Consider the following 288,358-nt stretch of genomic DNA (forward strand, 5'->3'; position numbering starts at 1 on the left):
AGGCTAACAGCAATGTTTTTAACATTCTGTTGGTGCTAACAAGAAATCTACTTTTTCTGAATATCAATTAAAGAAAATCTCCATGAGCGAAGACACAAATTTTTAAAAAATAATTTAGTGAGCTTAATTGCGCATGCCATGCCAAGAGAAAGAAGTGCACAAAATAGGGCTTGGGCACCTTTTGTTTCAAGGAGATGGCACAATAGTTTGAACAGTTGATTAGTAAGTAATGAGAAATTAATCAGTATATGCCAGGCATATAGATAATTAAAGAAGAAATTCCACTTTTGAAGACTGGAAATATTATTAGATGCCATAAAGAGAACACCTAGGAAGTTATAACCATACTCAAAAGACAATGTTCCAGTTACCGACTAATACATAACAAACTACGCCAAACATCAGTGGCTTAAAATAAGAATTTATTATGATTGCCTTACTCTTCTGTGGGTCCAGAATTTGGACAGAACACAAGGGACAGCTTGCCTCAGCTCTATATTGTTTAGGGCCTCAGCTTGGATGACTCAAAAGGTGGGAGCTGGAAGAGATGGGAAAGAGGGTCTCTCTCTCTCTCTCTCTCTCTCATGCTCTTTTTCTGTTTTTCTCTTTGTCCCTCCCTCCCTCCCTCTCCTCACATCCTCTCCACATGGCTATCTTGGGTCTCCTCATAGTATGGTAGCCTCAGGGCTATCAAACTTCTTCCGTGATAACTGAGAGGACCAGGCCATTCTGGTCTCCTGCTATAGCAACTCTGCTCAGCCAGGATCAAGGGGCGGAGAACCGGTCTCACCTCTCAAAGAGCAGCACAGCAAGGAATATGTGGCCCTTTGCAGTCAACCACAGGCAGATAAGAGAGACATCTGAAAATGTCAGGCATTAACAAATCATGATTTCTTTTTTTAAATATTTCAGTGGGGGGAATAATTTTGCTTGAGTTATCCAGACAATTACACTCATTCTGAACTCACATGAATAAGCACATTTCAAAAATATCATATTGGATCCCATTACTTTTATCCTATATCTTGGCCACTACTATTTTGGTTTTCTATGTCCTTGATATTTAATAGCAATGACATTTAAAACGATATTTTAATCAACAACAACAGCATTACTTTCTCCTCTGATGTAAAATAGCCAACCAAGAAAGGCAATCTATTAAGAATACCACTGTGGCTTCAAACAATCCTCCTAAAGAAAGAATGGTTTTGTATTCATAATAGCCTTTAAGTGGGTTTTTAAGAAATGCAACATAGTAATTTAACAACACAATAACAAATCTGGGGTTGAACCACCTGGTCGAAGATAAACGTGTACCTACTAATAGTCCTAGAAATATATCTTAAAGATCACACACGATACACCTAAATGAAGTGAATTCAAGTAACAATGCAGAGCGTGGTGATCTTTCGACACTGGGACTCCTGACGGTGTGAAATAGGACAGCGGGTAGATCAGCCCACCCAGGCTCTCCACCTATTTCTTGCTTGGCATTAAGCTACCTGCTTTGCCTGATAGGCAGTTTGGTCCAACAAATGTGTATGAGAAGTAGGTTCTGTGCTAGGAACTGACTAGTAAATGACATTGTTGCTGCCCTCCTTGCCCTCCTTGCCTTCCTTGAAGCAGACTCACGGCACCATTTTCCCATTGGGCATTCAACATGGTAGTTGAGTGCTTAATCTACACCAATTGTGTGAACCACTTGCAAACAAAAACCAAGAGGCCATGGTTCCACAGGTCCTGTATTCGTTTCCAAGGGCTGCCATGACAATGTACCACAAACTGTGTGGCTTACACAACACAAATGTGTCGTCTCACAGCTATAAAGCCTGGAAGTCTGAGATCAGTGTCAGCAGCATTGGCTCCTTCAGAGGAAGACTCTGGCCCATGCATTCCTCGGCTTGTCGATCTCTTGTTCATCTTGACATGACACCCATTCTCCTTGTATGTATGCCTGTGGCCAGAGTTTCCTTTTCTATAAGGACACTGGTCAAATAGGATTAGGGCCCTCTCCCACTCCAGTATGACTTTGTCTTAATAATTACTTCTGTAACAAACCTATTTCCAAATAAGGTCATGTTCTGAGGTTAGGGCTTCAACATATGGACATTGCGGGACACAATACAACCTATACCAGGTCCTTAGTGGTCCGATTTCTAGAGCATCTATCCACTTTGCACAATAAACAAAGCAACTTTACTTCTACCTAAGGAATAAGTATGGACAGAGTGATTATAAGGGTTAGCCAGCTCTCAAGTACTATATGCTTTGTTCTGTACCTGTTCTAGGCAGATTTAATTTGGAAAAAAAAATGTTTTACGCAAAGAAAAGTAGGAAGATTTCATTGAGTGTCTGAAATTTATCCATTTAACAAATGTTTTGGGACATTGTTCTGGGCACTGAGGAGAAAGCAGTGAATAAAATGGGGGGAGGGGGGATATCTGCTCTCATGGAGATTACATTCTAATGAAGGAAGACCAAAAAACAAATTAAAGAAGTCACATAGTACTTTAGTAGGTGTCAAGTGCTATGAAGAAAAACAAGACAGGACAAGAAAGATGGAGAATGCAAGATTTTGAGGGGTGGGGTTTGAAATTTTAAACAGGGTGGTCAGGGAGGCCTCACCTAAAAGGCAACGATTAAGGAGCTGACGATCATGGGGGAGCAAGCCATGTGGACAGCTGGTGCGGGAGTGTGGCAGGCAAAGGAAACAGCTAGTAGGATAGGAGTATGGTTGATGTGTTTAAGGAAAACAAAGTCAGTGTGGCTAGAAAATGAGAGAGCATGAGAGTGGCTGGTGGACAAGGTCAAAGGGAAGTAGGGAGCAGATCATAAAGGAACTTGTAGGCCATTGTAAGGATTTCAGCTGTGCTCCACATAAAAGAGGAAGTCATTGGGGATTCTGAACGGAGGAGTGATGTGATCTGATTTGGGTTTTATTAGGATCGTTCTGGTTCTAAAGGTGAAAGGGGCAAAGATAAAAGCAGAGAGAAGCACTAGGAAGTTATTGCAATAGTCAAGGTGGGATATGGGTAGCTGGGCCAGGGTGACAGAGGTGGAGGTGATGAGAAGTATTTTGATTCTGGATATATCTTGAAAGGAAACCCAATGGGATTTTGGGATGAATTGATGGAGGGTGTAAAAGGAAAGAAGGAAACAAGGAAAGAAGAAAAGAAGATATGATAAACTCCCAAAATTTGGCTTGTGCCAAATGGCAAATTCTTTCTGCCTTTATTGTTACCAATTAATTATTTTATTTGGGCAAGATGAAAAGTGTTAAATCCAGAATTGAAAAAAACACAGGTAATTAATTGCTTTCTATTTGGGTTTTTTAAATTCTCTAGAAATATGTAATCAGCTAAATCCAGAATGTGAGAAATTCCATAGCAAGAAAAATCCAGGTTCTTCAATACATTGCAAGGGAAAAAAAAGAGGTAAAGTGAACCTAACGATACAAAGACACTTAGGAGACATATAAATCAAATGCAATGTATATACTCTATTTAGATCCAACTGTGAAAAAGAAAAAAAAATATTTTGAGACACTCAGAAAAGTATAAACATTGATTGATTTGTTTGATAATTGGTCATTTTATAATATTTAAGTTGGTAGCATATGATATTGGTATTATAGTTAACTTTTGAAAAATGAGTTCTTATTGCTTTGGCCAGTGTGACTCGGTTGGGCATTGTCTCGTGCACTGAAAGGTTGCTGGTTCAATTCCTGGTCAGGGCACATGCCCAGGTTGCAGGCTAGGCTCAATCCCCAGCAGGGGGTGTACAGGAGGCAGCCTAGAGGTGTACCACTCTCACATTGATGTTTCTCTCTCTCTCTCCCTTACTCTGTCTCTAAAAATCAATAAAAATTTCTTTTAAAAATAAAATAAATAAAATGAGTTCTTCTTTTTGATAGAAACATAATAAAATATTTATAGCTAAAAATTATGTCTAGGATTTGCTTCATCATAATCCAGTGGAGGAATGAAAGATGACCATAAATGGATGATAATTATTCATTTTACTATTCTATTTACTTTTATGTATGTTAGAAATGTTATAATAAAGAGTAGATAAATACATAGATACACAAATACATCAATATAATGTAATGACAATACATTAAAAATTGATAAGCATGATTTACCTTAAGAAAGGAGTGGCTGGGGGCAGAATCAAAGGAGATTCCTCCCTGCCTCCCCTTCTGTACCTTTTGAATATCAAACCTTTGAAATATACTATCAATTAATAAATACAATAAAAAATGTTAAGCTCTCCAGGCAGATGTGTGAAGGGAGCATCTTGCACAGAAGTGATGTCCCAGGACAAAGTGCTAATTATTTTCTCCTTGAGTCTCCCTATTCTAATCTCCGCTGGCCTCAGGTTGCCTCATGACTCCTCATTCTGAGGCAATGCTTAATTCAGCAGAATATAAGCCAAAATGAGAATGACTCAGAGAATAGTACCCCTGGGCATTAGAGCACATATCATTCTGAAGCAAATTTTTCCATGCAAGTTTCATTGGGTCCGTTGAAAAACAGTGCTTACATTGCAAGGAACTGTAAACTACTATTAACATCTGATTTAGGCTGGTGACCTTTTTCCTAACCTAGCTGATGATAGGTTTATATCCTGGCACTCTCGGTGAGCAGATTAGATTCCATTATATACCACTGTGTATATTGGGAGTCATGTTTATTAATGCAATGCACACAGCACATCTTATCCGAATGTTAGATATGTTACATTTTATATAAAACTCATGCCATTCAGATTGCTCCATTAACTTTGCTGTGCACTTTTTATACATTAATCACAAAGTCCTCTGAACTTCTAACACTCAAAAGATCAATTTCAGGTACATATATTTATCCAAAAGACCTTCCATGATGCTCTCCAAACTTCAACACTTTAACAAATAGCTTTTTTTTGAAAGGTGTGAGTAAATTACTCTCCTCGCCCTTTAGGCAGGCAGGGGGGAGAGGGGTGGGGGGGGGAGGGAGTTGGAGGGGAGGGTGTCTAAATTCAGTTGAAATTTTCATTTCTTTGTCTAGGAATCTAATCATGGAATAAACAAAGTTGAATAGACTGACTTCACATGAAAACTATTGGAATGTTTTTCATTTTCTTTTACCCAAATATTGGTCCTCATCTAAGTTGCTGTCCTATGTTTTAGGGCTGAAATTTTTCTTTTCTGCTTCAAGCTTAGAAATAAAACATAAAAGGCAAAGTGAGTAGATGCCACACTTAGCTATTTGGGTCAGTGTTTTTCACGCACCTAGTAGACTATCAGCATTTAGCTTGGCAAAAAAAAATTATTAGGCTCTCACTTTCAAAAGATGAACTGCACAGCTGTGTTACTTATTCAAGTAAGTCCAATGGCAAAAGTTCCTGTGTGAGAATCAAAGGCTCTGCTACGAACTACTTTTATAAACTCTGGCCATGTTGCTCATACATCTCTGATACTTATTCTTTATAGATAAAATGAGAAGGTTTGATTGCACAGCCTTAAGTGTACTTTCAGCTTTCTATAATTCTATCATTTTAATTTTTAGAGAGAAGCACATGAAGTTACATGAATTTAGAATCTCTTCCTTTTACCCTATCCTAAAATTATTTATGAACCTCTAACTTGGTAAAGGGATTACTGTTTTAAACCCCATTTGTGTCCATTCAGTACCATTCCCTTCTTTCTTACGTAGAGAACTCTGATTCCATGTACGCCAACACTGTGTTCAGCTAAAACACTTACCGGCGGTGTGATGATGAGATGGTAGCAGAAGTTGCTGAGTGAGGCTTCCAGGAAAGCTCTTTCAAAGCTGGTGGCCTCCCCTGGCAGGTATCTTTTATTCCTTGGCCTTTCCCTTCTATCTGCCTGGAACTTGGACACAATCCTAGAGGTGGGGCAGTCACCATGTGAAAACAAGGCAGCAAGCAGAGCTGGGCAGAAAGGAGCATGAGGAGAATCCCAAACTGAATGGCTTAGAACCACAGGAACTTCCTCTCTCACTGTCCTGGAGCTAGAAATCTGAGGTCAGGGTATCCACAGGGCCATCCTCCACCAAAGCCTCTAGGGAAGGACCCTTCCTTGCCTCCTCTAGTTTCCTTGCCTCCAGGTGTCCCTTCGCTTGTGTCCCCATAACTCCAACCTCTGCCGTCTTCCTGTGTATCCCCAACTAAATGTCCCTTTTCTTATTAGGACACCAGTCATATTGGATTAGGACCCATGCCAATGACCTCATCTAAGTTGACTGCATTTTTAAAGATCCTAGATCTACAAACAGCCACATTCAGAGGTCCTGGGGGTTAGGACTTCAATATCTTTTGCGGGGGACACAATTCAACCCACACAGTCCCGACGGCATTCTGGAGCTGCTTTATCCTTCTGAATTTTCTACCTCTGAACTTAGTGCATGAAAAAAAATAAAGCCCCTGTTTTGGTTAAGCCTCTATTATTCAGAGGGTTTTGTTTTTGTTTGTTTATTTGTTGTTATTATTTTGTATTCACAACAGAACTCAATTCCTGACATAGTCACTTTGAAGTGAAGGCTCGGGCAATTAAAAAATGACTTGTCAGCCCTGGTTGGTTTTGCTCAGTGGATAGAGTGCTGGTCCCCGATTTAATTCCAGTCAAGGGCACATGCCTGGGTTGCGGGCTCGATCCCAGTAGTGGGTGTGCAGGAGGCAGCCGATCAATGATTCTCTCTCATCATTGATGCTTTTATCTCTCTCTCCCTCCCCCTTCCTCTCTGAAACCAATAAAAATATTTATAATAATAAAAGCATAATATGCTAATTAGACCGGACAGCTGAACGACCTTTGGGGCATCATTCCAGACATCCTTCCGGATGAAGCTGCAGTGGTGGGAGCTGAGGCAGAAGCAGTTAGGGGCGATCAGACAGGCAGGCAAGAAGTTAGGGGTAGTCAGGAAAGCAGGCAAGTGGTTAGGGGCGATCAGGCAGGCAGGCAGGTGAGCAGTTAGGAGCCAGCAGTCCTGAATTGTGAGGGTGCAGGCTGGGCTGAGGGCCTCCCCCCCCCCTCCCCCACAACCCCTGCACGAATTTCATGCCGGGCCTCTAGTATTTAAAAGGAGCCTGTCTATTCAAAGGACAGTTTGTACTCTTTTTTTAAAGGCAGAGATCATCTTATTTGGGAGTGGGAAAATGGGTGGGAAGCTGTACTCTGCTACAATTTTTCTAGTCATAATTTAAAGATCAAACCTGTTGTCAAAATAGAGTTTGCCAGATACTGAAAAGGTCAATGGACATGTATTCAGCAGTCAAATTTAGGCCCTAACCCTGCCCTGGACTCACACTCATCTCAGATATGTCTTCATTAGTCACCACTACAGACCTCAGCGAATGGGAATATAAATGCAGCTTTTGTGCTAAAGTTACCAGAAGCACAGTTTACTTGTCCAACACAATCAAGTTCAATTTTATGATGCTATCTTTGTGCCAGGTGTGGCGCTCACAAATATATGTGCCAGAAAACACTTCAAGGAGCCAACACTGACATTTGTCTTAACTTTGAGAGGGTTGCCAGGAGTCCTGAGACCATTTTCGTGGCATCCATACCAGGAACATAACCATGATTCATTCATCTTATTTATGGGCTCCTGCAGTGGAGACAAGCAATTCTTCCATCATCTCTGTTAGTCAGAGAGCCCTGAATTGCTCACTTTACTGCTCAACGGGCTCAGTAGAGGCTGACATCAGAGTAAATAAATATCCCTATCACTTCTTCTTAAGAAAGATGAGGGCAAAGCTGAGGACTTTTCATCCTGCTATCCTTTCTAAAAGAAATATTTATTGAGTGCCTATCTTGTGCCAGATTAATTCCAGGCACTGAAGATTAAACAAGACACAATCCCCACTTTCAAGGAGCCTACAGGAGAGCGACAGAGATAGACAGATCAACTGTTAATTGTAAGCCTGAAATGAAAGCTGAGAAGGGCTGAAGAGCAGGCTGCTAGGAAAGCACACAGGCAGGCTATCAACCCCTTTTCTGGGCAGTCCGGGTGAATTTTCCAGTTAAACTGGTGTCAAAAGTTAGACCTGAGGGTAACCTAGGAGTTAGCCAGGTGAGAGGGGACAGCATATGCAAAGGCCCAGAAGCAAGCAAGCACGTAATGTATTTGGAGACCTGCACAGGGTTTGATATGATGGGGGTGGAGTGGGAAATGTCAATAAAAATAAATGAAATGTGGGGCATATCCTGAAGCCATTGGGAGCCACTAGAACAGTTGTAAGTCAGACAGTTACATGAACATGTTTGTGTTTCAGAAAATATCTTCCTGGCAACAGTATACAGAGTGAATTAGAACAGAGCAGGACCAGACAGGGAGAAACCAGTAGGAGTCTGCTGTGGTACTCTAAGGGAAGGAGAGGTCCAGAGAAAGGAATTGGGAGACACAATTAGGAGTAAAATTGACAGCACTTAATGAGTGATCAGAGTCAGCACCCAAGGATGACACTACAATTTATGGCTTAGTTAACTGATGTGTGTGGAATTGAAGAGGTATTCTTATGCTTAAAACGAGAAAATATGATAAAGTTAATTCTCTAATATTGATGCTAAAGATCCATATTCAAGTATCATATTCATATTTAATAAAGTAACTGAATTCTCATCCTAATCAAATTTATAACATAATCATGTATTGAATTGTTTTAAAATATGAAAAGCAAATTCAGTTTAGAAACTGGATATCGATAGGGATGAATGATAAAACAAAAATATATAGGGAAAAGTCATAATGAATGAGTCAATAGTTCTCAATTATTTTCATCTCACAGTTTCCTTGAGAGTCCCACCCCATCCCACAGCTCAACTTCAGTGGATAGTACATATACCCCTGTACCAGTAATATAAGGTACAGCAATATTTCTCTTTTTTTGTAGGAAATAAAAAGGTGATGTTTTGGAGCCAAAAGGAGCTTCAGAGATAATAAAATATGGATTTTTTAGGTTGGAACGATTGTATAACAACATTAAAATATTTTAAGATAAGCCCAGCCAACATGGCTCAGTGGTTGAGTGTGGACCTGTGAACCAGGAGGTCATGGTTCAATTCCCAGTCAGGGCAAATCTCCAGGTTGCAGGCTTGATCCCCAGTGTGGGGCGTGAAGGTGGCAGCTGGTCAATGATTCTCTCTCCTCATTGATGTTTCTATCTCTCTCTCCCTCTGCCTTCCTCTCTGAAATCAATAAAAATATTTTTTAAATAAAATATTTTAAAATAACAAAATCTCAGAATACCATTATGCTGAAATACAGGAGGTGTGCTACAATGGATACATGTTTGATAATTTCTACAAGCAAGGAGGGCCTGGACATGGAGTTGTGTGGATTAAATAAGACAATATTTGAAAATACTTGAAACTGGACCCCTATCTTACACCACTCACAAAATGGGTTAAAGGCTGAAATGTAAGATCGGAAACTAAAAAACTCCTAGAAGAAAACATAGAGGAAAAAGCTTCTTGATATTGTTTTTGACAATGGTTGTTTGTTTATTTTTATATGACACCAAAAGTACAAGCAACAAAAGCAAAAAAAAAAAAAATCTGGAACTATATTTGCAATCCACATATCTGATACAAGGTTAATATCCAAAATATGCAAGACACTCATACAACCCAATAGCAAAATAATAATAATAATAATAATAATAAGAAGAAGAAGAAGAAGAAGAAGAAGAAGAAGAAGAAAAAGAACCCAGTTAAATACTAGGCAAAGAACATAAATAGACATTTTTCAAAATAGATATTCAAATGACCAACAAGTGCATGAAAAGGTGCTCAACATCACTAATAATTAGGAAAATGGAAATGAAAACCACATGATATATCACATCACATCTGTTAGAATTCTATTATCAAAAAGACCAAAAAAAAATAATAACAAGCGCTGGTAAAGATGTAATAAAGAGGAAACCCTTGTACATTATTGGTGGAAATGTAAATTGGTGCAACCACTATGGAAAACAGTATGGCAGTACCTCAAAAAATTAAAAATAGAACTAATGTGCTTCAGCAATTCTGCTCCTGGGTATATACCTGAAAGAAATGAAATCATTATTGAAGAGTATCTGCAGCCCATGTTCATAGCAGCATCAACACTAATAAAAGAGAAAAATGGTAATTGGCGTACGAGCTACACTTTTCATTGGCTAATCAGGGCTATATGCAAATTAACTGCCAACTAAGATTGGCAGTTAACTGACAACTAAGATTGGCAGTTAACTGACAACAAGATGGCGGTTAATTTGCATACGTAGGCACAATGCAGGGAGGCGAAAGGGAAAGCAGGAAGAAGCCCCCTGCCACTGACAGTGATCGGAAACCCAGGGGGGAGCTAAGAGCTGGGGGGCAGGGAAAAGGCGGCCCTGGGACCGCCTTTGCCCTGCCCCACAGCCATGATCGGAGAATCAGGTGCCTTTTCCGCCCTGGCCAGTGATAGCAGGAAGTAGGGGTGGAGCCAGCGATGGGAGCTGGACACGGTCGAAGCTGGCAGTCCCAGAAGCTAGGGGTCCCTTGCCTGGGCCTAAAGCGGAGCCCACGATCGCGGGGCCGCTGCAGCTGCGGGTCCCCGCTGCCCGAGCCGGACGCCTCAGCCAGAGGCGTCAGGCCTGGGCAAGGGGCCGATCCTGCGATTGGAGGGTGATGGGGGTCAACGCCTGAGGGCTCCCAGTATGTGAGAGGGGGCAGGCTGGGCTGAGGGACACTCCCCCAACCCCCACACCCAGTGCACGAATTTCGTGCACCGGGCCCCTAGTTATCTATAATAGCCAATGCATAGTAACAACCTAGGTGTCCATTAATGGATGAATGACTAAAGGAAATGTGGTATATATACACAATGAAATATTACTCAGCAATAAAAAAGAATGAAATCTTGCCATTGTGACAACATGAATGAACCTTGAGGGCATAATTCTATGTAAAATAAGTCAGACAGAAGAAGAGTAATGATGTATGATCTCAGTTATATTGGTAAGTGGAATCTAAAAACCAAACTAAAAAACAGAGAATAAATTGGGGTGGGGTGGGGAGTAGGAGGAGGATGTCAGTCAAAAGGTACAAACTTCCAATTATAAGATGAATAAGTTCTGGGGAGGTAAAATATACAGGATGATTACTATTGTTAATAACTCTGTTTTGTATATTTGGAAGTTGTTAGCACATATACGGATTGCAACTATATGAGGTGATGGATGTGTTAACTAACCTTATTATAGTAAACATTTCATAACATATATATATATACTAGGGGCCCAGTGCACGAAATTCGTGCACTGGGTGTGTGTGGGAGGGGTAGTGTCCCTCAGCCCAGCCTGCCCCCTCTCACATACTGGGAGCCCTCAGGCGTTGACCCCCATCATCCTCCAATCGCAGGATCGGCCCCTTGCCCAGGCCTGACGCCTCTGACAGAGGCATCAGGCCTAGGCAGGGGACCCTCATTTCCCCCCATCACTGGTTCTGCCCCCAGCACAGGCCTGATGCCTCTGGCCTAGGCGTCCGGCCCGGGCAGTGGGGACCTGCAGCTGCAGCGGCCCCACGATCGTGGGCTTCGCTTTAGGCCCAGGCAAGGGACCCCTAGCTCCTGGGACTGCCAGCTTCGACCATGCCCAGCTCCCATCGCTGGCTCCGCCCCTACTTCCTGCTATCACTGGCCAGGGTGGAAAAGGCACCTGATTCTCCGATCATGGCTGGGGGGCCGCCTTTGCCCTGCCCCCCAGCTCTTAGCTCCCCCCTGGGTTTCCGATCACTGTCAGTGGCAGGGGGCTTCTTCCTGCTTTCCCTTTCGCCTCCCTGCATTGTGCCTACATATGCAAATTAACCGCCATCTTGTTGACAGTTAACTGCCAATCTTAGTTGGCAGTTAATTTGCATATAGCCCTGATTAGCCAATGAAAAGGGTAGCTCATATGCCAATTACCATTTTTCTCTTTTATTAGTGTTGATATGAAATCACATTATACCTTACACTTATACAATGTTTTGTGTCAATTATACCTCCACAAAGCTAGGAAATAATAAAATAAACTCATAAAAAAAGGTTGGAGTTGCAGATCATAAGACAAGCAGAAAATATTTAAACTATCAACTTCTCAATAGCTGACCCTTCTGGTTGGCACACTAGAAAACCTGATTCCCTTTCATCCAGCAATGACCCTCTTCCTAAAACAGCCTAACTTCCTAAGTGGAAGTTGAAATCATCCTAAAAGCATCAGGAATTTTCCTAAAAAACAAATGCCCCATTGTAACGTTTCCCTTTACAGAAAAACAATATGCACCTTTGATTTTATGACACCTGAAAGATTTGTGATTTCGTTTCCTTGAGAAGCTTAGCAAGAAACTAATTTCATTTAGTATTGTTTCAAAGTGATAAAAGTTATTAAAATATTCTAGATAATGTGGCAATTTAAGGATGCAAACAGGATTAAATGGGAACTTCGTTGTAAAGAAAAAAGTGGGGGGGAATCAACAAAGTAACCCTTTTTAAATCAATTTAAAAACACTTATTAAGCACCTACAGTATGCAAAGCACTATCCCAGGTATTCTGCTTCTCCCATGAGCCGGTCATAGTCACTGTCTTTGCAGTCTAGTGGGGCTAACAATCATATAACTGATAAAAATACGTGGTAGAATAAAATGAGTTCTATAATGCTTCTATAAGCAAAGTACATTTGGGCCATCTTGGAAGGAGAAATTAATAACTGTTGAGGAAGAGGGGGAGAAAAGAAGGAGAAGAGTCTAATCGCAGAGAATAAAATCAGTGTTTACCTCCCCTGCCTCTTCCCCTTACCCCCACTGCCATTCCCATTTCTCAAACCCTGAGGATCACCTTCCTCTAGGATGTTTCAGAAAAAGGATGTTTGCCTCACATTTGTTCCTGAGTCACCCTCTTTGCAGCTGCTTTTGTGAGTCACTTGCTCCTTTCCCTCACCCTCAGCTCTGCTCTGTTCTCCATCCTGCTGCCCACCTGGATGACCTGGGACTTCTCATGACATGGTGATGGTCTCCATGGAAGGATATAAGATCACACTTCCTTTTGGTGCTCCTCTCCTTAATTTCCCACCACACCTACACAGAGCTGTGCATATCTAATACACTTAATTAAAGGGTTGGTGAAAATTTAATTAAAAAGAGATTTATAACACAGGGCAGGGCAAAAGTAGGTTTATAGTTGTTCATATGGGAAATAATACAATATATAATACAAGAATAAACTCTGTGTTTCACATACTCACAATTGTAAATCTACTTCTGCCAACTCCTGTATATAAGAAGAAAACTTAAAATTAAATAACAAATATGACCATTCTCTCAGCCCAAGGGGTAAAATTATCAGTCCTTTACAGGTGTCCTCTTGTGGAAACATCCTAGTTTCCCATTTTGCTCCCCTGCTTGAAGTCTAGCTTATCTTGCCCCCTCTAAAATGGCTTAGCTCTCCAGTCCTCCAAATACCAATCCTTGCTACTATGGTACGAACCCCACCCTTGCCCCTGGGCCTCCACCTGTATAACTCAAGGACACAGTGGCCATAGCAGAACATCATCTTAATGGGGAGTCTCAGGGGACAGCCAAGGTGAGCTTTGCACTGCAAGTCCAATCTCTTTTTTGAAGTCTCCATGCCAATCCAATGTGAGCCTATGTTACCCTCATCATTCTTGCAATTTTCCTGGTGGATAGCTGTTGGACTAAACACATCCCACATGTCTTTTCTAGTAGAATTAATACTTTACAAAGATAATACTCTCTAAATCTATATTAGAGATGACAAACTTTCTAAATGTGAAATTATCTGCCTGTATTCTTCAGCCCCCACACACACAAAAATAGCATTTTATAAGGTTGTGCCAAGAAGTTTTGTGGGTTTCTTCCTACTTTCAGGCGATTCCCAGAGGCCTACCTGTGCTTCTGAAATAAAGCCCTGCTCACCAAGCAACAGCACCATCTGCCATGATGGCCAACATTAGTTACACAAAATGCAGAAAAGCCCTAGCTGATTTGGCTCAGTGGATAGAGCGTTGGCCTGCAGACTGAAGGGTCCTGGTTCGATTCCAGCCAAGGGCACATGCCTGGGTTGCAGGCTCCTCCCCGCCCAGGCCCTAATTGGGGCTAATGCAGGAGGCAACCAATCTATGTGTTTCTCTCACATTGATATTTCTCTCTTTCTTTCCCTCTCTCTTCCACTCTCTCTAAAAATCAATGGGAAAATATCCTTGGGTGAGGATTTTTTAAAAATGCAGAAGAAACTTTCAAAGTTCTTTCTTTGAGCCACATTGAATTCGTAGGCAGGAAAGAAAGGAAAGGGAGAGGGAGATAGGAACATTAATGATGAAAAAGAATCATTGATTGGCTGCTTTCTGCAATTCCCACACTGGGGATCAGCCCACAACCCAGGCGTGTCTCAACCAGGAATCTAACCATTACCTCCTGGTTCACAGGTTGATGCTCAACCACTGAACCACACCGGCTGGGCAGGCCTTTTCTTCTTAATGATCTCTATTAGGGTTAGGGAGGTAGTGGAAGGATGGTAATGACAAACTGATATGGCTGCCTAGCGCACAATGACCTCATACTCTTCCTTCGGGTACAGAATCTGTCCCCTTAATCTACAGAATAGACCTGTGACCAGCCTGAGCTAATCATGGTACTTTCTATGCTCAGTCATAGAAATTCATTCAAGGGTTGGAAACATGGTTCAAGCCTGGCCAGTCAGAGTCCTACTCCAGGATTTTATAACCTAACACTAGATGAGAGAAGCCCTTTTCTCCTATAGATGATGAAAGCCCAGGACTGAGTAAAACCCTGTTTTCCACCATAAAGAAAGAGCCTCTTCTCTATAGTAAAATGGAATAAAATGAATATGCATTGTAAAGAAGAAATGAGATTCAGAAAATTATGTTATTTAGTGTTTGAGTGCTTGGTTCCAGTCACTGAGGACTTCAACATTGCTATAGTTCCTAAAAACCATAGTCAATTCTCTGAGTTATTCCAGTTATTCTTTCAATTTAGCTCAAATTTTATTTAAACTGAATTGCATTGAGTTTCTCTTCTTACAAACAAAATATTCCTGAGATTATACCCTGTACAGACCAAATCAGCTTCCCTGAAGGCGGGAATAAAGATAGGAAAAGTGATGATTCCAGTAAACATAAACAAATCCTACACATGCAATCAGAAAGTCCTTGGCATTATTCCACATACAGCCAAATGTGACCATTAGAAAAGGATTTTCTAAGATGCTAGTATGATATCAAAGATCCTACACATACTAATCAACCAGTTGTTAAATAGAGCTCTGTGGGAGGCCCTGGCCAGTCCTGGTGGGCCCAGCCCCTCCTAAGTATGGAATAAATCGCGTATACCACAGGCTTGTCTTCAGAACATAACTGCAACACATCTATGCCTGCAATGTCTAGTAATTATTGGGTAACTTATGGTGGACTAAACACATCCCACATATCTTTTCTAGTAGATATGTGGGATGTGTTTAGTCCACCATAGGTTACCCAAAATGGTGATGTGGCATACCAAGAATTGTACTTGGAATCAGTGTTATCCGGATGGTAAAGATTGTTAAGGCCTTTTCCCTTCTTCCAACTTTATAGAAAGTATAAAAAAGTTTTCGAGTTGCATGATTGATGAGAAGTTTTGTGAGCCTCTCGTTGGGGCTTCTCCCAATCTAAGGGAACCAACCATGGTCACACAAAATGCCACTGCCACTAACCAGGCCTCTCTCCTGTGAAGAACTGGGTAGACTCAAGAAACCACAGTCAACAAGTATCTCCCATCTTGATATTTCCTGATGCTTTTCTGCAAGTGTTTTTGGAACTGTCACAATAGCATATAACTTTTGTAAGATTTCTGTGTCAATATGCAAAGCCCTGGTCCGGTCGTATGAAGAACTACTTCAGGGCCATAGATATCAAGAAATACTGGGAAATGTGGAATCTAGTCAAGTCTTTGTCAGTATCTAGGCCAGAGAAAGCTGGGGTAACGTAGACATTCAGCCTTAGTTGTTACTAAAAGGTAGACAACTTCAGTGCCTGCATTTTATACCTTAACTGCTACTATATGCTTCAAAAGAAATGTGAGTTATTAACACGTAACCCAGATGTCAGATGAGTCCCCCTCCCCCCCTTTTTTTTTTGGTTAATCCGCACTTGAGGATATTTTTTCAAAAAGAGTAGGATGGAGGGAGGGAGGGGTGAAAGAGAAAAACACTGATGTGAGAGAGACCCATCAACTCGACTGGTTGCCCCGCCAGTGGGTGGGGAGCGAACCCGCAACCCAGGTACATGCCCTTGACTGGGAATTGAACCCAGGACCATTCTATGCATGGGCTGACACTCTAACCACTTAGCAACACTGGCCAGGACCCTTTGCCTTTTAAGATGGTTCAAAATCCCATTCCAAATTTCTCCATTGAAAGTCCAGTGCTCATCCCCACATTTCTGGGAATTCCCAAGGGACTTTCGCTCTCATTGGCATTTCTGGCTCTGAATGCTGCTTCCTCTGACTAGTTTATCTGGAGATCATTTTGCCATGTGGCACACAGTGTCCCTACCCTGCATCACATTCACCCAAACATGGAACTCAGCCCCTTGATTCCCACAGGACACCTGCTCACACATGCTCTGCCTTTACGCAAGACATTTGTGTATATCGTAAGATTTACTAAAGATTTGGGACAGTGAAAGTGGGGCTTACATCACAGAGATAAAAAGTTCACAAAACTGAACATTGCATATTCAATATCTTAAAAGACTTTCGGCTGTACTACTGTATTGTTCTCCTAGTTGCTCTCACACATTGCCAGCCTGCTCGGTTTTTCCCACCTCCGTGCAGTCTAGCTATGACTGTTTTTTCTTTATCTCCAGCTACCCATGCCCTTATGATGCACCTCCTACCTAAGCAGTCCATGGAGTACAGGTATTTCCCTAAAACAGATTCTGGTTATAGCAGTTAAGGTTTTCCCTCCTAACGTACACAGAATAAATTAAATCCTGAAACTGGAAGATGCTAAGGCATATAAAATCTCTCAACTTACTTCATATCTCTTAAGTCTGAAGAACATTGTTCATGAACCCAGTTCATTTGCTGCAAGTCCCACCAAGCAATGATATCGCTACTAGACCCTTGGAAATTTGTCTGTTAGAACATGTAGGTTTTTAATAATATATAATAAATTAATTTAACCCCAAATTAAATTTTAAAAAACACATTCACCAGAATTGGAAAGGAAGTTAGATTCCTTCCTGTAGCAGAACATGTGGGATTGAAGGATTTAAATGACAGCAGGAAACAGCTGGTGTCCGGATAGATGTGTTTGTCCTCTAACGTGATTAATAAGCACATCGTTTTGAACTGTAAAATGGCCGTTTTCCCAATTCCACGTGATCTTTCCAGCCAAAGAAACTGTTTATCTTCTATTTCGATAGAAGCCTTGGATAGGGTGAGGCCTAGTGTCTCCTCTGGGGAGGACGGGTAATGGAATACGAAAGGCGGAATGAGACAGGGATCTGAATTCTTCCCTTTGAGTCCAGAAATAGCTGGCATGGGCCGTTCCTGGGCACCGAGGGCTGGGGTTTTAATGCTGTGGCCTAAGTTCCCAGCTACTTAAAACCAATTGGACACCAGGAGATCAGGTGACTGTCGTTAGCCCTCTTCCCTGCTCCAACTGCGCAGGAGTGTCTATTCCGCCAGCCTGGCAGCTTCAACTCCTCCCACCCCCAGAAAGGGCTTGGATGTCTCATCGACTCACTATAAACTGTCTCCCCCACATCTCACTGCCCTGCAGCCCCAGCCACCTCTGTGCCGTTCCCCAAACACATGAGATGTGCTCTGGTACTAGAGTCTTTACCCTACTGCTTCTCTTACTGGAGAGTAGGTGTCTCCCTACATTCTCTCAGACAGGCTTTCTCCCACCACCTTACCTCAGCAGGATCCTCAGCACCCTTTATTCCTCTTCCCTTCTTTATCTTTCTTCATAGAACTTGCTATCTGATGAGACAGGCATGCATTACATAAGGACATCTCCAGGCAAGGACAGACCTCATATACAAAGATGTGGTAGCATAGTAAAGTCATGACGTCATAGCGCAATGCAGTCCGAGTTTGCTTGTAAGCCAACCTACTGCACTGCAAGTTTGTATAAAAGTACAGCACATATAATCATACTAGAGTCCCAGTGCACAGATTCGTGCACCAGTGGGTCCCTCTGCCTGGCCTCCACCCTCTCGAAATCTGGGCTCCCTCAGGAGATGTCAGACTGCTGGTTTCCGCCCCACCGGCAGGCCAGGCTGAGGGACCCCACTGGTGCATGAATCCGTGCACCAAGCCTCTAGTGTGCATATAAGATCTTTGGTTAATCTCTTTCTGCCCTCCCCCTCTCCCTTTCCCTCTGAGATTCATCAGTCTGTTCCATGTTTTCATGCCTGTGCTTTGAGTGTCTGCCCCCTGCTGATCAGTGCGTGTCATAGCTACTGGTCAAACGGTCAAACAGTCACTTAGGCTTTTATATACAGTAGGTCCTTGGGTTACGTCGGAGATCCATTCCTATGGCACTATGTAACGCGATTTTTGCCATAAGTCGGAACCCAACTACATAAGCACCTACGTCACTCACGTGGAGCACATACACAGCAGTAATGAAGTGAAACAGTAAAAAAATTTTAAAAGAAAGATAACAATTCCTGACCTTTACTTGTGGTAAATAAATAATAAAAAACATAAAGCACATATGTACATACGTCAAAATGACGGAACTTTTTTTTTAGTAAATAAATGGGACGTAAGCACAGAATGATGTACGTCAAGTCCAACATAACCCGAGGACTGTCTGTATATACTAGAGGCCCAGTGCACGAAAATTCGTGCAAGAGTAGGCCTTCCTTCCCCTGGCTGCTGGCACAGGCTTCCCTCCGGCAGGCACCCAGGACCTGGGCTGCCTTCCCTTGGGCTGCCTGCAGGTACCCAGGACACAGGCTGGCTTCCCTCGGGCCCCGGCTTAGTCAGGAAGAACGTCCAGAATGATGTCCGGAAGATGTCCTGTCTAATTAGAAGATATGCCCTGGCCGGCTATAATCATATATAGTCCATGATACTTGATAATAATAGTAAATGACTATGTTACTTTTTTATGCATTTATTACACCATACTTATTATTTTAGAGTGCACTGTTTCTATTTTTAAAAGTTCGCTGTAAAACAGTATGTTACACTGGTAGCTCGTGTTTATTGTCTGTCGATTGCATAACTTTTCTCGTTCTTGATTTAATCTCATGTTTTTTTGTACAGTAACATGCTATGTATGTAGGCTTATAGCCCACAAGCAATAGGCTAGACCAGCAATTTTCAAGTGGTGTGTCACAAGAATTTTTAAAACATTCAATACTTGACTATTTAGTCAAGGGCACTGGCCTCTTTTCTTTTAGATTGTCAAATTTAAATAAAAAATGAGAACAGCCAACACACAACAATAGCTGTCTGGTGTGAGGGAATAAAAATTATACCTTTTTTCTTTGCCATATTGGCAAATATATATTTTTTGGTGTGCCGCAGAATTTTCGTAATTAGTTCATGTGTGTCATACGAAGGTTGAAAATTGCTGAGCAAGACCATATAGCCTAGGTGTGTAGTAGGCTATGCATGCCCTCTAAGATGTTAGCACAATGAAATTGCCTAACAACGCATTTCTCAGAATGTATCCCTGTCATTAAGTAACACGAGACTGTATATTGTAATTTATTGTCTGTCACCCTTCCGGAAAATCCCAGAGGTCAAGGAGTTTATTCAGTTCATCACTGTATATTCTGTACATAGTGACCCTTACACAGCTTATCAAATTAATAAATGAATGAATGAGTGACAACCCTGGAAGAAACTGGGTAACTTAGTGGTTTGGGGCATGGACTTTTGAGATAGCAAATCTGGTTCAAGTTCTGGCTCCTCTATTTATAAGCTGTCTGGACTTCACCAAGTTGCTTATCCTATTTCACAGGATTATTGTACAGACTGAAGGAGGTAACATGAAATTCATTTAGCAGAATGAGCATCCTTGTTATCCCAATGTTCCAGTCCTCTTATTTTATACATGAGGAACCAGAGGTAGGCTGAAGCAGAAGGACTGGGCAGTAGCTCCAGTCTCAGGGCTATCTTGTGCAGAGAAGGAAACAAATCTCCCATTCCTTCATAAAGACATCATCAACCAATGTCAAGGCCCTTAAAAACATACATTCACTTTGACTGAATCCTATTTCTGCAGATAGAGCCCAGAGAAATAATCACCTATATAGGCAAAAATTTAGCTATACAGATTTTTACCACAGTTTTGTTTATAATAGCAAGAAATTAGTACTATACTACGTGTCCAATAGGAAACTGATTTGATAAATTATGGTATAGCCATCTGATGTAATGTGACATGGCCATTAGAATGAAATTGTAAAATAGTTAATAAGATGAGAAAATGCTTATATGTACTTAAATTTGAAAAGACTAACATCCACAAAAAGCCTGAGTGGTTGGAATCAGAATTAATTGTGTTTTCTTTGTGCTTCTCTGAATTTCCCATATTTTCTTCAGAAAATAGGCATTATTTTCATAAGAGTCTTTTAAATAAAAACAATAATAGTTTGTTAGTCTCTTAACAATGTGTCACTATGTTTTACCAGGTAGAACCATGAGAGATGCTTAAATTTGAGAAAGTCTCTTGAATCCTGATGGAATGAAATTATTTTCCAAAGGTCATGATTTAAGTGAGCAATCCCCCTAAAGGTTTTGGCACATGGCTGATTCCAGAGTATTCCAGCTCTGCGACCGTTAGGACCAACTGCTGTGTGTTCTGAACATCCACATTTCTCTATATTAGCACATTTAACAGATGACCTTAGCTATGCTGAATTTTTAAAAACAAAATTGACTTATAGCATTACTCATTAGATTTAAATACGAGGGTGATTCATCATTTACAGTAAATCTATTAGATAGATTACACTGCAAAATTTGCCATTGTCAGTGTGGCAGGCCTGCCTGGAAATTAAGAATGGGAAAGGAAATTGAAGGAGAGAGATTCCTGTCCGTGATTTGAAATTTAAACTTAGATAGCTATGGCAAGCATCCGAGACTCAGCCAAAGAGGACAAGGCATCTGTCACATGTGTAAGATATTCCACTCTAATAATAGCCTAGGATCTTTTTTGGAACAGGTTAATGCCTTGCTTCATAAGGAAAAACCTTGCATGTTAAAATACTTTTAGGAGTATTTCCTTACCTCTTAGTTTTTTTCACAATATAACTGGACTGCATATGTGATACATGCAACAATGATTGGGTTTCTGCTGGTTAAATATAGTCCCAAACCAACAGCATGTTCAGCTGGGGGCCCTCACTCACCAGATGTTCTTCCATTAATAGTGAGTGAGCTCATCCTTGGTGTGGAAGGTTATTCATTTGGGAGAGAATAATGAAAGTGAGACAATCATTACGTCACCTTTTCCTGTACATTATTCTCCCCTGCAGCTAACAAGGCAGACAAGCTGCCCTGTTAGTTGTAAGCTAACTCATGTTCTTGCTTTTTTAGATCTACATCAAGTGAATCATGGGCTAATTCTAGTCCAAATTAATTTTAATATATTATCTGATAATTTATATTTGGAGAGTTAGACTTTGGGGTGTTCTTTGTTATATAGTCAAGCATCCTGACTTCCTGAGGTGTGATTACCAGCACTTGACCCCCAGAGGCACTATCCTCCCTTTACGCCTTTGCCAGGGTTTTCTCATTTTCCTCAGTTGGCCATTTGGGAGGCAGACACTGCTGTTTCTAGAAACACAAAGACTTCTGAATGAGTAAACTTTTAAAATAATGCTCATGAGATCATGTCCTTTTTTGTTTGAAGGACTCATTTGGTGCTATCATCAAACCACAAATTCAAGTTCAGAGTAAAACCAATTTATAAATAATATAGCAAAAAGAGGCTATATATGTGTGTGTGTGTGTGTATATATATATATACACACATATTCATACTAACATATATCTTACATGTTTTATTTAAAAATAAATCATTATGTGAGATATTTTTAAAGAAATTATACATTTATTAATTAAGAATCCAACTTTTTGCTGAATTTTATTGCCGCCTTCCTTTAAATACAGTAATAACTCAGCAGCAAGCAATTTTATTAAATTTCTTTAAAAGGCTTTTAACTTTCTGCCAAGGAAGTTAACTGACCTTGTTTTTCTAGTGTTTATCATTATGGAATACAATTATAAGGAAAAGTGAAACATCTAATAATAACCCACTTGATGAAACTGTCTTTTTTGTGTGTGTTTTTCTAAAATTTTGCATTTATTCATTTATTTTATTGAGGTACAATTGACCTATAACATTATATTCATTTCAGGTATACAATATAATGACTCAATATTTATATATATGGCAAACTGATCACCACAATAAGTCTAGTTAACACCTGTCACCACACATAGTTACATAATTTTTTCTTGTGATGAGAACTTTTAAGATCTTGAGACCACATTTTGGGTTGGAGATTAAGGCATATCTTCCAAAAGACTTTCATGTGTCTCTTAGCCAACAGATCAACAAAAGAGAGAGAAATTGCCTGTATTTTTGTTTAGCACGGTTTTTTATTTGCTATCACATGAAAGTGAAAACAGAACTTCTCCAATGCCTCAGTAATTAAAAGGGAGTCATTAATATGCTGAGACACAATAAGTTGAATTTTTTCTCAGTGGGTGGCCTTACAAATACACACACACACACACACACACACACAGTGGCTCTGATCTAGCCAACCATATGGTCCTCATTTTCTATATCTATTTCTATCTGTTAACTCAAGAATTCTGCCACTGTAAGACTGCTGACTGACCTTTTGCCCCTTGTTTCCCTCTTGTATTAAACAGATGGCTTAGCTTGAAACACTTCTTGGGTGCTGTTTTCTTCAGTTTTCCTCACATAGGAAAAAGAGTTCAAGGCTAAATGCTTAGTAAAAAATCACATTTGCATTATTATTTTCTTTTAAGGTGTTCCCCATCTTTGTGTTGTCTAAATCCTTTTATTTTTGTATTTTGTTCATTTAAGGCCATAGTCTTACTGTCTCCTCTTCCACCAAGAAAGAAAGAAAGGATCCTGAATGATTTTAGGACATGAAGAGTCAGAATCAATAAACAACCAAGCAAACACTGAGAGCCCACCCTGGGCCTTACATCCCACTAGACATTACAGGAAGTTGTAAGTGGTTCCTGGCAAAGCCAGAACGTCTGCTGCCTGGGTGTCCACGAGCTCTGGAGTCTCAGGCTGGGTGGGACCGTGGAGAACTGGATAACACAAGCTCAGGCTGAAAGGACAGCTGCTCCTCAGCTCCAGCCAACTGCTGCCATGTGGGAATGTAGGCCCAGTCTTGCCAGGTCAGCTAGTTTTTCCTCAAATTTTAGAAATCAAGATTTTTGCATGAAATCTCTCCATTTAAAAAGTTGTCAACTAACTCAAACTTAAAAAAAAAACAAAAAAACGCTATGTAGGCCAATAAATATGCAGGCCAAATCAAATAAGTCTGCAGGCCTGATCTGGCCTGGGGCCTGCCAGTTTGTACCTTCTGCTTTACAGTTTAAACTCCCTCAGAGTTTTAAAATGCTTACCTCTCAAAATGACTTGGTCACAATTATAATGATCTATGTACATTTTGTGAGGAAAAACCTTGAATAAGGTGGCTTGTCTACAAATTCTAAACAATAAAACCTGCCACTCCAGGCACTTAGCACCACAAGGCAAAGTAACTTCTTGACAGAATTTTTTCCTTCTAAATAATTCAAATAATTATTTTGACACCATGTAAATGTGTTCTAAATTATGTATGTATCAAGTCTTAACATATTTTTTAGGATCAAGTCTGTATCAGCATTCCCTCCACACGCACACATATAGAATACTATCCAATAACAAAAATGACCACTATGAGAGATTATTTTAGGTTCCTGCAAGATTCTTATTGCTAGAAATAACAAGTGATTGGCAAGGATGTGGAGAAATTAGAACCCTTGTACACTGATGGTAGAAATGTAAAATGGTGCAGCCAGAATGGAAAACAGTGTGATGAATATTCAAAAGTTAAAAACAGAATTACCATATGATCCAGAAATTCCACTTTTGAAATACACACACACACACACACACACACATATACACACACATATAGATATATATTAGAGATCCAGTGCACAAAACTCATGCACTGGCGGGGGAGAGTGTCCCTCAGCCCAGCCTGCACCCTGTCCAATCTGGGACCCCTTGGGGGATGTCCGACTGCCGGTTTAGGCCCGATCCCACACTGGCAGTCGGACATCCCTTTCACAATCCAAGACTGCTGGCTCCCAACCGCTCGCCTGCCTGCCTGCCTGATTGCCCCTAACCGCTTCTGCCTGCCAGCCTGATTACCCCCTAACCACTACCCTGCCAGCCCAGTTGCCCACAACTGCCCTCCCAAGCCGGCTATCTTGTGGCTGTGGGTGCCACCATCTTTGAGGGCAGGGCAGTCAGTTAGCATATTCCCTCCTTATTTGCTGTGGGCACCACCATCTTTGAGGGCAGGGCAGTCAATTAGCAAATTCCCTCTTTATTGGCTGTGGGCACAGCCATCTTTGCGACGGCATGAGGGCCAATTAGCATATTCCCTCTTTATTAGATAGGAGATATACACACACACATACACACACACACATGCCCAAGTGACCGGCTGACCAGCCGACCGGTAGCTATGACGCACACTGCCCACCAGGGGTTAGATGCTCAACACAGGAGCAGAAACCACAGGCATGGAAACATGAAACAGACTGATGAATCTCAGAGGGAAGAGGGAGAAGAGATGAACCAAAGATCTTATATGCATACCAGAGACCCAGCGCACGGATTCATGCACGCATGGGGTCACTTGGCCTGGCCTGCGGGGATCGGGCCGAAACCAGCTCTCTGACATCCCCTGAGGGGTCCTGAATTGTGAGAGGGTGCAGGCCAGGCTGAGGGACCCCACCAGTGCACAAATCCGTGCACCGGGCCTCAAAAAAAAAAAAAAATATATATATATATATATATATATATATATATATATATATATATTTTTTTTTTTTTTTTTTTTTTTTTTTTTAAAGAATTGAAGGCAGAGCCTTGAAGAGATATTAGTATACCTGTACTCATAGCAACATTGTTCAAAAAGTGGAAGCAACCAAAGGGTCCTCCAAAGGAAAGCAACCCAAGTGGACCCTTTCGTGGCTTCCAAATTTTCAGGAAGAAAATTCTGACACATGCTATAACATGAATGAGTCTTGTGGACATTATGCTAAATGAAATAAGCCAGCCACCAACAGATACTGTATGATTTACTTACATAAGATGCCTAAAGTGGAAACAAAAAGTAGAATGGTGGTTGCCAGGGGCTTGGGACGGGGAAACGGGAGAGTTGTTTAATGGATGTATTAAACACAGTTCTCCAGAGAAATAGAATCAATAGGTATTCAGACACATAAAGAGAAATTTATTTGAAGGAATTGGTTCATGCAATTACAGAGGCCGGCAAGTCCAAAATCTGTAGGGTGGGCCCACTGCTGGAGGCCCAAGGAAGAGCCAGTGCCACCCTTTGAGTCTGAAGGGCATCTACTGACGTAATTCCCTCTTCCTCCAGAGGAGTCACTCTTTTATTCTACTCAGGCCATCAGTTGATTGCATGAGGCCCACCCACACTATGGAGGCCAATCTGCTTTACTCAAAATCTACCAATTTAAATGGAAATCTCATCCAAAAAACATCCAAAATAACGTTTGACCAGATATCTTGGCACTGTGGTCTGGCCACATTGACATATAAAATTAACCATCACGGTGGTCACGGTGGGATGAAAGGTTCTGAAAATTGGCTGGAAATCAATGTGAATGCACTTAGCACTACTGAACTTTACACTGAAAAACGGTGAAGGCGGTGATATGTGTAGTTTACCACAATTTTTAAAAAGGGCATTAGCCCCTTCTCCCCCGCATTAGTGCTGAGAGTGCGGAGTGTGTGCTCCAGGCTTGGAGCACACATTTATTTTTTTTTAATCTGTTTTACCCTCTCCCCCCCAAAAAAATCTGTGTCTCCCCTGCCAGAGACGTTTTTTTCTTCCTTTTTATAAAATAGCCTGGTGAAGCACTCGCCGGTGGCCCCACAGCAGCTCCAAGAAGGAACCAAGAGACCAAGCCTTCTTGCTGCTTCGACACCGCACCCCTCGCTGTCCACCTGGCAGCCTGCGGCCCTGCTGTTGAGCAGTTTTTGATTCCAGTGGATTTTTGTCCCCCTGCGCTTGCTCTGGCTCCCCTCCTCCCCTTCTGACCCCCCACTCTTGCCCTCCCCCCGTCGCCCCAGTACCCACTCTCCTCTCACAGAAAGGTCCCAGCCCTGCGGGCAGCTGTGCCCAGATGAACCACGGCAACCCCAGCCACCCTAGGGACTCGCTCTAGGTGAGGAACCTACACCCTGACGTGACCGTGGCCGAGGCGACGCTTTAGAAGTTCAGCCGCCAGCCCATCCTGTCCATCTGCATCTGCAGGGAAATGGTCACCGGCCGCTCCTTGGGCTGCACGTAGAGAGCGCCCAGCAGCCGGCCGCCGCCGAGCGTGCTGTGCACACCACGAATCTGGATGTCATAGGGCAAGCCAGTGTGCAGCATGTGGTCCCGGCGTGATCCTTCACTTCACAAAAGCAGAGTGGACAACATAGTCATTAGAATTGGGGCAAATCCATTGAGAATAAAGCACTGCCTGATACATTTTCTGCTTTCGGTAGCATCCTTTCATGCAAGGTGGTTTGTGATGAACATGGTCCCCGGGGTCATGGATTTGTACATTTTGAGACCCAGGGAGCAGCTGAAAGGGCTACTGACAAAATGAAGGGGGTGCTTCTAAATGGCCGCAGAGAATTTGTTGGGTGACGTCAGTCTCCCAAAGAATGAGAGCAGGACGGGGAGCGAGGGCAACAGAGTTCACCACGTTCACGTCAAGAATTTTGGAGAAGACATGGATGACGAGCGCCTTAAGGACCTCTTTGGCAAGTTTGGACCTGGCTTAAGTGTCAAAGTAATGATGGATGAAGGTGGGACATCCAAAGGTTTTGGATTTGTAAGCTTCGAAAGGCATGAAGGTACACAGAAAGCTGTGGATGAGGTGAATGGAAAGGAGCTCAATGGAAAACAAATCTACGTTAGCCGAGCTCATAAAACAGTGGAATGGCAGGCGGAACTTAGGTGCAAAGTTGAACACATGAACCAAGATAGGGCCACCTGATACCAGGGTGTTAACCTTTACGTGAAAAGTCTTGCTGATGGTATTGATGACGGACGTCTCCAGAAAGAGTTTTCTCCATTTGATACAATCACTGGTGCAAAGTTTATGATGGAGGGTGGTCCTAGCAAAGGGTTTGGTTTTGTACGTTTCTCCTCCCCAGAAGAAGCCACTAAAGCAGTTACAGAAATGAATGGTAGAATTGTGGCTACCAAGCCATTGTGTGTAGCTTTAGCTCAGTGCAAGGAAGAGTGCCAAGCTCACCTCACTAACCAGTATATGCAGAGAATGGCAAGTGTGAGAGCTGGGCCCAACCGAGTAATCTTACCCGCTACCAGCCAGCACCTCCTTCAGGTTTCTTCCTGGCAGCTATCTCACAGACTCAGATACTGAGTGCTGCATACTATCCTCGTCAAATTGCTCAACTAAGACCAAGGGCTCAGGGCACCAGACCTCATCCATTCCAAAATCTGCCTGGTGCTTTCTTGCCCAGCCGCTCCTGGACCCCCATTTAGTACTGTGAGACCAGCTTCTTCACAGGTTCCCCATGTCATGTCCACACAGCGTGTTGCTAACACATCCACACAGACAATGGGTCCACGCCCTGCAGCGGCGGCAGCTGCAGCTATGCCTGCTGTCCACACCGTTCCACAGAATAAATATGCTACAGGGGTTTGCAATCCTCCACAACACCCTAGCACACAGCCGCCAGTTACCATGTAGCAGCAGCCTGCTGCTCAAGTACAAGGTCAGGAGCCTTTGACTGCTTCCATATTGGCATGTGCCCCCCCTCAAGAGCAAAAGCCAATGCTGGGTGAACGGCTGTTTCCTCTAATTCAAGCCAGGCAACCTACTCTAGCTGGTAAAGTCACTGCATGTTGTTGGAGATGGATAATTCGGGGCTTCTTCATGTGCTGGGGTCTCCAGAGCCTCTTCATTCTACAGCTGATGGAAGCTGTCCCTGTTCTTCAAGCCCATTGAGCTGGAGAGGCTGCCCAGAAAGCAGTCAGCAGTGCCACTGGTGTGCCAACTGTTTGAAACTCATCAGGGACCCGGAAAAGAAACCTACACATCAACAAACTTAAATATTAAGGGGGGGGGGAAACATTGCAAAATATAAAATAAATTTTAAAAGGAAAGGAAACTAAACTTTGGACTTTATGTGCTGAGTAAATGCCAGGCCTAGCAAACATAATGCTAGTCCTAGATTACTTATTGATTTAAAAACAAACACACACACATACACACACACACACATAGTGAAATATAAAAATTAATGTTTTGTAGACCCTGGGAAAAAGGATTTTCAGCAAAATACAAAAACTTAAAGCGTTCCTTTCTTTAATTTTGTTATTCTTTACAGTGGGATAGCTCAGAATATCACTTCTATTTTAAATAACAGAATTGATAACTGAGCAAGGAAACATAATTTGGATTGTAAAATTCTTGCCGTAATAAAAATTTCTTACATGGTGTGATTGGTGACATTCCTGGAGTCCACTTTAAGGATGTCAGAATAACCAATGTCACTCTTTGGCCTTATATAAAGGCATGAAGAAAAGACCAAGATCATAAGTTTGAATGATGCAAACATGGTAACAATAATCTTTCATATAACTAAAGAAAAAATGAACAAATGGGACTACATCAAAATAAAAAGCTTCTGCACAGCAAAAGAAACCATCAACAAAACAACGAGAAAACCCACTGTGTGGGAAAACATATTTGCCAATGACATATCTGATAAGGGCCTAATCTCCAAAATTTATAGGGAACTCATACAACTTAACAAAAGGAAGATAAACAATCCAATCAAAAAATGGGCAAAGGACCTAAATAGACACCTTTCAAAAGAGGACATTCAGAAAGCCAAGAGACATATGAAAACATGCTCAAAGTCACTAATCATCCGAGAGATGCAAATCAAAACAGCAATGAGGTACCATCTCACACCTGTCAGACTGGCTATCATCAACAAATCAATAAACGACAAGTGCTGGAGAGGTTGTGGAGAAAAAGGAACACTTGTGCACTGCTGGTGGGAATGCAGACTGGTGCAGCCACTATGGAAGACAGTATGGAGTTTCCTTAAAAAACTCAAAATGGAACTCCCATTTGACCCTGTGATCCCACTTCTAGGAATATATCCCAAGAAACCAGAAACACCAATCAGAAAGGATATATGCACCCCTATGTTCATAGCAGCACAATTCACCATAGCTAAGATCTGGAAACAGCCTAAGTGCCCATCAGTAGATGAATGGATTAGAAAACTGTGGTACATCTACACGATGGAATACTATGCTGCTGTAAAAAGGAAGGAACTCTTACCATTTGCAACTTCATGGATGGAACTGGAGAGCATTATGCTAAGTGAAATAAGCCAGTCAATAAAGGAAAAATACCACATGATCTCACTCATTCATGGACAATAGAGACCATTATAAACTTTTGAACAATAATAGATACAGAGGCAGAGCTGCCTCAAACAGATTGTCAAACTGCAGCGGGAAGGCCGGGGAGGGTTGGGGGGCAGGAGGTAGTGGGGTAAGAGATCAACTAAAGGACTTGTATGCATGCATATAAGCATAACCAATGGACATAAGACACTGGGTGATAGGGGAGGCTAGGGGACTGTCTAGGGCGGGGGGATAAAATGGATACATATGTAATACCCTTTGTAATACTTTAAGCAATAAAAAAAAAAATAAAAAATAAATAAATAAATAAATAAATAAATAAATAATAAAAAAAAAATAATAATCTTTCATATGCTCCCCCTACCGAAAAATATCTTAGAGAGAGAAATTTCCTTTCACTAAATACCAAAAGAAATCTCTCCTAAGGGATATTAGGGTACAAACTGGATTATATCTTAATTTGAGGGTTTTGCAAATGACCTAAAAAATGTTCTTCATATAGCAAGCTTCTATAAAAGTTGAGAGAGTAATTGTTATATCTCTAAAAGCTATTTCCTTGTTTAATTTTATTTTTCAATTACAGTTTACATTCAATATTATTTTGTATTAGTTTCAAGTATACAACAGTGGTTAGACTCAAAAAGCTATTTCTGTGGGGGTGGGTGGGTGGTTAAGATGACATAATCTAGGTACATCGTTTCCTGGAAATACAATTTTCCTCAGGGATAGAGTATAGAGAGTGAGAGAAATAGAAGCTAGTATGTTTCTTTGATTATTTCTCTCAAATAACAAACTTTTCAAATAAAGTGTTGGTAATAGTGAAATAGTAGTTAATTAATAGTTAATCCCGACCAATGACTATAATTTTAGTATTTTGGTGAACACTGCTATGTACACAGGAGGTAAAATGTGATCCATAACCAAATCCATGCTTCCAATGCATTTCAAATTGTTTTCTGAAATTTGATACTCCTGTTTAAGGATTCTTCACAAGCTAAGTGAGTTATCATTAAATGACTATTATGTTGATCTTAAGTTGAGACTCAGATTATTCATACAAGTGTCCGTATGCTAAAGAATGTCTTCTAAATACAAGTCCTAATATTCAGACTTAACAGATGTAACAAGAGGCATCCCTTCTTTGGCCCCACTGCTATTCAGCCTTTAGTTTATCCCACTAACAAGATTATATGGGTAATAATAGCTCCCACCCTAATGCTGAGGGTCAAGTGATGATCATGGTAGTAAAATAATTATCAATTATAATTTAAAAAGCAATATAAATTCTTGTTACTCTAAATTCTATAGGAAAGATCACTTTAGTGTTTGGTGTGTTTTTTAAATATATTTTTTTGTTGATTTCAGAGAGGAAGGGAGAGATAGAAACATCAATGATGAGAGAGAATCATTGATTGGCTGCCTCCTGCACACCCCCTACTGAAGATGGAGCCTGCAACCCAGGCATGTGCCCTTCACCAGAATGGAACTGGGACCCTTCGGTCAGCAGGCCGACACTCTAGCCACTGAGCCAAACCAGCTAGGGCTATGTTTTGTGTTTTATTAATAGGTTCTGTAATGACTTTTCCCTCCCCATGAAATTAGAGAGTTAAATAAAGGATAGTGATTGCTGAGGCAAGAAATGAGTGGTCCTACTGGTACAGCCACTATGGAAAACAATATGGAGGCTCCTCAAAAAATTAAGAATAGAGTTACCATATGATCCAGCAACCCATCTTCTGGGTATCTACCTGAAAAAAATGAAAACATTTATTTCCGAAGATACATGCATCCCTATGGTCATTGCAGCATTATTCACAAAGGCCAAGACATGGAAACAACTGAACTGTCCTTTGATAGATGACTGGATAAAGAAGATGTGCTACATACATACTAGCACTTTTCAATCTTTTTAATCTCATGGCACACATAAACTAATTACCAAAATTCTGCAGCACACCAAAAAGTATATTTTTTGTCAATCTGACAAAAAAAAAAATAGGTGCAATTTTGATTCATTTACACTGGATGGCTATTATTGTGTTGGCTGTTGTCATTTTTTTATTTGACAATCTAAAAGAAAAGAGGTCAGTGCCCCTAAGTACTCAAGTATTGCATGTTTTTAAAAATACGTTTTTATTGATTTTTAGAGAGAGGAAAGGAAAGGGATAGAGAAACAGAAACATTGATGAGAGAGAAACATCATCAGTTGGCTGTCTTCTGCACGCCCCCCACTGGGGATTGAGTCGGCAACCTGGGCATGTGCCCTGACTGGGAATCGAATCGGGGACCTCTTGGTTCATGGGTAGATGCTCAACTACTGAGCCACAAGGCCGGGCGGTATTGCATGTTTTAAAAATTCTCTCAGGCCCTAGCTGGTTTGGCTCAGTGGATAGAGTGTTGGCCTGTGGGTTTAAGGGTCCCGGGTTAGATTCCAGTTAAGGGTACATGCCCGGGTTGTGGGCTCGATCCCCAGTAGGGGGTATGCAGGAGGCAGCCAATCAATGATTCTCATTACTGATGTTCCTGTCTCTCCCTCTCCTTTCCCCTCTGAAATCAATAAATATATTCAATTAATTAATTTAATTTAATAAAAATTCTCTCAGCACACCAGTTGAAAATCATTGATATATACAATGGTACACTATTCAGCATGGAGAAAATATGAAGTTCTGCCATTTGTGACATGGATGGATCTTGAGAATATCATGCTAAGCAAAATAAGTTAGACAGAAAAAAGTTAAGAACCATATTACTTCACTCATTTGTGTGATATAAAACTGAAAGCAACAAATGAACAAATAAGAAAAAACAAATAAAAACTCATAGATACAGACAACAGGATAATAGTTACCAGAGGGTAGGGGGATGAAGGAGTAGTAAAGGGTAAAGAGGGTCCAATATATGGTGATGGAAGAAGCTTTGATTTTGGGTGGTGAACACACAATGCAATATACAGATGATGTGTCATAGAATTGTATACTTGAAGCCTATATAACCTTATTAGCCAACGTCACTCTGATAAATTTAAATTTCTTTAAATATTCCAAGAAAAAAAAGTGAGCATTTCTTCTCCACAAGAAGGTAAGCCCTCCACAAGGTGAAGTCTCCAAGTAAAGCTGTAACTCTTTGAGAAACTCAACTAGTAACACAAGGCTGATGAGATAATGACAGAGGTGCTGGCTGAAATGCTGAGCTCAGCCCATTCCAAGTTCAGGTTTTTAAGTCTCCCTATTTTGAAAAGGAGTGTATTTTCTTTTTTACTTCATTTTTTTTTAAATCCTCAACTATGAACATAAACTTGGCAAACCAGTGAATTATAAATATGAAGGAAATCCTAAAGCCCATCTAGTCTATTTCTCTGCTTCTGAGTAAAATCAAACTTGACATGTAGGTTTATCTTTTAAAATTTACCTCTAGGGAAGGCATTTCCTTACCTCCAAAGCATTCCCTGGACTAGGTTAGGTCTCTTAGTGTACTTTCACATCATTTGCTATTTCTTCTTCAAGGCATTTACTACAAATGGACCCAAATCATTACCGCAGGTCCTTGAGCAACGTCATTTTGTTCAATGTCGTTATGTTATAATATTGACCAGGAAAAAAAATTGATTTCTGATGGGACCACAGTCTGTGTGGAATTTGCACCTTCCCCCCTTGTCTGTGTGGGTTTTCTCTGGGGACTCTGGTTTCCTCCCACATCCCAGAGACATGCATGTGAGGTTAACTGGCCTGTCTACAGGGTCCCGATTTGAGTGGGTGTGGGTGTGGGTGTGGGTGTGGGTGTGGGTGGCCCTTCAATGGAAGGGTATCCTGTCCAGGTTGAGGTCAGCCTCTGAAATGCTGGGAGACGTTCTCGCCACTGTGACCCTGAACTGAAACAAGCAGGTTGGAAAATCATTATCTTTTTTTTAATATATTTTTTATTGATTAAGATATTACATATGTGTCCTTATCCCCACGTTACCCCCTACCCCCCCCTTCATGCTCTCACCCCCCCCCGTTGTCCGTGTCCATTGGTTAGACCTATATGCTTGCATATAAGTCCTTTGGTTGATATTTCCCCCTTACCCCCACCCTCCCCTACCTTCCCTCCAAGGCCCGACAGTCCAATCAATGCCTCTCCGTCTCTGGATCAGTCCTTGTTCATCAGTTTATGTTGTTCATTATATTCCACAAATGAGTGAGATCATGTGGTATTTATCCGCTCTCCAGTTCCATCCATGCTGTGGCAAATGGTAAGAGTTCCTTTTTTTTCTTCCTCTTCTTAAAGAATACCTTTCAGCATTTCATATAATGCTGGTTTGGTGGTAGTGAACTCCTTTAGCTTTTTCTTATCTGTGAAGCTCTTTATCTGACCTTCTATTCTGAATGATAGCTTTGCTGGATAAAGTAATCTTGGTTGTAGGTTCTTGGTATTCATCACTTTGAATATTTCTTGCCACTCCCTTCTGGCCTGCAAAGTTTCTGTTGAGAAATCAGCTGACAGTCGTATGGGTACTCCCTTGTAGGTAACTGACTTTCTTTCTCTTGCTGCTTTTAAGATTCTCTCTTTGTCTTTTGCTCTTGGCAGTTTAATTATGATGTGTCTTGGTGTGGTCCTCTTTGGGTTCCTTTTGTTTGGGGTTCTCTGCGCTTCCTAGACTTGTAAGTCTATTTCTTTCACCAGGTAGGGGAAGTTTTCTGTCATTATTTCTTCAAATAGGTTTTCAATATCTTGCCCTCTCTCTTCTTCTGGTATCCCTATAATTCTGATGTTGGTACTCTTGAAGTTGTCCCAGAGGCTCCTTACACTGTCTTCATATTTTTGGAATCTTTTTTCTTTTTTCTTTTTCGGTTGGGTATTTTTTGTTTCTTTGTATTTCACATCTTTGACTTGATTCTTGGGATCCTCTTGTCTGCTGTTGGATCTCTGTATATTATTCTTTATTTCAGTCAGTGTATGCTTAATTTCTAGTTGGTCCTTTTTCATATCCTCGAGGGTCTCACTAGATTTCTTGAGGGTCTCACTAAATTTATCGGCGGTTTCCATAAAATTCTTGAAAAACCTTATAAACGTGGTTTTGAACTCTATATCCAGTCATTTGCTTTCCTCCATTTCCGTCATTTGTGACCTGTTTCTTTGTCTCCGCATTTTTTATGCTTCCCTGTGTTGGTAGAGTGGTTTTGTGTGCTGGGTGTCCTGTAGGGCCCAGTGGCTCAGCCTCCCCCGTTACCTGTGGTGGACACTCTTGGTGTACCCCCTTGTGGGCTTTGTGAACAGTCTTGTTGTAGTTATGCCTTGATTGTTGTAGGATCACTGGGAGGAATTGACCTCCAGGCCAATTGGCAGTGAGAATCAGCTGTGTCTGCAGTGGGAGAACTTCTGTGCTGAAGACACCCTTCTGGGGCAAGACTTGCTTCAGTGGGTCTTTGGTGCTCACTGAGTCTGCCCCCTGGGTGTGTCCCTTCTGGATCTGAGGAGTTGTAATCCGGATGGTCCCCCTCTGACCACTGGGTACACTGGCTCTTGGAGGCTACCCAGCAGGAGCTATGGAGAGAACTGCAGATTCCCCGTCCTTTTTTGGAGTTTGGAGGTGCCCTGATGAGGCCCAGCTGTGAAGCAATGCAAGCTGCTGTGGGGCCTTGGGCCTTCTCTTGGAAGTTCTGGGTCTGTGGCCCACCTGCAGCTTGTTAGGTAATTTTCAGGTTGCAAGGGGCCAGGGCATTCATATGCAAAAGCCTCTGCCGCAGCCTGGGTGGGGTGGGGTCTCAGGGAATCAAAAGGCAGAGCAAGGAACTATGGCGGATTCTCAGCCCTGCCCTAAGGGGCTGCGCGCGTCTCAGTGTCCCGACAATCCAATTGCTGCAAGCACTTCTGAGGGAAAGCCACCCTCGAGTTCCGAGTTCTGCCCGCTGCCAGACAGTCCAGTTTCTCCCCGTATGAGTCCTGGGTCCCCAGAGACTTCCCGGAACCGGAGTTCAGAGCAGTCGGGAGCCTGTGACTCCCTCCCGATTCAAAAAGACAGCTGCGTCCTCAGGTACCAGCCCCCTTCCTCGCACTCTCAAGCCTCCGTACCTTTGCACTTTACTTCCGCAGCTCCTGACCCTCAATGTGCCTTTCTCTTTCCTTCTAGTTGTAGAATTTCCACTCCGCCAGCCTTCCTGCAAGTTTTGGATGATGTCCGTTTTGTCTTTTTATTGCGTTTTGAAGTTGTAGGAGGCAGCAATTTCGGTGTTTCCCTATGCCGCCATCTTAGTTTCTCCGGAAAATCATTATCTTATTTGTTTTTACTCATCTTTTAAAAATGTACGGATAGCTCACATTTGTTTCAATCTTTGATATTAGAAGTGTTTTGGATCTTTAGAAGTTTGGCAATGTTTGTGTGACCAGAAATATGCTGTAGGAACTTAACTCTTGTTTACATCAATCAGCCTGTGGTAAAATTCGTTTCATTATAGGTCGTTTCAATTAGAGTCACAGTTTCTAAGAATCTACGGACAATGTGAGGACTTACTATATTTGGACTTTCAGTTCAAGATCTCTGACTAACCTCACACACTTACCTCTCTTCCCCACCAAAGTCCTACTGAGATAATGAAAGAAATACAGCAATACAAATAAATCCATAACAGGAAAGATACCAACAGACCAGAAGAGAATGGAACTTCTAGGAAATTTAATCCTGGTAGGAGAAAACTAATGGAGGCAGGGAATCAGAAATCCATGTCTGTGAAAAGAGAGACCCCTAAACAAATTTCCCCACTAGAGAATGGGAATAAGCCCTGAGAGAAGTAGCTGGGCCCGGAGAAAGCAGCCCGGGAGGCAGCTGGCATGTAATTAAGGGCCTGGGGAATACCTGTGTCAGCTTGCAACTCTGGGAGCCACTGACTGAGCCTCCACCCTGGGGTAAAGCCACGACTGCATTTTTAAATAGCCAAATAAAATCAGAGTTCTGACGAGTAAGGCTCCCTGTGAGCACTGGGACTAGAGAAGATAGGCAGAAGCCCCTATCACTGACAACCACCTAAGGGACACGGAGCCCCCACACAGAAGAGAGGGTACCCAGCCACACTAAAAATAACGAGCCTCTTTGGCCACACTAAGTTCCCCTGACCTGGCCCTGTACTCACTGCCAGGAGATCAAATCTCTTCAAATACACATCAGACAGTCTAGATCTTTTCTACAAATATAAACAAACAATAGAAAGCTGTCAACCACTGGAATAAAACCAAATTGTTTCATTTTGTTATATTTTTTCATTGTATTAGATTAACCTCTGACAAAATAGTTAATACAGGAAATGGAGACAATTTTAAAAGCATATTATTATTGTCATAAGAAGAATTAAGAGGATATTGCACCCATTAAAACAGATAGGCTGCTGTAAAGAAAAGAATCGATTACAGTTCTTGGAAATTAAGAAATGTGATTGTCTAAATTTAAAACATTTCCATTCTTAACATTAAAAATAAGATTTTTCTGTGACTACTAAAGATGTTGAGCATCTTTTCATGGTTTTTGGACCATTTATAGCTCCATTTCTGTGAATTGCCTGTTTATATTTTTTTGCCCATTTTTCCTCCTGGGCCATGTGCCATTTTTCTTACTGATTTGTGAGTGCTCTTTATATATTCTATATATCAATGTGTTGCTTGATATATATGGGCAGATTTTTCTCTCAGCCTAGCACTTGCCTTTTAACTGTCTCTAAGCATCTTTCAACATTCAGAATTTAAAATTTTGCCCGGCTGGCATGGCTCAGTAGTTGAGCATTGACCTATGAACCAAGAGGTCACGGTTCTATTCCCAGACAGGGCACATACCCAGTGGGGGACATGCAGGGAGGCAGCCAATCAATGATTCTCTCTCATCATTGATGTTTCTATTTCTCTTGCCCTCTCCCTTCCTCTCTGAAATGAATAAAAATATAGTTTAAGAAAAGGTAAAAAATAAAAATTTTATAGTCACCTATAGTTATTTTTCTAAAAGCGTGTGGGCTTTAATTTTCTTAGGAATGTCTTTTCCAACCTTAACGTTATGATAGAACTTCTTTTGGTATAACTGTAAATATTAAAGCTATCTACTAGTAATCTCTCTAAACAGTTTACAATTTCCTAACCTGTAAAATGGAAATAATATCTCCTACACAGAGTTGTTTTGAGAATGAATGAGAAAATGCATGTAAAATATCTGGCACACAGAGGCAATTAACAGGCTTAGTTGTGTTAGCCTTACTGTGGAGAGCACTGAAGTAACAGGCACTAGCCAAGACCATATACACACAATAATCCAATCTCCCAAGTCATTGGTTCAGAGCAGCCAGACTAAATAGCCTCTCTTAGCCCCCATTATGGACTGGAAAGTAGGCTTTTGTTTTCCATGACTTTATGTTAAACAAGTACACAGACACCTTGAAAATAGCTTACCCATCCACCCATTCAGAAAGATTGCTCACGTGTTTGGGATTTGACTGTCATTCCCACCTCCTGCTTGACCTGTCATAGGGTATCTATGGCTTTGTTTTCCCCTCTCCTCACCTTGTCATTTGCACCCCTGCCCTTGCTTTAAATCTGTCAGTCCACATGCCATGTCCCTAAAGCAAGAGACACTGATGGACGTGTCACCAGTGAAGGACCCAGGATTGCCAGACTCCCCGGGAAGAAGAAACACTTTTGACTCTTCCCTTCCCCTAATTCCTAAGTGTCGAATCCCATTTGCTTTCACATAAGTTGCTTCAACAGCCTCCTTGCCTCTCAGCCTTCCTGTCTGCCTCTGCTACCCTCCCACACACATATGCTCCCTTCTGTTGCCTTAAGGATATTTCTAAAGCAAAATCTGGTCATGTCATTGTTTACTTAAAACCCTTCAGTGCTCTGCCACTCAACAGCTGTTTGGCACTAGAAAAATATTTACCTTCATTGGGTCACTTTCTCCATTAGAAGAATAGGCATCATAGTAGTGAGCCATTGCTTTTAATATAAAATTTAAACATCTAAGCCTGAGCTATAAAAATCCCTGTGTGACCTCTAGCTTCATCCTGGCCTTTCCTTGTCTAGCCTTTTCTTTTCTTTCTTTTTTTCTTTTTTCTTTTCTTTCTTTTTTCTTTTCCTTTCTTTCTTGCTTTCTTTCTTTCTTTCTTTCTTTCTTTTTTTTTTTTTTTTTGTCTAGTCCTCCCAGTTCCTTTTTCATTCCTAGAACACGACACACTCATTCATACCCTATAATTTTGCACCGCTGTTCTTTCTGGTTGAAGACTACTCCTCTCCCTGCTCCCAGGGCCCTTCTAGCCACCTTCGTTGCCAAATTCTTTTTTATACCCAAGGTTCAGCTTCCTCCTGAACTAAATTTCTGACACATATTATGTTCTGAATAAATATTTGTTGAATGAGTAATTACCAAATATCGAGTGCACATTCTCTCATTTAATGCTCACATTCTCTCACTTAATGCTCACAAAATTCCTGTGAGGTTGATATCATTATTCCCATCATTGTGGATGTTAAAAGCAAAGTTCAGAAAGGTTGAGGAGCATGTCCAAGTTTATAGTTATAAGTGGCAGAACTAGTATCCAAATCCAGGTCTGTGTGACACTAAAGACCAACTTTGGTGTGAAATAGAGGTTTGGGCATGACATGAAGGAGGAAGTGATAATAAAACCAAATGTTAAACATAGAGCTCTCAAGAATAAGGCCTTGCCAAGCACGGTCTGCATGGGTTTTCAATAGCAGCACAAAGTCCTTAAAGCCCAGCTTTTTCACCAGCTCCCAGAGGAAGATGCTGAGTGCCCACACAGCAATGGGTTCCCTTTGCAACAGAGATGTGGTGACATTCCTAACAACCCTTCCCCAAGGAACGCTCTAGTCCCACAGCATCCCCAGTGTGAGAAATTAGAAGGTTCTTTTCAGACTACTAGATCTCTTTCTTTCTATGCCATAAAGTGTAGCCCTAAGATATTTCTTTAAAAGAAATGCCTCTTCTAAAAAAAAAAAAAAAAAAAAAAAGCTTCCACCCTGATATATAAGTTCACACACAAGAAATCATACTATTAGAGTAAAAACAATTTAAATATAAAGGATATGCCACTTAAGCATCCATTTCTAGACCTTAGGCCAGTCTAATTTGTAGTCATAGCACATTAAAAGACATTATTTCAATGTGCTATACATGGTCATAGATTACAGGGACAGAAATAAAATCATGGAACAAACATAGAACTTTATCTCTTCAAAAGATTTTAATGCCTTATTCTCTGCTCGTCATAAGGAAATACTTCACAAGGAGTCACAAGCTTGTGGTCCTGTTAAGCTCGCTGGTGGCTTTTTCAAATGGTTTGCTAATGGTATATATCTAATAGTGCTATTAATGGTTTATCTTCAGACAATCCTGACTTGAAATAGGAAAGAAGGTAACTTCCTCTGAAGATGCATGTAATGATGGATAGAGGGCTAAAGAGAAGGTTAGGAGCAACAATTAGATGTGTAGTAATGATGGAATGGTTTGATCACAAGGAATGGGAGTGAGGCACTCAAAACATAATGGAGAGATATATTGTAAAGTGAAAAGGGCAGGTAGAGAACAATGGACAGAATATATTACAATTTGTGGTGTGTGTGTGTGTGTGTGTGTGTGTGTGTGTGTGTGTGATATATAAATGTCTTTAGAAAGACTCACAGGAAACTGTAAGAATGATTGCCCTGAGAAATGGGATTGGAAATACTGAGTTGAGGAGGAAGATCAAGGGTGACGAGTAGACTGTTTTGCTAAATATGTGTGTGTGTGTTCGCATTTTAACCATGTATATCTATTTTCATTTCAAAACATAATAGGAATGCATGAGGTTGCCCAGCAGTGCATGGCTCAGACATCTGGGTCATACTCAAGCTCAGCCAAGCTACTTTGGGTACAGTCTTTCAGAAGCAGGTTGGAATAGATATACAACTTTCTGAAAATTAAGGCTTAAACAGCTCCACTGAGCCCTACCTGGAGAGAGCCTGCTGACCAATATACAAACCAAAGAAAGAATGACATGGGAAAACTGAAAGGGCGATGGGCATAATGGAGGCAAGGAAAGTGCAAGTTGGAAGTCAAGAATTTATCCTCATTCAGTGGCCAGGTACCCAGGTCAGTGTAAGTCTCGGTCTCTGGTCTCTCCTGGGGAGTGGTAGAAGGCATTTCAGACCATCATAGTGAGTCAATAACCCTCACTTCTATCTACTTGCTTTGATAGCAAGTTTCTAATGATCACTTGGCTTCCCATGTATCTTTTCACAGAGAAAATATGCCCCAATCAGCAGAGGATGGCAGAGTGCAGAGTCAGTCCACCTTGCAGCTATATATTTACTGTTTAAACAAATAAAAAATAAAGTGATTTGTATACAGACAAGATAATAGTTCTGAAAGAGTTGTTATTGGTTTCCTAGCATTTCCTTCTCTCTGTTAAGGCAGCTAAACCATGAGGATTCATTGGCTCAGGAAGATATGCAATAGTAGAAAACAGGGGGGAAATGGAAACTTTTAGCTTTGTGTTTCAAAAGCTAGCTCCTTAGAATTTTTTAGTGTTTTTTGTTTGTTTGTTTGGTTGGTTGGTTGGGTTTTTTGTTTTGTTTTGTTTTGTTTTGTTTTTAAGGAACATGGGAGTGTTTGAGAGCAGTAAGAGCAGGTCTTCCCCATCCACCTTCCCTACCAACTAGAAAAAGATTCTCTACACCTGGTAAAAGAAAAGAACTAAAGTAATAAGAATATGATACCAGTGTGATCCTGAAAAAGGGAGTCTGTGCCATGCTCTCCAGGCTGAGCACAGGGAAGTAAACAAGGGCCCAAACCCCCAGACATGATTATGGAATCTGATAGCAAGAGACATACTGAGCAACTGAATAGAATTCTGGGTAGAAATGAAGTGAGTAATCCCAGAGAAGAAATATTTCTGTGAACTGTATAGGCAAACAAACATCTAACCTTCAAGCAATTTTGGGGGGCAACAACAGAATGAGTCTCATGCATCTGAAGGAGGCAAAGGAATTGTTGAGAAGAGCTGGCTAAATTTGAAGGATTGCACAAATGGGGACAAAAGATGTCTTTATGACAACTTGCATGGACCAATTCTGGAGGGATAGACTTACCCCTAACTCCCCCCCACCCCCACCCCCAGTGAAGACCAGATTTCCTCCTATCCTGCACTATCATCACCAATGCTTTAGAGCCATATAATCCATATAACCACATAAACTTATATAAACTTTATAAAGTCAGAACTCAGATATAACTACATGCAAGAGAAAAGGCAGGAATCCAAGTTAGCAGAGATTAAGTTTCTGCCATCCTGATGTAATGGCAAGCTAGAATATATATTTAGCTGAGTTGCGTAAGAGTTGACATATTGGAGAAACCAAGATGGCGGCATAGGTTAACGCCAGAGATTGCTGCCTCGAACAACCACTTCAGAGATATAACTAAAGGACAGAACAGACAGCATCCAGAACCACAGGAAGGCTGGCTGAGTGGAAATTCTACAACTAGGAGGAAAGAGAATATCATACCCAGACTCAGAGGAGGCGCAGTGCTGAAGTGAAATACTCAGGTGCGGAGTGCGCGCGCGGAGCGGGCTGGCGGCGGAGGGCGCAGTTGTTGTTTTCAATCGGGAGGGAGTTTCAGACTCTGAGCTCCAGATCCGGGCGAGTCTCTGGGGACCCAGGCTCAAACAGGAGAAGCGGGACTGTCTGGCTTCAGTCGGAACTCGAAGGCAGCTTTCTCTCCGAGATTTGCAGCAGTTGCTGGGACTCTGAGAGGCAGAGCCACTAGGGACGGAACTGAGAGCAGCCATAACTGCTTGCTCCACCCACCCTGTTGATCCCCTGGGACCCGCCCCGCCCAAGCCCTGCGCAGAACCATTTGCTAGATAGCCTCAGGCAAAGGCTAAATTAGCACCGCCCTAGAGATCCAGCACAGAAGCTCTCCCACTGCAGACACAGCTGACTCTCATAGCCAGTTAGCCTGGAGGTCAAATCACCCCTGGTATTACCGACAACAATCAAGGCTTAACTACAAGACTGCGCACAAAGACCATAGGGGGTGCACCAAGAAAAGATAAAAAAATGCGGAGACAAAGAAACAGGACGCAAATGTCAGAAATGGAAGATATAGAGCTCAAAACCACACTTTTAAGGTCTCTCAAGAACTGTCTAGAAGCTGCCGATAAACTTAGTAAGGCCCTCGAAAAGACTGGTGAGACCGCCGATAAATGTAGTGAGATCCTCAAGAAATCTAATGAGACCCTCGATGTTGTGATAAAGAACCAACTAGAAATTAAGCATACACTGACTGAAATAAAGAATATTATACAGACACCCAACAGCAGACCAGAGGAGCGCAAGAATCAAGTCAAAGATTCAAAACGTGAAGAAGCAAAAAACACCCAACTGGAAAAGCAAAATGAAAAAAGAATCCGGAAATACGAAGATAGCGTAAGGAGCCTCTGGGACAGCTTCAAGCGCACCAACATCAGAATTATAGGGGTGCCAGAAGATGAGAGAGACCAAGATATTGAAAACCTATTTGAAGAAATAATGACAGAAAACTTCCCCCACCTGGTGAAAGAAATAGACTTACAGGTCCAGGAAGCGCAGAGAACCCCAAACAAAAGGAATCCAAAGAGGACCACACCAAGACACATCATAATTAAAATGCCAAGAGCAAAAGACAAAGAGAGAATCTTAAAAGCAGCAAGAGAAAGAAACCCAGTTACCTACAAGGGAATACCCATACGACTGTCAGCTGATTTCTCAACAGAAACTTTGCAGGCCAGAAGGGAATGGCAAGAAATATTCAAAGTGATGAATAGCAAGAACCTACAACCAAGATTACTTTATCCAGCAAAGCTATCATTCAGAACGGAAGGTCAGATAAAGAGCTTCACAGATAAGAAAAAGCTAAAGGAGTTCATCACCACCAAACCAGTATTATATGAAATGCTGAAAGGTATCCTTTAAGAAGAGGAAGAAGAAGAAAAAGGTAAAGATACTAATTATGAACAACAAATATGCATCTATCAACAAGTGAATCTAAGAATCAAGTGAATAAATAATCTGGTGATCATAATAGAATCAGGGACATAGAAAGGGAATGGACTGACTATTCTTGGGGGGAAAGGGATGTGAGAGATGCGGAAAGAGACTGGACAAAAATCGTGCACCTATGGAAGAGGACAGTGGGTGGGGAGTGAGGGCGGAGGGTGGGGCGGGAACTGGGAGGAGGGGAGTTATGGGGGGAAAAAAGAGGAACAAATGTAATAATCTGAACAATAAAGATTTAATTTTAAAAAAAAAGAGTTGACATATTTCCCTGGCTGGTTTGGCTCAGTGGATAGAGCGTCGGCCTGCGGACTGAGGGGTCCCAGGTTTGATTCCGGTCAAGGGCATGTACCTTGGTTGCGGGCACATCCCTGGTGTGGGGTGTGCAGGAGGCAGCTGATTGATGTTTCTCTCTCATCGATGTTTCTGACTCTCTATCCTTCTCCCTTCCTCTCTGTAAAGAATCAATAAAATGTATTTTTAAAAAAAAAAAAAAAAGAGTTGACATATTTCTTATACACCTAAATTTGTGGCCTTAGATTCATACCCACAATACATATTATATACTTCAGGTTCCTGTGAGCTTGAGAAGTTGATCCAGAGCCACTTACATGCTAGGTGCCTTTTAATTTCCCCATCAGTTGAATAAGAATTTTCATATCCATTGTACAGGGTTAATACGAGGCTCCGATGTGATCATATATATAAACTGCCAGGCCCAATGTAGATGTTCTATAAATACTGTTTTTCTCATGCCAGTATCATCACTTCATTGACATTCATCGAATATTACAATTTCCAAGTGTATAACTGGTTAGACATTAATTATACTTTAGGTAGGCTGCTTCATGATGGCATCCTAGTATCTTAATCTCATCAGTAAAATCTCCTCACATCACATGGATAACTTCTGGGAAGGGTTTCTGTGGCCGGTTAGTCCCACCCACAGTTATGTAGTTTCCAGTAAGCTTCAATCAAAGAGAGTGTCCCCTCCCTGACCTGAGCATGCTGTCACTTCCCAGCCCTTTTGCCACAGTCATCTTGGAAGCCATGTTTTGGCATTCTAACTGTCTGTCCCTTATGCATAAGCTAAGCCATGACCTGCTTGTTCCAGGTCCAGGAAGCATGTGCTGCAACGTTGCATGTGCTTGACAACGTTCCTGTGGCCAGGTAAGGAAAAGGAGGGGCATTCATGCAGGTCCTTCAGGTATAGTATTTCACACCTTCTTTGCAATTACCACCATTTCATTGACAAAAACTAAGGCTCAGAGAGGCTAAGTAATTCCCCTGGTACCCGAGAACTAGTAAGTGACAAAGTAATACTTGAAGCTAAATCTGGAGGTTAAGCTAAATCTGGAGGGCTCCAAAGCTCATGCTCTTTCCGCCACATAACCACCCAGGGAGGAAAGGATGTGACGGGCAAGTATGAATTGTACCAAAATGATAGTTGATTGAGTACATGGCCAGTAATTAGAGGTATTTGCAGTTGTCACCAAAATACGCACATGTGTTTAGATAGGAGAGAGAGAGAGAGAGAGGGAGAGGGAGAGAGAGAAGATTTAAATATCTTTCATTGGGCTGCAGCCTTAGCCTGGGTTGATGTTTAGCTCTGTAGTAGTAACAATAATGATAGCAGTGCTTTATGTGAGTCTAGTACTCAGCTTTCCTAAGTACTTTCACATCCATTGCATGATTTGTCTTACAGCATTCCTGGCAAGATATGCAGGAAAAACATCATTCTTATGAAAAGGAAAAGAGGTACAGACTTGTTCCACATCCCCCAGCAATCTCAGAACACAGAGCTGAAGACTCGAATGCTATTTGAAGTATGTTTGGGCACTCTGAGTGATGGCTGGAAGATATGCAGAGGTGAGCTCCTTTTCCTTGGTGAAGTAGAGAATGCGTTGTAGCAGTTAGGGCTTCAGCAGGAAACAGATGACATGGTCAAAATGGACAATTTTAGGAGATTTTAACAAAGGGACTATTTGCAAAAGGATGCTCAGGGTGTAGGAAAACCACAAGACATATTCCAGTCTCTAGTTTGCATCAGCGAGGAACCATTACCCCACAGAGGACTAAAGGGCAAGAGGACGGTGTAGTTATTAGAACAGGGAGGAAGTCTGTACAGTGAGATCACCTGACAGGAGCTCTGGACTTTGGCCAAGGGGCATAGACAGCCTGCAGTAACTTCCACAACGAGGGGTCCAGGGAAATCAATACCTTGATTTTACTCCAGTCCTTCCTTCCTTCTGATCACCTGCTGGTGCTTCCTGTTAGTAAAATCTGTCTGGAAGTCAAAGACAAAGAATATATTATTGTGGTCAAAACAGTTCAGCCTCATGAGGCACAGAACAGGGAACAAAGGGGTAGAGAAGATCTGGAGGAGCAAACAGATATCCTGCATGTGAGGTTTTCTGCTAAGAGTTAGAGGTCACACCAGAACAGTGTATCAAGACGTAAGCTCACTTGAAATGATTAAACAATAAAAAGGAAATATTGGACAGGCTTCAAGTGCAGTCAAATCAGGAGGCTGGCTGTCTGGGAGGGTGTGAGATTTGTGTGCCAACTCAGTACTCCAGCTGCTTTGCCACATGGTAGCAAAGTGGCTGCAAGCAGTTCCTGGTGTTCATCTGCACACCACATTGACCGGAGAAAGAGAGAGAGACCAGGCTTTAGAATTCTCAGTAAAAGTCCCAAGACTCATTCTGATTGGACTATCTTGGGTTATATACTCAACTGTAAAGCAAAGATTGTGGGTAGAATATGGAATGCACCAATTGGCCTACCTGAGGTCAAGTGCTTTGCCCTTAGATAAAGGAATAGAGTGGCTTTCCAGAAATCACAGATTCTGAAACAGAAATTGGAGCTTTATGGCTGAAGAGGCCATCAAGAAGTACTCACTCAGGTAGAATTGCAGACCTGTCACTGATAGGAAAGGGAGGAGACATATGGGACTAAGGAGTGTTTCAGTCCAAAGTATAATCAAACAACAGAAACCTAACGTGGATTAAATGGACAGGGGCTTATTTATGTCACTCAATGAAGCAACAATGGGTAGGCCATCAAAGGTTGGTATAGTAGCTAAATAATGCCCTTTGAAACCCGGATTCTCATAATTATTACCTCATGGTCAAATGATGTCTGGTGCACTTCCAGGCTTCCATCCAAGTTCAAGGCAGGAAAAAGGAAAAGAGGCAAGTGATGGTCTAAAGGGGAAAATGTTTGCCTAGAGCACTGTTGCTTTTCCATTTGCAAAGGAAAGCCCTTTACTTTACTAACCAGAACTGTGCTATGTGGCCACCTCTTAGCCACAAAGGAGGCTGGGAAGTAAGGCATTTTCTTTTCTAGCTCAAGTTGTAGATGAAGATAAGGGAGAGGGGGGTTGGGGATGGTTTTGGAGAGCTCATCCATGGTCTCTGCCACAGGCATGATTGCCTAATGGCACTGAAGACCCAGCAGAGGCTGGAAATCATAAATCTGTGGTGGAGCTAATCAGCAGAGCATCACCCGCTGGACAATAATACTGGTTAACTGGAAAAAATGACAGCTTGATACTGAATTTCACTGATTTTGCTAACTCAGGAGGATCACAGGCCAAAGTTTCCTAGCAAAGAGGGCAATGAAGCCAACCACATAGACAATTCAGGAAAATTGCTGGAAAAATGCTGCTATCTCATTTCCAGAAAACTTAAGAGCCTTGTTATATAAATTTATAAACTAAAGTCCAGAGTCTGTAACATGTACTGGCACTAATGTTGGTTATTTTTGCAGAGAAGTTTATTCATCTAGGAAGGGCCTTTCCATCTAGTTTTTTCATTGTTGTTTTGTAATTGATTTTTTTAATGCACTTGGCAGTTTTCTGTTTGTTTGCATGTTTATTTGATTCTTTAAATTTTTGTCAATTACAGTCTATATTCAATAGTTTCCAATATACAGCATAGTGGTTAAACATTCATATACTTTATGAAGTGTTCCCCCTGATATTTCCAGTATCTGCCTGGCACCATACATAGTTATTACAATATTGTGGACTGTATTCTCTACGCTGTACTTTCCATCCCCGTGACTATTCTGTAACTACCAATCTGTACCTCACCTTTCTCCCCCAGTCCCCCAACACTCCTCCACCCTGGCAACCAGACATCTGTTCTCTGTATCTATGAGTCTGTTTCTATTTTGTTTGTTCATTTATATTGTTCTTTTGATTCCACATATAAGTAAAATAAGTCAGTCAGGGAAAGACAAATTCCATCTAGTTCTAAAGACTACTAACAAAGTTTGTGTGCAAGTCTAGATAAGTAAAAATAAGTTTATACTCTAATAAGCAGGCTTTATAAGGATTCCCTTAGTGTGCAGATTCTCAACTTTTTTACATTATCATCAAGACCCAAATTTTTTTTTTCATATAAGCTTCCAGGACAGGGCCATACACAAATGTGTATTCAATTAATTATAGCTTAATTAAATAAGTTTTGTGTGTACAGTTGTATAATCCAAATATAGCATTGCTCTGCTCTTAGGACCCACAGTGACACATCTGAAAAATTACAAATTCAACTCCAAGAGCCTTGAAGGAAAGTGTAGATTTTTGGAGGTGTTCTCAGGAGCAACTTAGTTTACGCCCACACAACACACCACAATCACATGGCAGCTGCTGTCCCCACAATCTCCTCCCTGTCTTTCTTGCCTGGTCCAGAAGAGACACCCTATATCTTTCCTTATTTATGTAGAACCATTCGCCTCTTTTTCCAGTTGCCTCTAGGTCCAAGCTTGGCACATTTTCTGATCAGTACAGCAAAGGCTTCGTCCATCTTCCCAGCAGGAAAGGACCTTCCTTCTTAAACAAAAGAGTCGAGGGGAAAACTGACAAAGGTCACATCAGAGCAATGCCAAACGCTAGGCAAGTGCTTAATATAGCTTCAGAGAAAGTGCCAGCAACTTCCCACCTTTAATATATAGTAAAAGTACTGACGCAAAAACATATTAATAATTTACTTTTACATGGCACCATATGGCAAAAATAATAAACATCACAGATTTCACAGATCTACAATGTAAAATGGAAGAGGGAATGAGGAAGAGGAAGATAGTGACTGAAAAGATATGAAGTAAGAGCAATAGTTGCATTTTCCTTAGCAGACTATGTATATCTGAAAATAGGACTGCTGGGAATAGGAATGTTAAACTCTTGAATAAAAAAGTATGTGTTCTATTTAAAAATGAAATGGTTCTGGCCCTGCCAGCGTGGCTCAGTGATTGAGCGTTGACCTATGAATCGGGAGGTCCAGGTCAGGGCACATACCCAGTTGCAGGCTCAATCGCAGGTGTGGGGCATGCAGGAGGCAGTAATCAATGATTCTCTCTCATCATTGATGTTTCTATCTCTCTCCCTTTCCCTTCCTCTCTGAAATCAATAAAATGTTTAAAAAAATAAAACAACTAATGTTATTGTACCTGTTTCAGCCCCATCAATTAATAAAAAGAAAATGGCTCCCACTGTAAATGTATAAGAAAAATGATGCTTCATATAGCATATGAACTATTGAAATTACTTTGTGGTTTGTGGATATCCTTAGATATATTAATCACACAAAAAAGAATAATTTCTATATAAAAACAAGTAAATGATTAGCATAATTATTATGCTAACAAACAATTCTATTAATGACTGCTTAAGAACTCTATGAGGCTTAATATCAGCCCAGCCATGAATTACAAATACTTGTATTCTATTTTGGGTTCTTCAGTTTACACACCATGTAATTTTAGTCAAATCATTTAGTTTTTTTCTACTTCTTTATCTATTAAACTGAGAAGATAATCTTTGTCCTTTATCTCTCCAGGTGCAGTGAGCATCAATGTAGGTAATGCTTATGCCAGCATTTTGAGAATTGTGGAGTACTATTAAACCCAAAGTACTATTATCCTATACAATAAAAGGCTAATATGCAAATTGACCGAACGGCAGAAGGACTGGCTGCTATGACATGCATTGACCACCAGGGGGCAGACGCTCAATGCATGAGCTGCCCCCTGGTGGTCAGTGCGCTCCCACAAGGGGAGCACTGCTCAGCCAGAAGCCCTGAGCTGGACTCACAGCTGGCGAGTGCAGTGGCAGCACTAAGGGTGTCCAACTGCCGGCTTACGCCTGGTCCCTGTAGGGAGCGGGCCTAAGCCATCAGTTGGACATCCCCAAGGGCTCCCAGATTGCAAGAGGGCACAGGCCAGGCTGAGGGACTCCCCCCCGCAAGTGCACAAATTTTGTGCACTGGGCCTCTAGTTATTGATAATAGTGGTAGATATTTTTTTTTAAATATATTTTATTGATTTTTTACAGAGAGGAAGGGAGAGAGATAGAGAGCTAGAAACATCGATGAGAGAGAAACATCGATCAGCTGCCTCCTGCACATCTCCTACTGGGGATGTGCCCACAACCCAGGTACATGCCCTTGACCGGAATCGAACCTGGGACCTTTCAGTCCGCAGGCCGATGCTCTATCCACTGAGCCAAACCGGTTTCGGCAGTGGTAGATATTATTTACTGACTATCCACAAAGCATCTAGCAAGATGATGCTAGGTGCATTTCATACATAATGAAATGTACAATGCTCACTCTGGAATATTTACGTTTAGTATTACTGTCTAGAACAGTATAATCTGTTCCTTGAAATTCTATTTTAATTTATTTTTAATTGATTTCAGAGAGTAAGGGAGAGAGAAATAGAAATATCCATGATGAGAGAGAATCATTGATCAACTGCCTCCTTCATTCTCCCCACTAGGGATAGAGCCTGCAACCCCAGCATGTGCCCTGACTGGGAATCGAACCTTGACCTCCTGGTTCATAGGTCAACGCTCAACCAGTGAGCCATGCTTGCTGGGCTAATTTATCTTTTTGTTGCAAGTATTACATATTTCCCCATTTTTTCCTCATTGACTCCCTCCACCCCACACCCGCCCCTCCCAGGCCTTCACCATACTACTGTCTGTGTCCAAGGGCTATGCATATATGCATGTAAGTTCCACAGAATTTTAATTAGTAGATAATAATAACAGCTACCATTTCATGAGCACTTAGTAGGCACTATTCTAAACACTTGGAATACTTTATATCATTTAATGCTCTCAAGAACCAAATGAGGGAGGGTAGTGTTATCATCATCTTTATTTTACAGAAGAGGAAACTGAGACTCAAGAGTTTAAGTAACTCACACAATCTCAGTTCACAATGGCATAGAGTAGTTGAACTTGGAATGGATTCCAGGTGATAGCATTGACACACTATGACATTTCCTTGCAATTAGAACGGTGATGTGCATATGTACCTAGGCAACAAATATGTGTTAGCTCACTGAATGAGCATACATAGACCCCTATGTTTCATGTAGTTAGAACATTGCCAGATTCCTATGGCATATAGTATTTTCTAAATGAAGAAAAGGAAAAGAAACTTTCTCATACTTCTATTACCTGTCATCATTGAGAAATGAGCTTTTAATTATGCACCTGAAACTTATACAATTTTGTTAACCAGTGTCACTCCAATAAATTCAATAAAAACGGGGTGGGGAAGAAATGAGCTTTCAATAGCAGACTTTTCCAGATAGATACTTCTCTTAAAAGACTAAATTTAGGAGAAACTAAGATGGCGGCATAGATAAACACCGGGAAATTGTCGCCTCACACAACAATTGAAGAATGCCACAAGGGTCAGAGCAAACATCGTCCAGAACAACAGGAAGGCTGGCTGAGTGTAATTTCTACAACTAGAAGAAAAGAGGGGCACGCTGAGAGCCAGAGGAGCTGCAGAGGTGAAGTGCAGAGGTACGGCGGCGGCTCGCGCGCGTGGAAAGGGGGTGGCGCCTGAGGACGCGGCTGTCTTTTTGAATCACAAGCTCCCAACTGCTCTGAACTCCGGTTCCAGCGGGTCTCTGGGGACCCAGGGCTCATACGGGGAGAGGCTGGTCTGTCAGGCGGCAGCGGGAGAACTTGAGGGCGGCTTTCCCTCAGAGGTGCTTGCAGCCGTTACAGGGACACTGAGACGCGCGGCTCCAGGCGCGGAGAATCACCATAGCTGCTTTCACCGCCCTTTGACTCCCTGAGACCCCGCCCCACCCAGGCTGTGGCAGAGGCTTTTGCATGTGAATGTACCTAACTACAGCCCAGCCAGGCAGACCCGGAACTTCCAAGAGAAGGCCCAAGGCCCCGCAGCGGCTTGCATTGCTTCACAGCTGAGCCTCTTCGTGGCTCCTGCTGTGTGGCCTCAGGCAGGGGCTGAATTAGCACCTCCTTAGATCCAGGAGCCACTGTACCCAGTGGTCAGAGGGGGACCATTCTCCCACTTCAGACACAGCCGATTCCCACAGCCAATTGGCCTGGAGGTCAATTCCTCCCAGTGATCCTATAACAACCAAGGCACCAAGAGTGCACCAAGAGTGTCCACCTCAGGTAACTGGGGAGGCTGAGCCACTGGGCCCTACAGGACACCTGGCGCGCAGGGCCACTCTATCAACACAGGGAAGCAGCCAAAATGCGGAGACAAAGAAAAAGGTCACAAATGGCAGAAACGGAGGAAAGCAAACGACTGGATATAGAGTTCAAGGCCACGTTTATAAGGTTTTTCAAGAATTTTATGGAAACCGCCGATAAATTTAATGAATCCCTCAAGGAGTATAGTGAGACCATGGAGGACATGAAAAAGGACCAACTAGAAATTAAGCATACACTGACTGAAATAAAGAATAATTTACAGAGATCCAACAGCAGACAAGAGGATCCCAAGAATCAAGTCAAAGATTTGAAATACAAAGAAACAAAAAATACCCAACCGAAAAAGAAAAAAGAAAAGAGATTCAAAAAATATGAAGATAGTGTAAGGAACCTCTGGGACAACTTCAAGCGTACCAACATCAGAATTATAGGGGTACCAGAAGGAGAGAGAGGGCAAGATATTGAAAACCTTTTTGAAGAAATAATGACAGAAAACTTCCCCTACCTGGTGAAAGAAATGGACTTACAAGTCCAGGAAGCGCAGAGAACCCCAAACAAAAGGAATCCAAAGAGGACCACACCAAGACACATCATAATTAAAATGCCAAGAGCAAAAGATAAAGAGAGAATCTTAAAAGCAGCAAGAGAAAGACAGTCAGTTACCTACAAGGAAGTACCCATTCGACTGTCAGCTGATTTCTCAACAGAAACCATGCAGGCCAGAAGAGAGTGGCAAGAAATATTCAAAGAGATGAATAGCAAGAACCTGCAACCAAGATTACTTTATCCAGCAAAGCTATCATTCAGAATGGAAGGTCAGATAAAGAGCTTCACGGATAAGAAAAAGCTAAAGGAGTTCATCACCACCAAACCAGCATTATATGAAATGCTGAAAGGTATTCTTTAAGAAGAGAAAGAAGAAAAAGGAACTCTTACCATTTGCCACAGCATGGATGGAACTGGAGAGCGGATAAATACCACAGGATCTCACTCATTTGTGGAATATAATGAACAACATAAACTGATGAACAAGGACTGATCCAGAGACGGAGAGGCATTGATTGGACTGTCGGGCCTTGGAGGGAAGGTAGGGGAGGGTGGGGGCAAGGGGGAAAGATCAACCAAAGGACTTATATGCAAGCATATAGGCCTAACCAATGGACACGGACAACGGGGGGGTGAGGGGATGAGCGGGGGGGGGGGGGGGTGTAGAGGCTACACATATGTAATATCTTAATCAATAAAAAATATTTTAAAAAAAAGACTAAATTTAAGCCCTAACCAGTTTGGCTCAGTGGATAGAGTATCAGCCTGTGGACGCCAGGGTCCCAGGTTCGATTCCGGTCAAGGGCATGTACCTTGGTTGTGGGCACCTAGCCAGTAGGGAGTGTGCAGGAGGCAGCTGATCGATGTTTCTCTCTCATTGATGTTTCTAACTATCTACCTCTCTCCCTTCCTCTCTGTAAAAAAAAACAAACAATAATATATATATATATATATATATATATATATATACATATTTTTTTAAAAAAAAAAAGACTAAATTTAAAACTTTTAATTAATTTTGATGAAAATTTTCTAAAATATGCCAAAAATCTTTTGAGGGTCTGTGGACTGGAGGTAGTTTTTTAAATATATTTTTATTGATTTCAGAGAAGGAAGAGGTAGAGAAATAGAAACATCAATTGTGAGAATGATTGATCAGGTGCCTCCTGCACGCCCCCCTCCTGGGGATGGAACCTACAACCCACGCATGTGCCCTTGACCAGAACTGAACCCGAGACCCTTCAGTCTGCAGCCTGACGCTCTATCCACTGAGCCAAACCAGCTAGGGCTGGCGGGAGTTATTTGACCCCTCACCGCCTCCCCACCCCCGCCAAGAACTAAGTTGGTCTGCCTTCTAAATTATTTTCTCTACTTTCTAAATACTTGCTTTTCACGGTACCTGCAACTGTGCCATATCTCTACTGCTTTCTTTTTTCTCTTTCTTTCCTCTTCTTTCCTCAGAAGTTATCCATTTCCTCTTTTATCTTAACTTTCATTTGAAAATATGGCTTTTTATAGACAGAATCCACCTTTTTATTCAACTATCAAAGTAAAAATCACAATTAATTGAGCATGCGCCTATCCTGATACCTGCCTTTCCACTCAACTACCTTGTTGCCCCTTGCCCAGGATTTGCCCTATTGGCAGCAAATAACTTTTTACAGGGTCTAAATCATAGTTAGATTAAAGTAGGCCACCAGCACTCCCTGGCAATCCTTCCATATTTTATTCATCTACTTCCCCACTCTCTAAAAGGGCTGTCACACTTTATCCTTTCTCTCAAACATTCAACATCTCGTCTTCCATCTCACTTGATGATCTCACCTCTAATTTCACTGAGACTGTAGAAGCAAAACAAAGGGACATGCCTTGTCTCCCACCACCAAATAAACTACACACACACACACACACACACACACACACACACACACAGTGTCCATACCCACATGTCCTCTCTCTTTGGTCTTGAAAATCACTAATTCTCCCTTCATCTATAATAAAATTCAAATCTTCTAACACAGTTGTACTCCAATGAGTATATTTTCATTTACAAATTTCATTTTTGCTTATTTTTATTCTATAACTAGTGGCCCAGTGCACAAAATTTGTGCACGGGGGCAGGGGGGTTTGTCCCTCAGCCCAGTCTGCACCCTCTCCAATCTGGGACCCCTCAGGGGATGTCCAACTGCCCTGTGGGATCGGGCCTAAACCAGCAGTCGGACAGCCCTCTCACATCTGGGACCGTTGGCTCCTAACTGCTCACCTGCCTGCCTGCCTGCCTGATTGCCCCTAACCACTCTGCATGCCAGCCTGATCGTCCCCAATTGCCCCCCACTGTCAGCCTGCTTGCCCCCAACTGCCCTCCCTTGCCAGCCTGATCACCCCCAACTGCCCCCCCCCCCCCGCTGCTGGCCTGATCACCCTCAACTGCTCTCCCCTCCTGGCCTGATCGCCCCTTACCACCTCTGCCTCGGCCCCGCCACCATGGCTTTGTCCCGAAGGTCTCCTGATCTAATTAGCATATTGCCCTTTTATTAGTATAGATTTCTTGTTCCTTTTAGTAGGAGTTATGCCTTTATCTCTTCAATCATCTCCATCATAGTTATATTAAAACCTTACCAAACTTGCCAGAGATAAAACTGATTTCATCTATATTCCATTTACATTCCCATTGTTGATTCTGTTGGCTTTCTTTCTAAGCATTAAACCCATCCTTGTGCTTTGGAATTTGGGTTTGCAGGCTCAAAGTGAAGCATTTGGAAGCTTTTAACATTTTTCTTTCTATCTCTCTCCATGCCTTCAACCATGAGCTCACCCCTCTCTGTCAGCAGACCCTCCATCAAAAGCCAACTCTTATAATAGCAGCTTGAAACTCCTGCACTAAGGTGATATTTTGGATTCTGCAGATCCAGCCACAGAGCAATTAGGCAGTTAGGCTCAATTTTTTTATTGTAAGACTATATCTAGATACCCCCCATCTCCCTTTCTAAAAGCCATCTCCAAGTAAAAGACATCTGGAGTTTTAATATCTCGTCAGCCTCACTCCTGAGAAGGGAGGAGTTTTCAAACTGTGGGGTTTGATACAATTTCTTATGGAACAATTTTAGTGTCCTCTACCCCTCCAGAGCTGAAATCCTGGCCAGCACTCTATGCTTTCTGAATTTTCCATAAACTTTGTGGCTTCAGCCTACACATTTTGACATTTTTTGTTCTATTTCCAACTAAAGGATGTTTGTCTTGCTTTTGAACCTGAGTTTATCTTTATTGTTTTCTCCCTTTAGATTTGATCTATTATTGTCCTGTGTTTGGAGCAGTGTGGGTTATCAAAGCCATCTTGCCTAAAAGTTGTACCCATGTACTCTGTCTTCTCTGTTGTGTATCAAAAGCCAGAATTCTCATTTGTGCACTGCATTTCATCCACCCTTATTTCCTTGAGCACTTTGTGTCTATAATCATTCTTCCTCTTTCTGGACTCATTGGTTTCTTCTTCTCGCCTGGATCATTTCATTCATTAGACAAGCAGGCTGAAATAGCACTCGTTTTATTTTTTAAAACCCCCAAAACTCTTCTTAGACTTCACATTTTCCTCCAGCTACTTTCCATTTTTTTGCTCCTCTGCTCCTCTTTATTCCAAAACTCCTTGAAAGAGTTCTTTATATTCACGGCCTTCCCTTTCTCATTCCTTATTCTCCCCTCAACTCATTCCATTCAGGCACCATGCCTGAGACTGCATTCTAGAGGGACTGCTTTGCTCATGTTAAGTTTGAGTTGCCAAGTCGGCATGCAAACAGAGACAATGAGTACACAGGCTTGAAGCTCAGAAAAGAGTTTAGGACTGGAGATATTAATATGGACCCTTCAATATATTGATGTTATGGCAGAGCCAACTAGATGCTTATAAAATATTCTTTCTCTTCTGTCTCCTTAATACAGAACTTGAATCTTAGCTGAGCATACTGCTTCCTGAAATAAGAGCCACAACTACTAACCTCCAGCCCAGCAAGATAGAAGCACAATGACTGAGTCTAGCCATTGAACTAATGAGAAAAACATGCAAATGTGTGTGTGTGTGTGTGTGTGTGTGTGTGTGTGTGTGTGTGTGGTAGGAGTGGGGTGTGCTTGCAAAAAGATTCCTTGAAAAAAAGCTGATCTCTTGGAAAAGTCCCCTTTCTCCTTTCCTTCTTCTTGGAATGTGTAGATGATGCCTAGAGCTAAATCAGCCATCTCAGATCCTAGGTGAACCTGAGAGTGGAAGCCAACTGCTACAATGATAGAACAGAAAATCAGCTCTATGACTTTGTGTATCTGCCATATTAGCTATGAACTGACTCCTAGTGTGTAAGAGAATGAACTCTAAAGTGTGTGGAACATAATTCACTAGGGAACAGATGGTATTTAATACCACTGAGCTGGAAGAGATCATTGGGAAATGAGTGGATAGGAAGAACAAAAGAGAACCACGCTAGAGCCTATGGAACTCTAACATACAAAGGAGGACGAGGATCTTGAAGAGGAAATTGTCAATGAGGGATCAACAAGGTAACAGGAGAGCCAGGCCAGTGTGGTGTCCAAGAAGCAAGTGAAGAAAATATTGAAGTAAGAAGCAATATTAATTGTCAGGTGCAGTTCATAGGTCAAGTACGATAAGAACCGAGAACTGACCATTGGATTTAGCAACATGGAGGTCACTGGTGACCTGACAGTGTCAAATTCAGAGGAGGGGAGGTGGGGGGGAGCCTGATCTGAATGAGTATAAGAGAGAATGAGAGGAAAGAAAGACAAAGTACAAGCAACTTTTTGTTTTGTTTCAAAGAAGAGCAAATAGTTGGGGCAATAGCTGGAGTAGTAGACTCAAAATATTTTTTTTGTTTTAAGATAAGAAAAATAATAGCATGTTGGGTGCTGTAGGAATGATTTAATTTAATGATGCAAGAATGAGAAGGTAGAATTGTTGGTGTGATATCTTTGTTTAAATCAAGTTGCTCTCTGAGATTAACTCTAATAATCACTTAAATTATGTTTTCATAACCAGCTCTCATGTAGCTAATTTTCCTGTTCTTTTTTATTTAGCATGATTTTAAAAATAATAAATTCAATGCATTAAAAAAAGGCATAAGAATTTTAAAGGGAATTCTTGATTAACAAACAATTAACATATATTCTAATTTAAATTTATGTCAATTATATCATTTAGATTATTTTTAATTACATTTTTGGGGGTGACATTGGTCAACATGAACATACAGGTTTCAGGTGTGGGTTTCTATGTGACAAGATCTGTATATTGCACCATGTGCTCACTAGCCAAAGTAAATTCTAAATGCTTCAAATACATACACATGTAAATTTCCAATGTATTGGAATAAGTATGAGCTGAAGACAAAAGAAAAGGAGAAAAGTGCAATTTGTATCTAAGTATGATATAGTTTGCCCTGCAATGTGTAAGGCATGATTTTGAGTTTGTCGTTCCTGTGGGAATTATAGCATAAATACAATTTTAAAATTACTGCCTTTAGGCAGTGCCCTTGGCAGTCCCAGATCTGTCTGTTGCTTCAACAGTGTTTGGACAGAACAGACGCAGGGGCGCCCCTTCTTCCAGCCTCGGGCCACTCTCCTGCATCTTATCCAGTCACCACCTCCAGAACCACCTCTGGCACCAGGCAGCACACCAGGTTTTGTCCTACCTTAGCTCCTTATTGCCGGACAGCCATGAGCTCCCAAATTCCTCAGAATTATCCCACCGAGGCGGAGGCTGCGGTCACCCGCCCGGCCAGCCTGCACTGGGGGCCTCCCACACCTCCCTCTCTCGGGGCTTCTATTTCGACCTGGACGATGTGGCTCTCGATGTGGCTCTCGAGGGCGCGGGCCACTTCTTCCCCCAGTTTGCGGAGAAGAAGCCTGAGGGCGCTGAGCGCCTCTTAAGTTGCAAAACCAGCGCAGTGGCCGCATTCTCTTCCAGGACGTGCGGAAGCCTTTCCAGGATGAGTGGGCAAAACTCAGGACGCCATGGAAGCCGCCTGGCCTTGGAGAGGAACCTGGACCAGGCCCCTTTGGAGCTGCAGGCCCTGGGTTCTACCCGCACAGACCCTCAGCTCTGTGACCTCCTGGAGAACCACTTCCGGGGTGAGGAGGTGAAACTCATCAAGAAGCTGGGAGACACCTGACTCACATCTGAAGGCTGCCCGGCCCGAGGCGGGGCTGAGCCTTCGAAAGGCTCGCCCTCAAGCAGGACTAGGAGCCTTCGGAGCCCAGAGGCCTTTGAGGGGCCCCTCTGCATCCCCTTGGTGTCTGGCTTTTACCTGAGCCTCTTCCCGAAACTACCAGCCATTCTTTTAACCACCCTGAAGCCCACTCCCATGCATTGGACCAAATGAAACAATAAAGCTTTGTGCAGCAAAAACATAAATAAAAAATTACTGCCTTTAAAAAGTGCTTAGAGTGCTACCCAGTATCAGATAAGGATAGAGATGATTGCAATGTAAACACTGAGCCTTTAGTGTTTATACTGTTACAGGGAAACTGGGACTATGTCAAGACTAGAAGGTGGATTCTTTAACTTGAAATGGGTTTTTGGATTATAAACCTCTCTGAGAAGGAACTAGGGTGACGCCTGCTGGGAGATGAAGCAAGGGGCTTTCCATTTAGGGCCAGGCTTCAGGTAAACAGGAAGTGCCATTCCGAAATTTACACGGATGAGGATTTAGAATAAGAAAAGAAAAAGAATCCAAGAGGAAGTGCTCATAAATGACAGGCTGGAGTAATAAGCCTTCTAGAAAAATAAGGGGGGGAAAAGTCATAGCAAGAAAATGTCATGATACATGAAACTCCAAATGGGTTAATTAATATGCAGATTTTGGTTTTTGATCCCCCTAAAGGACATTTGTGACTTTCCTAAGAGTTTACAGTCCCTACAGAGGTCAATAAACCTTTCTAGGAGGAGACAATATTCTTTGAAATGTGCAGATGGTCAATCTGAGAGGCTTTTCATAATTTCAGAGAAACATTGGTGTTAAAAAGAAGTCTGAGGAGAGGAGATGGCAATAGGACTGATGCCACAGGGCTGGGAATGCTGGGAAAAGTGATGGGCCATCAGTGATCCCTTACTCCACAATTTATAAATCGCTATGCTAAGTTACATTTTAATTTGTTTCTGTCTCACTTCAGACAGTTATACCTAATAGATAAAGTAAAGGTGAAATTGAAATTGGAACGAGAGCAAGAAAGATTAGTGCTGTAAAATTAAAGACTTGATAGGATTGTTAGCCTGAAATTTATGACCCAGAGCACCCATGGATGGCTTTCACGGGACCCACAATCCTGAGGAAAAATATTTTTTTCTTCTATGTCTCCCCCAATATTTAAAATAACAGTTAGGGGAGAAAAAGGTTTGTGCAGCTTGTATTTTTTATTAAAACTTTGTTTTATACTAAACAAGTAAAAGGCAGATGTGAAGCAATGTAATATATAATTGTCATCATTGTCCAGTTATAATACCCACAAGGCCTTCCTTTGATGTGAATTGAAAATATGATATGCCATTATAATTGTAAACATTTATCTATTCACTAGAGGCCCGGTGCACAAAAATTTGTGCACTTGGGGGGGAGGGGGACCCTCAGCCCGGCCTGTGCCCTCTCGAAGTCTGGGACCCCTCAGGGGATGACCACCTGCTGGCTTAGGCCTGCTCCCTGGGGGATTGGGCCTAAGATGGCAATCAGACATCCCTCTGGCAGCCTAGCAGCCCTCAGGGGATGTCCACTTGCCAGCGGGGAGCAGACCTAAGCTGCAGTCGGACATCCTTAGCGCTGCTGAGGAGGCAGGAGAGGCTCCCACCACCACCGCTGTACTGGCAGCCATCAGCCTGGATTGTGGCTGAGTAGAGCTCCCCCATGTGGGAGCACCCTGACCACCAGAGGGCAGCTCCTGCATTGAGCGTCTGCCCCCTGGTGGTCAGTGTGTGTCATAGTGACCAGTCATTCCCAGTCTTTCTGCTGTTAGGGTCAGTATGCATATTACCCTTTTACTATATAGGATAGAGGTCTGGTGCACAGGTGGGGGCCGGCTGGTTTGCCCTGAAGGGTGTCCTGGATCAGGGTGGGGGTCCCACTTGGGTGCCTGGCCAGCCTGGATGAGGGGCTGAGGGCCGTTTTCAGGCTGGCCAGCGATTGAAGCTCCCAGCCTCTCCTTTTTTTCTTTTTTTTTATTCTGGGATTTATTTACCTTCTATAATTGAAACTGTTGCCGTCACTGGAGCTGAGAGCTGGCTCTTGCTCGCTCCAGCTCTGAGGCCATGGCCTGCTGAAAGCAGGTATCCGGGGTTTGTTTAGCTTCTATAATTGAAACTTTGTTGCTTTCGGAGCTCAGAGCTGGGCCGCAGCAGGCAGGGAACCTTGGCTTCCTCCATTATTGGAGCAAGCAAGCCTCCTGCTCGCTTCAGCTGCTGGCTGCTGGCCGCCATCTTTGTTGGCAGTTAATTTGCATATCGCCCTGATTAGTCCATGGGAAGCATAGCGAAGGTACGGTCAATTACCCTTTTTGTCTTTTATTAGATAGGCTACCTTGACACTCTAGGAAATACTACCTCCCCCCCCCCCCAAAAAAAAAGAAGAATATGCATATCTCCTTGAGTTTTGTTTGTACCATTGAACATAATGAAACACAAAAGTCAGAAGGAGCCTTGTGTGACAAGATTTTTACCGATGGGAATGGAAGTCAGCAAAGAAAGCTGAAATAACCGCTTACATCCTGAAAACACATTGCATGGTCTGCTTCTTTTTTCCTAAGTAAAAGGCTCAATTAGAAAACGTTAAAACGATACCAAAATTGGTTTTGCCTCAACACAAATAGTGTCTGCAGAATTGCTTGCTACATTACCAAAGACCTTAGTGAAGTCATATGTCTTGGTAATGGTTAAGCTGCCTTGTGCCTTGGAGGAAAATTTAAAAACTAAAACAATGCCTCTGTCAAATGTTCTCATCCACGCCTGGCCAGCGTGGCTTAGTGGTTGAGCCTCAACCTATGAACCAGGAGGTCATGGTTCAATTCCCAGTCAGGGCACATGCCCAGGTTGTGGGCTCAATCCCCAGGGTGGGGTGTATAGGAGGCAGCCAGTCATCAGTGATAGTTCTATCCCTCTCTCCCTCCTCCTTCCTCTCTGAAATCAATCAATCAATATTTTAATGCTCTCATTCATTCCAGAACCACTAAAATCCATTCCAATATTTTGAAGCAGATCATAGAGGAATTGCCATCTCTCTTCAAAATAAAAGTATTGACTCTTCATGGAGCCAAGTCCTGATTCTCATGTTATTTGCACAAGGACAGCATGCAGTGAGGATTCCTATTTTGGGAGCCCTTTTGGAAAGTTCAAAGGCCTGCTATGGTTTTGAAATTGTAAAAACATTATTTGTCAAACAAAACTTCAACTCAAACATTAGTAGTTGGTACTGAGCATGGTTGGAGAGCCAGCAATTCTTGGCAGCACCTCTGGGTATTCTGCCTTGGACAAGAAACTCTGCGTGTCACTGAGAGTCATTCCATTCCACATTGGCTAGCCTTAGTGTCAAAGGCAAATCCTGAATAAGTTTGTTTACTACCACAAAAGGCATCAACCTATTCAGTGTCAGAGTCTTGAATTTCTGTCTTTTCAAGTGTTGTTAGGAAAGTAGAATAAAGTTCTCCTCTGCTATGCAGAAATCCCCTTGTTGTCTAAAAGGTAAGTCTAGTAGCACTTAATTGAATTTGAGATAGATAACTCTTATTCGGTCTTAAGATCTCACATTAAAAAACACTTCATTGTCCCTAACCAGTTTGGCTGAGTGGATAGAGTGCTGGCCTGCAGACTGAAGGGTCCCAGGTTTGATTCTAGTCAAGAGCACATGCCCGTGTTGCAGGTTTGACCCCCGGTAGATGGCATGCAGGAGACAGCCGATCAATGATTCTCTCTCATCATTTATGTTTTTATCTCTCTCTCTTTCTTTCCCTTCCTCTCTGAAATCAATAAAAATATATATTAAAAACAAACAAACAAAAAACAATTTTTTGACCCAGCCAGTGTGGTTCAGTGCTTAAGTGTCAACCTATGAACCAGGAGGTCACGGTTCGATTCCTGGTCAGGGCACATGTCCGGCTTGTGGGCTCGATCCCCAGTGTGGGGGCATGCAGGAGACAGCCAATCAATAATTCTCTCTCATCATTGATGTTTCTATCTCTCTATCCCTCTTCCTTCCTCTCTGAAATCAATAAAAATATATTTTTAAAAACACACTTCCCATGGAAAGAGACAATAGGGTCCTGAAGACATAGGGGTGTCAGGGGCAGGGGAGGGGGGATTGGAGGGGGCCAATGGGGGGGGGAGGGACATATGTAATACTTTCAACAACAAAGAATTATTTTAAAAAACACACAAAACACTTCTTTGGGGTCATTTCCCTCTATTAGTACCTCTCACAGAACCATATACCTTTACTCCATAGTAATTTTGTACTTGCGATTGTGACTATTTGATTAATATCTGTTTTCCCCACTAGACTATAGGCTCAGTGAGGTAGGAGACTAACTCAATTTATTTGATCATCTTATCTCTGGCACATAGTGCAGTGTTGGGCACATAGTGTTCCCAATAAATATTTAGAAATACATGAATTAATGAACAAACAAATAAATGGCAGGGAACAGTTTTTCCACAGCCTTCTAAATATGTGTCCATTTGAATAATAACAAAATGTGGTTGCCCTTATTATAAGGCTTTGTTGGAAGTAAGCCAATTCTCACAAAAATCTTATCAAATAGATACTATTATTATTCAGTGATGAGGAAATCCAGGCATCTTGAGGCAAGTTGCTAGTTTAATTTCCCATGGTTAGTGAAGGTGGAGCCAAGCTTCAGCTAGTCTAAATTTGGAGTGCATACTCCTAACTCAGCGTCCCCTAGTCCCCTATGTACTCACTCCTAGGGGAGTTACTGGAAAACTACGTAACTCTTTGGATGACGCACCTCTCTGGAGTGAATGGTGGAGGTAAGACAGCTATGGAAACTTGACAGACCTGGGGGAAGTTTTCCTGCCAGCTAGCAATTCCTCTGCAGGAAGAAACCTCCAGAACTTGGAAACACTGCAGAGCTCTGCATGTTACTTCTGCTCAAAATACCATATAAACAGTATCCATGAAGCAGATCTTGACTAAGATGACCTCAATGACTGGAGGGAAAAACAAAATGGAATCCAACCTGTTTGAGAATTCTAACATTCTGATTCAAAACAACCCTCACCTGGAAAAGCAAGCAATGGAACTTTTGATTTCATCTGCAATATCCACCCTTGTAATCAGGGATTTCGTAACCTACTGCCATCCGACTTAGAGCTGACATTCATAGAATGTCAAAAATGACAAGCGTCCCCATGTCAGTGACCATTCTAAGCTAAAATTCTTATGAAAGTCTTTTTTATTATTTTTAAAGCTGTGCTATATCCAAGTATAGGTGATACAGTAGGCAGTTAGGCAGACATGAGCTGAGTAGAAATGATAGGCCAGGTATGGAAGGTCACCCAGGGTGGAGGGCCCTGGGTGCCTAGCATTGGGTAGGATCTGACCCCCAGGTTGACCTTTCCTCCCTCAGCATATCGCTGGTCATGAGGTTTAGACTCCCTGACCTTTCATATTGCTAGTCATGTGGTTTAGACCCTCTGAGCTTTCACATCTCTAGTCATATGAGATTTAGACCCCCTTAGAGGAGTAACAAGGGGGCAGGAGAATAGCCTCATCTGACTCCATATAATCCCTTGCAGGACCACTCCCTTAAGCATTAAGCCCTCAGGACAACGAGGCTCTGGCCTGCATCAAATGATCTTAGAAACGATGCCTCAGGGCTGTTGACCACAAAGACAAGAGTTTTGGTCAAAGTAGAGATAATATCTAGCCCTCAGTTGGCTTTCAGCTCCAGGCCCAGAAAAGCAGCAAAACCAGATGAAGCGATGCCCTGACTAACATCAGGACCAGCTGCAACGATGAGTGACCCCCTACCCTAGTGCCCACCAATCAGTAGAGACCACCACCCTGAAAGGACACACCTGGAAAGCTGGTGAATATTCTATTGAGATTCTCGCTCTACTCCCTTCTTATACAGCTCACTTCTACCCCTGTGGCTTTCTAAATAAACTGTCACTTGTGTTTGAGTCTTGGCTCTGAATTCCTTCTTAGCCAATTTCAAGGGCTAAGGTCTAACATCTGGTCCCATTCTCCATTAACATAAGTAAATAAAACCAAAGGGAATAATATTGAACTCATAAACTATTAGTGTGGTAGAATTAGATACTTTTATAATCAAAAGAAGCTATTCTCTGTTCCCAGAACAATTAAGTACTTCTGGTGCCTTGAGGTAGACTGTTATATAAATCAGTCAGCCCTTGCAGGGTAGCTCAGTTGGTTAGAGCGTTGTCCCAGTATGCCAAGGTTGTGGATTCTATCCCTGATCAGGGCATATACAGGAATCAACCAATGAATGCATAAATGGATGGAACAGCAAATCAAGGTTTTTCTCTCTCCCTTTCTCTCTCTCTCTCTCTCTCTCCCTTTCTCTCTCTCTCTCTTTCTCTCTCTCTCTCTCTCCAATAAATAGATTTTAAAATAAGTCAAAGATGACCTCTGTGTATTAGCCGCTAAGTTGTTTAGTTTTTCTCTGCAGGCTGCGAACAACTATCTCGAAAGCCCCTTGGTGCCAGGCTCGAATTTGCATACATCCAATTATTTAAAAAATAGCCAGAACAATAGAAATTTTAGACACTTTGTATCTGCCTGCTTTCTTACCCCCAAAACTTCACCCCACAGCATTACCTATTGATAAGACAGAGCCTTGCAGAGATAAGCCCCTAAGCCAATGCTGCCAGGGGAGCTCTCAAAACCCAGAGACTCCTGGTAAGCTCCCTCTCTCATTCCTCTCTCCCCTAGGAGGTCCCTGGTCTTCCTCCTCTGTGGCCCTTTGCAGTAAGCCTCTGGGTGGTTTCATGCTGTGAGGGACTTTCCCTCTCATGCAACCTTGTTCAAATGCCATCCAATAAAGCTTCTGTGTTACTGCTTTTCTCCCTCACCCTTTTCCTTGATCAGCCCGACATTTCTCAAAGCCCTGCACAGACTAATTACAAATTCAGTGGAAAAGTTGCAAAATGCTGCCAATCATGAGTAAGCTATAACTATGGAAAGAAACATTGTGAAATGCATCTGTTAAACAAAATTCAACTGAGTAAATTTGAAGATCTAATTGGGTTTATTAAGGGATTCATGAATCAGGCAGCACCGCATCGGGCAACTATATGGAAGTTTATTATAGGAAGAGGGGGAGGCAAGGGAGCTCCTACAAAAGAAAAGAAAGGATTACTTTTTGACCAGGACAACTTTGGGGGAGAAGGGAACGGTAGTGGTTTTATCATGCAGATTGCCTCTTCTTTCTCTGGGGGAAACTTGTGGAGAGAACCCAGGTGACAGATTAATTTACTGGTGCTTAACTAGAAAATTCCAGAGAAGTTGGTCAGGATTACATTTGTAGGAGAAGTTGAAACTGCAGTTAGAGCAGGTATGAAATCTAGGTTTAGTTTCATGGGCTTGTAGCACAAGGGATGCCATTTTGGGCCTGTGATTTTCTCTTTAGCCCATCTAAAGCTGGGTGATTGTTATCTGAGACTAACTATCAAGGAGAGAAAAGGTGCAGAAATTTTACAAACGTTCAAAAGATGATCATTTGGGCTAAGTAAGCAAATATGTTTCAAACAAATAAATTGTTTCCATTTCCACCATATATCCAATGGAAATGGATCTTGATCTTCCTCCTGTCATTTACTAATTGTGCACACTTGAGCAAATTTTTCTTTTAAATCTCTTTGAACTTCCAGTTCTGTACCCATAAAATGGAGATTATCATATTTATTGTGAAGTTATTGTGAGTGATATATAAATATTAGCACCTGGTGCCTTACAGTTTTCTAAATTTGTTAGCTTTCCACCATATATAGGGTGTCCCAAAATTCACACAAGATTTGAATTTTGCGTGAGCATTAACAACAACAACAAAAATAAATAAAAGCCTAATTTTACTTGGTTTATTGAATCAGATTCTAATACCTGTTACCTTTGATTTCAATCCCTTCAATTTGATAAGCATTACCAAGTACCAATTATGGCCCAGTAGCAGGGACAATGAAGGCCAATGAAGGCCACGGCTTTGCATATGTGCCAGCAAAGCTGAGGAGACCATTTACCCAATGTGCTATCCCATACATAACCCTATACTGTGTACTTTATGAATCAATAAAACATTTACAATTTTTAATTATAAACCTGTGTTTTCTATCAAAATTACTTCTTGCGTGAATTTTGGGACATCCTCTATATAATGGAAACACGTTTTTTCTTTTCTTTGCATATGATGGTATATGTCATTGATCTTTACAAACAGAGAGAGCATTTTCAGCAATAACTTACTAAAGAAAATGCTAACAATTCAAAGGTAGAGATGGTCCAAGTCCCTTGCTTATGAAAAAGGCTATTCTTATAGCCCCCACCCCCACCCCCTTGCCTTAAAAGAAGTCTTTGCCCAAACAATCAAGCGAGTTGAAGAGTTTCCTTCTGGTTTTCAGTAGGACTTTGGTCTAGTGTGGAAGTCAATGTGGTCTAGTGGCTAGACAGAACAAAGGCCTTGGGGCCAGCTGATTCCAGCACGGTGTGGGGGCGACTAGCACAAAATCATCCAAGCTGAGACCCCTGTCAAACCCTTTGACCTCCCCAGCCCCGTCAAACCCAGGACTACAAAGTGAAATGTGATAGAGGCAGGTTATCTCTTCCTGAGAGTAAAACATATACTAAAGGGGCTGAAGCAGCATGAGAACTTAAAAAAAAAAAAAAAGGCGCAAACTGTCAGCAAAGTAAACTCTGCATGCAGGAGCAAAATATGAGAATAGAAATATTGCCTCACATCAAAATCCAAATATCTGAATCATGGAGATGACAATTCCCCATGTCCTTCATTGCTAGATATTTAAGCATTCAAGATGCCAAGCAGAACTGTAAATTCTGATGTTTGAAGTATTGTTTCAGAAAAACAAGTGGAAGAGATTCCTTACATAAACAAAAGGACCCCCTTTCAATCTAAACTTTTACCATGTGTGGAAGAGAGGATAGTCTATTTTGCTTAGGGCCTCACACTTAACTTTAAAACATTGTAAAGGCGTTTGTTTTTTAGCTATCTAATCCAAGGCAAAGACCTGGAAAATATTTGCTATAGAAAAAAGCAGGATGGAAGAATGTAGTCAGATTAGAGCCTAAATACTAAAAGAGATCTTAGGACGCCCAGCTTCCGTGTGGATTCACCCTGCATTCTAGATCCCAAATAACATTTAGATCATATTTGAAGTCCATCAAGTTGTCAAAACATGCACATAAACATGCAACATCCAAAAATCTCTGCAATACATGTCCAAGGATCTAATGCCATCTAAAGGAAGTTGTGGCAAATTGCAAAATAAATACATGACTTAAAACTTTTCACTCTGGATATAAATATTAATAAGATGTTCTTAGCTTAATATTATTAACTAGAGGCCCAGCGCATGAAATTTGTGCACGGGTAGGCTCCGGAGGCCTGGCCTGTGATCAGGGCCAATCTTCCCCGGCTGCCGGCAGCTGGTCCCACCCTCGGCCACTGACAGCGGTCGCCCTCTGTGTGTGGGGCAACCAGCAGGGCGACTGGGGTCCCACTTGCTCACACTCACCTTGGCCTGGTGCCTCTTGCGTCTGCCACCACCCATGCCCAGTTCCCCATTCCCCATTGGGCAATTGGAGCCTGCCAGCAGGGGGGAGGGACCAAGAGGTTGGCCGGCGATCAGGGCCTGCGGGATATGGGCAGCTCCTGTGTTGAGTGTCGTCCCCCCCCCCTCCCCAGTGGTCAGTGCGCATCATAGCAACTAATCGTTCTGCTGTCTGGTCGATTTGCATATTATGCTTTTATATATATAGATATCACTAACCTAATAATGTTATTAGCAGCTTGATATTATTAAGCAAGGAACCACAAATCCTAGGTTGATTCTGATGGGGAGGAAAAATAATTTTCCTTCTACCCTCCTAAACTCTTCTGGCTGGTCTAATAATATATCAATGACATACAGCAGATTAATAGGAGAAAATGGCACCATGATTTCACATAAACATGAAAATGCCAAAGACACCTCATTCTGGACTAAGGAGAGGTAAATAGGGAGCCTGAGATTGCAAAGGGAAGTAAGGCATTTCACAGGGAGGTGAAAGTTAGCATTTAGTAAACAAATGTTTGTTGAGCCATTTTGAAACACTGAGATACAGAGAGGACTTTGATAAAATGGTCCTTGCTAAGTTCCTCCCTGTCTATCACACTAAACTCTAGTTACCTGTGATGATATCCCCCTTCCTAGAGTAAGGACTCTATTTTAAAGTCTTTCAGGCAACTAGGGGGAAGGGCAAAGGTTTATCCTGAGTCTTTCCTTTCTTGAAACTAACCAGCTTAAAATAACCAATATCTCCAAAGGGCATATTGTAAGGTGGCAAACTTAGCTCACCCTCAGTTCCACATAATACCTATTACAGTCAATAAGGCTTTTGTCCAAAAATTCCACAGAAGGAAAATCAAAATACAAATAACTAGTCAAGAGGGGGAAACGTGAGTGTGTGTTTGTCTATGTGTGTTCAGCATTGCAATTAACCAAATAAGTATAATTAAAACTACACAGGGAAAAGCCTTCTTAAAATGTAATGCTGGCTAAACAAGAGATGGAAGCAACCCCAGTGTCTGTTGACAGATGAATGGATAAACAGAATATGAAACAAAATGTGGTGTATACTTGCACAGGAACGTTACTTAGCTTCCAAAAGGAAGGAAATTTTGGCCCATGCTACAACGTGGAGAGAGGGAGTTAGTACTTAATGGGTATAGAGGTTCAGTTTGGGAAGATAAGAGTTTTGGAAATGGATGGTAGTGATGGTTGCACAGCCATGTGAATATGCTTAATGTCACAGAACTCTACACTTAAAAATGATTAAAATGGTAACTTTTATTTTATGTATATTTTACATAATTAAAAAATTCAGTATTAGTGTGAGAGGAATGAGATGCATTAATACACTGCTGATGGAAGGAAAAAGTCATGTCATAATTCTGGAAAATACTGTGACAATATGTAGCAAGAAAATACTTCCATGTTTATATCTTTTAATTTATTAGTTCTATATCCAGACTCCATCCAAAATATATATAACAGAGATATGACCAAAGAATTGTGTGCAGGGATTGTCATCAAAGCCTTGCCTATAATAGAGAAAAATAGAAAACAAATTACAAATCCTATAACAGGGAGATAAATAAATAAATTATAGAGGACTCATATAGGTTAGTGTGTTGCAATTATTATTGCTTGTGAAAAATAGTTAATGACATGCACAATTAAGTGGAAAAAGGGATATTTTTATTTGATTTATTTTTGTTTGTGTATATTACAAGCATTCTATTATAAGAATTTCTCACTGTTAATTGAAAAATGTGTATATATATATATATATATATATATATATATATATATACACACTCTAGGGGCCCGGTGCATGAAATTCGTCCACTGGGTGTGTGTGTGGTGCGGGGAGTGTCCCTCAGCCCAGCCTGCCCCCTCTTACATACTGGGAGCCCTCAGGCATTAACCCCCATCACCCTCCAATCGTAGGATCGGCCCCTTGCCCAGGCCTGACGCCTCTGGCCCAGGCGTCAGGCCTGGGCAGGGGACCCTCATTTCCCCCCATCACTGGTTCTGCCCCCAGACCAGGCCTGATGCCTCTGGCCCAGGTGTCAGGCCTGGGCAGGGGACCCCCAGACCCCTCCGATTGCTGGCTCTGCCCCCTTGCCCAGGCCTGATGCCTCGGCCAGAGGCATAGACCCCCATCACCCTCCGATCGCCTGATCGGCCCCTTGCCCAGGCCTGACGCCTCTGCCAGAGGTGTCAGGCTTGGACAGGGGACCCCCATATCCCCCCAATCACTGGCTCTGGCCCCTGCCCAGGCCTGAGGCCTCTGGCCCAGGAATCATGCCTGGGCAGGGGACCCCCATCTCCCCCTGATCGCTTGCTCCCCCCCCCCCACCCAAGCCTGATGCCTCTGACCCAGGCTTCAGGCCTGGGCAAGGGGACATCATATCCCCCCAATCCCTGGCTCCGCCCCCCACCCAGGCCTGATGCCTCTGGCCCAGGCATCAGGCCTGGGGAGGGGACCCCCAGCCCCCCGCCCAGGCCTGATGCCTAGGCCAGAGGAGTTGACCCTCATCACCCTCCGATCACCAATCACCAGATCGGCCCCTTGACCAGGCCTGAGGCCTCCGGCAGAGGTGTCAGGCCTGGGCAGGGGACCCCAAGCTCCCCGCGGTTGCAGGCTCCGCCCCTGCCCAGGCCTAACACCTCTGGCCTAGGTGTCCGGCCCGGGCAGCGGGGACCTGCAGATGCAGCAGCCCTGCGATCGTGGGCTTCGCTTTAGGCCCAGGCAAGGGACCCCTAGCTCCTGGGACTGCCAGCTTCGACCGTGCCCAGCTCTCATTGCTGGCTCCACCCCTACTTCCTGCTATCACTGGCCAGGGCGGAAAAGGCACCTGATTCTCCGATCATGGCTGGGGGCAGGGCAAAGGCGGCCCCAGGGCCGCCTTTGCCCTGGCCCCTAGCTCTTAGCTCCCCGCTGGGTTTCTGATCACTGTCAGTGGCAGGGGGCTTCTTCCTGCTTTCCCTTTCGCCTCCCTGCATTGTGCCTACATATGCAAATTAACCGCCATCTTGTTGGCAGTTAACTGCCAATCTTAGTTGGCAGTTAACTGCCAATCTTAGTTAGCAGTTAATTTGCATATAGCCCTGATTAGCCAATGAAAAGGGTAGCATCGTACGCCAATTACCATTTTTCTCTTTTATTAGTGTGTATATATATATATATATATATATATATATATATATATATATATATATATACACACACACACAGTAGAGGCCCGTGTGCACCAGTGGGGTCCCTCAGCCTGGCCTGTGGAATCGGGCTTAACCGGCTCTTCAACATCCCCCAAGGGGTCCCGGATTGTGAGAGGGCACAGGCCGGCCGAGGGACCCCACCAGTGCACAATCGGGGCTGGGGAGGGATGCGGGAAGTTAGCCAGCCTGGGAGGGATCGCAGGAGGGCTCCAGGGCATGTCCGGCCCATCTCACTCAGTCCCAATGGGTCAGACCCCAGACGCAAGCTAACTTACCAGTTGGAGCATCTGCCCCCTGGTGGTCAGTGCACGTAATAGCGAGCGGTTGAGCAACCTTAGCATATTATTAGCATATTACACTTTGATTGGTTGAACGGACTACTGGATGACCAGACACTTAGCATATTAGGCTTTTATTATATAGGATACACACACAATATGTGATTTTGATAAAACGTATTAAATTAATTTTTTATTTGAAATACATTATAAAGTTAATTTTACTTAAGCAAAACCTCATAATAATTCATGTCATATTATACTAATGGCAAATATATACTCTAGTCTGGCCAGTGTGGCTCAGTGATTGAGCATCCACCTATGAACCAGGAGGTCATAGTTTGATTACCAGTCAGGGCACATGCCCAGGTTGCAGGCTCCATCCTCTCTCATCACTGACATTACTATCTCTCTCCCTCTCCCTTTTTCTCTGAAATCAATAAAAATATATTTTTTAAAAAAACAAAACTAAACTCTGTTTTAACTTACAAGAAATCCATTAATAATGTTTAAGGCTTTTGTTAAAATATATAACTAGTCCTTTATTTCACAGAAAAAAAAAGTTATTTGGACATTCAAATTTTAAAAAAATTTATATCATATTTCCACTGTGAGGATCCACTATGAGTGAAATTGTAACAGGCCCTTAATAGACTAAATAAGTGTATCTTAAACCACCATCTCTTTTCAGCCACCATTAGACTTTGCTTGAACTTAAATGGCTTATTCTGTTAAAATAAAAATGAACATTTGTCTCTATGCTAAAGTTAATGTTTTAAAAAGAGAGAGAGAGTTTGGGGGGGATGAGTAGAGTGGTAAGGAAAGGTGACCTTTGAGGAGATATGAAGGAATTGAGGGAGTAAGTCATGTATTTAGATATCTATCTGGGTAAAAGGCGAAGGGCATTCCAGACACATGCAAAGGCCCTGAGGTAAGAGAGTGCCTGTGTCGTAGGAAAAACAGCAAGGAGGCCAGTGTGCCTACAGAAGAATGAGCAAGAATGATTTCAGACATTTCAAAGATCAGAGAGGTGGAGGGAGTCGGAGCACATATAGAACTGCCTTGGCTTTTATTCCACGAAAATGCCTGTGAAGCCTGGAAACATAAATATCTATTCATGCTGTTTTATTTTTTACAGATTGAAGATGCCCTTGATAGCATTATATATATCAGCCTATGTTTTCAGACTTTATGAACACCCTGAAATGAGACAGGAAGTCATGGGGAGGGTCAACTGGATGATACATCTGTGCTTCATATGTCTGGTCCATCCACAGGTCTGCCTAGAGAGGTTCCCATGGTGAAGGCAAACCAATCAGACAGCAAGTGGAAATGGCCATGCACTTTTTCAAGCCTCTGCTTGAAGCCATCCTATTGGTCAAGTCAAGTCTAAAAAAAGTCTCACCCAGAATGGGAAAGTACTGCAAAGTTACCAGGGCATGGATAGAGGGAGGGGTGAAGAAGTGGAGCCGATGATGAACACAGTGCCTGGTTGGGAAGGAACTGCCACAGATTCCTCTCCTTTCTGAGCCGGATGAGAGCCCAAGGACCTATGTTACAGAGTACCAATGCCAGCATCTAAAACCCATAGTTTCCATGGAAAGGGTGGGTCTCAAAAATAGGTAGACCCCTGGGAGGAAGGTGAATATATCTGGGTCCAACAGCCAGGGAGTGGATGAATAAACAGAATCCCCATAGTAATCCCTTATTAAAAGAGAGCTGCTGTAAGAGAACTAAACGTGTAGTGAGAACTCTGAAGGAGTTCATGAACGGTGCAAATGGACGAGGAATTTAGCATATTAATACAAAGAGATGTTTAAAGTTGAAACTCAAATTATGGGCATGAAGATCAAATGAAAGAGATCTCAAAGCATAGAACAAAAATACTGAGAGATAGAAATCATTAGGGAAATAGGAAGACAGGTCCAGAAGACCCTACATGAATCATAGGCATTCCACAGGGGAATAAAAAGAAATAATAGGAAAGAGTCCATAATTAAACATAGCAGAAGAAAATTTCCTTGAGCTGAAGAAAGATATGCAGATTGAAAAGGTTCACTGAATTCCAGATGGCTTTAATAAGAAAAGATACATTTCTGGGCATATTCTGGTAAACTTGAAACTCCAAGGATTTTGGATAAATCAAAGCTTCCAGTCAGAAAAGAATTTTTACTTACAAAGAAGAAAGACAAACTACTTCTGACTTCAAATCTGTAATATCAGAAGCCAGAAATTAGTAGACTAATATCTACATATTATTATAAAAAGAACTGAAACTCTAGGATATTTTACATAGATTAAAAAAATAATTGGCTCACTGGGGAACAAAGTTATAACCAGAGATTCAGAGAATATACCACCCCCGTATTTAATCTGAGAAAAATGCTTGAGAGTACCCTCGGAGATCCCCTGGATCTGTCTCTTGCTTCGATAGTGTTTGGACAAACAGACCCAGGGATGCCCTTTCCAGCCTCCAACCACCCTCCTTTTTAAATACACACACACACACACACACACACACACACACACACACACACACACACATTGCTTTCAGAGAGGAAGGGAGAGGGAGAGAGAGGTAGAAACATCAATGATGAGAGAGAATCATTGATTGGCTGCCTTCTGCATGCCCCCTACTGGGGATTGAACCTGCAACCTGGGCATGTGCCCTGACTGGGAATTAAACCAGTGACCTCTTGGTTCCTGCGTGGATGCTCAACCGCTGAGCCACACCTGGCCAGGCAACCCTCCAAGTTCTTTTCCAGTCATCACCTTCAGCACCACCTCAGCCATCCTCAGCCTTCGAGACCAGCCAACACCATTTGCTGACCTTAATTCCTTATTACCAAACCATGAGCTCCCAAATTAATCAAAATTATTCCACCGAGGTGGAGGCTGCTGTAAACGGCCTGGCCAACCTGCATCTGTGGGCCTCCTACACCTACCTCTCTCTGAGCTTCTCTTTCAACCTTGATGATGTGGCTCTGGAGGACATGGGACAGTTCTTCCGAGAGCTGGTGGAGAAGAAGTGCAAGGGCGCTGAGCATCTCTTAGAGATGCAAAACCAGTGCAGTGGCCACATTCTCTTCCAGGACGTGCTGAAGCCTCCCAAGACGAGTGGGCAAAACTCAAGATGCCATGGAAACTGCCATGGCCTTGGAGAGGAACCTGGACCAGGCCCCTCTGATCTGCAAGCCCTGTGTTCTACCTGAGCAGACCCTCATCTCTGTCACCTCCTGGAGAACCACTTCTGGGGTGAGGAGGTGAAACGCATCAAGAAACTGGGCAACCACCCGACTCACCTCCACAGGCTGGCGGGCCCCGAGCTGGGGCTGAGCGAGGATCTCCTTGAAAGGACCCCCCTCAGGCAGGACTAGGAGCCTTTGGAGCTCAGAGGCCTTTGAGGGGCCCCTCTGCATCCCCCTGGTGTTTGATTATTGTCTGAGCGTCTCTCTCCCGCCCACCCCCCCCCCCCGAAACCACTAGCCATTCTTTTTATTTTTTAATATGTTTGTATTGCTATGTAAAATGTGCACCTAAAAAATGTTTACAGGAAAGAGGGTAACTCACTGTAACCCTTCCATACACTATAACAGTGATGGCGAACCTATGACACATGTGTCAGAGGTAACACGCGAACTCATTTTTTTGGTTGATTTTTCTTTGTTAAATGGCATTTAAATATATAAAATAAATATCAAAAATATAAGTCTTTGTTTTACTATGGTTGCAAATATCACAAAATTTCTATATGTGACACGGCACCAGAGTTAAGTTAGGGTTTTTCAAAATGCTGACACGCCAAGCTCAAAAGGTTCACCATCACTGACCTAGTGTGAGCCCCATAATACAGATAATGTAGTGCTCAAAGCAGACAAAGAGGCCATTTGTGAGACCATCCTGAGAGGCACACATTATCCAATCTGAAATATAAAACAAGGCTAGCATCTAGGGTGATGGTAGTGTCCTGTGTTGCTAGTCTCTGGGTTGCCTCAATGTCCTATGCTTGGCTTCTCAGCTTTTCTATCACTGGTTTGTGACCATTTAATTCTCTGAATTAATATCCCTCTTGTAAAAGAACTTGAGTGGTTTCTGTTTTCCTGACTGGACTCAGAAGGAAACATATGTGTATTTCATTATAAACGACCTCAAACTCTTTTGGAAGTAGATAGAAGTTTTTAAAAATAAAAGATATTAAAATCATCTAAATACTTGAAAATTTTATCACACTGCCTCTTTTAAAAGTCAGTTATTGATTTTATAAAATATAAAAAAAGTCTTTTAATGTAAGATGGTGTTATTATTTACATGAATACTGTTGAGTGATTTTTCTTGTAATGCGGCAAAGAAATGACCTTTTAAATTTCAGTCTCTTGATATATACAATGGATGTAGGTAATCTTTTGATGGATGAAATTTCACAAGCCTACCCAAAGAAGTCTATTTCCCAAATTTTATATTTGACTAAGCCCTAAGTAAATTCTTCCAAGCATTTTTTTTTTCTCCTTAAAATTGCATGTGAAGTTGCAAGTGATCCAGATGTTACTGATTTGTTTATAGTTAAGCAATCAGCATTGTTTGGTAAAAAACATTTGAAGGCCTATGATGCTTTTCAAATATCTTTATCCTTTGAAGACAAAGGTTGAGTCCTGCCAAAGCTAAGTGAAACTTGAACTTTACAAGACTCAAGTCCAGTGAACCTAAGACATTTTAAATTTGCACAATACCCAATGCTAACTAATGTTTTCACATCTGGCTCTTGGTACAAAGCCATGAAAGAACAGTAGGTTATTTACTTATTTTTATTTTTGGGGGGTTGAGGGGTTGACGGTTAATTCTAGTCTGGTGAAGGTTCCTCTTCACTCACAAATTATATTTAATGATTTATGATTTTGACCAGATGGTTTCAAGATTACACTGTATTGTCATGCAAAAATGCAGCCAGTGTTTTTGGCTTCTATTCTGAAACAATGTTTTCTTTTCTTTTTTTTTTTTTTTTACTGATCAAATGAGATAACCAGTTGCCAAATGATGCCTAAACATTGTTTTCCACTTATCCAATTTTAGTAAGCTGATGTACAGCCAAAGGTCTTTGAAGAATTTAAGTATATTAAAAGAAGAAAAGCCCAACAGTATGGCAGAGTGATTGAACACAAGTTTTTGAGTCAGTAAGACTGGGGTGTGGATCCTGGCTGTATTAGTTACATGAATATCCTTCTGTGTAAGTGAAGATACGAATAATAGTTGTCTCATGGAACTATGATAATTAAAAGGGACAATATATGTGAAAAACTGAGTATATTGCCTGGCACATGCCATATGTTCAACTAGCTATTACTATTTTAATACATTTTCAGAACAAACTTTTTCCATGTTAGGAAGTCCTTTTGTACAAGATGAAAGACAGCGATAAGACATCTCTAAATGTGGGCAGAACCAGTGAAACTTTTGTGGATCAGTGAACAGTTTGTTTACCTGTATACCGTATATTTTCATTTTGTTTCACTTTTATTGATTTTTTTCAAATAGTACATCTACATGGTTTGAAGTTCAAAAACTACTAAGAAATATTCAATGAAAGAGCTCCCTTTCATCTCTTTCCCGCCCCCCCCCTCCCCCAAGTTACCCAGCTCTCCTGCTTATGAGGCAATCAAGGCCAGCATTTTTTCTGGTGAATCCATACAAGATATGTAATGCACATAAAAACAAATAAACACGATCCCTTCCTTTCACATAAATTGTAGCATGCTATACAAGTTGCTTGTTACTGCACTTACCCTTTTTGCTTTAATTATATATTGTCTATCATTCCATATCAATATGGCTGTGTAATAGTCCAAACTTTATTTTAGCCAGTGCCTTACTAATAGAAATTTAGGTTGTTTCCAGGCTTTTGCTATTACAGATAATGCTCCAACAAGTAACCTCATCTATGCATTATTTAGCATATATGTATATGCTATTTATATCAGTAGGGTAAATTCTGTAAATGTGTAGGACAAATTCCCAGAAGACCTGCTGGGTCAGAGAGTATGTGTAATTGTAATTTTGATGATTATTTGCAAATTGTTCCCCAGAGAGATCACACCATTTTATAAAGCAACCAACAATAATATGCTTGGACATTAAAAATCCATTTTCAGGCCCAGTTGCAGACCAAAGGTCCAGGTGGCTCCAAAGTGCAAGACTTGATCATATACTTTGAGCCCCACATTCTCTTTTTCGTGTTAACCTCCAGGCAGGAGCATATCTCAGAGAGATTTCTTTTTTGTTTCCATGGTGACACTTAACCTATTTAAAAACCTCAAATTATTATCCTTAGGTTACAACAGTAAAAACTCTGGATTAAAATGTTCTACCCACTTCATGTTTTAAATAGGAAAGAGATAAGAAAAATCCTCATGGGCGAACAGTGGTGCATATGCTGCTTCCTGTGCAGGGGGATTGTTCAATTCAGGCATTTTTCTAGTGTGTATTTAGGGATATGTTCTTTTGCTCTCTGAGGTCCACTTCAATTTTGCTCTTTGGCTTTTTAGAAACGAATCTGTTTTCTTTACTGGAAGAACGTGGCAAGAGGGCGGGGTGGGAGGGAGGTGATTATGGGTTAGCACTTAATTTTCAGCCCTTCTAAGTGGAGAATTTTGCTATTTTCTGGTGTGGCTCTTGATAATTTAAATACATTTGAATTTTTCTTTCTTTCTTTCTTTCCTTTTTTTCCTTTTTCCTTTTTGCTATTAAGAATTAAGAGTAATAGCCCTAGCCGGTTTGGCTCAGTGGCTAGAGCGTCGGCCTGCAGACTCAAGGGTCCCAGGTTCGATTCTGGTCAAGGGCGTGTACCTTGGTTGCGGGCACATCCCCAGTGGGGAGTGTGCAGGAGGCAGCTGATCAATGTTTCTCTCTCATCGATGTTTCTAACTCTCTATCCCTCTCCCTGATTTTCTTTTTCATGTTAGTAGTAATCAGAAAAAAGAATGCAACTGAGCTACTGGAAAATCTCTCAGAAGTAAACACATGAAGTAAACACATATACAATCCTTAGTGTTATTGGTTACAGAAAAAAATAGTTCCTTTAGGTAGCCTTCAGAAACACCAGAGAGATATGTATGTGTGTGTTCCTGGCACTCGGGGTCCAGATGAAAATCTGCCCATTTGAAGAAAGGATATGATTGGCTGTGAATGTATTTATTTGCAACACTGAATAGTTCATTTGTGAATGTGTGCCCATCTGCAGATTAACTGTCTTTTGCATGTGGGCTAAACCATAGGGAAGCATTTAAAACAAAAGGTTTCTGAGGGCTTAAGCTTTCACCAGGATCTCCTTTTCCAGTGTTAATTTTAAATTCAAATTCAACCTTAAATGAAGCCTGATTTAATTGGTCCAGCTTTCTGATGCTTTTCAGAGTGAAGACTTTTTTATCCTTGCTGTTCCTTTATTGGTACAAAATTAGCCTTTGAATTCTGGACGGCTTGTAATTTCAGTTAAAAGAGAAAGAAAAATAGAAAGAAAACTTTGTCTATTGTGTGATAAATCAGTTATTTGCCATACTTGAGAGCAAAAACTTGACTGATATAACAAGTATTTTGCTTTTTTTTCTGTTTTGACATCATAAATACAGCTACCAAAACATTTTCTGATTGCAAGTAGTCAATACAGCCCCGTCAATCTTTTCAAGCTTCTCTCCAGGAACAGATGTAGAGTTGAAATGTGAACTACAGCAAATGAATCTTGAGTAGACTCAGTCTTTCCATATCTTTATAAAGGAAGAGGTGGATATTCCTGCATATTACAGGTAGCAGAGTGAAATATTGTATTAGCCAGAGTTCAGTTGCGGGGAGGAGAGAAAAGAAAAGGAAGGGCACTAGGTATTTTAAAGTGAGATTTTATGTAGAGAATTGACTACTCAAGAATTATAGGACTGAGAAAACCAAAGTGGAACACTGGGTTAACCCAGAGCCAACAGCAGAAACAACAGCTACATTTAGGTCTGGGGAGACAAAAGGGAAAAGAATGGGATTACTATTCACCTCTTGGGAAGAAATGTTCCCGTAGAGCTGGGAATCCGCTACCTCTGAGTGCTTCCGAATGGCAGAATTCAACAGCCAGATGGCAAAGGACTCTGGGAAAAGTAATTTGCAAAGTTTCAGTCCTAGGATTAATAGCGAAGCTATATAATGATCAATTTGGTGTTGTAGGATTCAATTACTTGAATTTTTACAGAAAGCAAACCAAAATACTATGTGGCAATAAAGTTCAGACATTCTTCAGCTACTCTTTTTTTAAAATATATTTTTGTTTATTTCAGAGGGGAAGGGAGAGAGAGAGAGAGAGAGAGAGAGAAAGAGAGAGAGAGAGAGAGAGAGAGAAGAGAAACATCAATGATGGAGAGAGAATCATTGATCGGCTGCCTCCTGCATGCCCCACATTGGGGACTGAGCCGGCAACCTGGGCATGTGCCCTGACTGAGAATCGAACTGTGACCACCTGATTCATAAGCTCACGCTCATTCACTGAGCTATGCTGGCTGGAAAGGTTACTCTATTTTTGTAAAGGATTTTATATTTTAAAAAATTCCACTTACTGGCTAGTTTATTACAGACCTAATAAAACAACTTAAGGATATTAAGTTAGTAATTATTTTGATGAATTATTGAAATATATTCTATGTCTACCTAGTAAACAGAAAATAAAGTATTGTATCTGAGTTACTTATTGATTGTTGTATAACAAATTATGCCAAAATCTAAGTGCTTAGTTTAATACAACAAACATTTATTATCTCACACAGTTCCTGAGGTCAAGAATCTCAGAATCTCAGAATCGAGAATCTCGCTTAGCCCTAGCCGGTTTGGCTCAATGGATAGAGCTTCGGCCTGCAGACTGAAGAGTCCAGGGTTTGATTCTGGTCAAGGGCATATGCCTGGGTTGCAGGCTTGATCCACACTGTGGGGCATGCAGGAAGCAGTCAATCAATGTTTTTCTCTCATTGATGTTTCAATCTCTCTCTCCCTCTCTCAAATCAATAAAAATATATTTAAAAAATTAAAAAAAGGATCTGAGCTTAGCTGGATGGTTCTGGCTCCAGGTTTTCTCATGAGGTTGCAGTCCAGATTTCAGCCAGGGCTGCAGTCAGTCATCTGAAAGCTTGACTGAGTTGGGGGATTCACTTCAAAGTTCTCACACGGCTGTTGGCAGAAGGCTGTAGTTTTCTACCAAGAGAACCTCTCTGAAATTCTTCTTAGGACCTATAGCAATGAACTTCCACTGAAGTCACCTATCCCTGAGGGAGGGAGTGTCAGACAGCAACAAAATGCCAAGTGTTTTCTATTCCTATAACCTAATCTCAGAAGTGACATTCAAAGTAAAAGCAACATACCATCACTTTTGCTCTGCTATATTCTATTGATCATGTAGACCAGCGGTTCTCAACCTGTGGGTCGTGACCCCTTTGGGGGTCAAACGACCCTTTCACAAGGGCCGCCTAAGACCATCGGAAAACACATATATAATTACATATTGTTTTTGTGATTAATCACTATGCTTTAATTATGTTCAATTTGTAACAATGAAATTGGGGGTCACCACAACATGAGGAACTGTATTAAAGGGTTGCGGCATTAGGAAGGTTGAGAACCACTGATGTAGACCAACCTTGGTACAAGGTGGGGACAATTATATAAGAGTGTGAATACTAGGAGGCAGGGATTATTGGGGACCATCTCAGAGGCTGGCTACTATATTATCTAAACTTTTATTGGGGGGGGGGGACCTCCAGAAAATCTATGTTAATGTAAAAACATTGAAACCTGGAAAGAATTTTTGTGAGTTTACTTGAGCCAAACTGTCGACCATTGCCGGGAAGCAGAACCTCAATGGATTGAGATAGTGCTCCAGAGAATGGCCATTTCTCATCTATTTTTTATGCATTGCAATCAAAGGAGGGGACTAGGTGGGTTACATGAAATCCACTGGTGATAGATTAGAGAGGTGGGAGAAAGCAAAGCCCAGAAACCTCTGGGATTGGATAAGTAAAACAATAGACACATACTTAGGTGGGTGCAGGAACAATTAATATGATAACAATGAAGGAATTTGTGGTATCTGTCCTGGCGCCCAGGCACATTAGGTTGTGCCCCAAGGGGTCCAGGAAAAGGGAAGTTACAAGTTACCCAGACATTTCAAGGATATGTTATCATAGATGCAAAAAGACAGATAAGCTCAGTTAAGGTAAAGGTTGACCTTGTCAGTGAAGATACTGGCTTAAGAGGTAACTACCCACCATAACTGCTTTTAGTTAAAGTTTAATTTCAGACCATCCTTTTTTGGTTTCTTTAGGTCTTTGAGTTTGCAAGACTGCCATGGAGGCCTTCCCTGAGCTTGTCAGGTTAACATGTGGCTTCTTTAGTTCACACATCATTTTTTTAAAAAAATATTTTATTGATTTTTTACAGAGAGGAAGGGAAAGGGATAGAGAGTTAAAAAACATCAATGAGAGAGAAACATCAATCAGCTGCCTCCTGCATACTCCCTACTGGGTATGTGCCCGCAACCAAGGTACATGCCCTTGACCAGAATCGAACCTGGGACCCTTGAGTCTGCAGGCCGACGCTCTATCCACTGAGCCAAACTGGCTAGGGCAATCATTTTTTTTTTTAAATAAAAAATTCCATCCAGTACAATTATTAGCTCTAAACAGACTTGATTGTGTACAAGGAAAGAAAGCTAGTTGACCCATTTGCATAAGGTCAAATTTGATTAATTTGATTAATTTCATTAGGTTCTCAGGAGTATTTTTTAAAAATATGTTTTTACTGATTTTAGAGAGAGGAAGGGGGAGGGAGAGATAAAAACATCAATGATGAGAGAGAATAATTGATTGGCTGCCTCCTGTACACTCTCTACTGGGGATCAAGCCCGCAACCCCAGCAAGTGCCGTGACCAGGAATTGAACTGTGACCTCCTGGTTCATGGGTCAACGCTCAACTATTGAGCCACACCAGAGGGGTGGGTTCTCAGAAGTACTGAATCTTTCAGGTTTTATTTGATTAGAATATCACTGTTTAAAGAATTTTTAACTTTTGCTGGTCAGAGTGAACATTTTCATTTCACCCAAGTACTAACCAGGCCTGACCCTGCTTAGTTTCCAAGATCAGACAAGAGCTGATGTATCCAGGGTGGGATGGCTGTAGATTTGAAAATTTTAATTTCAGATGTGAATTCTCAAAAAGTTTCAGAAGTTAATGCTAACAAGTAAAGATCCTTTGAAAGTAAGTGGTCCAGTTTAAAGGCATAGAATCCTCTAAGGTTGTCTGAACAGCAAGCTATATTTGGGGATTTGGCATACAGTGGGGCTGTCTTGGATTAGGTCTCAAAATACCTAAAGGATTTCCTTAAACAGGCCCAGTGTCAGACACAACAGGTGTTTTACTTCTAATTTTGGAAGCAGAGGCAGCCAGTTTAGAATGAGGCTGTTAGGCACTCATTCAGCAGGAGTGGGGACAATAAGTAATTTTGCCAAGACATCAAGTGTAGGAAAAAATGGAAATGTGTTATTCTTCTCATACTTCTGATAACCACATTTTTACAAGATAACAGAATTTTGATGAATTCTGATAAAGGCCTCTGTTTTCTCAGTATTTAACAATTCATTAAAAAATATTGAAAGTAGACTCTAGTGTCTCAGGTTCTACATAAAATACTTATTGAAATAATTATGTCCATTCTTATTTCTACTATACTATTGTCAGTGAATTAATTTATTGCAATGAGAAATAAAGACATTGTAGGATTAAGCATACACTTGGTTTCCTTTTCTTGTCAAAATATTTTAAATGAATTTGGGGGCTTTAGAAGATGGTGATATTACTTTATTAAAAAATATGGAAGCACATTTAAATAAAACTAAAATATAGATAAGCCTTAAAATATAAAATATGCTTGAAACATTATTAGCTACCCCAAATGAAGTTTTTGTGCATATGAATGTGAGCAACCTTTTTATTTGAGTGACTTTAAAAAATTAAAGGAATTGTTATCATGAAGTTTTCAATTACAAGACAAGGGCTCATAAACTTTCAAATGTGAAGTCCTTGGAAATGTCCTTTCAAATATATCCTCAAGATATTCAGTGCAATCTCAGCATGATATAAACAGTACATGTCCCATAAATACACACTGAATGAGATTAATTTCAGAAATTCTTATTGAAGAAATCCTATATAATAAAAGCCTAATATGCAAATTGTCCCCTTGGGTGGTTGTTCGACCGAGAGACCTGGAGTTTGCTTGCTATGATGTACGGTGACCACTGGGGGGGGTGTCGTGGAACATGGCGGGCATCGGAGACCCGCTGTGACCTCTCGCCAGCTACCTGGGGGCGGGGTGATGGGGATGGAGGTGCGTTGAGAATGCAGGGTGTTTCCCGAGCTTCTCTCACTATCCCTGCTGCCCACCTCTGGGACACCAGGACTCCTGCGCCGAGGAAGCCCCCGTGCTCAGGTGCTGGGTGCCTGCGAGGAGCCCACCCGCACGTGCGAGGCCTCTTTCGGGTGAGCTGGGCCACAGCCTCTGGGACCATAGGGGCTGGTCGGGCTCCCCGTGTGTTCACCCAGGAGCTGGTCTGTGAGGCTGGCCGGGAGAGAGTGCGCTGCCTACCCGGATTCCCTGTGGCGCTGCTGGGTGGCGAGGTCCATGCTGCGCCCTGGCCTGTGGCATCTGGCCACACTCACCGCATCTCCACATGGGGACTCGGGCGCCGTGACTCAAGCAGAGCGGGCTGCACGGGGGCCCAGGGGCCCAGGTGTTGCCCAGGGCCCAGAGGTCAGCTGGGACCTGCCCTTCCAGGCCAGACACTGGCGCTTCGATTGCCGGCCAGGCCTAGGGACCGCACCTGTGCATGAATTTCGTGCACCGGGCCTCTAGTATTAAAATAAATGTTAAGAAAGGCATGGTTTTCTTTGCATATCAGAAAGTCTGTTGCTTATAAAATGAACACTATAGGATCTACTCACGTGAGGAATTCAATATTTAAGCTCTGTGGTTCAGATGTTACTTTACTTTGAATTATTCTGTAAGTTTTAAAGGGAAGCTAGCCCTAGCCGGTTTGTCTCAGTGGATAGAGCATCGGCCTGCAGACTGAAGGGTCCCAGGCTCCATTCCGGTTGAGGGCACATGCCCAGGTTGTGGGCTCGATTCCCAGTAGGGGGCATGCAGGAGGCAGCCAGTCACTGGTTCACTCATCACTGATGTTTCTCTCTCTCTCCCTCTCTGAAATCAATAAAAACAAAACAAAAAATCAAACCTATTGGAAAAAAAAGGCAAGCTATGTTGTAAGTAGTGGCAAACCTCTGTAATTCTTTTTGAGTGGAATAAGAAGTGTATGCAATGTAAATATTTTTGAAGAAAAGAAACAGGTTTGACTTGAAACCAGATTTTTCTAATTCCATAATGTTTATTTCTTTACACCATGTACAAAATTTAATATTGGGACAAGAAACTTTAATTAGGTCACAGTAACTTATATATTCTCTAAAAACAGCACAATTGGAAATATAATTTTTAAACATTAAGAAATCAGGTTGAGCCCCGGCTGGTTTAGCTCAGTGGATAGAGGGTCGGCCTGTGGACTGAAGGGTCCCAGGTTTCATTCCAGTCGAGGGCACATGCCCGGGTTGTGGGATCGATCCCCAGTGGGGGGCGTGCGGGAGGCAGACGATCAATGATTCTCTCTCATCACTGATGTTTCTATCTCTTTCTCCCTCTCTGAAATCAATAAAATATATTTAAAAAAATCATAGAGAAGCTCCAAGGAGAATACACAAGCCAGTCGCTAATTGCTTGCATCAAAAGCACTGAAAACGAATTTCTAGAGTTTCAGTAATTTGCACGGTACGCTCAGTTCACCCTCTGGCCTGCCTCAGCTCCATCCCAGTTTCTTTGACTACACGTCTAACCTTGCAACTTTCTTCTCCCCCAACTCTACCTTGGCCTCAGACTGCAGTAAATTTTGGGATTAACCATGTGTTTAGGTAATTAGGACATCAGCTGCTGTTGAATTTTAGCAAAATAAAATCCTGGAGGCACAAAAACATGCCGGATTCTCAACGTAAACTCGTCCTTGAACGTCACAGGGTCGGGAGTGGAGCAGGAAGCCTCCAGGCACGACTGGAAGCCGCGGCAAGACCAGCATGTTATGAAGCAACTACATGCTGACATTTTAAAGGAAAAAAACAACCACTAACATTTTTCGGACCGTTGACATTTCTCTGCGCTGGGTGCGCAGCAGCAGTGGCAGGGGGAACCAAAACGTCTGTGGTAAAGGCTTCTCGCCAAAGCGCGTGAGCGGCACTTGGAATGTCTAACAGGAATCCGCAGTTCGCGGTTGCTCTACGGACAGTCTGTGTCGTCCAACACCGCGCCGGTTCCGCAGGCTTCGCCCAGGAGCTCTGTTTTCTACTTAAGCCCTTAAACCCACCGCCATGGAAACGCCCGGAGAAGAGGCCGGGTGCAGACAGGTGCGCCCTCTGTTTGGGAATACACAAAGGGCCGACCCGGCCGCCGCCGTGTCCCTGGCAACTCCACGCACGCAGGGCGCGCGCACTTCCCGCGGCCACGAGGCGCAGCGGGCAGCCCGGCGAGCGGCGCGCGCAAGTCACCGCGCGTCAGCTCGCGCAGAACCCTCGGCCTGCGCTCTCTCTCTCCGGCGCGGGCCCGGGAAACGCGAAGCCGGCTCCGGCGGCGCAAGCGCTGTAGGGATCTGTAGTCCGCGGGCCTCCCAGGCGCGCGTCCCCGCCCGTCGCAAGCCGACTTCCTGCCGCTGCCCAAACTACACCTCCCAGCATCCTCTTCGCTGTCGGGCCGAAAGCGAAAACAAATTCTGGGCTGCGAGAGGAGCTGCCCTCTGCCGGCTTCCCCCACCCGCTCCCCGCCCCACCGGTGCCCTGCTGCGAGGCGTGGAGGCGAAAGGCCGCGTTTTTCTCTCGTGGCTTCTTTGGCCCCGGCTGTCGGGAGTGCGGGGCACGCAGGCCTTGTTTCACCTGAGCCGGCCTCGCGCGCGCGAGGGGCGGGGTTTCCTCGCTTCACCCTAGTCGGGACGAGGAAACTTGTGGGGAAGGCGACCCCGGCCCGGGTCTGGAGCACGGCAGCGAGGCCGCCGAGGAGTGACTTCTCACTCTCGGGCTTTCCTTACAGTTCCTCCCGGGTGCGCGGCCGCTCGAAAGGCGGCCGCGTGCGCACAGCCATGCACTAGGCAGGGCTCCCCTATGCGCTCGGAGCGCGCGGACCGCTGCCTCGGGCCGCCGTCGCCGCCTGCCGCCCGCGGAGCCCTAGACACAGCCGCCGCCCGCCCTAGGCCGGGGCGTAGAGGAGCCGGCGGCGCGGCCATGTGGGGCTAGCCCCGCGCCGCGCCTGGCCTGCAGCAGGACCGGCAACATGGAGGCGGCCGTCGGCGCTCCCGACGGCGGGGACCGGGGCGGCGCGGGGCCCCGCGAGGACGTGACGCCCATGGACGCTTATCTGCGGGAACTGGGCTTGTATCGGAAATTGATCGCCAAGGACGGGTCCTGCCTGTTCCGGGCTGTGGCGGAGCAGGTAATGGGGCGGAGGGCGGGGGTCGGGGGCGGTGGGGCCGGGGTGGGGGTGGGGAGCCGTGGGGAGGGGGAAGCGCTGGCCCGCAGCCACCCGGGCGGCCTGGCGTCCGGGGCTGCGCGTGGCCCCGCTGTCGTCACAGCCGCCCATTGTAACGCCGGAACGGGACGCTGTCCCGGGTCTGGACGCTGCAAATCGAAACTTAAAAACCCGCAGATGAACTGGGTGTCGCCCCTCCTGGGGACGAGGTAGCGAGTCGTGGACCGCCTCCTGCGAGGCCTGCCGAGAGCAAGGCATCGGTAGTGGATGGATTGCGGGGGACTCGGCGAAATGAGCCTTTTCCATCCTGTTCCGCGTGCCCCTTCTCTCCGTTTCGTCGGCAGAGCGTCCTCACCCGCAGACCCGGTGTTTACCGGAGGCGGCGGTGCGGCCGACCTGACTCGGAGAACATGGCTTTTTCCGCGGCCGGACTTTGGCCTGCGGGGCGGTCCGGGCCGCCGCTGTCCGCCCGAAGCTGGAGGGGGAAAGGGGCACGGCGGGAAAGCCAGCCTTTAAGAAATAGGGAATGTCTTAAAAGATTTGTCTCCGTAGTCCCCACACTTTATTTTGCTTTGCAAGGCAGTGTAGGTATACTAAAATAATTTATTTTTTTTTTTTTTTTAAAGTCTGTTTTGGTGTTGGTAAGTAGGAAGGCTGTTCCTGGTGCCTTAGGCCCTTCTTGACCGGATTTTCCCGTTAATGGTCAAAATCACATTCTCACACAGTTGCTTAGGAAGTTGTTTCTGATTTTTGGGGGGTAAGAGAGCCGGCTCCGCGTTATATAACCCCGTGTGGTTGGTAGGTATGCAGCCACCAGAACCCATCCTGTATTGAAAATATCTGCCGAAATAGTTGGATGAAAGTTTCCACGTTACTGCCCTGGTGTGTGTTTCATACCGTTCGCAGGTTGCTTTCCTTTGCTTAAGGGGATTCACTCCTCCCCTCCATGGAGTTTTTAGGTTTCCGTTTCTCTCACCTTTTTTGAATGCTAAATAGCTTTCAAAAGTTCTCTTTGTGAAAAATGTTTTACTTAACAGCTGTAGACCAGTCTATTCTAATTTTTTTTTCAACATCAAAAAAATCTAGGCCAGTCATTAATTTTCCAAAGGCCCTCTCTTCACATCAGCAGCATGAAATCTTTTTTTAAAACAAGAAATTGGTTGAACTGGTATGCCCCTTTGTATTAGGTGTCATTGTCACTCAGACGTTCTTCTTAAAGCTTCCCAAATCAAGCTCTGTCTTTTCCAGTTCATTATTTTTCTCTAATTTTTAGAAATTTAGGATGTTCCAGTGTTGCTGTGGGTGTGTTCACCCACACCCACCACAGCCTTCACTATTAGTCGTAGGCACACAGCATGTCCCATTTATGAATTCTCCACATCTCCGTCTGTCCTGCTGCTTCTGTCTCAGCCTCCCTGCACGCCTCGGCACTCCGGAAGCAGAGGGGAGAGGTGAAAGTATATTATATATTCTGTTGGCACTAGCTAGAGTTCGGTCCGGAAGAGGTAGAAACCAACAAAAGTGTGGCGTTTATTTGGAATTGGATTTCCAGATTTTGCTTTATATTGAAGCAGAAAGGTGTGCCTTATTTCAGTATTCCATGCCATAGATAATTGGTGAACTTGATTATACAGAATCCTCTATTTTGTAGTGGGATTTCTGTTTTTAGGTAGAAGGGGGCAAGAGCTAGTTGTACAAAGAACTCATTGCTAACATCAGATAAATGACAATGAGATACAATAAAATGTGTTAAGTTAGGCCTAAGGGAACATCCCCTCCATTTGTGCGACTGGTAATTTTTGGTATACAGAGTTTCGGAAGCTTAATGCCATGAATTTTGGGAAAGCTCAGTTCTTCAGTAGACATGGGCTAAGCATGGAGCCTTTATGGCCAAAGGCAAAGTATGTGTGGGGGTGGGGCAAGGGAAGTAACACCAACCTCAGGCTGTCCTTTAAAAATATGTACAAAGGATTTATTTGTTTTTGCCAACATTTTCTCTAGTATCAGAATAATTTATCGTTTCTAAGAAGGAGTCAAAGTAATCTAAATGGCAGTCATTGGGGGGAGTGGGGTAGAGACTTGAGTTAGGAATAGTCTTTCCCTCCAATTTACCTGATTTAGAGAGGCCCTTCCCTTTTTACACTTCTGGACTTGGGCCTGCAGGAGGCCTGACCTGAATCAGCTTTGTGGCCATGGAGCTAAAAATAGGGCACTCTTAGAGGACTTGCTAAAGCAGTGTATCTCAGTCTTTCCCAGTGTTTATCATTATCTTGTCTCAAGTAAAGATAGAAAAGCCTCCTATTTTTAGTTTATTTCATCTATAATAATTTGCAAAGATATTTGTCATTTCAAATCTTCCTGAGTGTCCTTGAACTTGCGCTATATTATACTTTTTAAACAGTTGTCATGTAACCTTGTTGCTTCTTGCAGTGCTTGGCTTTGTAAAGCACCAGCACCCAACACTTTATGGAAGTTGGCTTAGAGTTTGCTTCTGAGTAACAGGTTCAGATTTCATGTGCTAATAAAATCTTTATTAAAAGGAGAGAAAACAGTATGCCTACCATTGTTTTTGATGGAAAATAAGCTTTATTCACTTATGTCTGCCACCTGTTGCTAGGTAGATTGCATTAAGACTAGCTTCACTTTGCTAACTGCAAGAAAGCCCTATCAAATGACACTACAATTTACTCAGACTAATAATACCTTGATTCATAATGGTGTCTGATTTAACTTATGTGAAGTGTCATTAACTATCATTTATGTATTGGCAAAAAAAAATTGTGTGGTGTTTACTTTTACATATGGACAGTTCTTCTAGTGCAGGAAGCTGACAGTATGTAAAGATGCTTTTTAATAGTTCCTAGGACAGCATTGCAAAATCAGCTGCTATACTGAAAACAAACTAATTGCTCATCTCAGACAGTGCATCTTCAGTATATCTCAAAGTAAAGGGACATACTAACTGTCCAGACAGTTGGGCCTCTGGTTCTGTGGATATAAGTGAGCCTTGGCTGTTATCCAAAGAGACTTGTAAAATGTGCAGCTGAAGTGTCCCTTTTCCTGCTTACTGTGAGCATAAGGGAGAATCTCTCAATTGGAATTGTAACTTTTTAAGGTATAGTTGGCATACAATATTAATTATATTAGTTTCAGGTGTTCAAAATAGTCATTTGACATTTTTATACTTTATAGTATGATCACCCCACTAATCTAATAATCTGTCACCATGTAAAGTTACCACAATATTGCTGACTATACTCCCCTTCACCCTTTTCACCCAATTCCCCATCTCTTTCCCTTCTGGAAACCATCCCTTTGGTCTTTATTTCTGAGTCTGTTTTGTTTTGTTTGTTCATTTTTTTGTTTTTATTCCACATGTAAGTCAAACTACTATACAGTAGTCTTTCTTTGAGTTATTTTAGCATTACTACTCTTTAGGTGTTCATTCATGTTGTTACATATGGCAAGATTTTATTCTTTTTTATTGCTGCATAATATTCCATTGTGTGTGTATGTATACACCCACCATGTCATCTTTATCCATTCATCTATCTATGGATACCTTGCTTCCATATTTTGGCTATTGTAAATAATGCTGTGGTGAACATGGAGGTGCATATTTATACTAATAAAAGGTAATATGCTAATTAGACCAGACATCTAGACAGCCTTCTGGACAACACCACAATGGCAGGTCCCGAGGCAGAGGAAGTTAGGGGCGACCCGGCGGCAGAGGAGAGCAGTTAGGAGCAATCAGGCAGGCAGGCAGAGAGGTTAGGGGTGATCAGGCAGGCAGACAGGTGAGCAGGCGGTTAGGAGCCAGTGGTCCCGGATTGTGAGAAGGATATCCGACTGCTGGTTTAGGCTCGATCCCAGTTGGACATCCCCTGAGGGATCCTGGATTGGAGAGGGTGCAGGCTGGGCTGAGGGGACCCCCCCCCCCCCCGCATGAATTTCGTGCACCGGGCCTCTAGTATCTTTTTGAATTAGTGTTTTTGTTTTCTTTGGATAAATACCCAGAAGGGTAATTTCTGGGTTATATAGTACTTCTGGTTTTATTTTTTGAGGAGTCTCCTTACTGTTTTCCATAGTGACTGCACCAATTTGCAGTCTTACTAACAGTGCACCAGAGTTCTCTTTTCTCCACATCCTCACCAACACGTTATTTGTTGACTTTTTGATAATAGCCATTCTGACTATTGTAAAGTGGTATGTCGTTGTGGTTTTGATTTGCATTTCCCTGATGATTAGTGATGAGCATCTTTTGATGTCTGTTGGCCATTTGTATGTCTTCTTTGGAAAGATCTTTCATGTCCTCTGCCCATATTTTTTATTGGATTGTTTATTTTTTTATTATTGAGTTTTATGAGTTTCTTATGTATTTTGGATATCAATCCCTTATCAGATATATCTGAGCTGTAACTCCTAAAGTTACTTTATAATAAAATTTCAAGTGGCCTTCATAGTAGTTGAGAAGTGGTTATTTTAAATGTCAGTTGTTTTTTTTTTTTCTCCACCATGGTCCTATAGGGTACCAGGAATACCTTCTTTTGAGACACCTAGTAATAGAAAATAATTTTGATCTTCTCTTAAGTGTGGAAGTTAAAGTATTGGAGGCTAGCCAAAGGGTTCCTAAGCATTTATTTGATAATAGTTTGTTTGAAACCAAAGCTTTGGAATTTTAGTAAGAGACAAAAGGCCAATAAATTATCTTTTTGTTGAATTAGTAGCTTAATTGAAGAACACAGGCTACAGAGTGAGAGAGTTTGGTTCATCTTTGTAGTGTGGCTTATTTCAGGTGATGCTTTAAGATTTTGGGCAGCCTGGCCGGTGTGGTTCAATGGTTAGCATTGACCCATGAACTAGGAAGTCAGGGTTTGATTCCCCTTCAGGGCACATGCCCAGATTGTGGCTCAATCCCCAGCAGGGGGCATGCAGGAGGCAGGCAACCAATGATTCTTTCTCATCATTGATGTTTCTATTTCCCTTCCTTCCTCTCTGAAATCAATAAAAATATATTTAAAAAATATTTTGGGCATAAGAGCAAGTTTCAAGGCTATTGGGATGACAGTACAGCAGTGTGTTTGCATCCTGTGTGCTGCTCACTTGGATGTTCTTTCAAGAGTCCTGTAAAGATTTAAGAATGAGTACCTTAATTTTTCTGAAACCACAGGGGACTTAAGTTTCTACATAAGGCAAGTAATTTAAAATGCATGGGATGAATCTAAGCACCGCGCAGATGAGTTAGTTCTGCTTTGTGAAGAGCAAAGTTACAGTAGAGGGCTGACCAAGAGAGGAAAGTGTCTTCAGTTCACAAAGATTTTCTTAAAGGAATGATTTCAGTATTTCAGTGACCTAAAGGAGAAATGGAAGTAAACTCTTTGTAGAATGGCATCTGGTTTAAGAAGTACTGTACTACTGTTTGTATGTGTCATGCCATCCTTATGATTAGAGAGAGAAATGGAAATGAATAAAGGTCTAGAAATTATAGAAAGACAAATGGTGTGTTTTGTTGGTTGAGTTTTTTTGGGTATGTCTAGGTTGCAACTTAAATCTTATTTTAACAAAATGCTTAATAGTGTGTTGCTTTTTTCTTTTTAGGTATTGCATTCTCAGTCTCGACATGTTGAAGTCAGAATGGCCTGTATTCACTATCTTCGAGAGAACAGAGAGAAATTTGAAGCGGTAATTTGTAATTTTAAACGAAATGTTATCTCGACTTGCATTTACAGTTCACCCTTTAGAAGTGGTCTAGTGGGAATTTCACAGGATGGATCTTAATGGGGGTTATGAAAATCCCCCTTATAAAAAAGAATTGCTTTATTGAGTTTAAATCCAATTATATTCTTTTGTGATAGTTTTTATGACATTTAGTGGTATTCATTTATTATTCTGGCATTTAGAAAGCTTCTGTGACAGATAAGACACAGCTATGAAGGATAGAGGGTGACTTGGGCAGGATCCTGGCATATTAAGAGTGAGTTTTGTCTGACATAGTCAGGGTAAATGGAGCGTTGTGGTTAATAGAGTTTTCCCTGATTTGTAACCCCCTATGAATTAAAAAAAAATTCATACTAAGTCTTTTATTTATCAGAAGGCATGTATATATTTTTAATTTTCAGGCTTCATCATTGTGAATCATATCAGAATACTATAATTATGTAAATATGATTAATAGTTAATAGAATGTTGTAGAATACTTTACTGGAATTTTCTCAGTAGTATGTAGTAGGCTGTGAAATATGACAGTCACCTATTTTCATTTTACATTGAAAGCCTTACAAGATTTGCTTAGAATTAAGTCATCTGACAACTTTCAATGGTATTCTCCCCTGTGGACTGCTAAAAGAACGTTGGTGTTTTGCAAATGACTCAATTCTGAGAGTTAATAGATAAATGGTTCTTAGTTTGGATATGCTCTTGGGTTGGTTTTCCTATATTCAAGCAAAATATTATTACTGGTAACATTTTTCTGAGTGCTATTTTATCAGATGGACAATAATACATTTCAGGAAGGAGAATTACCTACTTGATCAGGAGATATGAAAACTTGTCTTACAGAAAGAAAACTGGTAGTGAGGCTAGATAGAATATTAGGATGTGGTGGAGAAGAGAAAGGTAAATGGAGTGGTCTTTAAGTATTTGAAGTTAGTCATTATTATTGACCCCAGAGGGTAAAACTCTCTTGACAATAATGGAAGTTACTAACACTGGTTGAGCACTTAATATGTGCTAGGCGTTTTAAATGCTTTGCATATATTTATTTAACCCTTGCAATCTTTTGAGGTTACCAGAAGTTGCAAGTTCTAAAGGGGTAAATTTCACTTTACCATTTCTGTTGGCCAAAATGGGAAAAGGCTGTCATGGGAAGGGGGTGGGGTGTCGTTCCTTGTGACTGAGACTGTTCAGTCAAAGCCTAGGTGGATGCTTTCTGATTAGAAAGGAGAGTCTTATATTGGATATAGGCTTGCAGAACACTGCTTGGCTCTCTTCCAACTTCAAATGGTTCTGTGGGGTTTTTAAGTCTATAAATAATCACCTAATATAGAACAGTAGCCTCTGATTGGTGGGATATTTAAAATAGATAGCTATTTTATTATAATATGTGTTGAAATCTTAAGATACTTTTTGGAAATTTGACAGTATACTGTCTATAAAATAATCTCAGTCTTAAAAAAATCCATGGGCATTTAAAAGATTTTTATAGACTTGGTAGTGTACTTTAATGTTTTTAAGTGTATTGCTTTGCAAAATTGACTGGGTCTGTAATTTAAATAAAATTGAATTTGATGTTTCAGATGGTGTTTTAGGGCTTTCTCGATTAAATTAGTATAATCGCTATTAGAAAAACAAAAAATGTTATCACAGCTTTTTCTTTTTCTTTTTTTTTTAAGATTTGTTACTGATTTTTATTTTATTTTTTTTAATATATTTTATTGATTTTTTACAGAGAGGAAGGGAAAGAGATAGAGAGTTAGAAACATCGATGAGAGAGAAACATCGATGAGAGAGAAACATAGATCAGCTGCCTCCTGCACATCTCCTACTGGGGATGTGCCCGCAACCCAGGTACATGCCCTTGACCGGAATCGAACCTGGGACCTTTCAGTCCACAGGCCGACGCTCTATCCACTGAGCCAAACCGGTTTCGGCCGTTACTGATTTTTAGAGAGAGAGGGAGAGGGAGGGAGAGAGAGAGAGAGAGAGAGAAATATGTGCCCTGACCAGGAATTAAACCTGCAATCTTTTGGTGCACAGGATGATGCCCAACCAACTGAGCCACACCAGCCAGGGCTCACATAGCTTGAATAAACTTTTATTTTTATGTTAAGGTGACAATGAAGCAAAGTGTATTAGAAAAATCTTATTTATTTTTTTCAAAATATCTTTAGCATTATTAATTCTCATCTCTGCTTTTAGTATAACTGACCTAAGGAACAGTGAATATTCATATATGTATTAGTAAACTAATATGTCTTAGCTAATGTATCTGTCTTTGTTTATTCTCTATATATTGGCCATTTTCAAATTAATCTTAAAATGCTGCTTTTATCATATCATTTCTCTGTTCATAATGTCACTTGCAGTGACCTTCTATTGCCTTTTCTCCCTCTTCTGGAAGTCCTGTCTGCTCACACCTTTCTATAAACAGATGGATAGTCTGAGTTTTCTCTCACTCTGCTCTCCCCATGAAAGTGCTCTGTTCCTGCTGACCATGCCACTCCTGTCTGCCCAACACAGTGTCCTCTCTGTTTCCACATGCCATATTGTCCCTGTTTCTGTCCACATCCTGTTCAGGAAACCTTTTCTGACAGTGTTTCCTTCTTTAAATTCTTTGTGTGTGTTTATGATCTTCACTTACTGATTTGTATGTATTTTCATAGATTATATATACACATATGTAAAAACTCAGTAATTCACAGTAGAGAGTTTAACTGTTGTTTTGATGTATTCCTAATAGACTTTTTTTCCTTTTTCAGTTTATAGAAGGATCATTTGAAGAGTATTTAAAACGTTTGGAAAATCCACAGGTATGCAGTAATCTTTTATCTATTTTTTATATATAAGATCAATATTATAGTGCAATGATGGCGAACCTATTGAGCTCGGCATGTCAGCATTTTGAAAAACCCTAACTTAACTCTGGTGCCGTGTCACATATAGAAATTTTTTGATATTTGCAACCATAGTAAAACAAAGACTTATATTTTTGATATTTATTTTCTATATTTAAATGCCATTTAACAAAGAAAAATCAACCAAAAAAATGTTCGCGTGTCACCTCTGACACACGTGTCATAGGTTCGCCATCACTGCTATAGTGTATGGAAGGGTTACAATGAGTTACCCTCTTTCCTTGTAAACATTTTTTAGGTGCACATTTTACATAGCATATAATTGGAAGACAGTTGGAGCTTTGTACTGTTCTGTACACTAGATGTTGCCTAGGGACAGGATCGTGGTATCTTTATCTTTGTTATAATGGCATGTGAATGTAGTAAAAAGAGCTGAAATAACACTGGTGATGACCTTCATGATGCTGTGGTGGTAGGTGTGTGGGGGTTGGTGGACAGGGCAAGATTTGATTACTTCTTCAGGTATCTGAGAAGATAGGTTCTCTTATGGAGGTTTTATTTCCCATGATTAGCTTGAGAAGAAGGAAGAGTCTGTTGAGAGTAAAAGGTCAGCACTTCCTCAGTCATGTTGATGTTAAAATAAATTTTTTTCTGCTTACGAAACTCCTGTAAAAAATCCAAATATCATGGAATGTCATGTAGATGTTCCATTATCTCCAGAGGTAATTACTGTCAATTTTAAAATGACATTAGCAAAGGATGAAGCTAAGGAGAGGAGTTAGGTAGGGAGGGAAGGGAATAATAACACGAGATCAGGGTTTTTGGTCAGCAACTGGTATCTCAGTTTGATTCCCTAACATTAGTTTGAGTGCTTGCTGTGGGCCAAGAATTGCCAGTCACCCTGGGGATGCAAAAGTGAGAAAGTACATACGCCATAAGAAGGGCAGGTATGATGCTATAGACCAGCGGTTCTCAACCTGGGGGCCGCGACCCCTTTGGGCCGCGACAGGGGTCGCCTAAGACCATCGGAAAACACATATATAATTACATATTGTTTTTGTGATTAATCACTATGCTTTAATTATGTTCAATTTGTAACAATGAAATTGGGGGTCACCACAACATGAGGAACTATTAAAGGGTCGCGGCATTGGGAAGGTTGAGAACCACTGCTATAGACATTCAGAGTTTTGTTTCTAGCTGGGGAGGCAAAGCAAGAGTTGGAGTTGGCATTTGAAGTCTGAATAGATTCTGAATAAGAAAAGCCAGGGGTGAAGGGCAATTTCAGGTAGTGAAAATTGTGAGCAATGCAGATTCAGAATGCAGTCTAGTTTTATGGAGCATGGAGCATTTGAAAGTAGGAGGTAATGAGAAATAAGTCAAAGGGCAAGCTCTGGGTCAGATCATGAGGAAGCCTTCAGTGCTAAGCTCACCAGGTTGGAGCTTATGCTTTAGACCAGCATATCTCAGTGTGAGTTACACACCGTCTGCATCAGGATCACCTGAGGTAGTTGTACACATGCAGGTTCCCTGCTCTTTATTACTGATCTGAATCAAAGTCTGTGCCTGGGGACTGGGAAACTGGCATTGGGAACCCTTGCAAGTTTTTTGGGTCAGGAAGTGAGTGAGTGTGTTTTGTTCACCACTGTGAACTAGAGAACAGTGCCTGACATTTATGTTGATGAATGGAAGGATGAAAGAATTTTGTATAAAGGTGGTTTCAAGGGAGATGAGATCAGAAGAATACCAATTGTAGTGGTTTTAAGATATTTTTATTTTATTGATTTTTTTTCTCTTTTTTTTTTTTGAGAGAGAGAGAGAGAGAGAGATATTTAAAATTGACCCTGGTTAGAGAAAATGAGATGATACTGTGATAGCCATTGTCTGCTTAACCAGACTACAGCAGAATTTATTCTGAAGATTAAATACTTTTAACATAGTACATTATTTGAGAGGTAGTATTTTATTGTTGAGTAGAATAATTTTCCATTTTTTAAAGTGATGTAACACATTTTGCATTAGGTGTTGCTTGTGTTTGTGATCTGAGGGATTTCCTTTACACTAGAGGGGTGTTGCTTGCAGCAGTTGATGGGAAGCCATGATTGTTGGGTAGAGACCTATTTTAAGAAATCTATTTTAATATATGGCACCCATTTCATTTTGAAAACCAGAACCAATTTTTAAGAGCTACTAAAATGAAGTCTCTGGGGAAAAGATTATTATCCTCCTCTGTGTTCATTGTCTAAAATCTTTTTCTTACCTCAAATTTCTTTCAAGGAAAAGATGGCAGCATTCATTTACCATAGCTCATTATTTTTAGTGACTATTGGTATTAAGTCTTTACTAATTTCACAAATAGTGTAGAATACATTCTTATGGTAAAATATTTAATATAGAATGAAAATAAATTCTTTATTTTCCCGGTCTCCACTGTCAGTTTAGGATGTTATCCTTTCAGTCCCCTCTCAAGGAATGTATGCATACATATTATACACATAACTTTTTGTTTTATACAATAGGATTCTTTTACTATGACTTTTCATACTAGTCAGTGATTTTTTTCCAAGTCACTTCATATGGGTATACCTCATTCTTTTTAATGATTGCATGTTCTATATATAGTGTGGGTAAAATGTCTAAGTTATTTAATTATTCCTTACCTATTGGTGGGATTTTGGGCTTTAACAAAATATTTTTTAAAACTATTACAGATGGCTACAGTGAACATCCTTGTTTATTTTTGTGGACATAGGAAACGTTTCTGGAGGATAGGTTTATAGAAGTTGAATTGCTTTGTCTAAGAGTTTATGGATATATTCTAAGATTTTTATATATGCTGGCCATTTCTTTCTTAGAGACTTAAATTGACTCCTTTAGGATTGTAGAATCTCTACCTCATTTGAAAAGGATTGCTGGGAGACTCTTTTTGTACCTTCAACATGTGCCAAGCTCTGTCCTGGGTGCTAGGTTAGAGGACAGAACCCTTGCATTCAACAAGTTCTCAACTTAGGGATACCACTTCCTTGTCTTACCACACCACTAGGACCTGTCATTCCACTCCGTTACTAAGGATTTTTGCAACAGGGACTTGGGCTGCTTTTTAGTATATATAACATGTTTTATGTAAATGTTTTTATAATATTTATGATACTAATAACAAGCTTTCTGAGCTTTATATTGTATAAAGGTATGTATGAAGATGTTGTTTAGAGTAGCGATTTTCAACCTTTTTCATCTCATGACACATAAACTAATTACTCAAAATCTGCGGCACACCAAAAATATATTTTTTACTAATCTGACAGAAAAAATAGGTATAATTTTGATTCATTTACACCTGATGGTTATTGTTGTCATTTTTTAATTTGACAGTCTAAGGGAAAAGAGGTCAGTGCCCCTGACTAAACAGCCAGGTATTGCATGTTTTAAAAATTCTTGTAACACATTTGTTGAAAATCGCTGGTTTAGAAATATATTGTAAAAAAGTCTGAGACATTTACGGGCCATTTTTTTTCTTTAATACAGGAATGGGTTGGACAGGTGGAAATAAGTGCCCTTTCTCTTATGTACAGGTAAGCACTAATAACATAATTCAACAAAAATAAAGTTAGTGGAAAATTAATATATTACATTATACTAAAATAGTTAAAATAGTGATTTTATTCTAGGTTGTGAAGCATCTTTTCTAAGTTTTTTTTTATTGTATGAATTAGATTTTGACATTTAGATATATCAATGTTTAGAAATTTTAATTTTCAAGATATTTTTGGAAAGGAGTACAGAAAATTTTCCAAACCTCTAAACGTTATCATTTATCAACCTTACAGAGAAATGATTTCCTACTTTTCTCAAGGCCAGTAGAACTGAAGGGCCACTAGAACAGAGGCAAAACACCTCTGTCAATTATCAATTTTACTACTATTGCCTAGTAAAGGAGCAGGTGAATGCTTTATATTTTCTTTTCAAAATGTCTTTGTATATTTCCTCTTCACAACTTCTATGGTTTTGAGGTTTCCTTTAAGAATTATATATGAAGTCACACATATACAAGCTATATTTGAAATTTTATTTTTTTGAAAAGATGCTTTTATATAGGTACTAGAGGCCTGGTGCACAAAAATTTGTGCACTCGGGGGCGGGGGTGTCCCTCAGCCTGGCCTGTGCCCTCTTGCAGTCTGGGACCCCTCGGGGGATGACCACTTGCTGGCTTAGGCCTGCTCCCTGGGGGATTGGGCCTAAGATGGCAATCAGACATCCCTCTGACAGCCCAGCAGCCCTCCGGGGATGTCCACTTGCCAGCGGGGAGCAGACCTAAGCTGCAGTCGGACATTCTTAGCGTTGCTGAGGAGGCAGGAGAGGCTCCCACCACCACCGCTGTACTGGCAGCTATCAGCCTGGCTTGTGGCTGAGCAGAACTCCCCCTGTGGGAGTGCACTGACCACCAGGGGGCAGCTCCTGCATTGAGCGTCTGCCCCCTGGTGGTCAGTGTGTGTCATAGTGACCAGTCATTCCCAGTCTTTCTGCTGTTAGGGTCAGTTTGCATATTACCCATTTACTATATAGAATAGAGGCCTGGTGCACAGGTGGGGGCTGGCTTGTTTGACCTGAAGGGTGTCCTGGATCAGGGTGGGGGTACCGCTTGGGTGCCTGCCAGCCTGGGTGAGGGGCTGATGGCTGTTTTCAGGCTGGCAGGCGACAAGCTCCCAGCCTCTCCTTTTTTTCTTTCTATTTTTATTCTGGGATTTATTTACCTTCTATAGCTGTCACTGGAGCTGAGAGCCCGCTCCAGCTCTGAGGCCCGGCTCCAGCTCTGAGGCCGGGGCTGGCTGAAAGCAGGTATCTGGGGTTTGTTAAGCTTCTATAATTGAAACGTTGCTTTTGGAGCTGTTGCTTCAGGAGCTCAGAGCCGGGCCGTGGCAGGCGGGGAACCTTGGCTTCCACCATCACTGGAGCAAGCAAGCCTCCTGCTCGCTTCAGCTGCGTGGCTGCCGGCCGCCATCTTTGTTGGCAGTTAATTTGCATATCCTGCTGATTAGCCAATGGGAAGCGTAGCAGAGGTATGGTCAATTACCATATTTGTCTATTATTAGATCAGATAGGATTTTACAACTTAGTATTCCATTACTATCTTTTTTTTTTAAAATATATTTTATTGATTTTTTTACAGAGAGGAAGGGAGAGAGACAGAGAGTTAGAAACATCGATGAGAGAAACATCGATCAGCTGCCTCCTGCACAGCCCCACTGGGGATGTGCCCGCAACCCAGGCACATGCGCTTGACCGGAATCGAACCTGGGACCCTTCAGTCCGCAGACCGATGCTCTATCCACTGAGCCAAACCGGCTCCGGCCCCATTACTATCTTATATTTACAGCTATATCTTCAGTGCCTAAACAAATCATTACTTTACGTAAATTAAGCTTTTGAATAAATGAATGATATATCTCAATTTATAGGATATATTCCATCAGAAGTAATTTCTAAAAATGTTATTTTTAGGAAAGATTTTGTAATTTATCGGGAACCAAATGTTTCTCCTTCACAAGTAACTGAAAATAATTTTCCTGAAAAGGTAAGAATTTTTTCAATGTTTTTAAAAGCTTTAAGTGAAAGAACTACTCAGATGCCACCTTGACCTCCTAAGCTATAATTTTAAAGTGGTTTTTGGAAATATTTGTGCATGAAGGCTGGTACTGAGTTGATACAGTGTAGTTCCTGTTAATCATCATTGAGCTGTAATTTTTTGTATTAGTTTTTCCCGAGAATTTACCATGTTGAACCCTATCACTAGAGGAAAATAAGTTGAGATACTAGTGTATATGATTAACTAGACTATTACTCTTTTGTGTCGATATAAACATTAACTAGTAAAATAACTTGTAAAAATAGGTTCTTCCATTTCATCCAGAGGTACTTTGGTAATCGTGATATATTTCCCATTATAAAGATAATTTGCTGGCTAAGGTGTTATTTATTATCTGTTCAGAGCAGAAACAACTGGAAAAATATGTAGTCTAGAAAGGAAAAAACCCCAGCTGATTCATTATAAGAAAACTTTGTTTTAATTACTTGTTCTGGAGTCATCCAGGCCAGTTGAAGTATCTGTCACCAAGCTAATGGTGGTAAGGAGGAGGGAAATTGAGTGAAATACTACCTTAATAAGGACTTAAGGCTTCCTAACATGCTTGTCTCTGGATCTGGCCTTTTCCAGTACACTTATTGGAATATGACATAATCTAAATAAAATCAGTGTGCATTTTTCTTTGAATAAGTAGTTAACTATTTAGAAAGTACAGTTGATTTTTTTTGCCAACATGAGTTTGAACTACCTGAGTTCACTTATATGTGGATTTTTTTCAATGAATATAGTCTGTCTTCTGCATCCCAAGGTGTCTGGATTCAATCAACAGCAGATTGAGAACAGTATTTTCTCATTTGAGGTTAGACGTTGGGAATCTGCAGATGGGGAAGGCCAATTGTATGCATTGTTCTACACCAGTGATTCTCAACCTTCCTAATGCCGTGACCCTTTAATACAGTTCCTCATGTTGTGGTGATCCCCAATTTCATTGTTACAAATTGAACATATAATTAAAGCATAGTGATTAATCACAAAAACAATATGTAATTATATATGTGTTTTCTGATGGTCTTAGGCGACCCCTGTGAAAGGGTCGTTCGACCCCCAAAGAGGTCGTGACCCACAGGTTGAGAACTGCTGTTCTACACCATTTGATATAAGGGACTTGATTATTTGTGGATTATGGTATGGCGGTTTGTGTGTCCTGGAACCAGTACCCTGCAGATACCTAGGGAGTACTGTAGATAAGTTTTGGGGGATTCAAAAGTTATATTTGGATTTTCGAATGCATAGGAGTTGGCACTTCTAACCCCCACATTGTTCAAGGGTTAACTGTACTTTAACTGTAAAGAAGCAGAAAAATTTTACTTTTGATTCTGCCTCTTAGATGTATTAATAAAATTTTGGAATGTTTTCTTATGGTCTCTTACATCATGTTCTTTAAGTAGCTGAAATCATGCTGGGTTTTTTTTTAATATATATGTATTTTTATTGATTTCAGATAGTAAGGGAAAAGGGAGAGAGAGATAGAAACATCAATGATGAGACAGAATCATTGATTGGCTGCCTCTTGCACGCCCCCTACTGGGGTTCAAATTCACAACCTGGGCATGTGCTCTTGACTAGAATTGAACCTGGGACCCGTCAGTCTGCAGGTCAACGCTCTATCCACTGAGCCAAACCTAGGGCAATGTATTTATATTTTATCCCATAAGCATTCCCCAAGTCATTAAGAACTTTTTGATTTAATAGCTGTATAACATTTCTGCATGTGAATTTACCATAGTTGACTACATTGGAGCTTTAGATTGCTTCTAAAATACTCACTTTCTGTTTGAAAATTATTTACTAGTGATTGAGAGATATTGGAGATAATAAGTTGCTATGTAAATACCAAATATGAAGTGCTGAAAGATGTCTTTTATTTTTCCCTTTCAGGTATTACTGTGTTTTTCAAATGGAAATCATTATGATATTGTCTATCCCATTAAGTATAAAGAGAGCTCTGCTATGTGTCAGTGTAAGTTTCACCCTTGTGTTTGTATAGGAAATTATATTCCTAAGATATGCAGTCTTAATGCACACAAGTCAGGGCAAATATACTCTGTTTTGTTGTATAAAAAGATATTTCTAAAAACCTTAGGTTACCAAAAATATTAATATTGTATTAAAAACTTCTTTCAATAGGAAAAAAAGATCTAGTAGCTAGAGTTTGACTTATAAATAAGAAGTTATTTATTTCCTGCAGTAATTAAGTTCAATAATAAGGATTTGTATGTGTTTTCAAAGCTGGGTAGTGTATGGCTTGAAAATTTACATGACTGAGCAAATCAAACATTTGATTATATTGGCTCTAGAGCAGGGTTTCTCAACCTTGACACTATTGACATTTTGGGCCAGGTAATTCTTGTTGTGGGGGCTGTTCTGTACATTGTGGGATGTTTAATAGTATACCTAGCATCTACTGTGTAGATCTCCCATTGTGACAACCAAAAATGTCGCTAGATTTTGCCACATATTTCCTGGAAGGATACAGTTCCTTCCCAATTGAGAATTACTGCTCTATTAGTTCCTTCCTTTGTCTGTTCTAAATGCACATCACTCATACAAAACAGTAGTGCTGGGCATACAACAGCTTTTTCCTCAGTTTGTTTTTTTTTTTGAAATTCCCACAGGAGGTTGAGAGAGTGAGAGGGAAGGAGGGAGAGAGCGAAAGAGAGAAACATTGATGTGAAAAAAACATCGATTGGTTGCCTCCCTCATGAGCCCTGACCTGGGCCTGGGATCGAAGCTGCCACCCAGGTACGTGCCCTTGACTGGGAATCGAACTCAAGATCCTTCTGTCTGCAGGCTGATGTTCTAACCACTGAGCGCTCAGGCCAGGAGTCCTCTGTTCTTAAGCTAGTGGTGATCAGTAAAGATAATATGTAATGTAAATTTTTAAAATTAATTGATCTGTTTTGAGGTATGAAAGTCTAGCTGACTATCCTGGACTGTGTCCTTTTTTTTCCAGCTAGTCAAAATCTGGACATGTCAGCTTTGGGAAGGATAGCTCATGGAGATTCCTTTCCTATACTTCTCAGTGCCTGTGGGTTGGATGATATAAGGCAGAGGTCCTCAAACTACGGCCCGCGGGCCACATGCAAATACAAATATTGTATTTGTTCCCGTTTTGTTTTTTTACTTCAAAATAAGATATGTGCCGTGTGCATAGGAATTTGTTCATAGTTTTTTTTTTAAACTATAGTCCGGCCCTCCAACAGTCTGAGGGACAGTGAACTGGCCCCCTGTTTAAAAAGTTTGAGGACCCCTGATATAAGGTGTAGAAGAAAGATGGTTTGCTAGAAGGAAGTCTCTTAGGAAACTTATTGTTGATGAATTCTTAGTGTACTCTTGTTTCCATAAGAATCACTGTAGTAAAACCAATTTAGAATATTTGGTAATATATATTTCCATGTTTTCTGTGTGTGTGTGTGTGTGTGTGTGTGTGTGTGTGTGTGTGTGTGTGTTTTTAAGCAAAATGTCTAAATATGCTTCTTCATTGGCTGCTGAGAATACATTTAAAATATTTTTATTTCAGAGAGGAAGAAAAAGGGAGAGAGAGATGGAAACATCAGTGATGAGAAAGAATCATTGATTGGCTGCCTCCTGCACACCTCCTATTGGGAATCGAGCCCGTAACCCAGGCATGTGCCCTGACTTGGAATTGAACCGTAGTTCAGTCATACGTTCATAGGTTGACGCTCAATCCCTGAGCCATATTGGCTGGGCGGAGAATACATTTTATAACAGTCTCTTTTTAGTCCCTTATGGAAAGTTATCTTCTTCCTACCAGTCCTTTTTTTTTTAAATTTTTTGTTGTTTTGTTTATTAATCCTCACCTGAGGATATTTTTCCATTGATTTTTAGAGAGAGTGGAAGGAAGGGGGAGACACAGAGAGAAACATCGATGTGAGAGAGACACATCAATTGGTTGCCTTCCACATGGTCCCCGCTCCCCAACTGAGTCTAGGGATCGAGCCTGCAATCCAGATATGTACATGCCCTTGACCGGAATCGAACCCAGGATCCTTTAGTCCATGGGCCGATGCTCTATCCACTGAGCCAAACTGGTTAGGGCAAGCAGTCTTAATGTTTCTTAATGTTTTCTATCCAAGTCTCTTAAGGTTGGGTATGTTGTATGCCATCTATAATTCTCAGTTTCCTCATCTGTACAATTAGAATAATTATACCACTGTGCTGGGATTAAATATGCAGATAATGTAAAGGCTTAACACATGAAGTGTAATAATTGTTTAATATGCGTGTTTATCTTTTATTGTCATCATACTTGTTTCAAAGTTTTGATACCTTTTTGTGTTGATATTTTTAAAAATGACAGTTATCTTATGTAATGATTTTAAACTAATTACACACAAATCTGGTTGCTCTCTATGATTAAATTTGATCATAGATGTTGCAGGTATCCAGTTATGATTTTAGAAGCCTGGGCAGTAGATACTCAATTTTATGTTAGAACATAAAATTAGTTAATGTTGCATAACATATCTCTTGTTAATTGCAGCTCTCCTTTATGAATTACTGTATGAGAAGGTATTTAAAACTGATGTTAGTAAAATCTTGATGGGACTCAACACTGCTGAAGTAGCTGGTGAAAGCCACAGTGAAATATCAGATTCAGAGGATGATAGTTGCAGGTAAGAATGAATTTAAATTCTAAGATATCTTTATAGTGCCGTACAAAGAAACAATTCAGTAAATGATTCTGCAAGGAGTTCCCTGAAATTGAAATATTACGGTATTCCTAAAATATACCCATCTGCAGTAGAAGGTTCTTTATCTCTGCCACTAATTTTACCTCATTTCTTCTAAGGAACTGTTACTTTTAAAAACTTGTTTTGGGTTGGAAAGCATCTAATTCTATGTAATCTGGATGTGTATATGTGGAATAGATTTGGTCTACCTATATCTGTGGTATTATAAAATTTTAAGGTTAAGCTGTCAATTGTTTGCGTATTCAGTGCTAAAAGAATGGCCATTTTGATTTCCTTGACTTTCTTTTGTTTTCTTAAATAATGCCACCTCTTTTTCTTTTTAGATAATAAAAATCCCAAATTAGGGTATAGTGTGGGAACAGCTCTGGATAATGCTTTTGTTTAGGTTGTGAATAAGCACTTTTTGAGTCTATGATATTCCCCCCCCCCCGCCCCCCCGCCCCACAGTTCGTATAAACTGGTGGATAAGAGCTTGGGCTGTATACTTCCAAACCTGGTTTCAATACTGGCTTCCTGCCAACTTACTAGACTTGGGGAAAATTACTTAAATTCACTAAGAAGCCTCAATTCTGCATCTGTAAAATGAGATATATTAGTAGTTCCTCAAAGGGCAGAATCCTCCTATATAATAAAAGCCTAATATGCAAATAGACCGAATGGCAGAACGACCGGTGACTGTGATGTGCACTGACCACCAGGGGGCAGATGCTTAATGCAGAAGCTGCGTGCAGGCCCCAGGCCAGCCAAGGTGGGTGCCAGCAGGGGCCCCTAATTGCCCCGCCAGTCGCCCCACAGTCACCCTGATCACCAACCAGGCCTAGGGCCCCTACCTATGCACGAATTTCGTGCATCGGGCCTCCAGTTTATAATAATTAAATGAGATAACACGTAAAGTGCACAAGCTAGTTCCTAAATATAGTGTCCAACATGTTTTTATCAATAATAAGAATACTAGAGACCTAGTGCACAAAATTCGTGCACGAGTAGGGTCCCTAGGTCAGTCTGGCGATCAGGGCCGATATGTGGGTCGACTGGCGGGTGGGGCGATCGGGGGGCCCCCACTGGCACCTGCCTTGGCTGGTGGTCTGGCGCCGCCCGCTCATCGGCCCTGACCAGGGGCAGCTCCTGCGTTGATCATCTGGCCTCTGGTGGTCAGTGCACGTCAAAGCCACTGGTCATTCCGCCATTCGGTTGATTTGCATATTAGGGTTTTATTATATAGGACTAGGGGCCCGGTGCACGAAATTCGTGCACTGGGTGGGTGGGGGGAATGTCCCTCAGCCCAGCCTGCCCCCTCTCACATACTGGGAGCTCTCAGGCGTTGACCCCCATCACCCTTCAATCACAGGATCAGCCCCTTGCCCAGGCCTGATGCCTCTGGCCTAGGCGTCCGGCCCAGGCAGCGGGGACCTGCAGTGGCAGTGGGGGGAGGGGGGGGCGCCGCGATCGCGCAGGCTCCGCCCCTGCCCCTGCAGGACGTCTCTGGCTGAGGCGTCCGGCCCGGGCAGCGGGGACCCGCAGCTGCAGCGGCCCCACGATCGTGGGCTTCGCTTTAGGCCCAGGCAAGGGACCCCTAGCTCCCGGGTCTGCCAGCTTCGACCGTGCCCAGCTCCCATTGCTGGCTCCACCCCTGCTTCCTGCTATCACTGGCCAGGGCGGAAAAGGCACCTGATTCTCCAATCATGGCTGGGGGGCAGGGCAAAGGCGGCCCCAGGGCCGCCTTTGCCCTGCCCCCCAGCTCTTAGCTCCCCCCTGGGTTTCCCATCACTGTCAGTGGCAGGGGGCTTCTTCCTGCTTTCCCTTTCGCCTCCCTGCATTGTGCCTACATATGCAAATTAACCGCCATCTTGTTGGCAGTTAACTGCCAATCTTAGTTGGCAGTTAATTTGCATATAGCCCTGATTAGCCAATGAAAAGGGTATCGTCGTATGCCAATTACCATTTTTCTCTTTTATTAGTGTAGATATTTTATAGCAACTAATCATATTCCAATCCTAATGAAGTTAAACTATTATTGCTGTTGTATCTTAAATAGGAAACCCTCCTACTGGGTGTTACATACTGTGAAACTAGAGAAAGAAATGAAAATTGATATCTAATTCTTTATTAAGTACTTAATTATCTTTTTATCTGTAATTCAAGGCATTTCTTAAATTTTTCTAATCCTGATTGAAAAATTGTCTACCATTTCTTTATAAGAAAGAAATGAACAGTTAGGTTAGAATCTGGGTCTGCCTTTATAAGTTTAATGCTAGAATGGACTGACTTTGCACAAGGAAAAATTTTACTCCATGGTCCTCTCCAGCACCTCTCTGATTAAGACATGTCATTGAACATAGGAGAAAGTTAATTAGGGAAGGTGTGCTCATTATAATGCTGTTTTTCTTTTTATACTTTACTATTGTAGCTTTTTACTATTGTAACATTGGAGCCTTTCTCGTTAACTTTTTGCATTATTACAGATTTCTTGTGTCATATCTGGCTTAGGGAAGACAAGGCTTCAAGTAGGGAAGAATGCTATATAACCATGGCACAATAGATAGGCATAGTGTGATAGCAAGGAGGAAAGACTAGGGATTTTGTTATACTCTTGTGCCTGGATTCTTTTCGCATTCACAGCGCTGAAGTACTGGAAATTATGGGTGCTTTTTAAAAATCTAGACACTGGCTACTTGGAGTCTCTTGAAGATTGCTGCATTTAAGGGTACAGACTTGGGAAATTGTCCCAAAGACTAGAAATTGATTTTATGGAGTGTTGGACAGAAGAGTACAGGTGGCTCCTCACCTCATCTCCCATTCTACTTGCCATCACTCTGTTCCAGCCTTGCCAGCCAGTCCTTGTCCACACCAGGGTCTTTGCACTTGATTTCTCTTTTTTCTGCCTGGAATACTGAGTAGACTTATGGTTTGCTATCTTGTTACCTTTAATTAGTTATTCAAAAAGACATCTCAACAAGTTCTTTCCTCATCCCACTTTTTATTATTTGAGCCTATGGCTCAACACTTTAATTTTTTCCTAACATCCCCAATAGCACTTATTAGTATTAGCATACTGAATATGGTTTGCATTCATTATCACTAGACTGTACATCTTTTTGTAGTGGAATATTTTGTTTAATGGATCATCATCTATGTATCGAAAGGAAATTTTTCTACATTGAATGTTTTATAAACCCAATTATTCTACTTACCTGAATTTCAGTTTATTTGTTTGTTTTATTGAGCCAGTAAGAACTACTGATAAAAGTCTTTGAATTATATTTTATAAGTCACACACACACACTTGCACACTTTATTTTTTGTATATTTTTTAATCCTCACCCAAGGATATTTTTTCATTGATTTTAGAGAGAGTGGAAGGGAAGGGGAGAGACAGAGAGAGAGAAACATCCATGTGAGAGAGACACATAGATAGGTTGCCTTCCGTATACGCCCTCACCAGGGCCAGGGCTCAAGCCTGTAACCTAGATACGTGCCCTTGAGTGGAATTGAACCCAGGACCCTTTAGTCCAGCAGTCACCAACCAGTGGTCTGGGGACGCTGGGGGTCTGTGAGGTCCGAAAGGTTGGCTACCGCTGTTTTAGTCCACAGGCCAACGTTCTGTCCACTGAGCCAAACTGGTCAGTGCCACTTGTGCACTTTATTAAAATTTGTAAAGTCTCATTGGAAGATAGCTTTGACTTTGTGGAATATAACTCTGACTTCTGATATTTTTATGTGAAGTTAGAATAAATTAATTGCATGTGAACACATTTTGTACTAATTATGGTTATGTTTTTTCCTTTATAGGAGAAAAACTACCACCGCTAATGATGTAAATGGATTTAAAGCTCTGTCAAGTGATCAGGTATTTTTTTCTAAAGGTCTTAACTTGTTCTTCAATATAAGAGCTTATAAAAGTGTAGTCTTAATATTTTTAATCTTTTCTGGTACATTTTCAATAGAGTCAGGCGTATCTAACTAGTACATTTTTCAGCAACTTAGTAATTTTTGAAGTTTTCTTTTGATTTTATTCTTGTACATATGTCAAACAAAAATGTTTTATTTTTTTAATCCTGACTTTGTTTGTTTAGCACCTGAAAAACAATGGGAACTCCCAAAGCCTTCCTTTGTCTAGAAAGGTTCTTAAGTCACTCAATCCAGCGGTTTATAGAAATGTGGAATATGAAATTTGGCTCAAGTCTAAACAAGGTGAGTTTAAAAATCTGCATTTTCCATAAATTTGTTTTGTAGCACTTGAAAATAATTAAGTCAACTTGATATTATTCTGATATTATTTACAGCCCAACAGAAACGTGATTATTCCATTGCTGCTGGCTTACAGTATGAAGTTGGGGATAAATGCCAAGTAAGTGATTATATAGAAGAAAAGATCTTACCTGACATCTTATTATAATAGGAACCAAGTAAACAGATAAGTTTGAATTTATTGTTAATTTGGAATTTTAGAATATATTTTTTCATGTATACATTTTCATGGTTTTAAATATTTAGCATTTTGATTCATTTGAATACATTACCAAAATTGTATGTATCTAAAACCATGGCATCCTGTCACATGATCTTTAAAAAAAAAAATCTAATTTTTGATATTCCTTGCTTCAAAGAAGTTAGAGTTACATTTTAGATAGTTTCATTACAGTTAGCAAATATTTTATAATTGGTTCAAGCTTGATATTATAAGTCAGTTTGTTTTGCTTATAAGAGTTATCCTGGAAAATTGAGAGGTACATAATGTTTTTCTAAAAAAAAAAAAAAAAAAAAAAAGATGTATCTTTTTATTGATTTCAGAGAGGAAGGGAGAGGTAGAGAGAGAGAGAGAAACATCAATGATGAGAGAGAATCATTGATTGGCTGCCTCCTGTACGCCCCAATCTGGGGAGATTGAGCCTGAAACCCAGGCATGTACCCTGACTGGGAATCAAACCATGATCTCCTGGTTCATAGGTTGATGCTCCTACTGAGCCAAGCCAGCCAGGTGGTACATAATGTCTTTTGGTTGAATTAAGAAAGTAAAGTGGACTGACAATAAGAGATTTTCATTTACTTTGAATAAACTATTGCTCTGGATTTAAGTAGCAGATTATTAAAGGGGAAAGTTGGATTAGATCAGTTTATTTTTGCTTAATCCTAACCGGAGGATATTTTTTCCCTTGCTTTTTAGAGAGAACGTAGAAGGGAGGGAAGAGGGGGGAAAGAGAGGGAGAGACAGACACACATCAATGTGAGAAAGACACATCGATTGCTTCTCGAACGTGCCCTGACTGGGGGTGGGGAGTGAACCTGCAAACCAGGTACATACCCTTGACTGAGAATCGAATCCGAGACCCTTTGGTGTGCAAGGCGATGCTCTAACCCAGCGGTTCTCAACCTGTGGGTCGGGATCTCTTTGGGGGTCGAACAACCCTTTCACAGGGGTCGCCTAAGACTATCGGAAAACACATATATAATTACATACTGTTTTTGTGATTAATCACTATGCTTTAATTATGTTCAATTTATAACAATGAAAATACATCCTGCATATCAGATATTCACATTATGATTCATAACAGTAGCAAAATTACAGTTATTAAGTAGCAACAAAAATAACTTTATGGTTGGGGGTCACCACAACATGAGGAGTGATTTTGCACCCCCCACCCCCACCCCCACTCCCTGCTGAGCAATGTCTGCAGACATTTTTTTGTTTTCTAACTGTGAAGATGCTACTCACATCTAGTGGGTAAAGGCCAGGGATATTACCAAATATCCTACAGTGTACAGGGACACCCTTTCCCACTTCCCATGGCAGAATTATCTGGTCCAAAGTGTCAAAAATGCCAAGTGTAGAGAAACTCTGGAAAAGGTAATTTCCTAAGGTGCCTTTTCTGTTGTTTATGATAAAAATGGACTATTTCCAAAATAAAAGCAATCCACATACACAAGAATTAATTGGAAGATAATTTTCATCAAAATGGCTTCCATCAAAAAGTGTTGCCTTTTGCCCTGGCCAGGTGGCTCAGTTGGTTGGAGCGATATCCTGTACACCAAAGGTTTGGGGTTTGATTCCTGGTCAGGTCACATACCTAGGTTGTGGGTTTGATCCCTAGTCGGGGCATGTATGGGAGTCAACAATCAATGTTTCTCTCTCACATTGATGTTTCTCTCTCCGTTCCTCCCTCTCTTCCTCCCTTCCTCCCTCCTCCCTCCCTCCCTGCCTCCCTCCTTCCCTGACCCCCTTTTTTTCTTCCTCTGAAATCAATAAAAACATATCCTCAGGTGAGGATTAAAAGGAAAAAAGTGTTTGCCTTTTCAAAACTACCTTACAATAGCCCTTGACAAACATTTCTCCTTGACTTGTGGGGGAAACACTAATTTCCTTTATTATAAAGTGGTTTGTGAAAAGTATCTGATTGACCAGGATTATATCTGTACACTTTTGAGCACTTTTCATAGTGTTCTGGTTCTGGGGTATTTGAAAGGAAGAAGAGGATGTAATTCATTTAGGTTCTTCCTTATGGGATTGTCAGAATTGTGAAATCTTTGAAGGGAACAAAAGAGAAGAGTAAAACCAAGGCTGAGTATTCCCCTTCCTCCCCACCCCTCAACAGAGAAGAGAAGATGGCTTATCTTACGCTGCAGCACTAAAGTTTTGTTACTCATTGTTTCAAACCATGCATATCTTCTTTGAGGTTGCAGTTACTTTTGGTAGATGCCATTAATAAGGTAGATGATAAAGCAGATACCTGTTTTAATTTTTTCTATTTTAGAGTATTTTGATTCTAATTCTACTACTTTAACTTGGATAAAATTTAATTGAAACTTTATTGTGTAAACTGCTAGGAGTCAAAGATGACTTGTTTACTCAGGTGAACATGTAAGATACAGTTTTAACTTTTGATAAAAAACTTCAGGAAAATATTTTTGGTTGTTAAAGAGAGGAAGGCAAAGTGTCCTATTTTGGTTTGTGAAGAACGAAACCTCAGTTAGAGGACTTTGTTTACTAATAAAAGTATGAGGGTACTCAAAGCCATGCAACATGCGTGGGCTCTTAGTGCTCCTGCTGTAGTCATGCCAGATCCCCTATTCACTGTGTATTGTTTGATTATAGAAACACCTCAGGGCTTACTCTCCTATCACAGTTTACTCTTGGAAAATACCATGTAGAGAACAGATAACAGATCTATTTTTAGGGAGGAGAAAGGTCACAGTTGCACATAGTAATTATAATAATACTGTCGCGTCCTTCATGTATATGATACATACCTCATTCCATCTCCATGAGTCCTATGACTTTGCTACTATTATTAGCCTTATTTTGCATATGAAGACACTGAAGTATGAGAAGTAACTTGCCCAAGGTCATATTGCCGGTAAGTAAAAATGCCAGGCCTGGAATCCTGGTTGTGTTGTGCCACAGTCCTGACTTTCAGGACCAGGACAAGATGCCTCTCTTGTTAGGAGCCTTAATAGATGTTGCTACTACTTCTTGAACTATTTAGGATAGTAATTTAGAACAATTTTGGAAGGGTAAACACAGAGAAACATATTATTGTATACTGTTTTGAAATTAGTTTTCTGTTTAACAATATACATTTCATTTTCTCTTTAATTGAAACAATAAATTTTAAAAACTGATCATCAATGCAAGGAAGCAGATGACTGATCTTACTGGAATTGTTCAACAGGTTAGGTTGGATCACAATGGAAAATTTTCTGCTGCAGACCTTCAAGGGGTTCATTCTGAGAACGGACCAGTTTTGGTTGAAGAAGTTGGAAGGAAGTATGTACTGCTCTTCAACTAAGGCATTTACTGTCTTTTCAACTTGCCTCATGTAATCACGAGCATTTCAAAATGGCTTTGTGCATTTTCAGATTCACTTAAAGGTGTTGCCTATGTGTAGAAATATTTGTTCAGAGCTTTTGAAAAATAGAGTTTAAATTTAGTCTTTTGCATGATGATATAAAAGAAAACTCATTTTGCCCGTTACTGTTTAAAATGTGCCATTCTTCACAAAGGCAGTTTGGGAAATTGACTATTTTATAACTATAAAGTGGGAGCTTTGGAGGATAGAGATCATATTCATTCCTAATATTATTTGGTACTGAATTGCATGTAATTAATTATAAATAAATGTCAGATGGAGTAAAATTTTATGGTAGATTTACAATGTTACTTTAGAATACCTTTTATTTTAGTTGCTGCTGCCCTTATTAGAGATAAAGGTAGTAAGTCACACCTAAACTTTACTATGGAAAACTTCAATCATACATAAATGTCAGGAGCATAGTGCAGTGAACTCTAATATACCATCATCCTGGTTCATCAGTTAACAGCATTTAGCAGTCTTTCCTAATCTATTTTCCCTAACCCTTTTTATAAATGGAATTGGAATAATTCAAAAAATTCAGACGTTATACCATTTCTCATAGACATGTAGGTACTTTTATGTGTCTCTAGCACAGTAAGGGCTCCTGCCTCTCCCCACCTGAATGACAGTACCATTATCACAGCTAATAGCAATCATTCCTCGAATCTTTTGCTTCGATTGTGATTTAAGGCCTTTTTGTCTTCTGGTATTTTTGGGTTTGAAAACATGCTTTTGATTTATGTTATCTTTTACTTATTAGAATTACATCTGGGTTGCTAAATGGCTTTGTTTGTACTTTATTTTTAATATAAGAACTAAAGCTGGAAATTTTTATGTAAGTTACAAATAAAATAGCTATGCTGAATACTTAAGTAGATATTGTTACTATGAGCATTTTAAATTATTACATGTCTTTTTCTTCCTTTTGAAGGCACTCACTGAAGACCCTCAAACCACCTCCCTCAGAAAGCTGGAACACCGTGTCAGGGAAGAAGATGAAAAAACCTACCCCTTCTGGACAAAATTTCCATTCTGGTAAGAGCACATCAAGTTATTCTTTTTGAGGGGAGGGGTAAAGATACGTGGCATTGTTGATCATAGGAAATTATGAGGTATTTTTGGATTCTTGTTACAGATGCAGATTATAGAGGGCCAAAGAATTCAAGCAAGACAGTAAAAGCTCCATCAGCACTACCTCCTCGACTCCAGCACCCTTCGGGAGTAAGACAGCATGCATTCTCTAGTCATTCTGCAGGGTCACCGTCTCAGAAACCCTCTAGTGAGCACAAGAATCTTAGCAGGACACCTTCACAGATCATAAGGTAAGAGAGGGGCATTTTCTTTTATTTGCCCCATTTCATGCTTTTAGTTATAGAATAATATTAAAAGTATTGTTGATAAAATACTATGTGAGGATTTCAGTTCTTCATAGTTCTCTTTAAAGAAATAAAGTAACTTTGCAGAGTAAGTCATCTTTATTTTATTTATTTATTTATTTATTTATTGTCTAAAGTTTTACATGTGTCTTCCTTTTCCCCAATTGACCCCCCCCCCCCCAATTTGTCTCTTTTTTTCTTGTTAATCAAATGATGTTGATCATTATAGTCCACATATGAGTGAGATGATGTGATATTTATCTTGCTTATTTTGCTTGGCATAATGCTCTCTAGTTCCATCCATGCTGTTGCAAATGGTAAAAGTTTCTTCTTTTTTATAGCAGCATAGTATTCCATTGTGTAGATGTACCACAGTTTTTTCATCCACTCATCTGCTGATGGGCACTTATGCTGTTTCCAAATCTTAGCTATTGTAAATTGTGCTGCTATGAACATAGGGGTGCATATATCCTTTCTGATTGGTGTTTCTGGTTTCTTGGGATATAGTCCTAGAAGTGGGATCACTGGGTCAAATGGGAGTTCCATTTTTAACTTTTTGTGGAAACTCCATTACTGTCTTCCACAGTGGCTGCACCAGTCTGCATTCCCACCAGCAGTGCAGGAGGGTTCCTTTTTCTTCACATCCTCACCAGCACTTGTCATTTGTTGATTCTTAAAAAATTTTTATTTTTTTTATTGATTTCAGAGAGGAAGGAAGAGGGAGAGAGAGATAGAAACATTCACAATGAGAGAGAATCATGGATCAGCTGCCTCCTGCAAGTTCCCTACTGGGGATCGAGCCCACAACTGGGGCATGTGCCCTTGACTGGAATTGAACCTGGGACCTTTCCGTTCACAGGCCTACTCTATCCACTCAGCCAAACCGGCCAGGGCTGATTTGTTGATGATAGCCATTCTGACAGGTGTGAGATGGTATCTCATTGTTGTTTTGATTTGCATCTCTCAGATGATTCATGACTTTGAGCATGTGTTCATATGTCTCTGGGCCTTCTGTATGTCCTTTTTCGAAAAGTGTCTATTTAGTAGATCCTTTGCCCATTTTTTGATTGGATCGTATATCTTCCTTTTGTTAAGTTGTATGAGTTCTCTGCAAATTTTGGAGATTAAACCCTTATCAGAAATATTATTGGCAAATATGTTCTACCATTCAGTGGGCTTTCTTGTTGTTTTGTTGATGGTTTCTTTTGCTGTGCAGAATATTTTTATTTTGATGTAGTCCCATTTGTTTATTTTCTCCTTAGTCTCCATTGCCCTAGGAGCTGTGCCTATAAAGATATTGCTGCAACATATGTCTGCTATTTTGCTGCCTATGGAGTCTCGTAGGATTTTTATGGTTTCCCGTCTTACATTTAAGTCCTTTAGCCATTTTGAGTTTGTTTTTGTGTATGGTGTAAGTTGATGATCTAGTTTCATTTTTTTGCATGTATCTGACCAAATTTCCTAGCACCGTTTATTGAAGAGACTGTCTTGACTCCATTGTATGCTCTTGCCTCCTTTGTCAAATATCAATTGAGCATAATGGCTTGGGTCGTTTTCTGGGTTCTCTGTTCTGTTCCAGTGGTCTATATGTCTGTTTTGGTGCCAGTACCAGGCAGTTTTGAGAACCGTCACTTGGTAATATAGCTTGATATCTGGTATTGTGATCCCTCCAACTTTGTTGTTCTTTCTCAGGATTGCTGTGGCTATTCGGGGTCTTTTTTTAATTCCAGATGAATTTTTGGAGAGTTAGTCATTATTTTTAAATAATTTTCCCCCCCAATGATTTGGGAGATCTTAGCCAGGTCTTATTCTGGCACTTAATAGTTGTCTGGTAGTTTGTTATAAGTTAAATACTGAATCCAAATGGCATTTCTAATTTCTTGGAGGGTGAGGATGTTTTCCTTGATATAGGAACTTAAATCAATTAAGATGGTTTACTTTGTTCTAATAACTTTGTATTGTTTGGGTTAATGTGTCTAATACCAAATGGAGCTACAAGTTGAGGTTCATGTAATCATGATTATCAGCATTCTTTTTTTTTTTAAATATATTTTATTGATTTTTTACAGAGAGGAAGGGCGAGAGATAGAGAGTTAGAAACATCGATGAGAGAGAAACATCAATCAGCTGCCTCCTGCACATCTCCTACTGGGGATATGCCCGCAACCCAGGTACATGCCCTTGACCGGAATCGAACCTGGGACCTTTCAGTCCGCAGGCCGACGCTCTATCCACTGAGCCAAACCGGTTTCGGCATGATTATCAGCATTCTGACTGAATATCCAGACACAGGTGAACTTCAGGGTCATAATTTCCTGTATTATGGATTTTATTTTTTTCTTAATCTGCCCTTCCATGGAGTAGTTTATATCCCTTTAAAGAAGCTTTATTTGAGAGGGTGTGTCTTAAGTGGAGGCTGTTCTTTTCATGCAAATGTGGCCATGTCTCTGGGCACTGCAGCCCTTCTAGGTGACTGTGACCTGTGCCTCTCTCTCCCCTATTATCTGAACAGCTGTAGCATCAGCTTATGTGCTTGACAAGTTCTAGTCTTTAGTTCCTTTATTTTTGGCATTTGGGCATTTCCCTTTCTTGGGATATACTTAACATTTTTTCATTAAAGATCGTTTATATAACATAACATCTTCAAGACAATTGTAGGTTCTTAGGCTGACATGTTACTATTACTGTGTTAGTTTCCTGGGGCTGTTGTAGCAAGGTACCACAAACGGGGTGGCCTAAAACAACAGAAATTGACTAAATTCTGGAGGCTAGAATTCTGAACTCAAGTTGTTACTAGGGACATGCTGTCTCAAAGACTCCAGGGGATAATCTGTTCCATGCATCTCTCCTGCTTCTGCTGTTGCGTGTAGTCCTCTCTGTGCAGGGACAATCCCGGCCCATGGTGGGTGACCTCTCCCAACAGACAGAATTTGTGCTCATTAATCAACTAGTTATGGATGAAGTCTGTTGTTTGGATATTGACCAGACTCCACTAGCATTTGGTGGCATCTAACTCAAGGCAGGCAAAGTATCTAGGAGATCTGACTTATTTTGAATATAGACTTTGGAAACCTAAAAATGTGAAGTAAACATAGGAAGGTCATAGATAGAAATGAATTTTATTTTTTTTAATAGACTGGAAAAGAAGCATTTTTTCCCCTTGAATACAAGGAAACTCTATACTCTTCAGTGTCTTGAAGATTAAAAAAGAAAATACACATGGGCTACTAAATGGCTAATTTGAAATACACTTTTGTTTACCACAAACAATTTATATCCAGTATGTTTCTGCTGTTGAATCAATCCTATCTCCTAGGCATTGGTAGAATGATCAGACAGATATGAAATGTCTCTGTAGCCTTAGGATCAGTTTCTGCTTTGTGTGTTAGCTGTATATTACTTGGTATATGAAACATGATGGCAGAAGGCAGTACGTAATACATAGACATGAAGCTTTAGAGAATGTTTGCCATTGTGATTGATTACATAGGAACCTATTTGTATTTGCAGTTAGTATGCCTTCTCCACTGTATGTATGGAGTGGATTTTATTATTAAAAGAAATTTAGAGACTGCTGATGATCAAATATTTAAAGTAAGACTTAAAAAAATTAAGTCTAGAATTTTATAGTTAACAGTCCCCTGGATTTAAGCCCATTAGAGTTTATCTTTCTAATGTTCAACGCATTAGTTTTGAATTATTCTACTTACAGAACAGAATCTTAATGTTAGTCATGAGACCCCTCATGACCTCTCACCTTTCATTTCTTTCTCATTTGTCTCTTTCTTTGAAAAAAAAAAAAAGTGTAATAAAAACCAAGCAGGGTTGCTGTTTGTGGTTGCATTATGTGAATGCTGAAAATGATAGTAATATCACTGCTGAATATTTTTCCTACAGTTAGGTGCAAATAGGGAGGATTTGGTTCTCTTTGTAGTGGGTGAGGATAAGATGGACAGTTTTGGTGACAGGATGGACATGGTATAAGGTTGTGTTAACTTTCCAGACTGCTGGCATTTGCTGAGTCCTCTTTGGAGTCTTCTGTGACTGGGGTTTGAGAAGGACTGGTCAAAGATTATGAGGGTCCATTTTGCTCCCCTGCTTTTTTCCCCCAGTACTGTTGGGGTTACATTTGCCCTGTTGGAATTAGGGTGTGATTTTTAAGTGGGACTATCGAAGGGCAAAGTGGCTGTTCCTTATGTCAGATGTAAAAAAATCACTTCCCACTTTTGTTCGGATTATATGTTCAGATTGTGACAACGAATTTTTCCTTTAGGTTTTGACTTTTCGTTTCCCACTGTTGTGAAACTGTTAGACATGGTGGAAATAGTATTCATATTGCCTATAATTACAAGTCATACAAAATCAATAGGAATGTGTTATATGCTACTAAGTTGTATTCATGAATTTTTTTTCATCCTTGTTTGACCAAAATTATACTGAGATGTGGTTAGTATCTAGCCTGGCACATTTTAATATTTCTTCTTTGTAGCTTTACATCTCCCTTGGTGGTATCAAAAAGCAGAGGATGGTCCTCTTGTTTCCTTTGATGTTGCCCTTTACTTTGAACTGAGAAGCAGAATGCTTTTGAGACCTAAACTAATAACTTTCCCTTTCTTTTGAAAGTGAATTCTTATGAAAGTATTAAAATGTGGGGTAAAGAAATATATTCAGTACTTAAATTTCTGCTCTGAAGAAAAGGAAAAAAAAAACCCTCAATTATTTCTGTATCACTTTTTTTTTCTACCTCTCCCTATTGTAAGTTTATCTTCTTGATTCTGTTAATGTAGCGTGCATGATGCTACAGGAGATTCCGTTTGGTAAACATTTATTAATCAGGTTGCCAAAAGGTCTATGGTCACTGTGTAGCAAAATTAGTCAAATATTTGTATTGACAAAACAGGTTATTTTATTTTAGGTAATCAATACATTTGCCTTTTTTTGTGTGACAAAAATGTTTTATTTAACAGAAAACCTGATCGTGAGAGAGTTGAGGATTTTGAGCACGCCAGTCGAGAACCTAATTATTTTGGCCTCTCCCCAGAAGAGCGCAGAGAGAAGCAAGCTATAGAAGAATCTCGATTACTTTATGAGATTCAAAACCGAGATGAACACGCTTTCCCAGCCCTTTCTGTATGTATAAAAAGAGATTTTAAAAGTTATTGGTTTGAAATCTCTCCTTAGTAGAAGTTAACTCTTGAACAACATGTGTTTGAGCTGTGTGGGTCCACTTACAATGCAGATTTTTTTTCAGTAACTACAGTTGGCCCTCTGAATTCCCCTGGTTCCCCATCTGCAGATTCAACCACAGAATCTGTGCATGTGGAAGACTAGCTGTGTGCATTCTTTTAGGTCATTTTATATAAGGGACTTGAGCATCCATGGATTTTGGTGTCTGTCTGGAGTCCTGGTACAAATTCCCTATGTAATACTGAAGGCACCTAGAGCTAAGTTTTTGGGGAGTTAAAGTTATTCACAGGTTTTCGATTGCCTGGGAGAAGTTGGCACCCCTAAGTCCCATGTTGTTTAAGGGTCAACTGTAGTTTTTATATTAAACCGTAACTTTATATTAATCTAGAAGACTAATAATTTGTAAACTGAAGGGTACCTTGCCCTGGCTGGTGTGGCTCAGTTGGTAGAGGCATCATCCCGTATATCAAAAGACGTGTTCCTGTCAGGGCACATGCCTAGGTTGCTGGTTAGGTCCCTGGCTCTGGTTGGAGTGTGTGCCGGAGACAACTGATCGATGTTTCTCAGACATCAATGTTTTTTTTTCTCTCCTCCCATCCCCACGCTCCCTTCCCTTCTAAAAATCAAAGAAAATGTCTTTGGGAGAGGATTTAAATAACAACAACAAAAAAATAAACTGAATGTAATCGTCCCTCCTTTTCATGAGGAATGTGAAGTCTAAAGATATTAGTTGGTGTTAGAGCTGAGGCAAGTAAATTGGTTAGCTCACTTCTAGGTTAGTATTTTGAATTAAAATATGTTGCTAGCCAAAGTAACAAGATACATTTATATTCAGTTAAGCTACATCCATAAAATCAGAAAGTCTTTTCAGTGTTCCTTATTAAACACACCAGCACCTAAAATTATATATAGTAAGAGCTGCTCGGTGTTTGCTGTTGGAGGTGGAAGTACATGGAATCTGGTGTCTTTGCCCTTGCTCTGTGTTTGACACGGCTGTGATGGATGCTTCTCTGATGAAAGAGATGGTCTCTATCTTTAGGTTTCTTCTTCTTTTTTTAAAAAATATATTTTTATTGATTTCAGAGGGAGAGGGAGAGAGAGACATCAATGATGAAAGGGAATCATTAATCGGCTGCCTCCTGCATGCCCCCTAATGGGGATCGAGCTCACAACCTGGGCATGTGTCCTTGACCAGTATTGAACTGAGACCCTACAGTCCACAGGCCAAGGCTTTATCCACTGAGCCAAACCAGGTCGGGCTCTTTAGGTTTCTTAATTATTTTGGTGGAGTCAGAAGGGGAAACAGTTCTCATGTAGAGTGAAGTCAGTGGTCTGTGAAGAGGGTTCATTGGCAGGATAGGGGAAAGTGATTCAGTTTGGGACACTGGAAACCATGGTCTTTTAAGTACTGGAAAGTGGTACTAAATGACATGTGATCCAGAATGTTGGTTGGACACCTTTTCTCAACAGTAGATTAAACAAAATGAAATGTTACAGTATACCGATGTAAAACATTAAATAATGTCCCTCACACTCAATTATCTGTCCACTGGCCTCTGTGGAATCTTTTTAGAGGTGTGAGATGCTTGGTTGAAAACAGCTCCTCTGGACTAATAGTTCAGTCTGGCATAGGGTTTGGAGCTTAGGAATTATTGGAAAAAGTGCCCACATCCATATGTGAATTAGACATGGGTTGTGTGTTAAGTATATTTATCTTTATGTAACATGTTATTTTCCCATAATATTTAGATTTTAAAAAAGGCACAAATCAGTTAAGCTTGTATTCATAGTTTTTTGTCCATTTTCAGTTAGTGAATGGTAAGAATATGACCACTGTATTGTAGGAATACAATGTGAAATTTTTGATTGTCAGAATGGAGTCATGCTCATCATTTTTAGATTACTAGTTGACAGTTGGAATCCTGTCTTCTAGTAAACTCCTGTCACAAAAGGCTAAGATCCTCTTCTCAGCTCTGTGCAATATTTACTTAGTACCAGAACAGGAGAGGATCTTCAGTGATAATTTAGCTTGAAAACCTGACTTATTCCAGTCCCTTTGTTACACCAATTACAAGGTTAGATCTCATGCAGAACTTACATGATTTGCTGAGGGTCAGTAGCATTTCAGTGAATAACAATCACAGTGCACTGTATCTGTTAATTTGCACTTGGGTATCTTTTCCCCCCAAAGTACTGTGGCTCTATAATAGCTGTTTTTGAAGGTTTGTATGAAGGGTGCTTGCTATTTGTGCAAAGAATGAAAGTATAAATTACAAGATGAAAGTTTGGTCAGAGCAGCTTTCCCAAATAAGGATACGAAGAAGGGTTAAAATAATTTAGGCCAAAGGTCTGTCTGATTGCGTAATACTTACACTTATTAATAAGCCTATAACTATAGAGGACATAAGTATGAATCTTAAGCCCTATTTTTGGAAGTATAAAGACACAGCTATGAATTTTGAGATTTTTAATCAGATGTACAAAGAGTATATTTATGGGTAAATCTTTAACACAAAGTGTTGGGTTTTGTTTATTTGAAGAGCTCATCAGTCAGTCAGTCATCTTCTCAGAGTAGCAATCCATGTGTCCAGAGAAAATCATCATATGTGAGTGATAGAAAAGGAAACAGGCGGAGAATGGATACCGAAGAACGAAAAGATAAAGGTATGTTACTTCATCATTTGAAAGCATGTACTGGAGTTCCGTGTCTGGTTTAAAGTCATCCATTGGAAAAAGAACCGTTTTAAAATCATTGAGCAGTTTAATGCCATATATCTCACTGTTGCTGACTCAGGCTAACACTCCTTTAAATAAATATCATTCTGAAAACTGTATTTTCACCGACTAAACATGATGCAAATAGTACTTTTGGCTTTCTTTATTTTTATATTTTGTTTTTCTGTCTTCAAAGTGGCTGATGCTGTCTTTTTTTTTTTTTTTTTTTTTTTTTAATCTTGATCTGTTATAGACTCTAGCCATGGACATACCCACCTGGATAAAAAACCTGGGCCAAGCACATCAGAGGTAAATGTTTTAAATACTAATTGCATCTTTTCATTTTCCTTGTAACACTGTGATAATAATATATCAGGAAGAAGCAGTAGGAGATGGTGACTTCATTTGATAACTGTTAGGGAAGTAGAAAAGTAGAGAAAAAATGGGGAAAAGATAGTAGTGCTTGAGGAGGATTCACTCACAAATTGTAACCATTTCTTGTAGGGTACATTATGATGACCTTTCTGAATTGGTTGGAAGTAGCTTTTCCAATAATCTAAAGTAGAATGAGATTAAAAAAAAAATCTCCACCTGAGGATATGTTCATTGATTTTAGAGAGAGGAAAGGAGAAAAACATTGATGTGTGTGAGAGAGAAACATTGATTGGCTGCCACCTGTAAGTGCCCGACCAGTAATTGAACCCGTAACCTTTTTGGTGCATGGGACGACACTCTAACCAACTGAGCCACCTGGCCAGGGCAGTAGGTTGAGGTTTTTAAAGGAAAAGTGTGCTCTTTGAAACTACGTCCCCAATAAAAATGTCCCAGTAGTTTGATATAAAGATGTGCAGGTAGTATTACTATCTGATGAAGACCAGATGTAATTGAAAAAGAGATAGTGAGAGGGTTCAATCAGGTGCAGGTAGAGTGAACAATAAAGGCAACCACTATGATCCTAGAATGTGGGTGGGTGTTTGAAATACAAAATTATGCATTTATTTTGTTTGTTTTTTTTGCTTCTAAAGAATATTAGTGATGATAAGTGTGCAAGAATTTCATCACCATCAAAGTCAAAGAAATTAGAGTGCCCACCTCCTGCAGAACAAGTAAGTACATTGTTGCATCTTACATAGAAGGCTCTCTTCTCTTAGCTCTGTATTTGATAACATTTAAAAACAGAAAACATCTATATAGAAAATGGGAGGATATATTTTAACATCATAATTTGGATATCTGTGATTTTTTATAATGCTGTTGTTTAGAATGTTCCCAGTTTTTTTGGGTATTATTTTTAGATATACTATTTTTTGGACATAGAAGTCATTCTTCTGAATTGATTTTGAATAAGTTTATATTTGGTGGGTTGGCTTGAAAATTTGATTTTTGGAAATTTCTACTTTAAAAACTTTTCAGTTGTCTGCATTCTTAACAGTTATTTTATAGATGGTAGGGAATGTAATGGTTAGACTGTACTAAAGAGATTAGAAAAAAAAATGTTTAAAGAGCCATATCACCAACTTTTGAATTTAATGATGAAGAAACCTGAGTTCCAGCAGGCATTTTGATTCTTGGTCTAATACAGGCGTAGAGAAAGGTTGTAGTCTTTGCCTTTCAGTTAACATCCTTATGTCAGTTGGAAAGCATATTCAGTTTTGTGGCATGTCTTCATGTGAAGAACTATTCTTAGTAATTCATGAATTTCAAAGTGATTTCAATGGTTTTGCTTCCTTGCCTTAAAAGCATTGTGTTCAATGCTTCAAAGTTTGTTTCTAACTCTGCCAATGACTTCTGTGACTTTCGGCAGGCAATCCCTGGTTAGGATCAAATTTGTTTGTGTGGGATTTTTAGCCACTGTGCTTTTTTTCTTTCATTTATAAAACCAGAAAAACCATTTATATAGAAGCTGCAGTAGAAAGGTAGGCAACTCAGAGTACATTTGGTGGTTAAAATGAACTCGATATCTCTTTCCACCCTTTCTCTTTGAAGAAGCCAGCAGAACATGTGTCTTTGTCAAATCCAGCTCCCCTTCTGGTTTCTCCAGAGGTACATCTAGCTCCTGCGGTGCCTTCTTTACCAGCCACTGTGCCAGCCTGGCCAAGTGAGCCTACATCTTTTGGACCAACAGGTTAGTTACTAGGTTTTTTTGTTTTTGTTTTTGTTTTTAAAATATATTTCTTTATTGGTTTCAGAGAGGAAGGGAGGAGGAGAAAGAGATAGAAACATCAATGATGAGAGAGAATCATTGATTGGCTGCCTCCCGCACGCCCCCTACTGGGGACTGAGCCCGCAACCCAGGCATGTGCCCTTAGCCGGAATCGAACCTGGGACCCTTCAGTCTGCAGGCTGATGCTTTATCCACTGAGCCAAGCCGGCTAGGGCAAGTTACTAGTTTTAAATATCCAATGACCCATCCAACATAAGCTTTCCAAGTTAGAGACTTCAAATGCTCGAGTGAGAGCTTGACCTCAGAGTAAGGTTAGCTATATGGAGCCTCTTTTTGCAATCCTCTGCTCTTCTCTGCTTCCAGTGTGGAGTTCATTTGAGATATGCCCTCAACATCCCAGGAGGAAGATGTGGGAGCTGGTTATCTCCACTGGTTTGCTTTGGTTGCTCAGCACTGACACCAAAGTTTCATTCCCCATGGACCAGTTCTAATGACCCTCATTGAACCCTTTGCCAGGCTCTGTGCACATATGTTTGTAAGAGCTACACTCAGACCACATTGATGCAGAGCTTGTTTCCTGGGTTCATTTTCTCCTGTATGTCAGGAGGGTTAATATAGCATTCTTTACTTTTTAGCTTAATGTAAAGATATTTGTAGAAAATTATTTTCATCTTTTTATAGTTTTTTATTTCTTTTCTTTTGTAGGTGTCCCTGCTCAAATCCCCGTTTTATCAGTGACACAGACCCTGACCACTGGACCTGATTCTGCTGTGTCCCAAGCTCATTTAACACCCTCTCCAGTTCCTGTGTCAATACAGGCAGTTAACCAGCCCTTGATGCCTTTGCCTCAGACACTGAGCCTTTACCAAGACCCACTCTACCCTGGGTTTCCTTGTAATGAAAAGGGAGATAGAGCCATTGCACCACCTTATTCACTGTGTCACACTGGGGAGGACCTGCCTAAAGGTGAGCTGCTTCTCCAAGTTAAAACTGATTTTATTTGTCATGTACTGATACAGGTTCAGTGAGAGATGTAAGTAGAGGTCAGAGGTCATGTTGTCATATTAGTCTCTACTTGGGAAAGGATAGCAGAGGTTTGGCTATTAGTCACTCACTCTCTGCTTCAGCTTGTGTTTGATTGGATTATGTTTTTTTATGTGTTTGGTAGCTGCACCCTGATCTCCACACCTCCCCCCCACCCCGTCATTTTTTAAAGAACTGTTTAAAACCATTTTGAATTAATAACCAAATAACTAAACATTTACTGCCTTTTTCCATCATTAATTACTCAATGAAAAAATTATAGGGAACGAATATAATAAATAATAGCTGTCATTACAGTACTACATGCAACAATATATATATTTTTAAAAGAATTCTTTTTAAATTTGCCTGTCCCCTTTTCTTTAAAGGTGCAAAATTTCGTAAGTCTAGAAAAGGTAATGCAGTGACTGTCTATATGCTCCCTATCTGGATTTTTGTGGATACTTTTGTTTTATTATGCAGTGGCTTGATGTTTGAGTCTGTGAGTAAACTTGGCTAATGTCAAATGAATACCTTAGCTGATATTATCCTATTAATCTTACCTTAGTAATGAGTTAGGTTTATGTTGGCTTTACCTTTAACCCCCAACATTTTTATTTCATAGTATTTTAAATCCCAAGGAGAAGTTGAAAAGGAAATACAGTGAACACCTGAGTTTCCTTCACAAAGAGTTAATTTAAATCAGATAAAAATCTCAATTTAAGGTATTTTGGAACTTAGTTGTAAGTAGCATAGACAAAGTATATTGAACCTGGAATTACCCTATAGAAACAGAGCCTAGTTTTGGTTATATTAGTTTTTTCCCCATGTTTTATAGCACAGGCTAGAGAAAACAATTCTAGTGGGTAAAAATGTCTTTAGAACTATATATTGTTTGAGAATAATGAAAAAAAGCTTTTGAATGTATAATTATATTGAGTGATGATTGTTATTTATTTTTAGATAAGAATATTCTTCGATTCTTCTTTAATCTTGGTGTAAAGGTATTTACATTTTATCATTTTAAAATTATTTTCAAGTAAACAGATTTAAATTCTAATTATTTAATTATCCTAAGAGTAAATACCCTAAGATTTACTAAACCTCATTATCTTCAGTACTAGCATTTTCAGAATCGTGCAGTATGTCTCTTTTTGGTGGTGATTGGGGCTCCAATTTTTGGTTGGTTTTCCTTTTAATGGGCAGTGATTTAACCCTGTGAGTATGTTTAGGAGATGCCTCTGTCCCTGGGTGGCCTAGTGGAAATAACCCTCACTGAGGGATTAAGTGAGCCACCTGGGTTTGAAGTTCTCCATCACTTTTTAGCTGGTTAGCTCTGGACAAGTCATTTAATGTATCTGAGTCTAGCTTTTTGAATTTATGGAACGAGGGTAGCATTCTTCGACTTGCCTCATTGTTTAAAGGTTCAAGGAAATACCATGTAAAAGTACCCCTATAGAAGGTGGGGTGTTCACTAGTGGAGTGGAGGTCTCCTTTAGGAAGTGGTCAGTCAAACAATAGTTTGTCTTAGAGAGGCTGGGGAACTCTTTGTCCTTGTCAGTGCTGTGTTGTCTCCTGTCTTGGATTGATTTCTGTGGGTCCTAGACTGTTAAAATATGAAATGAAGTGCCCTACTGTAGCCTACTGACCAGTTCATAAAAGGAGACTTGGTTACTTTCACCATCTACTGCATTTCTTTGCCTAAATTTGTATTTATCTAGTTAATTTTGGCTCTGGCTAAAGGTAGCCACTTAGCTGGTAAATTGTGTGTGTGCGTGTGCGTGTGTGTGTGTTTTGGTCTTTTGTTGATAACTTTGTAGGCAAAGGATTTGACATACTTCATTTTCAGTATCACCCTTCTCTGATTAGGAGTCTCACTTTTATCTTTGGGGAGTGCTCTGTGGTCTCCTAGAACTGTGGAGTGCTAACCTTGGGGGTCATCTACTCCTATACTAGATTTTTCTGGTAGAGCAGGTCCAGACCAGTTATTTAGTTGGCATGGGTCACACACAGTGAGCTAGCGATAGAACCAAAATACAAATGCAAGTCGAGCTAAACAGCCAGGGATTGAGATACTTGAAGCTGGAGGCTCAAGTGCTTGTTGTTGGTGGCTTTTGAGATCGTATCACCCATAATTGTTTTTGTGCAGTTATATCCAAAGAATGAAATTAATGGTCATGATAATCTTGGGTAGGTTCATTTATTGTCATTTGTCAACATCTATACAGGACTTGGGATTGGTTTCAGGATAGGACAAGGAATGGAGCTTTAGAGCAGTCTTGATTTGGTACTTCCTTTCCATGTTGAGTCTCACAGTGATGTAGTTCTTGGACTGCAGATTATATGCTCTTTGTAGACATAAAAAACTTACCTTGAGCCCACTTTAAACTTTCTTTCAACCTTTTGTTTTTCTTTTTAACTGTTTTTTGTTTGTTTGTTTCTTTTAGGCATATAGTTGTCCTATGTGGGCCCCACATTCTTACCTGTATCCTCTGCACCAGGCTTACCTGGCAGCCTGCAGGATGTACCCAAAGGTTCCTGTCCCTGTGTATCCTCAAAACCCTTGGTTCCAAGAAGCTCCTGCTCAGAATGAAAGTGATTGTACTTGTGCTGATGCACACTTTCCTATGCAGACTGAGCCCAGTGTTAATGGTCAAATGCCACAAGCAGAGATTGGACCACCAACATTTTCTTCACCTCTGGTTATCCCTCCATCTCAGGTGTCTGAAAGTCATGGACAGTTGTCTTACCAGGCTGATCTTGAATCTGAAAACTCTGGGCATCTTCTTCATGCTGAATATGAAGAGTCACTAAGTGGCAAGAATATGTTCCCACAACCGTCCTTTGGACCGAATCCATTCTTAGGCCCAGTTCCCATTGCACCTCCTTTCTTTCCTCCTGTTTGGTATGGGTACCCTTTTCAGGGATTCATAGAAAGTCCAGTAATGAGGCAGAATATTGTTCTGCCTTCTGATGAGAAAGGAGAATTGGATCTACCCCTGGAAAATCTGGATCTGTCTAAACAAGGTGGTTCACCTTCAACAGGTGAGTTTCAGGAGGCCAGATGCGAAGACACACAACATGCTCTCCCTGAAGCAGATGTGAGTGAGCATGAAGGCCGGGCAGAGCAGTTGTCCCAGACACCTAAGGCAGATCTGGCATTGGTTTCCATCCCTCCAGTAGTGGAGGGAAAGGCTCATCTTCCCACTCAGAATCTAAACAGAGAGAGAGAAACTGTGCCTGTTGAACCTGAGCCTAAAAGGACCATTCCAAGTCTGAAAGAAAAAACAGAAAAAGTGAAAGATCCTAAGACTGCTGCTGATGTGGTCAGTGGGGCCAACTCTGTGGATAGCAGACTACAGAGACCAAAAGAAGAGAGTTCAGAAGATGAGAATGAAGTGTCTAATATTCTGCGAAGTGGTAGATCAAAGCAGTTCTATAATCAGACGTATGGAGGCAGGAAGTACAAAAGTGATTGGGGCTATTCTGGTAGGGGAGGATATCAACATACAAGAGGTGAGGAGTCGTGGAAAGGGCAGCCAAGCAGAAGCCGAGATGAAGGTTATCAGTACCATCGAAATGGCAGAGGACGGCCCTATAGGGGAGATAGGAGGAGGTCAGGGATGGGAGATGGCCATCGGGGACAACACACTTGATGGCTGTTGTTGCAGTGTATTAGAGCAGAAACTTTTCTTAGGTGGAATGTTTCTAAAGGCTTTAAAAAAATACATTAAAATAAAAACCCAAATTGGAACTATCTCCTCCCCTCCCCCTTTACCCTCACTTCTATCCTGGACAAGAGATTTTGGATATGTGTTCAAGGGGGCAGGTGAATTCCTGGCGTTGCCATTTCTCTTTGTTCAAAATTTGTTTATGGGGTGACTGCCCCCATAAGTAGAAAATAAGTTTGTTAAAGTATTTTTTATAAACAGCTTAATATAAAACATTATAGATTTAGTGTTTGTTTTTTTTCCTTAAAATAAGTTTAATTTCAAATGTTGGAAATGCGTGCTGTATAGTGTTTACTAAAGTGACAGAAAATACACCATTTGACACATGATAGATTCCAAAACATAACATTGCACCAAATAGAAATGTATATTTTATTATGCAATGCCTTAGTCATAAACTGGGCTCAAACAGTTCTTAGGCTAAAACACTGTTGTCTTTTGAAATGCTTCCAACCCAAAGGCCTTTCATCTCAATATCTGTCAAACTTGAATAATGTCTTCTTTTTAATATTACACATAAGGCAGCCTATTAACCTGTGTCTTAGAAATGTTGTATATAGTTCTTTTAATATTAATAGGGTATATTTTTGAATTTTGGTATTTGTTGAACTTGGGATCGCATACAAGAACATATGTTTAAGAAATAATAGGAAATACAATGAAATGGCTGTTTCCACCAAGAATTCTTAGCACTGGTGTAAATATGGTGCCTACTCGAAAGAAATGTAGATGCTATGCATTTTGAAAATAATCTGCATCTGTTAAAACTGCAGAAGTTTTTTAATGCCACTTTAACACTAATGCACTGACAGATTTAAATATTTTGAGAGACGAAATGTTAAAAATTTTTAGCTTGACAGGTTTCTATAGAGTTCTGTGTTTTGTTTTTTCACTTTGCACCATTGGCTGTGTCCATCACTTTACATTTGCATGTTCAATTTGTCACAGCTGGAACTATTATACAGAAAAGGATGATTGTGACTTCTAGTTCTTTTCTAGAGGATGCTGCTAGAAAGTGGTTTTGCTTTGCATTTTATAGCTTGTTACCTCTTGGGTAACCTGTCAATCCTGCTTCCTTCCCGTCTTCGTCTTCACAGTATTTCAGTAGAAGTTATCTTTGCATGTTGCACTCTGTCCTCATTTGGAGATTTGACTTTGAATTAACACAGTATTCATTAATCTGTGTTATACTGTATAACTATAGCTTTTATTTCTCATTTGTACATACTAATGTGAAAATCTACCCTTTTTTATGTTCTCTTTTGATCAGGAAGTTTGAGCGCTATGCAAATAAAGTAGTAATTTCTCTTTGCATGCCATGTATAATATACCTAGCCAAAAATGGATTTTTTTAAAAAACAAATACAATTCACTTGAATTTGACAAACTGAAACAGATGAGTTTTCTGGGTTCTCTGATAACTTAACAGAATTGTTTGGGATGCCAGCTAGGCTCAGTGAATCTCCACTGTACTGTAATAATGGTTATTTTACCTCTGTTTTAATTACCTAATGTCTGTGTAACTGCTGATTCGAGTAGTGATTATCATTTACATGTTTTGTAACAAGATTTTAGAGAGCACTTTGAAAGATATTTTATGATGGTGCTAAGTAAAAACTTTAAAGACTGAGATGGTTGTGTGGAAATACTGAGAGAACCTGCCGAAAGGAATTTCTGTTGTCACCTTCTAAGCTCTAACAATTGGGGAAGGTACTGCTTAAGCCATTTCTTTCTTAGTTAACATCAGTTGTTATGGAATGAGATTAGCGGGTCCTTTATTCTCAGCTCATATTTTTTAATGTAAGATTAGTTTATCTGATAGTTTTTATGAAAATCACCTTTAGATATTATGGCCAGATTTAAAAGTTCGATGTAAATTTAAACTCAGGAGACCAAAAGAAATTGGTGTTTCCAGTGTCTTTTATTGACTGGGATTTGATCTTCTTAGTTTCTTCTGGAATTGTTGAAAATTGGGTAGGAAAGAATACTGTTCATTTCTTCACTGTCTTACCTCAGTTGAGTAACAACATACTCTATAGTTCCTGAAAGAAATACTGATTTGCTTGCTGTTTCCCATATTTACCTCCAGGACATGATGGAAACAGTGCTGAAAGAGAACTTTACAGATGGTACTTTACTCAGTGACCTCTGGAATAAAAGAACTCTGAATTTTGATAATTAGTTTTAAAATTATGAGTCTTTGCATGAAGGTCAGTTTTGTTTTTTTTTAGATTTGTTTTAAATGTATTCAGGGGATTTGCCTTATGCTGAGGTCAAACTAAGCAAGCTTTTGTCCTTCATTCTCACTGAGTCATATGGTATGTTGACATGAGATACAATGTTCATCATATAATGTTTCCATATAAGAGAAACTAATGCTTAGAAGTGAGAATCATTTGTATTTTGAGTTGGAAATTATGGAACTTCACTGTATCAGGATCATATACATTTTAAAGAACAAATGTTTAGAATGACCAAAGGTCACTTCTTTTGGCTTGTGCTAAACTTGATTTTTTCCCTTTTAGTATTGGGTATATTTTTCTTCAAGTTCTTCTCAGATAAAATCTTCCTGTTGTTCCATGTACTCCTTGGCAGCAGGATGCTAGCATCTGTGTAATTCTCATCCTGTTTGCTGGTAACCCATATATTCATTTTCATGCTGACTTGAGCTCAGACCCTGCCTTGATTTGGCAGGAGTAGGTTTTCCCAAACCACAGTGCTTAGTTAATGCAAACTGTATATTTTGCATTATGTTTCCTTTGTGACTGAAGATTGAATTAAAATGCCTGTGAACTGCAAACTTGCTTATGATTGACTTGGTGCAATAAAGTTCCTTTCTAACCATTTCTGGTTTAGAAAACATTCAGCCATCCTAGAAACTAGCAATATTTATTTATGTCTCATTTATTTTACCTTCAGTTTTAGATGAGGGAATTGTAGTCTTTCACTTGTGGGTACTAAGCAAGGTCCATTTTGGTGTAGCTGAAGAAAATGCATATTTGGCTACACTATTTCTGTTTACTATATTTTGCTTCTTGTTTAAAACCTTAATAATGGCTCAGTTCCAGCATGTCAGTCTCAAAGAACTAAGGTTTTACTACTAGTGTCAGCCATTTACTTTCCCACTAATTGGGATCCCCCCCAAACCCCACAAATAAGTTTTAGAAAATCCTAGAAAAGGGGAGATTGCATGTCTTAATGCTGGGGAACAGCAACTTTGGTGTTGAATTTACTTGAATGGATTAAAATTGCATTGTTACAGAGATAGAAAAAAATTTAAGTATGAAAAATAATAGCCTTATACTGAGTATAAATAATACTTTAAAAGCATGTGAAGATGTGATCATTTGTGATGTTACTTGTAAAAAAAAACTATATATAAATATCTTTTGAAGTGTTGAAAGGAAAATAGTACTTTATATTCTTTATCATATCACTTTTTGTAAGTGTTGCATATATTCCTGTTTATTTTTCTATGTTCTGTTTTGTAGCCTTAAGAAGTGTTTCAAAGATATCTGAATGTATCAGAGTAAATGCCCTACATGGTGTGATGCTGCATTATATATGAAACTGTGTGCATATATTAAATTTTGTCTGTTGATTTTGCTTGTGATTCTTTGGTTCCAGGGTTAACCCAGTATATAGCATATAAATCTTAAGAGGAGCTTAGTGAACTTGTGAAAATAAGTGATGGTTTTTATTGAGTCAGAATTCTAGTGTGTGCGACTAAAAACCACGTGGAATTTATAAACTATGGGGTAGGTACTGTTCTTTTCCCTACTTTATATATATGTAAAAAACTGAGACAGGCCAAGTAATTTAATTTAAGTCATGCAACTAAGTGGTAGGATTTGGATTTTGAACCTAGCTGAGAGGTTTTAAAGCTAGTGCTCTCTGCCACTTTTTCAGCAATCATGATGGGAATGTATACTATCTAAGAGTAATTTCTAGATTAAATGGCCCTTTTATTTTTTAAAGTTACTAATCAATATTTGTGTTCTGAAGAAAGATAAGGCAGCTTATTGGAAAACTTGGTTTTTGTTTTTTGAAAAATAAAAGCAAACCCTTTCTTAAGGGTGTTTTTTCATTAAGTCACCTAAGTGTACGGCTAGTCAGTACTTGATTAACCTACTTACTAACAGGTACTTTGTTTTAGAATGGCTTCTCCAGAATGCAGAGTCTGAAGCAAAGGCTTCATTACAGGCGTTTAATAGAAAGTGATAGGGTAGGTAAGTTGGTTAGTCATAGAGGCCAGTTTTTAGGGATTGCTTGAGGTGCTGAGTGAAGTATCACAGAACCTTGAAGGATCAGAGGGAGAAAGAAAGGAAAAGGGGGAGGAAGCATTTATCTGTGTGAGTGCCACTTTCTTTTGCCAGTAAGTCAGTAGAGAAGCCAGAGCATGGGGAGGGAAGCTAGAGGGGGGTTGGTGTTGGTTGGGACCGTTGCAGAACTGATCACTTGAAATGGAACAGTAAGGTAAGACCAAGTGACCACTGGTCCACAAGAAGCGTGCCCTATCCAGGGTTTCTCCAGAAGTTTTCTATAATTGGAAGGGCCTGCTTTTTCACTTTGAATATTTTATATTTTCATTCAACTTTAGGTACATGTATAGGGAATAAGTAGTATGAGAATATTTAAACTACAAAATGAGTAAACACAACTTCTCTTCAGAGACACTAACTTACACTCTTTCAAAAGTTGAGTCTTGCACTCCGCAGAATAGTGAAACTACAGCCATTGATAAAAATGTCATACTAGATATTTATTGATCTAGGAATTCATTAGAGCTCAAAGTCAGCCATTTAAAAATACATACCAGTCTTATGATTAAATTTATTTTTCACATTTACAGAAAAATCTTGTAAAGATTAAAGCTGTAAATATAAAAAACGAAGAGTGGTGTTCTTAAGGCCTCCTATGCCTTTCAATAGTCTAATGAAACTAAACTGGCAAGTTATTGATTCCCATACAAAATTTGTGTAAGCTATTTTTTTTTCCTAACTGCATAAGCTAATTTTTTTTTTTACTGATCTCCAGGTGGAAAAAACGAACGTAATGCTATATACTACCTACGATACATGTTACTGTGTAACTTGTTGCATGCTTTCTGTAAGTTGTTTTCTAAATTAGGAGTTAGTAAAAGCATGTTAAGTCCTCTATAATTTTATAAGGTATGTTTACAAATCAGGGAGGGGCCAGAAGTGGAGACTAGAGGCATAGGCATGAAGCCATGCTCTTCGGGAAGGGATTATTGGATGGACATGACTGGTAACCGCATTAGCAGAGAGCTGTGTGGATAGGTGAGACAGACTACGGCACAGGCAAGGCTGGGAACTGAAATTTACATTAAAGCCAGGAGCACCCCAGTAAAATGGGCACTGATGGTAATAACAAATTTCCTATAAACAAGCCTTTTCTGGCCTGGGTTCCAGATTCTTAAAGGGAAAAATACAAAACAAAACACTAAATGTTTTCACATTTGTTTAGGTTTGAGGTCCAGGAATCTACAAGCTAAGATTAAAAGTGGTTCCAAGCTGGAAATACACTTGGGTCACCTGGTAGAAGCAAACTGAAAGCCTTTGGGCAGACCTCAGTCAAGGAGCCAAGGTTATTTTAACAAAACCATTTTGACTTATAGTAGCTTAAACAAATAGGGATTTATTCCCCTTTCATAAGATAATCTGTAGCTGCTGGTCACACCTCAGACTATCATTTTTGGTATTTCTTGTGCCACTTTATGGGCGCAACACATCCACAAGGGTAGGTACCAGATATCCTTTTATTGGAAAAGCAAGAGGGCCTCCAGAAACACTCTCCTTCCCCCGCAAGAGACTGCTTGCTACTTTCAATTTCATGGCTAGGACTGGGTCAGCATGGCTATGCCTAGCTGTGAGACTAGGAAAATGCAGAAGATGATTGTCATGAGTGTCTTAGCCCAATTATGAATCACCATCTGAGGCTGGGCACACTGCCTACCCTACCAAGTTGGTAAGGAAGGAAGTGCTTGTAGTATGAAGTTGGGAAGGAAAGACAAAGCCTCACTGAACATCAGCTCACAAACCAAAAGGAAGCAATCCAAGAGTAAGACATAGACTAATTGCAGAGTAATGCAAGTATTAAGTGTTTCAAAAGATTAAAAGACAATGGAATAAAAAAATTATAAGCTCCTGAACCACTGCTATCTTGGTAATTCTAGCTGCTTCTCTAGCTGGTTTTGCTTTGTCTCTTCAGTCCCTACTTTGAGCATGTAAAAACCTCTAACTTGAATCTTGAAAGCATGGGGAGTCCACTACAGTTTGCCTGTGTCCATCCTTTCACTAATCTCTTCAATGCCCATGCTGATCTCTGCCTCTGACCTGATATGTTCTGCTTTACATGGATTATTTTACCATTTATCATTACAGGTACTATTTTTTTTGGTAGCTACCTCCTTCATGTAGCCCTTTCTAACTCTCCAACATAACTATTTCTTGCCTGAACCACTGAGTGCTCATATTACACCAGGCACTGGGTTAAGTCTGACATACACGTGTCTAAATGTTAATGAACATGAACGAAATTACAGAACTGAGTAGTTATCCTTTCTTCCTACTGTCTGTGGTAAATAGATCCATTCCTTCAATACTGTAGAGGCATACTACATTACTAGGTACCAAACTATACACTGAATTATTAAAATTAGTTCTAAACAGTTGATAGGTACAAAATATAAAATTCAGAAGGTAAGAGGTATATGTCACCTTCCTATTCTTTAATCAAGTTATTCTTCCTCAAAGCATTAAGCTTCTTGAGTATCCTTCTGTGTACTTTAATATTTTGTATATTTTCATATGAATGGTGTATTATATAAACACTGTTGCACCATGCTTTTTTGCCTAGAGATTTCTTCCAATCAGGACATATTCAACAGTCTCTTTTTAATAGCTAACTTCTGCATTGACGGTGTTTCTGAGTTGGTAATAGTGATTTTATAGAAAAATTTTTTTTGTTAGCAACTGTAAGCCCTTTTCTATTGCCACAAAATTTTAAGGAACAGCTATGTTTTTAAATTTTCATCTGCATGAAAAATGTAATACATATTCTGTCATAAGCAGTAGGTAGAACTGTGCTCTATATATTGTATATTCTTTTGGACAAAATACGGAATCAGTAAATAAAAATAGCTTTTGGCTTATTTTATTCAATTTTTTGAAATAAACATCCACAAATTTAACCTATCCTTAAAAATAGGCACTACATATTTTAGTATAATCCCATTTATATACAATACAAGCCCTTTACATATTAACACTGGTAACCTTTGGGAGGGTAATGTGAAGGGAGATCATAACTTTTTATTCCATAGATTTCGGTGCATTTGAATTTTTCACAAATATGTATTTCTATGTAATAAAAGCCTAATATGCAAATTGACCAAACTGCAGAACAACCAGTCACTATGACGCACACTGACCACCAGGGGGCAGATGCTAAACGTGGGAGCTGTCCCCAGCCCACAGGCCCCAGGCCAGCCAAGGCGGGTGCCAGCAGGGGCCCTGATTGTCCCGCTGGTCACCCCACTGAGGGAGGTGACTGGCGGCAGGGCTGGCCGGTGAGTGGGCTGGTGCCACCCCTGGATCGCCCTTGGGGGGCAGGGCTGGCGAGTGGGGGGTGCCAAGCTGGCCAAGGCGGGTACCAGCGGGGCCCCCAATTGCCCTGTTGGTCATCCCAAAGATCGACCCTGATCACCAGCCAGGCTTAGGGACTCGTACCAGTGCATGAATTTCATGCACTGGGCTTCTAGTTTATATATTAATTTTAAAGGCCTAATGGGGCCGTTACACTTTTTTGTCCAATTTGCATATCAATCAAAGCTATTATTTCAAGTAACTAAATTTAGTCTGTTCAATAATTTCAAATATCTTCCTCTAGTTTGCTTGCTCCATTAATTCATTTAGTAAACTCTTTCCCTCACTTATAGCATGGTAGTTCCAGTTCATTGCATTAGTCAGAAGCATAACTGAAAGTGGTTTCACACTAGAACAGTGGTTCTCAACCTGTGGGTCACAACCCCTTTGTGAGTCGAATGACCCTTTCACAGGGGTCGCCTCAGACCATCGGAAAACACATATTTACGATGGTCTTAGGAACCGAGACACCGCTCCTCTATCTGTCTCCAGATGGGTCCGCCCACATGCAGACGCTCACATATGAGTACCCGGCGTATTACAGGGTTGAGGCGTTAGGAAGATTGAGAACCACTGCACTAGAGGGTTCCTATTGCTCAAACTGAGAACTCGGACTTGAATAAATTTTTTAGAACTTATGCCCGGCTGGTTGTTTCAGTGGTTGAGCCTTGACCTATGAACCAGGAGGTCATGGTTTGATTCCTAGTCAGGGCACATGCCCAAGTTGTAGGCTCCATCCCCAATGTGGGGCCTGCAGGAGGCAGCCAATTAATGATTCTCTCATCATTGATGTTTCTATCTGTCTGTCCTCCTCCTCCCTTCCTCTCTGAAATCAATAAAAATATTTTAAAAAAGAAAATTAGAAGTATAAACTGAACGTGGTTTCACACTAGAGGTTTCTATTGCTCAAACTGAGGACTTGGATAAAATATTAGAACTCTTGCTTTGCATTATCCAAAACTAAACAAAAGAAAAAAAAAGTGAAATAGATGTACATAATATCCTCTGTATCAGTGATGGCGAACCTTTTGAGCTCAGCATGTCAGCATTTTGAAAAACCCTAACTTAACTCTGGTGCCGTGTCACATAGAAATTTTTTGATATTTGCAACCATAGTAAAACAAAGATTTATATTTTTGATATTTATTTTATATATTTAAATGCCATTTAACAAAGAAAAATCAACCAAAAAAATGAGTTCGCGTGTCACCTGACACGCGTCATAGGTTCGCCATCACTGCTCTATATCCAAACTTAGAATTAAGTGTATTTGGTACAAGAGATACTATCTGGGGAGTGTTTGAATTAATGTTGCCTTTAGATAAGTGGCTCACAGTTCTTGCCTGCCCACCAGAAATCTGTGGAAACTTACAAATATATAAATGCTTAGGCACCAACTTGAGAGATTTTTGAGCCTGTACTTTTAAGGGAAGCAAGCGTTCTTTACAATGCATTTTCCTAAATCTTAATTAGTGATTATAAAAAGGTATGTTTAGAGAACCATTACCTTGAGAGCAATTACAGAATATAGAATCTTATGGAATGCTAAGCTGAGTATATCGAAGTTAGGTTGTTTTCTTGGTGAAAGTTGGGGGATATTGAAATGATTTTTATGAAGATATTCATAAGTACCAAAAATTGTAAGCAATGCTTAAGTTGGTAAGAGCAATTTCTGACAGTGGTGGTTTGTAGATGATGATCTTTTGAAAGTCTAAACACACTGATAATATAGTGCAAAGACTGAAAACAAATATAATCCTAATATTTATTTATCAAATTTCATCAGTGGAATCTTAGACCAACTTTAAAATAAGGGCAGTTCATTATGTTGACATACGTTGCAAACCATGTAAGTAAGTACAGAAACCTTTTTCAAGAGTTTTAAAAGGGGGCAACACTGGTCAACATTTGGTACATGAATATAGTACATCCACTGAAAAATCTTCCCACACATCATTAAAGTTTGGAGGTAATTGATATAGCTTGAAATGTGTTCATTTTAGAATGTTAGAGGCAAAAAGGGCCTTATCATCAAGAACAGAAAAGTGGCATGTTTTTTGTGGTTCAGACTACAATTTACAATACAACTGGCTTATGTTACAATAAGTAAATTCTACTTCAGGCTCTAGAGTATGTGGGACATTAAACCTGATTAAAATTTTATATGCCAAAAATCCCAATGTTTTAATAAATGGTTTATCGATATTGTCAGATTCAGTCTAATCATCCAAGAAAAAGTAGTTTCCACTCTTCTTTTGTTCTACATCCTAAGAAATAAAATAGAGAAGGAACAAAAATCAACACCATTCTCCTACATGTAGAGGTAAGACTTTCACTCACAGTATTACTTAGCATTGTTTACAATAGTTACAACCTCCTCTGCACTCAGGTCTGTTTCTGGATATTCCTGGGTCCATGACTTAGAAGCAAGATTACTACCTCTGCTCCCCATCCGTACTACAGAACACTTCCCTTGGTTCACGTCAAGCAAAGCCCTTCACATAAAATACTTATAAAGTTGCCATGAAAAATACTGTTTCCAGGAAAACTATTAAATTCCATTTTCATCATTTTAAGCTCCTGGTACAAAAGGTCCATATTGTTGGTTTGAGAACTGCCTATTACACAAAATATGTAAAAAATTTCCCCAGTGCTCTTTACTGACTGGCCAGTAATGACCCATCTACCTATTTGCCTAGCTGCTCACTTATTAGGGTTAAGGTATGACTGAGATGAGTGGGCAGAGAGAACCAAACCATACATTTCTGCAAAAAAAAAAAATAAATAAAAAAAAATGACAGTACAAAGTGTTCAATAAAAAGGGGGGGGGGAACTAAACACAGAAAATAAAAAACCGTGTTCATAATACTTCAGCAGAAATTCTTAGGAAAAATAAGTTCTCCATAATCAATGTTCTAGAATTTAGGTCCTCTTTTCTGCTTAACACTAGAAAGACTGAAATTTAGTATATACCTATATTGCCCAAAAGCAGTCAAAATGACTGCATTGTGAAAGAATAATATCAGAGCACTCTTCACTTATGTTCCTTAGCTTTTCCAATAACTCACTTCTATTCGCCATTTCTTTCATGAATTTAGGGCGCAAAAGAAATAAAATAACTTATTAGAACAATTATCACTGCATAAAGATTCGAATAACAAGTACTAGTTTAGCTTATTGAGCAACTGCAACTTCTCAAGTATCGACAATTTATCATGTACTTGTATGTTATCATGTGACGGTAATCGAAAAAAAATGAAAACTGTTATTTCAATACAGAGCCGAACTGTTATTACTCAATTCAATAATAAGAGTCATTTGATTATTTAAAATTTCCCAAGCAGTCAAAATGACTGCTTTTGGGCAATATAGGTATAACACACACATATATATATACCGGAAATGAAGGAGGGGGAGGTAACTACAATTATTAATAAACGCATTTATATGTTGTACAAAAAGTCCCAAAATTCTAAGACATTGTGTCCTTATATACATAATTGTTTTTCTAATTGAAATTAAAAAGCAGTCAAAATGACTTCCTTAGGCAATCTAGTGTTAATGTTTTCCAAAACTGAAATTTGTCATTTCATTCTCCTGGCCAGTGAGCAACAGTCATAAATAAAACACAGAAGGCTAAAGGCAACATGATGTGTACGATGACTCTGTCTCTGCCTTCCAAAAACTCATGGTTAAGTCATAAAGCTAGCAGAGTACAAAACAATAAAATCTAGTGATTGCTACAGGTATGATGTATGACATACTTCTACAGTTTCTAAAGTATTATGATAGCCAGAGACCACAAAATGTAAGCAGCATTTTAAAGAGGCTCTGCAGGGGATATAAAAACAATTTTTTTTTAACTCATTTTAAAAATGAATTTTTAGTGACCAAGAGATTATTGCCTTCTGATAACAAATGGTATTTCACAGACTACATCAAGTGTAGGTGGCACAATTATTTTAGATACCACAAGGAAAGAAAAAGTGCCAATTAAACTGACAAAATATTTGTCCATTGTTTAGAATTTTATGATCATTGAAGGAGTTTATTTAGACAAACTACATATTTTAATTATGTTGTTCCTATGCATGCACAAAAAAACCCCCAAACTGATTAAGGTATTTTTAAAAACTTGTTTCACTGGTGAATTAGTGTAATCTTTCTGAAGGCAGTTAAATGGCAATTAACACAGGTGGTACAAGAGTGGGTACAACTCAGATGACATGAACAGCTCTGCCGGAGTTCAGGTAGCAATGGCAGCCACATCACAATTGCTGCCCGTAAAACTTAAATATGCCACCAGGTATTAAAATATGAAAAGCATGACTCTTGGAATTAATAAAATATAATACAGATTTTAATTTGAAACATGCCTTGAGTTATCCAAGATTTAAGATAGTTTTTCTACATACCTTAATAGAATTGAGTTTGTTTATTCTTGGCCTATAGTTGTTTGGATCTCTTCTGAATGTAATTTCAAGCTGAGATAAAAATTTATTCATGCCAGCCAAAAGGGTTTGAGGACTAGAAGAAAAAGAAGGTCAATTTTTATTAAATTCTACCCCTCAAATTTAACTTTTTGGGATAAAGAATCACTGTTCCCTCTAATTCCCCAATCCTAAGTCATCTGGATAGTAGTATAACCACAGCATATTATAAACTCTATGTTCTGAAATGTCTTCGTGTGTTCTCTATAGTTTGGCTATAATATTTTTGTGCAAAACTTAATTTAACTTGTTGCTGATCTGGAAAAAACCATTTAAGAAGTACTATAGAAAAGCAAAGATCATTAATTAGGAAATTACAGAATTTCAAATCTGACGTTTTTAGGGGAGAAAAGACTTTAACAGAAAAGGTAATATTTATGTTGGAAATTAGGCACTGGAGGGAGTATTATACAACATAATGATTTCTAATAATAAGAACTTTTAAAATGTCTGTGCTTTATTCATCCTAAATCATGCTAAATCACATCACATACGTGGAACATTTTATAAACATTTTATAAATACAAAGAGGATCATTATTTGAATAAATAAGCCTTATATGGCCTAAGAAATGTCCCTAATCAGTAATTGACGTATAAATTTAAAATGAAAATAATGGAATTCTGGAAAGTTTAGTAAGATACTTATATTTCATGAATGAATTATTCAAATAGCAACTCCATTCCTCCCTAATCCAGAAAATGTTATGTTGGAATCACATAAAATTACTGTTTTTATGGGTCAAAAATGGTTGAATATAGTAATTTCATATGGGTCAACCTTATATGTTAGGCTTCTCTACATTACAAATGCTCTCAAGCCAGTAAGGAGAAAAATGATAGGAAAAAAAGAGAAATAGTAAAATCATTACATTTGGGGTCTACTGTGACCTTTACCACAATCATGTAACCTATGTGGATCAGTCTTTATATATCCTATGTGACACGTATGGTTTTCAAGGTTATTGCAAATTCGGAATCCTAATGTGTTTCGGAAATCCACATAATGCAGGTAAAACTTAACATAAATGAAAAGGCGAGCCCTAACTGGTTTTGCTCAGTGGATAGAGCATCAGCCTGCGAACTGAAAGGTCCCAGGTTTGATTCTGGTCGGGGGCATGTACCTTGGTTGCAGGCACATTTCCAGTAGGAGGTGTGCAGGAGGCAGCTGATCGATGTTTCTCTCTCATCGATGTTTCTAACTCTCTATCCCTCTCCCTTCCTCTCTGTAAAAAATCAATGAAATATATATATTTTTTTAAAAAAGGCGAGAGGCTCAGAACTCTATATGCTTATCCCCCTGGGCCAGGAGTTCTATACATTGTCTGAAAACGATTCTGCCGGATCCCATCCAGTATTCCATGTGAATAATCTTGGATGTCAGTGTATAATTTCTATTTCTGGCTATCTTTCCTTCTTAAAAATTAAAATGGTTTGAGTCCCCAGGTGGCTCAGTTAGTTGGGGCTTTGTCCCATATACCAAAAAGGTAGTGGGTGGGTTCGATTCCCAGTCAGGGCGAGTATGGTAGGCAACCAACGGAATGTTTCTCTCTCTCCGCCTTCCCCTCTCTCTAAAAATCATTTAAAAAAACCATATCCTCAGGTGAGGACTAAAAAAAAAAAAAAAAAAAAAATAGTATGAGTAGTGTTTGTAAGCTTATTGGAAAATTTTAAATAACTTTCTAATTATTAAAAGTTATAATTAGGCTGAATATTTTAGAAAGTAGTTTTACCTGTTTGCAACTGTGTTCTTAGATGGAACACCATCAAAAACAATGACTCGATCTGCTAGATAGGTGGCCATGATGAAGTCATGTTCCACAACAAAGGCTGTCTTCTTAGCATGGAGTATGAAACTAAAACACATAATTGCAAAATCACATAGTTTTATATAATCAAATATTCAAATGCTATATTAAGCACAGCTGTATGCCAGTACACGTAACCAAAAATACTTTCATGAGGTCATTACCGTTTGACAACTCGAGCTGCCATCAATCTTTGTTCAGAATCCAAATATGCAGATGGTTCATCAATTAAATAGACATCAGCAGGTTTGCCCAAACAAAGAGCTAAAGCTACTCGCTGCAGTTCACCACCAGATAATGTCTGTACCTATTTGGAGAAGGTTAGCAAACCATTTAGAGACATCCAGTTTAAAATAATGAAATAACAAAAAAATTAGAGTACCTCTTGATCGATGATGTTTTCAATTTGCAGAGGCTTCATTACATCAGTCACAAATTGTGGATGAGTATAAGCATCTCGTATCTTTTCATGTAGTAATTGTCGAACACTTCCCTGTTTTTAATGGATATTGAAATTTTATTTCAGTACAGAACTACTCTAATTATGAATTGTAACAAAGTTAAGTTCCAGAGCAAAACTATGTCAATTTGCCACCAATAGCTATCAATGGTGTTTTTATGCTTATCTGTCATCTATGGCATGTTCTGAAAATTTTAAATTAAACCCATCATGTCCAACAATAAAAAAGAAAGCAATAATCTTGAAATTTGAAAGTAATAAATGATGAATGTTTCAGGGGAGAAGTCACTGAGAGTAGGAATAATTCTCAAGGTCAATGTATCAGTAAGATAATACAAACTGATAGGATGAATCTTAAGATGCACTGCTGATTATTTCTGGAGAGGTCTGAGTTTGTAACTTAAAAGGTAAGCTTAGCCGGGCTGGTGTGGCTCAGTGGTTGAGCATCGACCTATGAACCAGGAGGTCATGTTCGATTTTCGGTCAGGGCACATGCCCAGGGTTGCAAGCTCGATCCCCAGTAGGAGGTGTGCAGAAAGCAGCTGATCAATGATTCTTGTCATTGATGTTTATATCTCTCTCTCCCTTCCTTTCTGAAATCAATAAAAAAAATATATTTTTTAAAAAGGTAAGCTTTATAGAAAGTATCAATGGTAAAATTTTTTACTGTAAGCTAAGCCACCTCAAATAGACCTAAGAGAGTGTTGAGGTACTGAGTATGGATATTGTAGTCAAGAAGTTCATTACAACACCTGCAGAAACTAGAGATTAACTTCATGTTTTCAAGGTTCATCCATATTACAACATGTATTAGTATTTTATTTCTTTTTATGGGTGAATAACATTAAATTTTATGGATATACACAGGGTTTATTCCATTCATCAGCTGATGGACATTTAGGTTATTTCCCACATTTTGGCTATTATGAATAATGTAATCGTGTGCAAATTCTTGTGTTCAGATAGTCTTCATTTCTCTTGGGGATATGTCTAGGAGTGAAAGTGCTGGTTCGTATGTAACTATGTTTAATTGTTTGAGGAACTGCTAAGTTGGTTTTCAAAGTGGCTGCATCATTATCCATTCCCACCAGCAATGTATGAGGTTCATATTTCACCAATACTTCTTTTTTTTAAGTCATCCCAGTGGGTGTGAAGTGGTTATTACATTGTGGTTTGGATTTTCATTTCCCTAATGACTAATGATGCTGAGCATCTTTTAATGTGCTTATTGAGCATTTGTATATCTTCTCTGGAAAAATGTATATTCAAATCTGTTGCTTATTTTTAAATTAGTTTTAAGAGTTCTTTATATATTTGAGATAAATGATTTGCAAATAGCTTATTCCATCCTGTGAGAGGCCTTTTCACTTTCTTGATCATGTTATTTGCAACACAACACTTTAGGTTTTTAAAGGTTCATTTTGGGAAAAGATGCCTATCAGATTTTAAAAGCATTTTCTTAGTGGAAATGAATCGACTATAGTCTTAATACCTTTTCTAGACCTTTAAAAGCATATGTTTTTATTGATTTCAGAGAGGAAGGGAGAGGGAGAGAGAGACAGACATATCAATGATGAGATAACCATTGATTGGCCACCACCTGCATGCCCCCTACTGGGGATCGAGCCCGCAATCAGGGCATGTGCCCGGATTGGGAATCGAACTATGACCTCGTTCATGTATCGAGGCTCAACCACTGAGCAACGCTGGCTGGACTCTAGACACTTTTTGATAAAACTGTACAGAAACTAATTTGAATTTTGATATAGAAAAGATTAACATTATATATATGTGTATGTATGTATGTATGTATATGTGTGTGTGTGTGTGTATATATATAAACTTTAATAACCAAATAACAGAATAACTCACAGTTGATTTGGGACTGATTTTCTGTGGCTTATAACTGACATTTAAAACTGGTACTTCTCCTGCAAAATAATGCAAATAAATAAAACACTGAACACTGCCCAGATCTTTAACATTTACTACATAGAACTGAGTAAAAGGAATCAAGATTACAACAGTACCTCCTTCATCAGGTTTCAGTCTTCCAGCAAGCATTCTGATAAATGTCGTTTTACCAGTACCTGGCAACACAACATATGACAAATTGACTTGAAAGATGCTCCACATTTCGTGTAAATCACTATGTACTACTGGGTTTTAATTGAGAAATTAGTTTTAAAGATATACACTGACACTACTGAATTCTGAAGGTCATGCAGAGAAATACTTTCATGATTCACCTCTCAAGTATCATTCTAAACTAATTAGGAGGAATATAAACTAGTTAAAACTAATAATGACCACTTTAATAAATGATAGGCCTAAGTATTAGACTTTGGCTACTTTTTAAAATATGATATTTAGCTAAAATGTCAATGCATACAATTTATTAAGACAGAATAGTATAATTTATACCATCATTGTGAAGACCATTTACATGAAATATTTAAGTTAATTGCAACCCAGTTCAAAATTCCTTCATTAACTAAAGGCTGATACATTGAACAACCCTCATAAAAATGTTCTTCCACAGTTTTATAAGCTACTAGAGGCCCGATACACAAAATTTGTGCAAGGACGTTGGCCCCGGCCCCTGCCCACCACCGCCACGGCTGGGGGTCCTCTACCACGACCCCTGCCCGCTGCGGCTTTATCCAGAAGGAATGCCATCCGGTGTAATTGGCATATTAGGTTTTTAAAGGTTCATTTTGGGAAAAGATGCCTATCAGATTTTAAAAGCATTTTCTTAGTGGAAATGAATCGACGACTATAGTCTTAATACCTTTTCTAGACACTTTAAAAACATGTTTTTATTGATTTCAGAGAGGAAGGGAGAGGGAGAGAGAGACAGACATATCAATGATGAGAGAACCATTGATCTCTGTGGCTCAATAACTCATTTTTAACTTTTATTATTATAGATAGTATACCATTCAAATGTTTTTTTTGTGTTTGTTTTTAAATCATGAAAGCAATATCAGATATTTGGTACTCAAATTCATCTCATAATTATATTTATGATGGCAACATAATATTAAAAAGTGCTGGTAATAGAACTATTTACAAAGGTAGACTAGTTTGGATTTGAAATAAGAAAATCTCCAAAAGAAAGAGTGCAAGAACATTTAAAACATGATTGCTTGTGAATTGCAAATATTGTTTCCTTCTTATCAGTATTCTATGTGAATAAATGCCCTATCAATTTATAGAGAAACTAGATTTCAAAAAAATCTTATTTTTACTGAAGGTTATAAGACAAAATAATATGAACTTGATTGAATGACAGTGAGATTAAATCACATAACGTTACAAAATGTGAACTATACTGAGAAATGTATGGATTCAATCCAGCTTCCAGACCTATAACTGAGTTTTTCATGGAGCAGTTAAAATTAAGTTACTAGGTAAACAGAACAGATGTTCACATATCATAAAATTAGAAAAACTTACCATTTTCCCCCAACATCACCATGATTTCAGAATCTGTAAACTCTCCAGCTACAATTGCTAGCTCAAACTCTCCCATCTTTTTTCTCATTCCAGGATATTTATACATACACATTTTTTTAACTTCTTCTTCATTTGCTGTCTCAGCCACTTTAAAAACAAGTGATGCATCTCTGAATCTCAAATTTTCTGTTGGAACGTAGCCGTCCAAAAAAATGTTTATGCCTATTGAAAAATCATTGACAATAAATTAGTAAAGATCAATTAAAAAAACTCTCTACTGCAAGAAATTATTACATAAGAGTTCAAACCTCAGGCTCTCTTGGGATCACTGTAAGCACAGGCTTTTAATTTCTGTGGATTTATGATAACATGCAGTGCCAACCCAGTGTTTTATGTATCTAATGAAAGTTTAAATAATTCGTGCACATATATGTGGCCTATATACACACACACACACACATACAAAGCACATCCTTTCATTACGATGTGATTTTATAAGATATTTCCCCCAGGAGGTTTAATGCAAAAGCATACGATGCCATTTCTGCTGCTCATTTTTAACTCACAAATTGTAATTTTTCTCTAAAAATGACTAGTAAAAGTGGATTATTTTCATAGATTGACATAAAATGATATAAAATAGTTTGGGGAATAACTTTAAAAAAGCAACAAGTTCCTTTTCTTTTTTTTAATATTTTTATAGGAACGAAGAGGGTGAGATAGAAACATCAATGATGAGAGAATCACTGATTGGCTGCCTACCGCACACCCCCTGTGGGGGACCAAGCCAGCAACCCGGGCATGTGCCCCAAGTGGGAATTGAACCACAGCCTCCTGGTTCATAGGTTGATGCTTAACCACTAAACCACGCCAGCCAGGCTGGGGAATAATTTTTTAAATAAACTATTTAAATTACGAGTATTCATTTTCACATGAGCTATAAGTATACATTGAGGTTATAATGTACTGCATTTATTCCAATTATTTTTGCAGGTTTCTAAAACATTGATAATAATGAACTTCATTTGACACTTTTTGGCTTCATTTTACAAAGTCAAACACCATTATCTAAAAGATTTTAAAGCCTGGCTAGTGTCACTCAGTGGTTGAGTGTCGACCCATGAACGAGGAGGTCACAGTTCCATTCCTGATTGGTTTGGGCACATGCTCAGGTTTCGGGCTTGATCCCCAATAGGGGGCATGCAGGAGGCAGCTGATCAATGATACTTTCTCATCATTGATGGTATCCCTCTCTCTTTTCCTCTCTCTGAAATCAATAAAAACCAAAACATATTTAACAGGATATAAAAACTGGAAATAAACTAACTTATTATACATGAGAATCCTTCCACACTAAAGTTGTTAAGATCCATAATGAAAGACACAGAAATGAAAAAGTGGATTATTTGGGAAACAAATAAACAAAAACACTCTTTTTCAGTATTTGCTATATATAAGAGAAGTAAGAGAAAGACTGGCTGAAGTTTTGGAAGGTCTTGAAAGGAAGTCTAAGAATGTTATTTGTTTCATCTGGAACTGAGAGCCACATCAGGGGGCCTGTTAAGCTCAGCCTAAAACATAGGTGTGTTCAATAAATATTTGCTGACAGAACATATGAAGAGATACAGTGATTTTGCCAAAAATAGCATTTAAAAAAAAATCTTTATGTGAGGTTAAAAAAATTAAAACCAAAAATTAAATAAAAACATAAACTTGAAGGAAAGGAACCTTAGTGAACATTTAGTCCAAGTGCATAATTTACAAGGTAAAAGGAAGATGCAGAGAAATAAGGGACTTTGAGCAAAACATTAATAAATCAACCTTTACATTCTTACTGCAATGTTTGTCTTACCGCTTTTACAGTTTAAAGAGTTATATATCTTGCTTTAATTTCAGTTTTACTAAAGGAAAGCAGAAAGATTAAGTGGTTTGCTATTTGAATTGTTTTAACAAAAGGCACATTAAAAACCTCACCGGGGATTATTTTTTCAGTGGCAAAGCCTTTCACAAGGCATTCATAAACAGAATTGACAAGTGATTATCCACATAATTTTCAACAAGATTGTAGAACTATTACTACTATATGCTAGAGTAGATACTCAATAAATAAATATTGGCCAATTGAGGCAAATAAAATGTAAAGAATAACTTCTAATATCATCTTTTTAAGACTATTAGAAAGAAAACTGAGCAATCTCACAATTTTTCCTTAAAATATGTATCTATTTATCTAAAAGTTTAAGAAGTGATAACAAATCCTTCCCCTTAAACTTAGCCAAGTTGGCGTGGCTCAGTGGTTGAACATTGACCTATAAAGCAGGAGGTCACGGTTCGATTTCTAGTCAGGGCACATGTGCAGGTTGCGGGGGGTATGCAGGAGGCAGCTGATCAGTGAGTCTCATCATTAATGTTTCTATCTCCCTTTCTCTCTGAAATCAATAAAAATATATTTTAAAAAATATTTATATATTTTTATAAAATAAAAAAGCTACCACTACCTTTTTATGCAAAATGTATAATGCAACAGAAATTTCCTTTTCCAAAAGGGCTTTAGGTATCACAAAGACTATTACTTATAGACTGCTATTTTTAAAAATATGGACTAAGTAGTCCTTTTCGGTATTCTAGGTTGTCAGCTGAAGGCAGAGCCAAAGAGAAGAAATATTAAGGAAAATAAAAGAAAGAAAGCAGAGAAAGGAAATAGAAATGAAAAGGAAAAGGCATACCAGATGGAGAGTGCACAGATATTGTTTCAGGAGCCACTTAGTGGTAGGCTAGTTTTTACTTTTGTCTAACTTAGGTAGGGAAGAGCATGGAAAAGAGAGGCCAGAGAGGCCCTCTTTCCTGCAAGTAGAAGGAATACATAAAAATATACTAAGTTGCCGAAACCGGTTTGGCTCAGTGGATAGAGCGTCGGCCTGCGGACTGAAAGGTCCCAGGTTCGATTCCGGTCAAGGGCATGTACCTGGGTTGCGGGCACATCTTCAGTAGGAGATGTGCAGGAGGCAGCTGATCGATGTTTCTCTCTCATCGATGTTTCTAACTCTCTATCTCTCTCCCTTCCTCTCTGTAAAAAATCAATAAAATATATTTAAAAAAAAATATACTAAGTTATTTTACTAGACTTATAGTCAGTTCCTAAATATATACTTATTTGTATAAGTATATATACTTACTAAACTATCTTATTAGACTTTTAGGCAGCCCTAATTCTACAAACTTAGGATAGATAACATACATTTGAAACCAGATAAGCACTAAATGAATTTTAAGAGTTTCACTACTGGTATTGGCCTGTCACAGATGAAGTTGAAGATGATATATAAAAGTTTCTATAGAAGCTAAAATATAAAAGAAACTTAATAAATAGTAAAACTATTTATTTATTGATAAATAAATAAATAAATAAGTAAATAAATAAATAGTAAAACTATTCTGCCAAGTTTATTTCTATCAACCCCAACAGAAAATTCTCCAAAAAGATACAGGTTTTGTATTATAACTGATGAATATAACCAAATATATATTCTGTTACATGAGTAAATTTCATGAGACTAGAGTTTTAGGTAAGTCATATTAGAGGGACTTAATATCAACAATAGTACATTTTCTTAAGCATTAGAGAGAATACAAATACAGCATTGTGAAAACAGTTTTGCAAGTTACCTTCTCTTACACTAAAAGGCATAGTGACAACACCGTATGCACTTGGTACGCCATATAAACAGCAGATGAAGTCAGAGAGATAATCTAATACACTTAGATCATGCTCCACCACAATGATATATCTGAAAATTAATATAGATTTAAGATGTAACAATATATATAACATTAAAATTATATTTAATTATAACTGCTATGTAACTTTTATAAACCACAGTGTAAATTTCAGGAAAAGATATATATTTTCAAAAAATTAAGTATAAAGACCATATTAAACAAAAGCCATAAAATATTTCTTTAAATATGACTCTATCAATGTTCATATTTCAAACTGGTATCCTAAACTAAAAGAAAAAAGAGTTAATATTAAATATATAAGAAATATATTTTACTAATATACATTTTAAAATAAACTTTACAAAGCAGAAACAATTAATAGATTTAAATCAGATGTAGCCTAACTGATTATTATGCTATTCCCCTTACACATTCAATCTCTCTACTTGTCCCATGCTGGCTGTGGTAGGGGATGCATGGAGAATCACAGACAGAATCCTGAATCTGAGAATTTCCAATATAGCTGGGAAAGACAAATCTCACTTTCTTCAGGTCCCTAGACATGGCTCTGTTTCCAAAGAAACAAATAACATAATTAGACTTTCTTTTAAGACCTTCTAAAACTGAAGCTACCATTTTTACTTCATTTATATATAGGACACACTGAAAAATGGGTCTTTCATTATTTCCTAAACAATCCACTTTTCCATTTGTGTGTTTCAGGGGTATTCTATCTTCTAAAACGTCTCCTGCCTAAATCCTCACTTGTTGGAAGTCCCTCCTACCATCTCAAATCCTAACTTCTGTAGGAAGACCCTTATAGTCAAATGAATGTTCATTCCCTCATTCTTGAACTTTTGTCACTCTGATCTAATACTTGTACTGAGTACCCTACAACTTGTCCACAAACACCCTGAAGGCTGCAATGATCTTTACTCTTGTGTTATCCATCAAACAGATATTGAATAAAGTTGTTGAATGATGAGGAATTTGGACTTATGTTAATAGGCAATGGGGAAAATGATAGGTTCTTAAACAGCATTATCCAGTAGAACTTTTCTTGATTATGGAAATGTTCTATGTTGTCCCATGTGGTAGCGATTAACTACACGGAATGCGCAGCACTTAGAATGTAACTAGTTTGATTAAAGAAATGAATTTATTTCAATTAAAATAAAAATAGCAAAATATGGCTAGAAGCTACAGCCCAGTTTTAGAATAAAAGAATTATATGAAAAAACATCACTTCAGGAAGATTAACCAGGCAAGAAGAACCATACTTTCTTAAAGGAAGCTGTCACAGTAATCCAGGTGTCAGGTAGTAAAAGTAGGAATGAAAAGTAGGGGGAAAATTTAATATGAAAAGGAAGTATTAGTGAGCCAGTACTCACCCTGCCTTATGTTTCTGTTGGCAATATTCCATTACCTGGAATAGTCCTCTATTTTTTACCATTAAAATCTTTAAGGCCCAATGTAAGGCAACACAGTATTATCTAGTGTTTTTTAATTTACTTTAAAAGGAAAAAACAAAAATCAGGTCAAACCTCCTGTTTTCCTTACTTTCAAATGGAGCTTATGCAAAAGTTCAAAATGTAAAAAAAAGCCAGCTGGTGTGGCTGACTGGTTGACCATCAAGCCATGCACCAAGAGGTTGCTGGTTTGATTCCTGGTCAGGGCACATGCATGGGTTGTGGTCTCAATCACCAATAGGGCCCATGCAGAAGGCAGCCGATAAATGCTTCTCTCTCATTGATGTTTCTCTCTCTCTCTCTCTCTAAATCAATAAAAAACATTTAAAAATGTAAAAAATAATTTAGGAGGACCACTCTATTTTCTGAGGATTTGGAAAAAAACAGGAATCTGCACCATAATGAGAAATCTATGCTGTGAAAATTTATACCCTACAATTAATTTTGGTTTAACTGTTGGTTTTTATTCTTACTGAAGATATTATTAGAGGTCAAATTCTAGAGAATCCCTTGTATTATTTTTCCTTTCTCCAATCCATCCTCTCTTTTTCATTGTTTACCCAAAGATAATGATCTCCCAAATCTTCGTAAAGCATTAAAGACTGAATGTGTCCTTTGACATGTAGAATTTCAGGATCCAGATATACTTCTTTTAACTTGGTGTCAATTTATCATGAGAGATTATTTTAACCCTGTATCAAAGACCTAGCACATATGTGCAAATGTCTAACTCAACCATTGTCTTCACTTTGTTAATATAATTTGCTTTGACACGTTATCCTTTTACAGTGAAGGTTCTGTAGTCTGATAATTTCGGACTGTAGTGATTTGGCTGAATATTTACAAATTGAAATACATGTCAGATGGTTATAAATCACTAACTTTTTCATTATGGTTAGGCCATTACTTGATATTTTTTAAAAAATTATGTGTGAAGGTAGATTGTCTATGACTTTTATTTCAGTATAATAAAGGGATATAAATACATTTTATAAAAAAGAGCTAGGGTTTAGAACTTGACTGCTTATGTATTTTCTTTATCAGGCTGTGAAGTCCTTGAATACTGGGACTACATTTTATACTCTTGCATTCCCCAAAGAGCCAGGCCTATGTACAAGGTAAAAATTATAGCTGCTATTTGGCCCAACTAAATTTGTTTATCACTGATAGTTGAAAGATTCTATTTTAACTTAGAAGATTACTATGAGGCTCAAATGAGATAATGGATTCAGAAACTCTGCAAACTACAAAAGCACCCCATATATACAGGGTGTTATGATTATTTAACAGAGGTTAAGAATTCTCTTGTGCTCAGAAAGACCCTGAAAAACTGGAATTATCCTGTTGATCCTTATTTTCTAAATTCTGTGTGTGTCTGAGTGACCCATTCATTTGAGGATCTGGTAAGACCTAAGGATCTGCTTCCCAGAAACCCATTCATTTGTACCAGAATTTGCAGATCATTTCAGAGCATTCATAGTTCCCTGGAACCAGGCATAGTAGTAAATGATCTTGCATTAAAAACCTATATTCTAGTTAGAGGAAGGTAAATTCAAATGGTAGCTCCAAATAACCAACATGGAAAACATGCACATGTATATGACATTGATCTTTAGAAATCTGTAAAACTCCCCCCCAAAAATAACACAGGCATATGGCAAATCTGTACTTACCTATCTGGATTTATTAGGGATCGGATAGTAATAGCAGCCTTTAAACGCTGCTTGACATCTAGGTAACTAGAAGGTTCATCAAACATGAAACTATGAAAAAGAAAAGCAAACATAATTTGAAAGAGAAGTATGACATAATTCTATCTTGCATGTTATTTTAAAACCCTATAATATAGTTCATGTTTGGCAACAACAAAAATCCCCCTATTCTAACGAGGAGTCTACACTGTAATAGTAAAAACTTCTGTATTTTGTTCAGAAGAGAAATTACGAAAAGCCGAACTGCATATTGAACATGGAGAGACACTCCCAGATTAGGCTACCTTACAAATTGTTACCTGCTTGTGAAAAATATTCTGATTTAGTCCAAAGTAATACAGAGAGCTTTTCTCTTAAACAGTTGAAGTCAGCTGCATTAAGTAAGTTTCTGGAGTGGAGGGCAGTGCACAGAATTATAGACTAGAGGGCTAGCCTGCTTTGGATGCCAGAGCAAAAACGTGGAATATGGGAGCAGGAAGTATTGGGGAGGAGAGAGGCACTTGAAGGTAGGAAGGAAACTGGCCCTTTTTACTCTCACATAGCATGCCACCCTGATTCAGAGTTATCTAAAAGACCTTATATTCTACTTGAAGTATTTATAAAAAAGTTGCTGGCTTTGTTAGAGAGCTTAATTAAGTCTTAAAAAATATTCTTCTTATGTTCAAAGAGAGTTTAAATAATAAACAACTTACTTCATAGTAAAAAGCTCAGGGCCCCATCAATTGTAAAGTATTTATCTAAATAAATGAGTTTCTCCCTCTGTAAGAAGAACAGGTAGAATGGGCAGTTGATGCACAGCTGCTTCAGCTTACCTCAAAATGAGAATCTTAGATACTACTTGTATTGTTTCTCTCAAAACCACCGTTTTATTAGCAGTATTACAAATAAAAGCTCTAAAGTAAGGATTGAGATCTATAAAAGGTATAAGGTAACCTACATGTCAGCTTTCTGTATGCAAACAACAGCACAAGCAAATCTCTGCAACTCTCCTCCTGAAAGATCTTCCACATTTCGTTCTTTTAGATGGGTTAGATCTACAAAGAACATAGAGGCATTGTGTTTAACATTATAAGTTTTATTTCACCTCTGCTAAGTAAAATTTATATTGTAGGTCATTCTGAGTTTGACTATTTCAGTTGGAAATTGTGCAAAATAAAAAGTAAAGATGACAACTACCAGAGATTTCCCATATCTAATCTAATAAAAGAGAAACATGCAAATTGACCATACCTCTGCTATGCCCCAAGCCATGCCCACCAGCCAATCAGAGCGACTATATGCAAATTAACCCAACCAAGATGGCAGCCAGCAGCCACGGAGCTGCAGCAAGCAGGAGGCTTGGTTGCCCTGGCGATGGAGGAAGCCAAGCTTCCTGCCTGCCCTGGCTGGCTGTGGCCTCCACAAAGTTTCAATTATAGAAGATAAATAAATCCCAGATACCTGCTTCCAGCCAGCCTCCACTGGGAGCTTGGGTGGCTGGGGGCTGTTGCCAGCCTGCAAACAGCCATCAGCCCCTCACCCAGGCTAGCCAGGCACTCCAGTGGGGACCCCCACCCTGAAGGGGGCGTGGCCAGTCTGAAAACGGCCCTCAGTCCCTTGTCCAGGCTGACCAGGCACCCCAATGGGACCCCCACCCTGATCCGGGACACCCTTCAGGGCAAACCAGCTGGCCCCAACCCATGCACCAGGCCTCCATTCTATATAATAAAAGGGTAATATGCAAATTGACCTTAACAGCAGAATGACTGGTCACTATGACACACACTGACCACCAGGGGGCAGACGCTCAATGCAGGAGCTGCCCCCTGGTGGTTAGTGCGCTCCCACAGGGGGAGCTCTTCTCAGCCACAAGCCAGGCTGATGGCTGCCAGTACAGCGGTGGTGTTGGGAGCCTCTCCTGCCTCCTCAGCAGTGTTAAGGATGTCCGACTGCAGCTTAGGCCTGCTCCCCACTGGCAAGTGGACATCCCCCGAGGGCTCCTGGGCTGCCAGAGGGATGTCTAACTGCCAGCTTAGGCCCATCCCCTGGGGAGCGGGCCTAAGCCAGCAGGTGGACATCCCCTGAGGGTTCCCAGACTGCGAGAAGGCACAGGCCAGGCTGAGGGACCTCCCTGAGTGCACAAATTTTTGTGCACCGGGCCTCTAATATTTCAACAATCCATATAAAGACATCTGTTTTATAATTTAAGTTTAGTAAAACACATATACAAAATAAACTCTTACCAAGCTGTTGACATACAATTGCTTGTGTCTTTGTTTCATCCTTTCGGTCCAAAATAGACCCTACGGTCCCCTGTCATAATATACCAAAAACAGTCATTACTGTTTTCCTCCAATATTAAAATTAAATTCAATGTTAAAATCCCTTCAATCTTTGCTTTAATTTGATATGTTTTATTATATCTCCATCAATATCTATAAAGTATAAATTCTTCCTAAAAAGCAACTGACCTTTGCAGCCTTGGGAATCTGGTCTACATACTGAGGCTTGATAATAGCTTTGAGGTCATCTTCTAGAATCTTGGTAAAGTAATTTTGTAATTCAGATCCACGGAAGTAAGTCAAAATTTCTTGCCAATCCGGTGGATCCTAGAAATATAAATGTAATTACTTGAATTTAATTTAATAATACAATTGCAAGGAGGATGACTGTTACACAAAATAGAACATGTGTCCAAATAGAATACTTTTGGCTTCTAACTTAATCTTAATATTGAGGATTTAATTTCAAATCAAGGTATACCAACTGATAACAGTTTAATAAAACTCAGAATAATCAGATAAGTAGCACCAACAGATTTTAATTAAAAAATGGAGTTTCATCTATGTATAGTTTCTTAGCATTAATTCCACAAATAATTTTAAAAATAACTTAAAAAAAAAAAAAAAGACACAGCCCTAGACGGTTTGCATCAGTGGATAGAGCATTGGTTAGCTTGTGGACTGAAGGGTCCCAGGTTTGATTTTGGTCAAGGGCATGTTACCTCAGTTGCAGGCTCGATCCCTGCTCCTGGTCAGGGTGCATGTGGGAGGCAACTTATTAATGTATCTCTCTCAAATTGATGTTTCTCTCTCTCTGTCTCTCCCCCTTCCTTCCACTCTCTCTAAAAATCAATGGAAAAATATCCTTGGGTAAGGATTAACAAAAGCAAAATAAAACAAAATAAAATGACATATATACTCTCTTTCAGTCTCACAAAACCAACCCAAGCTATCTATTTTTTATAAGGTGGTAATACATACATCGTACTTTCCAAGGTTTGGCTTTTGCTTTCCTGCTAAAATTTTTAAAGCAGTTGACTTTCCAATTCCATTAGTTCCAACTAATCCCAAAACTTCACCTGGACGAGGGATAGGTAACCTGCCAAAGTATACAAAAATAATAAAACTCAGAAAAAGCTACATAATATCAAAATGGCATACTTTAATACACTTGCACTCCACACACATCCATTAAGCTAAGAGATATATGCCAGATATTATTGGCTATTAGAAAAAACCCCAGCCAAGATCAACTTAAACTGTTAATTGTTAGAAATGCATCTATGGCAATATTACTCCAAGTTTTATTTATTCAAAGTCTGTACTAAAGTAACAATTATTCTTTGCATATAAGGCTCAGTTTTAATGTATAAAAAAATGCTTTGGTAAAAAATATCATAGCAGGTGCAACCTCACACTGTTGTTTTTGTTGTTGTTGTTTTCCTGCCACTTACTTACAAGGGAGAAGTGCCACATCAACCAGAAATATTCCACTTCATTCTCCCTGCTGCAGGAGGCCCCTTAAAGCTGGCAGGTTGAGAAATACCTTTTTATTAGTTAAATCTAGACTTCCAGATTAAAAATATCAGTGTTTAGCAGATAAAAACCCTCAAAGGACTCCTGTAATTTAATAATATATGTCCAAGTTCAGAGTAATATTCTCTGTTGATCATGAAATCAATAAATAAAATCAAGGACAAGTTTCCTTAAAAGTCATTTTGGGAATACATGTTTATTAACAATAGTGATTCTCAACCCCAGATATATATTAGAATCATCTTGGAGCTTTTACAACTTACTGAGGTCCAGACTTTTCATCCAGAGATAGGACGTAACTCAACTGGGCTGAAACCTGGGCATTAGTTTTAAAAAGACCCCCAGGTAACTCTAATGCTAGCCAGAATAAACAACTGACATATATGATTCCCTGTGATGTTACAATATTGTATTTCTCTTTAATGCATGGATAATACAGTTTTTCCCCAGTCTTGCATATCTCTGAAAATTCCAAATGCATTTTACGGAAGTAAAGAGGAAAGTTTACTTGAAAATATACCTGTGAAGTTTGAAGGCATTGGCACAATATCGATGTGTTGTTTCTTTTTCCAAGTTGCTCGGTAAATTGACAATTGATAAGGCGCCAAAGGGGCATTTCTGTTATTTAAAGTAAAGAATTAATTTTGTGCTAATTTTTACAAATAAACAGTTGACTAAAATGGAAAGATTAAGTAGTTTTTATAAGCAATCTTCTCAAGATGGAGTTGCCCAAAGATGTAAAATATTTTTCATTTCCTTAAAAGTTTCTAGAAGGCAAAACTGTATCAACTAATTTTGCATTACCCTTAGTGGCTGCCATAATCTTAGACATTTAATGTTCATTTAATAATTATTGAAAAACTACAGAACTTGGAAGTTTTGTGTGCATTTGTTTACATTATTACATAAAAGAAGGCAAGATAAAACATGGTTATTGAGTACTATACAACTGCATATTCAGCCTATGACAGATTCCTTCCCTCTACTTCCTTCTTCCTGTCTTTGTATACATCTGTTTCTACCTTAAGTCCTTTAAGGTCATGGATTGTACCTTTTTTGTCTATTTATGTCCCAACAACAGCTAGCATAACATCTGCATAGAGCAAGGATTAATGTCTTTCTGCTGTGGTTTTTTAACTTTCCATATGAAAAAGATGTTTCTTATTCCGAGTAAATTCACATGAAAAAAGATTTATTCATAGAAAACCTTATTCAAATAGTACTTGACTAGTAATCAGATAAATGGCTATGAAACAAGAATGGCAAGAACTGGAGGTTAATTTAAGAGTGGTAATGTGGCCCTGCCAGCGTGGCTCAGTTGTTGAGTGTCGACCTATAAACCAGGAGGTCAGGGTCTGATTCCCCATCCGGGCACATTCCCGATCCCCAGTGTGGGGTGTGTAAGAGGCAGCCAACCAATGACTCTCATCATTGATGTTTCTCTCTCTCCCCCCCGCCCCCCTCCTTTCCTCTCTGAAATTAATATATAAAGAGTGGTAATGTGGCTAGAGGAACTTATCAGATAACTTCAAAAAGGTACATCCCAGAGTATAATCTCACATTTGAGATTTGTTTAGCAGAAGAACTGTTCAGTGAGCTCAGGGACCAATTCAAAGTCTCTGTATAGAAAAATTTCACTGAGTTCTCATTATATGTTATAAGAACATAGATAATTAAACAAATAAAACTTTTGCTTTCTAAATAAATAATTACTACCCTCTAAACCAGGGGTGGGCAAACTTTTTGACTTGAGGGCCACAATGGGTTCTTAAACTGGGCCGGAGGGCCGGAACAAAAGCATGGATGGAGTGTTTGCGTGAACTAATATAAATTCAAAGTAAACATCATTACATAAAAGGGTACGGTCTTTTTTTTTTTTTTTAGTTTTATTCATTTCAAACGGGCCGGACCCGGCCCGCGGGCCGTAGTTTGCCCGCAGCTGCTCTAAACAAAACTATTAATTCTTTACATGAGATATTTCTCTGCCAATCAAGTTACCCTCATTTACAGAATTCTTTTTATTCCATCAATGTACATAAAATACTTATAGGCTAAAGTAATTTAAACTTCTCTAAATCTACAAGGGAAAAAATATCCACACTGTTCATATATGAAGTGAATTATAAGCATTTTAATTTTGGGGTATATACTATCCTCCTCCCCAAATAGACATCACATTAGTATCTTTTCAGCCACTGAAGTGCATACCCCAAATTTTGGAACCTCATTTTCCTACAGCAGTGAAAAAAGAAAATAAAGTTCTTTCTTCATAGAATTAAAAATATATTACTCAAAATCAGATTTCCAGCACTAGAGAACATTGGTATATAAGAGTATTTGCTGGAAGAAATATTTCCTGTTTTTATTTTCAAAATAAGGGAAATACCTTCTTTCAGGTATTTTCTTTCTGGAAGCCAATGCAGAATACACATGAAGCTTATTAGAATAAGTAACAGGGTGGTATCCATACTCTGGTAAAGGTCCTTTCTAAAATGCACTATCTATGAATAAAAACACCTAAATTAAGAACTTTGTGAACTGGCTCCTAATTATCTTTCATGAATTTAAGTTGGAAATTCATAATTCTTAAGTCAAAAGCCTTAATCAAACTTTTCAATGCAACAAAAACTAATTTGGGGTATTTTGAAAAATTATACTAATGGAATAAATTCAACAAGAGAAGAATGTACAATACAGCAGAAAAAGCACTTAAAGATTAGGTTAAATTAAAAAATTTTGGCCATATGCACTTCTGTTTAAAAGCTGCAAATTTGCCAAAACCGGTTTGGCTCAGTGGATAGAGCGTCGGCCTGCGGACTGAGGGGTCCCAGGTTCGATTCCGGTCAGGGGCATGTGCCTGGGTTGCGGGCATATCCCCAGTGGGAGATGTGCAGGAGGCAGCTGATTGATGTTTCTCTCTCATCGATGTTTCTAACTCTCTATCTCTCTCCCTTCCTCTCTGTAAAAAATCAATAAAATATATTAAAAAAAAAAAAAGTGCAGCATTTACATTTAAAAAAAAATAAAATAAAAATAAAAGCTGCAAATTTAGCTCTAGCCAGTTCTGCTCAGTGGATAGAGTTTTGGCTCTCAGAGTGAAGGGTCCTGGGTTTGATTCTGGTCAACTGCATATACCTCAGTTGCAGGCTCGATCCCTGGTCCTGGTCAGGGCATGTGCAGGAGGCAACCAATCAATGCATCTCTCTCACATTAATGTTGATGTTTCTCTTTATCTCTCCTTTCCACTCTCTCTAAAAATGAATGGAAAAATACCCCCACAGTTGCAAATTTAAAGTTATATGGACTTGAAAAAATGTATGTTATATAACTTATATTTTTAGAATTCATATTTCCAAACAGTTCTGGTGAAGAATATCCTTCTCATAAAAAGGTGGAAATATATATATAGTTGGAAATGGCTTTACAAAATTGAGTATTTTTATTTTTAAATACAAATTTGGCCTAATTACAAATCAATAATATTAGATTATTGATATAAGTACAAAATTTATATTTATTCATTGCTTTATATCTTGCCTCTTTTAAAACAATTATAATATATTCAGAATTTTCAGATTTCATTTTCAAGTTATAAATTTGATTCAGTAAATAAAGTATCACTTACCTTAATACAAATACCACAGCCAATACAAAGAGTTTCAGAAATCCAAGCTATTTTGCACTGGGGTGTAACCTCAATACATAGTTTTCCTGGCAAAAGAAAAATACTCTTATGAGGCAAGAGGGAGATGACTCTAATATATTTATTTTGTTTAATTTACTACAGGGGAAGAAAATATGCTGGTAAAATTGTGGCAGATCCTAAAAGTTTTATTTTTAAGCTGACTGACCTAAATATTTAATTCACAAAATATGCTTTGCAAATGGTAATGTATATCAGAGAAAAGAATGAAATAAGTTAGCTAGATCAATTAAATTCTAAAAAGTTAAGTAGTTATCTAATATACAGACAAAATTAAACTTGGCATATAAACAGGAATATTAATAATGGATTTTCTGAACAGCATGGAGGACTATAATAGATGACATCTAAAGTCTCTTAAGATTCAATAAGCCTATACAGTGGGGCCTTGACTCACGAGTGTCCTGACTAACGAGTTTTTCGAGATACGAGCTGTCTCTCGGCCGATTTTTTGCTTTGAGTTGCGAGCTAAAATTCGGGTTACGAGCCAGCTTCAGATACCCCACCGCTAGTTGGAGCAGCGAACGTCACAGTGAATGCCACAACATCAGCCCAGCATCACGTGTCATTGTAATGGTGAAAATTGATTTGACATACGAGTAATTTGAGTTATGAGCTCCGTCATGGAATGAATTAAACTCGTAAGTCAAGGCCCCACTGTACCTCACTAGTACATTTAAAGTTACAATTACTTTAACAGAGTTCTAAAGATTACAAACAATTCATCCATTCTGAATTGCTGTAAATTTATTTTATCTTGAAAATATAGCAAAATCTCATGAACAGTGATTCTTATTAAGCTCTTTAAAGTGAGAATATTATCAAATACAAACATGGGCAATCCTTTCTCCATGACTTAGAATAATTATAGGATTTTGTAGAACAGTAAGAATATCAGTAACTTGAACTCTGGTTTGACTTCATATTCAGTAAACTTTTAAAAATACTGATACTAATACATTATCCTATAATTTAAAAGAAACAGAATCATGTAGTCATAAAACAATAAAAAATTCAGGACAAAATCTGGTCTCTTTACATTTCAAAGAAACTAATGGCAAAAGTCTAGACAACTATGAAGCCAACTTGTTCCTTTTAAAATTTTACTTTTTTTTTTATATTTTATTGATTTTTCACAGAGAGGAAGGGAGAGAGATAGAGAGCTAGAAACATCGATGAGAGAGAAACATCGACCAGCTGCCTCCTGCACATCCCCCACTGGGGATGTGCCCGCAACCCAGGTACATGCCCCTGACCGGAACGGAACCCGGGACCCTTCAGTCCGCAGGCCGACGCTCCATCCACTGAGCCAAACCGGTTTCGGCGTAAAATTTTACTCTTAATCTTTAAATGATCCATGGAATAGCTTACCCATTCGAACCACAGGACAACTCTTTTTGCACTCTTGCCGACATTTCTTAGGTTTACATTTGTCATGGTTGACAATAGCAATTCTTGTTAATTTATCTGCCATAATTCTAGGTAGGAATATCCAGCTCTTCTGTTAAAGAGAAATTAACAAAATTATGGCATAACCAATGCAATTAATTGAGAAATTAGTCAGGCATAAAAGTTAGATAGGAGAGACCAACCAAAAGGCTTGTATGCATGCACATGAGCATAAACAATGGACACAGACCGGAGCAGGGTGAGGGCATGTGCTGGGGGGTAGAAGAGGTTGGGGAGAGGTCAATGGGGGAAAAAGGAGATTTATGTAATACTTTAAACAATAAAGAATTTAAAATTTAAAAAAAAAAGATAGGAGGACTTAAATTATCCCTATATTCTGATATGATTATCTAGAATTAGTGAAAAAACACCATTTTCCATCATCACACAAAAAAGAAATGATCTAGGAATCAACTTAATAAGACACATACAAATGTGAGGCAACTTTTAAAATATCATTGAAAAACATAAGACTCAACAAACAGAATGATATTTTATCATAGAGAATAGTAACACCAGAGATTTCAACCTTCCCCGAATTTATACATTTAATCCAATCTCAAGGGGGTAGGGGGAGAGAGAAAATTAACCAAGCAAACCAAATTTAGAGCTCTTATGAGAAAAATAGTAACAGCCAGGAAAACTGAAAAAGAGCAGATGGAAAAACATGATATAATACACATGCGAAAGATGTTTACTCCCTCTCTCAAACTAAGCATTACTTCATGTAGTAGTACATGAATAAAACTATCCATCTCACTATAATGACTCTATTGATGAAAACAGCAATTTCTAAGATTCTGACCATTGTGTTGGTAGAAAAAGTAAAAATTGCATTTATCTGGGAATTTGCAATATGGACAAGATGAATTTTATGCTAACAGCACTGAAAAGAAAAGGAAACAAAGTAACTAAGTATAGACTGTACTCACTTTTAAAGCTTTTGTAAGTCTGGATATTTAACAGTGCCACTGATTATGTAGCTAAGGTCAAAGTGAATTTAAAAATCTTTTATAATACTGGGCTAGTGATAGACTTAAATTGACCTTAATTTTCTTAGACTCGTGATTTCAAGTAAACAAGTTCCCAAAGTGCCTTAATACACCAGTTTTCCAATATGTAATGAAAGAACCTGAGGCCAAGAGTACTTACTGACAAAAACATTCTATTGGGTTTTTTTTATGACTGTGATCCTCAATCCTCTTTTTCTTTTTGACAGACTGGCTCCCCTTGTAGATCTCTGAGTATTTCTCACACATCTCAATATCATTATACTTGGAGGAGGATAAGAAATTTTGCTCCTCAGTGCTCCTCCCAGACTATTATTATTTCCCCCTTCTCATTAGAAGTTTCAGTGTTTGCATTTCAGATCATTCAACTTTTGTCATTTACTGACCATCAGATCACTTGCTCCCACTCTTTGAGGATTTCAGACGTTGGCTAACTTTCACCCTCTTTTACAACTCCTAATTCTTGGTTCAATATGTTCATAGATGAATCACCTATTAACAGCCTCAGTTCATTAACCCCTCTCCTCCAATGATCCGGTTTTCCACCCTCCCTCAGCCACTCATTCTTTTGGTCAAACCCTTGACCTCGCCTTTACCAATAACTGCAATCCCTCCATAGTCTCCATTACAAATACCTCATTCACCAACCACCACTCTTATCTGTTCAGCTCACCCTTCTCATACACAACAATCCAAACCTTTGAATTCCCCCATTTCTCAGACCTACTATCACTATCTCTTGACTCTACCACATTTCCACTTTTTCTCAACCCTTCATAGCTTCATTTCCCTCAGTACCCAGCAAAACTTCCATTGTCAACCATTTCTACTCAACTATAATCCTGGTTAAAAGCAACTTTTCACCTGCACACATACAGCTGAAAATGGACAGAGAAAACACAAAGCCATGCTGACTAGTGTCATTTCAAGTGAACCCTTGTGCCAACCAGCAATCACTATACCGATTTCCAGAGCTAAGTCCATTTGCACACTAAAAGACATCCACTAAGAATATCCCAGTCTTCCTCCTGTCTTTCACATCATTAGTTATTCTTCCCACTGGCTTATTCCATCAGCATTCAAACACTCTATTATCTGACCCCACATCTCTCATTGCTTTATATTCTTGTAGCAAGACTACTTAAAAGAGTTGCCTATAATCAACTGTTTCAAATTTCCATTTTTTCTGGAATCCATTCCAAGCTTTAGTGACTATCATTCCATCAAAATAGCTTATCATGCCATTCATTACTCTTAATAGCTTTCCAAGAGATCTCTTTGGTTCTACTCTTACCTCCTTCTTTTCCAAGCCCTGAAACAGTTCATTCTCTATACAGGAGCCAGAATGATCCTCTTAATGTGTAAGCCAATTCATGTCACACCTCTATTTGAAATCTTGCAATGGCTTCCCTACTCGCTCTGAATAAAAGCCAAAGTCCTTAAAATAACCAACGAAGCACTGACCAGCCTCTGTTAACATTCTGAGCTCATCTCCAATTAGTCTAGCTATTCATTTTGCCTGTCATGTTGGTTTCTTGCTGTTAAGTCCTAGTATATACCAGACATGTTCTTGGCATTTTCTCTTCTCTCTGCCTGTAATGCTATTCTCCATAGTGAGTTACATGGCTCACTCCTTCAAGTCTTTAATGTTTATTTGTCAGTGAGTTTTCCTTCTCTAGCCATACCATCAAAAAATACACCCAACTGCCTTTTTGTCCCTCTTCCCTATTTTATTTTTTCTTAGTTCTTCCTATTATATAGCAAGTTTATATGTATTCAACATATATGTATATACTATATGTGGTGTATACAGAGTGGGGCAAAAGTTTATAGTGGTTCATATGGAAAATAATACAGAAATTAATAAATAATACAAGAATAAATTGTTTTGCATACTCACAACTGTAAACCTGCTTTTGCCCCACCCTGTATACACATTTATTGTGTGTATATGTATGTATACATACATATGTATGTATTTACATATTCTCTCTCTACACACACAGACAGTATTTTTCCTTCTCCAAGTAGAATGTACTCTATCATGAGGGCAGGGATTTTTGTCCAATTGTTTATCTCAGTGGCTAGACCAGTGTCTAGCACATAGTAGGAGCTGAAGCATGTGAATGAAGAAATAAGTTTAAATATAGTAAATAATTTTCCTATAGTTATAACAACTTCAGAAACCTTTCAAGTTATCAATATTTCACAGTGATGGTTATCCACTAAAGTATATATTGAAAGAAAAAAAAAATCACCAAAATGGACACTAAATATTTATGTAATACACTAAGTTATGTTAATTAATAGGTTCATTTTACCTCTTTAAAACCTTTAAAAACTGGTTCAGGTCTCATAAAGATTAGAAGAGGAAGAAATTAAATGACTTTTGAATTGTTCCAAAAAGCTATCATCCTGGAAGTGACAGCTCCCTGAAAACTGAAGATTTTTTAGTTAGCTATTAAAGTAAAACTGGACACCATACAAATCACCTGGTGAATGAGTGTAATAAATTCTCTAGGGGATAAATCTTTTATCATGAAATTACTTAAATGAAACTTTATATCTGCCAAACTACTAAAATGTTTCACCTAATTATTTCAAACCATCCTATTCTATATAATAAAAGGCTAATATGCAAATCAACTGAACAGCGGGATGACAGGTCGCTATGACGCACACTGACCATGAGGGGGCAGCCACTTAACACAGGAGCTGCCGCAACCCCCCCCACCCCCCCTAACCCGTCAGTGCACTCCCACAGGGGGAGGGCTGGCTCAGCCAGAAGCCACTGCAGGGGGCTGAGGAGCAAGGGATCCCACACTGAGAGGGTGCAGGCTGGGCTGAGGGGCCCCTGCCCCTCGCACCCTCCCCCCAGTGCACAAATCTCTTGCACTGGTGCTCTAGTATATAATAAAGTGATAAGAGGTCTGAAGATATTTCAGATCTGAAAAACTGTTCAAAATAGGTACTCAAACAATGACTGTCACTGTCCTTCTCCCAGCTGGGAGGCACAAGGGAAGTGCGGCATACATGAAAAGCATCTGCAGTCTACGACCAAAATTACTATAATACCGTGTATAAGCATCTGAAGATCACTGTTAAGCGATGCTTCACATCACACGATATAGTCTAACCTATGATTACTGTAGATTATTAGTCTTATAAAACATCTAAGTTGGGAGTGGTACACAACTGATTTCAGGGTCATAAAATTGAAGGCATTTAGAAGAGACACTAAATTAATATTGCTTTCTTTTCCCCCCACAACAATGAAATGATCTTCCTAAATGAATTATTATTTTTTTTCTTAAATAGGGAGAACAAGGTTTTTAACTAAAAATAAAAGAAACCCTTTTGGTTCAAACAGAGGTTCAGAGCCCGTGGTTAATACAGCCAACGCATTATTGTCCGGGAGCTGGGACAGGATGACTATTCCCAGGCCAGGGGACCCACGGACTGAGGGCTGCAACCCCACGCCGCTGCCGTTCATGCCTGGTGAGCAGTCCTGTGCGAGAGGCTACAAGGAAAATAAAACCCTGTCCTGACAGTCCTCTCCTTAGCCATACACCGCGAACATGGGCCAATGTCCTGTATGGGACGTGGAAGGGCTCTGACCGTGCTGACTGCAATGGACGAACCCCTGAAGGGAAAAACAAAACAAAACAAAAATAAAGGCACTTTGAGTGAAGACACCACCCCTGGTCTCAGGGGTCTGATTCAGGGGCAGAGGGAATAGTCACTAAGAGAGAAAGCGCCGAATGCTATAAACGCGCACCCCCCCCCCCCCTAAAAAAAAGCTGAAGGCGCTAAACTGGGAGATTAGCTGGGATCACCCCAGTGAAAAGCCGGGTACAAGCTGTTCGACGAGAAAAGCAGGGCGACGTCCGGCCATCGTTCCTGCCAAGGCTGGGAGTGGACGAGGGCTACTCAACCTCACCGCAGCAATGACTATGGACGGAGATGCCACGACTCATGCCACGATCACCAAACGGGGGAAGAAAAGGCCACGACTCCCCCAGACCAGACACGCACGAGTGAAAATACACCCGTTTTCCTGTGCCCGGGGAAGAGGGGGTGCTCGGGGTGCTGTATATTCGGAAGGAGCCTGCCTCTCTAGGGGGCTCAGCTCCGGGCAGAAGCGGGGTACGGGGGGATGGCAGCGGCGGGGGCTGTCAGGTCCTGGTATAATGTGGACATTCTTTTTTTCCAACGTTATCGTTGAGACGGCATCGAGATGGGTCTATTCTCGCAGCCTCCGGCGGGGCTGGCGGGCAACAGCGGCCGAGACCCAGATCAGCTGGAAGCGGAGCCCGACGCGCCGCGCCCTCGCCGGCTGCCACGCGCCGCCGCGGTCCCCGTCGCCGCCACCTGAGGCCTAATCAGAGGTTCTAGAGTCTTTACCTCGCGGCGGAGGGCGGCCAATGGCCGAACGCCCCGGGGCTACTTACCTACCTGGAGAGAGCGACCCCCTGGCGGAGGGGAGCGCAGAGGCCAAATCGGCGCTGGCTGTCACTTCTCAGGTCCACAACGTGTTCCTACGGCGTCCGGCCAAAATGGCGGTGCCCAGCCGCGCCTCGCGCACGCCTCGGGGACGTAGGGCGCGCACGCGACGGCGAGCGCCGGGCGCGACGGAGAGGCGTGACGTCGTTGCGATGCGACGCCAATTGGACGTCACTGGGAAGCCGGGCTGCCCGGAGGAGCTCAGTGGGAGTGGTGCGGCTCTGCTGCAGGGCATCCTAGAAACCCGAGCTGCAGCGTACTCGGTCTGCAAGCTGTAAGTGCCTGAGCTTTTCCCGACGTGGAGAAGGTTCTCCCGCAAGCACATGCGTTCTCTTCCCCAACCTCAGTCTTTTTGTTTTGTTTTGTTTTCCGCGCCCAATTTCCAGGCCGGTGGGTCAGGAATGGAGCTTAGCCATGGCCCGTGTTAGCCCTTCCGTTCAGCACAGGCGTCCAGCAGGACCCGAAGAGTCTGGTGCAGACGCTGACGTTCCTCCTTGCGACTCGGCTCCTTCTGGACCGTATGGCCAGGAACCCAGTCTTACCTGAACTCCGTGTTTTATCCACTTGGTGGCGTCCAGTACCAAGTCCGCCAGTTGAATTCCTCTCTAGTAGAGAAATGGGCCTTTCTTTTCTTTTTACAAATTTGACAATTTTGAACACAGCTTGTAATTCAGCTTGTGAAAAAAAAACAACTCAGGTCCTGGTATAATGTGGATATTCTTTTTTTTCAACGTTATTCAGCTTGTAATAATGGTCAGAGGTTTAATTGTCTCACCTTAGACCTTACTTAACTTGCACATGGCAAGTACTTGTATATTGAATATATATATATATATATATATATATATATATATATATATATATATATATTCATTTATTCATTCAGTAAATTGCTAATTGAGCATTTAAGTTTTAGACCTCTACGAATTTTACAGTCCAGTGCTATTTAGTGAATATCTAAGTGCTGGTGTGGGGATTAGGGAACAACTGAGATCAAATAGGAGGTATCAAGGAGATAGTATATGGAACTATTGATCCAGGTTTATAATAGCATGTGTAACGATGTTCAGTAGCTGTAACTTCGAATTTCTGAGGCAGTTTTTTATACTGTTCACTCTGCAAGAAGTTTTGTTTTCCCACATTGGCATAGATGTAACAAGATTAGCAACAGATGTGAAAGATTAAGTAAACTTTTGATTTAGAATCGGCCAGTTACACAGACCTTGAAGCCGTTTTTCTGACTTTATCTTCTATGGTAAGAGCACATACCGTCTAAATGATGCTTTTGACAACTAGTGGGAAAATGTGATTTTTCTCTGCATCACTTAATGGATTATTTAAAATGGAGACCCATATTCACATATTTCGGGAATAAGAGTATTTCTATCTGAGTTTTCTAAGGGAAAAAAATGGCATTTGAATTAAGAAATGTTACTCATAGAGGAATAGCACTATAATAAAGCTGTGGAATTATAGATCAAGTCAACCTCTTTGACAGGAGAGGAAATAAAGTCCAGACCTGCCCAATGTCTAGGCTAGTTAAAGAAGGGGCTGAAGCTAAAACGGTAATCCTGTGCCCCTTTGCCCACTGTACTCTGCTGCTTGACACATAAAATATTTTACAAGCTGAATTCCCAAGATTATAAAAATTACAGTGGTTGATTTATGTTAACTGCATTTGAGAATAAGATGATTATTATCAAGGGTCTATTAGTGATCCATTTTGCTATTAAATGTTTATTTTTACCTTTTGAAAAAAAATTCAGGTCCTGGTATAATGTGGATATTCTTTTTTTCTACATAGAATATTTTAAAAATGACCACACCAAACAAGACCCCTCCTGGTGCTGACCCTAAGCAGTTGGAAAGGACTGGCACAGTACGGGAAATTGGGTCACAAGCTGTTTGGTCACTCTCATCTTGCAAACCAGGTAAAACAAAACAAAAAAGCTGTTCGCAATAACTACTCACTAGTACAGTTTTCTTGGATTCTGGACTGACTTTAATATCATTTTTGTTTATATACTTCATCTTAATTCTAAAATAATTTGAGTTTCCATCTGTTATATATCTCTTCACAATTGCTTTACTACTATCCACTTGACTTTAACTGCATATGTCATAAAGTCTCTTCTTTATCCTCCCCTATCTCTGCTGTGATTAAGTTATTTGGGATAAGTGGGTGATAACATTTTTTGAGTGATTACATATCCCAAAGTAACTTTATTTTACTCTTGGTTGAGATAGAAATCTTGAGTGTCAGTCTTTTTCTCTCAAAAATTTGTGGATACTGTTTTACCATTTTCTTTTTTGTCGTTGCAAATAAGATGGTGTATACCTGTCTCGCTCTCTCTTTTTTATATAACTTGTTTTTTGGAAGCATTTAAACCAAGCATGTCTAACTCAAAGGCTAACACGGGCCAAATAAACAAGGTTTGTTTATGTGGGCCGCAAAAAAACAAAAGCTGCAATTTTCATAGAAATATAGGTTTATTTTGATAGAGACATGCTGAATACAAAGGGCTGAAATAAATGAGTAACCATTAACATAACATAATAGAACATTTTAATAAAAATTAATATTTTCGTGAACATTAACTTATCAGACACTGAATAACTGCACCAATTAATAAGCGTAATGCAAATAAACCTATTTTTCTTGTTCTCCAAAAGCGAAATATTTCCGGTTGCTCACACCAAACAAGTCAGTCCAAGACTAATGACATGGCAATTGGCTGCTAAAATATTCGCTGCTAGTATTAGTGGAGAGAAATAGTGCGCCTACGTGTAAGGCACATAAGGGAAATGAATGCAACACGATTATAGTAATCAGTCATTAGCGAACGTTGTAGTTCATTGTTAATAATTATGTATAACAGGATATTGTAAAAATTAAGTTAGGAAATTTTTATTAAAATGTTTCTTACATACCGCAAAAATATTCGTTGTGGGGCGCGAGTTTGACATGCTTGATTTAAACCATCCTGTTTATCAAACTTTCTGGACAGATATATATATGTACACATATATGTATAGTTATATATGTGTATACAGACACACACACATATATATATATACTAAGTGGCCCAGATTATTATGACCACCTGACGTTTGTAGGCAAATTAGCTATAATTTCGCGCTGAAGTTGCTAGAGAGCCAGACCATTATAAATAGGGAAGCAGGTTGTTTACCACGACAGTAGAAGTTATTTTTTTCTGAAGAGATGGGTAAACAATGCGATTTAACAGCCTTTGAATGTGGGATGATGGTTGGCGCTCAGAGCCATGGAGCGCGAGTATCAGCAAAACAGCTGAAGGCCTGTTCGAACAGCTTTGCTGTCTGCAGTTACCAAGATAAAACGTCTCCAATTCACATAGAAACACAAGGATTGGACAGTCGAGCCTTGAAAAAAAGTCATGTGGTCCAATGAATCACGTTTCCAGTTGCATCATGCAGATGGCAGAGTGAGAATTTGGCGGAAACAGCATGAAAGCATGCACCCCTCATGCATGAGTACAACCCTTCAAGCTGGTGGGGGCAGTGTTATGGTTTGGGGCATGTTTTCCTGGCATGATTTGGGCCCTTTAATTCATGTGGAACAACGTCTGAATAGCACAACATACCTAAGTATCGTTGCTGATCAGGTTCATCCTATCATGTTGATGGCGTATCCCAGTGGAGATGGCTTCTTCCAAGAAAATGCACCATGCCACGGTGCTCGTATTGTGCAGAAGTGCTTTCAAGAATATAAGGGAGACTTTACCTTGCTTAGGTGGCCCCCACAATCACCAGATCTCAATCCACTTGAGCATCTGTGGGACGAAGTTAAAAGAGCCATCAGGCAGCTAGTTCCACAACCATCAAATCTCACAGAACTGGACAGTGCTATTCATCAGGCATGGTGTCAGATTCCTTGCATCACCTTTCAACATCTTGGGAGTCAATGCCAAGAAGAATTGCCACAGTATTGAAGGCAAAAGGTGGCCCAATAAGTACTACTGATGGGGTGGTCATAATAACCTGGCCACTCAGTGTATATTTATATGTGTATATATATATGCTTATTTTATATTTTAAATATACAGCTCTTTCTTTAGCATGAGAATTTATTGTCACTTGTGGTGTTTTTAGGATTTGGAGTGGATCAATTACGAGATGACAATCTAGAAACTTATTGGCAATCAGATGGCTCCCAACCTCATTTAGTGAACATTCAATTCAGGTAATACATTAAAAAATTTTTTTCTTGAATTTATTGCAGTGATGTTGGTTAATAAAATTACATAGGTTTCAAGTATACAGTTCTGTAATACAGCATCTGTATATTGCATTGTGTTCACCACACAAAATCGTCTCCTTCCGTCACCATTTATCCTCTTCTACCTCTCTCACCCCCCCTTTTCCTTTTTCTGCTAACTAGGATGTGTTTAAAGTTTACTCCATCATATCCTTTATGAATTCTTTATGATACACAGTTCCTATTTCATAAATATTTTTCAGATATACTTTTCAATATGATTTATTTCAGAAAAATATGCTTTGCTTGTGACCCAATACAATAACTAAATGCATGGCATTAAGTACACCTGGAGTGACTTCCATTTGGAAAAAAATATTTTAACTTAGAACCAGTAAGGACATTTTTAGTTTTGAAATGCTTTTTTGTGGAAAAGGAAACCGGCCATATATATATATATATGTTTGTCAATTGCTTTGAATTTACTGATTTAGATGAAAATCATTAACTTTGTTATCTTGCACCATTTACTAGTATGCCATCTGTTTTTAGTTTGTTTTTATCTTCCTACATTACGGATTAGCCAATTTCTTATGGAAAAGCCAGATAGTAAATATTTTAGGCCTTGTGGATTATCTGGCCTCTGTTATAACTACTCAGTTATTCTATTATAGCATGATGTGCCAACTCCTGTCTTAGAGTATTAAATATGTATACCCAGGAATAAAAACAGCAGTTAATAAATTTTTTAAAAAACTTAACATACCAAATACTTTGGTAAATGTCTTCCCCACTTACCCATTCATTTTATTTAACCTTTACAGCTATTTTTAACCCTTATTTTGTAGTTTCAGAGATGTATAAATTAAGTAGCTTGCCCAACGTCACACAACAAGTAAGTGAAAGGATTGCTATTTGAACATAAATACTTTGACCAGAGAGCCTGCACTTTTAACTATTATACAGTATAGCCTAGGGCAGGGGTGGGCAAACTTTTTGACTCGAAGGCCACAATGGGTTCTTAAACTGGACTGAAGGGCCGGAACAAAAGCATGGATGGAGTGTTTGTGTGAACTAATATAAATTCAAAGTAAACATCATTACATAAAAGGGTACGGTCTTTTTTTTTTTTTTTTTTTTTTTTTTTTTTTTTTTTTTTTAGTTTTATTCATTTCAAACGGGTGGGATCTGGCCCATGGGCCGTAGTTTGCCCACGGCTGGCCTAGGGTAAATTGTTTCTTTGTGACATCAAAGGCTGTTGCTTAAAAGTTGTATCATGAGTATCCTAATTTAATTGTTAGAACTAGTGGCCTGGTGCACGAATTTGTGCACATTGAAAGGAAATTAATTAGAAGAAATATTTTAATGTCGCCATTCACCCTTTCTCTGTAAGTGTCAACCAAATTCATAGTCGACAATGACAGATCGAAACACACGTTTATCTATCTATCTATCTATCTATCTATTTTTAAACTTGCTTAATTAGACCTGCTTTCTGATTTAGCTAAACTCTTTCCAGCCCAGTGAAGCACCCCAGCTTCTCTTTTAAGTAATTGTCAGCAACACAGCAGTAAATATCAACACGAAGTGATTATTATTGTAGATCACACAGGGAGAACAAAGGTGAAATATTTAACTGTAGCAGTGTTTGACTGTATTCTGTGCAGTGAGAAAACCTGAAGTCATCTTCAAGTTCCACCATTTCTTACTTCTTTTAGGTGGGGTCAAGTTTCTAAACTTTCTAAATCTCCATTTTCCGGCTAATGAAAAGAAAATAAGATTCTACCAAGTCTCCTATCTACCTACTCCAGGACTTCTGTGAGGATCAAATGAGATGAGGCATGTGAAAATGCTTCACAGACATTTGGTTAAAGTTTGAAATGTTTGCACCTGGGTATAAAGCAAGTCATGTTCCTGGGTTGAAGAAACTCCAAGGAGGATAGTCACTAGGTAGAGGTAGCTGGGCATTGCTACGTGACGTCATTACCTGGTGCCTGCAGCGACTGTTTCTGGGCTGGGCTGGGCTGTGGGCCACATTTTGAGCCGTGGGGTCTTGGCAGCGTCGGCTGCTGTTTGGTGGGGTGTCGCTTCAGGGTAGTGATGGGGCCTGTGTCCCACTTGGAGGGAGCTGAGTGTTGCTTTGTTAAATGGCCTGTCGCTAGGGAGAGGAAGCTAGGCATTGCTATGTGATGTCATTACCCAGTGCCTACAGCCACCTTTTCCGGGCTGGGCTGTGGGCCGCGTTTTGCACCGTGGGGTCTCGGCAGTGTCAGCTGTGATTGGATGGGCTGTCACTCGGGGGTGGTGGCAGGGCCTGTATTCCACTTGAGTGTTGCTTTGTCGGCGCCCGGTCCTCAGTGCTGTTTCTCTGTAAATGGCCAGTGTGCATCAGGGCAGCTCCTGCGTTGAGTGTCTGCCTCCTGGTGACCAGTGTGTGTCATAGTGACCAGTCAGATGGTCGGACACTTAGCATATTAGCCTTTTACATATATAGATAGCAGGGTTTTCTCCGAAAATACAGTTTTATACAGAAGGCTAATGTATTGAATAAATAATAATAAAAATACTTTATTAAAATGATGAAGAACAGAAGAATATTAAGAAAAAGAATGAAAAGTTCTGTTGGCTTACTTTGTTTTAAAGAGAAAGGTTGATAGATTAACACTTTAGATAAATAAAAAATAAATAAATGAAAAGGTCAGTATTTCCTAGAATCTACTTGAATGAGAATATTGATTGCCATAAGTGCCATTGTTATTTAAAACTAGAGGCCTGGCGCACGATTAAATCGTGCGTGGTTAGGATCCCTAGGCCTAGCTGCAATCAGGGCCATGTCCGCCACCCAGCCTCGCTCCTCCATCTCCGTGGCCCCTGCCCTGTGAGGCTCCTTGGCCTCAGCCGCCCAAGCCCCGTGACACTCCTCTGCTGCCCCGCGAAGCTTCACGCTAACAGCCCCCGCCCTGTGAGGCTCCTTGGCCTCAGCCGCCCAAGCCCCGTGACACTTCTCTGCTGCCCCGCAAAGCTCCACGCTAACAGCCCCCGCCCCGCGAGGCTCCACGCTGACAGTCCCCGCCCCGCGAGGCTCCGGGCGGCCAGGGGTCCACAGCTCCCACTCCCTCAGCTCCCTAGCCTGCTGTTTGGTCATCCGTCCGGTCGTGACGGCACCTGGTTTTTTATATATATTAGGATACTTTGAACAAAAAGTACTTTATAAATTTAATAGAATCATATACACACCAACACATGTTTAAACCAAATCATACTAATTAATTTTCCCTCCTCCCCAAATTTTAGACTGTCCATAACTTTTTTATTTTATAAATTTTTAAAGTTTTAGGTTCTTAAAAAATATTAGTTAACAGATGAACACTGGGACCCATTATATCATCACACTGCAGTTTTAGCACTTAGACATCTTTGTAAAAAACATTTGTGCAATGACTGAATAGTTTATTGCATTTTCCCCTTATTTTTAAAAAGTAGAGCAAATGGAAAAAAATCAAAGAGCTGATGCCATTTAAAAAATAATAGGTACTAAGCTGAATAACTTAAGACAGTTGTGATTATGTTAGAAATCATTAACCTAAACCAGATATTATTGGACCTTACTAGTTAGCTACATACTGACTCTGAATGGAAACAAATGAAAGGAAATATTAGAAATTGGTGGTCAAAGAGTATGACTAAATATAAAACATGTGGTGTAATTTAGGATTAGGTAAATTTTTACCTCTTAGGGAGCCAACTTTTATATTTCCATTATGTAAGCTCAGTGTTCTACTTTCTTCTATTTGATTTTCTATATGTTTTTTATTAATATACTAGAGGCCCGGTGCATGAAATTCATGCAAGGGGGTGTGTGTCCCTCAATCCAGCCTGCACCCTCTCCAATCTGGGACCCCTTGGGGAACGTCCGACTGCCGGTTTATCCACAAGGATCAGGCCTAAACCGGCAGTCGGACATCCCTCTCACAATCCAGGTCTGCTCGCTCCTAACCGCTCGCCTGCCTGATTGCCCCTTGTCACTTCTGCCTGCCAAACTGATCGCCCCCTAACTGCTCCCCTGCCAGCCTGATTGACGCCTAACTGCTCCCCTGCCAGCATGATCGCCTCCAACTGCCCTCCCCTGCCGGCCCGATCACCCCTAACTGCCCTCCCCTGCTGGCCTGATCGCCCCCAGCTGCCCTCCTCTGCAGGCCCCATTGCCCCCAACTGCCCTCCCCTGCTGGCCTGATTGCCCACAACTGCCCTCCCCTGTCATGACCCGCCTCCTCCATGCGAGACAGCGGAGAGGCTGGGACTGGCCTCCTCCGCACCATGCAGAGCCGTGGGACCTCCAGGTCCGATGGCGCAGAGTGGCCACCGGGCCCTGCCTCCGCTGTGTGCGCAGCCATCTTGTGATGGTGTCGCGCAAAGGCGTGACGCCACCTAGGCTTTTATTATATAGGACTAGAGGCCAGGTTATCTGTGCCCCGGTGGGGTCCATTGGCCTGGCCTGCTGGGATCGGCCAAAACCGGCAGTCTTAAATCCCCCCAGGGATGTAGTAGTGCTGAAGCAGCAGGCGGCCCGGGAGGAGCCCGAGCCCGGGCACTGCGCTGCTCCCACTCATCCTAGCCCTGCTGGCCTGCTGCCCACCACAGCTCTGTAGGCTCGCTGCCGCTCCGCTGCAGTCTCTGTGGGCCTGTCCTAGGGCGATATCAGCACACCCATGACTGAGAAGCGGCCGTTGGCTCGCGCCCAATGAGTCCTGATGCCAGTCCAGATCCCGGTCCTGGTCTGGATGAGGGAGGGATGCCCAGGGGGAGTGTCCATGGGAGAGGCTCTGGCGCCACAGCTGCGCTTACCAGCCATGAGCCCAGCGTGTGGCGCCCATTGGTCACCTGAGCAGTGCTCCCACTGTGGGAGCGCATTGACCACCAGAGGGAAGCTCCTACGTTGAGCATCTGCTCCCTGGTGGTCAGTGCGCATCATAGTTACTGGTCGAGCAGTCGTTTGGTTGTTTAGGCTTTTATATATACATATAGATTATGCAGTAAAGAAAGGACTTTCTGTATTGAAACAAAGTGTTACATGTAAGCTTGAAAGAAGTTCAGTTTGGACTTTATATTTTGTTAAGATAAAACAAAATATTTAACTCCTTAGCTATTCTCCCCTTTACAGAGAAAATAAGCAACTCTTATTTCTTGTAGTAGTTTCTCAGCTAGTTGAGTGAGATTTTAGAAATAGTTTGTATTAATGATGTGTCAAGGTGGATGTGTAGTGCACAAATACAAAGTAGCATTTTCTTTTAGATCCCATTGCTGCTTTAAATCAGGGGCAAGTTCTTTCCTTGGCCTGGGTGAGAACTCAATAAGGAGCAGGTATGACATTTTGGGTAACATATACACATATACAGTTCTCTGTTCATTTCAAATAGCAAAAGATAGATTTAAAATGAAAACATTCAGCCCTAGGTGAAGTGAAAGCTTCAGACTTGCTTTAGTTTCTTGTAAGGTTTCTTTTCTACCTAAGGTTGAGTCTGTTGTAAATGGAATAAGAAAGCAGTAGTTTGCTTCTCTTTCCCCACCTCACTTATTTAGCTACTCCCATATTCTTTTTTAAAAATATGTTTTTATTAACTTGAGAGAGAGAGCAAGAGAGAGGGAGAAGGGGAAAGAGAGAGAGAGAGAGAGAGAGAGAGAGAGAGAGAGAGAGAGAGAGAGAGAGAGAAACATCAATCCATTGCATCCCGACTGGGGATGGTATCTGAAACCTAGGTATGTGCCCTGACTGGGTATTGAAGCGGCAACCTTTCAGTGCATGGGACAACACTCACCCAACTGAGCCACACACTGGCCAGGGCTTCTCCTATATTCTTAACTAATTTCTGAACTCTTTAGGCCTGCTGATATGGAAGTGGAGAAGGAAAATCCATAATTGCCAATTCTCTCTTGGTGATCTAGCATTGGAGCTCCCTGTGTGTGACTACGTGTCTAAAGTTAACTGTATCTTATGCATGCTTTTGTGGTTGAGAGAATCTGCTTCCAGTCACTTAATGGTGCTGTGGGTGATTCACCTGCAACTCCCTTGGTGAGGAGGATGCATTCATCATTTGCTCCTTCCTCAATTCTGAGGCCTTTGTGGACACCTTCAGCTTCCTGCTGAGGATTGTTTATCCTTACTAGCCAGAAACTAATATAACCCTTTAGGTTAGCAGGTTGATGAAGTTCCCTTCCACTCTTAGTGTATTTACACTTTTTTAAAAATGAATACTATTAGATCTTCTCAGATGCTGTTTCTGTATCTAATTATATGACCATATGATTTCTCTTCTTTGGTCTGTTGAGATGGTCAATTTTAATGATTTCTTTTATTGTAAAATACACATACCATTTATCACTTTCAAGCATATAGTTCATTGGCAATAAGTACATTCTCATTGTTTTACACCTGTTACCATGTCTAGAATTTTTCATTATCCCAGACTGAAACCATAACTCCCTATACTTTTCTTTACCCAACCTCTGATCACCACTGTTACACTTTTCTGTCTGTTTATTCTGTTGATTTGTTAATTTGTTAATTTATTTTTTAATCCTCACCCAAGAATATTTTCCCCCCAATTATTTTTTAGAGATAGTGGAAGAGAGGGAGGAGGGGGAGAGAGGGAGAAACATCAACATGAGAGAGACACATCGCATGTGCCCTGACCAGGGCCAGATCAAACCTGCAACTGAGGCATGTGCCCTTGACCGGGAATTGAACCCGTGACCCTTTGTTCTGTAGGCTGATGCTCTAACCACTGAGCAGCCAGTCAGGGCTCTGTCTATTTATTTTTTATATCTATCAATTTTGGCCATTTGACATCTTCTTTGGAGAAATGTCTATTCAAGTTCTTCACCCATTTTTGAGTTGCTTTTTTGTTTTCTTACTGTTGAGTTTTGGAATTCTTTATTCTGGATATTAATTTCTTATCAAATATGATTTTTAAATGTGTTATCCCATTCTGTGGGTTGCCTTTTTACAAAAGTTTTTCATTTTTATAAACTCCAATTTATTATTTACGTTCCTTGTGGCTTTGGTATTATATCTCATTGACTGGTTATAATTGTTCTATTTTATTATTAGATGTTGTTAATCCCTTACTGTGCCTTATTTATAAATTAAACTTTATCATAGGTATGAGACTCCAGTTACATATTAATCTGCTCTATACTGCCTCATAGACCACTGATATTGTATTCATTTTAATGAGGGATGAGAACTTTTTGTTTTTTATACTTCTCTTTGGAGAGTTTCTATAGCTATATGATTGTATTCACTGTCTCTGCAATGATTAAGCTGCTATTAATCCCATTCAATAAATTTCTTATTTCAGATTTCTTTTTCATATCCAGAAATTCCATTTGGTTTTTTAAATATCTTTCATCTCTTCCCATTTTCATGTTTTCTTTTAATTTTTTTAACAGATTTATGGCAGAATGGATTTTTCAGAGTGCTCACAACATTATTACCTATTGCACATGCTCACCTACAACTTTGCTACTCTCCAATCAAGAGATGGCATCATTGTGTCTCCCCCTGAAACTGGTTGGGTCTTGGCAGATTTCTTGCCTAAGAGTATGGATGTATGATACTGTTATTTCTGAGGTTGGGTCATAAAAAGCAATACAAATTCTTCCTTGTTCTCTCTCTTATGCTATTCTCTCCCATGGTGTCCATCTACCATGCTGTGAGAAAACCCACATCAAATGAAGAAGCCCATAAAGAATTGAGCCAAAGCCTATGGCCTCAGCTGAGAACCAGCATCAGCTTGCCAGCCATATTAATGAGCCATCTTGGAAGCAGGTTCTTCAGATCTCAAGTCAGGTTGCCACACCTGACACTCTATGGAGCCTTCCCTTCTGAGCCCTGCCCAAATTCAGATTCATAGAGAAAGTAATGACTATTTTTTAAAGGCACTAAGCTTTGAGGTGGTTTATTATACACCTATAGGTAGATATTTGTATTTTTAAGTCCTTATTTTTTAATTCCATTATCTTTTATTTTTTTTATATTGGCCTTTATTGACTGATTTTTCCTTATTATGGTTCACAGTTTTCTGGTTCTTTGTGGTAATTTTTTATTGGATGTTGTTGAGTGCTGTTTTTTTTTGTTTTGTTTTGTTATTTGTTTCTTTGTTTTTAAAGAGGATTGGACTTTGTTCTGGCAGGCAGTTAAGTTAGTTAAAAATCAATTTGACCTTTTTGAGGCTTGATTTTTAAGCCTCTTTATAGTGAATCTAGAGCACCCTTTACTCTAAGGTGGGGGTAGCAAACTTGTTGTAATAAAATAGGTAGTGTTATCAGTGGGGTGCCCTCTGTTTCCCCACCTGTTGCTGGTAGAAGTGGAGTTGTTGGGGTGACGCCTGAACAAGAATTTCCTGAGGCCCCCATGGGAGGGTAAGGCATCGTGGAAAGCTTTATAGATGATGTAAAATTAAGGGAGCTCCCCTCCAAGGCTCCATCTCCCTCCGTTTCTCATGAAAAAATTCTTTAGCAGGGCAAGAGTTAAGGCCATTGCCCAGAGTCTTCGCTCCATATTAAAGCACAGACCAGTCCAGGAACCGGCTGACTTAGCTTGCTTTCCCAGCTGCAGTCCATTGTGTGTGAGATCCCCATGGCCATGGGCTGTGAGGCTGCTTAGACCACATGGCAGGTTAGTACATGGATGGGGGCAGGCCAGGGAGCAAGAGAGTGCAAGGGAGCAGAAGCATAAGAGAGAGAAAGTTTATTTGTCTGGGGATTATAACTGGGAGCTTATCCAATTAACTCTTCAGGATTTCACGTGCTTGCAATGGCTCTGCCTCTGTAGCCAGCTATCTTTTTCCCAGGTTAGACTGACAGACAAGCACTTTCCCTATGTCACACCAACTTCACAGTGCATGTGCCCATCTCCCCCTTTGTTGGAGCCCTTCCACCATGATTTGCAGAGAATGGACTAGTGACCTTGGGGAGTGTGAAGCTGCCCAGAGGACCATGCTTATAATGTCTGGCTTCCCCTTTGCTCTCCTTCCATTATCAGTACTAACTAGCTGCTTATGACAGTAACAATAGTGTTTTAGGCCTTGCAAGCCATATTTTAGGCTCCTCCAGCTGCTCAACTTGGCCATTGTAGTGCAAAAGCAGCTGCGGACAGTATGTAATGGAGTAGGTATTGCTTTGTTTCAATATAAGTTTATTTTTTATTTATTTAATATATTTTATCGATTTTTTACAGAGAGGAAGGGAGATGGATAGAGAGTTCAAAACATCAATGAGAGAAACATCCATCAGCTGCCTCCTGCACACTCCCTACTGGGGATGTGCCTGCAACCAACATGCCCTTGACCAGAATCTACCCTGGGACCCTTCAGTCTGTAGACCAACGCTCTATCCACTGAGCCAAACCGGTTAGGGCAATATAAGTTTATTTATAAAAATAAATGGCAGGCCCCATTTGGCCTGTGTGTAGTTTGCTGATGATCCCTACTCTAGGGCATCAGTTCTCCAAATTTTTGGTTTTAGCACCACTCTAACTATTTTGGTTTTTGGTTTTAAACTTTGAACCTCAAGAGTTTGTAGTTACTCTTAATATAGTATAGTCATATAGAGCACAAAATCTGGCTCTTTGTAAAATTCCTAGATGTGTAAATGAAGACTAGTAGCTTAACTTGATCTGAGCTTCAGTTTCCTTATCTGTAATGTGGGCATAACAGGAATGAGAACTTCTAGTAACAGAGCTATTTTTTCTTCTTTAATATGTTTTTATTGATTTCAGAGAGAGAGAGAGAGAAAGGGGAGAGGGAGAAAGAGATAGAAACATTAATCAACTGCCTCCTGCACACCCCTTACTGGGGATTGAGCCTGCAACCTGGACATGTGCCCTGACTGGGAATTGAACCGTGACCTCCTGGTTCATGGGAATGATGCTCACCCTGCTGAGCCACACTGGCCAGGCTAGTAACAGAGCTTTTATTTTTTATTCATTCATTATTAAAATATGCATATTTTAGAGAGGAAGCGAGAGGGAAAGAGAGATAGAAACAGTGATTAGAAAGAATCCTTGATTGGCTCTCTCCTGCATGTCCTACACTGGTGATCAAGCCCACAACCCAGGCATGTGCCCTGATTGAGAATCAAACCATGAGCTCCCGGTTCATAGGTCAACACTCAACCACTGAGCCACATCAGCCAGGCAGTAACAGAGCTTTTTTTCTTTTCTTTATTGATTAAGGTGTTATTTATGTGTCCTTATCCCCCCATTGCCCCCACTCATGCCTTCATCCCTGTGGTGTCTGTGTCCATTGGTTAGGCTTATATGCATGCATACAAGTCCTTTGATTGATCTCTGCCCTTTACCCCCACCCTCCTCTACCTTCCCTCTGAGGTTTGATGGTTTGGTCGATGCTTCTCTGTCTCTGGATCTGTTTTTGTTCATCAGTTTATGTTGTTCATTATATTCCACAAATGAGTGAGATCATGTGATATTTATTTTTCTCTGACTGGCTTATTTCACTTAGCAAAATACTCTCCAGTTCCATCCATGCTGTTGCAAATGGTAAGAATTCCTTCTTTTTTACAGCAGTGTAGTATTCCATTGTGTAGATGTACCATAGTTTTTTAATCCACTCATCTGTTGATGGGCACTTAGGCTGTTTCCAAATCTTAGCTATGGTAAATTGTGCTGCTATGAACATAGAGGTGCATATATCCTTTCTGATTGGTGTTTCTAGTTTCTTGGGATGTATTCCTAGAAGTGGGATACAGAGCTTTTAATAACAGTGTTTTAAACAAGGTGGAAATTTATTTCTTCTACCTCTTCATATTAGAGGATCCTGGCAGTCCAGGAGTGGTATGGCAGCCCACAGTATCTTGTAGACCCAGATTCCTTCTCTTTCCATTCCACTATTCTTAGCTCATGGATTCTATCCTCCAAGTTGCATCATGTCTATATCCCAGGCAGTAGGAAGGAGTAGGTGGGAAAGGTAAAGGGGGTATGTCTTCCTCTTAAACTTTCTTTATTTCACTCAGTCATTCCGTTTAAATCTTACTGGTCATAACTTAGTCTCATGGTCATACCTAGTTTTAAGGGAACCTGGGGAATAAAGCCTTTTAGCTGGATGTTATGAAGAAAAAAAGGTAAAGGGGCCGTTAGGTTGGAAACTAGGAGTGTTTGTCACTAATCTCTTCTGTTGAAATTTCATGGGTTCAAAATCAATTGAGAAATTATTCAAGAGTTATAGCAGGTGGAGACTAAAACATCATTCTTATAAAACTGACAAAGCTGATGTTAGAAAGGGGCTTATATCTGCAGTCAAGTGTTTTCCTAATATTGAACCCTAGAATTACACAGACTTACCCATCCAGTTAAGAAAGTAATAGACCAGGTAGAGCCTGTCCCTATTAAATGTTTGCTTCCTGCCAGCAGCTCTTTCTCAGCAGAAAGAGAATAGTGGGTGAGGGAATAGAGAGAGGCTGTGAGTGTTACTTATGTCATCAGAAATGAGTAAGTGTTACCCTCTGCCTTCTCCTTTCCTATAATACCTTATCCTAAGAGTTTAGCAGGGTGCCTGGAGTAATTAAAGCATTCAGTTTATGGTGATTATTATTATAGTGATGATTTAAGCAGTTTGAGTAGCTGATAGTATTTCTCAGAACCTATGCATTTAACCTTCGCACATGCACTGCTATTTTAAATTCACCATGAGATAAATCCTATCCTATATAATAAGAGGCTAATATGCAAATCGACCGAATGGTGGAACAACCGGTTGCTATGATGCACACTGACTACCAGGGGGCAGACGCTCAATGCAGGAGCTGCCCCTGGTGGTCAGTGCGCTCTCACAGAGGAAGCGCCGCTCAGCCAGAAGCTGGGCTCATGGCTGGCAAGTGCAGAGGCGGTGGCGGGAGCCTCTCCTGCCTCTGCAGCAGTGCTAAGTGTGTCAGTCCGACATCACCCGAGGTTTCCCGGACTGTGAGAGGGCGTGGGCTGGGCTGAGGGACCCTCCCAAGTGCATGAATGTCGTGCACCGGGCCTCTAGTTTATAAACAATTTAAAAAGGCTTTACAGGTACCTTTTAGAGAAATAATTTTAAACTTTTGATGAGGTCACAATTTCCTTTGCAAAGTTAATGAATCAACGTATATAGCATAAATTACATATATGATTTCTGGAGATACGTGGGCCTTAGGATAACATCCTATGGTGTAGATAAAATTTAAAGAAGTGTAAATACCTGCATATTACTATAAACTGTCATCAATGACTGTTGAATAAGGTAAGTACAATTTGTGAGTAGGAAGGTGATAGTTTAAGATCAAGTGAGGCAGACACACATTTGAACTCCTACCATGCTCACCTACTAGCTTTTCAACGTTAACATATTATTAACCTGAGTATTATTGTGTCTTTTTAAATCAGTGAAATGAAGGTGATAATAGCTCCCATATCACAAAGTTGAGGAGAACATAAGTTAATGCACTTAAACCATTACTTCTGGGCCGGATAGGGTATTCACTTGCTATTTGCTGCTGTTGCTGTTGTTTTTACAGTGATTAATGTTATTGTTATTCTTTGCCTTTCTAACATCACCCTGATTATCTTATAGGTTCCAGTGCCTAAGTTGTCCTGGATTTTATAACTTGGAGATAAAATTATTCTTCCTTTATATCTATTTTCATTTTTTTTTAAAGCAGTCCTTAAGAATAATCTTCATGATTTTGATCTTTCTAAGAAAGACCTTTCACTGCCTGCTTATGGCTCGTCAGGGAGAAAGTCTTTTGTGTGCCCTTCAGAATTTCCCCTTCTTCCTTTGCTTCCTCTCATGTCTCCTCCCAGCTCTGCAGAAACAGAAAGATGTCAGTTTGATACCTCTGGCCTCTTTTTAAAACCTGGTAATGGTATTTATCCTGTCAGCAGTTCCTGGGTATTTAGCATTTTACATCTTCATCTGTCTTTATTATTTGCGGGAAAGTCCTTAACTTTCCCCATTCCTTTCTGATGAATAGCTTGGTCTACAGAAGTTTGGTCCCCTCTCTAAGAGTTACAGATCCCCTGCTGTTTTTATAGGTTGACTTTTGACACAGACTACTTCTGTTCAAGGAGCTCATTGTTGTTAAGTTAGTGCCAGTTTATACCAGAACTTAACTTTTAAAGCACATTTAAATGGACTTCTTAGTGTGGTTTTTTGTGTGTGTTGATGTTTAAAATTGTCTAATTTTTTTCCTAAGGACCCAAATAACACATGCTTATTGTTAAAAATTAAAAAAAAACATAGATAAAGAAGAATATAAATATCTCCCATAGTTCCATGCCACCAAAATAGTCACTTTCAAATCATTTTTGTATGATTCTGTTTTGGCTTAACAGTTCCTTCTTTGCTCACATCTTGTTCTTGACTTTGCTCTAGATAAGCAGTGTCTGTATCTAAGTAAAATGTGTGTCTATAATTTTTACATGTTCTTCATTTTCATAATTGTTAAAAGTAAAGAACATCGAAACTTTTGATTTAGATACTCGTTTTAGCAAACAATGATTGTTAAAATAAGAAGATAAGATGTTTTGGATATAATCTTTCCATATGATAAAGGTCATGTTTTTATTTTATTGATTTTAGAAGAAAAACAACCGTGAAAACATTATGTATTTATGCGGATTACAAATCTGATGAAAGCTATACTCCAAGCAAGATCTCAGTCAGAGTAGGAAATAATTTCCATAACCTTCAAGAAATTCGGGTATGTTTTCAAATTTTGAAATATGTATGTATCAGTCAGGCTCTTTAGAGGATAGTCATGTTTGATATTTAGTTAGAGGGATTAAAATGTTAATACAGGGCTGGGCAAAAGTAGAGAAACAGTCATTTGTATGGAAAATAATACAATAATAAATAATAACATAAGAATATTGTGTTTCACTTATTCACAATTGTAAACCTACTTTTGCCCACTACTGTATTTAAAATAAAATTGTTGCTATTTAAGAATTTTTTTTCATATTTTATAATATTTAAAAATTTTTTTGAATTCTAATGGTCACTTTTATTTTTTCTCAATACTTTATTATGGAAATTTTCAGACATAAAGAAAAGGGGAAGACTTTTATAGTGAATTCTAATATGCTCGCCTCCTAGATTCTATAATTGCTAATGTTTTGCTATATTTGCCTTATAATAATCTGTCAATCCATCTAATTTTTATATATATATCAAAATGTCAAAGTAAGTTTCAGGTATCTATAAATATCACAAATACTTAAGCATGATATATGATAACTGGAGTTATTACTATTTGCTTAGGTTCATTTTTTTAAGGTAAGATTTATATAAATTTTGCTCAAATCTTAAGTATAATATTTGGTAAGTTTTAGCAAATGCATATATCTGTGTAACACTAACTCCTATTAAGATGGGGTAACTCCATTACCCCAGAAAATTCCCTCATGTCCTTTCTGAATCTCCATTTCCATTTTACCCTCAGAAGTAACTGTTCTGATTTTGTTTATGTTTATATGTATTCATTCATTCATTCATTCATTCTATAGATCATTTTGTCTGTTCTAGATAGAATGTCATATAAGTTGAATCAGACAGGGTGTAACTTTTATGTTTCATTCAGCCTAAGTTTTTCAGGATTCATCCATGTTGTTGCACGTATCATTACTTCATTCTTTTTTATTCCTGAGTTGTATTGTAGTTCATTGTTTGAATATATTGTAGTTTATTTTTCCTCTGTATGACTTTTTGAAGCTATTAGTACAGTGCTTTTGTGACCTGATATTTTTTTAGTTTTAAAATATTTACATTTGAGATATTTTCAATGATTTTGAATTGTATACTTGTGAAGTTCTGGACCTTAGCATTGTTTCTTGTGAGAAAAATAATTGAACTCAAATAATCATTAAAAGCTTTAAATTCATTGGTTCTGGGGGATCTGGGAAGCACCTGTGATTTTTGAAAGACTTCCAGTTAACTTGTTGGCCCCTAGACTCTTATTTGACTTGTTTATATTAAGACCCTGTCTCTCTCTTTGTATTAATCACATGAATGGGTCATCATATTGAGAAATCATTTGGGATCAGAATTGCTTTGTTTTGGTTTAAAGCGAAAGATTTGTCATATAATTGCTCAGGCAGGTTGAAATATGTGAAGCACTGGAAATACTAGTAAAGTTTTGATTCGATATGTGTGGTATATATTTGAAATGTTCGCTAGATGTCACTGTTGTCCTTTAAGTACTAGTCTCATATCCAGGATAAGTTCAAGACCTGAAGTAGTTCTTAGTTGTACGTACTAGGTTTTCCTAAAGAATATATATATTTACCAAAAGTTCCTTGATACATTTTGGAAATGTACATCTTCATACATGATTTCTATATTTATGTGTTAAATATATGTTTTGTATTCTGTTGTAAACTGGAGAAACTTTGACATTTGGGCCATTGTGGAATACTTTTAATCTAGTTTTTGTTTCTGTTATATCAATTAAGTGCTAAAACATTAGCCATATAGAATAAAGGCTCTTTTAGGTAGTATCTTAATTTTATTCTAAGTGTGTTTATATTTCTGTATAGTGACCACATAGCCCCATGAGACCAGTAATACTAAATATTACCAGGTGATAATGTAAGTTGTTTTCCTGAAAAACTTAATGAACATACTGCTTTTCTGCCACAGTTCTCACTAAGGAACCATAATTCTTATATTTTGCTTTAAAATATTAGTGCTGCCTTTGCAGTTCATGATATAAAGGGTACTTCATCTTTTAATTATACACCTTTATATGTGATTTATTCTGTTTACCTTTTCCCCCTTATAAGTTGAAGAAATAAGAATCTCATAGCATTTTGTTTTTTAAGGGAATATAAGCAGATCATGATTTTATTTCTTACATTACTCTCTATAAGATCTAAATTGTTATTTTTAAAAATCTTTACTTCTCCTACTCAGATAGTAAGTGATTAAAATAATGTGAAATTTGAGGTTTTAGAGCCATCATTTTATTAATTATAGGACTGATTTAACTGAGTGGAAAATCCAACTAAACCTTTATATTTTTCCATGGATGTTTGCCCACTCGAGGGTGTAGTGTGTATTAGAGTGTTTTAATAGGTTTTCCTTTTTTACTAGAAATTATGGGTTTGTTTACTTGAAACACTCTAAAAACCTATTTTCTGTAATTTTATTATTGATTTGAGTAGCAAATAAAAATTTTTAGTTCAGAGTGAAAACAGCTATTGGCTATCCTGTTTATCCAAAAATTACTCTTTCTCTATCATGTCTTCCTTCATTTCAGTTCTGAAGCGTGACTTTATATCTAGATCTTTGTTACCTTTGTTGAAAAATCTCCACGAAGAGATGAGGCTCTTCCTTTACTATTTTAGAATGCATATGTTAACTTGTAGACATGAGGCGAGACTTAAAATGGAAGTTAAATTTATATTCTCTGCTTAATGGCTACAAGATACTACAGCTGGCTTTGGCCAAATAGAACATTTTTGTCACCAAAGGTAAATTTAATTATGCTGTTCATTCTACTTTCTTTTTTTCTCTCTCAAATTGTAAACCAACAACCTAAGAACATTTTATAAGATGTTTATAATATATTGCTTTTACACAAGAGACTATTTCTAAATAGAAGTGAGATTTAACACTCATTTAACTTGAGTCTTAATGTCATTATCTTTTTAGAATACTTTCTAAATCAGAAAGTATTTAGAATACTTTCTAAAAATTTAGAATACTTTCTAAAAATATTTCAATTGTGTTACTTTTAAGCAGTAAGTTATGTTCATGTGTTCAAAATGTTACTTAAGAGAAGTTTTCAAATAAAGAAGTACATGCTTTTTAAACCTTTACATTTTAGCATTATGTTTTGGTTTAATGTTCTTTTCGTTTGCTCTCAGAAGAGAAAATATATGTGAAGGAAATTATTTTTTTATTTAGATTGAGGAATCAAATCATACTATATTGTACATTTGACCATTTTAACATTTTAGAGGACATCCCCAGCTAAAGTCCAATAAAATTTAAAGTCCTTATCAATTTGCTGATAGTTACAGTCATCCCCAACCCCCAATCCACAGATGCTCAAGTCCCTTATATAGAAGCCTGGTGCATGAAATTCGTGCATGGGTAGAATCCCCAGGCCTGGCCAGCAATCAGGGCCGATCTGTGGGGCAACCAGCGGGGTGATTGGGGGGCCCCCGCTGACACCCACCTTGGCTGTCCTGGTGCCGCCCACTCGCCAGTCCCGCCCCCCACCGCTACCGCTGGTTGCCTCTCTCTGAGGGGCGATCAGGGGAGGGGGGCCCACTGGCACCCACCTTGGCTGGCCTGGGGCCTGTGGGCTGGGGGAAGCTCCTGTGTTGAGTGTCTGCCCCCTAGTGGTCAGTGCGTGTCATAGCGACCGGTCATTCCACTGGTCATTCCACCGTTCAGTCGATTTGCATATTAGGCTTTTATTATATAGGATGGTACAGTATTTGTATATAATCTATGTACATCCTCCTATATACTTTATTTTTATATATTTTTTAATTTTTGTTGATAGTTTTAAAGAAGTCACCCAATTACCCCAACCCCCTCTATCGTCCTCCCAGCCCCTGCCCCACCCCAGGCTTTCACTACACTATTGTCTGTATGCATTGGTTATGCATATGATCCTCCTGTATACTTTATATCATCTCTAGAATACATATAATACTTAATACAATGTAAATGCTATGTACATAGCTGTCACTGTGTTGCTTAGGGAATAATGACAAGGCAGAAATGCTGTACATGTTCAGTATAAAAGCAGCCGTCCTAGGCCTCACTACATAGTACATGTTAGCAACACGGTAACATCCCCCTCCCCCGCCAAGTATTTCAATCATGGTTGGTTGAATCTGCAGATGTAGAACTCCCAGATACAAAGAACTGACTATATTTTTATTTTTAAAAACGATTGTAGAAATATTTGTAATTAAATATAAATCTAAAGTGGTTTATTAGACATATAGTCACAGCTCTCAAAATTATTTCTATACAGTTCTGTGAAAAACAACTTGTTAAATAAAGTTAAGCAGATATTTTCAGCATATGTGAAAATTGTCCTTTGGTTCATTGTTAGCATTTTGCTTCTAAAATTTTTCATCAAAGTTTATCCTTTTGTGACAAAAGGATAAAATATTGATGGAGGGCAAGATTGAACACTTAACTGAATTTTAAACCTTGATTTCATCTTCAGATAATAAAGCTGTTACCAAGTGATTTTTAAAAAAGAAGTGGCTTGGGCAAGTCTTCAGTGTTAAGAGAGATATAATGATATTTTTCCTTTCTTTCATGTAGACAAGCCTTTTGGCTCTCTACCTTGTGTATTAAATCAGTGGCCTGGCTATGGGAGTCCATATATGGTATTTTGACAGAAGTGGTTAATAAGTCAGCTCTTCTATTAAAATAACATTTACTATTATAATTTGAATTCCATTAATGTGTGTGGTAGAATAAGAAGATGTAGACAAAGGCTCTGACTCTATTAATTGATTTTAAAATTTATATTCTTATGAGGGGCCTATTTTAAACAACTTGATATAAAGTGGGATGATTTAGACAGTATCTACAAACATATATTGGTTTGAGTGTTTAATTTATTGAATCTTTGGAAAAAATGCTTTTTATTGAATTTAGCTAAAAGAAAATAATTATAAAAATTAGTTTTTATAGCCCCGGCCAGGTGGCTCAGTTGGTTGGAGCGTTGTCCTGTACACCAAAAAAGATTATGGGTTTGATTTCCGGTCAGGACACATACTTAAGTTGTGGGTTTGATCCCTAGTCAGGTCCTGTATGGGAAACAACTGATTGATGTTTCTCTCTCATAATCGATCTTTCTCTCTCTCCCCCTCTCCCTTTCTCTCTAAAACTAAATAATAAAATAACAACACATCCTTGGATGAGGATTTAAAAAAATTAGTTTTCATAACTGACTTTAGAATATCTTTGACATGAATAGAGAATGTTTTGGTGTGATACACATAATTTTTAGGCCACAAATGTTATTCTCTCTTATCCCTTTCTTAAAAGTAACATATGCAATTAAAAATTATTCATAATTATATACAATACTTATTTCCAAAATAGAATTGAGATAACTAAGCATGTGGGCTCTATTTTTTTTAAAAACTGAATTATTTCGCAAAATAGAATATCATATATTTTTATGAGAGAAATATTCCTGTATTTCTTATGTTCTTTTAGACCACAAACTTAGGCTACCGATTTTTAAAGAGATGTAGTCTGGCATTACCATACAAGACAGATTTGTGTTTTATTTGGTAAATATTTATTTCCATACAAGACAGATTCGTGTTTTATTTGGTAAATATTTATTTAGGGCCTGCTAAGTGCCTGATACTGTGTTAGGACCGGGGATACAGCAAAGTCATTGTTTCTGCCCTTAAGGCAGGCAAATAAATATCAACAATTACAGTAGTAAATATAGGGGGCTATGGGAACACATGGAATATTAGAGAAAAAGTTTTAAAAGTTTTTATAAAAGAGTTGATGGTTCATCTGAATCTTAAGGATAAATGTAAAGCCTGCTCAGGTGGTTAATAAAGTGGAGGCATTCTAAAAGGGGGCACAGAGCACATGCAGGTGTGGAAGCCTGAGCATGTGGCATGATAGAACTGTGAGTAATTAAATATGCCTGGAAGATGGGTGGGTGGGAGGGAGTGGCAAAAAAGATGAGAGAAATATTTATTCATTCGGCACATTTATTGTGATGGTAATATGGCCTCTGTATATAGGAGCTTACATTCTCGGAGGGAATAAATATATAATTGTTACAGTGAAAATATATATAGGCAAAAGTCAGATTGTGCTTATTGTCAGACTTCTAGGGAGTTTAGACTTTAAATGAGGAAGCCATTGGTAAAATTTAATCTTGGGAATGCTGGGGCTGGAGCAATGTGAAGACCAGGTAGGTAATATCCAGGTGAAAATTATGAGGATTTGACTAAGTCCGTCAGTTGAACTAAGTTGGGTTCAAGAGAAAACGATGCATATGAAGGAGAATCAAAAGATTTGTGACTGTTTGTACTTGGGGTATAATTGAAGTATGGGTTGGGGGTTCAAGTAGGTAGAAGGGGACATCTAGAATTCTTCAGAGGCTTGGCAACTGTTTGAATGTTGCCACTAATCAGAAATGGAATAGAAAGTTAAGGAACATTGTGGTGGGGACGGAGAGAAAGGTTAAGCTAATGAGGTTAGTTTTGTCACGGATTTTTGGTATCTTTTTAGAGGGAGGGCTTTTCAGTGGATAGTCAGGTATATGGTTCTGAATCTGAGGAAAGAAGTCCAGGTTAGAGGTGTAGATTTGGGAATCAGGGTGTAATTAGAAGCGTAGTTGTGAGTTTTGATTCATTCAGGGAGTGTGTATAACAGAAAAGAGTGCCAGGGTTGGAACTGTGAAAATGCTAATATTCAAGGATTGGTTAGAAAAACATTATCCAATGAAAAAAGCTGAATGGGAGGTGGGGATAGGTAGAAGAGGGTAAAGGGGGATAAATGGTTCCCGAAGGAGACTTGACTTGGGGTGGTGAGCACACAGTACAATATGCAGATGTATTATGGAATTGTACACTTGAAACCTATGTAATTTTATTAACCAATATCACCAAATAAATTCAATGAAAATTAAAAAAGTAAATAAATAAAACAAAATGCATCCCCCCCAAAAAGGAAAGAAAAAAGCTGAGAAGAACTGCCAGAGATAAGAAAATCAAGAAAAGGTGATGTCACAGAAGCTGTGAGTGGTCAGGAGGATCGAGTTAGGGACTGACACTTTTTCTTCATAAGCCTCTGTTACATATGTTTTAATAGGCACTTCATTTAATGCAGTTCTGAATTAAGGTAGTTCTTGCAAGTAGCTTAATCACTCTTTGGAGTAATAGTTTCTAAATTTATAGATTTGAGACTAATGAAATTATTTGTTTTAATAGCAGGAATTCCAACTTTTCCTACCATAGTATTTGTGCCAAGTAAGAAGATTCTGAAGGGGATTCTTGTTTCATAATGCCTCGCATTGGGAGGTTTTGTACTGCTGATGCGTACTTAAGTAAACTTTGAAGTTGATGAGATTTCTTTTCAAGAGCATCATGCCATAAGGTCGCTTTTTAGTCCTCTTTCACAGCACTTATGGAAGAACTGCACTGTTCCTAGTAGACAGTGTGAGAGTAGTAACAGCCAAGGGCAAAGAAAACCTTAATCAATAAAGAAAAAACAACATCAACAAAAAAAGAAAACAAAAACAAAATGAAAAAACTTGTTATTTAACCATATGGTGGGATATAAGGCAATAGAAATATGTACTTACAAAAGGGAAAACGAGGTGGTTTTAGAGATATAGATTATATAAAAAAAAAAAGTCTGCTGAGCAAGTATGGCCAGTGAGCAGGGCAGGGGTGGGCACTTGGCTGAGAACCTAACACAGTGCTGGAAACAGTAGCTACTTAAAGATATACCAACAGTCAGCCAGTAGGCTGCCACTGACCCATGCTTGTTTAGTTTGCTTCAAAAAGATTATCTGGCCCTAATCGGTTTGGCTCAGTGGATAGAGCGTTAGCCTGCGGACTCAAGGGTCCTGGGTTCGATTCCGGTCAAGGGCATGTACCTTGGTTGCGGGCACATCTCCAGTAGGGAGTGTGTAGAAGGCAGCTGATCGATGTTTCTCTTTCATCGATGTTTCAAACTCTCTATCTCTCTCCCTTCCTCTCTGTAAAAAATCAATAAAAGTATATTTTAAAAAAGATTATCTGTGCAAATTCAATTCATTCTCTCAGAAAAAATTTTTTTAAAAAATTTTAATTGTGAGCCTGGCTGGTGTGGCTTAGTGGTTGAGTGTCAACCTAGGAACAAAGAGATCACAGTTTGATTCCCTGTCAAGGCACATGCCCGGGTTGCAACCTTGATCCCTGGTAGTGAGTGTACAGAAGGCAGCTGATCAGTGATGTTTCTCTCTACCCCTCTCCTCTCTGTCTCTCTGAAATCAATAAAAACATATAAAAAATAATTAAGATGATTACTGTGTGTAAACTTAGTCAATAATTTTTTAAAATTTTTAATTGTGATAAAAACCTTATATAATAACATTTACCATCTCAACATTTTTAAGTTCAGTAGTGTTACAGACATTCACATTGTTGTGTAACAGAGCTCCAGAACTTTTCATCTTGCAAAACTGAAAATCTGTATCCACTAAACAACTCTTCGTTTTACCCTCTTCTCTGTCCCTGGCAACCACTCACTATTCTACTTTCTGTTTCTATGAATTTGACTACTTTAGATATCTCATATAAGTGGACTCATATGGTATTTGTCTTTTTTTATTATTAATAAATCTTTATTGTTCAGATTATTACAGTTTTCCTCTTTTTCCCCCCATAGCTCCCCTCCACCCGGTTCCCCCCCCGTCCTTACCCCCCCCACCCCATTCCCCCCGAGAATTGTCAGTCCACTCCCTTTCTATGCCCCTGATTCTATTATATTCATGAGTTTATTCTGTTCATCAGATTTTTTATTCACTTGATTTTTAGATTCACTTGTTGATAGATATGTATTTGTTGTCACTTTGTTGTTCATAATTTTTATCTTTACCTTTTTCTTCTTCTTCCCCTTCTTAAAGAATACCCTTCAGCATTTCATATAATACTGGTTTGGTGGTGATGAACTCCTTTAGCTTATTTTTATCTGTGAAGCTCTTTATCTGACCTTCAATTCTAAATGATAGCTTTGCTGGGTAAAGTAATCTTGGTTGTAGGTTCTTGGTATTCATCACTTTGAATATTTCTTGCCACTCCCTTCTGGCCTGCATAGTTTCTGTTGAGAAATCAGCTGACAGTCGTATGGGTACTCCCTTGTAGGTAACTGACTGTTTTTCTCTTGCTGCTTTCTTTGGATTCCTCTTGTTTGGGGTTCTCTGTGCTTCCTGGACTTGTAAGTCTATTTCTTTGACCAGGTAGGGGAATTTTTCTGTCATTATTTCTTCAAATAGGTTTTCAATATCTTGCTCTCTTTCTTCTTCTGGCTCCCCCAAAATCCGGATGTTGGTACGCTTGAAGTTATCCCAGAGGCTCCTTACACTATCTTCATATTTTTGGATTCTTTTTTCTTTTCCAGTTGGGTGTTTTTTGCTTCTTCGTATTTCAAATCTTTGACTTGATTCTTGGGGTCCTCAAGTCTGCTGTTGGATCTCTATATATTATTCTTTATTTCAGTCAGTGTATGCTTAATTTCTAATTGGTCCTTTTTCATATCCTTGAGGGTCTCACTAAATTTCTTGGATGTTTCTAGAAGATTCTTGAGTAACCTTATAACTGTGGTTTTGAACTCTATATCCAGTAGTTTGCTTTCCTCCATTTCTTTCATTTGTGACATGTTTCTTTGTCTCTGCATTTTGGCTGCTTCCCTGTGTTGATAAAGTGGCTTTGTGTGCTAGGTGTCCTATAGGGCCCAGTGGCTCAGCCTCCCTAATTACCTGAGGTGGACACTCTTGGTTGCACCCCTTTGTGGGCTGTGTGCACAGTCTTGTTGTAGTTAAGCCTTGATTGCTGTTGGTATCGCTGATAGGAATTGACCTCCAGGCCAATTGGCTGTGAGGACCAGTTGTGTCTACAATGGGAGAACTGCTGTGCTGGAGACACCCTTATGGTGCAGGACTTGCTTCAGTGGGGCTTTGTTGCTCGCTGAATCTGCCCCCTGAGTGTGTCTCTTATGGATGTGAAGAGTTGTACTCTGGTATGGTCTCACTCTGACCACTGGGTACACTGGCTCTTGGATTTCCAAGGAGGTGCAAAGTCAGCCACTGCCTGAGGCCACCAGCAGGGGCTACAGAGAGATCTGCAGATTCCTCCTCCTTGTTTGGGGTTTGGAAGTGCGCAGATGAGGCCCAGCTGTGAAGCAATGCAGGCTGCTGTCGAGCCTTAGGCCCTCTTTTGGAAGCTTTGGCACTCTTTGACCCGGCAGCAGTTTGTTAGGTTTTAGCTTGCAAAAGAACAGGCCATTCATATGCAAAAGCCTCTGTGCACAGCTTGGGTGGGGTTGTAAATTGGGTGGGGCGGGGTCTCAGGGAATCATCAGGGCGGAGCAAACCACAATGGCTGCCAGCCTGCTCTGCTTCGGAGAGGTCCCAGGGACTCTGTGTCCCTCGGCCATGTGTAGGAACAATGATTGCTTCAAGCACCTCTGTGAGAAAGCCACCCTCGCATTCCTGTCCCGATGCCAGACAGCCCAGTTTCTCCCCATATGAGTCTGAGTCCCCAGAGTCTCGCCTGGAACTGGAGTTTAGAGCAATCAGGAGCTTGTATCTCTCTCCTGATTGAAAAAGGCAACAGCGTACCTAGTTGCCAGCCCGTTTCTGCGTGTGCCTCTGTACCTCAGCACTTCCGCACCTCCTACCAGTTTCAATGTGCTTTTCTCTTTCCTTCTAGTTGTAGAATTTACATTCAGTCAGCCTCCCCGTGGTTCTGGATGATATCCGTTTTGTCTTTTAGTTGTAGTTTTGATGTCGTTGTGCGGGGTAGCAAGTACAAGTGTGTACCTATGCCTCCATCTTGGTTCCTCCGCTCGGTATTTGTCTTTTTGTGACTGGCTTATTTCATTTAGCACAATTTCCTCAAGGTTCATTTAGGTTGAAGCATGTGACAGAATTTCTTTCCTTTTTAAGGCTAAATGATATTCCATTGTATGTACAAGTATAATATACCACATCATGTTCATCCATTCATATGTTGGTAGACACTTGGGTTGTTTCCATCTCTTGATCACTGTGAATAATGATGCCATGAACACGGGTGTGCGGAATTGCTTTGAAACCCTGCTTTCAGTTCTTTTGGATGTATATCCGGGAGTGAGATTGCAGGATCATACGGCAGTTCTATTTTTAATATTTTGCCTTTCTCAGAAATAGACTTACAAGAAGTAGGCAAATTATCAGCAAGACTTGATGCAGATAGATAGTGACATGGAACTGAAGTTTTGTTTTTTTTAAAAGTTTTATTTAAACATTTAAATAAGTGTGAGGAAAGGATGGGAAAGAGAGAGAGAAACATCAATGATGAGGGAGAATCATTGATCAGCTGCTTCCTGCATTCCCCCTACTAGGGATGGAGCCCACAACCCAGGCATGTGCCCTGACCAGGAATTGAAATTGCAGCCTCCTGGTTCATAGGTTGATGCTCAACCACTGAGCAACACCAGCTGGGCCAAACTGAAGTTTTAAAGTTAGAAGGATATGAAGTACAAGATATGGGAAGAGGTAGGATGGTGTGGAATGAATAGAGGGATGTAAGGACAAAGACATAACCAGGAGAGGGAAAAATAGAGTTGAACAGGTTGCCCCCATATTCTTCATTTACTGACCTCTCTGATACCCAGTTTTCTTTTTTCCTGGGTTCCTGTGGGTATATAAACTCTTCCTATAGAAACAGTTGAGTGAATCTTTATTCTTGGCAGCTAAAATGGCCCTGATTAGAACAGTAGTGGCAGCAGAAAGAGCTGCAGCAAGTCTTGCTGAAAACCACCTGCTGACAAATTGTATCATAATTTTAAAGAATATCTTATTAGAAGTGAGTCCACTCAGGACCTTCTTTTTTTTTTCTTAGCCTCTTATTTTATACTAGAGGCCCAGTGCACAAAAATTTGTGCACTCGGGAGGGATGGGGGGGGTCCCTCAGCCCGGACTGTGCTCTCTCGCAGTCTGGGACCCCTCAGGAATGACCACCTGCTGGCTTAGGCCCGCTCCCCGGGGGATTGGGCCTAAGATGGCAATCAGATATCCCTCTGGCAGCCCGGCAGCCCTTGGGGGATGTCCGCTTGCCAGCGGGGAGCAGGCCTAAACTGCAATCGGACATCCTTAGCGCTGCTGAGGAAACAGGAGAGGCTCCCGCCACCACCACTGTACTCGCAGCCATCAGTCTGGCTTGTGGCTGAGCAGAGCTCCTCCCATGTGAGAGCGCCCTGACCACCAGAGGGCAGCTCCTGCATAGAGCGTCTGCCCTCTGGTGGTCAGTGTATGTCATAGTGACCAGTCATTCCCAGTCCTTCTGCTGTTAGGGTCAGTTTGCATATTACCCTTTTACTATATGGGATAGAGGCCTGGTGCAAGGGTGGGGGCCGGCTGGTTTGCCCTGAAGGGTGTCCCGGATCAGGGTGGGGGTCCTGCTTGGGTGCCTGGCTAGCCTGGGTGAGGGGCTGGTGGCTGTTTGCAGCTGGTCACACCCCCTTCAGGGCAGGGGTCCCCACTGGGGTGCCTGGCCAGTCTGGGTGAGGGGCTGAGGGCCGTTTTCAGGCTGGCGGGTGACTGAAGCTCCCAACCTCTCCTTTTTTCCTTTTTTCTTTTTTATTCTGGGGTTTATTTACCTTCTATGGCTGTCACTGGAACTGAGAGCCGGCTTTAGCTCTGAGGCTCGGCTCCAGCTCTGACACCTCGGCTGCTGAAAGCACGTATCTGGGTTTGTTTGGCTTCTATAATTGAAACACTGTGCAGCTCCAGCGCTGAGATCCGGCTGGCTGAAAGCAGGTTTCTGGGGTTTGTTTAGCTTCTATAATTGCAATGTTGTTTCTTAGAGTGCAGCTCAGAGGCTGGCAGCGGCAGGCGGGGAACCGTGGCTTCCTCCATCACTGAAGCAAGCAAGCCTCCTGTTCGCTTCAGCTACCTGGCTGCTGGTCGCCATCTTTTTGGCAGTTAATTTGCATATCCTGCTGATTAGCCAATGGGAAGCGTGTTGGAGGTATGGCTAATTACCATCTTTGTCTATTATTAGATAGGGTGTGGTAAATGAAGAATTAGTCATATCCAAAGATGAGAGGCAAATAGTTGATTTTCTTTTTTGATGGGACCAAAGTTTTGGAAGAGAAGAATCAGCATGTCAATTTTGATTTAGAGTCAATGGACCATCATATAATTGTATTTGAGTTATTGTGTTCACTGTTACTTGTATTTGTTATTGCCTCTACTATTTATCAAGCACTTTCTTCATGCATATCACTGTGCTAAGCAAGCACTACTCACTCTTTCATTTTGTCTCTCCAAAGCTGAAGTGGTGGTTAGATGTAATTACTATCCCTTTATTCAAATAAAGCTAATACTTAGATTAACTGAACCATTTGCTATATGGCTACTCAATGTGAGAATGTTAGAGCTGAAAAAAACTTCAGAATTAATGGTGATACCATGAGTTCATGCCTTCTCCAAGGGACAGCTACTATTCATTTTGAGCCTTGGTTGCACATGGGAATGTAAGTCCATTGTTGCCAATTATACTTTTAAAGGGAAATCAGAAATCTAGATTTGAATGTTAAATTGCCCCATTTTTAAAACATGCTGGGCTATTATGGTATGTCCACAGGCTAAATGTGGCCAAGGGCCACTAGTTAGCAACTTCTAATCAAGTACAAGCTGATTATTTTACAAATGAGTCAGAGAGGCTAAGTCAGCTGTCCATTGTCACATAGGAAGTCAGTGGGAATCAACATGTAATTCATATTTCATCATTTTCCCCCTTAAAATCACATTATATTGCAAGCTACCAAAACATTTCTTTCCATTATTAAGAAAAATTGGAGTGTGTAGCTGGGGAAATGAGCCGGTGAACAACAGGGGATAGAGTGACTATAGATTTTTGAAATGTATTTAAAAATTGTTTACTTTTTAATGTATTCTACTGAAAATTGATTGATACTTGTTATGCTAATGCTTTTGGCATAAAAATTTGGTACATCCAGACAATGGTCATTATTCTCTGCTAAAACGATGAACTGTCAAGCTATGGAAAGACACGGAAGAACCTTAAATGCATATTACTAAGTGAAAGAAGCCAATGTGAAAAGGCTATATACTGTATAATTCCAACTATGTGACATTCTGGAAATGGCAGAACTATGAAGACAGTTTAGATCAGGAGTGGCCAGGGGTTAGGGGTGGTTGGCAGGGATGAATAGGCAGAGCACAGAGGACTTTTAGGCCATTGGAAATACTCTGTATGATACTGTAATGGTACATGACATTATATACTTGTCCAAAACCAAAAAATGTACAATGCCAAGAGTGAACCCTAATGTAAACCCTGGGCTTTGGGTGATATCATGTAGGTTCATCACTTGTAACAAATGCACCACTCTGGCGAGGGGGTGGGGGAGGATGTTGATAATGGGGGAGGCACTGCTTGTGTGGGGCAGATAGTATATGGGAAATCTCTGTACCTTCCTCTTAATTTTGCTGGGAATCTAAAACAGCTAAAATGTAAAGCCTTAAAAAAAATAAAAAGAAAATATAGGTCTTCCGTACTTTTCAAAACTACGTGTTACGTTACGTTACTTTCACGAAAGACCTACCTCAATACCTATTTTCACTAACCAAGAGAGGATTTTTACTTTTAGGAAAAACGGTGAAAAGCAAAAGTAGGGTTCAGGATTTGTTTTGCAGAGAACGTTATAAAGAGGCAGCACGTACCCTGGAAACTACAGGGAGCATTTCTGCATCAAGCCCCATGGCTATGAACTGTGTCTATGAGCATTTGTGCTGCATCTCGATTTATTTTGTGCATCTGTTAGCAAGATGTGTTCTAAGGTATCAGCCTGAAGAAGCTCATAGGGTGGTGTGCTTAGAGAAGATAATGACCAAAGGGGTTATAATTTATCTTGGGAGAATCCAGGAGACTCATAACTTGCCTCTTATCATGGCCCAAAGGTGATCTATGTTACAGCACTTTAGGGAATAAGAACAAACTGAGAAATGAAATCTCTGCCTGCCTTCACTCTTCTACTTTAATATATAAGGTAGCTGCTTCACATTTAAGGTAATAAAAGGATAAAAAGTCAAAATTATTCTCAGCTGGTTTGTAAAATCTAGTTGTTAAATGTTAGCTTTATCCATTTTAAAATCTTCTTTCTCTGAGAAAATTGGTGAAAGGCATTAAGAGGTGTTTCTGGCTTTAAAACACTTACTTTGTATGAAGAATTGTTGAGAGAGGATTATCTACGGCAAATATGGAATTCAAATTTGAAAAGTTTCTGTTTACTAAGTTCAGGATTATCAGTGGCATGGAATTATCATGACTCATTGAACTCCGTTTAACCTGAAGTTGTCATTTGAAACTTGCTGCTATTCCCCTAGAGTCATATTGTACTCGCCATTGTACGCTGAGTTCTCTAACCTTGGCTTATGGGGCAAAAACCCAGTCTGTTTCATAATCTGCAATCTGAGTTTTAAATATTATATTCAATGTGGGACAGAAGGATGAGACCTACGCCAGAGGAAGGAACATGTTTCTAGATTATCTTTGCCACATGCTGCTTTAATTGTGGGTTTTGGAGTCTGTCAGATCAGAGTTGGAATCTTGATATTATCAATTCTTTATTTTGCTATACAGGGCAAATTTCTCTGTTCTTTCTGAACCTCTGTTTATTTACTTAAAAAACGAGAATTGCAATATTGGGTGGTTGTGAAGATTAAATGAGATAAGGTATGTAAAAACATCTGTAATATGCCAAATACACAGCAGGTTTTTCAGTCAATGTAAGTTTATGACCTTCCATACTTATTTTTTTCCTTTAGTTTTGTGGCTGCTTGCTTTATCCTTACTCATACATGACTGTAAGAAGTCAGACTATGCTATATAAATGTGTCTTATCTTTATTAAGGCATGTTCTAGTAACAGATAGTAGATAGTTATCTTGGATTCAATTCCATACTGCTGGATCTAAGCATGAAGTGGTTTTTTAAAAATTGATGTTGATATTTGGCATTTCAATATCAATTGTCCAAAGTTGGACAGAGCATACATCTTATGTGGGTTTTCTAGTTATTTGTTTTTTATTTTAATGAAATTTTCATCGGCATTGGATTAAATATATGAATTTAATACTTTGAAACTGCAGTATCAGTGGCATTATTATTTTGTGACTTCTGGAAGAGCAATTTTAATCTTTCTGATATGACCCCATTAATAGCATAAAATCTGTTGATCATATGTTGACCTACTGTGTCAAAATATTAGATCTCTCTTTATTGGCTAAGGTAATAGTTTACTAACTTGGACACTTCTTTGATTTTGAAATTTTTTGTGCTTATGGTATTTATTTTGATTAGATTTATTTGCAATATAAGCAAAGCTGATTTAATATTGATGACTCTGAATTCTACTACTGAGCCCTAATACTTTCTCTACAGGATATATTCTTTTAAACGAATACAATATTAATAGTAATAACTTTGTATACCGACTTCTGCGCATGGGCCGCGAAGTTTCAGTCGCACTGTACATGCGTGCCCACACGTGGTATTTTGTGGAAGAGCCACACTCAAGGGGCCAAAGAGCCGCATGTGGCTCACAAGCCGCAGTTTGCCGACCACTGCCCTAGCCAATCTGAAGACTCTCATAGCAGGAAGTTGAGAGTAGCAGTTGAGTTTTGGAAATGCCCTTGTTAATAGGCATTTGCTTTTAGGGCACTTTGGACTAACAATTGAACAAATTGTTTCTGTTTGAAGTTTGTAAAGCAAAAAAAGAGGTAATCACAATACAGTTTTTGATAGAATATATATTAAATTGGTTCACTAGATCAAATAGTTTTAAAATATTACTATATGAAGTTATTCAACTTGTTTTTAAAATCCTTCTTTGTGCCCAGCCAGTGTGGCTCACTGGTTGAGCGCTGACCTATGAACCAGGAGGTCACAGTTCGATTCCTGGTCAGGGCACATGCCCGGTAGAGGATCAAGCCTGCAGGGAGCAGCCAATCAATGATTCTCTCTCATCATTGATCTCTCTCTCTCTCTCTCTCTCTCTCTCTCTCTCTGCCTCTCCTTTCCTCTCTGAAATCAATAAAAATATATATTTTTAAAAATCCTTCTGTGCAAAAAATTTATGTGTCTTAAGTATTAAGATGGCTTTCATTTCTTTGTGGCCTGGCATAATAGATAATACTTTTAGCTTAGAAACTGAGAGTACAGTCGGAGAAAGATAAATATCACATGATTTCACTCATTTGTGGAATATAATGAACAACATAAACTGATGAACAAAAAAATAGATCCAGAGACAGAGAAACATCAAACAGACCATCAAACCTCAGAGGGAAGGCAGGGGAGGGTGGGAGAGGGCGGTAAGAGATTAACCAAAGGACTAGTATGCATGCATATAAGCATACCAATGGACACAGACAGTAGGGGGGTTGAGGGCATGAGCTGGGGGGTGGGAGCAACTGGGCTGGCTGAGGGGAGGGGCCAATCAGAGGTCGGGCTGGCCAGGGGCAGGGGCCGTGGGCGGTTGGTCAAACTCCCAGTTGAACTCCTGGTCGAACTCCCGGTCAAGGGGACAATTCGCATATTAGTCTTTTATTATATAGGGTAGAATAGTTTTGAAACTTGGCAGTACTCTATGATCCAGTTATTATAAGATGATACTTGGAGATGATTGGGAATTATCTCATATTTTTTAGGCCAAGTGATGTTGAAAAACGACAATTTAGCAAAATAGACAGATTTGGTTTCAAACCTCAATTTTGCCACTTGTTAGCTGTGTGAAACTTAGGAACACATCTAGCCTCTTTGAAACTTAAAGTTCCTCATACATAGAATAGGGATAACAATGCTCATTCATTGGATTCCTGAGACAAGTAGGATAAAATTTGCACTTATTCATATTGCCCAATGCATAGTAAACAATAAGTGCAAATTATCTTTTGTGTTTTTTAAAAATAAATAATATTTGACAATATGAAGATATTTTGAATATTTAAAGTAAAATACAAATTTATTTCCACATTAGTTTTTGGGAGAGTAACAGCACTTTCTGCACCTCTGGAGAAATCTTGATAAGAGCACTGGATATAACATATTACAGGATTCTCATAGCCCTCCCAGCTCCCCATGAAAAAGCTATTTTAAAAAAATTGTTCAAAAATTATTTTCAATTACAGTTGATATTCAGTATTATTTTGTATTAGTTTCATGTGTACAGCATAGTGGTTAGATAATAATATACTTTACAAAGTGTTCCCCCTGATATTTCCAGTACCCAGCTGGTACATTACATAGTCATTACATCTCATATTCTTTATTTAGTTGTATAAACCATATAGGCAAATATAAGCATAATAGCTGATTATTGGCTTGGAAAGCTTCAACATTTTTTATGGTAAACTTCCATAAATTACATAGAGTAATTTGTATACCATAACTTACAAATTCAATTTGTGAAAAATACAAAGTTTCTATCAAATAATATACCACCAATTTGGAGGAAATGACATTACTTTGGTCTGTGAAGATAAACTTAAAATCCCATTAGATACCAGCATTGTCATGTTCTGAGGTTAATTGGTTGCGTTCAATTATAGGTTATGAAAGGTCTCACTGAATAATTCACCAAGCCATCAGGCACAAAGACCAGTAGTTCACAGGACTAATTGACCATGTTGGTATACTAGAAACACAAATAAAATTCTCTTTGCCAACAACCTTGCAAATGAAAACCTCAGAAGAAACTGTTACGTCCTGTAACTATCCTGGAATACTATGATTTAGTTAGCAGACTGTGGGTGGAGGTGGGTCTTGGTGGGAGGAAGTTGAGGGGAGGGAAATGTGCAAGATAAGAGAAAAAAGGTTGGAGGGAAATTAATTAGGCAAAATGTTAGAGAAAAACACATAGCTTTAGAAATGATTTTAAACATCTTGAATCTCTAAAAAGTAGTGTCTTTAAGTTCATTATATTTTCACCCTTCTTGTTCTGTATCTCAAACCCTGTTGTATAGGTTCGATAGTCATTGCAGTGAGCTGTTTTTTGAAAGGTAACAACTTTGACAGAGCATAGTGCTCTACTGAGGATGGAGCATGTTTGTTGTCCTGCATTCTTGCTTCGTTTACCAATATATGACAAGTATTGTCTAAAGCACCATTATATCCTTGAATCTAAAATGGCTGTTTGTTAGTTGGTTGTTTGGTTGGTTGAGGTTTGGATTGTGCCAGAGTGGGGGAAGTGAGAAATATTGGAAGAGACAGAGGAACAGTCATTCACTAACAGATTTTGACAATTGCTCGCTCTCTCTCTCTCTCTCTCTCTCTCTCTCTCTCTCTCTCGGTAATGATGCAAACCATATATTTTATTAAAGAACCCTCAGAGCAGTATATTAGTCTTTCTTAAAGAAAGCAAATGTTTTCAAATGCTTTAACAAATTTAGTGAACCACTATTAGGGCTTGGTCTTTTAAAGGGAAAAAAAATAATTTTAGCTTAAAACTCTTTAGGGGGATATGAGTCACGAAACGTGAGCTAGAGAAATTTTGCAGCAGATATCAGCCTTCATTGTAATACAATAGAAGGATGTTAACATTCCTGTTGCATTTTTTAAAGCATCTTTTACATTGTAAGGAAAAGACAATCAAATTGTTAAGTGGGCTTCAAAAATAGTAATAAAAAAAGATTTATAATGGAAAGAATTGATGGTATATTTCACCTAGAGTAAGAAAGACAATGTGTAATAAGGGATTTTGTGGTTTTACAGCTCAGTGCATGTGTTTGAAAGCTGTTCTCTCAGCAACGTGGGTGGCAGGTTATGCTACCATATAATGTATTGTAGTTGGCTCTCCACACTTGTCAGGGTTAGTGTTCAACCACTCGGAAAATTTTCCCATTGTTCTATCATGTGAACCAAGGCTAGTGTTGAATTCCCAATAACTTACCAAAAAAAGAAAGTTTAATTAGAAAGTTTGAAATTTGATTACAACTTATTGTTTCAATATAGTGCTACATATATTATAGATTTTTGCAATTATTTTTCATTCAAAAAGATAACCTAATCAAGACTATTCTTTTTAAAGTAGGTTTCACAGAAATCTGTACACTGAATCGTGCCCTTTTTTCTGTATTAACACGCTGTTTCCATCTTAAGCATTTTGCTTTAGATGGACCATGGCTCTTGGCAGCTAGTGCATTTTTAGCAAATAATACTGTTTCTAGTAAGGGTTGCAGAGAAAAAAAAAACTTAGTGTGAGGTCCTTGTAAACTGAACCTTTGGAACATTACTTTATTTCTTTTTTCCCCCCTTTTGTGCTTCTTCTCTATTTGTGTAATGGTTATAAATTACATCCTTTGAAAAGAATTAAAAACATTTTGTTTTGTTATTTTTGTAGTTGATTTTTTTTTCTTTACCTGTTATTTTAAAGATACACAGAGAAATAAGCAATTATGGTATTGAAATTCCATTGTGCCAGCACCTCCAGAGCATAATCCAAAAAAAACAGAAAACCGCCTGCTGGGTTGTCTGCAGTGTGCTTGTGTGAACATCAGTGTCTGCTGTTCACACATCATTTTTTTTACTGAAAGTTCCTTTTGGAATAAAGACTCTGTGTTTTCTGAGTGTAGTGAAACATTTGTTGGTCCTTATATTTTAAATTTGTAAGGATTTCTGTTTATAGTCCCAGTTGTCATAGATGTATATTACATGATTGTCACTGGCACATTAAGAAGTAGAGAAAAGGCTTACATGTTTATGGACTATAAAATAATGAAAAACTTTAAATGAAATTATAAAGTATTGAGGTAATAATGAGATTTTTGGAATATATTTGTATATATATGTATGAAGAAGGATTGATTTACATATTGACTTTTGCCCCTTAAAATCTATTTTATTTATGAAGTAGAGTGTATCTTGGCTAAGTGAATATAAAAATGTTATAAAATTGTCCTGTATTTCACCTGAAATTCAGATACTTAAATATGGTGGCTTCTTAATATTGAGTTAGAAAATTTTTTTAGTTGACCCTACCTAATCAAGGAATGTATTAGTATATTATAGATCCTTACATAAATTTTTAACCTTATTTACTTGATTCATTTTTATTTTTACTATGCTGCTGGATATCATACTAGACACACAGCAAACTTGCAAAATGTAGTCCAGTGTGTTGGCAGTCTGAACCTTTCACTCAAACTTGCAAAACATCAAGAAGAGAAAGCATTTACAGATAATAGAGAACTTCAGGTTTAAATTTGTGAAGTGGAAGTTGATGCCCAGTCTCTTTGAAGGTTTATTTGAATCATTCAACATCATTTGTTTTTTTCTTAGGAACTTTTCACATAGAAGTTATACACGTCTTTGCTGAAACTAGGTTTTTACCCATTTGAACTATTTTTCATTGAGAGAGAATTTCAGGTTTGTTTGCTTCTGAATTTTACTCTGAGTTTCTTAATCAATTAAAAGCACTTTTACATTTCATAATCATTATATCAATCTTTTAATCATTGTTTCTTCTGATTATTAGAATGAGGTTACTGTCTATGTGGGACCAGTTACTATTTTTTTTTAGTCAGTAGGTCCAGTAGGCAATGATACTTGCTAATCTCTCACATGATTCTCCTCAGTGTGCTTTTTATTAGTCTTCACCTTTTTTTTTAGTCCTATAGGTAGAAAAGATTGTCATCTAAACAAGTTATATCTGGCATGTGCCTCCAGGAAAGGGGAGGAAAGGAATCAGTTCCTTAACTTGCTAGTTTTGTAAGGGCCTAAGACGCCTGAGTCTCCTGATCGCCAGGAAGCCTAATTGCTCACAGGGCAACTTGGCACACTGCCATTTCCCCACCGGGCTGTCCACTGGCGCTTGTGAATAGAACAGGAATGTCTTTACTTTTCTACTCAGTTGTCATTGATTGCTGTTTGAGGAAACAGGTTAACATTTTTCTCAAAATGATAGTAATTTACATCAAGATGAAATCAAACGTCATAACATCTATGTAATAAGTAGTGGAGTTAGTTTAGTACTTTAAAAATTCACATTAAATACAGTTCATTACTTCTTACTCTAAAATATTCATTTTGTATAATTCCACCTTAACTATTCTAGACAGATGTTTTAGATTTGCGGAAACACTTGAAAGTAAATTATGAGGTGGCTTTTTGTACTTTTACAAACAAAATTTATTATAAATATGAGTTAAGGGACCAATGGAAATCACAGATCTTACAAGCAGAATGTGTGTGTGTGTGTTGGGGGGTGGTAGTTAGTCCAGCTGCTTTGAAAACTTGTTTTTGAGAATACCAGAGATGCTCGCATTTAATCTTTAATATAACTAGAGGTGTGTGTTGGGTTTTCACCTCTGTCTGGACTTGTAACAAGCACTTTGTGTGTTCCCATTGTCATGCTTTATGTCGAGGCCCCATAACTAACAGGAAACAGTGAGGGTCATGAGATTTTCACTTCTTTTCTTCCCAATCCCCTTCAGAGTTCCACCTGTCTTTAAAGAATATACAGGATTATAGCTTTTTGAATTTCTGATATTTATTCACTTGTTCTAATATTAGAATATATCCTTGTTTTATTTTTATTTCAGGCAGACATACTCAAAGACTACTTTATTACTTTGATGTTCAGAGTTTTGGTAGGAAATTATTTTCAAATCCTGACTTAATCCTGCACTGGCTAGGTAACCCTGAACATATTATATAACCTCTCTGAACTTAAGGTTTCTCAGCTACAAATAAGGGCTGTGGTGTTGGGATGATTAAAACAAATGTATGTTGCCCTGGGCAGTATGGTTCAGTTGGTTGAGCATCATCCCATGTACTGAGAGGTTGCAGGTTTGATTCCTGGTCAGGGCACAGGCCCAGGTTGCAGACTTTATCCCCAGTAGGAGGTTTGCAGGAGGAAGCTGATTGATGTTTCTCTCATTGATGTTTCTCTCTCTCTTTCCTTCTCCCTTCCTCTCTCTTTAAAATCAATAAAAACATATTTAAAAATATATGCATATATATCAAATGTCTGGCATATGGTAACAGCTTAGTAAATGGTAGCTGAAAGGTGCAAGGCCTTGAAAACTGGTAATATAAAAGTACCTACTAGTATGCTTTTCTTTGTAATCTCATGAAATTGGGGAGTTTTAGCTACATATACTAGTAACTATTGGTTATACATTTATATCTTTGAGTTGATAAAGATCCAAGAGCATGGGCTTTGGAGTCATGTGAGTTTCTGCTCTGCAGCCTAACTATGAAGCTTGGAAAGTTAGCTTCTTTGTGCCTCAGGTTTCTTGTGTATAAATTGAAGGTGAAAATAGTATATTTTATAGAGCTATTGCAAGGCTGGAGTAAAATCAGTACATGTGGAGTAAAACTCAACTATGATTATTTCATAGAAAAGGAAAAGTCATAAAGCCAGAAAATTTGGTGGATTCAGCCTTAATTAATGGATGTCTCTCTCATACACTCCTAAATACTTCCCATTACCTTTCTTTCCAGTCCCCTTCAGAGCTCCACATCTACTTAAAATGTATTTAGGATTATATTGCAGTTAGAATTCTGCTTTGTATTCATTACCTGCATGGAACTGTGATGTCCTTGCAGTAAGAATCTTTGTATGTCTCTTAATCAAATGTATCTGCTGATTTTGTCACTTGCTCTTCATAAGTCTTGCCTTAGTTTTTTAGCAGTTCTTGATTGTAAAAATATTTTTTAAAGGCTTTATTTTTCTACTGAACTTTTTTTAAAAAAGTAATTGGGTCTCCTTTTGCTTCTACTGGACTTTTAAAATAAGCAATTATTTACTTAGTGGTCAAATGATTTATATAAAAAGTATTTTATAGTGATTTTTGGGGGATCTTAAATTCCTCATTTCCCCCATCTATTTTTCAGTGGTTTATAATCTAGTGGTAAGCCATCAAACAGCCTTAGATATATTACCAACTTGTGTACATAAAGGCTGTCTTTAACCTCTCCTTATTTTGAGAATTTACTATTAAGATTTAAGGTGATGGAATGACTATACTTTTTAATTTGCTATACCTTAAGAATTACTCATGCATGTGAAAAGTCTAAATTTGTGTGTATGTATGTATATATATATGTGTGTGTGTGTGTGTGTGTGTGTGCGTGTGTGTGTGTGTATATTGATGTTTTTATTGATTTTTAGAGAGAGGAAGGGAGAGGGATAGAGAGATAGAAACATCGATGAGAAAGAAACATGTGCCCTGACTGGGAATTGAATCAGTGACCTCTTGGTTCATGGGTCGACACTCAACCACTGAGCCACACTGGCCAGGCCAAATTTGTATATGTTTGCATAAAGTTTTCTCATATCAACTGTACATACAAAAATTCTGTTTCATTTTTATTCTAGGATAAAACATAAATATCAAATGTAAGGGAAATGTACATTTATTTATTTTAGAGCCCACTTAATAGCAAATCATAATTTACCTGGAATATCAGGGTCTTGGGAAAAGCTATACCTCATTTATAGCATGAGAAGTTCTGCAACTGTGTGCTGGAGATTCTGCAGTTGTTTCTTTTGTGTACTTAGCACTCCCTCCTCCCCAAAGTCCATAAAACATACATATACAGTTTATATGTGTATATAACTTTTTAATGTAAGAAATAGAACTTTATGAGCATCCCAGAAGCTGGGAGTATACCCTCTTCCCTTCCCTGTCACAATCCTTTCCCTATCCTGTAGAGGTAACCACTGTGCTAACTTTTTGTGGTAATTTCTTTAGTTTTAAAAAATATTTTATCACCTTTTTAAGTTTAATTTTTAAGGTTTAAATATACTTTTATACAATAAAACATATGTACATATGTTAAAAGTCTGAAAGGACTGCAATAGCATTTATAACAATAGCACTTTTTTCCCTATCTAACATCCCCATCCCAATCCTTGGGAGCAATCCTTTTAGTTATTTTAGCCTTATTTTCTTTAATTTCTAAATAACATTTGTACACAGATATCTGTAATAGACATGTAGAATTCTAAATAAGGCATATGTACATATCTATATTTAAAGACATGATCTAATGATATCTTACTGTGAAACATAAGGACTTAGCTCTATAATCTCATTTCTTCCCTAATAAACTTTCCTTCTCTTCATCTTCTTAGTATAGTTTTTCATGGTATTTGCTGAAATTATTATGCACATTTTCATTATTATGATGACATATTGTCGATACCTGATTCATGTCATGTTCTATGCTTAAATTTCCTTTTTAGACATAATTTTATTTTTCTGGAATTAGTAGTTGCCTCATTTCCCCCCTTAATTAAAAAAAATGTTATCAGTTGTCTAAATTCTCTGACAGATCTATAAAATACTCCTTGAAACAGTCACATATACTCTCTTGGATCCACTTTTTTTTCCTTTATTTTAAAATATGTTTTTATTGATTTTTTTAGCGAAAGGAAGAGAAGGAGGGAGAGAAGGAGAGTAGGAGGAAGGGAGGAGAAGAGAGTGAGAAAGAGAAAGAGAGAAACATTGATCAGTTGCTTCCAGCATGCACCTGGGACTGAACCTGAAACCTGGGTATGTGCCCTGACTGGGAATTGAACCAGCAACCTTTTGGTGCACGGGACAATGCTCAACCAACTGAGCCATACCAGCCAGGGCTTGGAAACTTTTTTTCTGGGAAACGTTCTTTCTGGACCTCCAGCTCAGCTACTGTGTCAGTGTGTCACTATACGTTCAATCAGAGAAGCAGAGCACTAGGGCGTGTGTGTGTGTGTGTACAGCATATATATGTGTCTGTCTATATGTGTGTAGGGGACATGTGTGGCAGTATGTAATAAGGGATTTATTACAGGGATTTTACCTTACACAAGTAGGAGTTGATTAAATAAATCTGTAAGCTGTTTTCATGTCATGATGCTGGAGGTTGAAGTCCATGGGCCCAGCTGTTGTCCCATGACAGTGAAGTGAGCCAGCAGATAGTAACATGTGTGATCTACAAGAGCTCCTACCTCAACTTGAGTGTGAAAAACAAAATGGCTGCTGCTTCACTTGTGCCCTCCTACTCATGTATGAAAATATTTCGTGCCCCATCTCACCAGAAACATGTGAGGAAGGGAATCCTGGGAAATGTAGTTTAGGTTAGGCCAAGAGTAACACATTACAGAGCTACCATAGATGGCCATGAGAAGGTTCTTCTTAGAAGTATGATCCATAGGAGTAACTGACGGATGGCCCCAACTGCTCTCTGAAATCCATCACCACCGCTAGTGCAAGACCATGCCTTCCACCAGCCATTGAGGGAGTACAGCAGGGGTCATAAACCAGGCTTATTCCTGGGGACTCTGGAATCCTGACAGGCAGCTTGGGCTTCAGGAGTCCCTGAGAGCCTTGCCCAACGTTTGCTGGAACTGCACTGCAGTCTAACATGGTCCACCCAGCCTTCCTTCCTTCCCTGTCTCCTTCCCCTGGGCTCAGCCCTGCATCACTGTCTGACAGCTTTTCCAGCCTTCCCTGGCTCCCTCCCCTTTTCAGTCAAAGACGTTTGCCCTTATAAATACCTGGTACATCTATTCATGTCTTGGTGTCTGTTTCTCAGAGGACCTGGACTAACAGCTGTCTTCTTAAGATACCCCTTCAACATCATCCTGGGAGTTTCCTTCACCTTCTCTTTGGTTGATCTCTTGTTTTCTAGATCCCAGGTCGTCATCTTTTTTGATTTATTTCCTATTTTGGTGGAATGCATACTCCACATGGGAGGTAAAATTGTTGAAGCCTTGCATGACTGAAAACTTAATTTTAATCTCACCCTTGAGGACGATTTGGCTGGGTATGGAATTCTAGTTTGGAAGTAATTTTTTATCAATTTTAAGCACATTCTCCATTGCCTCATAGTTTTCAGTGTAAATGTTAAGGAGCACTTGATTTTTGATGCTTTGCATGTGACCTATTGTTCTTTGTAGAAGCATTTATAATCTCTTTATCCTTGATGTTTAGAAATTTCACGAGCTATACCATAGTTGTGTGTGTGTGTGTGTGTGTGCGCGCGTGTGCGCGCGCGCACATGTGATGTTTCCGTCATTGTGCTGGGTGCTCAGTGAATCCCATCAGTGAGGAGACACTTGTCTTTCAGTTCTGGGAGGTGCTCTTAGGTTCTTTCATATTTTTCTTCTCTGTTCTCTCTTCTGAGTTCACATTTATTAGCTGTGGTACCTCCTTTATCGAGTTACCAGATTTCTTATTTTCTATCTCTTGTTTTCTTATTTTTTCAAGCAATTCATTTCATTTCAGTTAATTAAAAAATTGTTTTGCAGATACACACAACAGATGACCCATTTTTAATGAAATACAGTTAATATCTCTTTGCCATCTCTAATCTTTGGAATATTTTCAGAATCAGTTTTCTTCATAGTGTAAATTTATTTTTGCATTATTGCAGATTATATGACTGAAATTAGATGAAAGACCACTCAAGACAAGACTGAAGAGGCAAGCAGGGATGAGCATTAACTCCAGGGCTGTGCTGTTCCCTTGCTGGTACCTTCAGAAGTTGCCTCTTTCCCTGGCCAGTTTTACTAAGTGGTTAGAGCATCTGCCTGGAGACTTAATGGTTGCAGGTTCGATTCCCAGTCAAGGGCACAGAACCTGGGTTGTAGGTTCGATCCCTTGCCCAGGTTGGGGCATGTTCGGGGAGGGAAGCAATCAATGTGTCTCTCTCACACCGATGTTTCTCTCTCTTTCTCTCCTCCTCCCTCCCTCCCTTCCACTCTCTAAAAATGAATGGAAAAAATATCCTCGGGTGAGGATTTAAAAAAAAAAAAGTTGCCTCTTAAAAAGGAGATATAAAATTTTAAATCACCAGCATATATCCACTTGAGGTACCTGAAGTCATCGGTCTGGATACAATTATATAGGACAATTTCAAGTATTCTATTGCCTTAGCATTAATAAGTCTTAACTTCTCAATCTTTAAATTTATGTCTTTACTGAATTACCAGTTATTTTCTGTCATTTACAAAATTCTCTTATCTTTAGTAAACGATGTTATATATTTTTGTACACAAAACTGTTTAAACTACAATATTATATAAAGTTTTAAAAGCCTTAAAAATTTCAAATACAAATAGATATTGGTCAGGCACATTATTAGATGAGGAAAATCCAGAATATAGTATTAAGCTGTATTAAAGAATTGATATGGCAAAGTGAGGAGTCACAGGTGACTTTGACAAGATTGGTTTCAACGGGGGCGCAAAATTCAGATTGGAATGGGATACAGACAACTAGCAGGTGAAAAATTAAAAAATAACTTTTCAAATGAGTGATTCTGTGGAGAAAGGAGCCAAAAGGGGGAGATGGCAGAAAGAACACGAGGAATAAAAAAATATATCTTAGTGGTGATGAGATTTTCATTTATTGAGGTTCAACCAGAAATGCAAGGGAAAAAAAGTTATTTTGGCAAAATTTTGCCTTTTGTTAATTTTTTGTTTAAAATATTTTTTGCATCAAATATCTTAATCTTTTAATCATTTTCAAAAATTTAAATTTATAGGTACATGAAGTTTTTAAAAAAATCTATGAAATAAGTTTAAATATGGCAGTATCAGAATAGTAACTTAAATAAAAAAAAGAAGAAGAACTTTATAGAGATGATTCTGAGAATTTCAAACTGGGCACAATAGAAGTGAAGTAGACACATGAATTGGTGTTTATGACTTCCAAGCAATATAGTTGATGGTGTAGCCATCTGAGAGGCATTAACAGCCATATATATATATATATATATATATATATATATATTCTTTGTAATATATAGTACTTTTAATGATTGAGATCAATAAACTTTATGATATGTTCAGAAGAAATAGTTAATTATTTGCATTTTATTGAATAATTTACTACATTCATAATTCTGAATATATCATGCCAAAAGTTATATATGTTATAAAATCTTAATACAGCTTTTTGTACACTGAAGTGTTTAAAATACTCTAAAAATAACATTATATCTGTCAGAAATAATGGTTAAATTTGTCAAAAACATTACATTATTAAGGAGCTGAATTTAGAATCTTGGTTTCACTTTTTGTTCATTATTGAGATTCATTATTATACATTTACCTGGAGAATAGATTATTTCAATCAGAAGTGCTTTCTCCCTCCTCTAAACTCCCATGTATATTCTATAATAATAAAAGCGTAATATGCTAACATCCTTCCAGACGACCTTCCAGACGAAGCCAGGACAGTGAGGAAAGCCCGGGTCCTGGGTGCCTGCTGGCAGCCAAAGGAAGCCCGGGTCCTGGGTGCCATCCGGTGCTGGCAGCCGGGGGAAGGAAGGCCTACTCTTGCACCAATTTATGCATCAGACCTCTAGTCTATTATAATAGTTTCCTATTTCTGCTATAACCAGTTACCACACACTTTAGTGGCTTAAAACAACACAAATTTATTACTGTACAGTCTGGAAGTGAGAAGTCCAAAATGGTTCCAGTGGATTAAAATCATGGTGTCAGCAAAATACATTCTTTTCTGGAGATTCTTTGGAAGAATTATTTCTTGCCTTTTCCAGCTTCTGGAGGCTGCCCACATTCTTTGGCTTGTGGTTATATCACTCCTGCCTGTACTTCTTCACATCTCTGTCTCTCTTCCTCTTTTAAAGACCCTTGTGATTACTTTGGGCCTACCCAGGTAATCCAGGATAATCTTTCCATCCCAAGATCTTTACCTTAATTACATCTGCAGAGTCCCTTTTGCTATGTTAACATATTCACAGGTTTGGGGGAATGATGTGGGCATCTGCCTACTACATCTTTCTTCTTTTAATCAGACTCATTGAATGTCAGAGCTGGAAGGGATATTGGATGATAACTTGTCCAATCCCTTTACTTTATGCATGAAGAAATTGAATGAAGCCATAGAGGATGTTTGTCTACTTCTAAGCTTTTTTTTTTAAGGTTTGGAATAGGCTTTGGATTCATGCTTTGTATGCTTTAACTGTACTTAGAACAATACCTTGAACATTTTAAGTGCTCAATAACTATTTGTGGCCTGAATGAATAAAAGGTTAGTGATAGAAACCAGGTATATCTGGTTTCTGATGCACTCATTTTGTGTTAGTTCTAGTGGAAGTTTATAAAATGTCACTGACTGAAATGCCATGGGCGTAGAGATTCAATTATTCTTACATTTTGTAGTTAAAAGCGGGAAGTCATTTAGTCTTGAACACCAACTACTTTCTTAACATCATTACAGTTCTCTTGCCCCATCTCTACCCACCCTCTTTCTTTAAAAAAAAAAAAAAAGCAAAGAAAGAATAAAGAAGGAAAGAGAAGAGAAAGAATGAAAAAGAATGAAAGAAGATAAAAGAAAAGGAAGAAAAAGGAAGATATCATGGCTTTTATTTAATTGTTTTTCTAGAGTAACTCACGGAACCCCGAGTTAGAGTTTTTGACACTCATTGTCATCTGACTGTCTTGATAAGATAAACCTATATATTTTGTGATGCATATATATAATTCATTTGTACCCTTTAATTAAGCAATTAAAAAAACAATATTTATGTTTTAGAAACTACTTTATACTTTAGGAAAACTTTTAGAAATGTTGGTTTACCTTTTGGCTTATGGTTTTCCTTTCCTTGTGAAGTAAGGACAGTTTGGACTTTTGTTTAAAATAAAATTTAAATTAAAAAAATTAATCTATCATTTCTTATTTAAAAACATTAAAAATCTAGATTTTAGATCATCATCAAGACTAGATAAATCACTTACTATTCCTAAGAAAGCAAGCTTTGTTTAATGCTTATTTAATAATTGATTTTCTCTTAATATTCTTATAACTTATATAGAATCTGATTGTTGTATGATTTTGGATGTATTAGGCATATTTCTTGAAATAAAATATATCAGAAGCATGTTAGATTATTTTCCTGTTTTTATCAACATGGTCTTCCATTGGATGTATACATTTATACATGTCTAATTCTAGCACTAAGACTCCCTACTAAGATGGTACATGTAATGTGTTTAGCACCTGTAGAAATAGACCATGGTAAAAGTGTCCAGTAACTGGTAATGGTTATTATACTGTCATTCTCTTGATGAGCAAGAGGTTAATTTTAACTCAGCTTTATTTTTTTTATTCTATTTTTAAAAAATTTGTAATTTTTCAATTATAGTTGACATACAATATTATATTAGTTTCAGGTATACAACATAGTGGCATTTATATAAGTTACATGATCACCTTGATAAGTCTAGTAGCCACCTGACACTATCCACAGATCAGTCAACTTTAGAATGTATTCATTATAATAAATTATATTCATTGGGTACAAACCTAATCTGACTTTTCTTTTCCTGGCAGCAACTTGAATTGGTGGAACCAAGTGGCTGGATTCATGTTCCCTTAACTGATAACCATAAGAAGCCAACTCGCACATTCATGATACAGATTGCTGTTCTAGCCAATCACCAAAACGGAAGAGACACCCACATGAGACAAATTAAAATATATACACCAGTGGAAGAGAGCTCCATTGGTAAATTTCCTAGATGTACAACTATTGATTTCATGATGTATCGTTCAATAAGGTGACCTGGAAACAGAAGTCATTAAACATATCTTTATTTTCTCTGGTCAGTAAATATATCTGGTATCTTTATTGAAAAATCCTCAGTTGTTTTACAATTTTTGTATGCTTTGAAAAGTATTTTATATTAGCTTTAAAAAAATAACATTTGGGTCATACTATCTTTATTTTCTTTAACGTATAATAACACTCACATATTTTATATCAAAAATGAATTTGAGCCCTGGCAGGTGTTGGAGCATTGTCCCACACACCAAAAGGCTGCAGGTTTGACTCCCTGTCAGGGCACATATCCAGTTGCAGGTGTGATCCCCAGTCCGGATGCCCGCAGGAGGCAGCCGATTGCTGTTTCTCTCTCACATCGATGTGTGTTTTTTTTCTCCCTTTCTCTCTTTCTTTCTCTCCCCCTTCCTCTCTCTAAAATCAATTAAAAAAATAAAAAATTTGAAGCCAATCATTAAATTTTTCCTCATTCCAAAAGAAAACCAGTTGAACTGAAAATTTTAGGATTTGCATAATTTTTTACTAACCAGGTGATTATTTTATATAATGATCATTCATTAGAGTAATAATTTTATTTCATGTTTGAGAACAAGCCTATGTTTTATCAATAGATACTATCTTTAATGAGCCAAAATTATTCCTTGTTTTTAAATCCAGAGGAAGCTTATTCTTTTAGTACTGGGCCTTTAAAAAAAACTGTGTCAAATAAGCTTAGCATAAAGTGTCTGATGAGAACCACTCTGATTAGGGAATATTGTCAATTGTATCATAATTACTTCCATGAGATGTAACCCTAGGGCTGTCTATATCCTGATACCATGTCAGAGATTGCCAGTATAATCTGCTGTTATCCTAATTCTAGTGCTGCTATACGAGTTAGTTTCAGATTTGTGTCTTGACACTAACACATTCCAAGGGATAAATATGTATCATGAAAATTTTTTTCATGTATGAAATTATTCTTGATATATAAAAAGATATTAGAGGGGGAAAAAAGATATTAGAGGAACTGCTTGGCCGGTGTGATTCAGTGGTTGAGCATCGACCTAAGAACCAGGAAGTCACGGTTTGATTCCCAGTCAGGGCACATGCCTGGGTTGAGTGCTCGATCCCAGTGTGGGACATGCACGAAGCAGCCAGATGGTGATGCTCATCATTGATGTTTCTATCTCTTTCTCCCTCTCCTCTGAAATCAATAAAAATATATTTAAAAAAAGAAGATACTAGAGGAGCTTAAATGTTTTCTGTCCAAGGTTTAAAATGAGTAGATTTTATTTTGCATACTGTTTTTCTATATCTATCACTTTTAGGGAGGGTGTTTAGCCACAGAACTTCTCCAGATTGGCTCTTGTTTGGGAAAAAATCCATAGTGGTTCTTACATTACTGGAGAGACTGAAGTCTTAAATATTAGGCTTGGAAAAACTTGGTACCCGAGGATTACAGAGATAATGCTTAACCTTATTATAAGGATTATTTAAAGTACAGATAGACTATGTGTTATAATAACAAAGCATAATTATCTAAAAGTGTTGCATTTCTCTTTTGAAAGTACAGATTATCTGACAAAGGATTTGTATTTAGAATAAAGAACTCTTACAACTCAACAGTAAGAAAACAATCCAATTAAAAGTGAACAAATGTTTTGAACAGTCACTTTACCACGGAATACATATGACTTGTAAATGAGCGTGTGAAAAGTGCTAAAGTTCATTGGGCATTAGTGAAATGCAAATTAAAACCATAATAAGATACTATTTCATAGCCTTTAAAATGGCTGCAATTAAAAAGACAATTGCGATGGTTAGCAAAGATAGGGAGGAACTGGACCTCACACTGCTGGTGAGGATATAATTAATGCATAACCACTTTGGAAAACAGTTTGGTAGTTTCTTAAACATGCACCTAATTATGGGACCCAGCCATTCCACTCCTAGTTATTTACCCAAAAGAAAAGAAAGCATATGTTTATATAAAGACTTGTATGTGAATATTCATAGTAGGTTTATTTGTAACATCTCAAAACTGAAAATAACACAGTTTTGATTAACAGGATAATAGAAATATTGTGGTATATCTATACAGTAGAATACTACTGAGCAATAAAAATGAATGAACAATTAATGCATGCAACAACATGGATAAATTTATTTCTTACTGTATAGGATTTGAGAATTAAAAACAGATTAAAAAGCCATTTTAACAGTTAATGAAACAACAAATTCACTGATTCATTTGTAATGAGTATACATTTTTTAGTATTAAATGGCATTTATAAGATTTGAATTTTTAAATGTTACATCTAATCTAAGTATAAAACTTTTAAATCAGTTTATTAGCTGAGGAAGTATTGTCACAAGAAACTGCATAAAACTGGAATTTTAAAACATAGTAGTTTATTGAACACTAATAGACAACTAATTTTTGTTGTTGTTAATCTTCAAGGATATTTTTTTCCATTGATTTTTTTAGAGAGAGTGGAAGGGAAAGAAGGAGTGGGGAGAGAGAGAGAAAAAAATCAATGTGAGAGAGACACATCGATGGGTTGCCTCCTGTGCACTCTCTGACCAGGCTGGGGGTCGAACCACTGATCCATACCGATCGGGCATAATAGACAACTCTTAAAAAAACATCAAACTAATAAATACTGGGTGTTGAATTAGATGTAATAAAGAAACTAAGATAAATCTCATGTGGACCTTGCTTTCTAGTTGTTTTCAGCCCTACTAGGGGAAATAATAGTCCTCTAAACAACCAAATGAGAAATTAGAGTGGTAATATCTTGAATTGCTGAATGGGAGTGTAGAGGAAAAGAGAATTGACTTCCTGTCCAGGAAATTAGAGGTAAAGCTAAATAGACATTGTGAAGGAGGTGGAATTTCGGAAAGAAAGACTTGAAATATCAGCTGGTTATTCACTTTTCATGCCTTTTCTTGAATCCAGACTATCATTGTTTATATCTAAATAACAACAGTTAATTTGAAACAGGTGATTTGTATGTTTGGTATCAAGTGATGTTTGGTACATTTACTCTTGTTTAAAAGGTTCCAACAATTAAAACATGGACAACTCTTGAAAAATAATTTTAGACATAATGCCTTCTGTTCTTCTAGCCATTATGACTACTAATTTAGCACAGATTAATACACTACAGCATAAATTTAATGAGTATAAATTTTTATGACTTACCCAGGCGAGGTGGCTCATTTGGTTAGAGTGTTGTCTCTTACACCAAAAGGTTGTGGGTTTGATCCCAGTTAGGGCTCACATAGCAGGTAACAGATCAATGTCTCCCTCTCTCAAATCAAGAAAATCATATCCTCAGGAGAGGATTAAAAAACAACAACAAATAAAATATGACTCAAATACAAATATTTGATGTTTCTAGTATTTTAGAAAATTGTTACTATATAAACTTCTTAATAAAATGGCTTATGTATTATTTTTTATTGAATTATTGGTAATTGGTTTATTTAATTAGGTACCTTTTTAAAATGATAAAATTTGCAAAATTTGCATTGTGGTCTGCCATTTAGTCACATCTGTTTCTGTGCAGTGCTGTCCAGAAAGCCCTAGAGAGAGGAAGATGATGAAGAAGAAATCCTTGAGGATTAGTTTATTAATTATCCATGATAATGATTTATTATATCAGCACAAATCCAAAGGCTAATTAATTAGATCTTCCCCAACTATAAATCTAAGAAAAAGTCTATAATCAATGGCCAACTGAAAAGTTAAAATTATTTTTTAGTACTATTATCTAGACCAATTTTAGGAGAGTTCTACCTGCTTATGAAACCTTTTTCTAAGTGAATTCTTCTTTCAGAAATTGGTATTTCACATCATGTGTAATTGTAGCCCTAGCGTTTACCATGGCAGTCTTTTTACTAGTAAGTACTGCATTTGTGGCTGTCAGCTTCCCATTGATGCAGTTCTGTGATCACCCTAAGATGTTCTTCCACTAGGCATTTGCTTTTCCAATGTTGAGAGCAAATTACGATTCTCCTCCTGTGGTCCTGGAAATAATTCCCCAAACTGTTTTTATAGACTTTATTCTGAGACTAGCTCTCCTCTTTACCCTGGCATTGATCAGTAGTTGGCCATCCAGATTTTAACAGATCATTTCCTGTTGTTACTACGGCAGTATCAAAATACTGATCGCTCACCAAGAAGCAAATTATCCAAAAGTCTGAAGCAGAGAGTTCAGCCAGCTGTTTGTTTTCAACTGTTAACATTTATAAGAATCACATGTTAGATGGATATGAAGACAAATGAAATCGAGGGTAGCCTCAATAAAAGGAGATTGAATGACAATGCTCCATCCAACTATTGTTATACTCAGGTGTTTACCAAAGACAAAGCAAAGGAATTTTACTATTTTAAGATAGTGCATATTTTTTTTAAGGCAGCATTCAGTGACTACTAGGATGCTACTTCTCATTAATTTTCTTTTATTTTTTTTTTAAGTTAACCAAACTGTTAAAAAAAAGTGATTTTTTTTTTCTTGAAATTGTCAGTTGTTTAACTGGTGTAATTTTTACTCCTCTCATATTTTCATACTCAGTAACCTCAAGTCCTGCAGATTCCACATTAATTATCACTTTTGGTTTCACCCAATTCACATCATTCTAGGCCAATTACAGGAAACTCCCAGATGGACCCTTGGTCTTTATTTTAAAATAAAGGTATACAAACAGTGTTTCATCATGTAACTTTCTGTAAATATGTATACTAATTCTATATTTCCTATATAAATTTATCAAATATATGAACCCAAAGTCCTTTGGCAGCCCTTCAGAGCCATACTTCTTTCCTGCCTCTTGTATAACCTTTTACAAAGTATTCTCAGACTTTTTGCTCTAGCCAAGCAAATATGCTTGTCTGTTTTATGCACCTCATTCTTATTTTTACTCTTTTATATGTAACATCTACAGGCCTTTAGTCTTGTCACTATATTCTACTAATTGATACTACTTTCCTAAGCAGAACTAGCTCAAAAGTCACTCCCTTGCCTGGCCAGTGTGGTTCAGTAGTTGAGCATCGATCTATGAACCAGGAGGTTATGGTTCGATTCCCAGTCAGGGCCCATGCCCGGGTTGTGTGCTTGATCCCCAGTGGGGGATGGATGTACAGGAGGCAGCCGATCAGTGATTCTCATCATTGATGTGTCTATCTCTCCCTCTCCCTTCCTCTATGAAATAAATAAAAATATATTTTAAAAAAGTCAGTCCCTTGAATGCCTATATGTAGCTGATTTTAATCTGTATATTTTTGTTCTTTTATCCTGGATCTCAGCATTTATGTAATCTGCTATTTCTATATTAACATATTAATGTTATACTGTGTCTATTGCTAACTCTTGAAGACAAGGAATCAGTCTTATTTATCTTCTATTTGCATTATTACAGTTCTCAATAGGCATGAGTAAATAGGCATGGCTTTTCATTTATGAGCTCTTGCATTGACATGCTTTCACATCTTATATCTCATTTTCAGAAAATCCCTGTGTCAGGGTTACATTTAGCTATGAATAATAGAAATCCCTACCACAATGACAAATTTGTTTTTGTTTATTAAAAGGTTTAGAGATCCATGGTTGCTTCATTGGCCCAGCAGTTTAATAATAGGCTTTCTGAGAAAATTTAGATCATTCTCTCATGGTCAAAAGATAGTTCAGCTATGACATTATTCCAACTATAGCTCCAGCTCTGACATTGGCACTCAGAGAGAAGGAAGAATGCTAACATGTCCTCCTTTATCAGAAAGGGGAAAATTTCCCAGAATTCTTAAGCATCCTTATATCTCATCTGGGTCGCATGAACATCTCTACCTGAAAGGGAGGTAAGTTTGGGAAATCAGGGAGTTGATTGCTGCCTTAGGCAAATGTTTTATTTAAAAAAAATTTAATTGATTTTGACAGAGAAAGGGAGAAAGAGAGAGAAACATTGATTTGTTGTTCCACTTAGTGACTCATTCATTGGCTGATTCTTGTATAAGCCCTGACCAGAGATTGAACCTACAACCTTGGCTATGGGGATGATGCTCTAACCAACTGAGCTACCAGGCCAAGGCACAAGTACTATTTTCTAAGGCTAAGCACATCATCATTCTACAAAAATAATTTTAAAAAAACTTTTCTATGCATAGAAGAAGGGAGACTAGACATCAGATAAATAATAAACAATATCTGACACATGCAACCCTTCTAAGCCTCAGCATCCTCATCTGCAAACCAGAAATGCTAATAGCAGTACACCTCAGAGAATAATGGGAGATACTAAATGTAAGCACTTAGCCCAGTGCCTGGCAAATAGCCAGTATTCAATAAAAAGTAGCTAGTGTTATAGTTAGTATTTTGTCTTCAGAACATGCAGTTTGACCTGAGAAATCTCTAGGGAAGAAATGGTGGTTTTGCCCTCTTCCCTCAAGAATCTGGAACTAATGCATGTATGGCAACCTTGGAAGCCCTTTTTCGGTATCTATTTTATCATCTATTCACCAACACTTCACTATCATAGCAATCACATAGAATTTTACCACACAAAACAAGGAATTTCTAAATTCTGTTACAAGGAATGGGGGCCAAATTAATGACATTGTTTTTCCTTTTGAGCCCATGCAAAATGGCAAAACTCTATATCTTGCACATTTCAATCTTACCGAGAGAGAGAGAGAGAGAGAGAGAGAGAGAGTAACATGTAACATCCTTAAGTTATAGAATGGACAAAAGTTAGGTTAGGGTAGGGTGGGTTGAAAGTTTAATCTTTCCCTGTGATATATAGGGTAACTGTAGTCTTATGCCCATACCCTTATGTAATTCTCCTATGTAATGCTATGTTAAAACTTTGGAGGATGAAAGAGGCAATATGAGTAGCCTAACATCCACCACCATTATAAATTATAAAGGAGACTATGGAATAAAAGCTATATTTTTTGAAACAATTTTATGTAAATCAAAATGTTTAGTGAATATTTATATATAATGCTCTAATATTAGACCATACAGAAGGCTATCAGAAGATAAAAAGTTGGGTGGGAATCGCTGCTTTTCCAAAAGGGCATTCCTTAGAGTGTGATGCTTGTGGGACATAGAAATGTCCCCCCAATTTGTCCCCATCATTCCAGATTCCCCCTCCATTCCAGGGGTTTAGATCATACTAGTAAATGAAATTCTTAGGAAAATCCACTTATAAGCAAGACCATCAGAAATCATACACAGCTCCAAATAAGGCTCTCAAGTGGCCATTACAAAAATATTTGAATTCTTACAACATGCCACGCTGTGTATTTAGACAAAATCATCGTTAGTAGGAACACAATTTGATTCCTTTTGAGTCCAGTTTGTACTTGTCTTACATCTAATTACGTTTAGGTTCAAAATAAGGAAGGCTTTTTTTTTTTTTTTTTTTTTTTTTTTGTCAAACTGAAGTCTTTGAAACAGTGTTATTCATATTATAATCCTTTCAAAGATAATGTTGACCAAACCATGAAATATGCTAGTGACATGAAGAAACAATATACTAGTAGTGTAAGCACAGTTTCTGTTTTTAATAAATACCATTTTGCAGATACTCTTTGTGTAGCTAGTGAACATGATAAGAGGGAATATTATTTTAATAGAAAGTTCTGTATGTGAAAAATGTTCTCCATTATTTGCAGGCTAAGAGAAAGTAAGTCAGTAGTATAGAAATTATATGAGCACCTGAGTTCTATCTACTGTAATCTTTGGCCAATTTTATCAGCCTTTTCCTTTTTTAAGTGTGTGTATGTGTGTGTGAAGCATAATATGTATACAGTGAAGTACACCAAGCACCATCTCAATGAATTAGGCCAGAGTAGGCACCCATGTACATGCCAAAGACTAGAACACCTCAGTACCTTGGAAGCCCTCTTCAGGTCCCATCTAAACCAGTATTCCTTTCCTCCTCTCCAACATTAGCCTCTACCCAGGGTTAAATGGTATAACTAAGTTTCACCTATGTTTAATGCATACATCATGTACATACGTGCATACAAATGTAGTGTAATATATTTCCCTTTGTGTTTGTTTTCTTTTACTCAGCATGGTTTTTGTAATATGTGTCCATGTTACTGCATGTAGCTATAGTTTTTTCATTTTTGTTGTTGTATACATAGTATTCTACTGTAGGAATATACCATCATTTTTTCATTCTACTGTTGTTGGCTATTGGTCGTGCCTCTGGTCATGATGGATCCAGGATTTTTATATATTAGGATTCTCTTATTTTATAAAAGCTTTATTTGCTTTATCGTACAGATTTTAGACATGCAATCCACCTTAGATGATAGGAGTTACATTTCATTTTTTTCTTCTCTATGTGGATATCCAATTTACCCATTTGTTAAGACCATCTTTTCTCAGTGCTCTGCAATGCCACCTTTCTGTCAAATCAGCATCCCTATGTGCATGATGTGCTTTTAGCTCTCTCCTCTATTCAGTTTGTCTATTCTTGCACCAGGACCATAATGTCTTTATTTGCAATACGTTTTGACATTAGGTAGATCAAGTTATCCCAGCTTGTTCTTTCTAAAGAGTCTCTCAACTGTTTTGGGCCTCTTTCATTACTATATAGAGTTTAAATTCAGCTGATCAGGTTCTATACACACATATTGACACACCAAATAGAATTTTTATTGGGGTTACTTTGAATCTACTAGTATAGGTCGATTTGAGAACTGACTCTTACAATATTGAGTCTTCTAATTTGCAGAAGACTCAATGTATTTGAGTTTTCAATGTCTTTCAATAATGTTTTATAATTTTTTAGGGAGACATCTTTTATAGATTTATTCCTAAGAATATGATACTTTTAATGCAATTATAAACAATGTTTTTAAAGATGTTTGTTTTGGTTAGTGGAAATAAAAGAGATTTTTGTATTTTGATTTTATATCCAGAAACTTTCTAACTTTCTTCTTAATTAGAATAACTTTTCTGTAGATTCTTTTGGATTTCTTACATCTCTAAATGGTGGCTATTTTATTTCTCTCTTCTTTTCCTTACACCTTTTGTTTACTTTCTTTCCTCATTGGGTTAGCTATGCCCTACAGAAGTCTGAGGTGTTAAATAAAACACTGAGAGCGATCATACTTATCTTGCTTTTGATCCCAATAGGAAAGCTTTCAAAATTTCACCATTTTTTATGATGTTAACTTACATCACACAGGAGCAGGAGGAAGGGACCCTTACTTAGTAGAACTTATGCTACTCCCTTATATTTCTAGTTTACCATTTTTGTTGTTGTTTTTAAATCATGAATGAATATTGAGTATATAAAATGCTTTTCTTGCACCTATAATAACCATATGATTTTCTTTATTTTATTATTTTGGTTGATTTTTAAATATTAAGTGAACTGTCATTCCTGGGACAAATCCAATTTTGTTATAGGCATTATCCTTTTTTATGACTTATTGGGTTTGGTTTGCTGAAAATTAGTTGAGGAATTTTTCATCTACATGTACTATATGGTTTTTGCATCATGAGTGAGATTGGCCTGTGACATTACCTCTTTGTACTGTCCTTGTCATGTTTTTGCAGTGGAATTACTTTGGATTTATAAAATGAATGGGAAAGAGTTTTGTTTTTATATTTCCTGGAAGAATTTGTGTGAGATTAAAATAAATGAGATTCACTGTGAAGACATAATTATAGGTTTAATTTCTAATTCTAAGCAGATGGGAAGATATTCAGATTTTTATACTTCATCTTTTGCAAGTTTTGGTGATTTGTATTTTTGGAGGGGAGTTTATCCATTTTGTTTACATTTTTATTTTTTTATTTTTGGTATAGAATTATTCATATTATCATTTTATAATGTCTGTAGAACCTATAGTGTTAGATCTCTCCTCCCCTCCCCTCCCCTCCCCTCCCCTCCCCTCCCCTCCCCTCCCCTCCCCTCCCCTCCCCTCCCCTCCCCTCCCCTCCCCTCCCCTCCCCTCCCCTCCCCTCCCCTCCCCTCTTCTTTGACTCTCTGAGGAAAGAACCCTATGTGGCTTATTTGGGAGACACTGCCTCCCAAACCAATGCAAAGAAACGAGTAGGAGAAGGGTGAGAGAAATTTTAGAAAGGTCGTTTCAGGCCTGATTTTGGAGGGCTGTATAATATCAAGACAAAATGTTTGGGCTGTATCTTTTAGGGAAGCATTGAAGGGTTTTGAACAGGTAGGCAAGCGGTCCGTGTTTTAAGAAGGTTAAATCAAAGAGACTCCATTGCAACAGGAAGCACTGGAGGCATGAAGAAAGGTCCTGCAACCACCTTAATGCTGTGGCCTCCAGAACAGCGGCACTCGGCACGTGGCAAGCGTCAGTAACATATCTGATAACCAAATGAAAGAGGATCAGGATCAGATGGGAATGTGGCAATGGAAACACCAAGAAATGACTGGAAATATAAAATAGAGTTCATTTCCTGCGTACATGTGGCCGAGCAGAAAGTTTAAGTTTAGATTCATGATAATCAACAAATAGGTATTGAAACCATGCTGTCTATTACATGGGGCCTCAGCAGAATAAACTAGGTAAAGAGACAATGGTGACTATATTGATCATTAACTTACAAAGCATCACAAATAGTAAATATAGGAACTATTTGAAGGTGAGTAGAACATTTTCTTCACCGCCACGTTTCCTGCATTCAAGCCACCATGTTAGCTTTGATGTATCGTCCAACATCCCGCAGCGCTTCTCCAGGTAGTTGCTTGCTCTACATCACTGTTTTTGCAGGTACTTTTGAGGAAAGAGCCTCAATTTACACATTTCCAGGAGGAGGCCATGCTTCCCTATAGCAGCTAGCTGGTAAGTGAACCCCGACCTTTATATTATTATGTGGTGCCAAAGTAATTCAGTGGCAAATAATTCAATGTTTCCTATTTCTGGTTTTGCTCCCATCTTCCTTCCAAATGCTGTTATTAATCATTCCCTTAGCAGATGCTTACTCATTTTTCATTTTTATGTATGTTAAGGAATGTAGAGTGTTTAGTAATCAGAATTTTAGAAGAATAAGTTAAAATATGTGATAATTCTTTTAGTCATAAATTTTTAGTAGTTCCTATCAGACATTTCTATTGTGTTAATTTCTTGGGTGTTTCCATCTGCTGTTGTTGGCTGCTGAATCCACCTAGTATAGATTGTTTTCTGTTCTGTTTTAAATCTTCGATTATGAGCGTATCTGCAGTAGGGCTTTATCTATAAAATTCCTGTGCAGCTTGGGTTCAGAATGTTCTTCCAAGTTAGTTTTGGGTTTACTTCTATGTACACTCAATGGGAATCCCTGGCTTAGAATTTAGTTCTTTGTAATTTCTTCACTGTGGCTTCCTAGAACACATGTATTATAAATTCAATCCTCTGTGTTGTGCAGGTCATGTTATGAATTCTCAAGGGATTTATTTTCCCCACTCAGAGCTCAAGTGCAAATAAACTGATTTCCATATTGTCTATTGTCTTCTTTTGCTGGTGGGCAGATTACCTCCTCTCCCCATACTAAGAGTTTAGTCCTTCCAGTTTTATGCTGGGATCTGAGTTTCAGTTCTACACCTGGCAAGAGTCAAGTTCTCATCCCTTATCCTTTTCAGTCCTTTAAAACCAAACTCTTTAGATCTCAACCACTGCTCACCACCTGCCATTGAGGCAAACACAGGGTAGCCAACTCTTTTGGCAGTTCAGTTTTCAGTCGCTTCATTATTCTTGGCATCTGGGTATTTTTCTCTTATCTGCACTTAGCTGTGCATTTTTTAAAAGTTTGTGTAATTCCCCCCAGCATTTCCAGTTGATCTAGCAGGAGGGTTTTTATGTATAGTCCATCATATTGTTGAAACTCATATCTTTAATTCTTTCCACATCTACACAGTTTTCTCTCCCCATGTTTCTAAATATCCTTGGGTTTGTTTTTTTTTGGTTTTTTTTTTTTATAGGATGTTACATTTCACAGTTGGAGTGGCCTTAAAATGACATATTTTCCCTTTTGATTTAATAGAAAAAGAGTACCTAATTCTGATATCATTAGACCTTCCCACTTCATAAATTCTATTTAGAGGCACAAAGGGAATAATTAACTCCAAAGATTCATAGAATACTAGTCCTTTTATCTTGTCCTGAGAAAGTAACCTTGATAATGCATCCCAAGTGAGTAAATAGAATCAAATTTAGTATGGTGATTACTTCAGGGTTCAGGGGCAAGAAGAATTGAGAAATAAGGTCAATTATATTTGTAATGTTTTATTTCTTAAGCTAAGTAGTATATACCCAGAAGCTTAGTCTCTATATTTTAAAAAAGTTTTTGAAATATTTCATAGTAAAAATGATTATAAAAGGAATTACCACCATAATGAAATCGTATCATTTTATTTTTTATTAATTTTTAAAGAGGGGGAAAGGGGGGGGAGAGAGAGGAGAGAGAGAGAGAGAGAGAGAGAGAGAGAGAGAGAGAGAGAAAGAAAAGAGAGAAATGTGGGAGATACATCTATCCATCACACCTCCCATATGTGCCCCAACCAGGAATCGATCCTGCGACTTTCCAGTGCACAAGATGATGTTCCAATAACTGAGCCACCCGGCGAGGGCTGAACTGGGCATTTTTAATTTCATATAACAGAAGATATATAGGGCATTTGTCATTATCATGTGCATTTGTCAAGTGAAAAGATAATTTTTCAGCGGTAAAGGTTTAAGTTGCTATTTCAACTACTGTTAAGGTTTAGTTACATCCAAATTAGATTGTTCCTCATGCTTCTTAAAAATGTCTTATGCCTGACCACAAACTCCAACCGATCCAGTGATCATGCTATTTCCATCTTGGGGAGTAATTCTAGCATTATCCAGGATAGCAGCAGCTTACATCTGAATCATCTTTTGTGCCAAAGTGGTCCTTTTAAGTGTGTTTGCAACCAAATTCTCAGCTGCTCCCCCTCCCCATGTTAATTACAAGCAGTGCTATCTAGTGATCCTGTCCACTCACATCTTTTAACACTACAATATGAAAAAGGAAAGAAGGGTTGGCATGTAGAGGGACTGAGGTTCTTTCAGATATTTACTTAGGCTTGGTCCTCTGCTTGATTCCTCACAAAGACTGCCTCTTGTCCTCACAACGACATTAACCCTAGTTAACCGTTGCTGAGTGCTTTCTCTGCCAGTCATTGTAACAAAGCATTCTTCCTGCCTTATCATGTTTAGTTCCTATGATATACCTGCAGTCATCATTACCCCCTTTTAGAATGGGGAAACAGTTTGATTAATTTTACTACATTGCACAGGTACAAATGACTATGTTGAATATTTACTTCTAAGTAACTCTAAAGTAACTTTAGATACCTATCTTCAATCTATCACATCATCCAGTATTGGATACCACATAGAAATAACTGAATAGTACTTTAGCATCAGAAAGATTCATGCAGATGTTATGAAATATCAGATTTAGCTGATTTCTATTTACAAACAGTAGATAGGAGGAAAATACAAGGAATGGCCAAGCAGTCAAAGCAATCTGGGTCTCAGGACACAGGAGTGGTTGTGGGGTAGAATGCTTGCCAGAATGGACTGCCCAGGGCTGTGGTGGAATACCTGCTGATGTTGATGGTATGTGTGGATAAGATAGGTATGTGGCCTCTGGTTTTATGTTTTCTGTCATACCGAAGACTAGTAAAAGGACAATATTGTCCTGGGATTCTCACCTTTGACCCAATCAAATAAAACCTTCTCTCCCCACATCATTACCGTTAGGAGAGTCGGGGATGGTGCAGGATGCGGACACAAAGATAAAGAAGTATGAGAATTTGACCAGGCTATATTGTTTCCTATTTCTTTATAAATTAAGCCTGTTGCCTTTCAGAAAAGGAGAAAGAAAGAAGGAAGAATGATGGGAGGGATAGAGGGACAGAGGTAGAATGGAGGAAAGATTGATTCAATATCAAGAAAAATATTCACTTATATTTCTCTCTGTAACTTCTTCGAGAAGATGCTTGCATGACTATTTTGTGACTTTACAACTTCGTTTGAAAAGAAATGGATGTGATTTAATTTAAATTGAGCCTTGTAAAGAGCAAGGCATCTCTTTCTCCTGAGTCTTTCTGGAACACAGTTCTATAATACATCATCTGTATATTTAATTGTGTGTTCAACACCCCAACCGACAGTGTTTCTTAGAGAAACTGATGTTATCTTCAAACTGCTTCTTGAACTATTGTTTCTACTTCACACTGAGGCTTGTGTTTAATTATTTTGGCCTTTTTAAGTAACTCTGGGCCTAAGGTACTTAGACATTTAGGGGCCCTTCATTGGGTTAGCAATAAATCATAAATGAATTACTATAATTCCATTGAAATTAAAATAATACTTCATCCATTCAATTTACCATTGCCATGTATATGTGGTCTAATCTAAATCCTACCATGATAATATAATTATTATTAATAAATTAATAATAACATTGGCTCATAGAACCCAGGGGCATAAAAGCAGGGGTGTGAGCAGATGTTTTCTTTTGCCTTCGGAATTTTACAGGTGTCCAAAGGCATTGTAAAGTGCAAGAAGGGGCCAATCTAAGGACAAGTTCCCTGGGGTGGCCAATAAATAGCTCTGCTTGCGTGAATATTTTGCTGCTTTGTAGTTAAAAAATCAGTAATTAAATTGAAATTAGGTCTTGTGGAAAATTGTGAATCTCTTTTACCCAAACTTTCTTAGAAAGATTCAAGTATTTTCAGTGCTCCCCCTGACGCCAGATGTCGAACTCTGTTTTCTGATTCCCTGGGCCACAGCTACTGTGCTAACCCTTTCTGTTTCTGAGAAGAACAGTAGATAATTTAATGGGGACTTTTTCAGTCCTTTTGAAACATTTTAGTAAAATTTTTGTTTGAAAATGTATTCCATTTTCTGAACACATAACAGGAAAGTGAATTATTCAAGGACTTTGTAAAGTCCTTTATTGTTTACAAACAGCACAAAGGCCCATATCCCCATTGAGATGCTTACAGCAACCTTGTCAGGTAGATACGGCTGGTGTCAGCCCCACAAGACAGATGAAACAAACCACAGGTAGTAAGTGACCCAGATCTTCTTACTCCCAATGTAGTGCTCTTTCCTTATTTCTAGTAGTTTCTTTCTCTTTTTTTAATTTTGAGAGAGAGAGAGAGAGAGAGAGAGAGAGAGAGAGAAGGGAGAGAGAGAGAAATGTGAAAGAGAAACTTGGATCTGTCATCTCCTGCACACGCCCCAACCAGGGATGGAACCTGCAACCTGGGTATGTGCCCTGACAGGAAATTGAACCTTCCACCTTTTGGTGTACAGAGCAACACTGGCCAAAGCTCCACTAGTTTCTTGATCAAATGCCAATGAGTGGGCTGACTTAATATGGATTCTTGGGTTTTCATATCTAAAATTAAAACTATGGCACTATGAGAACTTTAACTGTTAATCTGAGGTGGGGCACAATTAGTAATTAATAAATTCTCAGGCTACCTCTGTTAATTGGCCCTTCTCTTCCTGTGTGTATTCTGGGTCTTGGAAGTTCAAGATCAAGTGTGAATGTAGCAAGTAGAGCCCTCCTACTAAACAAACACTAACGTATTGCTGCTCGATGGCAAAGATATAGTCAATGAGCACTTCAGCATGTTTCAGAAGGAGACTCTCAATTCAGGATTATATGATTAATCGCCTTCTTCATTAAGGAAACGATGTGGGCTGCACACATGCAAGTCACTCTTTAGAACTCCCATGCTCTGTCTAACCTTGCGTCATCCCACATGAGCAACCGTGATGCCCAACAGTTGTGAACTCTAACACCATCGTATTTATTTTATGAGAATCAGATCAAGATCAGCCCAAGCAAAGGGACCAAATAACCTGGGAACACAAGCAAAATGGGGAATACAATATTTTTCATACCGAGTCCTCACAGATGGATTATGCAGAGAATAGTAATTAACCATGGGCCCAACTGGGGATGCATTTTTAATGACTTGCAGGTAGTCTAGAGAAAAGTGCCATAAAATAATCCCAGTCCCAACTGCTCTTCTAAAATGGGCTGAGAACTATAGCAGTGAATTAAAATAACTTGTGAATTTTTCTAACCAAAATAAAAATACCAGTTATGAAATATTTCTTTTACTCTTTGCCAATTCTTTAATAGTCCATTAGGTATTTCTAGGAGGTGGAGTAGTTGAAATGAAAATTTGAGCTCAGAAACCTGAAAGGCCAGAATCTTGAATAAACTGACTGAGGCGAGATAGAACTGGGTGTGAAAGGAGGCTTTTTCTGTGGTAGATTTGCCTTCAAACTGGGCATGTGTTTCATTTGGATAAGTCTGTGAAAGTTCCAGGAATCACTGAAAAAAGAGACTTGAAGAAACTTAGAAATAACTGGTTTAATCCTCCTGCAGCCTAAGAGTGGGGTGCTTCATGGAGAAGGTATTTAGTTGCTTCTACACAATTTGGCTAAATGATTCTGTCCTGTTCAGATGAAAAGTTGTCACTCAACTCGGTTAAAGAATCCGCTCTTTCAACCCACTCCTTCTCCCCATTGGAACCTTGGTGTAAAACCGGATTTCTTGTGGACTACCTCTCTTTTGCCTGGCCCAGAAATGATTGATTGAATGTGTTATTCTTTGTGTCGTTTATAGAGAAAGTCGGAATGAATATCTGGCCTTGACACTTCATTTCATTTCAGCTTCACAGGCCAACGTTTAAGAACATTTTAATCTTCTTTCTGTTGCTTGCACTGGAAGTGGTGGAAATAATAACACGCCTAATAATTATATGATTAGTAATTATGTGTCCCAGAGTGAAGCTTAATATGGTTTTATTCTGATGCAGTTCCCTGTAGGTAGTACATGGGAGTGATTTTCAGGTTCTTTGCAGAAGAACTAGGCTTTTCTTTTTAAACATCTTAACTAAAATAAAAGCAGTTTGTTTACAGGGTCCCCTTCTTTGGCGAGGCCATTTACAACACAGAGCTACGGGGGTGGTATTTATTCCTACAGAGATAGGTTAAAAGACGATGCCTTTATATGTGGCATTATTTCATTAAAAACAATTCCATTCTAAATTATAGCTTTTATTCTCTTTTAAAATGACTGCTTCTTTAAATAGCAGCCATTCCTGGTTTCATTCTTTAAATACCCACCCTAAAGGAGTAAAGCTAAACTAGGTACCTTCAGCTTTTTTGTAGCATAGAGATTGTATTTTGGAAAAAAGAAATCACGTTTCCTTGAGGCAAAAGTTGGAAATCAGGGTTCTCCATACTATGAGTTACCCAAAGAATGAAGTGAAATAGAATTATGGAATGTTAGCTCTAAAAACCATTTAGTTTAATCTCTTTATGTAACAGTCAGATACACCAGGGCCCTATTGGCCAGCCAGTTCTCTAGTGGGTTACACAGGTGGATGGTGGGGAACTCTATGGGGATTTCTCTCAACTCAGAGTGATTCTGTTGAACCCTGTGTGTTTGGTTGAATTTGGCTTGGGCAGTGGTGAAAGAGGGAAGCTAAGAAAAAAACAACCTGTGACAGCTTTATGGCCTGTTCATTAAATTAGAACCCAAGCTTGACACTGCATTGCTTTCTTTGCTGGCTGTGGATTGACAGGTATTGATTAAATGTCTCAGGTTCTAATTCAGAATGCCTGGTGATAAATTTTAAGTTTGACAAGTTGAGGTTATCAGCAAGCCACAGGGTGAGTCTATGGACTCCAGCCAGCAGCAGCCTTGCTCCTATCTCAGCAAGACTCGGCTCTTTAACCAGGATGCACTTGATCTCTTCACCCCCAAGGAGTAGATTAAATGCTTTAGTAAATATGCTATTAAGATACTTCATTGGCCCGGCCTGCGTGGCTCAGTGGTTGAGTGTCGACCTATGAACCAGACATCATGGTTTGATTCCCGGCCAGGGCATAAGCCTGGGTTGTGGGCTCGATCCCCAGTGTAGGGGGTGCAGAAGGCAGCCGATCAATGATTCTCGTCATTGATGTTTCTAAATCTCTTTCCCACTCCCTCCCTCTCTGAAATATATAATAATAAAAAAAAGACACTTCATTAAACTAAGCCATTCATATATACCTCAAATACACTGAAGCTGAGGGCAGGGCCTTCAGCCACCCAAGAAGCATATGAATGGCCTGGAGAAATGCCTAATGTTATATCTACTGTGATCTTTCCTTATTAAGTGCAATTTAAAAATTCAGAAGTGAATTTCCTGTTCATTTGAATAAAACCAGAATGGAGAAACTAGCAAATTCCTTTCTAATCTCCTCTAAATGATTCTCTGCTACCATGTCCATTTGGTTGTGGCTCTGACTGCATTAATTCCTTGACTTTGGCCTGAGTCAGACCATAGGTTTTAGAGTATTTTCCACCACCAGCTAAGCCTCTTTGAAATTTTACTTTGTTTTAGAATAGGCTTAATTGGAAGCATTTGAGATAGTTACTATTTATGTTTGTTGTCTGATTTTAAAAAAAATATATATTTTATTGATTTTTTACAGAGAGGAAGGGAGAAAGATAGGAGATAGTTTGAAACATCGATGAGAGAGAAACATCAATCAGCTGCCTGCTGCACACCTCCCATTGGGGATGTGCCCGCAACCAAGGTACATGCCCTTGACTGGAATCAAACCTGGGACCCTTCGGTCCGCAGGCCAATGCTCTATCCATTGAGTCAAACCGGTTAGAGCGGTTGTCTGATATTTTATTTCTTACTTTTCTGAACATATTCTCATGATAATAGAATAACATGGGAATAGAATTTCTTTTTATTTTTGAAATAGAATTATAATACCATGTTGGACCCAAGAAATCTTTACCTCAACTCTTCATTTTAGAGGTGAATAAAGTATAGGTCAAAGATATGAAAGAGTCTTTTATGTTGTCTTTGCTATCTTAAAGAGATTTGGTTAAAACTCTTTTCTTAAAAATATTAATGTATTTATCCTCTCTCATCCCTATTCATGATTTGGTTTTCATCACCTTCTAGTGATTGTATGATGTTTTAGGTGGAAAAATAGAATTAGGTACAAAGAGATGAGTTGGCCAAAGTCAGAAACTCAGGTAAGATAGAGAAAAACCTGGGGTTGACTTTTAGGGTGTTAGTCCTGAGGAGAAGCTCTTTTTAAAAATAGTCAGAAATTAAAAATCTGCATTTTTTGCTTTGGTCTTTAATATTTTTCTTACTCAAGAAAGACTTCTAAGGCTAGCCAGTTAGCCTGGAGGTCAAATCACCCCCACTATTGCCGACAACAATCAAGGCTTAACTACAACAAGACTGCGCACAAAGAACACTAGGGGGTTTACCAAGAAAGCATAAAAAATGCGGAGACAAAGAAACAGGACAAAATTGTCCATGGAGGATATAGAGTTCAGAACCACACTTTTAAGGTCTCTCAAGAACTGTCTAGAAGCCGCCGATAAATGTAGTGAGATCCTCAAGAAATCTAATGAGACCCTCGATGTTGTGATAAAGAACCAACTAGAAATTAAGCATACACTGACTGAAATAAAGAATATTATACAGACACCCAACAGCAGACCAGAGGAGCGCAAGAATCAAGTCAAAGATTCGAAATGCGAAGAAGCAAAAAACACCCAACTGGAAAAGCAAAATGAAAAAAGAATCCGAAAATACGAAGATAGTGTAAGGAGCCTCTGGGACAGCTTCAAGCGTACCAACATCAGAATTATAGGGGTGCCAGAAGATGAGAGAGAGCAAGATATTGAAAACCTATTTGAAGAAATAATGACAGAAAACTTCCCCCACCTGGTGAAAGAAATAGACTTACAGGTCCAGGAAGCGCAGAGAACCCCAAACAAAAGGAATCCAAAGAGGACCACACCAAGACACATCATAATTAAAATGCCAAGAGCAAAAGACAAAGAGAGAATCTTAAAAGCAGCAAGAGAAAGAAACTCAGTTACCTACAAGGGAATACCCATACGACTGTCAGCTGATTTCTCAAGAGAAACTTTGCAGGCCAGAAGGGAATGGCAAGAAATATTCAAAGTGATGAATACCAAGAACCTACAACCAAGATTACTTTATCCAGCAAAGCTATCATTCAGAACGGAAGGTCAGATAAAGAGCTTCACAGATAAGGAAAAGCTAAAGGAGTTCATCACCACCAAACCAGTATTATATGAAATGCTGAAAGGTATCCTTTAAGAAGAGGAAGAAGAAGAAAAAGGTAAAGATACAAATTATGAACAACAAACATGCATCTATCAACAAGTGAATCTAAGAATCAAGTGAACAAATAATCTGGTGATCATAATAGAATCAGGGACATAGAAAGGGAATGGACTGACTATTCTTGGGGGGGAAAAGGGTGTGGGAGATGCGGGAAGAGACTGGACAAATATCGTGCACCTATGGATGAAGACAGTGGGTGGGGAGTGAGGGCGGAGGGTGGGGCGGGAACTGGGAGGAGGGGAGTTATAGGGGGAAAAAAGAGGAACAAATGTAATAATCTGAACAATAAAGATTTAATTTTTTTAAAAAAAAGAAAGACTTCTAAGAAGCCAAATATATTCTGCAAATTTTGTAAAACAACCCTTCAAAAGACTTCCCTGGACTGACCTGTTGACTTACTAAGTTTAGATAATCTTATAACTCATTTTTCTATTGGGGGAAAAGGGTGGTTATGATTGATTTCAGTGAAAGAATTAAGGTTGAAGTGACAGAACTAATAATGAATATGAATGTAGGGAAAGTGTTGTCCATGAAAGACCTCTTTGAAAGGAACCATAATGGTACTAATTTCCACCAGTGTAAGAAGTCGTCTAGCCCAGCCAGAGTGGCTCAGTGGTTAAGCATCAACCTATGAACCAGGAGGTCACAGTTTGATTCCCAGTCAAGGCACATGCCCAGGTTGTGGGCTCGATCCCCCGTGTGGGGCCTGCAGGAGGCAGCCGATCAATGATTCTCTCTCATCATTAATTTTTCTCTCTTTCTCTCTCTCTCTCTCTCTCTCTCTCTCTCTCTCTCTCTCTCTCTCTCTCTCTCTCTCTCTCTCCCCCTTCCTCTCCGAAGTCAATAAAAAATATTTTTAAAAAAGAAAAAAAAAGTTGTCTGCCTCAGCTTTAGTTTCATATGGTGATCTTGTATTCTATAGACTCAAGTCATTTACTAAATTGGGGTCTGTTAACTCTTTTATTATCTCTAAAAGCTTAAATAATACAAAACAAAGGCCACTGCTCTTTGGCAAACACTTTTTTCCCAACTAGCTTTAATTAAATGAAGAATGAGCAGGGTTTAAGTATAATCTACTACTGACCATTATTATTCTTTTTATTCAGGAACAAAATAGTAAAAAAAAAAAAAAAAGGGAGGGCAGAGCCAAGATGGTAGAGTAGGTATTATCAGTCAGTTTCAATATAGATGAATGAATCAATGGATTTTGACTTTTTTCATAAATATTCAATTATGCAAATTCTCCCCACCAAAAAATGATGGGATTGTGGATTTTTTTTACAGTAAGCATGTGCTACTTTTATTATGTAAATTAAAAAATATACCAGAAGTAGAAACAAAATAATATGATTTTTATGATGATTTTATTTTCTGACAAGATCACTTTTTAGTGCTCCCATAAGACCATGTGTCATCATACTACTACAGAATTTTATTTCTACTTAAGTTAGTACATTTTCAGGAAACCTAGACCCCAGGAATAGACAGTGACTGATAGGCACAAGTCAACCATGTGAAAATGTTGCCATATTCATTTGCACTGTTTACTTCTCTGCTGTATCTTCAGTTCCTCCAGGACAGAGACCTGTCTTATTCATCTTTGTATCTCCAGTTCCTAGAACAATGATGCACTCAATAAATACCTTTCGCATGAATCTATGATTTAAGCTCTAGAATTCCAAGTTTGTCGTGGAGAGGGTAAATTCCAATTCTACATGTGTTACACAGGGTTGTGTCCTAATTTGGCATCAGTGCTCACTCATATATAACAATACAGCCGTTAAATAACTGGGGAGGACATTGCCAGGCACAGTGAATAGAGTATGCGCCCTTCTCAAAGCTGATGGCATGGTTTTATTAACACAAACCAGGATTTTCCTAGACGCTGCTGAACCTGTTGCCTACTTACTGTCAGAGCAGTTTAACGTCAACTGAGCTACCACGGAAACCATTGTATTTGACAGACATTCTCCAGTATTTAGATGAACAATACTAAATAACCCCATACAACAGGTCAACTCATTCAGCTATTGGAATGTATATTTTGCAGCTAACTTAACCTGGGTGGGTCCATTGGGAATACCATTCTGCTTTAAAAAAATTGAGACATTCACCAAAGGCCAGGCTGAACTGCTTTTATGGTCCAGGCAGCCAATTGGTAGTTTTTAGCATGCCTGGCCCTCCAGAATACCTACCCCTCCCCTCCCGCGCCTCCCCCCCCACCTCCTGTTTAGCGAAGGGGATCCTAATCCCTTCTCACAGCAGGCTTGCTCAAGATTACACTAGTTTTTAGATTCTGAATAAAGCTGCCAGCTGCCTGGACAGGCAAGTAGATAAGAGGAACATTCATGAGAAGAGAGAGTGGCCTGGGGTAGGAGGGAGCCAGGTGGAGCTCCCAGAGCAGAGGAGGGGATGAAGCACCACAGAACAAGTTAGATAAGTGAGCAAAGGCCGCTCAACACCTGGGTTGAGATGGAAAAACCAGGGGAGACCACCAGGGTGGTGCATGTGAGGGGATGGCAGGGGGCAAAGTCGCTGGCTGCGTGCCTCTGGGGGAGGATGGCTTTGAGAGACGGGCGTGGCTCCCTAACTTGACTCTGCCTTCTTCTCTAGGTCTCATTCTCAGGGATCAACTTGTGCTTCTAGCAGTTGGGCAATTGCAGTAAAAGATCAGAGATTCCTCTGAGAGGAGAGCTAGAGCTGTGCAAACCCCGGGCACCTCTGGGAGGAATGACTTCAGGTATGAAACCTGGTAATAGGTAACGCCAGCCTTCAAACCGTCTCAGGCCCAACTTATCTTCTGTATTTCATGGTACAGAAGCCCAGGTTCTCAACAGAATACCCGCCTGGGTATGTGAGCACAGTCAATATTATCTTTGGAGGAAATAATAATTCGGCTTTGTTTACAAGGAAAAGCCTCATGGCCCGTTTCTGCACAGAGTAGAGAATGTCTAGCAGAGAATGTCCAGTTCTTAGGAATTTCAAAAACAGAAGGTCAGTTCTGTCACACATGGATCTGGGATATAAAAAACGTGGTTCTTTTTTAATGAGCACTTTGGAATAGCGGCATCTCAGACACCAGGAGCTATTTCAACTATGAAATGACAGCAATTTGCTCATCAAACACGATGAAATAAATGTCTGTTAGCTTAGAGACCCAATAGGACTGCAGGTCAAGTAAACTAGAAAAAATGTGTGTTTCAATGAAAACTGTTCCTCCTCTATAACATACCTGTCCAGGTGAGCAGATTCCAGCCCCGCTCCTTGTCTTTGACTTGCTTGCAGCTGTCTGTAAGTGGTAGGTCTCTACAAAGTGTCCCATCTAGTAGTGATCTTAATTTACTTCTCCCATGTGGATAAACTAGTCTTGTCCCATGTGCAATTCATCTCAATGTTCCTTTACTCCTTATACATTTGTGCTGATTTGACTTTTCTTTCAAACTGGTTACAACATCTGCCCGATTCCCTCACTTATGATTAAAAAGAAATTCTTTAACCCATGTTTATTTTTATAGCTGTATGGGAGCTATGATTTTACCTTTTTCTGAACATTATCTTTTAACAACTCTCTCTTCTGCTACGCTCTCAAACCACTATTTCCTTACTAGGGGTTATAAGAGAAACAAGTATTTACATATTTTACAAAATGTTCTTAAAGTGATCCAGGGAATTTCTGAGACCAATTTGTCAGGAAGAGAGCAACTCCGGTCTAGCTCCAGCTCCCCCACAAGCTCAATGCCATCGATCTTGATGTTCTGGTGCTTCTCTGGTGCCTCCTTCCTAACCATCCAGGTTGTCATGAGCGTTCTGTCTCTGGAGGGGTGGCATCAGGGTTTCTGAGCATCAATCAGGCAGAGCTCCCAGTTCCTGCCTCTTCTGGCACCTGCCCAAGGTGCTTTCTGAGAAGCTGGGCTATATTCATCCATAAAATAATTCCCCCTCATCCCCATTTTCTACTATCAAGTCACCAAAGGAACTCAAGGTTCTGCTGATGAATTTTGACATGACTATTTTTTAAAAAATATCTTTAGTATTAAAAGTATTACAATATTCCCCCTCAATATGACTATTTTTATCTAAAAAAAACCACGATTTTTTCAGGGTGTAAAGGGTTGTTCAGAATTATAAAGGAAACTTTGCAAATTTTGTTCAAGTGTGGAGTATTTGTAGTGTTGTGTTATGACTTAGTTATTAATGTGTGCAGTTCAGTCAGTGCTTGCTGGGGCCTACTGTGAGTGGATCACCGTAGAAGATACTCAGCAGCAAGTAAAACAAAACCCTTGTCTTCAAGGACCTCACAGGAGAAAAACTCACACGCACAACTACCCACAAACTGTGAGATCATGCCGTACTTTGTAGTATGAACACAATGGGAGAATCTCATTGCTTGGTAAAGGCATTTATCTCGCATTTTAACTGAAAGCACTTGAGAGTTGTCCAAACATTTTGCAGATGAGGAAACAAAGTCCCAAAGATGTTATATGGTCACAGTACATTCATAATGAAAGCATAGATATATATTAAAGTGTGTGATCAAACCGAAATTCCATAGCAAATACATTTCACCTCTTCAGCTATGGCTGTTATTTTGTCAATACAGGGAATTAACCTGCAAAATGCGTTGCTGTGTTTCTAGTCTACTTGTAAATGTAAAGAAGTCATTTGTAAAAGGCTTTTGGCAGGCAGACTCAGGCCCCGGGGGAGAATTTCTCAAGTGTTACAGGGTATCCCATTATCTGAGCTGTGATCTGAGCTACAGTCCTGGGAGGTCTCTCTGGGCCAATGGGCACGACCAAGTAGCTGGGGATTGGGATGGCAGTGGTGATAGTACCATAGCAGGGTCTGTCTCCTGGGCTGGCGAGAATTGAGTGAGTGAGCTTTTTTGGCTGGGCTTCAGGGCTGGGTTCCTAACCAGCAGGAGCTAGGGTGAAAACCAGAAGCTGGGCAGGAGGCCAATCAGATCAAAAGCAGTTCAGCTCCCAGGAGTCTCAGTTCACCTCCAGGAACACTGGACAAACTGCTTCCAGATTCTGCTCACTCATGAGAAGGAAGCTTCTGACCTATTGACTGACTGAGCCATCCCTAGCTCAACACTCGGGTGAGGAGCATTGTGTTGGGGTTGGGACAGTAAGAGATTAACAGGGACAGACACTGTCTTTCATAGACTTGGGGTTTCTTATGAAAACATACCTGTTGATAGTAGAAAATACAGAAAAGGATAACGAGGAAAAGTTAGGATTAGCCAAGAATTCAAAGACTTCCAGACCTCCCCCCACTCCTCTCTTGTATAATGGACAGTCGTGTAAGTTGATGGTGCACCCATTTGTATAATTAATTTTGACCATAATAATGGACAGAATTTAATAGTTGAGAGGGATGTGCTAGTCATCTTGCCACTCCCATTCTACAGATGCAAAAACTGATGTCCGATTTAATTCAGTGATTTGCTAGGTTAAGAACAATAGTTTTAAACAGAGCCAAGGCTAGTCCCTCAGTGCCAGACTATGCGTTCCTTGAGGGCAGAGCGACATGGTGCCTTTGCCACTTCAAGGATGTCTCCAGGCCGGCAGTAATGGCATCACTGGGGAGCTGGTAGCCATGGAGAGTCCCAGGCCCCACCCCAGGCCTGGTGAATCAGAATCTGCATTTAACAAGATGCCTAGGCAATTTGTATCCACACTAGAGTTTGAGTGGGACTGAGGGAATGGGCATTAAATATGTATTTATGGTGGTTCTGGTGTTTATGTCCCTTCCCAGATTCTCATGTTGAAGCCTAACCCCCGAAGTGACGGTGTTTGGAGGAGAGTCTTTGGAAGATGATTAGGTCCCCAGGTCTGAGCCCTCCACCTGTGACCCAGGAAGTGAGTCCTCACCAGACAGCGAGTCTGCCGGCGCCTCCATCTTAGGATCGAGATCCATGGGAAATATATTTCTGTTGTTGGTGAAACACCCAGTCTCTGCTATTTTGTTATAGCAGCCAGAAGGGACTAAGACAGTGGTATTAATTGATCTTTTGTTTATAGCAATGGAAACTGACTCCAAGTACCTTAAAGCAGAAACAGGAGTGATAGCAGTTGTTGGAAAGCAGACTGGTGTATTATGGAGAATTTAAGACCAAACTTTAGGTTTGGTTTTAAGCCTCAGGAACCTTAGAGGTAGGACTTGGTTAACCTTTTCTATGGGGCTGTACCATACATTTGATGCCTACTCACAATGTCTATCCATTCCAAGTTACCAGAAAGAGAGAGAGAGAGAGAGAGAGAGAGAGAGAGAGAGAGAGAGAGAGAGAGAGAATTAGAGAGTTGGAGGGTCATGTAGTAAAATGGATACTGGACCCCACCCCTATTGCCATAAGCCATTCCCAGAGATGGAGGATCATTGAGAGGCAGGTACCATTACAATAGTTGTCTGCTGTAATTTTCAAACTAAATTTGTCACATTTTTTTTGCTAATAATGGGGCATAAAAGTATGAGAAGAGCCTATTTCAAGACCCCCCCCCCCCAGCCCCTGTTTTTCTGATTTTCTTTGTTGCAATTTCTCCATCAAAGAGAACATACATTCTAATGATTTCAGCAATTAACATTTTGCTGGTGACACTCAAATGTACTTCCAGCTTGAATCTCTTTTCTGGGTTCCAGCCTCAAATCTCCAAATGTTCTGTCACTACTTAAAGTTCAACAGGGCCAAAACTGGGTTCATCATATGGCCCTCCCAAATTCTTCATTTCCATCAAGATGCTACTGTTTTCCATGATAACTAGCATCTGTGGCTCCTTCCTTGTTTTTCAAATGCCAAATCCTGAACTTTAAAATGTGAGTTTCTTCAATTTTCCCTTTCCTTCCTACTGCCAACCAGAGTTTAAATCCTCATCCACTCTCTCTTAGATCATGCCGTTCCCTTGCCACACCCCTCCTTCTGTCCAGTCTTTTGTCTTACCCCTGCCAGGTAGATTTTTCTTAGTCTCCATTTGTATCATCCCACTGTCCACCCCAGAAAAGGTTTAATATTATTTCAGGACATTTTATATATAGGTCTAAGGTTGTGACCATAAAGATACCATTGGTAACTCAGTGATCCCTATTGCCAGTGATCTACTTAAGTATTATGTGAAAGAAATATTTTTCTAGAAATATTCTATGAGACAGATAGCCAATTCTATTAGAAATAAATAGCACAGTGTATACATAAAGAAGTATATGTTTAACATAACCATTAACCTATTAAAGGAAAAACGGTTTCCTCTACTCACACCACTTCTGACACCAAACCTGTGGGTTTTCCACACCAAGCAATTGCCCAACCCTCTAGGTAATAACTGGGTGTCCTATAATTCAGTTATGACATTAAGTACCTGGAGTTAGTGCAGACCTCACAGGTTAAGGGCTCTGACCCACAAGACTGCCCCCCCCCCCTTTCCAATGCTAATTTCAGTCCAGGTTGATTCCTATGCTTCAGACTGAATGGCTGTTAAGTCAAAGATTCCCATGACCCTCATCTCAGGTTTGATAATTTGCTAGAATGGCTCACAGACGTCAGGAAACTGCTTAACTTAATAGTATAGCTGGTTCATGATAAAAGGATACCAACCAGGAACAGCCAGATGGAGGAGGTACATAGGGCAAGGTCTGAGGGAAAGGGTGTGGAGCTTCCATGTCCTCTGGGCGCGCCATCCTCTGGGCAGTTTTATGTTTTCAGCAACCTGGAAGCTCTCTGAACCTCTGTCTGTGGTTAGGGTTTTTAATGGAGGTTTTTCTTCTGTTGGGATGATTGATTAAATGATTGGCCATTAGTGGTTAACTCAGCCTGCAGCCCTTCTCCCCTTCCCTGAGGTCGGGGGGGGGGGGGGGGGGGCTGAGGCTGAATGTTCCAACCCTCTAGTCACCTGGTTGGTTTCCCTGGCAACAGCCCCTCTCCTGAGGCTATTCAGGAGCCCTGTGCCACCAGTCATCTCACTAGCATTCAGAAAGACACTCCACTTCTGAAAATTCCAAGTGTTTTAGAGTTGTAAGAGAGGAAACAGGGACACAGACCAAAATATATATTTATTTTTATATTACATATCACACCTGTTAATTTTAACTTTTTATTTTGAAATAATTTCAGTCTTTCAAAAAAGTTACCAAAATCATAGCGTTTCCATATGCCTTTTACTCAGCTTCCCCAACTATTAAACATGTTATAACCACAGTAAAATAATCAAAACCAGGAAATTAACACTGACACAATATTATTAACGAATCTACAAACTTCATTCTTATTTTGCCATTTGTCCCACTTAAGTCTTTTTTATGGTCCAGGATCTAATCTAAGATTCTGCACTGCATTTAATTGGCATAACACTTTAGTTTCCTCTAATCTGGGACAGTTCTTTGGGTTTTCTTTGTTGCTCATGACCTTGATGCTTTTGAAGAGTTGTGGCCAGTTATTTTTGTAGAATGTCTTTTAATTTGTTTGGGTTTGTCTGCTGCTTCCTCATGTTGAAACATGTATGTTGAATTATGCATTTTTGGCAAGAATACAACCAAAATGATGTAATACCCTCAGTGCATCATATCAGGAGGCACATGATGTAGATTTGTCTCAGTACAGGTGATGTTAATTTTTGTTGTTGTTGTTAATCCTCACCCAAGGATGTTTTTCCATTGATTTTTAGGGAGAGTGGAAGAGAGGGAAAGACAGAGAGAAACATCAATGTGAGAGAAACACATTGATTGGTTGCCTCCTGCACAAGCCCTGACCAGGGCCTGTTCCGGGGTAGGGGGTCAGGGGAGGGGGGAGCCTGCAACCAAGGTACATGTCCTTGACCGGAACCAAACCTGGGACCCTTTGGTCCACAGGCTGATGCTCTATCCACTGAACCAAACCGGCTAGGGCCAGGTGATGTTACTTTTGATCACTTGGTTAAGAAGGGTATCTGCAAGACTCCTGCCCTTAAAGTTACTATTTCCCCTTTGTGATTAGTGTTTTGTAGAAAGGTATATTGAGATAATTAGGAGACTGAGAAGGGGCTCGAAGGCTTGTAGGGTGGGAACCAAGGTGGTGATGGTGTGCTCAGGGAGGAAAGGGTTTCATGGAGGAAGACATGCTCTATAAGGTAGAAGTTACAGAAAAGTCAAATCCAATGAGGACTGAAAAAGAGACCAACATTTTGTCAGTTAGGAGATTTGGGGGGACTTAAATAAAAACTCCTTCAGAGTAATGTTGCAGGGAGAAAACTTTGAAGATCTAAAAGTAATGGATTATGGGAATGACTAGGTAAGGAAATAGAAGCTACAAACTTGGTAACTGGGAGAGTTATGCTGGAATATCTAGATAGGCCATGGTGGTGGTAAAGAGCATCAGTTATAATTTTGTGTGTTGTCCGCATCTGGGAATCTTTTTCTGTAGAGTACTGAAGGAAGAAATTAAGAATCTATTTTCTAGACTCTAGACAAATGCCGAATGAAGGAGTGGAGTTTTTCTTTTCAAGGTATGTCCTTTTGTTCTGCAGAGAAAGACCCTGAGTTTTTGTGTGTGAATTAACTTTGATGTGAGGAGTAGCACTACACCTAGACTCTAGGCAAATACAACACAAGGTGTTTCCCTTTTCTTTTCAAGGTCTGTTTGCTTTTTACCCTCAGTGTCTTTCATAATCATTCTTTTGACTATCTGGAGGGTTGACTAGCTGTGCTTGTCACTATAACATGCAGGGCAGGTGAATGTGTGGATGTATGAGCTAGAGATAGAAGAGTGTGTCTAAATGCTAAGTCAGTTAACATTGATTTGGTTCATAGTGAAGCCTACCATGTTATAAGAAAAAATAAATAGAACTTAAAGGCAAAGAAACACTAAACACCCAGGTAATTTATGGTGAAGCATACTTAGTTTATGATTTTGGTTAATACATACTTTAACTAGAACAGTGTTCTGCACTCATTTTTATTAAATACTGTAGGTGTTTGCTGGGGCATGAGGTAATAACCCAAATACAATTAAAATGACCATAAAATTAGGGTCTCCACATAGGCTCCCAAGGATGGGTCTGTTTGAGGCTTCTAGTCATCGGCATTGGGTGGTCTGCTATTGGTGCATGATACTTAAATAGAGCTTTTTCCCCTTAGGTCTGTAAGGTGTTAAGGTGTTTTTATAAAACCCCATAAACCCTCGTTAAACACTTTTTTTTTTCATAAAGCAAACTTAAATCTTTATTTGACGTGTTTTCTGTGGCACTATTTTGGCATTTTTACAAGTCCTTTAAAGAATCACTCTAATAATTGCATACACCTCAGAGTGGGAGTGAGGGCTATTTATTCAGGTCTTTGTACATCAAACTGCCTGACTCACTAAGCAACAAGCACAGAATTTTGGTGCATTTTAATTTAATAAGGAAAAAAGATCAAAAGAATCTCCAGGTGGAGAAAGTTAGGCTAATTTGGGTATTGCATATTAACTGATTGAAAGAAAGGTTTGACTACTGACTGAAATAACTATGATTTAAACATATAAGATTATTTACTACAGGGTGTGTTTCCCTAAACACTAAAGAAGAAATAACAGCACTTTCCCCCACCCTGAAACTCCATATTCCCTTTCCCTGCTTTATATTTTCTCCATAGCTCTTATCTCCTTTGAACATAGTGTAAAATTTATTTGTTGTACCTATTATTTTTTTGTCTGTCGGAATGCAAGCTCTATGACAAAGGGACTCTGTCTTTTTGTTTGCTGTTGCACATTTAATGTCTAGGATAGTGTTGGCACATAATGGCACACAATAAATATTTGTTGATGAAGGAAGGAAGGAAGGAAGGAAGGAAGGAAGGAAGGAAGGAAGGAAGGAAGGAAGGGAGGGAGGGAGGGAGGGAGGGAGGGAGGGTGGGAGGGAGGGAGGGAGGGAGGGAAAAAGGGAGGGAGAAAGGAAAGGAGGGAGGGAGAGAGGAAAAGAGAGGGAGGAAGGAGGGAAGGAGTGATTAAATTACATTTCATTTGTGTTCCAAGTTAGAATACAAACTTTAGCTCTCTTAATGTCCAGATTTCATGTGCATGCATGTTCCTCTTACATAAAGATCTCATTTCTATCATTTCTCTCCCCTTTCACTCCACATCTTGAATTACAAAATTTTGGCATCATTAGGAATAATATTTGTATGTTTTAGGAATGATGTGAGGTCACACCATGGTTTCTTGATGATGTCATGAAGCAGTACTCCATATAAATGCATTTGCACTCTAGAATTTCTTCCAAGTAGAAACAGGTGGGTAGTTATGTTAACTTTTTTTTTTTGTACTTTAAAAGAAAGAAAACACCTCAGTTCACAGCAATGTAGATATTTGAAGACTCTCTTAAAAATATGTAACTGGGAGGATGATTCTGAGAAAATGGTGAAAAAGGAAGCACCAAATATTTGTCTTCTCACCTAGACAACAATCACACTGGCAGAATCTGTCAGCTGAAACTATTTTGGAACTCTGGAGTTTATTGAAGTCTTGCAGCTTCCAGAGGAAGGGTTGGCCACTAAATTACAGTTAATTTCAATAAATTTCAACTCTTAGCACAGCACAGCTCCTTCATCTCCTACTCTCCAGCCCAGGGCAGGCAGCTGTGCATGTGATCCTGGAACAGCTTGCAGGATCCAGGATGGGCATTAAGGACCCTGTCCTCCAAATATTGAACATCTGGGTCTGATTGCTGCTTCTGATCATAGAATGCAGACATAGAGTGGCTGGCCATTGTTGCACCATCACCCTTCATTATTGCAAGCCTCTCTTCACACTGGCTCACATGACTTTCAGGGGATTTGATGTGCTGGCACTCCCTTTTTATTATGCCCTCTCCACCTTCATTTTCCTCTTTTGGGTGCCAGACAATAAAGACTAGGGCATTCAAAAGCAGCTGCATATCTGGGGGGAAATTAGGAAGTCATTGCACATGCCTAGGGAAAGGCCCAGGTTCAAAAACAGACCTGTGAAGACCTCAAGTTTATACTTCAGGCTTATCCTCATCAAGGAAATAGCCTACAACAATGAAAAAAGCAAAAACAAAAAACAGTAAACCCTTGAGGAAGGAGAAGAATCTGATTTCAAGAGATATTAGATTCAAATATTCATTTTTCAACAAACAAATCTCAAGACATACAAAAAAAACCCCAAAGTAAAACAAAACAGGGAATTACTGCCCATTCAAAGGAAAGAAACAAATTAGTGGAAACTATCCTTGAGGAAGACCAGAGGGCAGATCTACTAGACAAAGACTTTAAGATGACTGTCATAAAGATTCCTAAAGAACTAAAAAAAGATGTGGAAAAAGTCAACAAAACAATGTCTGGGAAAAGAAAAACAAGGAAATACCAATAAAAAGATAGAAAGTCCCTAAATAAGCCAAAAATTTGGAGAGTTGAAAAGTACAAAAAGTAACATGAAAAATTTATTGGGAGGATTCAAGGATAGTTTTGAATAGGCAGAGAAGAGATTCAGCAAACTTTGAAATAGGGCAATTGAAATTAATAAAAGAAATTGGGGAAAAATGAATAGAACTGAAGGGCCCTCTGGGACACTATCAAGTGAACCAATTTACACATTGTAGGAGTCCCAGAAGGAAAAGAGAGAAAGGGAAGGAGACATTATATCAGTGGTTCTCAACCTTCCTAATGCCGCGACCCTTTAATACAGTTCCTCATGTTGTGGTGACCCCCAATTTCATTGTTACAAATTGAACATAATTAAAGCATAGTGAATAATCACAAAAACAATATGTAATTATATATGTGTTTTCTGATGGTCTTAGGCGACCCCTGTGAAAGGGTCGTTCGACCCCCAAAGGGGTCACGACTGACAGGTTGAGAACCGCTGCATTATATGGAGAAATAATGACTAAAAACCTCCAAAACTTGATGAGAAACAAGAAGATAAATATCCAAGAAACTCAGTGAATTCTAAATGGGATAAATTCAAAGAGATCCCCACCAAGACGTATTATAACCAAACTTGTAAAGTCAAAGACAATGAGAGTATCTTAAAAGCAGGAAGAGGGAAGCAATTGGTCACACATAAGGAATCTTCAATAAGATAATCAGCAGTTTGTCATCAGATGGTTTAGAGGCCAGACTTAGGGACTAATATATTCAAAGTGCCAAAACAAAGAATCTGTCAACCAAGAACCCATTACCCAGCAAAAAATGGCCTTCAAACATGAGGGAGAAATTATGATATTCTCAGATAAATAAAATCTGAGGGAGTTCATTACTCCTAGACTTGACCTGAAAGAAATCCTAAATAGAGTACTGCAAACAATCCTATATAATAAAAAGGTAATATGCAAATTGACCCTAACAGCAGAATGACTGGGAATGACTGGTCACTATGACACACACTGACCACCAGGAGGCAGATGCTCAATGCAGGAGATGCCCCCTGGTGGTCAGTGCACTCCCACAGGGGGAGCTCTGCTCAGCCACAAGCCAGGCTGACGGCTGCCAGCACAGTGGTGGTGGCGGGAGCCTCTCCCGCCTCCTCAGCAGCGCTAAGGATGTCCGACTGCAGCTTAGGCCTGCTCCCCGCTGGCAAGTGGACATCCCCCGAGGGCTCCCAGGCTGCCAGAGGGATGTCTGACTGCCATCTTGGGCCCGGTCCCCCAGGGAGCGGGCCTAAGCCAGCAGGTGGACATCCCCCAAGGGGTCCCAGACTTTGAGAGGGCACAGGCCAGGCTGAGGGACCTCCCCCCACCCAAGTGCACAAATTTTTGTGCACTGGGCCTCTAGTAGTCTATAAATTTACTTTTTGTTTTCCACATGCTTTAAGAGATTAATGCATTTTCACAATGTATTGGTCTAAAAGCTAATATTCTCATACAATTTGTAATTCCACATTTTGTTTTATACATAATTTCAAAAGACTAATGCATTTATATAGCAATTACTAGTTTAAGTTTTTGGACACATAGTGTACAAAGATATAATTTTGTAACATCAATAATGGAAAATATAGGGAAAGAGCTATAAATGATCAGAGTTTTTGTGTGGTTTTTGGAGTTAAGCTGGTATAAATTCAAATTAACATGTTATAACTTTAGGATGTTAAATGTAATACCCATAGTAATCACAAAGAAAATAACTATAGAATTATTTTAAAAGAAATTAGAAGAAAATTAGAATGCCACTATAGAGCCCAGCTGGTGTGGCTCAGAGTTTGAGCAATGACCTATGAACCAAGAAGTCGCCAGTTTGATTCCTGGTCAGGGCACATGCCCAGGTTGCAGGCTTGATCGCCAGTAGGGGGTGTGCAGGAGGCAGCCAGTCAATGATTCTCTCTCATCATTGATGTTTCTATCTCTCTCTCCCTCTCCCTTCCTCTCTGAAATCAATAAAAAAATAAATTATATATTAAAAAAATAAAAAATAAATTAAAATAAAACATCACTACAGAAAATCAATTAAATACAAAAGAGACCATAATGAAGTAAATAAGGCCAAAGAAAGCTATAAGACTACCCTCTCTAGCTATAAACCTATGAAACCAGACAAGTTATGTGCTCCCAAAATTTAATAATGAGACAGGCATAGGATAGACATTCTCATTCAAAAAGAAAGCCCAGCTGGTGTGGCTGAGTGGATTGAGCATCATCCCATGCACCAAGAGGTCATTGGTTTGATTCCTGGTCAGGGCACATGCCTTGGTTGTGGGCTCGATCCCCAATAGGGAGTGTGTAGGAGGCGGTTGATGTTTCTATTTCTCTCTTCCTCTCCCTTCCTCTCTGTCTAAAATCAATAAAAACATTTTTTAAAAGAAAGCTATAAGGCTTATAGAAAGACAAATAGCAAAATGATAAGTATCTTCTTATCAGCAATTACTTTAAATTTAAATGTTTTAACCAGTCAACTGCCACGATATTTTGAATTTAATTAAAAAAGGTCTACCGCTTGCATCTATAGATGCTTATAGCACACTAATAGTTAGACTCTCCAATCAAAAGACAGAGATTATCAGTGCTACTGTCTCAGTTTCCAAAAGTCCAGACCAAGTATGTCAAACTCGTGGCCCGCGGCTGCATGTGGCCCACAGTGAATATTTTTGCAACGCAGCCAACATAACAGTATGTAAGAAACGTTTTAATAAAAATTTTATAACTTAATTTTTACAATATCCTGTTATACATAATCTTATATAATAAAAGCCTAATATGCTAAGTGTCTGACCATTTGTTGGACTGTTCGAGCAATCACTATGATGTACACTGACCACTAGGGGGAAGATACTCTGACTGGTAGATTAGTTTGCTGCTAGGATCTGGCTGATCAGGACTGGGCGAGATGGGCTGGACATGCCCTGGAGCCCTCCTGGGGTCCCTCCCCTCCCCCAATTGTGCACCGGTGGGGTCCCTCGGCCTGGCCTGAGCCCTCTTGCAATCCAGGACCCCTCGGGGGATGTCAGAGAACCGGTTTCGGCCCAATCCCCGCAGGCCAGGCCAAGGGACCCCACCAGGGCACGAATCTGTGCACCAGGCCTCTAGCTATTAATAACGAACTACAACATTTGCTAATGACTGATTACTATAATCGTGTTGCATTCATTTCCCTTACGCGCCTTATACACAGGTGCACCATTTCTCTCCACTAGTACTAGAAATGAATATTTTAGCAGCCAATTGCCATGTCATTAGTCTTGGACTGATTTGTTTGGTGTGAGCAACAAGAAATATTTCGCTTTTGGAGAACAAGAAAAATAGGTTTAATTGCATTATGCTTATTAATTTGTGCAGTTATCAGTGTCATGTTCAAGAAAAATATTAGTTTTTATTACAATGTTCTATTATTTTATGTTAATGATTACTCATTTATTTCAGCCCTTTGTATTCAGCATGTCTCTATCAAAATAAACCTATGTTTCTATGCAGCCCACATAAACTTAAACCTTGTTTATTTGGCCAGTGTTAGTCTTTGAGTTTGACATGCTTGGTCCAGACAGCTCTGTCCAGCAGAACTGTGGGAATAAGACCCCTGCCTGACAGGGCTGCAAGGGCATGATGCCTGCCCAGCAGAACTGTGAAGATGCCATTGTCCCAGTGGGTCTGAAAGATAGGACTGCCATCACAGTGGGTCAAGGAAACAGAGCAGCGAACAAAATAGGAATATACTTGGGCCTTCCAATCTAATGGAATTTGCCTCGCTACATTTTGATTTTTCTTGGGGCCCATCAGCCCTTCCTTCCTTCCAATTTCTCTCTTTAAAATATATATATATTTCAGAGAGGAAAGGAGAGGGAGAGAGAAATGGAAACATCAATTGGCTGCCTTCCACAGGGGATCAAGCCCGCAACTCAGGCATGTGCCCTGACTGGGAATTAAACCATGACCTCCTGGTTCATGGGTTGATGTTCAACCACTGAGCCACACCAGCTGGGCTCTCTTTTTGAATGAGAATGTCTATCCTATGCCTGTTCCATTATTATATTTTGGAAGCACATAACTTGTCTGGTTTCATAGGTTTATAGTTAGAGAGGAATTTTGCCTCATTATGAATTTTACCTTAGATGATATTTTAGATCAGAATTAAGATTTTGGGGCTGTTGAAATAGAATGAATACATTTTGTACCTGAGAAGGACTTGAATTTCATTTCAGGGATCAGGGGCAAAATATTATAGATTGAATGTTTGTGGCCCCTCAAATTTATTTGTTAAAGTCCTAACTCCCTAGTGTGGCTGTATTTGGAGATGGCATCTCGAAGGAAGCAAGTAAAGTTAAATGATGCAATAAGAATGGGGCCCTGACCCAATCGTATTAGTGTCCTTAGAAGAATCATAGAGCTTGTTCTCTCTCTCTCTCTCTCTCTCTCTCTCTCTCTCTCTCTCTCTCTCTCAAGTTTATGTGAGCAAACAGTGAGAAGGTGACAGTCTGTAACTGAAGGGGAGAGTTCTCACCACACACCAGTTCTGTTGGCACTTTGCTCTTTGACGTCTTGTCTTCAAAACCGTGAGAGGCATTAAGAATCTGTTTCACCTCTCACCTAGCTTCTGGTTGCTTTGCTGACAATCTTTGTTGTCCCTTGGTGTGCTGGAGCATCACAACAATCTCTGCTTTCATCTTCACATGGTGTCCTACTGCATGTATGTGTCTGTGTCCAAACTTACCATTCTTATAAGCATTTTGGATTAGGGCCCCACCCTACTCTGTATGACCTTATCCTAACTTAATTAATTATATGTGCAATGAATCTTTTCCCAAATCACATTCTGAGGTACTGGGTTAGGACTTAAATGTATGAATTTTGGGAATTATGTGCTTCCAAAATATAATAATGGGACAGGCATACGGAAGGACACAAGTTAACCCATAACACTACTTTCAAATTCCTTCTTCATTTCTAGCACCTGCATATCTCTCTTTTTAAATTTATCTCAGCTATTGGATTTTGTTTCAGCCGATGTACTGTTTTTATTCATCACAGGTATGTATTTGAAGGGAAGGGGCAAAGTCCCACATCAGCACAATCAAGTCATTGGCTGGAATTTTGTTCTTCCATGATTTAAATGGTCAGAAAAATTTTAAATAGAATAACCAATTAAATTTTTACAAGAAAATTAAATAATGGCATAGAAGAAAGAATAAAATTTTTGTAAAAGATACTATCAATAAAGAAAAGGTGTATTTGAAAAATAACTAAAGAAGCCCTAGAAATGGAAAATATAGTAATTGAAAATATAAAACATAGGATAGGTTAAATTGTCTGTTAGACACAACTGAAGAAAGAATTAGTGAACTGAAAGATCTGAGGAGATAATAAGAATGTAGTGGAAGGGTTAATGAAGAACGGTAAGGAAAAAAGTAAGAAAGAGGGTTTAAAAACATGAATTTTAATAGAAAATTTATTTTTAATTTAAAAATTAAATCTAATATTTGCTTCACGAGGAGCTCCAGAAGAGGATTTAGGGGGCAAAGGGGAGGGATAGAGAGAACTGGCAATTTCTGTATACGAACAGATAATTTTTCAGAATTGAGAAAGGCATTGATTTAGAAAATGCTGATTAATCAAGATTTGACACAATTGGATCTTGCTTCTCCTCACTGCCTAGGGAATAAAACTCTGGGAAAAAATTTTGTTGGGAAAGAGGTTAAAACCACTGGCTATGAGGTAAAGAGACTTGTCTGAAGACTTTCCACATTTTTCTCCATTTCCAAATCAAATCATATTACAATAATACAAGGTATGCCCTTTCAGTTATTGGGTGATATAGCATCAAAGTAGAATTTAGCACATTTGTGTTATTGAGCAGGTAAATGAACAAAATAATATTATAAGTTCAATTTTTTCATCAAAGGACATTTTAGAAAATGTTTAGACTGAAGCTATGGCCATACACACTTAGGGTGTATTTATAATGCTTAACTAGTGTGTGGTTCTTATTCTGAATGTAATACTTGTTTTTAAATTTAAATAATAAACAGTATGTTATACATATTTTTGCTTAAAGTCACATTTTGTCATATTTGGCTGCAAAACATATGGTGGGATCAGCATGGTGCCTATCCAATGGAAATATGAACAGGACCACACAAAACGATTCCACTGTGTCGTTTTGTTCAATGTGGCTTCAAGAAAATAAACTCTTCTCACCACAAAAACTTGCTTGTCATTTCCCACTATTTAAAATGATCACTTCTAACTTCATTTCCAGCACCTTATCCCTTTTCTAACCGTTGTCTACTCTAAAGTGACTTGAAGATTTGTTTATTTTGATTTGGAATCCCTCATTCTTCATTTTTACCACATTTCTAACTATAAAATGCATATTATTAAAACATGTTGAGCCTTTGGGATGGTTTGATGTTGGTAATGTAAGATTTTTTGGCTCATTCATTTAGAGTTTTGTGGTATTTGTATTTTCAGTGCATTTGATATTTTTCTATGTGTTTTAACTTTTAGAGATTTTCTTTTAGTACATAATTGAGGACCGACTTCTCAATTTTCCAGAACATTCAACTTAAACTTAATTCAGCTTTCTTTTCTTTTTAGCCTGTTTATGAGGCAGTGTATTTGTGAGCATTTTAAATCTAGGAATCTTAGCTTTTCTTTATGGTAATCCAAGGTGCAGAACTCAGCTTCAGTTATTTTCAGATCTTTCAAATAGGTGAGAGACAGAGTAAAAGCATAAGTTTCCTCCCAAAAGCAATCAGAGTCTACTCCCAGTCCTTCACAGCCTACACTTTCTAAACTTTAGAAATTACCCTTTAGGATCTAAAGCAGGAGTCTCTAAGCAGGACTCAAAATAAGAATTTGGGGCAGAACATTGTTGAGGGGAAACTTTAAATGTCTATCATTGTTCATGTTAATGCAGTCTTATATAAGTTTTTCATTTGTTTGTTTCTCAACTTCAGCACTATTGAAAACTTGGATCAGATAATGCTTTGTTGTGGAGTTTTGTTGTATGTAAGATGTATAATACTATTCCTGGCTCCTGTCCATTAGCTGCCAGTAGCACCCTCCCCAATCATGATTGTCAAAAACATCTCCAGCACTGCCAGATGGTCCCTGTGCAGCAAAATCATTCCCGGTTTAGGGTATCATGTTGCTAACTCATCCTGCTCAAGGTCAAATCTAATCTTGCCCCTTATCTCTCATTTTATTTTGTACTTAAGCTTTACCTGTCAATTGTACTTTATTCTGCATACAGATTATTTATTTTGATTTCTAAACACATACTTTTTTGTCTTTACATTTTTCTCGTTTTATAGGAAATTTACCCATTTCATCAAAGTCATTTGATTTTCTTTTTAAATTTTTTTAATTTTTTTTTTGTTAATCCTCACCCGAGGATATTTTTTCATTGATCTTTTAGCGAGGGGGAAAGACAGAGAGAAACTTCGATGTGAGAGAGACACATTGATTGGTTGCCTACTGCACTCCCTCGACCAGGGCCTGGGCCAGGGAGGAGCCTGCAATCAAGGTACATGCCCTTGACCACAATTGAACCTGGAACCCTTTAGGCTGCAGGCCAACACTCTATTCACTGAGCCAAACTGGCTAGGGCTGATGTTCTTTTTTTTTTTCCCCTGCAAAAAGCTTTATTGTTTCATTTGGTCCAGTGCATGGGAGAGGGCTTCAGGGTGGTTAAAACAATGGCTAGTAGTTTCGGAAAGCGGCTCAGGAAAAGCCAGACACCAGAGGGATGCAGAGGGGCCTCTCAAAGGCCTCTGAGCCCCAAAGCTCCTAGTCCTGCTTGAGGGTGAGCCTTTCTTTTTTTCTTTTTTTAAAAAAATATACTTTTTTTTATTGATTTCAGAGGGGAAGGGAGAGGGAGAGAGAGATAGAAACATCAATGATGAGAGAGACTCTTTGATTGGCTGCCTCCTGCACGCCCCCTACTGGGGATTGAGCCTGTAACCGAGGCATGTGCTCCTGACTAGAGTCGAACCCAGGACCCTTCAGTCCATAGGCCGACGCTCTATCCACTGAGCAAACCAGCTAGGGCGAGGGTGAGTCTTTCAAAGAAATACTGGCCCAGCTCAGCCTGGGGCCGGCCAGCCTGCGGATGTTAGTCAGGTGTGGCCCATCTTCTTGATGAGTTTCACCTCCTCACCCCGGAAGTGGTTCTCCAGGAGGTCACAGAGCTGAGGGTCTGTGCAGGTTGAACCCAGGGCCTGCAGCTCCAAAAGGGCCTGGTCCAGGTTCTTCTCCAAGGCCAGGCGGCTTCCATGGCGTCCTCAGTTTTGCTCACTCATCTTGGGGAGGCTTCAGCACGTCCTGGAAGAGAATGCGGCCACGACCTAGTTTTGCAACTTTAAGAGACACTCAGCGCCCTCAGGCTTCTTCTCCACCAACTGGGGGAAGAAGTGGCCCACACGCTCCAGAGCCACATCGAGAGCCACATCGTCCAGGTCGAAATAGAAGCCCCGAGAGAGGGAGGTGTGGGAGGCCCGCAGTGCAGGCTGGCCGGGCGGGTGACCGCAGCCTCCGCCTCGGTGGGATAATTCTGAGGAATTTGGGAGCTCATGGCTGTCCGGCAATAAGGAGCTAAGGTAGGACAAAACCTGATGTGCTGCCTGGTGCCAGAGGTGGTTCTGGAGGTGGTGACTGGATAAGACGCAGGAGAGTGGCCCGAGGCTGGAAGAAGGGGCGTCCCTGGGTCTGTTCTGTCCAAACACTGTTGAAGCAACAGACAGATCCGGGACTGCTGAGGGCACTTAATGTTCATTTTTAAATTCATTATTGTTTCAAGTATTACCTATAGTATTACATATGTTTCCCTTTTCCCCCATTGACCTCTCCCCTGCCACCCCGACCCCCAGCACATGCCCTCACCCCCCTAGTGTCCATGTCCATATACTTATATGCATGCATACAAGTCCTTTGGTTGATCTCTTACCCTGCACCGCACCCCTCCCCCTGCTCCCCACCTTCCATCTGAAGTTTGATGGTCTGTTTGATGCTTCTCTGTCTCTGGATCTATTTTTGTTCATCAGTTTATATTGTTCGTTATAGTCCACAAATGAGTGAGATCATGTGGTATTTATTTTTCTCTGACTGGCTTATTTTGCTTAGCATAATGCTCTCCAAGTCCATCCATGCTGTTGCAAATGGTAAGAGTTCTTTCTTTTTAATAGAATACAACTGTATATTTTCAGTTTCTTTACTCTGGACATTAGTAAAGATAAGAAATGTAGGGTTTATCCCTATGACAGACAGGTAGGAAGGTTTCTCCAAATTAATATTGTATCCCTGATAAATGCCCTTTGAACCCATACAATTATTCACTTCTTTAATATACATGTGGTCCAAAACCCACTTTTCTAAATGATTTTAACTCTGTCGTGTGAAACAATCAAAATGCCTTATCAAAAGCAGGAGAGCCCTGGCCGGTTTGGCTCAGTGGATAGAGCGTCGACCTGCGGACTCAAGGGTCCCAGGTTCGATTCCAGTCAAGGGCATGTACCTTGGTTGCGGGCACATCCCCAGTAGGGAGTGTGCAGGAGGCAGCTGATCGATGTTTCTCTCTCATCGATGTTTCTAACTCTCTATCCCTCTCCCTTCCTCTCTGTAAAAAATCAATAAAATATATTAAAAAAAAAAAAAGCAGGAGAGACCACATCTCTGCTTATTCCATCTCTCCCTGGTAGAAGCAAATTAATTCTTTTAAAGTTTCTTCTTCACATGGCCATACTGCTTGCTTGCTAGTGATTGAGTGGAATCATTCTTGAATTACACAGAAGAGCATTGTATAATCTGTGCTATTTTGTGAAAATGGACTATGCTGAGAATGGCCAAGGTCTGTCAATAAATGCCTTTTTTATAAATCATGGATGGTGAGAAGTAACACTTCTCTTATAGACACAGAAAACCTTTATGGTTGGGCACGGTTTGGTATCTTTTCTCCCAAACTTCTTCCATCCCTTCCTACCATTCTTCCTTCATTTATTTATTGTAAGTAATAACATTACCTATTATTCAACTCACAATTCTGGATCACTCACTGTGTGTCAGACAGTGAGAATACAATGATGAAAACAGTAGGGACCTGGCCTTCAAGTAGAAGGAAGACTGATTTGGGGAATGAAGTGAGGACAAGTGAACAGTTCTTTCTACTATGCAGCATGTGTAGTGATAAAAGGGAGCATAGCTTTATAGGCGGGGTGCTGACAGGGAGTGCTTTTCAGACACAGTGATGCCTAAATTCAGGATTAAAGGTGGAGTCAGAATTATTCTGAAGAAAAAGTGGGAAAGATATTCTGGGTGAAGGAGTGGAATGAGAGAAGGCATGGCTGCAGAAACTCAAATGGCTCAGTACATGGAAAGTTCTCTTTGATCAGAACTCACTTGAGGAGGAGACACTGAACAAACTAGAAGACCACCCGTGACTTATATAAATATAGTTACTGTCCACACTCATGACTGTTTGTGTTTTCCTCCCAAATTTCTACTTGTAATGGGAATAGTGAAAAAAATGCCACATCATTTTTGAGTGAACATTTCTTAATGGAGACATAGTTTTTCTAATGGAATATCAGCAAAAAAGCCCAACAACAACAAAACCCTTTTGCTTGACATAATGACCCTACTTTCAAGTTGGCTTTAATTTATTCACATATTTCCTTGGGCTTTCAATACCACATTATGCTATTTTATACCAATATTTTAGACTAAGTCAAACCTAGTGAAAAAAACAAGGCAGCCACTATATAACTACTGTTTAAATCCCAAGGAAATTAATGTCCCCTCTCATTTATTTGCAATTGCTATGTTCTCCTTACTTCCTAGATCTTTTTATTTCTTTTCTTATTTCTTATTTGATAATTCATTTTTCCATTTTCTCGGGCCCTGGAGCTCCTGCCTTTATCCTACAATATTTGTTATCTATGGGACTAGATTATGCTTGCTGTTCCCTAAGAGGATCAAGAATTAGATCACAGGCCAGAAATAATCCTCATGTCGGCTTGCAAGTGAGCAGGATCATTTTTGTAGCAGTTTATTATAAGTTGAGAACTAAGCCTAATCTTGCTGATTTTTATTTTGTAATTTGAAAAAAATTAAACCAAGGCATTGATCACTTCAAAATAGGCAGCGATCACTGTCATATACTTTGCAGAAAAAGAAAGAGGTAAAAATAAGAAGCGGACTTACAGAGGATTTGTAGTAAGTAAACCAAGGAACGTTGGGAATAGCTAAAAACTGCCACATCACTTTTAAGTGAACATTTTTTAATGGAGACAGTTTTTTTTAATGGAATATAGTTTATCAATAATATAGTTTAGTTGACCAACAATATAGAAACTATATATATAGTTTATCAGTAATATGTAGTTTATAAAAAATATATAAACTATTCCAATTATATTCTTTCAAATGACCCTTATTATAGTTGAAAACCATGATACCTGTTTTTTTTACATTTCAATTATGATATAGTTGATATTTCTAGAATCTGCATTGGAAAGATATGATTTGCCATCATGAAGAAATTCTCCTTGATATCATAAGCATGTGCTACAAAGCCTCTCTTGGGAAGAATTGGTTCACACTGCTAGGCATTAATATCTAATGTAGCCTGAGAAAAGGAGTGGGTGGAGGCAGAATTATGGCTCCCCATAACATCCATGTCCTAATCAGGAACCTGTGAATATGTTATGTTACATGGCAAAGAGGATTAAGGTGGAAGACAAATTTAAGGTTCCTAATCAGTTCATCTTGAAATTGGGAGATTATTTGGAATTATCTGGGTGAGTCCGATGTAAGCACAGGGGTTCTTAGAAGTGAAAGTGGGAGACAGAAGAAGAATCAGTATCATAGTAGTTTGATATGAGAAAGACTCAGCCAACCATTGCTGGCTCTGAAGATGGGAGGAGGCCACAAGCCAAGAAATGCAGGCAGCTTGGAGAAGCTTCAAAAAGGCGAGAAAATGAGCCTCCAGGAAGGAATGCAGTTCCTTGACATTTTGATTTTAACCCAATGAGACACATTTCAGACATCTGACCTCCAGAACTATAAGATACTAATTTGTGTTGTTGTAAGCCACCAAAATTTGTGGTACTTTGTTATAGCAGCAACAGAAAACCAATACAGAATTATAGAGAGGGAATTGAGATGGAGAATTCATTCGAGTGGATTCAGCCATTGCTCCAAATCTCTTATAACTGAAAAAAAAGTATGAAGAATTAGAGCATTGGAGTATCAAAGAAGATCTCTTCTAACTAGACATATATATTCTTCTAACTTGCTAAACCTTTGGTAATGGCAAAGCGAGACTTGATGTAAACTAAATGTACCTGAATAAAGGATTTACATTTTGCTAAATTCAGTTAACTGTTTTCAGTTTATTCACTCAATTTCCTAATGTCAGTTATTTTTTTGCTCTTCTTTTTTTGGGGAGGAAAATATAACCATACTCAGACCTATTGACAACTATTGATGCCACGCCAATCACTGGTTGAATCATCACACACTCAAGGTACATTATGAGTTCAATATTTCCTATTTGACATTTTAGTTGACCTGAAGTTTTCCTAAGCTTTTTGAAAATATTGACTTCTAGGATTCTGGTTTAGTGAGATAGTTAGTGCTATTTACTGTAAGATTCCCCCAAAGAATGATGACATGCATGGAAAGACTTGGAGTCCCATACCACTTCAATCCAGTTGGGCATAAAATCTGACAGACATTTAGAATATCCAGTGTCACTTTAGTGTGCTAGTCCATCAATACTGCTAACATTCACCCACTAAATGTGTGTGCGATCAATGATGTCCTGTTTCAATAATAGCAAAGTGAGCTATGTGGAGCATATCTATTTTCTAACACATCTTTCAGGGAAAAAACAACAACACACACATTGAAGATTTCTTGCTTGCCACTAGGAAAGGTAATCTATGAGCTTTGGACCTGGCATGAAGACAGCTTCTGGAATGTCAAACAATTATTGAGTTCTGTACTTGTATATCACAGTGACAACAGCTCCTGCTTTTACTTTTAACCCCTATTACTACATTTACTACATTAACCCCTATTCATGCAGAAAATTGCCAAGCTAGGTTCATCATAAATATGGTAAATTGATTGAAATATTGGTCCTAATTCTCTATCCCTTCTTGTAATAATACCCTTTGCAATATGCCTTTAACATCTCATCAAGAGATAAAGTCTATTTCTGAGCCTCCTGAATCTGGGCTAACCTTGTGAGCTGCTTTTGTCAAAAGAATGAGGCAGTAGCTCCAATTATGAGAAATAGGTCTTAGGAGGTTTGAGCATTTCAACTTTCTCTTAGACACCTGTCTCCACCATAAGAATAAGTCCAGGCAACTTGCTTGAAGATGATAAACCACATGAAATGAGCCAAGGTGTCCTAGCCTCCAGGAGCCAGCACCCAGAAGCATAAGCAACACAAGTAATTGACCTCTGGCTCATCTAAGAGGTAGGAGAGGGGAAACTGCTCAGCTGAGTCCGGCCTAAATTGTTGACCCAAAGAATTTTGAGTTAAGTAGCATCAATTTAGGCTATTCCATTTGACATTTGAGTTTTGTTTTTTGTTGTTTTGGGGTTTTTTTTTGTTGTTTGTTTTTTTTTTTAATGTACCCAGTAATACCTGATACAAGGTTTTATGGAGGTCTGTGAACTCTGAAATTTTGTGTAAAATTTGATGTGCATATTTGTTTTTCTGGGAAGAACTTTTAGCATTTTGCTATTCTCAGACAATTGTGGTCTAGAAAAGTGTTACAAATCATTGCCTTATTAGTGCAGTGATGGGCTTAATCACATGCCAGATGTCAGACCTATTCATCTTTTGAATAAACCTACTCAGATTCTGATGAAGACAACTTTTTGTTAGAATGAGAGTAAATACAGACACACACACACACACACACACACACACACACTCCATACACACACACAAATTTCATGTGTGTATGCATGCGTGCCCATGCTCACTTTTATTAATTGAACTGGAAATCTTTGGATCTCTTTTCTAGGTCGTATATGCTGAAATACCTTGTTATCACCTGTTATGTAATGCTTATCTTTCCTTCATTGCTTGTGATTAATTTCTACAGTATTAGATTAAAAGATCAATTTCAAATGCTAATACCCTAATTAGATTGCCATCCCAGATTACATATATGTTCTTCTTTGAAGAATTTGCTGTTAGTACCTTCATAATCCAGGGTTCAGGATAAACTTTTTTTAACCCTTATCACTTTCATCCTTGGAGCTGATATCAGCCATGGGCAAACTACGGCCCGCAGGCAGGAGCCGGCCCGTTTGAAATGAATAAAACTATTGAAAAAAAAGACCGTACCCTTTTATGTAATGATGTTTACTTTGAATTTATATTAGTTCACACAAACACTCCATCCATGCTTTTGTTCTGGCTCTGGTCCAGTTTAAGAACCCATTGTGGCCCTCAAGTCAAAAGGTTTGCCCACCCCTGGTACCTCCTCACTTCATAGAGAAAAGGGACTCTTTCTCAGCTCCTGCAGGACAGCAATTATAGGGACTATAGAAAACTGTAGCATATGACCCATTATTTAGCTAACAAAGCTAATAGAAGTGTTAGTAATTGCTTCATTGTTTTAACATTGAAATGCACACACACACACACACACACACACAGTGTCCCCAAGTTGTGGGGTATGTCATGTTCTTCTGATGTCTGTAGTGTTCTCTGGTGAGCTCAGGAGGCCAACACACAGGGCTGTGCCTGAATGCCTAGCATTTGCTCTGCACTTATCTACCATGTGCCAAGGCTTGAGAGCTATGCATTTTCCCCAAACTCAGATCTTCTGGCTCATTGTCAGTCAAGTCATGCCAGAGCTGCTAGCCAACAAAAGCATATAGGGAAAATAAATTTGTCATAGGAAAGTACAGAAAGGCGATCACTTTCGGGCAGGACTACAGTAAGAACACTGTTAGGCTGCATGTCACTAATGTTAAAAACAAAATGCCTTGCCAAATAGCTTTAAATTTGTGTTTGAGTGTGCATGTGTGTGTGTGTCAATTAAAGCCCAAGGTTTTGGATACTTCTACCGTATAGTTAGACCCAAATTCAATTATGCACAGAAAACCATAGACATTTGCAAGAGCTATTTACCCAGGAACCAAGATGGTTATATTTTAACTCTTCCCCCACACCCAACCCAAGTGTGTTTTTGCTAGCCAGCTCCCAGGTGTGCGAGGTGGGGGTGGGGAGGGTGGTTTGAGTTTCAGCAAAGCATAGCAGGTGTAATGGTGGTCAGAGAAACACCTCCTTTCTTTCCACAGAATAACAGGTCATTTCACTGAGAAAAGAGCTGGGTTTTCTCCAGCACTTGCACCTTATAGCTTCAAATACATACCACATTGAGAGGATTTCCAGAAAATACAGATTGGCTACTATAAACACCTAGGCCTGGGAGTGGAGGTTTCTATCAGTTCTTTGTCTTTGCTCTAAGGTAGGGCACAACAGTGATAATGTTGTCTTCCTTCTTTTGGATTCTGAAATTACTTTGAAATGCACATAAAAAGATAAAATAGAGGTCAGGCATTCTACAGAAGATTGATGTTCTAAAAGAGAAATTTAAATACTCTTTTTCAAAGACCACATTGTCTACTATACAGATTATAATAGATTTTGTCACCCAAAGATGTAGAATGAAAATAGGAATAGAAATCTGAGGTGTCCTTCAGATGCCATATTGGCTACAAAAATAATTTCTGACGTTGCTAGAGCAGGGACTTGGTGGGCTCAGATGCTGTGGCTATGAGAACCAGGCACCTGAACTTCCTCAGTGAAGTCATGATCATGGGCAAAGGAGGTGGTGCCTGCCACCCAGTAAAAAAGAAAATGAACCACACACAAAGTCTGTATAATTTCCAAGCGGTTATGAGAGTCCCTTTCCTCCTTCACATTCCCTAAGTCACATGTTCTCTTGTTACATCTGCATCCTTTCTTTTCAGCAAGGTGGCCATTAGTGTCCATTTTCACTAGATATTATGTGTCTAAACACTTTGGATTTGCAGGATGGGAGATACCCATTGTGTTTTGACCTGACCTGCACATCTCCTTGAGGAAGGCTGTGTCTATTACATATTATCCCCAGAAGATGAGCATGATTTAGGGATTGCTGTCTGCTTGTCTTGGGAGCTCCGTGTTGGAATGAAAAGATCCCACACAAAGAGATTAGGCACGAGTTGAGCTCTGAAGTTGCATGCTCTGTTTCCTTTTATTGTTTCTTTTAAAGAAAATGTTCTCAGATTTTCCTCTTGCATCGACCCAGGATAGTCTTTTGAGCAACTTATAATTTTTCAGCAGTTTCCACCCTGTGTTTTTGGATTGCTCTGGTTTTCTAACTCTTGTAGCTACTTAATTATTAACTGGTGGTTCAGGAAGTGTCATAAAACAGTGAAGTTATTTGCTAGATATACACACTAACTGACACACACATAAAATCTATATACATACACTCACACATGAATGCATCTCCAAGTGGACTCCAAGGTGGCAGGAAGAGATTCCACAGTTGGTCTCTTGTAGCATGTTTTGACAGTTCCTTCCTTTAGCAAAAAGAACTTTCAAAAAGCTTCTATATCCCAGCCAGCATGGCTCAGTGGTTGAGCATCGACCTATGAACTAGGAGGTCACAGTTGGATTTCCAGTCAGGGCACATGCCCAGGTGGTGGGCTCGATCCTCAGTGGGGGCGGGGGGTGGGTGGGCGGGGTGGGGGGGCGTGCAGGAGGCAACCTATCGATTTTCTCTCATCATTGATGATTCTATCTCTCTGCCTTCCTCTCCGAAATCAATAAAAATATATATTTTAAAAAGTTTCTGTAGTAGACAAACCTTGATAATTTTTTAAAAAAAGTATTTTGTACTGTATAACTAGGGTCAACTATTGTTAAAATTTACTTAATCTTTATTTCAACTCAGGATTTATAGAAACTTCAGGGCTCACTGTCTTCCCTAGTTTGTATGACAATTCTCTACACCTTAGAAGAAAGTATGCAGGCAAAGCTCACATTCCCAGTACAAACTTAGATCTCTGAATTGTCATTATGACTCTAAACTTGATCTGAAATCAAAAGGTATAAAAATGTTTTGATTTATGAAAAATTAGGCTATCATATGTTTATATATAAGCTGTACTTTAAATGTCATACAATTTGATATTTAAAAGAATTCTATGGTGAATCTCTCTCTCTCTCTCTCTCTCTCTCTCTCTCTCTCTCTCTCTCAAAGAATTATCGCAGAATTTATTTTGGATTTTTTTGGCTTAGGTGATACACAGCTTTTATGCAGACTCCCTGCCTCCTAGCAAGTACTATCCAAATCATGAGTTCCATTTTATTACCTAGAATAAATACAGTCTCTAACATAACTTCTGAAACTTTTTCACTAAAGGGCTCTCCATGCTAGAGAACACAAACACTAAATCTGTCCACCTTGGGATGTTTACACTTTAGCTCAAAGTGGTCCAAGTCATGCTTGAATTTTCTTTGAACACCTTGCCTTTGATATTAACACAACATATATACTATAATTTAGAATACTTGCTTATTTGAATTTAAAATCTTTTAAATTACTTACCGGTCTGTAAAATGGGTGCAACAGGAAGAGGTGCGATGCTCATTCTGTGCATCCAGCACACCCCACGCGGCTTGAAGGCTGCAGGCGGGATTCGTGTTCTTTGTGTGGTGGATCATTACACATTTAGTGAGGTTTTATTTTCGTGTGTGTGTGTGTGTGTGTGTGTGTGTGTGTGTGTTTAAGATGGCAGAAAGTTGCACGGATGAATGGTGAAGGGAAAAGTGGCAGTAGAAAGATTAAAAATATAGGAGAAAAACAGGGCTTCTGTAGTGAGTGGCACATGTAGAGCAGTTTGATTGCTCTACGTGCGGAATCGACATCAAGAGATTTTGGAAGCATAATTTTTTGGTACTTGGGCAGCTGGTGATCATTGGTCCTAGCGCCCGCAAAAAAAAAAAAAAAAAAAAAAAAAATATATATATATATATATATATATATATATATATATATATATATATATATATGAGAAAGATCTTCCTCTGCTAAGGAAGGTACTGTTTATTGAGTTCCCGTGGCTGCTATAATACATTAGCAAACACTTTGTGGCTTAAAAAAATAGAAATATTTTCTTTCATAGTCTTGGAAGCCAGAAATTGAGGTATTGGCAGGGCCGCCTCTCTCTGGAGCCTGGGGGTGTTGGGGAGAGCCTGAATATGATTCTTCCATCTTTTGGTGGGTGCTGGCTTTTTGTGGCATTCCCTGACATGTGGCCCCATCATTTCAGCCTTTGGCACTGTCTTCCGATTGCCTTGTCCTCTGTGTGTTTGTGTCTGCTCTTCTGTCTGTTTCAAACCTTCCTCTGCCTTTCTTACAAGGACACTTGTTACTGAATTTAGGGCCCATCTGGATAATCCATAATAATCTCAAAATCCTTAAGTTAATCACATCTTTGAAGACCCTTTTTCAAATAAGGCAACATCCATAGTTACTGGATTTAGAATGTGGACATATCTTTTTAGGGGCCACCATTCAACCCACCACCAAAGGGATCAAGAGTCGAGGTAAAGGGATGCGTCTGGAACTGGAAATGGAATATGATGAGAATAGAGAAAGGAAGTTAAGATATGGATGTATAGAGGCTGGAGTGGGTCAGAAGCCAAAAGGGTTCTCACCTTCAAGTCTCAAACTTCTCTGTAGAGCAGGAGGCAAGGTCCTTTGTTCAGAGGGAAGGCAGTAGACATAGACCTCAGTGTACAAGAAAAATGAAATATTATAAAAGCCGTGGGTGTGGAAGGAGAATTTGACAGAGAACAGGTAAAGGGCAAGGGCTGGGGTGGTAAGATGTTGGGGACTATATATTTCTAGATCTTACATTTATAAATTTGACCATACCTTTATACAACTAAGGTTATATGTTGTTTCTTTTTATCAGTAGAGTACACTAACACAAAACAACTACAATAACAAATAAAGCAAAGCAAAATGAATGCCCGTGAAAATAAAGCACAGTCTGCTAACTTAGTCTAGACTAGCCCAGCAAGTTCGCTGCTTTCTCATGGCGAAACCCAGGGAAACGCTGATGGTGGCTAACGCATGGCCAGAATTAATGTGGGAGAGTAGGGAATGAAAGCCTTCAGTCACTGGGAGCTCCATGGGGAGCAGGGCAAATTGAGCTGAATTTTCTTTGGCTTCTAATCTGAAGTTTCTCCAGAAAAGGCTTTTCGAGGAAATGAGAGAAATGCCAAGAAGGGGAGTGTGCTAAATGTGGGGTAGATAAGCCTGAACATACTGTGCTTGTCCAAGTGATCTAACCATAGAAACCAACTTCAGTCTGTAACTTTAGCCTAATTATCACTTAACGTGGGGATATTTACTGGGCACCGGCCGTGTGTTGGCCTCCATATTGTCCTGAATCCTTATTTGATGGAAATAGTGCCAGCAATTATGTAAATGACTTCAAGCAAGTTCTGATTTTTAATATTTCCACTGTGTACCATCAAACCCATGTCCAAATGTCCAGAGAGTTTCAACGTGATCAGAAGAACGGATCAGACTTTTTTCTGGCATCCTTTATGTATAAGTCAATGAGTTTAAATGGAATCTTGATACTTGCATTAATGGGACAGAGATAAGAGATGTTTTCTGAGTTCATAATATTAATTTCTTGGTTCCTCAAGTTATAGTATACTGTAGTTGCTACATTTCATATTATGTATATGTATCCTACAGGCACAAGAAGCCAAGGGTCTAACTAAATATACCTTATAGCAGTGTTTCTCAGGTATTAATGTGCATACGAATCTCTTGGGAATCTTGTAAAAAATGCAGGTTCTGTAGGTTTGGGTTGGGCTTGGGATTTTGCATTTCAAATAAGCTCCCAGATGATGCTGATGTAGCTGATTCAAAGAATATATTTTGTTTAGCAAGATGTTAGACCATTTAAAAAACTTGTGGAATACATACAAGATCCAAAAATATGTGGATTGGTAGCTGTAACATCAGAAAAAATCATATATGGCAGTAAGCTGAAAATATTTTCCTTATCTTCTGAGAAGACCCATGTTTATTTAGCCTCTTAATAAATCTTCATATTGACCTTCAATCTACTTAGCTTTCTGTGTAGTGAGGATCCAGCAATTAAAACGAGCCAAATTATCTACTCTAAAGATAGTGAGAAATTTTTTAGTTTTGAGTTTGAATGGGTCCAGTAAGTACATCTCTAAGATGTATAGGGTTTTTCTTTTCTGTTTTTTTAATTTTTTAAACATTGTGAGGAAACTAGACAATCTCTTGAGAAGGAAGAGCTCATTTACTTATTTATTTATTGTCTAAAGTTTTACATATGTCTCCTTTTTCCCTCTATTAACCTCCCCCCCAACCCCTGCGGCCATTCCCACACCGGGCAAGCCCCCACCGCCCCAGTGTCTGTATGCATTGGTTATGCTAATATGCATACATATAAGTCCTTTGGTTGCTCTCTAACCCCCCTTCCCCTGCCATTTGTCTCTGGATCTATTTTTTTAATATATTTTTATTGATTTCAGAGAGGAAGGGAGAGAGAGAGAGAGAAACATCAGTGATGAGAGAGAATCACTGATCGGCTGTCTCCTGCACGCCCCCTACTGGGGATCATGCCTGCAACCTGGGCATGTGCCCTGACCGGAAATCGAACCTGGGACCCTTCAGTCTGCAAACCAGCACTCTATCCACTGAGCAAAACTGGCCAGGGCTCCGGATCTATTCTTGTTCACCAAATTATGTTGATCATTATATCCCACATATGAGTGAGATCATGTGATATCTATCTTTCTCTGACTGGCTTATTTCGATTAGCATAATGCTCTCCAGTTCCATCCATGCTGTTGCAAATGGTAAAAGTTCCTTCTTTTGTATAGCGGTATAGTATTCCATTGTGTAGATGTACCACAGTTTTTTCATCTACTCATCTGCTGATAGGCACTTAGGTTGTTTCCAGATCTTAGCTATTGTAAATTGTGCTTCTATAAACATAGGGGTTCATATATCCTTTCTGATTGGTGTTTCTGGTTTCTTGGGATATAGTCCTAGAAGTGGGATCACTGGGTCAAATGGGAGTTCCATTTTTAGTTTTTTGAGGAAACTCCATACTGTCTTCCATAGTGGCTGCACCAGTCTGCATTCCCACCAGCAGTGCATGAGGGTTCCTTTTTCTCCACATCCTCACCAGCACTTGTCATTTGTTGATTTGTTGATGATAGGCTTTTTGTTTTTATCATCAGGAGTTTAGTAGTAGTTTTAAAGACACTTTTACTAAGATTTATTAGACTAATTGCATATGTAGCTATCAGAAAGGATCATATTGGTTCCTTATTTAACATCCAATTTCTCTTTTTTCTTTTCTATCAGAAATCCAAATTTGTGAAATTATTCCCTGCTTCTCCCCTCCCACTCCCAGCATGAAGTCATGAGCCTGGGGATAAATGACACCTCCCCAGCTCCAACAGAGGGTCTGGTTCATTTAAGGTTAATCCCCTTTCTTTTGCTAGAGGTGGTTTAGGAATGAGATGTGGAAGCCTCAAGGACAACTTTTCTTGCTCCAAAGAGAGATCCATAGAAGAGAAAAATTTATCATTTGTATTTTATTAGGACACAAGCTCTGGAATGGCCCAAGTCATCTTGTAACCAGCCTGAGAATAAAGCCAACAACAGTTGATAGAACTGATAACACCATTAGCCACTAACTTAAACAATCCTATAGCTCTCCCTACTTCTAGACCTTTTCTTATGTGAAATAATTTCTTTCTTTTCTTTTTTTTAAGTATTCTGGCTAGTTTAACTTGGGATCTCTGTTGTAACTGAAAACATCAGTTTTCTTTTCATCTTCACACCAAATAAAATAGAAAAAGATAAGATGTGGAGGGCACCCATCCATGGATTAGTTGCCCTTAGAATCCTCAGGTGGAGAACCAAGATGGCGGCATAGGTTAAAGCCGGAGTTTGCTGCTTTGAACAACTACTTCAAAAGTGAAACTAAAACACGGAACGGACATCACCCAGAACCACAGGAACGCTGGCTGAGTGGAAGTCCTACAACTAGGAGGAAAGAGAAACGCATACGGACACTCAGAGGAGGCGCAGTGCTGAAGTCAAATTCTGAGGTGCGGAGTGTGCGGAGCGGGCTGGCGGCGGAGGGCGCGGTTGGCGTTTTCAATAGGGAGGGAGTCACAGACTCTGAGCTCCAGATCCGGGCGAGTCTTTAGGGACCCAGACTCAAACGGGAGAAGCGGGACTGTCTGGCTTCGGTCAGAGCGAGTGCAGCTTTCTCTCCCAGCTTTGCAGCGGGTGCTGGGACTCAGAGAGGCAGAGCCCCTGGGGACAGGACTGAGAGCCGCCATAACTGCTCTCTCAGGCCCACCCTGTTGATCCTGTGCGACCCGCCCCGCCCAAGCCCTGCACAAAGGCATTTGCCGGATAGCCTCAGGCAAAGGCTAGATTAGCACCTCCCTAGAGGACAGAAGTTCTCTCACTGCTGACACAGCTGATTCTCATAGCCACTTGGCCTGGAGGTCAAACCCTCCCTGGAATTAGCTACAACAATCAAGATTTATCTATAAGACTGCGAACAAAGACCACTAGGGGGTGCACCAAGGAAGCATAACAAAATGTGGAGACAAAGAAACAGGACAAAATTGTCAATGGAAGAAATAGAGTTCAGAACCACACTTTTAAGGTCTCTCAAGAACTGTTTAGAAGCTGCCGATAAACTTAATGAGATCTACACGAAAACTAATAAGACCCTCGATCTTATATTGGGGAACCAACTAGAAATTAAGCACACACGGACTGAAATAACGAATATTATACAGACGCCTGACAGCAGAACAGAGGAGCGCAAGAATCAAGTCAATGATTTGAAATGCGAGGAAGCAAAAAACATCCAACGGGAAAAGCAAAATGAAAAAAGAATCCAAAAATGCGAGGATAGTGTAAGGAGCCTCTGGGACAGCTTCAAGCGTACCAACATCAGAATTATAGGGGTGCCAGAAGATGAGAGAGAGCAAGATATTGAAAACCTATTTGAAGAAATAATGACAGAAAACTTCCCCCACCTGGTGAAAGAAATGGACTTACAGGTCCAAGAAGCGCGGAGAACCCCAAACAAAAGGAATCCAAAGAGGACCACACCAAGACACATCATAATTAAAATGCCAAGAGCAAAAGATAAAGAGAGAATCTTAAAAACAGCAAGAGAAAGAAACTCAGTTACCTACAAGGGAATACCCATACGACTGTCAGCTGATTTCTCAACAGAAACTTTGCAGGCCAGAAGGGAGTGGCAAGAAATATTCAAAGTGATGAATACCAAGAACCTACAACCAAGATTACTTTATCCAGCAAAGCTATCATTCAGAATTGAAGGTCAGATAAAGAGCTTCACAGATAAGGAAAAGCTAAAGGAGTTCATCACCACCAAACCAGGATTATATGAAATGCTGAAAGGTATCCTTTAAGAAGAGGAAGAGGAAGAAAAAGGTAAAGATACAAATTATGAACAACAAATATGCATCTATCAACAAGTGAATCTAAGAATCAAGTGAATCAATAATCTGATGAACAGAATGAACTGTTGATTATAATAGAATCAGGGACATAGAAAGGGAATGGACTGACTATTCTTGGGGGGGAAAGGGGTGTGGGAGATGTGGGAAGAGACTGGACAAAAATCGTGCACCTATGGATGAGGACAGTGGGTGGGGAGTGAGGGCGGAGGGTGGGGCGGGAACTGGGCGGAGGGGAGTTATGGGGGGAAAAAAAAAGGAACAAATGTAATAATCTGAACAATAAAGATTTAATTAAAAAAAATATTTAAAAAAAAAAGAAAGAAAAGATACAGGTGTCCTAGGAACCAAAAATATTTGAATAAAGTATTTGGTTTATACTTCAAAAAAAAAAAAAAAAAAAAAAAGAATCCTCAGGTGGATCACCAGCAGTGAAAATTTATAGCCATCTTATTAAAGTTATACACACTCAATCTGGTTACATTGAAATAACCAACCACATTGATTTTCCTCTGCTGAGTGAATAGGTGATTTCTTAAAAATTTAACAATTTTTTCCAAAAAAGTATTATTTAAAAAGTCAATTTTCAAATCATACTGATAAATCTTAGAACCGGGCAAGATTTTAACATGGATTTATTTATGTTTAGTTTCCATTTTATGTACTTTGGGTGGCTTCCGATGAGTGGCCCCAGATTATTCATGACTGCTTCTACTGTGAGTCGGTATATTTTAAGAAAAACAAGTCACCAGCCACTCTTTCTGCACGTCGAACACACACGTCGCCGGAGTGGGTACTGTGCAAACGTGAAAAATTAGAACTCACATTACAGTTGAGGCTGCTGCAATGCTTTGACACTGGCTTCCCCCAAAAGTAAATAGTCTTAGTTCGCCGATCATTTTTTTGTTCAAACTCCATTTGCGAGTGTTGTGAAACATTAAGTAATCTGTACATTTGCACGGCTGAGTGTATGATGCTGTGTGAAGCACAGGAGTTGAAGAATGGCTTCTTTATAATAGCACATGGCAGGCCTCTCTAATGAGATGCCATTTGCTGTACAAGGCTCGTACATGTGGTACTTGACAGCAGGTGTCTGGAGAGAATCCTGCAAACATTTTCACGTATACTGTTACTGGCAATTGGCAAGAAAAGGTAATGGTCTGAATGTGGAGGGCTGAACCAGAAAGGAGAATAAAATGCAAAGTGATAATGAAAGAGAAAGAGGGGGGTGGAAAAACCCTAAAAACCCCAGCTCACTGGCTTGTTTCTGCATTAAGGAAGTGTATAAATAACTCCATCAGAGGCTACTCAACTTGACATATTACCTACATGGAAGAGAAAGGTCTTATTGTGCTCAAACCACTGAGTTACCTAAGGCTCCTTTCTCAATAGAGAATGGATACAAGTGACTGGCTCACGTCAGTGTGGAGTTTAATTAAACCACTCAACGCTGGTCTGCAGAAGCTGAGAATGAAATTTATTGGGGGAAAATATTCATTTGGACAAGTTTTACATGAGATTTTTTTTGCATCCCATGCTTAATGTCAAGTGCAGGGTTGTCACTCATAATTGTGTTTTTGTGCATTTAACAAAGGCATGTGGTCCAAGAAGTGACTGGCTGCAGGCAAAGCCACATTGCACTTGCCAACCTGATATACCCTGGCGAAGGGCTACCTTTGCTGGGGTGCGGGGGATGGCGGTCCATTTTTTTTTTTTTATCCCACAAAGGTACTTTTTTTAGTTAAGCCATGTACTCTCATCTTTTACTAATTCACCAAATGAAAGGGAGCTGTATCTTTTTTTTTTTAATGGTGCTTTTTGTAATTTGTCCACCTAGAGAGGAGACCCTTGTCCTCTTTAGTAGAAAGGCACACATAATCCAGCAGCTGCCCTGTATAAGATGTAAAATTGAGCCATGGTTGGTGTGGCTCAGTTGGTTGAGTGTTGTCCCATGCACCAAAAGGTTGCGGGTTCGATTCCTGTTCAGGGCACATGCCCAGGTTGCAGGTTTTGTTTCCAGTCAGGGTATGTTTGGGAGGCAACTGATCGATGATTTTTCTTTCCTTTCTCTCTCTCTCTCTATCATCAATTGAAAAAATATATTTAAAAAAAGACATAAGATTGAGTCTCTGCTCCCAAAATTGGACCATAGGAAAAGACTGTCATAGAGGCAGTTGGGTATTTAGCTATTAACCAGTAGGCAGATTACCCTTATACTTTGGGAACTTTTGTTATTGAAGGATAGATGTGGTCTTATTATCTGCTTGGTATTCCAGGAATTGGCCTAGTCCGATGGTGAAAGTTAGTAAACTATAGAGGGAGGCATATGCCCTGAAAGGTGGGACCTATAATCCTACCCTTTCATTACCACCCATGGTCTTAGTCTTAGGAGTGCAAGGTGAGCAGAGTTAATGGGGAACATTTTTTTCTCTTATTTCATATGACATATTACACTTTAGGCGTGACCAGGGAAGGAGTGAAAACACAAAGCAATCCAGAGCAAAAGGAAATCACACTCAGAGTCTGTTTCCCCTGCTTCTTTTTTCTTCTTTTCAAATTTTTAGTGGGGATTTCAAATTCCTTTGTTTATTCTCTTGCTTTGTTAATATCAGGAGAGAAAAACATATTCTTCAAATAATTCTATTCTTTACCAATGTGGTCGATTTTATTATTTCTCCAATTATTTGCTCCCTTTTCCTTGTGAGAATATTGTACATTTTTACCCTGCAGTTCCCTCCCATCAAGGGGTATTCTTCCTTATCCCATTGGTATGGGAGTTGGTCATGTGACTTCCTTTGAACAATCGTAGTTGAGCAGATGTGATAAGGATGGCATGTCCTACATAGGGGCTGCTTCTCCAGCCTGGGCCTGAGAATCAGAAGCCATGTGGAGTAGAATCAAACCTGCCTACAGCCTGCATGTAACATGAGTGTTAAATAAACCTTTATTTTATGAGCCACAGAGATTTGGGGGGTTGTTTATTATTGCAGCAACACTGACTAGGTACCAGGAGTGAAATGCTACATAACAAAAATCTCAAAAGATGTGGCACTGGCTTCTGCCCAATATATAACAAAGAAACCCTAATTTAGGACAGGAAAACAATGGCAATCTGATATGGGTGGTTAATATTTGGTATAACACTTTTCACAAAAATTTGAAGGCAGATAGTACACATAATACATTGTGGCTCTCAGTTAAGATGTGGTAATAGAATGTCACTACTGTGCCATGGTTGTTATTAGGTGCATTTAACAAATAATTATAAAAAAGAAGTGAACTCAGGAAAGAATTGGCCAAGCAAGGATGAGCGGAAAAGGTAATTTAGAAATGATAAAACTGGCAGGGTTGAAATATGTTGTCGTTTCTCTTATCTACCAGGAGAAGATAAAATTTAGCAGTGCGTTGAACAACAGAGGCCAATTAAAACACAATCTTGGGTCCGGCCGGTGTGACTCAGGGACTGAGCATCGACCTATGAGTCAGGAGGCCACGATTCCGTTCTGTCCAGAATATCAGCACGCGTTGCTGGCTTGATCCTGGATCTTGCCGAAGGCAGCTGATCAATGATTCTCATCATTGATGTTTCTATCGCTCTCTCCCTTTCCCTTCCCCTCTGAAATCAATAAAATATATTAAAAAAAGAAAATACAATCTTAGCTCAAAGAATACATTAAGGGATGTGGCTACCACACCCCTTGCTTAAACCTCTAAATTTATTAAGGTGTCACCCTTCCCCTCCCAAATAAAACCTTTCAGCTGGACAGAATGACTCAGAGAAAGGAGATAAAGGCACGTTCTATCCAATAAAAATTCAATAAGCTCAAGCTGTTTTTCAGGAGAGAGGAGGAGCGTCTTGAAAACAGTTGTAACTGTGGCTATTGGCACACAGATCTAACTGGAACCAAATAGATATAAAGCCAACAGCACTTGTGTGTGTGTGTGTGTGTACGCGCAAAGCCAGAGTGGTGGTGTTGGGGTTTGGCCACGAGTCTAAATTGAAAAAGACCATGACTGTTCAAGTGATAAAAGTAAACCTTTGGGACCCTGAATGCCTATAGGCAGAAAAGAGACTGAGAAAATTCTTAGGAGCCATCTTTTGGCTAGTTCCCCCCTCTCTGCTCCCAACACCAGCAAGAATTCTCCCTCCCTGGATATTTGATCACCTTCAACATCTGATTGAATAATTCTTCATCTCTCACCCCTGATATCTGACCATCCTAGTTTGTCTTCAGCAAGAATCCTGTTATGCCTGGATGTCTTGCTCTCAGTAATTTTCCATCCGCTGACCCCCTCATTCTGCTCATTGACTCTAAGTTCCCACTTGTCCTTGCTGGATTGCAAGTTGAGCCCAATCTCTCTCCCCTACAGTCATGGCAGCCTTTGCAAATAGTCCTGAATCAAGTCTTCCTTAAAGTCATTTTCATAAACCTCAGAATCATTTTTCCTTGAACAATCCTCAGCCACAAAGGAGGGCATGCTGTCCATGGTTTCTTTCAATGCAGTCCAGGAGGATAACGAAAAAGGAAGGGCCTCTCAGAGGGCAGACAAGCACCGAGGAGGAAACTGGACTGGACCGTTACTTCTAGGAAGTAGAACGAGAGCCCAATCTAAGAGCATCTCCTCCCCACAGAGGAGGAGGCCTTTGCCACCTTTGCCCGGGGGACTTTGGAATCGCTATTGATGAGTGACGGCCACAGTCACCTTCCATTCTTCCTCTTTCTGAAGAGTGCTTGTTGCTGTTATCTTATTCCTGAGCTGCCACTGTGTCTTGCATAGATAACTTGTGTTTTAGTCCATATGGCTCTAGAGAAGTAGACACATCCAGATGTGAAATAGAGACTATTAAGTATACATTCATGACTGAACGGAATTTTGCATGTGGGGAGGAGGAAATCAGCTCTTCCTGATTCAGAGGCTGAACTGTGGCAGATTGTGTCATTGTCCCCCCTCTTTTGATTCTCCCCTTCCCTCAGAGAAGATTATTCATCCTCACCCATGGCCGTGAGATTTGCAGTAACCCTCCCCACCCCACCCTGCTGCCACAGGAGGGGCCTATATTGTGGAATAAGCAGACCACCCAAATGAGAACCAACAGAGGCTATTTATTCAGTTTGCCACGGAGCAAGGCAGCCGGCCTCCATCACTTGCCCTTGGCAGAGGGTCAAAGGCAGCAGGCAGTGGGAGGGCTGTTTCACAGCGAAAGAGAGGGAAGCTGCAGGTGTGCTGATTGGAGGGCCCCAGCATGGGAAGCTGGAGGCGGGCTAAGCAGGAGCGGGGAATGCTGTGTGATTGGACTGCGCATATTTAACTTTCTCTGGTTGATCCTGAGTTTGAAGCAGGGCGAAAAAAGAAAATAAAAAATCTGGCAGTCATTGACCAAGTCCTGACCATTTGGGGCCAATTGCTACAGAGGCTGTGGTTTGGCTTCCTGGGCTGTGTGCTGCCGAGGTGGAGGGTCAGAATTTTATTGCATAGGTCTGGCCAGTATCCACTTGCATATTCAGTCTGTCCACTTCTCTGTCTCATCGAGCTTAGCAATGGGACTTCTTTGGCCAATAGGATGTGAGTGGGCATGATCTGTGTTCGGTCTGAGCAGAAGGTGGAAGAGCCGTTGTGTCTAACTCTGGCCCTCTTTTCCCTCTGCCATGAGAAAAGCATGTCCTGCTTCTTTAGCCCGGGCTCCAGAATGTGAAGACACATGGAGCAGAGCCCCAGCCTACCCACTGCCCAAAACACAGCTGCAGTGGACCCGGAGTCCCTGCGAAATGTCAGTGGAAAATTAAACCTTTGTTGTAAAAGCCGCTATCAATTCAGGTTTGTTGCTTATGCAATAAAGCTAACTAATGCAGTCACCCTCTGGTTTGGATCAGAGAGACTCTGATAAAGGGATGGTTTTACTTTAAGGAAAACCTTAAATAAAGGGTTAAAGGCATGCTTTTCTGTATACTAAAAAAAGAGAATATCTGCACCAATGAATAATACTATTAATAATAATACTGATAATAGTAGCTACTCTCTATATATAGTGCTTTTGAACTTTTCATGTAATGATACGAAGAAAATATGATTCTCCAGAATTCCTCTTAAAAAGGAGAACTGTCTTCTCTAGAAGAACACTGTGATGACTGAGCAGATGAGACAGTAAGAGGACATAGTTGTGGGCAGAACTCTTACTAAATGGGGGAGGTTTGTTGTTGAGCCAGAGTAAAAAGGAGACCAGGGAAATAGGCAGATAGAACCAGTGAGGTGGTGGAGACAGCAACGCTCAACTTAGTTCCTCTTGTGAGCCCTTCCTTCCAAATCTCAAGTATATTTGTGAAATTTATGCAACCTCTGGATCAGGAAACTTGGTGAGACTGCAAAGGCACTGGGCTTCCCTCCAGATTGATATGCTGAGGTAGCCTGGTGGATGCAGAAATCTAGAAGTTATGGCCATGAGCACTGGAAGTTACCGGAAGCTGTGAAAAGGCTTTTCATTGTAACAGGTTGGAGAGTTGCACCAAAATTCAGTCAGATTTCTAAGTCTTAGAGGGCTCCTGCTGATAGATAAGTTTATATTCACAAAAGCCTACAAGTAAGTATTATTCCCGTTTCAATGATGAGAAAATTGAGACCCAGAGCAATGGCATACCTTGCCTTGAATCAGGCAGTGAGTGATTTGAACAGCTGGGAGGAAAGTCTGACATGAGTTCTCTCTCCAAAGGTCATGCTCTCAGTTCTCTGTTATTCTGGTTCCATGCTAAATTTAAATTTTGATGATAAATTTACAGCCTCTCAGAAAATTTTAGTAAAGGTAATTATTGATGGAAATCTTTACTTAACATTTTTTTAATTAATGAAATTCTAGCATTGCACCTTCTTTAATAGTCAGTGCATCTCTTTTTTGTTTTGTTTTTTAAACCATAAATTATTTATGTTGCTTCTGGCTTAAACCCCTGTGAAGGTGAATGATCAAGTCCAAATTCCTTGCCAGAGCACCCATGCTCAGCCTGACCCGACCCTCACCTCTCCACCCCTCACTCCGTTTTCAGCTCATACCGCACACTGCTTCTGTTTGAATTCCAGCTGCACTGGCTTCTTCAAAGGCACCACTGTAGCCTTGCATTTAGCCTTTTCCTAGAAGGTGCTTCCCACTGTCCCTGCCTCCTTGTCAAAAAAGAAAACACACTTTCATGGAACTGAGCTCTACTCATCTTTCAGTTTAAATATTTCTCCTTCAAGGCACCCTTTCCTAATGACCTGCCCACTCCCCCCAGATTAAGTCACGGCTGCTTGTTCCATATTCTCATAACTCTTGGCCCTTCTCCTTTATAAGTGCTTGTCTGTAGCTGTAACTATAGAACTCTGTGACAGTGTCATGAGCGGCTATAGAGTTGAGGTGGTTACAGCAGAGAAAGGAGGCCTGGGTTCAAACCTCAGTTCTACCATTTATTAAGAGGGAGGGCCTGGCGCCATTGCTTAAGATCTCTGTGTCTGAATAATGGCCATGATACAATAGTACCTACTTCTGGGGAATCACTATTTCCCTCCCCTCTCAAACGGAGCACTTCTGATGCCAGATGTGGGGTTTGTTTGTTTGTTTGTTTGTTTTACCATAACAATGCAATTCAGTTCTCTGGTGGAGAGTATGTAGAATCTTAGAATAGGACAAGTCTAAGTTATCCTTTCAGGAATGACTCCCTAAAGTCACAGAACTGGGTCAGCAAAGGAGCTGCTGCCTACTCTATGATCAGGAAGCTGCTGGCTCCAGAACCACATGGCTGCCGCCAGGATCAGTAAGTTGTCACAGCAGGTAACTGTCATATTCAGGAAACTGCCATGATCAGAAAGCTGCTGCTGTGGCTGCTGGGTCCAGATCAATGCCATGCCTGCTACGATCCAACAAAACAGATCCTCCCCTGTGGCTCTGACACCCACAAAGCTCACAACTGGCCACTGGGGCTCGGCCCACACACACTCCATGGTCACGCCTGCTGCCGAGAGCACAGGAGCAGCAGAAATGTGGGCTCCGCATCACTTCCACCTCTCAGATCTTATTGAGCTCATCTGGTTGGCAGAATCTAAATAGCTTCCAGAACCTAGCTGTAAAGAAGGAGAATGGGTTTTAGCTTTCTAGCCTCTACATGTGAATCTCAGCTCGCAATATACCACATTGAACCTCTACGGGTACTCAACACACCAATGTGCCCTTCTTCCTCAACTTAGATTTCCAAACAATAACAGCAAGAGTGAGACAAAAGCTTCACCTATTTTCTCCATTGCTCATACTGATAACTTGCTCATCTCCACCCTAATAGAGGAAAGCGAAAGTTCCACCAATCTTTGCACCTAATTCTATTCCTTCTTTATTTCAATTACAATTCTATCTGGATTTCCAATGACATGTGGACTCAGATGTCAGGCCCTTGAATTTTTATGAAGTTTATCTTCCACCGTTTAGCAATATCTGTCCTATGAAGAAATGTAGGATAACTGCTACTCCTTGCTCAGCAAATCCTGTCAAAATGATGTTCACAGTGTACCAGCTTGATGTTCTGGGGAAGGTAAGGTGATGACTGTGGCTGGAGCTGGAGAGTTCATTAGCCTTGAGGAGAGATGGTAATGGTAAATGCCTCTTCCTGCCTGAGTAGTAGAGAGCTTCTGGTGTTTTCTGCTTATTGGGGTACGGATAGAGAGTTGCTAGATCAATAGCTACTTAATCAGGTATTTATAAGATCCATCCCCCAATTAAGCTTGCATTATGGACTGATTGTGGATCCCCAAATTCCTATGGTAAAACTCTAACCCTCAATGTGATGGTATTAGGAAGTGGGACTTTAGGAAAGTAATTAGGTTAGATGAGGTCATGAGGATGGGGTCTTCATGATGGAATTAGTGCTCTTATAAGAAGAGAAAGAGCCGAAACCGGTTTGGCTCAGTGGATAGAGCGTCGGCCTGCGGACTGAGAGGTCCCAGGTTCGATTCCGGTCAAGGGCATGTACCTGGGTTGCGGGCATATCCCCAGTAGGAGATGTGCAGGAGGCAGCTGATCGATGATTTTCTCTCATCGATGTTTCTAACTCTCTATCTCTCTCCCTTCCTCTCTGTAAAAAATCAATAAAATATATATTTAAAAAAAAAAAAAGAAGAGAAAGAGACCAGGGGTCGCTCCACCCCCTTCCCCCCCCCTCCTCCCCCCTCCCCCCATGTGAGGATACAGCAAGAGGCAGCTGTCTATAAAACAGAAAGAAGCCTCTCACCATATATTGAATCTGCAGTCACCTTGATCTTGGAATTTCCAGTCTTCGGAACTGTGAGAAGTAAATCTCTGTTGCTAAGCCACCGAATCTATGGTATTTTGTTATAGGAACCTAAGCTGACTAAACCAGATGTGATAAGAATGGTCATCCTTATAGCTTTCAAATCTCTGATGGTAGCACTCGCCTCTGTGATCCCTCCTACAGAAATGGTATTAACTTTGGTTTATTATTGGGGAAAGGAATGATAGTTCCAGAAGCTTTCTCTTGGCTTTCCTATCCGAAATAATAGCCATCACCCCACAGGTCAGGAAGCTGTAGCAAGAATTAGTCTAGTTATTATTTTTTTTAGGCCTACATACAGTAATAGAGAAATAACCACAGATGTGTTCAAGAACACACACTTGACCCCAATAAGTCCCCCTTCTTAATAGTTGACCACAGCACCAATTTAGGACCCCAGGGATTAGCATTTACTCAGAGCCAGCCTCCAGTAGCTCTTCAGGTAAAGATCGGGTACAGCTTCCCAGGGCACAGTTAGACTAGTAAATGTCATCAGGGCTCTTTGAGGAAGCCTGTTAACGACAGCAGCAGTAGGAATGGGCTTGAGGATAGTCAACATCAAATTCAGGATGGTGGCTCCTGAATGGTACAAGGAAGTGGTCACTGGATTTGATTGTGTCCAGGTCCGCTGTTGTGTAGCTCAATACAGGGGACACCCTTCTCATAGAATACAATGTGTTGCCCCCCAGGGGAGTCACTCCCAGTGCCTTCAGCAATTGCTCAATGTAGCATTCCCTAGTGTACTCAGAGTGCTAATGTTTTTTAAGATGGGTATACCAGTGTCCTTATAATATTCTCTACAAATTTGCATATATAATAAACTAGTCTACTGATTTCTAATTTCAAATATGAAATTCTGTGTCTCCTGATCTGGGAAACCTCCTCTTTCCAACCTATGGATTTGATAGTCAAGTTCCACTTTGCAGCTCTTGTTCTTAGGATTTCATGTGGAAGACTAGGTGTCTTTTTCAGTGACAGTTTTTATTTCAGCAGTTCTTTGGCATTGATTGACCAAAGGAGATTAGGAGCGGTAACCATACGTGTGTGATAAATGATCCAGCTTCTAATGAAAAAAGTTAAGAACTGACCTATTTACTAAGCACTTTGAGATTATTGATTTTACACTGTTAATACAGTTTGGACTCAGGATTCTTATAGTTGAACAATGATTTGTTTAGTTGAATTTTTTTCTACCTTGGCCTGAAATACAACAATAATCATTACTACCATTTATTGAGGGCCTATGACAAGGTAGGCACTGTTGTAAGTGCTTTATGTATAAGAACTCATTGAAATCTCATAGCAATTTTAGGAGACAGGGACTATTTACAGACGAGGAAATTAAATCACATGGCCAAAAAAGTCATAGGGCTGAATCCAGGTATAGCTGACTCAAAAGCTTGTGTAACTCTTCCACCTCTGACACACTTCCCTACGTTGTCCTTGATAGCTTTCCACTGAGATGCTGCATAAGTAATTTCCCTCTTCTCCCCAAATCCCACCTTCCAGACTTAAACACTTTAAATGTTTAATGCCACAGATTTCTTCCATCTAGGGAAGAAAGTCATTCTTAAATATCAAGCTGAAGATTAGTCAGTAGGTGGAAAGAGGAAATTCTAACGTTACTCTGGAATTCAGTGAAATTTATACACATCGGCACCCACAAATATATTAAATTCTCTTTCAAATGGGGATTTCTGAGCATTAATGTCATATTAGTCACATAGTCTGGTGAATGTAGCCTTTTAAAAATTCCAAACCTAACTCTCATTCTGTTTTGTGGTTTGTAAAACTGATTGATCACTTATGAAGTTACTCTCTGAAGCTACATGGAGAAACCCACCTCAAACATTATGATCTAGTGCATTTGTCAGAGAGAAAAACTTCTGGCAACTAGCAAAGTGTATTCATGGAAATATTATGTTTTCAAAAAACAAACAAATACAAGCAGTGAGACCTTGGGGCCTGGGTCAAAGATTTGGAGTATTTTGTGCATCGTTTTCATGGGTGTGGATCAAAGGCTGTCTATTTTAATAGTTCATTTTAGAGAGATTACAAATGATTTCTCTGAATGCTGACAGAGAAGGAAAACTCACAGGGGCCCTTTACACTCAGTCTTGGCCCAGCAGCAGTAGCCAGGGGGGTTAGAGGTTGCCGTAGCAATGGCCTGTATTTCATAATGCCTCCCATCTGTCCACAGATGTGTGAGTTTGCTCAAATGTTTTATTAGGTTTTTATTACACTTCCATACAACTTCAGCCCATCTGGATTTGCCAGCCTGGGTACAGTTTCTAAAATACCAAATCCATTAGGTCCTCAATATATGCAGATGTATATTGAGATATATTCTCTGACCAAGTCCCTCATGCCATATGGGTGATGCTAACACATGTTTTATGGACATAATAAATAGGATTTATAGGGTAGGCAATGCAGGTCTCTTGATGATGATGATGATGATGATGATGACAGTGGTGTCTGTCTGGATCAGTTCATTGCCAAAGGTTCTAAATGAGAGTTAGTGTTTTGTGGTTGGTTATACTGATTCCACTCCAATCCTATCTAATAATAAACAAACATTGTAATTGACCGTACCTTCATTACGCCTCCCATTGGCTAATCAGTGTGATATGCAAATTAACTGCCAACACAAATGGCGGCTAATTTGCATACTGCAGGCAGGGAGGGCCAGCACAAGCCACCATCTGGGCCCCCGTGTGCCGCCTAAGCCCCGCCCCCAGCTGGGACCCCAGTGTGTGGCCCTGGGCGGCGGGTTTTAGCGATGCGACCCGAGGAAGCCCTATTCTTGCAGGAATCCTCCTGTAACAGGCTTCTAGTCCTATATAATAAAAGGCTAATATGCAAATTGACCAAATGGTGGAACAACTGGTCGCTATGACACACACTGACCACCAGGGGGCAGGTGCTCAATGCAGGAGCTGTCCCCTGGTGGTCAGTTTGCTCCCACAGGAGGAGCACCACTCAGCCAGAAGCCTGGCTCAGAGCTGGCGAGTGCAGCGGCAGTGGCGGGAGCCTCTCCTACTTCTGTGGCAGTTGAACATCCCCTGAGGGCTCTCAGACTGCAAGAGGGCACAAGCCAGGCTGAGGGACCCCCCCGCCCCCGAGTGCATGAATTTTGTGCACTGGGCTTCTAGTCCATTCATAATTGGATCTACAAGGAGAGTGTACAGAAAGAAAACAACAACAGCCACAGCCACAGCAACAAAACAGAATAAAAACAGTTCACACCAACTCTGTCTTAGATCAGGCTACTCTAACAAAAATATCACAGACTGGGTGACTTATA

General features: G+C 39.6%; 3 protein-coding genes, 1 non-coding gene and 1 pseudogene across 10 annotated transcripts; 4 read left to right on the plus strand and 1 right to left on the minus strand.

Moving 5' to 3' along the window:
• The first annotated feature begins 26,483 nt into the window (after positions 1-26,483).
• Positions 26,484-28,382, plus strand: LOC132234292 (polyadenylate-binding protein 1-like; annotated as a pseudogene).
• A 58,700-nt stretch (positions 28,383-87,082) lies between these two features.
• OTUD4 (OTU deubiquitinase 4) lies at positions 87,083-139,349 on the plus strand. Of its 4 annotated transcripts, XM_059697921.1 has the most exons (21): positions 87,083-87,720; positions 93,358-93,441; positions 96,237-96,287; positions 99,858-99,904; positions 101,832-101,904; positions 103,852-103,933; positions 106,478-106,610; positions 110,478-110,535; positions 110,762-110,879; positions 110,972-111,036; positions 114,359-114,453; positions 115,473-115,576; positions 115,677-115,863; positions 120,885-121,047; positions 123,645-123,768; positions 124,073-124,128; positions 124,845-124,925; positions 125,806-125,944; positions 126,689-126,949; positions 127,970-128,010; positions 129,454-139,349. In XM_059697921.1, the coding sequence occupies exons 1-21, from the start codon at positions 87,562-87,564 to the stop codon at positions 130,660-130,662; spliced, it is 3,330 nt and encodes a 1,109-aa protein (XP_059553904.1). In that variant the 5' UTR covers positions 87,083-87,561; the 3' UTR covers positions 130,663-139,349. The 4 variants fall into 4 exon arrangements, with proteins under 4 accessions (XP_059553904.1, XP_059553906.1, XP_059553907.1 ...); XM_059697923.1 differs by lacking the exons at positions 87,083-87,720; positions 101,832-101,904 and having other exon boundaries at positions 93,356-93,441; XM_059697924.1 differs by lacking the exons at positions 87,083-87,720; positions 93,358-93,441; positions 101,832-101,904; positions 103,852-103,933 and having other exon boundaries at positions 96,271-96,287.
• ABCE1 (ATP binding cassette subfamily E member 1) lies at positions 137,898-170,082 on the minus strand. 3 transcript variants are annotated; one of them, XM_059697926.1, is made up of 19 exons: positions 169,936-170,072; positions 167,802-167,919; positions 164,393-164,522; positions 162,944-163,029; positions 159,839-159,936; positions 158,764-158,881; positions 157,972-158,109; positions 157,744-157,813; positions 156,459-156,555; positions 155,483-155,572; positions 152,287-152,408; positions 148,621-148,842; positions 147,192-147,251; positions 147,034-147,092; positions 145,084-145,194; positions 144,866-145,008; positions 144,627-144,749; positions 142,820-142,931; positions 137,898-140,671 (listed from the first exon to the last, which is right to left on the minus strand). In XM_059697926.1, exons 2-19 carry the CDS (start codon positions 167,835-167,837, stop codon positions 140,624-140,626), a joined length of 1,863 nt encoding a protein of 620 aa, XP_059553909.1. In that variant the 5' UTR covers positions 167,838-167,919; positions 169,936-170,072; the 3' UTR covers positions 137,898-140,623. The 3 variants fall into 3 exon arrangements, with proteins under 3 accessions (XP_059553909.1, XP_059553910.1, XP_059553911.1); XM_059697927.1 differs by lacking the exon at positions 167,802-167,919 and having other exon boundaries at positions 169,936-170,082; XM_059697928.1 differs by lacking the exon at positions 167,802-167,919 and having other exon boundaries at positions 169,932-170,073.
• A 63-nt stretch (positions 170,083-170,145) lies between these two features.
• ANAPC10 (anaphase promoting complex subunit 10) lies at positions 170,146-223,020 on the plus strand. 2 transcript variants are annotated; one of them, XR_009453030.1, is made up of 6 exons: positions 170,146-170,257; positions 171,788-171,914; positions 174,115-174,205; positions 187,840-187,960; positions 209,327-209,413; positions 219,340-219,465. XR_009453030.1 is itself a non-coding variant. In XM_059697929.1 (5 exons), the coding sequence occupies exons 2-5, from the start codon at positions 171,800-171,802 to the stop codon at positions 219,568-219,570; spliced, it is 558 nt and encodes a 185-aa protein (XP_059553912.1). In that variant the 5' UTR covers positions 170,146-170,257; positions 171,788-171,799; the 3' UTR covers positions 219,571-223,020. The 2 variants fall into 2 exon arrangements, 1 of the variants encoding a protein (XP_059553912.1); XM_059697929.1 differs by lacking the exon at positions 209,327-209,413 and having other exon boundaries at positions 219,340-223,020.
• Positions 223,021-270,024: 47,004 nt separating this feature from the next.
• On the plus strand, positions 270,025-270,158 carry LOC132236341 (U11 spliceosomal RNA). The gene has a single exon (XR_009453277.1). It is a non-coding gene; the product is annotated as a U11 spliceosomal RNA (small nuclear RNA).
• The last annotated feature ends 18,200 nt before the right edge of the window (positions 270,159-288,358 follow it).

This window comes from Myotis daubentonii, chromosome 5 (genome assembly GCF_963259705.1).
Source record: "Myotis daubentonii chromosome 5, mMyoDau2.1, whole genome shotgun sequence".
Lineage (NCBI taxonomy): Eukaryota > Metazoa > Chordata > Mammalia > Chiroptera > Vespertilionidae > Myotis > Myotis daubentonii.

What these genes read in the sequence shown, in the direction of transcription:
- OTUD4 (XM_059697921.1), top strand. Translation starts at nt 87,562, where the DNA reads ATGGAGGCGGCCGTCGGCGCTCCCGACGGCGGGGACCGGGGCGGCGCG. An exon ending in GCCCTTTCTCTTATGTACAG is followed by an intron (nt 99,905 to 101,831) that starts GTAAGCACTAAT and finishes TGTTATTTTTAG; the next exon opens with GAAAGATTTTGTAATTTATC. An exon ending in TACATCTTTTGGACCAACAG is followed by an intron (nt 125,945 to 126,688) that starts GTTAGTTACTAG and finishes TTTCTTTTGTAG; the next exon opens with GTGTCCCTGCTCAAATCCCC.
- ABCE1 (XM_059697926.1), bottom strand. Translation starts at nt 167,837, where the DNA reads ATGAGACCTGAACCAGTTTTTAAAGGTTTTAAAGAG. An exon ending in GGTGATGTTGGGGGAAAATG is followed by an intron (nt 147,252 to 148,620) that starts GTAAGTTTTTCT and finishes TTGTGTTGCCAG; the next exon opens with GTACTGGTAAAACGACATTT. An exon ending in ACAAACTCAATTCTATTAAG is followed by an intron (nt 140,672 to 142,819) that starts GTATGTAGAAAA and finishes TTTATTTCTTAG; the next exon opens with GATGTAGAACAAAAGAAGAG.
- ANAPC10 (XM_059697929.1), top strand. Translation starts at nt 171,800, where the DNA reads ATGACCACACCAAACAAGACCCCTCCTGGTGCTGACCCTAAGCAGTTG. An exon ending in TTAGTGAACATTCAATTCAG is followed by an intron (nt 174,206 to 187,839) that starts GTAATACATTAA and finishes TATTGATTTTAG; the next exon opens with AAGAAAAACAACCGTGAAAA. An exon ending in ATAACCTTCAAGAAATTCGG is followed by an intron (nt 187,961 to 219,339) that starts GTATGTTTTCAA and finishes TTTTCCTGGCAG; the next exon opens with CAACTTGAATTGGTGGAACC.